The sequence below is a fragment of the Lissotriton helveticus genome, chromosome 2_2 (assembly GCF_964261635.1).
Source record: "Lissotriton helveticus chromosome 2_2, aLisHel1.1, whole genome shotgun sequence".
Taxonomy (NCBI): domain Eukaryota; kingdom Metazoa; phylum Chordata; class Amphibia; order Caudata; family Salamandridae; genus Lissotriton; species Lissotriton helveticus.
The window spans coordinates 346,168,233-346,456,590 of record NC_136060.1 but is presented as its reverse complement, the minus strand read 5'-3'; the positions used below and the strand labels follow the sequence as shown (position 1 = coordinate 346,456,590).

The window sequence follows — 288,358 nt, the reverse complement described above, 5'->3', positions numbered from 1 at the left end:
ATGTGACATTTTATTCAAGTTTGATGCATGTTTTATGATGAGAAATGCATTGAATTTTGAAAACGTTATGTTTACTCATAGAGGGCTGTAAATAATCTGCCTTAAACAGAAATGTGGTCTGAATAATACGTTACAATAATATGAAGCCTCAGACATCATAAAAAGATTGAGGCACTTCAATTACTTGATGTTATGAAAAAAGTGTTGACTGAATAATTCCAGTCAGTGTAAGATTTAAAAGTTTTACAAGGTTGGCATTAACTTGTCCTAACCATTTGGTGCCTGCTGCCTGTGTCCTGGGTCACATGACCGTGAATAGAGTGGCTAATAACAAGTACCAACGGCACACAACAAAAAATCGTGTCACAAGTGAATGGTGCCAGGTAGACACAAATTGATTCCAAGTACAGATGTCAGAGAAACTACTCCGTTGTTTAGGACAGGTATCCTTGTTTATTTCTTTAGGATGGCCAGCCGACAAGTGTTTCGTCGCAATGATGAGCGACTCATCAGGGCTGGGAAAGATACAAACAATTGACTGTGGACAGTGTACTACAATACAATCGTTCATGTAAGAATCAGACATTGTTTGTATGTGATGGCTTAGTGAGGGTAATACCTAACACCAACCCCAGGCCAGGTGAAAATACATTATCCATCTAATGTGGAAACCAAATGGTATGCATTGGTGCTACTAAAATAAAAAACAAAAATTGGTGCAAACATCTCGTGGTCTGAGAGCATGATAGAAGAAAGGGAAAAGATGAAAGAAAACACAACGAAGAAGTGTGAGATTACGTGAGTGAGAAAAGGGGAAGAAATGAAGAGCATAATACTGCTGCAAGTGTTATAGGTCTTGATGCATGCGTTCTAGACGTATTGTCCAGTCATACCTGTACTTCCACAACAAGATACAAAAAGGTCTATAGCCGAAAGGACAGATCAAAAGGAAAATTATGGGTCCGAGTTTAAGAGAACCATTCTCCTAAAGGAACCTTTTAATACAAGCAATAAAATATCGAGAAAAGATCAAAAATGGAACGCTCACCGCTTAGCCGGTGATACTTCCGACCAGGCCGGGCTCGGGACCAGGCAGGGTATTGAAGTCCTGGGTAGGGACTAGTAGTTCTAATGAAGTAGCAAAAAAGGTAGAGAGATAAGAAGAGGGAGAGGGTAAAAAACGGGGTAAACTATGCACCTCTTGAAAGTAGAAGACAATGTGTTGCGTGAAAAATGGAATAGGGTAATAATTCTCACCAGGTTACAGGAACTCGGTATTGAATCCTGTAGATTCTATTTGGTGAGTGAGAAGTACGCGTGGGTTAATTATCAAAATTTTCGGCGAAGGAGATGTACCGTGGTAGCTGTGGGAATACAAAGAATACAATCCCACCACATCATTAGTGAAGTGGCAGTGAGGTGTCCCCACATTAAGAGGCTCTTATTTTATACGTGCAGGAAGAAATAAAGGGAAAACAAAGTCTTGTACCTATGAAAAGGTGTCTTCAAATAAAAGGTTCCGCTGTGTCTAAAGCAGGTGCTTGAAACGAGTAGAATCTCGTAAGATAGGTATCCTGTGATAAAAGACGAGTGGAGACAAAGCGTTATTTGCATTTGTCAAACTCAAATACTTGTTCGATAAAGGCATAGAAATTAAAATTATGGGAATCGCACTTGGGTCATAAAGTGACTTACCCAGTAGGAGATATATGGTTTTCACGCGACTAGCTCAAGTGAGGCAGTCTGCATTGTTCCGGGTCAGGACGAGGGACCTGTAACCCGGAAGTGAAGAAATACTGCTCTGCGTCAGGACCCGGATGCGGGCCACTAGAACGCTAATCTCAAACTAAAAATAGAATGCTGCACGGCTATTGACCTCCCTGTTTCCTTGTAGTTAGTAAAAATATAAAATGAAAGAAAAATGAGGAATAAACATAAACGAAAATGTGGCTCGGCAGTTAAAATTATGAATCATTAGTCAAAGAACTCTAAAGCGTTGAGCTCGATGAAGTGATCTTTCCACGGTGAGGATGAACAATCATTGTGCTTGTGACATGCAAGTATTTATACATTCGTGTCAGATATGATAAAATACCATAGCTAGTGGATATCATCAGAGTAACACAGTAGAATATGGTTAATCAATGCTATGAGTACATTGAGAACATAATTTGAGGTTGGATAACATGGTTACAAAGTTCAAACAATTACATATGCATATGGTCAGATTCAACAACCTAATAGTACAGTGTGTTACATAGGTTCTAAAAGGCAACACTGAATACAAGGTACTTTTCAAGGTAGAAACGTTCATTCAAGATTTCCATTAGTTCAAAATGCCATGTATGTTCTCGGGAAAATCTAGACACAAACTTAGATGAACAAGTGTCAATTTAAATTGAAATTTTAAATTTTTGAAATTTATAAATTTTTATATTTTTATAAATTTAATCTCCCAAGAAATATTGCATCTCGTGATCAAAATTGAGACCATGCTCCACCGTACGCAATCGTAGAATCCATGTAGCTTCTAGGCGTCTAAGCCTGAGTTCTCTATTGCCCCCTCTTGGGCTAGATGGAACATGCTCAATTCCAAAAAAAGTGACTCTTTTGTCAATATCCTCTGCATGGCACGCAGCCGCATGCAATGCCACGGGATATTTAGGATCTTGCTTGAGTATGCCTCTTATGTGTTCGGATAGGCGAATTGTACTGCCCACATAGTATTTGCCACAATTACATTCGATAATATATACTACAAAACGTGTGGTACAGTTAATATTGGTCATGATAGTGTATGAATCTTTATTGGGGCCTAAGAACCGTTTTGTGCCATGTTTCGCCCACCGACACATGGAACAAAAGCCACATTTGAAGAACCCCTGGTTTCTGGATGTAAGCCATGTAGTTGTCATAATGTTTCTTGGGATAGTGGGGCTCAGTCTGTTCTTCAGAGTCCTACCCCTCCTGAACGTAATCTGGGGATAGTCCGAAATAAGTCCAGTTAGACTTGTATCGGCTTTCAAAATAGCCCAGTGTTTGGTGAAACTTCTGCGGATGGAATGATGTAGACTGGTGAAGTCCAAAATCATCCTGACTTTGCCAGCCTCTGTTTGTGTCTTGTTTTGTGTTGTGAGTGTCTCAGACCTCTTAATCTTTCTGATTCTCTTTGTAGCTTTATGTAAAGTACACTCAGTATAGCCCCTCCTCAAAAATCTACTCTCCATTTCTCGTATATTGTGGAGAAACACTGCATCCTCACTGCAATTCCTACGGGCTCTTAAGAATTCACCGTAGGGAATGGCCTGTATCTGATGTGGTGGGTGCGAGCTGGTGGCGTGTAGAATTGAATTGCACGAAGTGCTTTTCCTAAAAAGTTTGCTATGTAAAGTATCATTTTGAACATAAATTTCCAAGTCAAGAAATTCCACCCTGGATATACTGGAATACATAGTAAAACTCATTCCCCATGTATTGTTATTCAGATGCATGTGGAAATCATGTAGTTGTTCCTGGGAGCCAGACCAGAGGAGGATGCAATCGTCAATATACCTGCCCCAAAATATTACAGAATCCACAAAAGGGGCACCTTTTAATCCCCAAATAAGGCCTCTCTCCAGTGCGCCCATAAACAGATTAGCGAAAGAAGGGGAGCATTTCGAACCCATTGCGACGCCCTTTATCTGTCTATACCATATGTTGTCAAAAATAAAATAGTTATTGTCAAGGATGAGCTTCATCATGGCTATGAGCATATTCGTGTGTTGCCACATGGTGGCAGGTCTGTTGTGTAGCATTTTGGTAATCACTTCCATGCCTAAATCAGGAGAAAGCTGGTGTAAAGAGCTACAACATCAAATGTTGCTAATATGGTTCCTGTCTGCCATTGTAAATCTGAGAAAGTGTTAAGAATATGTTTGGTATCCTGGATATAGGAGGGGAGATTGCGTAACAATGGTCCCAGGAACAGGTCCACATATTCTGCGAGTTTCTCAGTTGGGCCACCCATACCCGATATAATTGGTCTCCCTGGTGGAAAGGGCATGTGTTTGTGTACCTTGGGTAGTGTGTACATTCAAGGATATGCAGGTCTAAATACCTTGAGATAGAGAAATTCTTCATCGTTAAGCAATCCTGCTTCTTTCCAAGTGCCTAATTTCTTGTTAATCTCGATGGTTAGTGGGCCCATCGGATTATAGTCTAGTCGCTCATAGCAAGTGGTGTCTTGAAGCTGACCAAGGATCTCATTGTGGCAGTCATCTTTATTCATCACCACCACGTTGCCGCCTTTGTCTGCTTCTCGTATAATAATGTTAGGGTCCTTGACTAAAAGATTAAGTGCCGCCCGTTCCCCTGGGGTGAGATTGTCCTTGTATTTGAAACTATTGAGATCTTTGCTGTTGTCAAGTCTCTCAATATCTTCCAAAATTCTTTTATGAAAGTTGTCAATGGCATTCCCTCCTGGTAGGGTAGGAATCCATTTGGATTTAGATCTGAGGCCACTGACTATACTAAAGTCAGATTCAATGTTCAGTTCTTCTAACAACCTTTCCATATGATATGGTGTGTGCTCTTGATCAGTTAGAGAAAGCAATAAATGGGTTGCCTCAATGTCACTAATTGAAAGTGTGTCACAATCAAACTCAGTAGGGATGTTTTTTAATGCTTTATTCTGATTTGTACGGTCTGCAAAATGTTTGTTCAATTTTAACATTCGAATAAATTTGAACAAATCTATTTTCAATTTACAGAAATCCGTATGTGCATAGGGGTTGAAATGTAAACCTTTACTTAGAAGTTTAGTCATGTTAGGTGTCAGGTGCTTTGAGGAGAGGTTAATAACCTGTACATCATCCTCTTGTGCTACTAGGGGTTCTTGGTGGTCCCGGACCGGAGTTTCCTCCTGTATTCCTCTGCGCTGCCCCCTCCTACCCCTGTGGGTTTTGGATCTGGAATACCGTTGCCTTTTCTGATGTGTTGAATTTGGCATAAAAAAGAGGATTTGCCCTGTCCAGTGCTATCCAAGATCTCCAACTCATTCTCACTCATGCTGGTTGTGCTGAGTGATGTGTTACTAGATGAGACAGAGCTAGGACCTGCTGAAGTCATGCCCCTTTTATCAGATGTCGGTGGTCTATGTACCATGGACTCGTATTTTTTGGCATAAGTAAAAACTCTCCCTTCTGTATAGTCTGTCTCATCCCGCTTAAGTTGTCTAGCCTTGCGGTTTTTGTTCTCATTTTGGTGTCTGAGTAAAATTTAATCGACGATAGTATAGTTTTTAACAGTAGCCTCAGGAAGGTTAAGGTCTTTAATTTCTTGTTCAAGGGTTATAATGTCTGACTGTAACTTTTTAACTTTGCGATCCGCGCTTTCGATGAGAATATCCATCAAGGTGACAGAGTTGTTAGTAAGTGCCTCCTCCCATTTATTTAGGAGATCCGTATCCAGGTCGTCATAAGTGGGAAAGATTTGGGCTCTCAGCCCTCTGGGAATGAGTTTAAGATGCATATATTGTTTAAGAGTGGTGCCGTCCCACCACTTGGAGTTTTCCTGCTTCTTTAGTTTCTCAAGTTTGATACATTTCTCTCTCAGACCTTCCTTAATAGGTAGGTTTCCACTAGTAGTGGCTTTCTGTGTGGACATGCCTTTAGCAAGATTCTCGAAAAGTTCCTCTGCAGCTTTTTCCCTATTCATGTTGGGATGAGGTTAGGGTTGTTAACCTCCAAAGGATCACTTGCGTTGCGGCTGCCTTCCCTAATCACAAAACAGTCATTCAAGAAACGGGGTTTTTTGAAATCTAGGGAAAAGAATAGGCGCTCAGCTAATATAACGCATGAGTTATAAGAAAGAGCCAAATGAGTAGTGGTGTTAGTTGGAGAGAGGATAAGCCCTATAACCTCTCGAAAACGTACTGTGGCAAGACAGTACGTTATACAAAGCAAATAACAAGTACCAACTGCACACAACAAAAAATCGTGTCACAAGTGAATGGTGCCAGGTAGACACAAATTGATTCCAAGTACAGATGTCAGAGAAACCACTCCGTGTTTAGGACAGGTATCCTTGTTTATTTCTTTAGGATGGCCAGCCGACACGTGTTTCGTCGCAATGATGAGCGACTCATCAGGGCTGGGAAAGATACAAACAAATGACTGTAGACAGTGTACTACAATACAATCGTTCATGTAAGAATCAGACATTGTTTGTATGTGATGGCTTAGTGAGGGTAATACCTAACACCAACCCCAGGCCAGGTGAAAATACATTATCCATCTAATGTGGAAACCAAATGGTATGCATTGGTGCTACTAAAATAAAAAACAAAAATTGGTGCAAACATCTCGTGGTCTGAGAGCATGATAGAAGAAAGGGAAAAGATGCAAGAAAACACAACGAAGAAGTGTGACATTACGTGAGTGAGAAAAGGGGAAGAAAGGAAGAGCATAATACTGCTGCAAGTGTTATAGGTCTTGATGCATGCGTTCTAGACGTATTGTCCAGTCATACCTGTACTTCCAGAACAAGATACAAAAAGGTGTATAGTCGAAAGGACAGATCAAAAGGAAAATTATGGGTCCGAGTTTAAGCGAACCATTCTCCAAAAGTAACCTTTTAATACAAGCAATAAAATATCGAGAAAAGATCAAAAATGGAACGCTCACCGCTTAGCCGGTGATACTTCCGACCCAGCCGGGCTTGGGACCAGGCGGGGTATTGAAGTCCTGGGTAGGGACTAGTAGTTCTAATGAAGTAGCAAAAAAGGTAGAGAGATAAGAAGAGGGAGAGGGTAAAAAACGGGGTAAACTATGCACCTCTTGAAAGTAGAAGACAATTCGTTGTGTGAAAAATGGAATAGGGTAATAATTCTCACCAGGTTACAGTAACTCGGTATTGAATCCTGTAGATTCTATTTGGTGAGTAAGAAGTACGCGTGGGTTAATTATCAAAATTTTCGGCGAAGGATGTACCGTGGTAGCTGTGGGAATACAAAGAATACAATCCCACCACATCATTAGTGAAGTGGCGGTGAGGTGTCCCCACATTAAGAGGCTCTTATTTTATACGTGAAGGAAGAAATAAAGGGAAAACAAAGTCTTGTACCTCTGAAAAGGTGTCTTCAAATAAAAGGTTCCACTGTGTCTAAAGCAGGTGCTTGAAACGAGTAGAATCTCGTAAGATAGGTATCCTGTGATAAAAGACGAGTGGAGACAAAGCGTTATTTGCATTTGTCAAACTCGAATACTTGTTCGATAAAGGCATAGAAATTAAAATTATGGGAATCGCACTTGGGTCATAAAGTGACTTACCCAGTAGGAGATATATGGTTTTCACGCGACTAGCTCGAGTGCGGCCGTCTGCATTGTTCCCGATCAGGACGAGGGACCTGTAACCCGGAAGTGAAGAAATACTGCTCTGCGTCAGGACCCGGATGCGGGCCACTAGAACGCTAATCTCAAACTAAAAATAGAACGCTGCACGGTTATTGACCTCCCTGTTTCCATGTAGTTAGTAAAAATAAAAAATGAAAGAAAAACGAGGAATAAACATAAACGAAAATGTGGATCGCCAGTTAAAATTATGAATCATTAGTCAAAGAACTCTAAAGCGTTGAGCTCGATGTAGTGATCTTTCCACGGTGAGTATGAACAATCATTGTGCTCGTGACATGCAAGTATTTATGCATTCGTGTCAGATATGATAAAATACCATAGCTAGTGGATATCATCAGAGTAACACAGTAGAATATGGTTAATCAATGCTATGAGTACATTGAGAACATAATTTGAGGTTGGATAACATGGTTACAAAGTTCAATCAATTACATATGCATTTGGCAGACTCAACAACCTAATAGTACAGTGTGTTACATAGGTTCTAAAAGGCAACACTGAATACAAGGTACTGTTCAAGGTAGAAACATTCATTCAAGATTTCCATTAGTTCAAAATGCCATGTATGTTCTCGGGAAAATCTAGACACAAACCTAGAAGAACAAGTGTCAATTTAAATTTAAATTTTAAATTTGTGAAATTTATAAATTTTTATATTTTTATAAATTTAATCTCCCAAGAAATATTGCATCTCGTGATCAAAATTGAGACCATGCTCCACCGTACCCAATCGTAGAATCCATGTAGCTTCTAGGCGTCTAAGCCTGAGTTCTCTATTGCCCCCTCTTGGGCTAGATGGAACATGCTCAATTCCAAAAAAAGTGACTCTTTTGTCATTATCCTGTGCATGGCACGCAGCCGCATGCAATGCCACGGGATATTTAGGATCTTGCTTGAGTATGCCTCTTATGTGTTCGGATATGCGATCTTTGAGTGGGCGAATTGTACTGCCCACATAGTATTTGCCACAATTACATTCGATAATATATACTACAAAACGTGTGGTACAGTTAATATTGGTCATGATAGTGTATGAATCTTTATTGGGGCCTAAGAACCGTTTTGTGCCATGTTTCGCCCACCGACACATGGAACAAAAGCCACATTTGAAGAACCCCTGGTTTCTGGATGTAAGCCATGTAGTTGTCATAATGTTTCTTGGGATAGTGGGGCTCAGTCTGTTCTTCCCGTCCTGAACGTAATCTGGGGATAGTCTGAAATAAGTCCAGTTAGACTTGTATCGGCTTTCAAAATAGCCCAGTGTTTGGTGAAACTTCTGTGGATGGAATAATGTAGACTGGTGAAGTCCATAATCATCCTGACTTTGCCAGCCTCTGTTTGTGTCTTGTTTCGTGTTGTGAGTGTCTCAGACCTCTTAATCTTTCTGATTCTCTTTGTAGCTTTATGTAAAGTACTCTCAGTATAGCCCCTCCTCAAAAATCTACTCTCCATTTCTCGTATATTGTGGAGAAACACTGCATCCTCACTGCAATTCCTACGGGCTCTTAAGAATTCACCGTAGGGAATGGCCTGTATCTGATGTGGTGGGTGCGAGCTGGTGGCGTGTAGAATTGAATTGCACGAAGTGCTTTTCCTAAAAAGTTTGCTATGTAAAGTATCATTTTGAACATAAATTTCCAAGTCAAGAAATTCTACCCTGGATATACTGGAATACATAGTAAAACTCATTCCCCATGTATTGTTATTCAGATGCATGTGGAAATCATGTAGTTGTTCCTGGGAGCCAGACCAGAGGAGGATGCAATCGTCAATATACCTGCCCCAAAATATTATAGAATCCACAAAAGGGGCACCTTTTAATCCCCAAATAAGGTCTCTCTCCAGTGCGCCCATAAACAGATTAGCGAAAGAAGGGGAAAATTTCGAACCCATTGCGACGCCCTTTATCTGTCTAAAACCATATGTTGTCGAAAATAAAATAGTTATTGTCAAGGATGAGCTTCATCATGGCTATGAGCATATTCATGTGTTGCCACATAGTGGCAGGTCTGTTGTGTAGCATTTTGGTAATCACTTCCATGCCTAAATCAGGAGAAATGCTGGTGTAAAGAGCTACAACATCAAATGTTGCTAATATGGTTCCTGTCTGCCATTGTAAATCTGAGAAAGTGTTAAGAATATGTTTGGTATCTTGGATATAGGAGGGGAGATTGCGTACCAATGGTCCCAGGAAAAGGTCCACATATTCTGAGAGTTTCTCAGTTGGGCCACCCATACCCGATATAATTGGTCTCCCTGGTGGAAAGGGCATGTGTTTGTGTACCTTGGGTAGTGTGTACATCCAAGGATATGCAGGTCTAAATACCTTGAGATAGAGAAATTCTTCATCGTTAAGCAATCCTGCTTCTTTCCAAGTGCCTAATTTCCTGTTAATCTCGATGGTTAGTGGGCCCATCGGATTATAGTCTAGTCGCTAATAGCAAGTGGTGTCTTGAAGCTGACCAAGGATCTCATTGTGGCAGTCATCTTTATTCATCACCACCACGTTGCCGCCTTTGTCTGCTTCTCGTATAATAATGTTAGGGTCCTTGACTAAAAGATTAAGTGCCGCCCGTTCCCCTGGGGTGAGATTGTCCTTGTATTTGAAAGTTTCGAGATCTTTGCTGTTGTCAAGTCTCTCAATATCTTCCAAAATTCTTTTATGAAAGTTGTCAATGGCATTCCCTCCTGGTAGGGTAGGAATCCATTTGGATTTGGATCTGAGGCCACTGACTATACTAAAGTCAGATTCAATGTTCAGTTCTTCTAACAACCTTTCCATATCATATGGTGTGTGCTCTTGATCAGTTAGAGAAAGCAATAAATGGGTTGCCTCAATGTCACTAATTGAAAGTGTGTCACAATCAAACTCAGTAGGGATGTTTTTTAATGCTTTATTCTGATTTGTACGGTCTGCAAAATGTTTCTTCAATTTTAACATTCGAATAAATTTGAACAAATCTATTTTCAATTTACAGAAATCCGTATGTGCATAGGGGTTGAAATTTAAACCTTTACTTAGAAGTTTAGTCATGTTAGGTGTCAGGTGCTTTGAGGAGAGATTAATAACCTGTACGTCATCCTCTTGTGCTACTAGGGGTTCTTGGTGGTCCCGGACCGGAGTTTCCTCCTGTATTCCTCTGCGCTGCCCCCTCCTGCCCCTGTGGGTTTTGGATCTGGAATACGGTTGCCTTTTCTGATGCGTTGAATTTCGCATAAAAAAGAGGATTTGCCCTGTCCAGTGCTATCCAAGATCTCCGACTCATTCTCACTCATGCTGGTTGTGCTGAGTGATGTGTTACTAGATGAGACAGTGCTAGGACCTGCTGAAGTCATGCCCCTTTTATCAGATGTCGGTGGTCTATGTACCATGGAGTCATATTTTTTGGCATAAGTAAAAACTCTCCCTTCTGTATAGTCTGTCTCATCCCGCTTAAGTTGTCTAGCCTTGCGGTTTTTGATCTCATTTTGGTGTCTGAGTAAAATTTCATCGAGAATAGTATAGTTTTTAACAGTAGCCTCAGGAAGGTTAAGGTCTTTAATTTCTTGTTCAAGGGTTGTAATGTCTGACTGTAACTTTTTAACTTTACGAATGTATAAATACTTGCATGTCACGAGCACAATGATTGTTCATCCTCACTGTGGAAAGATCACTTCATCGAGCTAAACGCTTTAGAGTTCTTTGACTAATGATTCATAATTTTAACTGGCGATCCACATTTTCGTTTATGTTTATTCCTCGTTTTTCTTTCATTTTTTATTTTTACTAACTACATGGAAACAGGGAGGTCAATAGCCGTGCAGCGTTCTATTTTTAGTTTGAGATTAGCGTTCTAGTGGCCCGCATCCGGGTCCTGACGCAGAGCAGTATTTCTTCACTTCTGGGTTACAGGTCCCTCGTCCTGACCCCGAACAATGCAGACGGCCGCACTCGAGCTAGTCGCGTGAAAACCATATATCTCCTACTGGATAAGTCACTTTATGACCCAAGTGCGATTCCTATAATTTTAATTTCTATGCCTTTATCGAACAAGTATTCTAGTTTGACAAATGCAAATAACGCTTTGTCTCCACTCGTCTTTTATCACAGGATACCTATCTTACAAGATTCTACTTGTTTCAAGCACCTGCTTTAGACACAGCGGAACCTTTTATTTGAAGACACCTTTTCAGAGGTACAAGACTTTGTTTTCCCTTTATTTCTTCCTGCACGTATGAAATAAGAGCCTCTTAATGTGGTTACACCTCACCGCCACTTCACTAATGATGTGGTGGGAGTGTATTCTTTGTATTCCCACAGCTACCACGGTACATCTCCTTCGGCGAAAATTTTGATAATTAACCCACGCGTACTTCTTACTCACCAAATAGAATCTACAGGATTCAATACCGAGTTCCTGTAACCTGGTGAGAATTATTACCCTATTCCAACACATTGTCTTCTACTTTTAAGAGGTGCATAGTTTACCCCGTTTGTTACCCTCTCTCTCTTCTTATCTCTCTACCTTTTTTGCTACTTCATCAGAACTACTAGTCCCGCATATATAAATAAGTTAGGCTTACCCTTTTTGTGCGAAAATTATTATTATTATTCTTTTCCCTACTCCTTTTTTTTTTTTCCTACTCCTAATGTATGTGAGGTTTTAAGTATATGTGAGATTTTTTTTTTTTTCCTCACAGGGGAAACTTAAACTATTCCAGAAAGGATGATAGAGGCAAAGCCATAATTATAAGAGCTATAAGGGCCTTATAACATTTGATCCTCACCCTCTGTTTCCTTGTGCTTATGTTTTATGCGTACTTCTAATATTGTGATAGCGCATTACATTTTTGCCAGCTTTAGACAGCCCTTGGATAACCTTTGTATGCTTAGTGAGAACTATCTCGCATTAAAGTTAGAAAGGTGTCGACTTCTTGGGGTGAAGTGAAGTTGTGCGTTTTATTTCTCCATACCACCCTCAGGAAGGCCGGAAATTTCATTTGCACCTGCGTGCCCATACTTCTTAAGTCTGGCATCCGATTACCCAGTTCCCATTGTCGTTGGGCCGTAACCCTCCCAACATCAGAGCGGATAAGGTAGTGGGCTGAGCCTATTTGGAGGGTTTTGTCTGACAATGCCTTGCTCAGGATCAGCTCTTTTACAGTAAATGTGTGGAAGTTGACCAGAATTTTCCTCGGGGCGGCCCTGTCAGCGTGGCGCCTAAAGGGATCTCTATGCGCCCTCTGTATTTCTGACTCTAGGTCTATCTCAGGGCCATCTTTGAGAACTCCCTCCCTGAGAAGCTTACACACTAAGCCCTTTACGTCCCCATTTTCCACGCCTTCCGGAATCTTTAAAAACTTCAAGTTGTTCCTCCTGGAATGGATTTCTAGCCTTTAAACGTCCATCTGGAGTGCCCTATTCTGAGTTCTAAGAGTCTCGATGTCCCTTTCGTGCCTTTTGGAGGCCCCTGTGAGCAGAGTGACTTCCTCCTCCAGGACATCGGTCCGTTTACAGACGTCGTCTAGCTTGGTCTCCAGGTTAGAACACTGATCTTGTATGCTCTTTTGATTTGCTTCTGAAGTGTCAAACTTGGACAGTAGGTCGCCTCTAAGGTTGAAAAGGAGTGCCTCAAGCTGTGAGAGGCCACCATCTGAGATCTTAACCCCAGTTGTCTCTTCTACTGAACCCTGGGCTTTCACCACTTCCACCACTTCCACTACAGGCGCCCCTCCCTGGATGGTGGCTGAGACTGGCACCGTTGTAGTTGTTTGAGTTACTTGTGCGTTTTGCGGAGCAATTGGGTCCCGAGAGACTTCTTCGGTTTCCGTCTGATCCGCTATATCCACTATGTCCTCTATGTCCGCTAGTACGGTGTACCTATTACCTGACTGGGACCCATTAGACTGAGTAGTGGGTTTGATGTTTGAGGTACTGACCATGTTGTCAGGTATGGAGGCGGAAGATGAAAGAGGAGATTTTTTCCCCTTAAGGTCTACAACTTGCTCCATAATTTTGAAGTAGGACTTGAGAGAGGGTGCGGGTTTTGACAGGGACGTACCAGGCAATTTTGTTTTCTTGGGCTCGCCTGCTCTCCCAGGTCGGTCTCTTTTCTCTTTCTTCCCTTTTTTTTATTAGGGGTGAGTGGTGTTACCACTGCTTTAGACGTACTCTGGTACCCACCCTCGGATTTTTGTTGCTCTAGATAGGACCTAAGCTGGTATCTATTCCTAACAGGTACCACCTGGGCTGCCGATGCAGGGGATGTATATGATCGAGTGTTACACTTTTCTCCCACTATATTGCCTGCTGTTTCTACTTGTGGGCGAGGGCAAGGGGGGTATGGTTGTGTTGAAAAAGAAATTGCACCCGGGTCCATCCCCTCGTACTGCACCGAGTACCAAGTAGCAATGGCAGTGTCTGCACTATCCGCGCGTTCAACACCCCCAGGTACCCCAGGTACCACCCAAGGGGAATTAACCTTTACTAGGTTAGCACCACCTCCTTGAGCTAAGGGTTCAGACCCCAACTTATACCCCCATGTCCCCTTCACCAACCGTTTGCAGTTGTTGGGGTCCCAACAGAGGGGAGCACTAAGGCAGACTCGAGCTAAGAACCGCCTCGACCTTTGCCAAATACAGGTCCGGACTCCTCGGTCTCTTCGGGTTCCAGGCAGTCGCGCTCGGTCACCACCGGCTCTGTAAGTCTCTCCCCGCTCGACCTCCGGCCCATCCACAGCGATGATCTGCGTCGGGAAAACGAAAACAGCGTCTCCAAATGAGCAAGCGGGTCTTGCTTGCTCGCGATTCCCGACCATTGCCGGCGATGTCCGCGGGGTCCTAGTGCAGGTTGGATGCGAGAACAGGCTCACCCGCCTCGGCATACGTGACACCTCTCCTCCGAAAGAAAAACAAGGAAGGGGGAAAGAAAATGTGCGTTAGCGCTACGCCGCTAGAGAAAGCACAATCTCATATTCCTCCTCACCGTCTTGGCACCGTCATTTCAGCCTGAAAACGGGAGAAACCTTCCTGGACTCGGAGCTCTCGCAACAGGCGTCAGCCTGCCGCCATGTTCCTCCGTCGGTAAAAACAACTGCAATGTTTTTTCGCCTGATATTTTATTGCTTGTATTAAAAGGTTCCTTTTGGAGAATGGTTCCCTTAAACTCGGACCCATAATTTTCCTTTTGATCTGTCCTTTCGACTATAGACCTTTTTGTATCTTGTTCTGGAAGTACAGGTATGACTGGACAATACGTCTAGAACGCATGCATCAAGACCTATAACACTTGCAACAGTATTATGCTCTTCCTTTTTTCCCCTTTTCTCACTCACGTAATGTCACACTTCTTCGTTGTGTTTTCTTTCATCTTTTCCCTTTCTTCTATCATGCTCTCAGACCACGAGATGTTTGCACCAATTTTTGTTTTTTATTTTAGTAGCACCAATGCATACCATTTGGTTTCCACATTAGATGGATAATGTATTTTCACCTGGCCTGGGGTTGGTGTTAGGTATTACCCTCACTAAGCCATCACATACAAACAATGTCTGATTCTTACATGAACGATTGTATTGTAGTACACTGTCCACAGTCATTTGTTTGTATCTTTCCCAGCCCTGATGAGTCGCTCATCATTGCGACATGTGTCGGCTGGCCATCCTAAAGAAATAAACAAGGATACCTGTCCTAAACAACGGAGTGGTTTCTCTGACATCTGTACTTGGAATCAATTTGTGTCTACCTGGCACCATTCACTTGTGACACGATTTTTTGTTGTGTGCAGTTGGTACTTGTTATTTGCTTTGTATAACGTACTGTCTTGCCACAGTACGTTTTCGAGAGGTTATAGGGCTTATCCTCTCTCCAACTAGCACCACTACTCATTTGGCTCTTTCTTACAACTCATGCGTTATATTAGCTGAGCGCCTATTCTTTTCCCTAGATTTCAAAAAAACCTGTTCCTTGAATGAGTGAATAGAGTGGCTGTTGTCCTCTGTATATTTCTCCCAAACAGAGAGACAAAGGGGGATTAGTTTGGGAGGGTTGAAGGGGCAGCCTCAGCACACTCACAAATAACTTGGCACCAGTCTATTGTAAGCTTAGACCTCTTGGAGCCAGGGTAATGGAAGAAGGAAAATTCCAGAACCAGATGTGAGGGTGGGGGGGTCTAGCAGTCTCGCCCACTTCAAAGGGTGGTATGAGGTAAAAATATTGGACCTTAAGACCAACTCTTCAGTTCACTCATGAACCACTGGAGGACCGCCCCCACCCACCCACCCTCCCCCCCCAAGGTCTACCTTGTATGTCAGAGAACTTCCCTGGGGCTTGTGCCCTGATTTGTACCTAGAGAACTGACCTGCTGCTACCAGAAGACCGGCATGCTGCTTGAAGCCTGCTTTGTACCCTCAGAGGGATGGCTGCCTTGCTGCTTGATCCCAGGTTTACCAGAGTGACTCTAGGGGCTAGCTGGCTGGCCTCCTGTTCAGAGATAAAGGGACACCAAAGGCTCCAACAAATGGAACCCTGCTTGAAGTGTGTTCTACCCTCCAAGTGGTGCCCACCCAGTGCCCAAACTGCCAAAAGCCAAAACTTGTGACTTAAAAAATTGCCAACATAAATTTGGCCTGAGAACCAACAGAAGATACCTGCTCGCCGATCCACCCAAGATGCATCACCGATCTGTCTGCCTTTGCAGTAGTTCTGGCTATAGCCTGCAGCTTTGTCCTGCTAGAGATTTTTGACTACCAAAACAGTGACAAAGTCTGAATATAGAAAATCTCACCCCTTCTTCCTTCAGCAGCTCGCCGATGATGATGTCTCCTCCTCAGATACAGTAGGCTGCCTTGGCCCTCTGAATTTACCTTCTCAGACATTTCTTCTAAGTCCAAAGAAACGCCAAGACCAAGCTCATGTATTCGAACCACGCTACATCGTGGTTAGGCATAACTTTTTACTTTGCCCTGATCTCGTGCGACCAGATGTTCAAGGTTGGTGCTTTGATCTTTTAGGTGCTAGTTTTCAGTGCAAATTTTAAAAAATCATCATAACTGTTTTTTTCTAAATTGGTGTGGAATTTTCTTGTGTTGTGTTTTCACTTTGTTACTGTGTGAGTCTTGCAAAAATACTTGACACATTGCCTTGAAGTTAAGCCTGACTGTTTTTGTGCCAAGCTACCAGATGGTTAAGCACAGGTTAATCTAGTGACTTTTTGTGGTTCACCCTGCCAGGGATTGTGGTTGGTGCTTGAGAAGGGTCTTCACCCTCCTCATTCAAAACGCCAATTTCCAACAAAGTACTTTGGTTTCAGAGAGGTAGTTGGATAAACATGTGAAACTAAAGATTTGGACTTGACATTCACTCAATACTGGAGTCACCTTGCCAGGGATTATGAAGTATATACCAGGAGTCATCTTTCTAAGATTACAAACTCTTTTGCACCTATTCATAAGAGAATCCTCTATTTGAACAGACTTTCTTTATGTCTTGAATAACGTATGGTATTAAGGTATTGGCAGCAGTGGGAAAGTGAATGCATAAATTTAGGATTGAAAGCCTAATAATAAGAATTCTGTATGTTACGGGTGATGAATTCAATGTATTAAGAAGCATCCAAATCACAGATTTATATCTTGCTGAAGGAAGTAGTAGATATATGAATGTACATCATAATTCAGGGTAAGATATGCATGTATTACAAAGGATTATTATCTCTTTCAGCTCTAGGAAATTACAGTGTTCTCAGCCACCGTAGAGAGTGAGTTATGCAGAGATTGTTACACGGTGTAGCCAATGACATAGTAGAAATAGTGAACTGTAATATCACTGACCCAAAACTAAATGACTGATTTTGTATTGTAGATATCCATGCCTCGGCAGCGCTGAGTCAGGAATTAAGGGTTGCCAAGGCCAAGCGAAGTAGTGTTTCCAGTGTCTCAGTTTCTCACTCTCTTTTGTCCCTGTGCCTTTTCCCCTCAATCTACTGCTGACCAGCATAGATATACTTTGCACGGTCGCAAATGGGTGCAGGGAAATGTGGACACTATCATCGCTCTGTTAGATTCGGATTTTCAGGTTAGTGCAGACTTGACATGCGAACTGCACATACCTTCAGATGCTATTGGATGAAGATGTGTCTCTTGTTCCCTGAAGGCCAAGGATCATTGCTGAATTACCAATTAACAACTTTCTGTCAAGTCCCACCTTTTACCACTAAAGCCTCACTTTTCATCACATTTATAGCACATACGCGAAATGGGCTTGGTGCATGAGCTGCAGACAGCACAGCTCAGAAACACAGAATGGAAACTGCTACACGAAGATGGCAATAATCAAGAGTAATGCGAATGTTACAATTTCCTTGGAGTTCCTGAGCATTCAGAAACGCTTGCTGCATTCTGCAGAAGTGATTGAAACACTCAGGTTCTCTCATGCAGGGGCCAGATGTATGATAAGACTGGTCACAACAAGTAGGCACAAATTGCTCACAATGTTTAGCGACCAGTCTTTAATTTTGCAATGTGGCCTTTGTACTAACTGATTGCATCACAAAATTGCCAGTCACAGGGAGACAGACAATGACCTGCCCAATGAATATTAATTAAGCAGGTTGCTATTTGGGCCCTCACTGATTGGCTACAAAAAGAGTGATGGTGGCCTTCGAGGAACTGCAGACCACCAAACCTGCATTTGCTTTCCACAGAGGGCCCTTTTGTGTTTTTTAAAGCAGCACATGTTCCTTACAGGAGAGCAAGCTGCGGCCCCATGAACATCTAACCACTCACCCCAAGGCTACTGACAGTACTCCCTAAGGGTAAAGAGTTCCATAGAGGTTTTGGTAACTGATCAATGGTTTGTAATTGTAATTGCAGGCACTGATCAATAATATACCGAAATCACAATTAGGAAGGAACGCCCTTTCACACCCCTTTCTATATGCAATTCAGAATGGGTCAATAAAAACACATTTTGTGGATTGCAAAAGCTAATTGGGTTTAGTGCATTGTAAAAAATCAAATCTTACATTCGCAGATCTTGTGATTTGGGAATGGAAAATGGCCTCTTACATCTGGAAATTTTGTGTTTTAATCAATGGCTTGAGCTACTGTGTCGCAGGCCATTATGAGGCAATAGCAAACAGTGCTGCGTATTTGGATTCATCCATGACAGTGAAGGGGTCTGCCCTAATTTTTGCAACAGTGGTTTACGTTCCATTCATTGGTCTAAACCTGAATGTCAGATTTGTAGCAGCTCCACGAGGAAGCAAAGGTGAGCTCTGCATCCGTCAGAGGAACACTTTTACCTAAGCGGCTTGGCTTGGCTTGGCTTAAAGAAAGCCCCCCTTATGTTCCAAAGATTGGTTAACCCGATGCTGTATGTGATTGAGGAATATTGTGTAGCATATCTTAATGATATAGCCAGATCCAGTGCCAGCAGGGAAAACACTCAAGAAAAGACTTCAGGTACGTCTGCACCCGGCTGTATCATTAACAATGCAATCATAAAATACCAAGGGAAATTATATCCCTTTAAAAACGAACTGTTCCAGACAAAGGAAATTATGAAGAGACGACACTGCTCAGACATAAAAGCAGTATATCCAATGAAACAAGGACAGAAGCTATTTTGTTGGACTAATGTTCTGCTTTTTGACTATGTGCACTGATCCTCTGCTAACCAGGCTCCAGTGTATGTGCTTTGACCCTTAAAACATGTTGAATTTGGGTATACTCCTAACCTGCATAGGTAACTTCTTTACAAGTGCCTAGTATATGGTACCAAGTGTACCCAGGGCTGTAATTTAAATATCACTAGTGGCCCGGCCCCAGCACCTTTTGTGCCACCACTGAAGTGACAATGCAAAATATGACTGTTGTAGACTTAAATTAAAAATTCAACCTCCCAAAATAACATCTTTTGACAGGCTTACACCCTCCTTTAAAACATATATGTAGCTCACCCCTTATTTAGACTTATTTTTACATTTTTTTGTAAACTTGTTTTTATTGGCATTTCGTTATGTCAACATTACAAATCATGTATCCAGACATATAGGCAATGAAAGATACTGCATTTATATAAGTCCATTATGACATCAGTGACATGTGGAACGGATCTGTAGGCTGTATGCAACTGTAGTACGTGAAACTGGGGCGTAAACTGGGGAGAGGAGCATGTAAGTACAGAGTGCGGGAATAGGAGATATGACACGGGTCTGGGTGGTGTACGTCTCGCCGGGTTGTGCAGCAGCACACTAGTGCCGCGTGGGGAGGGGCTACATTGGACTATTGGCGGGGTTCAATCGTCTAGTATGACAGGATGTGGGGTGCATCTGTCAGCAACACGAGTGTGCCATCAGGGGGGGCTCAAGGTCTGTAGTTGTGTCTGCGTCGGTGGGTGTGGGGTAGTGGGGTTGGACGGGACGGCATCCGGCTCCTCACCGCGTGTTGATTGTTTAAAGAGGTGTAACAGTATGGCCCACTCCATGGAAATGTGGTGTTTAAGGATTCCCTTGACCTCTTCTTCGCGCAGTGCGTCCTCCTCCGCAGCCGCCCACTTACATACCGCTCCTACCCATGCCACTAAAGAGGTGCCTGTGGGGGATCACCAGTGCATGGCTATACTCCTTTTGGCTAGTAATAGTGCTAGTGAGATGAAATGCTTGTGTGCTTTAAGGTGTTTCTGTATCCTGAATATGCCCAGCGCGCTAGCTTCCCAAGTGCCCAGGGTTGTGAGTCCTGTGAGGTCTCTTAGAGTGTCATGGACAGTTTGCCACAAGGACCGAAGAGTGGGACAGCCCCAGAACATGTGGTGAAAGTCAGCCTCTGGGGAATGGCAACTGGGACAGAGGAACTGAGTGTCGGGGTAGAAATTTACAAGCGCGTCGGTGTCAGATACGCCCTGTGGAGTATATAACATTGTATATTTTTAAATCGGGCATTCCTGCACACCTTTTTTGGAAATTCAAGGACACTGGCCCATTCCGTCTCATGTAGTGGACGTCCGATTTCATCCTCCCAGGTGGTACGCAAGGTCGTTAGGGGTGTGTTTGCAAGTTCACGAAGCGCCCTGTATAGCCAGGTGATTATATGTCGCTCAACCCCCATGTGTAAGATTGTATGTATGACTGGGCGTGTGTTTGGTTCCCCAGCCTGCAGGTTGTGATGGGGGCGAAAGCATTAGAGAAGTTGGCGATACTGTAGGAACTGACCCGGTGGGAGACCATACTTGTCCACAATGCGTTGGAATGGTTTTTTTTTCAGTTTAGTAAAGTTTTATTGAGCTTAAAAGAAATGATACATCATAATATAACAACAAGAGATAGAGCAAAATCAATAGGAGATATTCATGAGAGATAATTGGAAATCGAAGAGAAAAAGAAAGAAGATAAAAGAGAAGGGAAAAAGAGGAAAATAGAAAGAGAAAGGAAAGAAGGGGGGTTAAGGAGGGGGAGAAGAAGATAAGAAGTTAGAGAAAGGTAGCCAGGTAAGATCAGACTTAATTTTTAAGGTGACAGATGAAGAGGAAGCAATTGCAATTCTATGCTCATCACAAACAAAATTCCACCATGTCTGCACAGACAATTTAGAGTTATCCTTTCAGCAAGACAAGATTACTTTGAATGCAGTTGCAATAAATAGGTCAAACAATTTAGCATTATATGAATGTAAATCCAAAACATCAGATAGAGAACCTAAAAAAATATGCAACGGTGAAAATGGTTCAGAAAAGTGAAAAATACGCATGCAATATTTCCAAACTGAGGACCAAAAAGTAAGAACTGGTGGGCAATCAAATAGGAGATGTATGAGTGTGCCTGGATTAGAGGAACATGACCAACAAAGGGGTGAGGAGGAAGGGGAGAATTTTGTAATGCTTACAGGGGTAAAAAGAGCTCTATGGTATAGAAAAAAAAGTGACTGAGTAATACGGGCCGAAACTGAAGTCTTAAACAGTTTGGACCATAATCGGTCCCAAATATCAACAGATAACGAGAAAGATAAATCAGTTTCCCAAGCAACTTCAGTAACAGTTTTAGGTCTAAGACCAACATTCTCTAATAACATTTTATAAATCAGAGCAGCTTTGGGTATTTGTTGAGTAAACATAGGGTATAGAGGGGTGGAAGGAGTAAGGGAAGGAAGGATATCAAACGTAGGGAAGGTAGATAGGTGAGACACAATGGCAGCGGTAATAATGTCAAATTCTTTGCGAGACTGTAAAGGTAAATCAAACTTAGTTTGCATTTCATCAAATGAAATAATGGTTGAATCAGAAAAAAATTGATAGACAAACAAAATATCCTTTTCTTTCCAATACTTGAAGTAGAAAGATTTACCCTTGTACTTAAGATATTTGTTATACCATATACTGGAGGAAAGAAATGTTTGTAGGGGAGATGAGTCTTTTGAGAAGATATAATGTAGCAGTGTATGAGAGTATTTCAAAACAGGGTGATTTGTCAAGAATGAACAGTTTGACATAAAAAGAGATTGTTGAAAAGTAAAATCCTTTAACAAAGATCGTTCAACTGCGATCCATCTGGGTAAGGGGATATCAGTAAAATCGAACGCTAATGAAAAAGCTTGTTTTATTAAGAAGGCAGAATGGTACGATCGGAAATCAGGGAAGCGAACTCCCCCTTCAGATTTAGGGCGTATAAGTTTTTGTAGGGAAATGCGGGGTCGCTTATTGTTCCACAAGAATTTAGAGCAGATAGAGTTTAGCCTATTAAAATACAATTTAGGGATTTTCACAGGAAGCATGGAAACAGTATATAAAATATGTGGGGAAATCATCATTTTGATGGTGTCTAAGCGACCCCACCATGAAAGGAAAAGAGGAGACCATGTCTGAAGGAGTGATTGAATTTTTTGAGTAAGGGAGGTAAAGGTCAGTTTGAGTGTGTCACGCAGAGTAGAGGAAAACCAAATACCCAGGTATTTGATCTTGGAGGGACACCAAGCAAAGTCGGTTGAAGCAAACATATACTGGTAACAGGATGAGTTAAGGGGTAGGACCTCTGTCTTGGAGAGATTAAGTTTATAACCAGAAACAGAGGAATATAAGTGGACTTCTTCTAAAAATGGGGGAAGGGAGGAGACAGGGTTAGCCATGTAGACCAGAACATCATCAGCATAAGCTGATATTTTTGTCTCAATCGATGATTGTTTGAATCCCTGAATTAGGGGGTTAGAGCGAATTTTAATAAGGAAGGGTTCAAGGCAAAGAATAAAGAGTAAGGGGGACAGAGGACAACCTTGTCTTGTTCCTCTGGATAAGGGGAAAAAGTTGGAGAATTGATTATTAACAAAAACACTGGCACGGGGAGCAGAGTAAAGGAGACTAATCAGGGAAATGAAGTGGGGACCAAACCCAAACCAATGCAATGCCTTAAACATGAATTTCCAATTAATGCGATCAAACGCTTTCTCAGCGTCCAGTGAAAGGGCAGCTAGAGGGGCCTTGAATCGATTACTGTGGGAAATAATATTGGCAAAAACACGGGCATTGTCTGCTGCAAGTCTACCTTTCACAAAGCCAACTTGATCGGTTGTGATTAACAGAGGAATAAGGGAATCTAAGCGAGCTGCTAAAATTTTGGCAAAAATTTTACAGTCGTAATTAATAAGGGATATGGGACGATAATTTTTGCACAAGGAGTGGTCCTTGTCAGGTTTGGGGATTATGATTATGAGGGCGTCCAAAAATGAGCCAGATGCTTTAGCATTTGCAATAAAGGAATTAAAAAGTTGTAAAAGGTGAGGAACAAAAATGGAGTGCATGTTGGCGTAAAATTAAATTGGGAGACCATCTGGACCAGGGGCTTTCGCTTTCTTAAGGGAGGTAATAGCCTTGAGGATTTCCTGAGGGGTAATGTCAGATTCTAATTGATGGAATTCTGTAGGAAGAGAAGGGGGAGGAGGAAGGTCTTCGAAGAAACGGGAAAGATCATCCTCACCAGGATGTGTATCATCTGTATACAGGAGTTTATAATAATTATGGAAGACCTGTGCAATATCCTCATCAGAGGAAACCTTTGAATTAGTTTCTTCATTGAGAATAGAGCCAATTGATTTTCGCTCAGCTTTAATTTTAAGATAATTTGCTAGCATTTTCCCCGCTTTATTTTGACCTCCATGAAATTTAGATTTCACCTTCAGAAGGGTGTTGCAAGCTTCAACTGTGGCAATTTGATTAAGTTCAGATTTGGCTTTAATAAGGTGGAGGAGAGCATCCGGATTCTTGGAAGAAAAGTAAGAGTGTTCTAGGGTCTTAATGTTGGAGAGTTGAGCGGTGTATTTGTCCCTGTTAAGTTTCTTTTTCCTAGATACATAAGAGATTGTGAAACCTCGCAATGCAGCTTTAAAAGCATCCCAATTGTTTGAAACTGATGTGTCTTGGGGTAAATTGAGGGAGAAGTATTCAGAGATGAAACTTTTAACTTTAGACATAAAAACAGAATCAGAGAGAAGGAAAGTATTGAATTTCCAACGATTGAAAGAGGTGGCGGTGTGGGTCGGGTCAAAAGTGGCATATACAGGTGCATGGTCCGAAAGGAAAATGGAGCCAATTTCAGAATGCTGAATCGCAGGGAGAAGGGATTTGCTGACAAGAATATAATCAATTCTGGACCTGGTGTGGTGAACATTAGAGTAGAATGTGTATTCGAGTGAATCCGGATTACAAGTTTTCCACACGTCAAAAAGGGGACGGGAGGCAATTGCTGATTGGAATGATTTATGTGTCTTATCCGGCTGGAATTTGGAGGAGGATAATCTATCCGAAAATGGGTCTAACCATTGGTTAAGGTCGCCAGCAAGGACCACGTTAGGGCAGTCAATAGATGAAATGAGGATTTTAATATCATTCCAAAATTTAGGATCAGGACGGACAGGACCGTAGATATTTAGGAGCACCATAGTTTTGTTTTGTATAGACACTTTTGACATAACCCATCGACCCTCAGCATCCGATTGAGAAGATAAAATTTGAACATCCAAACCTTTACGAAATAAAATAGCAACACCACCTTTTTTATCAATCGCAGGAGAAAATACCACTTGACCCACCCATGCCCTCTTAAGCTTCAGCGATTCGACATCTGTACAATGCGTTTCTTGGAGAAAAGCAATCTGAGCATTTAACTTGGATAAATGGGACAATACCTTTTGACGTTTAACTGGGTTGCCGAGACCACGAACATTCCACGTTACAAAGTTACACATGATGGGAGGTAAGGGAGGAGGGTAACAACTGGGTCCAATACACTGCAGGTAGGAAGCTAAGGGGAGAAACAAGGAAGACAAACATGTTAACAATACAAATCGGGTAAATATAGGAAAACAATATAAGGAGGAGCATCACAATCAATAAAAAGAATAAATAGTAACAATGAGGAGCACTAGAGACCACAAGAAGAAAGACAAAACGGGATAGAAGGAAGATAACGGAACATGAATGAGCAAGGAATATGCAACAATGGCCTGTGAAAAAGAGGAGAAAGAAAAAGGAGAGAAAAAGAAGGAAATAGATAAGAAACAGGTCAAGGCAAAGATGCCAGACTTGAGAAAAAAGAGAAGAGCTAAGTAAAAGAAGCATGGAGACGCCAACGCGGGCGCCTAACCAACAGAGCGAGGAAAACGCGGGAATATAGGTAGGATATAATCAATAAGAAGTAAAGTTATAGCAAGACATGACAAGAAGAAAACCGGGACAAGGCCACAACAGTCGTCAAGACAATAGAAAAATGATTGCAAAAAATAGAAGAAAGTTAGTTTCAGTCATTGGTGTCCATCGTGGGTGAAGAGACGGTGAGAAGATACTCTCGAAGCTTCTGCGGATCATCAAAGGTACGAGAACGGCCATCGTGGGTTATTTTGCAGAGACAAGGATGAAGGATTCCATATTGGATGTTTAGTTCCCTCATGCGTGGACGCAGATTGAGGAATTCCTTGCGACGAGCATTCGTAGCATTCGACAAGTCCTGGGCTATGAAGATGGTGTGGCCTGACCAAATGAGGCGACGTTTTGCTCTGGCAGCTTTAAGAACAGTCATCAATTCGGTGAATTCCAGAAAGAGCAGGATGATACCTCTGGGTTTGGCCGGGTTGGACGTTGGTCGACCCAGACGGTGTGCACGCTGTATGTTTAGTGGGATAGAGTCTGGTTGGAGACCCAAAAGCTCGTAGAGGAGTTTGCGGACGAAGGTCACCATGTCACCCTCCCCAAGGGACTCCGGAACACCATAAATACGGAGGTTATTCCGCCTGTTACGGTTTTCAAGGTCCTCAGTGTGAAGTTTCAACTGCTGTATCTCCTTTTCAAGAGTAGGAATTTTTGTAGAAATATCCTGGACGTCACTAATGCGTTGTTCTAGTTCCAGGACTTTGTTTTCCATGACTACCCATCTGTCTTCAATCTGCTTGAGCTTCTCATTAGTTGCCACCATGAAAGGTTGTAGGCCACGAACCTCTTCTAAAATGGAGTCCAGCACCGGGTTTTGAGAGGTGCGAATTGGGGACGGAGGGTCATTCTTGAGGCGTTTTGGGTTTGTTCCTGTGACAGACGCTCTCGTATGTCCTACGGTCTGAGACATGATGCCACCAGAGGGGCAGACTAGGAGGACCACAAGAATAGAAGCCAAACCAAATAGTAAAAGTTGTGAGACCCTGAAAGTAAATGTGTAGATAGAACTTGATGGAAGAGGTCATGGACAAGATGACAGGCAGCACTGGAGAAGCACTAATTCCAATCTACAAGACAGGTGTCGAGAGACAGCAAAAATCAGGAATTCACATCCATAGAACCATCCAGGAATAAAGTGAGGAAGAAAACAGCATAGCGTCCATGGGTAATGTGAACCATGAGATAAGTTCGATGAGCCACGGAGGGTTAGTGGTGACAGAAAGGTAGGAATATAACAATTGCGCAGATATCACCTCAAAATGGCCGCCGATAGGAAGTACTAGTAGCAATAGGTAAGCTGAGGAGAACTCTGGCGCCAATAGTCACAAAGATGCAGAGGAAGCATGATGCGCAGAATTTATGTCATACCTTGTCTGAATGTGACCTGAGAATGCAGCATACGAGTAGATACAGCGTTGGAAACGTCAGGAAAATGGGACGCGAGCGCGGCGACACAAAATGGCGGCCGCCCGCGTCCCGGTATTCGGAACAGAAGCTGCGGTGAAAAAATATGTTAAAGCGGCAATTTCAGACGCCGCTGCCGGTCGCAAAGCACGGGGACCATGTTCCGCCGAGCAAAAACAACTTTTCCTGGCGTCCGTAAGATGAAAGGACAGCAATATATAGGAAGAACTCCCGCGTCGTCACGGAGCTCAGCCGGGCAGCGCCATCACACGCCGGCGCGTAAGCCACGCCCCCCGCGTTGGAATGGTTTAATCTGCCCGTCTTCAAGGAGGGACTCCATGTCTGTGATCCCACATGCTGTCCACGCCGTTAGCACGTTGGCCGAATCGTGCGTTTCGTGCCTAGGCCAGCCCACCAGTGGGAACAGTGGGGAGTATGGGGGCGTCACGGACGACATGCGGTGAACTCGCATCATGCATTGGCGCGCCACCGTTACCTGTAGGGGCTAAGTACGCCGCGGCTTGGTGCCGGGGAGGAGGAGACGGGTGAGTTCCAGAGTGGGAACCCTGCCTGTCAGGGTGTGTGTCTCATTCGTGTGTCGGCCCGCCGTCCAGTAAGATAGCCATTGAAGTTGTGCGGCTAAAAAGTAAGACTCAAAGGATGGGGCTCCTAGGCCTCCTTGAGTGGTAGACAATTGTAGTGTCTTCAGTGCTATTCTGTGTTTGCCCGACCCCCAAATGAGCGTGCCAAGAAGGGAGTTAAGGTCACGAAAGAAGGTTTTGGGTGGGTTCACCGGTAGGTTCGTGAAGTGATATAATAGCCGGGGGAGCATTATCATTTTAGCCAGAGCCAGTCGGGGCCAGCGGGTGTCTGTTCCAAAATCCGACCACTGACCTAATGCTAGCAAGAGCTCTGCAATTGTTGCCCTCAAAAATATCGGCAGGTGAATGGTAAAGACGGATCCCAAGGTACCGGGGAGCCTCCGTACTCCAGGACACCCTCTGGGTCCCCACCCATATGTCGCGAGGGGGTACATTCGGATGGAATGTGTACACCGTGGATTTGTCCCAGTTTACTTTGAGTCCGGAGGCGTCCGCAAATTCAGTGAGCGTCGTCCATATAGGTGTCAGGTCATCTGTGATGTCCCGTATATATATTAAGAGGTCATCAGCGTACATGGAGACGCTATGAGTGACGTCCGTGATTGGGATGCCCCATTGTATGCCCTCCTGTCATAACCTTATAGCCAGTGGTTCGACTGCGAGGGGAAAAGGAGGGGTGAGAGGGAACAACCTTGCCTCGTGCCCTTTCGGGCCTCGAAGGCTGTGGAAATGTGTCTCCCTAATCGGACCCGCGTAGTAAGTCCTGTGTATAGTAGTCGTGTGTACGCCAGAAGAACGGGGCCGATGTTAATGCGGTGTAAGACAGAAAATAGATACTGCCAGGTGAGGGTGTCGAAAGCCTTCTAAAGGTCTAGGATGAGGCAGGCTGAACGGGGGTGTGTGTCATTCACCTGATCCTGCACGTGAAAGATGCAACGAATGTTCTGGGATGTGTTTCTGCCAGGGACAAACCCGCATTGGTCCGGGTGAACCAAGGGGCGTATTATTTGTATATATCTATCGGCTAATATTTTCCAGAGAATTTTACAGTCGGTGGAGAGAAGTGTAATGGGACGATATGATGCCATGAGTTGTGGGTCTTGATGCGGCTTCAGAAAGGTTACAATTACAGATTCCCTAAGGGATTTGGGCAAAATCCCTTGTTCGAGGGCCGTCGCAAACATTAGTATTAGCTGTGGGACTAGTAGGGAAGAAAAGGCTGTGTAATACTCCAGCGGGAGTCCGTCCAGACCTGGTGTCTTGTTACGGGATAGGACATGTAGCGCTTGGGTGATATCGCTGGACACTATCGCTGTGTCTAGTGCTAGCTTATCTGATTTCATGATTGTAGGCAGCGTTAGAGGATCGAGGAAATGGTCTATTAACCGCTACCGCGCTAGCGGGTTTTCCCGCTGTGCGCTGAAAATTCGAAAATCCCGCGTTACGTGACAAAGCCAGCTCGTCATGCGCGTAGCGCAGGTAACGCCCATGACGAGCTGGCTTTGTCATCCGCATCGAAGGTTTTAAGGACTGTGAGGGTGAGGTCGGAGTGCTGTATCCCGTCTCATAATAGTGTTGGAACGCTAAAAGGATCTCGTCCTGGGAGCGTACCAGGGTGCTTCCTGGGTTGATAATTTCAGTAATTGGTTTAACGTCGGTGTCCTGCCGTGCTAGCCAGGCGAGCATCGTGCCTGTTTTATCTCTTTCTTTATGCAACCGGATGGCATAAGTCCTGAAATTATATTTATGAAAGTCAACACAGGCCGCTTGGTAGGCTGTTTTGGCCTCGGCCGTGAGTGTCGCCTGTTTCTCGGAAAGGTCGTCTTGTTTAGTGGTTGTGGCGAGGTGCTGTTCCGCTTTAGTGAGTGCCTGCTCTAGTGTCCGCCGAACCCCTGTTATTTGCTTAATACACTCTTCGCGGGCCACTACTTTGAACGCGTCCCATTCTACTAACACCGATGAAGCCGTGCCTGCATTGTGGGTGAAGAAGTCTTGTATGCTCTGCGCTTGGTCATGCTTAAAGACCTGGTCAGTTAGGCAATCTCGGGGAGTTGCCAGGTGGGGACCAGGGGGTGTGGGGGTCGCCAGCTTAGTCGTAGTATATGAGCATCATGGTCCGAGACGATCCTGCCCATATAATCCATGGATAAAATCTTGGGGAGGATCGGCGCGGAGCAGAGGAATCTGTCCAGACGTACCCGTAAGTTATGTGGGATGGAGTGAAATGAATATATTCGAGTGTGTGGGTGATGGAGTCGCCATACATCTGTGAGAGCCCAGTGTGAGGTCCAGGCCCGAAACTTCTCAGTTTGTTTGGGAGCAGGGGAGCGCAAGGGTGGGGGGTGTGAGCGGTCCAGGGCAATGTCAAGTGTACAATTATAATCCCCTCCTAAGATCCAGGGGACAGCGGTGAATTGAGCTAGGATCCCCATAAGATGGTCCCAAAATTTGTCCTGTTCCAGGTTGGGGGCGTAAATGCTACCTAAGAGGACTGCTTGGCCATCTAGGAGCCCCTCTAGTAAAGCGTATCTGCCTTCTTTGTCCACTACCCGCCTGAGTTCAAGGAAGGGAGTTCCTGGCCTAACCCAGATCAGGGCGCCGTGTGCATATGCTGAATAAGTCATTACGCAGACTGTGCCGCACTATTTAGCCTGTAGTTTGCCTACTTCAGTGCCAGTGAGGTGGGATTCCTGGAGAAATGCGATCCTGGCGTTTTGGTGTTTTATGAATGAGTATACGGAGTAGCGCTTTCTCGGTGTATGTAGACCCCTGACATTGAGTGCAATGATATTAATGTCCGACTGTTGTGTAGCCATCATCCTGTGTCATCGTTACGGCCCTCAGGGGGGGCATGTAGCTGTCGAGTCCCAGACCCAGTAGCCCTCCTGTTGGGGGAAACACCCGTATGACCTACCATAGTGCTGTCTGATGCGTTGCATGTGCCCTGACTCGTACCATGCTATGAGGGGGGTGGGACAAAACCGAACCAGGGTCAGAACTGACGGAACAAGGGCTGGGAAACAGTCCCAATACATAGGACACGTCGCTGGTGGCGATATGTCCAAACTAATTCCCTACAAGGGGAGAGGTGTGACAAGAATCTGCGGAGGTGGCATTGTGTGTGCGCGCGAGACTACGCGCGGATCGGGCCTTTGGAGGATCAGTGAATGGCGCACTAGAGCCAGCACATTGTAATGGTAGCGCACGCGCGATGCAAAGGGAGTCCAGTGTGAACCGAGCGCCCATGATAATGTCCGTGGGGCTGCTCACATCAAAGAGGCACCCGGTTGTCCATCTAGAATAGCATTGGCTGTCTGTGGGGTGACCGGGGGGGTGTGATGGAGCCCCCGCCAGACAATGTGCCGTCGCTGTCGTTTTCCCCTTCCGATGTGAATATGTATGGGGGTCGATCAATGTCCTGTGTGAGGGGTGACGTTTGCAGATCAATCACTGCATGTAGCGCCTCCCGGCGTTCCCGCACTATTTGTGTCAAATCTGGAGATTCTTGGGGAGAGGACCCGGACCTTCTGGTGGTGCCATTATGGGGTAGCTTCGGACCACGTCTTCTGGATCGTGGTGGCTTGGTGCTTGTGTTGCGCTGGGTCTCTGCTCTGGACTGTAATGGGCAGTTCTGGTCTGCCCAGTCCTGTGCCTCCTCGGCGGTGGCGAAGAAGATGGCGGAACCCTTGTGTAGGACCTTGAGGCGAGCTGGATTCAGCAAGGAGTATTGAACATTGTTCGTGGGAAGCCGCCTCTTTACATTGAGGAAGGAGGACCTCTGTTGTTGAATTGCGCGTGCATAGTCTGGGAAAATCATTATTTGCTTGTTCTCCACCTGTAGGGGACCTGCCACTCGGGCTGCTCGGAGCACTGCGTCCCGGTCGCGGAAGTGTAGGAACTTTGCAAGCATTGGTCTCAGGGGAAATCCTGGCGGCGGTCTCCGGGCCGGAACCCTGTGGGCGCGTTCGATGGAGAAGAATGTAGTTCAGTCTGTAGCTGGGGTAAAAGATTTTATCCATGTCTCCATGTAGTCCAGGGGGTTCGAACCTTCAATTCCCTCCGGCAGACCCAGCACGCGCATGTTACAGCGTATCGACCGTCCTTCCAAGTCGTCTGCGCGCTCTTCTATGACAGCCATGTGGTGAAGGACCTCTTGTAGCGTGGTTTGATGCGTTTTAACCATGGGTTGTAGGTCGGCTAGTGTCTTCTCTCCGTCTTTTACTTTATCCGCGAGTTTCCGGTGGTCGTCGCGAATTAGGCTGATGTCGGTCGCCAGGGTGCTTAGTCGCTCCTCCATGGACAACCGGGATAATTCGATGGCCGCTAGCACTTGGTCCAGTTTGGCCGATACAGTTGGGTTGGCCTGCGACGCATTAGTTTGCGACCATGCCCGCGTGTGGGGCATATTTTCTGGAGCAGTTTCCGGCACAGTGGGTGTCTGCGGCACCTTCGGTTTCCCCATGGTGATAATCATGGGGGATATTGCGCGGCGTCAGATGCAGTGAGGAATGTGCCACCCAGCGGGTTTCCTTTTCAGGTAAATGAAGGGAGGAGCTGAACGGTGCACACCAGTCTATCTTGTGGCTCTGGTTGTCAGTGTGCTGCTCAGGGTAAGTTCGCCGCAGCACCCAGGTCCTCCGGAGTAGCGTGCCCTGGATGGGGGGGGGGAACCAGGGCTCCCAAGTAATGTGTGGCTTGTAGGCAGTGCAGGGGCCCGGCTCTGTGGCCCAGAGGTGAAGGTGGTCCGATATATGAAACAGGGAGAGCTGTCACCCCTCCATGTTAAGGTCAGGCAATTCCTGTTGCATTCAGAGGAGGGGGTATGCAGTTCAATAGTGAGGTCTCGCCAGGGACGCCCAAGCAAGGAAGCGCTACAGAGGGGATATTGAGGGGCCCGGCTCACCTTCAGACAGCTGTTTCGTAAGCGCTCCCTGGGGGCTGCAGCGTCCGCTTCTTCACTCGCGGCGCTCCACGGGCGCCATCTTGGGGTCAGGAGGGCCGATTTTGCAGAGTCCCCCGGAAGGATGTTGGTGGCACAATGAGCGCTGGCGGCCTCCCAGGTCTTGGCGTCTGTGAGCAGGCGCTCCCTTATGTTGTGGTGTCGCTGTGTTGTTCGCCTGGACCTAGACTCTGCTCGGGAAGGCGGCAGTTCGTCTCGGACAAAATGGCGGGTTCGCGCCTAACCGGGACCCTGTATCACCGACGTAGGTGGGTCCATCGCAGAAGGGCCTCCTGGTAGCGGGCCCCCATCGGTCTCGCGGTCTTCACAGAGATGGCAGCTGGTAGGTTTGGAACCCCGATGTCCGAGTGAGGCTGCAGGCGCGGAGTCAAGGGATCGCCGGTGCCATCTTGAGACTCGGTGCGCGTCTCCGGTGGAGTTAATGGCTTTTCAGTGGCTAAATTGCAGATTGCAGGGGGTTGCAGGATCGCTCCGGGTGCCGGGTAAGTTCCGATCACAGATTCTGGTGCGTGTGGCTCTAGGCGACCACGGGAACCGGGAAGGATGGCGGCCCGATCGCGGAGCCTCAGCGGGACACAACCGCCATCGTGGCTTGCTTAGCCACGCCACGCCCCCAACCCTTATTTAGACTTAAGGGCCTATTGGGCTGGGTGCATGGTATTTAAGAATAGAACATGTAAATCATGTCTTTAAGGTGAAAAGGTCTAAATAGCTATTTTCACTGAGTATGGGTTAGCTGTTCATTAGGAAAGCATTGGAAGTTAATATTAAAACTGAATAATTTTATCTCGGAGTAGGAACCAGATAAAAAGTTACTTCTTGGACTTTATGGTTTAAATCTTTTTATTAAGCAATGCAATATGCCAATGTGCATCAGAACGGGCCACGCAGAGCCCGCTAGCGATACTAATAAATGCAGTGATATTACAAGATACAACAAATAAGAACAAATATTATGCCACCCACCACCCAAAGAGAAGGAAGAGGAAAGGAAGAAGAAACCGTAGAGAGAACCACCCCCATCCCCCCACCCCCCCCCCCCGGTCCATTGCCGTCTATGTGGCGCTTTGGAGAGCTGGGTGTCATTCGTGGAACCAAGACAACCTATAGAGAAGGGTCCGATACTTCTTGGACTTTAAAAAATATTTATTACAAATTCAATTCATTGGTAAAGTCGGATCTGCAACATATATTTTACAAAATGTACTTTTAAAAAGTTACCTTTAACTTCCCTGAAACCTCCAAAAGCTCATTTGCCTGAGCTTTCAACTGTCAACATAGGAGCTGAATAGGCCTTTGCTAGCTGTGAATTGGCTCCCAGAGCTGAGACAAAAGCCTGGGGTGTGAGGAGAAGTTGGCTTTCCCTGACAGGATGGCCTTGGATCTATGCCCAGCTCCTTGCATGTATTCAAAGATGACTACTCTGTCACTGCATTTGACCCTGCCTCCCTTTTTCTAATCAGCCAGCCATGCACCAACAACACTTGAAGAGGAGCTGCTCCAGAACTGGATTTGACTGACCAAAGGGGAGGGATTAAGCTACAGGGTCACAAAAGCTGCAAGAAGCCCACTTTCCTGGAAAGCCAAGCTAACCAGTTTCAACTGGACCTGCCCTGGATCCTGCTAGTAGCTTCTGCTGGAGTGAGTCCTGACCTCCTAGTGCAGTTCCTGTGATCCTAAAACCGGTAGCTGGTTTTGAAGTGTACTCCTCCTGCTCAAACCTAAAACCTAGGACTTGCAAAAAAAGAGGATTTTTGGCCTGGAGAACAGACAGAAGACAGGGGCCAACCTGCCAAGCCCTCTACCAAGAGTGCATCGCTAGTGCGCTGTTAGATTTGGGGGTCTCTAGTTGGCATAGGTAGGTACCTGTGACAAATAGGGACCCTTGCGTCTAGTCAGGGTAAGGGAGTACACTCCTAAAATGACCCCTGCTCACCCACTTGGTAGCTTGGCACAAGCAGACAGGCTTATCTCAGAGGCAGTGTGTAAAGCATTTGTAAACACATACAGTAACTCAGTGACAACTCAACAGATTGATGAAAGTACACACAAAGCTCCTCTATCCTTTCTTTAGCCACCAGGCAACCACTACAGGCCAATCCCCCAAGCAGCACTTCAGCTTAGGGATAGTCTCTCCTCAGTCTCTCTGGTTCCACTCCTCAGCAAAGGTTTCTTCTTGTTGTCCAAAAGTGATCTAAATTTCTGGTGTCTTGGTTCCCCTTTTTAAACACAGTTTCTGTTTGTTCTCTGAAGGTAGAGAGGTATTTGCCTAGTCCAAACCGGTTCTGGTCAGTCCTGGAGCACTTTTTTGACAAGACTCCTTCTTTCCTTTCACAGTGCAGGGCAGGGACATCAGACGCACCACAGGAGGTGGAGCCATCATTGTGGAGGGAAGGCACAGCCCTACTCATGTCCCAGGTGCAACTCCTCCCACCCATCTGCATGCAGATCTCTCTATTCAGCTTTGTGCTGACTCACCCTGTCTCCTGGAATCCCCCAGCCGCCCCTGTCACTCAAACTCCAAACAAGGAATACACAACCTAGCAGAGGCAGGCTTGGATGGTTAGACAAGAAAATACCTACTTTCTAAAAGTGGTACTTTCAAACACAGAATTTTAAAACCAACTTCACTAAAATATGCATTTTATCATTCCGAGTTCAGGCATACTAAACTACAATTTCCACCTAGTATCCTGAGTCAGTTAGGATTATAAGATGTAATAATCAAACTGCCCACTCTGGCCTATGGGGAACAGGTAGCCTTGCAATAGTGAAAAACGAAAATGGCTGTAATTCACTATCGGGACATGCCACACACACCAGGGCATGTCCTACCTTTTACCTACAATGTACTCTGCCCTTGGGCCTACCATAGGAGTGACTAATATGCAGAAAAGGGAAGGTTTAGGGACTGGCAAGTGGGTGCACTTGCCCAGTCAACATAGCAGTACTAGACCGCACACAGGCTCTACAATGGCAGACCTGAGACACACTTTGCAAGGCTGCTTCTGTGGGTGGCACAACCAGTGCTGCAAGCTCACCAGCAGCATTTAGTGTACAAGCCCTGGGCACACTCAGTGCACTGTACTAGGGTCTGACAAGTAAACCAAATCAGCTAACCTTGGTGTCACTAATCCGTACATCAATTTACAATAGGGAGAGCATATGCACTTTAGCACTGATCAGCAGTGGTAAAGTGCCCGGAGTCATAAAACCAACAAAAACAGGTCAGACAAAATACAGGAGGAAGGCAAAAAGTTCAGGGATTATCCTTCAAAAAGGGCCAAGTCCAACATATCTGTTTCAGTGGGCCCTAAAATGACCAGCACCTGACAGCATAAAACCTCTCCGGTTACAGCCTGCAGTATTGCACCGCAGTAGCATTCCTACTGCCAAAAATGAGTCTGAGTCTGAACATAGAAATCATCACCGGACCAAATGCCGAGCAGCATATGATCAACATCGACAGCTTTCTGGGGGTGAACTCTAAATTTTTCTGCCCTCAGATTTTCCACCTTTGTTGACAGCTTTACCAAGACCTTATCACAAGGCACCTCGTCATTGGTGAACCCACCCCAGACCCAACTTGTTGCCTTGTCCCTTAGCATAACCTGTTGACTGTGGTTAGTGTATAGCACTTTTTGGTGCTATTTTTGCTTAAAACGTTAACATTTTGCTTAAAACTTTAGAAATCATATATCTAGTTCCACTCATTGGATTTTTCATGTTCTTCATTAAAATATTGCCCTATTTTAAAAAATTTGATTTCTATTTTTTTACTTTGACCTGTTTTGGTTTTTCTAACTGCTTTGAACACTTGCTTAAGCTAACCTGTCTGCTCCGAGCTCTAGCTACCAGGGGTTCAGCTCAGATTTAAATTACTGAAACCTTTACTGGACCTAACACAAATAGTGACATTATTACTTGTGGTAGACTTCCATCCACCTCTACTAATAATCCACTGTCTCACAACATCTTTTACATTTTTTTTACTGCAAGTGAGAAATTGTATATGTTTTTTATTATGCACTGTGATTATAGATCAATTACTGAAATGAATTAATTAATGAAATTAGCTTTCTTCTTTTTTTTTCTTCCCAAATCTTTATTAAGAAAAAATGCATGTTACCAAAACAACACATTTGCAGTCAGGGAATTTCAGACAAAGAACAGACTCTACCCTCTTCTAGAGCTCCTAGTACAATAACTAGATAGTGACCATGTCATACAACATCTAGACCCTTGGTGACGTCTTCTCTGGTCCGTGGTGGTGCACAAATCTCCCCTCTGTAAGTATTCCATTGAACCCAGACTTGTGTCCATTTGTTCGGGCATCACCTGGACTCGTAGATGGATTTCTCGGTCACCATGCACCAATCTATATCGTTAGACCAGTCCACTAGTTCTGGCGGGTTTGGAGCCCTCCAAAGCCATGCAATATTTAGTTTAGCGAGCATGAACCCATGCGTCACCCACAGTTCTTCTTTAGAGTTCAAGTCAGAAGGGTCCCAAATATTTAACAGTGCTAACTTTATGTAAAATGAATCTGTTGCCCCAGTGCCTCCTCCATCCGGCCCGCCACCCATTCCCAATACCCCTGGATTACCGCACACTCCCAAATAATATGAATAAACGTGCCTTCCTGCCCACACAGCCTCGCACAGATGCCCTCTGGGACGTAACCCATGAAAACGAGCAAAGATCCCGACAGGTAGGATCGCTGAAGCAGTTTAAGTTGGACCAGTCTGAGCCAGGAGGAAAGGGCCACCTCGCGAGCGGAAGCCACCGCTGCCCATAATTCCTTGTCATCCAGACCTGCGACATCGTGATCCCACATAGCCCGCAAGCTGGTCAGAGGGTCCGCTATATCGTAAATTAATTTTTTATAAAGAAGGGAGATGGCCTTCTCCGGTAGATCACCATCAAGTATCCTATCCTCAAGCGGGGAGAAGTCGGGAAGATCGCTACCTCTAGGGAGAACCGCAAGCAGGGCATGCCTAATCTGAAGATATCAAAACTAATAAGATTTAGCTAGATCTTATTCCTGTTGCAGTCGGGAAAAGGGCACCACATCTCCAGAAGTTAGCTTTCTGTATCAAAGGAATTGTTCGTCATGTGATGCTGGTGTAATGTTCAGGATGCAAGGCCATGCTGGACAATTTCATACAAAAGAAAATGTGCTACTTACTAGTCTGTGGTTTTGTTGCCATGGTGACTCGCCATCTACTCTTACACATCTAGAGAAGGTTTACTCAGCCATGTTCAGCTCTCTGGAGATCTTAATGTGTTTTAAATGTAGTTGTTTTGAGGGGCTGGTTTGATATTGTATTCCAGGGTTTAGGAATTTAGAACATCCATTAATGTTGACTGTTTCATTATGCTGCAGTATTCTGTCACATAATTAAGTCAGTCCTAGCCCCTGCCCCTATATCACTCATGGGGTTAGGTACATTTCTTAAAACCTCTTCACTTACAACCACATACTTTTTATGTCCGTGCAGGGGTCTGGCTGGCCTGGTTCTACATCTCATGACAGACACATCTCAACGCACAGTCTTTTGTGATACATCAAACACTATCTTCACTTTACCTTTGCTGCTCTTTAACACAATCAGCAACTCCTGCCTTTATCAGTAGCATGGGAGTACACAAATTTGTGATCACTAAGGATGCATAAAGTTCCATCTTTTTAAACATTTTTATACATGCACTCTCTGGATTGGTTTCTTGATTGTTTAAGTGACTGAGGTTCCTTATTATCTACCAAACAAAGTCAAATGTATATATGTTTATATGTTGCCTAACTTGTTTTACTCATTTGTAGGTGTTAGAAATGGGGGTCTCTAGTTGACAGAGGAAGGTGCCTTTGCCAAATAGGCACCCTTGCTTCTTGTCAGGCTGAGGGGGATACACACTTTAAATAACCCCTGCTCACCCCCTTTGTAGCTTGGCACGAGCAGTCAGGTTTATCAAAGGCAATGTGTAAAGTATTTGTACCAACACTCACAGTAACACAGTGAAAACACCACAAATGGACTCCACAACAGTTTAGAAAAATAAAAGTATTTAATCTAAACTACACAAGACCAAAACGACAAAAATCCAGCACACACAGTTCAAGAATATGATTTTCAAAGAGTTCTAGGGCTTGCGTTAAAATCCACAGTTGCATCACGTTTAGCCCAAAGTACCTGTAGATGCGACAAAATTCCAAAATGAAGCTGCAGAGTTGAAAAACAAGCGATGTGTCACTCCTGAGACCCTGAGGAGACAATGCGACAGCCCCGCTGGATGCAGTGGACGTTTTGCGACGAATCCAGTCTGTATGGGGAAGGAGGCGATACCTTGTACGGGTTCCAGTGCGCAGGTTCCGTAGGAAGCGTCTCGCACAGGCACAATGTGACGATCTCCGGGGCGGTGACGATCTTCGGTGCGGCGACGATACGCTGCTCAGTGTCGATCTTCTCCTCTCTTGGCCGCATGATGCGTTGGCTCTGAGGCAATTTTCGCAGCGACGTGATGCGGCCCGCAAGCAAGCGGTGCGCTGATATTCGTAGCAACAGGAAACTTCCCGTACCGGGGCGAAGCATTCCACAAGCGAACAATGCATCCGTTCTTGCAGCAGCAACAGGCCCTGCAACAATCTTCACGGCGGCGGGAATTCCCTCGTACTGTCGGGGATGCGCTACACAAGCGAATGATGCGTAAAAATTGCAGATTGTCTTTGTTTCTCCTTGTCCAGCTTCCCAAACAGCAGGCACAACTTCCAGAGGCCCCTCAGTCGGACTCAGCACTCTAGGAGGGGCAGAACTCTCTCAGCAGAGTTTAGGGGGAAGCTGGGGCTGAAGTCATTTTGTTCCTGGGACTTCTTAACAGGAGGCCAGCTCTCTTCAGGCCCTTGGAGATCTCTTCAAGCAAGGGGACAAAACAACAACAAAGTCCTTCCCCTCTCCTTCGCAGCAAAGCAACTGCAGGTCAGCCCACAAACACACAGCAGGACAGTCCTTCCTCTTTAGTCTTCCAGCTTTCTCCTTGGCAGAGGTTCCTTCTTGATTCCAGGATGATCTCATTTTCTTTAGTCTGGGTAGCCCTTTTTATACCAGTCTTTCCTTTGTTCTCTAGAGGCAGAGAGGCCTTGGCTTGGTCAGAACCAGTTCAGGTCAGTTCCTGAGCACTTTGTTTTTCTGTGTTCTCTTCTCCTTTCAGAGAGAGGGGCAGGGTCGTCAGCCACCCAGCAGGAGGTGGAGGCAACATTGTGGAAGGAAGGCACAGCCCTATTCAGGCCCAGGTGCTATCCCCTCCCACCACTCAAGATGTAGATGCAGTCATTCAGCCTAGGGCTGACTCATTCAGCCTCCTGGGGGCTCCCCAGCCCCTGTCACTCACAAACCAGACAGTCAATTCACAAACAGGTCAAGGCACACAGAAAGGGCAGACAAGAGAACAGCCACTTTCTAAAAGTGCTGTTCTCAAACGCAGGATTTAAAAACCATCTTTCCTAAAAGATGTGTTATTAAATTCTGAGTTCAGAGGTACCAGACGTGTATGTCCTATCTTGCTCTTATGGGAAGATATGCAGGTAAACATTATACTCAACATTCCCCATTATAGCCTATGGGCAAGATAGCCCGCTCAATAGTGAAAAACGAAAATGGCTGTAATTCACTACCAGAGCATGTCACACACACTAGTACATGCTCTACCTTTCACATACATTGCACCCTGCCCAGGGGGGTACCTTGGGCCTTCCATAGGGGTGTCCAATGTGTACAGAAAGGGAAGGGTTAGACCCGGTCAGTGGGGACACTGACCAGGTTGACATGGCAGTTAGCAACTACCCACAGGCACTGCGGTGGTAGGCCTGAGACACCATTTTAGGGCTACTCATGTGGGTGGCACAATCAGTGCTGCAGGCCCACTAGTTGCTTTTGAATCACCAGTCCTGGCACACTCAGTGCACTTTACTAGGGACTTCCTGGTAAAACAAATATGCCAATCAGGTATATCCAATCACAATAACAATTTACACAGAGAGCATATGCACTTTAGCACTGATCAGCAGTGGTAAAGTGCCCATGGTCCTATTGCCAACAACCATAAAGGAGGAAGAAGCAAAAAGTTTGGGGATAACCCTGCAAAAAGGGCCACTTCCAACAGGGATGTAGCACTGGAATGGCTGGGAGATTCGCAAAGAGAATTCTTATATGCCCCTTTTGAACTAGACAAAGTGTGGGAGGCCATAATGCATATACAATCTGGCAAGGCCACCGGTATGGGTGGTATACCCATAGAATTCTATAAAACGTATATAGATCCTATTCTCAGAGAGGTATACAAGAACTCCCTGGAATCTGCTGACTCCCCCTTGCATGAGGGAAGCGCTTATCACTTCAATTCTCAAACCGGATAAGTCGCCCATTCACTGCGACTCCTATAGGCTGCTGTCCCTCATCAACTGCAACATAAAAATCCTAGCTAAGCTCCGAGCTAACCAACTTAGCCTACTAATGGAAAAACTGGTCCTCCCCAATCAATCCAGCTTTGTGCCGGGGAGGGCTACTTCACATAACTTACAAACTCTCTTTACAATACTGAATACTGTCGCACCTGAGTTGCCACTGGCGGCGGTCTTTTTAGATGCCACCAAGGCATTTGATTCAGCTGAATGGGATTACATTTTTGGGGTAATGCAACCAATGGGTTTTCCTCCATTATTTCTCTTCTGGATAAAGCTTTTATTCCAACTCCCTACAGCCAAAGTCCTCATAAATGGTCGCCTATCACCTGCTTTCCAAACCACCAGAGGCACCAGGCAGGGGTGGCCCCTGTCCCCCCTGCTTTTCGCCCTGGCGATCGAACCACTAGCGGCTAAATTGAAGCAACGCCATAATGATAAGCCACTCCGCTGTCACCTACGTCAGATCCTTGTATCCCTTTATGCGGATGACATTGTATTATATATCAGAGACCCGCTACAAAACTTAAATCCGATTCTGAGGGAATTCATATCAACTGGGGGAAATCCCACATCTTTCCCCTTACTACGGCGACAGTTCGTTTCCCCCTAGACTTTCCACTCAACTGGTGGGAATCTGATCTGCGCTATTTGGGATTCCGCATCTCCAGGGACAGGGAGGAGCTGCTTCGCCTCAATTACGGCACTGCTATAGACCCCATCGTGGGCTGTGTCACCCGATGGATCTCACTGCCACTCTCATTGGCAGGACGGGCATCTCTGATCAAGATGGTAATCCTTCCATAGCTACTATATCTTTTTTTAAATATCCCATTTCATCCAGGTCAGTATTTTTTTAAAACACTCCGATCAGAGATGATCCGCTTAGTATGGGGGCAAGCAGCCGAGGCTACAATGGGATATACTCACTAGGCCGTACTCACAAGGGGGATTTGACATTCCAAATTTCGAGCTATACTACACGAGTGCACAGGCACATTACGCCTATTACGTGGTACACCCCCACTACATGCCACAAGTTGCAGCAGAACATTGGCTGGCCGACCCTATCCCCATCGACGGCATGCTGTGTGCCACTCCCAGCCCAATAGAAAAGGCTCAACTACAATCACATGCATGATTAATGCCTGGAATCATATTTGAATCCTGCTGCAAAGCCCCATACTATACTCACAGTTACTCCTGCTCTCATATCCTCCAGACATACAGCTCCTTCAGGAGACGGTGTTCCGGAAACTTAAGGAACGGACCAAAATTACCACGTGGGGTGATCTTTATCACAATGGAATGTTTCGAACATCCGAGCAGATGTTTCACAGGCTCATGCCTTCTCCCTTGGAAATTTTCTTATACGTACGACTCCATCAGGGCATTTGCTCCGTCACCTCAGAGTTCCCCCAAGAACCCTCTGTCCTCCATCCACTACAGTTGATGTTATGTGCTACCTCCCCAGGGCATCTGGTCTCTACGCTATATCACACAATACATACACAAAGACAAGAACTTCCAAGCCGGTCACGCATGCACTGGGACTCAGACCTTGGCTATGAGCTGTCGGATGACCACTGGGAATATTGTTGCTCACAAAGTTCACAAATTTCCGCCAGTAGCAGACTCGGGATCACGCATTTTAAATTCCTCCACCGCCGGTATTATACACCTGTTAAAAAGCACAAATACAAGCTCAAAGGCTAGGATCGATGCAATAGATGTGGATCTCCTGGGGCTGACTTTCTCCACTTGGCCTGGGATTGCCCCGAAGTACACGAATATTGGGGACAAGTCTTCGATGCCATAGCACTGATGACGATCCCCACTGTGGAGCACTCTCCACTGTTAGCTTTGTTGGGTTATACCAAACTAATCCCTAAACCATACTGTAGATATATTCAGGCACATGTATCAAGCAGAATTGCATTCGCAAACGGTGCGAATCGCAGAAATCTGCCATTTGCGAATGCAATTTCTGTTTCTGAGATGCATCATGAAAACATGTATTTTTTGCAATTTTAGAAATCGCAATTGGAATTGCGATTCTTTAAAAATTCGCTAAATCAAGGAATCGCAAAATATTGTGAAAAAAGTGTATGCATCAAATTCGCAAATAGCGATTTCTTAAGGAATCGCATTTAAGAATTCCTAATTTTACAAGTAGTGAGATCAGGTGGTATTTTTTTTTTTCAGGGAAAACATGTGAAACCAATTTGTAGGGTACTTAAGGGGTTCCACAGTTGAGCCAGACCTCTTTGAGGATGGCAGCAGTCATTGTCCTTGCACGTCGCTGGAGGTTGAGAGCAGCAGGAAGGAGAAGGAGGATGCTCAGAGAAAGGATATTTAGATTGTGCATTACTTTGTTTGGCCAGACACAGGCTGAAATATATGACAAGTATAGGCTTAATGCTGACTCCATAATAGATCTCATTGCTGAATTAGACCCTATATGCGTAGAGAAACACGTAGGACCCTAGCCATACCCACCCATGTGCAGGTGTTATGTTCTCTACACCTTCTAGCCTCTGGGTCCTTCCAGGGAGTCATAGCTGTTGCTGGGGGTGTTTCACAGAGTGCACTTTCTAGATTTTTCAATGACTTCCTAAATGCAATGCTGCAAAGGATACGTCATCACATTTATTTTCCTAAAACTCTGCAAGAGTTGATGGAAAAAAAGTTGGACTTCTACAACATGGCTAATTTTCCTCATGTCATAGGCTGCATAGATGGGACACATGTTCCCATTTGTCCCCCATCTGTGAATGAGTATATTTTTCGCAACAGAAAGAATTATCACTCTTTAAACATCCAAGTTATTTGTAATTCCAAAACAATCATCACAGACTTAGTATCAAGGTACCCTGGGAGTGCCCATGACTCCTACATTTTCAAACATAGTGCCATCCATGTGCGACTGTTGTCAGGTGAATTTGGAGATGGATATTTGCTTGGTAAATACTGTTCTCTTTGCAAAACATCATTTTTCTCAAATTGAGTTGCATCATATGTTAACTGCAATTGTACCATTTTACAACACCATAGGTGACAGTGCATATGCTGTGAGATCATATATACTAACACCATACCTCAATCCAGCAACCCGTAAAGAACAGCACTACAACCATGCCCATATATCCACCCGAAATGTTGTAGAGAGGACCTTTGGGGTCATGAAGTCTAGGTTTTGGATACTGCACAAAACTGGTGGAGCACTGCAATATCGCCCTGAGGTGTGCTGCTAAATAGTTGCAGTATGTGCCATGCTGCACAACATTGCCACAAGGAGAGGCTTGGAACTGAATTTAGATGACATGCTACCAAACAATGACAACCAGCCACATCAACCACATGCAAGACTTCATGGAGCATTATTTTTAAAAGAGGTAAGGAGCCTGTTAATATTCAGTAAATCTGAGTGAAATGTATTTTAAATCATAAAGGAAGTAATTAACAAAGGTCACATTACTGCATGAAAAGTGTAAATGATATCAACATCTAGCTTTTGACTTTCAGCAGTCTCTGGCCAGTATTTTTATGATGTCAGTCATTTAGAAGGCAGTCCATTCATGACTTTATTTTCGCCTTCTCACTCCTAAAGCTTTGCTTTTTCCTTTGTTCTGAGCTGAAGATGTGTGACTTTTTGGTTCAACAAGTCTTGAGCTGCGTCGTCCTACAACTGTATCTGATTTTGATTCACAACTGGGTTTAGCACTTTCTTCTTTACTGCCACCATGTACTGATGAAAGCAAACTCATGTCTTCCTGCATGACATCCATGTTAGTTTTGTTGGACATCATTCCTTCTGAAAGTTTATTGCAACATTTAAATAGTTTCTTTTGCATGCACAGTGTATTTGTTATCATTTTAGCATTGCTATTGCACAAGCGATGTATTGCTCTAGTATAAGTGTGCATGCTAGACATCAATCTCAAGTGCCTATTGCAATTGGCAATGTTCTGTGCTTGTATTGCTTCACACATGGTTTCCATGGCTGTTGCCATGCGGTCCTGTTTATTACTTGATGCCATATGTGCACTTTCAATCACATTTGTCAATTTTATAAGACTGTTACTAATGGTACTGATGTCTTCACTAATATGATTGAGTTTGCCCTTCATTTGCCTTATATCTTTGCCTTGCAGCCTTTGGACTTTCAGGAGTTTTTTTTCAACTACACTGGCCTGGCACTCATCATGTGAGGACGACCTGTGGTTTGCTGGACGTGCCCTTCTTCTGTAAAATTGTTGCAGTCTACTACGTCGATTTATCTTTGTCTTTTGAATTGCATTCATTTGAACTGCTTGCTGCGTATGTGCTTGTGGATTGGGCTCTTCATCAGTGTCTGAGTCTTGCAGTTGCTGTACTCTTTTCCTTGTTTTTTTCTTTGCAACTGTGGGTGAGGATGTAATTTCATTTTGTACCTGTGTGTTCTCAAAATCAGTATTCATAGTGTTGGCCAAATCAATTCCTTCACCCTCTTTTTCAATATCTATAAAAGACAAATGTATGCAATGTTTACTTCTAAAATGTTAGTTTTTTTGAATTACTTGTGAAAGCATGCATTTTGAATTCTAAATAAAAAACTACTTTGCTTCAAAAAGTTTAGACACAGATGGGATAACTGACTTTGCAATTGAAAATCATATTAATCTGAAAGTATTTTTTTTTAATTTTGAGAAAACTACATCTCCCATAATGCATTGCTTCAATGCTAAATTATGACTATTGCTTCAACCTCTTTGTATGCGCTTAAGGTGAAATGCTGGGAATTACTTTAAACACCTAAAGAGGAATTGAAAGGGTACTACTCTCTGAAACATATTTACAAAACAAAAAATGACAATTACACACTTACCTTGCGAAGTGCCAGCATGCTCAGAGGTGTCTATGTCAATCACTCCAATCACTGCTTCAGTGACCAGGGTATCCTCAACCATGTCCTCCAGTGGGGTATTTGGTTTGTCCTTTGGGGCACCTCCACCAGTTTTGTTTGCACTTTTAATCCTGCAAGCAATTTTCTCCTTGGCACGGCTGCGTAAATCATACCAGCGTTTTTGGAGATTTGTAATGTCTCTGTGGGCAACCCCCACACCATTCACTTTTGATTGTATAGCCAGCCATAGTCTTCTCTTCACTCCTTCAGGGACCTTAAGGGAATCTTTGCCAAAAAGCTGATCATGCCTCAAAGTGACCTCTTCTATTAAAATTTCAAGCTCCTGGTCACTAAACTTAATTTTCCTTTTTCTGGCATGCAGGTCCTCAACAACACTTTCAGTAGCCATTACTCCTTCAAGAGCACACCAAAAACACTCCTCCTGTTGCTGCAAGCAGAGCTCCAACTGCCAAAAGCCACTCCTGCAGTTTGAACTAGGCTTCAGGTGTCTGTAATCAGTGTACTGGCTTCCTGGGTGTGTCCTCATTGATATGCATCAAAATTGCGAAATCGTAATTTGCGAAATTGCAAAATGCAAATTCGCAATTCAGAAATCGCATTTTTCCTGCAATTCGGTATAAATTGCGATTTTTACCGAATCGCAAAAAAATAGCGAAAAAATTGATGCATAGCATTTTGCGATTCTTTATTTGCGATTCGGTAATTTTCGCAAAAGAAGAATCGCAGAAACTATGAATGATGCATGTGGGTGATTGACACTGCACTCTGCTGCAAGGATTCTGCTCCTACACAGACCTGTGCACAGAGACCCAGAAAATCTGTGAATTGTGGTATACCAAAAAACTCACCTTAGTGCCTAGAAACCCTAACCAGCTAGCATCAGTGTCACATTAGCTCTTCGTCCTGTAGCGAAGCAACCAATGATTAGACAACCCAGACCATGCGACTTAGGTTATAATCAGGAATGGTGGGAAATAAGAGCACTCTTTTATTATACTCTCATACCAATCCACAACAGGAGTAAATAGAGACACGGGCAAAGTTAAAATATTTATTTTAACGATGTGATCTAAGATGCAGTATCTTTGCTAACATAAGCAGACATATAATTAGAAATTATATGATCAGCATTGTTATAATTCCATAAAACATAAAAGGAGAAATCATGTTACAATGATGGTGAAAATAGGTCCTATAGAGCATAGTAAATTACCCTCCCTAGCTAGGGACTATGTGTTTTATAAAATATAGAAGGTCTCTTAGGCTTGTTTGGGGGACCGCATACCTCTAAGATCAGCAGCAGTAATGTATCACATCAGGATCTCCAAAAGCTCTCTGCCTGTCTGTAAAAACGGGCTTCTTCCAAGTGTCTGAAATCATGCTTACAGTGTGATATTAAAGGTGCCAGAACTACGTTGGCTGCAGCTGCATTGGTGTTATGTCTAAAAACGTGACCCGATCAGCTTCGAACAACAGCTACATTGTTATGATAACCTTGGAGCTTTAGAACTCAGTGTGCAGACTAGAGTGACGATGCAAGACTAGGGATGCTGAAAACAAGCCAGTCTCATGTGAAGCATTTCACGCAGCCTAACTTACAACAACAGTTATATGCAGTGTTGTGGGCAAAAAGCGGCAATTTTTAGAACGCAGAGTTCAAGTTCGAATGAGACAGAACAAAGTTCAAAATTTCGCCAAAGTGGATAATTGGTAGTACAATCCGAATTAGTAACCAAAAAAATTTAAAACCCAACAGGAATGAATAGTGTCAAAACATTGTAAACTGAAAAGTGATAGAGGAGAAAACCAAATGAAGGGAGAAAAATTTCATCAGTCCATTACTTGTCTATGAAGTAGAAAAATCATAACTTCAATCCAACAGCGTATAGGCACAGTACGTTGCGACGGCCTCCACCAGGAAGTCGTTGTTATCATCAGTGAACATTTCAGCCATCCAATTCAGTAAAGGAAAAGAACACACATGTTCCGCAACAGCCGGAGCCTCTGGCACCATCAGAGGACAACTTGGGTGTTCTTCGAGATAACTGCGTGCCAGGAAGTCATTGACTGCAGTCCAAATGTTCCAATTGCCTAGGACCCCAAGAGCCGCTGCGCAGGCCATAATCCTGACTACAGAGCAGTCTAGTTCATGAGCAGCTAAGGGACTCATTAGTATATCAAATTACGAGATAGGAGACACCGTGTTGCAGAGACACAAATCCAGGGCCCATTCAAATCTGCAATCCAGGCAGATGAAAACTGTCTGCACGCATGTAAAATATGAAAACCGGAAAGATAAACCATATGCCACACTCAGAGTCGCCAGAGGTATCGATCCATAGTATTCAAACATCCGCTTACGAAGTTGGAGCAGCCGGGGCAGACCGTCGTGGGGCACAGATCGTGCAACCATTTTGGAGTAAGCAAATTAACAACAGTACACCGTCACCCAAAGCGAGAATTAATGGGAAACCAAAGATGCGGGAAAAATAAAATTAAAAAATGCAGGTAGCACACCAAATATAGCTTGGAATGAAGTCACAAGGCAGAACTTACTACTTTAAAAAAGTGCGCCAAGCCCGTGGTCGAGGAAGCATTAAAGATAGTGTGAATCAACGTCCCAAAATGCAGGGGGAGATCCGTGTTTAATAAGGCATGTACTTCAGTACGAGTATTAGTCACATGAAGGTCGAATGTTTCACGCGCAGATGTAAGGGAGACTTCTTTTTGAGACAAAAGGGCCCTTATTCGACTCATCTTGTTGAACTCTGCTTTCAAGGTCGGAATGGAAGGCCAGATGGATACATCAAGCTTCCCATGTGGAGGCAAAAACAGTACATTTTTACAACAGACCACACGTTGGGAAACAGTCACTATGTACGGAATTCCCGCCAGCATACCACAGCAATCTTCATTATTCAATAATAAATAACTACAGTTTGTTAACAACGTAAAAGTTGGTGTATTAGCCTGAGCTGGTGTACCTTTTAAAATGCACGCGCAATTCGGTGCTTCCTGATTGCAAGAGCCATGCATTTGTATATGCCTACAGACCAATGAGTGATCGGGTGTGGATGTGCAATCTTCACCTTTTAAATAAACTTCTTTACCATCCCTCAAACCCCTATAGGTGAACGTAAGAGACCAAACTTTATGGAGATATGCGGTACCTAATGGTTCATATCTGCCTATTGCATAGTGTTTCATGCATGCTTCAAATTTAAACAGCGGGAAAGGGAGCGTTATTAACCCATGAATAAGCCAAACTGCAGAATTGGTTTCGGTCACAGAAAATGGTAAGGCTTCCAACTTTACAATATGTAAAAGAGAAAATGTGGCATCTTTCATTGACATAAATTGTTGTTTAACAGTCCGATTAAAAGGGCAAAAACAATGAAGAGGTGTTCATGTAGTCCCAAGGCACTTTCCCAGCCTTTAACATTTGTAAAGTCAATGCAAACTGCATAACGAAACGCAATTGATTTTGACCATGGTACAAAATGGAGAAGTCATCTTGCACAATATCAACAACAGAAGAAACAATATTATCTAATATGTAAATTCGGGAAGAAAGTGTGTTAATGCTATTATCTACAACTGTAAGCACTTTTTCTAAGAGAATGTGAATTTCTAGACATCCTGATTAAAAACGTGGAAGGGACTCTAAAAGTGGAGCTCTTCACAAAAAGTTCTGATAGAAACACAATGCTCCATTACAGAAGTAATCATCCAGCAAGCCAAAGGGATAATATTCCCTATGGTCAGTTCCCCAGACTTAAGCGTAACTGTTCCGAAATCAGTAACTATAATAAACATGCGGATGGTTTGACCCAAAAATGTATTGACCGCGGATACCCCAAGCGATTAATAAAACGAGCATACAAAAGAGCCAAATATTTTAATAGAGACAGTTTTTTTGAAGAGAAAATAACGATAACAGAAGAAAAAAAAACATTGTATTTGTCACAAACTTTACCGGTGTTAGCAATAAAATTAAGAACATCATAATCAGAAATTGGCATTTGGTAACAAATAAAGAAAGAAGAGCACTTCCTAAACCAATTTTTGCGTTTAGAAGAAATCGTACGATTAGAAACTGTCTTGTCAACACCTATAGAGAAACAAAAATGAACAAACAGGCCGTGATACCAAATACCGATTTGCCTACTGGCACCTTTGCATGTTGCAATTGTAAAAACTGTTCTAGCATACTGAATGGACCCATAATAGAAATTAATGGTGTAAGACACAATGTGAAGAATTTCATCAATTGCCATACCAAAAATATAGTTTACCTAATTTTGTGCCCATGTCGACTAGCTTACATAGGGGAAACGGCTAGAGAAATCAAAATCAGAATTACAGAACATAAATCAGCCATAAGAACGCAAAAGAAAAATGCCCCTCTGGTTGAACATTGGACACTATTCAAACACACTGTAGAGGAATTAAAGTGGTGTGGCATTGAAGTGATTACAACTAGCTTTAGAGGAGGCAATGCATCCATGAAAAGAAAAATACGCGAACAGTACTATATGTGTCTGTTCAACACTGTAAACAGTGGGTTAAACAGTAGAGAAGATTGGGAAAAAGTTATACAATGAGACCAGCACTGTGTAAATAGGTAATGAATAAAGAGATTTACTGACAGTAGATTCTGTATACTTTGTCCTATGGAAGTTTGCAACAGTGATTGTTCTAATGTAAACATTCATAGACCTCCCCTTGACCCATTTCCATACTGAATCATCACAAAAGAATAAGGACAGGAGATTATTTGCCCAAACTAAGGGTTCAAGTAAATCAACACATTTTAATATTGATTTAAACATGTAGACCACATTTTACAACATGGCCATCGGTAAAAACCGCAACGGCTTAAAGATGCTCTGGTAACCTTGATCTACATTAGAATGATCAAAAATTGTGTGATAAATAACATTCGACAGGTTTGTAACATAGCAACTATACGCATAGCAGAACATGCGAGTAAACTCTCCTGTTTTTTTCAAATATAGTTTCAAATACATTTTCAAATATATTTCCATTGACACCGGCGGTTAATAATAATTAAATTGATGGATCGTGTTCTTAGGCGCAGAATAACAAAATGATTTAGCAATAATTACATGGTAAAACATACAAAAAAGAGCTTTAAGATTGGAAAAACAATACTATGCATTGAGTATTGACTAACTTAAGATGGCCGCCACGCATATAGTACTGTTGTCGGTTCTTAAGATAAGTGTCCCCGTTTTAAAAAAATAAGGGATAATAGACTAAATTATGTAGTTCTCGTTCCTAGGACACAGAAATCTCTAATAATTAAATCTAGATCTAGACAATCGTAGTAATAATAATAATATATGAAAACGCATAAAAATAACACTAGAGGCAGGAAACGCCTTCCCGTAATTGACCCGATATAAATAACCGAGGTTCCGGAAGCTGCACTAAACAGAGGAAAATCGGGACTTTGGATGGATGCAGGGAGGCCGGAATTCATGGTAAAGGTGAGCAGAAGATACGGTAACGCTTAGAATAATAGGTATGGGACTTTTGAGTGTTACTGTAAGATAGTTTCCAACAGTATGCTATGTTTAAACAGGTGTTAAGACTAAGGCATATTCTAATTTAGATTTCCTATCTAGCACGCTAAAATATTAGAGAGACAATGTGAGCACAAACTAATAACCCTGGTGCTTCACTTTGCAAAATCACAATGCAGAATTGGCATTGGACATTACAAGCCCTTATGTTTAGTTTAAATGAAGTACGAACATCGCCGAATTGCGTCACATACTGCAGTACAGAGTTTATAAGAATTTGGCAGTATGACGTAAGATATCAAGAATATTAATAATAACCGGGCTCCAAATACAGGCAACCAGTTTAGGATGCATAATACATAAGCGATGTTACTCGATATATGAGCAATAACGCACTTCATCCTGCTTATATATCGACAGGCCGACTCAAGAGGAACGTATAAAGAGTCATAAAGAAGATACATAAGACATATCGATTGGGGGTGACGATAGAAAGAAAACACTCAGGTATTTTAACACATCTACAGAAAGGCAATGAAGTATGACGAATATCGCGCAAAAAAAAGAAAAACTTATTGTTGCTTTATAATAAAACTCCCTAATCCTTACAGACAATTAGGCTGACACTCATCAAACTCTTGAGGTGTACCGAGGATTGGGGGTATCCAATGGCGACTGTCAAGTAGACCCCATCAGGCTCCTTGAAATTACAGCGTTATTTAGGCAAGTTTAATGCTTCTGTTAATATATAAAGTATAGGCACAAACAATTCAGTACCCTGAGATAAAATGTGTAACTAAACAAACACTCCTTTTCTTGTTTCTGGTTGATGTTTGTAGTATACATCCAGAGTAATTTTTTTATAAAGATTCAAGTCACGGTAGCTACATCCAAAGTCCCCACAAAGCGAAAAGATTAATACTGGTATGTATAAAGGCATTACCCGAATGGGCTTAAAACTAAGGAGAGCCATTTAAGAAATAAAATCTCTAAGTACATTCTCTATTATCTATAGATATCACAAACGAGGTATTCCGCCATCAGAAAGGAGTTCCCCATAGAAACACTGTAAAATCTTCACAAATACAGTGAGGTACGATATAATTCAATTATCGCTTGAATAGTATCAACTGAACTCATATCCCCTAAATGAGATTAAACCATTAGATATCACTTTTTTTAAAAAAGGTCCTCAATTGCTATTGGGTTGCTCATAAAGAGGAATTGTGTTTAGACCTGTAAGCTAATAATGTTAGAAGTAAATGGAGATATTGCAATGTTTTTTTCTGGATAAAGCTAAGAAAAAGAGACGAGATGCATAAGATGTTGAAAGCAAAACACAAGAATATACCAGAATAGATTTCATGTTAGATAAGCGATAGGAAATAGGTGTCAGCAACACGTGTACTGAATAATAACACATGTATTCTTTACTGTCTAGAAAACTGTCCTGAAGAAGGTGAACTATCGATCAAATATCACCGAAACGCTGCGTCGACTACTGTTTTCTGTAATGAAATGTATTTTAAATGTATGATTGATTACTGTTTTCTGTAATGAAATGTATTTTAATTGTTCATGATTTTTACGTTTTTTAATCAGTAAATTGTTTTTTGTATGTTCAAATAAATAATCTGTAATCTTTGACACACCAAACTTTTGGATACTCGTGTATTATTCAAGTGTTGGCTGACACAATGAATGTTTAGTTTTTTCTCATGGTTAGACTGTGGTTATATATACATGTCTTTTGCTAAAATTGCACTTACATATCTGTACGTGAAACCTAGGGACATTCTTTTTGTTTTCTATCTTTCATTGACATAAATTGTTGTTTAACAGTCAGATTAAAAGGGTAAAAACAATGAAGAGGTGTTCATGTAGTCCCAAGGCACTTTCCCAGCCTTTAACATTTGTAAAGTCAATGCAAACTGCATAACAAAACGCAATTGATTTTGACCATGGTACAAAATGGAGAAGTCATCTTGCACAATATCAACAACAGAAGAAACAATATTATCTAATATGTAAATTCGGGAAGAAAGTGTGTTAATGCTATTATCTACAACTGCAAGCACTTTTTCTAAATTAGCTTGATCAATAGCTCTCAACCTAGAAGCAGATTCAATTTGGGACAGCTTCCAAACCTCGTTGTAAACTGCATAGATCCATCTTTTGGTCCTGCCTTTTGCAGGACCTTTGACAAAGTCATTCAAGTCAACGGCGTCAGTCAATTTAGACAAATGGAGTTTAACTGACGCTAAGGTCAAGTGTCTGAGCCAAGACTGACAACGTTTGCCAACAGAATAGGTAGTGACAGAATGGTCAGTCTCAAAACGGGGGTCTACCCTAACTTGCGTATAGCCAGGGGCTAAACCCAGAAAATGATGCTGACATGAGTCTGCACTTTTTTGCCATAGTAGCCAGCCTTTGGGATCCAAACTGGATATTTTAAAGCATGAATTTAGCAACAGGGTCTGTAAATCAGTAAGGGACCTATTGGTGTAATTATTCCAAATGGAGTATTCTCCCAAATCAGGAACAGAGGGAGCATTTAATTTTTTTGACGTAGCCAATCCAAAGCAGGTGGTTTGTGAAATAGTCGAATTCAGAAACAACATATGGTTCAGGATGAGACATGCACGATGCAAAGCCTCAGTGCCTTGCACTTGCCAATGCTTTGAACCCCAAACACATTTAAGATCAATGGTATCTTTCCACAGATTGTAGCCTCCTATTGCCAATTGGTCTATAAAAGACTGTGAATATAATAATTTTGTGTGGGTAAGGCTAACCTTGGAAGAGGACTTCTCAGTCATCTTAAAATAAAATGCATCAGGGTTGGATTGATTAAAATCAGTAAAATATGAAAAACAATTCAAAAGAGTTCTGGAGCTGCCTTCAACAGGAGCGGGGCAATGTTCCCAATGTGTGTAATTAACCACATTCCTAAAGGTGTTCGCTTTGTGCAGGAAGTGATTTCCATAGTGTTGATCACAAAATAAATCACCGTAATTAGCAGAATCTAAATACAAATCTTCAGCATCAAAGGCAGCATAATATTTCAAATCAGAAAACAAAGCCTCTACGGCTTGGATGTCCCAATAATCAGAGTGTTTATTTTGTTTAACCACATCCCCCATTGAAACACGCAATACATTAGGGACATTGATAACCTCGGTGGGTCCATGTATCTGGAATTTGACAGCATCCCATACAATCCCGTCCAAGTCAGGCCAAGCAGTGATATTCACGAATGTCAGGTCCCTCTTCATTCTGTGTGATGAGGAGTGGGGAGCCAACGTTCCAACAATTAGTATAATTGTAGTTCTTTCTTTAACATAGTCACCATTCACAAGACAGAAAAAATACATCACAGATCCAATGGACATGAACAAAAAATTGAAAAAAGCACCAGCCAAATGTAAGTCCAAGGAGGAATCAAAAAATGTCTTTCAAACCAAACCACAAGAATATATACTTTTGAAGGAGACTTTGAGGTGGTAGAGTCAGTGTCAAATGAAAAACGTGATTGATTAGCCATACAGGAATATAAATCAGGCATGAATAAATCTGTGCGATATGTGTACTCCGTATCATCAAGAGGATCAGCAGCTGGAGGATTCAATAAATGATTTGTAACTGTAGGCATCTCAATGGCAACATCAGGTCCGGCAGCAGGTGTCAGAACCAAAACACAGTTCCGCATCATAGCTGGACAAGAGACCGCAGGGTTCATACTAAGAGGAATCGGCCACTCTGTGTAGTTTGACATTGACAATGGAGATGTACCTGTTTTCCTTTCGGCCAGGAAGTGGAGGTAAAATGACTGTTCTTGTACCCTGCACGCCAAGCACAGGAACTAGAGCACGATATGAGGGACCAAACTTCTTCTTGTTTGCGACCTTTTCTCGGACCAATTCACCAACTTGGGGTAGCCAGCCAACTACCGGAATCTGTAACACAGCATCAGTTGTGGGTGGTAAATGTTCCTTTGCAAGACTGTCTCAGGTCTTTTGTAGGTTCTGTAAAATATTAGAATGTTCATCTACGTCAAAGGATGCGGCAGATGCCGCCATGTCTAAACCCTCAAGGTCCGGAACAAACATTTTGATACCATAGAGCATTTCGTATGGGGTCCGCCCTCCCAGAGACCTTCTAGAGAGATTATTAAGTGCACGCTGAATGCTATTGAGGTGGGCTTGCCAGTTCCGGCCTGTACCTAATACTCTAGCTGTCAAGGATTGCTTTAAGTCATGGTTCATCCACTCCACAACGCTATTGCCCTCAGGCCGATATGGAGACGAAAATTTGAATTGGTCCCCCAATGAACACACGGCATCCTTGTATGCCTTAGAGGCAAACGCTGGATCCTGGTCCGAAAGGAAGGTACCACATGCAAAAATCCCCACAAAGACACGCACATCCCTTATGACCGGTCGAGAATCAGTACTCCTTTCTGGCCACAACCACACAAAGCGTGTGCACAAATCAACTGCAACTAAAATTTACTTATACGCAGTATCAAAGGAAAAAGGACAGCAGTGATCCAACACACGCAAGTGGTTTATTAGATACTAGCAGCCCACCCCGACGTTGTCCGGGGCAGAAATAGAATGTGTGCAAAGGGTTGTAAGGGGGCAGCACCGCTGCAGGAGACGCACAGCAGAGCGGCCAGCACTGGGAGCAGCGGAGCGGACTGTAATCCGGAAGAGCCGTGAGAGGCGGAGGAGGGATCGCGGCTGAGAGCCTGGGGGAGCGAGCGGGCCGAGGACAGGCAGCGGACGATGCGGCTGAAGGTGGGCTTCGTCCTGCGCAGTGTGCTGGTGATCGGCACGTTCCTGGGGCTGGTGCTGCTCTGGGCTTCCATGTCCCCCAAGGTGACGTACGAGTCCGGGGCCCCTGTGGCCGGAGAGCGGGTGAGTGCAGCATGGCGACGCAGCGAAGGGGACTCTGGGAAACTGGATCTTGGACCGCTGGGCGCGCTGATGCCGGGCCCCCATCGTTTGCACACGATATGATGGCATGAAGGGCGGAACGTACCACACGCCCACAGCGTTTGTCACACCCCCCAGCACACACGCCCACAGCACAACGCATATACGCCCACATGGGACTACTTTGCTGGCACGGGTCTTTTACCTTTTAAATGTATATGAATGAATGAATGAAATGTATCTTGTATCGCGCTAACTTAGCCCAATGGGCGTATATGGTGGCCGTCTGCATAGCCTATGTCCTTCTGCTGCAACTGCCCTTTCCAACTCTGTATTGGGTGTTGTGATTGGTGCTGTGGTTACTTAGATTACCCGCCTCAAAGGTTTGGGCGCTCTCTCTTTATAATAGTAGTATAGATATAGATGTACAACTGCGTCTGGGGCAGGCGTGCAGCAGTAGAAGGATTAATCTGCTGGCAAATGTCACAATGAAGGACATAATCACACGTCTGTTTGTACAATCCCCGCCATCAGTACCGCTGCTGTAGGAGTGATACAGTAGCTGACACGTCGGCATGCGCTGAGGCCAGCCCCTTGTGAGCCGCTGAAATCAAAGTCTGCCTGCGGTCCGCGTTGGGAATCAACCTGTCACCAACGTCGTTAATTTTCACATAAGGAACTTTCAGCCAGATTCATGAAACAAGAATTGGCTCGCAAAGGGCCAGATTCTGCGAATCTGGCCCTTTGCGAGCGCTTTTTTTGCATTTGGGATTCATCATCCCAAATGCAAAAATCGCTAATTTTAAAATCGCTAAATTGCGAGGAATTGCATTTAAGGAATCTCTATTTGAGATTCGTTAAATGCAATTCATGAACCAATTTTGATTTGCGAATTCGCAATTTTTGGCCGCTATTTACCGCAAAGTCTGACTTCGTGGTAAATAGCGAAAACTTAGTTGTATGTTACACACACACATGTCCTTTGGACATGTGTGTGCGCAACATCAGTCTACATTTACATTTCAGGGGTGCTACAGGGTGTCCTTTGGAAACCCCTGGCACCCTTGAAATCGCATCCTTATTTGCGATTAGTTGCTAATCGCAAATAAGGAAGCTGTAGAAATCGCAATTTTATTTGCGATTTCTACATGAATCCCGTTTTGCGAGTCTTTAATAGCGATTCCTTAATAATCGCTATTAAGGACTCGCAAAACGGGACATTGATGAATCTGGCTGTAAATCAGGATTTAAATGATAAGAGTATTTAGAAGGGAACCCCCTTCGGGTAATTACCTCTCTTCTCTGTTGCGGCAATAGCTGCCAAGATGTCATCATCAACCTTAGTTTTGGAATGTGTAACTGCTGCTACTGAATATGCTGCAACTGCTGTCTTGGCCGCTTCATCGGCAAGACTATTGCCAACAGCGTGAACTTCGGCACGCTGGTGACCAAGAGTATGAATTACAAACACGAGTGGGAGACGTTCTTGAGTTCAGCTACTTGAACTCAGATCATTTTATGTTTTATTGTGCAACCTTTGGAGTCACGAAAATCATTTTGAGTCCAAAAGAATAAATTGTCATTATATGACTGAACACAGTAGTAAGAGTCACTAACGACCACAGTATTCACACTAGGATCTGTGTACTCCAATGCAAGCATCAGGGCACGAAGCTCTGCCAACTGGGTGGTACAGTCCCCTAATGTTTGTATGTGCACGACTTGAATTCACCATCCACCATTGTACCAACCACTATTGCGCAGGCCGAAGAATATGCATGCTTTGAACCCGTAGCCCCTTGCGCAGAACCGTCAGTGTAAATGATACAATGGAAATCCTCTAAAGGCTGCATGGTCAGAGGAGCAGGGTGAACAAATTCATACAGCAAAAACTCCTGAGTGCAGAGAGGAATCAAAAATGAACGTGACATCCAGAGATGTCAAGGATGTTGCCCATTGTATCCACTGTGGGTGAAAAGCCTTTGAATTTGGTACACTGGCTTTCGTCACTGCCTCCAAGGCAGAATACGGAGTAACAACCAAAATGTGTTTTCCCTGCGACAGTGCACGTTCTTAAGAATCACCATTTGCACTGCTGTCAAAACTTTTTCCACAGTGGAAAATCGCAACTCAGCCGAAAGTGTGCAAATGTGACTTGTAAGCGATAGGGACTGTGTCACTCTCTTTAAAAGTCAGATACGTGAAACCCACCGCCCCAGGCACGATTCTTATTACCAGGTTGGTGTGGTTATGACGAGTCAGCAAGAATCTAGATTCTTAAAAGATCAGCCTGCAAAGATTGCAAGATGGCTGAATGTGTTGGCAGCCAGCTAGATTTGGAGAAAGTATGTTGTACCAAGGCGTAAAGAGGCTTGATTCGCTGGGCATAATCGGAAATGTAAGTATGCCCGAAATGTAAAAAGCCCAGTAAAGATTGTAGTTTTTTCAGTGTTGTAGGAGCACGCAGCTGTGCGCATTTCTCCAGGAAGTGAGGGGCCAAAGCTCGACCTTCATTGTTGAGGTCGTAGCCCAGGAACAACACTGTGTACTCTGCAATGTGTGACTTTGCAAAGTTGAATATATCACCAAAATCTGCAAAATTGCAAATGATGCGGTCAACGTGACACAGATAATTCATCGTCTGTGAGATAAATGTCATCCACATACGAACATGCATCTGCGTCGAGCCCCTCCAGAAGAGAGACGATGCGGGCGGCAAAGACATCTGGACTGTTTTTATAGCCCATAGCCAAATGTCTAAATTGGTCCTGTTTGCCACCGCTGGTAAAAGCTGTCCATTGACTACTAATAGAGGACAGATTGTGGGCAAAGAAGCCATTGGATATGTCACGTGTGGTCTTAAACCTTTTGCGCAAAAGACTATCCTCTAGAGCAGAACTGTGAGTATTCGGCACCACGCACGTAAGATAATGGGAGTTTAAGTGGCGGTAATCCAATACCAAACGGTACGAGCCATCCGGCTTGGTCACAGTAAAAAGAGGGTTATTCATCGGAGCCACACATGTTTCAATTACACCTTGATATTCCAATTGCTCAAGGATTTCTGCCACAGGAGCTTTCGCTTCGCGTCGCATGGGGTATTGGGGTTGAGGCTGTGGCATAGACTGTAAAGGTATCTCATGTCTGGAGGAAATTTTGTCCCACCCACAGTGTGCGGGAAACTAGGAAGGTTCACCTCCTCCCCTTGCAGAGCCGCAATTACAAACGGTGGGGGCAGTCGACCTCCGCCAACTAAATGTCATAGGTAGTAGTTAGCTTTTCCCAAAATACCCCTTTTATGGTACGTTGTATGTCACCTTCAATTAAAAGGAAAATTTCGAAAAGTCTTTCAGGGGATGCCACTCTAGTGTCAGCCATCTCAACTACAACAAACATATCAGTCGCTGTCACCTTCAGTAGTAGACGCAGCGCCTCTCGAACAATGGCAATCTCCGCCACACTGTCCAACAGCGTCAGCGCCCATGTCAGATTCCGAAGCTGCGTTCTCACTATCTGTGGCATATCTCGCTGTTAAAGCAGCAACTTTCTTCTTCTGAAACTGGGGTCTCTGATGTGGAGAGTCGTCCTGCTTGCCTTTACCCTCCGTCTTGCGGGGTTGCTCTTGCTTTGCACCCCTTCCTCTACCGCCTTCTTGTCCACTGGTAGATGAGACCGATGAATCCTGCAAAGAGCGAGAAGAACATTGATCAGGAACCTGAAAACGATCAGGTGACTTAATCGTAGTGCGGTCGCGCAATTCATAAGTGCGCTCAGTAGATACAGGTATAGGGGCAGCGGGACGGGACCCCTGATTCTGTTGCTTTTTCCCCTGCATTTTTATTTTTAGTCCAATTTTGTTTTGGACCTGGGGGGCGATCATATTTGTCAGACTTCGCCGCCTGGGTTTGCTTTTGCGCTATCTTGGCAAAAGGCTTAACACCTAAACCTTTACGGCCAACGGTCTTATAAGCCGCCATGATAATTCTCGGTAACTGACGGGATCTCTCTGCATCAGGAACATCGCGCAAAGCATTCGATACCTGGAAGCTTACTGCATTTCCCTTAACGTTAGCAAGGACAAGATCGGAAACTATGTCAAACACGCCAAAGAGTCTCATTCCTAATTCAACAGCCGCCTCCGGTCGATGTTCATCCTGAACACGCTTAATGACGGACGGTAGGACAGACATTGATGGGGTGCCGAAGCATCTCGTACAGACTGCCGCAAAAATCATACCCCATGTGGTACAGTCAGTCACTTCAGGTACTAAGTCTTTCTGCAAACTAATCGTAAGAATCCTGTGTTTCTCCACAAGAGTTGTATTAGGGAATACTGCCTCCAGTTGGTCAAATTTCTCGGCAAGCCAAAAAGGCATCTCATCCTTATCTTGGGGACGCTTGCCCATATCCGCATTAACCATAAAGGGACTAAGCTTTAACCCGTTTGGCCAAACTGGATGCGCCGCAACACCAGGGCCCCCACCCGGCATGTTGCAGGAAATAGAATGAACCAAAGCCCTAATAACCGCCACAGCAGAGGCATATAGGGGCCTTAATTCAAGTAAGGGGCATTCCCCCACACGTGGGCGTGGGGTAAATCCAGCTAAAACAGGCCAAGAAGCGCCTGGAATGGACAAAGGACCTAATCTAACTGCTGTTAGAGTGTGGAGAAGGGCGCCATCAAACCAAACGCGGTGCTGCCAAGCAGAAATTGGAATCTCCTGTGTCCTACAAGGAGTGTACTCTGCAGGCACGGCAGTGCGAGTATATGTATGAAACACATTAGTATCTGCATTAACTGCCGAAAACGTAACCCATGAGTAGGAAGCTCAAACGGGTAAGCTGCGTCCGCACTCACAACAAAAACGACTGCCATGCCTTCTAAGGTGACGTTGAAAGCCTGCAAATGATTGCCAACAGCCAATCGACTGTGCTGCGGAATATCAACGGCAGCCATAACGACACAGTAAGAATACAGACAATACAAAGTAATGTAGCACAACTGGGTAGTAATTCAAAAGAAACCGTTTTAAAATATTAAGCTTGAAAAGACCTATGTAACTATAGTTAGGTTTATCCGTCACAACTGTCAACCGGAAACAATAGTGAGGGAGTCGTGGACTGATATAAGCACTACTCAAGAGTCTCAAATTAAGACCACAACGTTAGGTGCGCCATGTCGCAGGTATTCTGCTCCTGCACAGAACTGTGCACAGAGACCTAGGACCTCAGTGAATTGTGGTGTACCAAAAAACTCACCTTAGTGCCTAGAAACCCTAACCAGCTAGCATCAGTGTCACATTAGCTCTTCGTCCTATAGCAAAGCAACCAATGATTAGACAACCCAGAACATGCGACTTAGGTTATACTCAGGAATGGTGGGAAATAAGAACACTCTTTCGTAATACTCTCATACCAGTCCATAACAGGAGTAAATAGAGACACGGGCAAAGTTAAGATATTTATTTTAACGACGTGCTCTAAGATGCAGTATCTTTGCTAACATAAGCAGACATATGATTAGAAATAATATGATCAGCATTGTTACAATTCCATAAAACATAAAAGAAGAAATCATATTACAATGATGGTGAAAATAGGTCCTATAGCGCCTAGTAAATCACCCTCCTTAGCTAGGGACTATGTTTTATAAAATATAGACGGTCTCTTAGGTTTGTTTGGGGGACCCCAAAAAAAACGGGTTCTTCCAAGTGTCTGAAATTATGCTTACAGTGTGATATTAAAGGCGCCAGAACTACATTGGCTGCAGCTGCATTTGTGTTATGTCTAAAAACGTGAGCCGATCAGCTTTGAACAACAGCTACCTTGTTATGATAACCTTGGAGCTTTAGAACTCAGTGTGCAGACTAGAGTCACCATGCAAGTCTAGGGATGCTGAAAACAAGCCATTCTCATGTGAAGCATTTCACGTAGCCTAACCTACAACAACAGTTATATGCAGTGTCGTGTGCAAAAAGCGGCAAAAAGTAACATGGTGTTTAAACTTCTAATAAGTCTATGCACACTTAACAATGTTCGCAACAAGGCCCAGCCCACACTACAACTCTTGATGGCTAAACGCTGCGTTGCCTGCCGATGGGGTCTGAGTAGGGGTAGGGACTGGCTCAACGATTTGATTTACTGCAAAGAACAATTATCTAACTACTCAGAGCTACTCCCACGCACCTCACGGCCCAAAGACATATGGGAACCCCTCACACAATATCTTCCCACATACCCGCAGGATGATCCTACCAACACCTCAGCGATAAGCACAACATAAAGGCCACCCCTTTACAGGGACACAAGGTGCTCATATGGTAGAAGCCACGTGCCTCCCCATACCACCTCACTTAAACGCTGTACCTCTGACCTGTCTGCGCCTCACTACAGCCCTCTATCTGGGGACTTAACTACTCCACAGTGATATATTGTATGTCTTGAAGGCCACGCACATAGAGTGTTAAGTACTAAGCTGAGACTGGTATATGGAATGCCATATTGCGATATTGCTGTTAAATCAGATACCAGGAACATGTTAGAATGTGGACCCAACTTTTCCATAGTGTATCGAACTGAAGAAAGACTAGAAATGTGAATCTTCTCTGTACATGCTGTGTCCATTATTACATGTTTATCTTTGTATTGTAGTATCATCAGGAAAAACTAATAAAAACAAGTTTAAAAAAAAGACAAAAGATCAGCAAATGGTTGCGCAGTAACGCCTCAGTTTGAAAAGGTAAAGCGCACCCGAGGCTAGAAAACCTGCTGTAAGATTTTTTGTGCATTTTAAAACTTTGTCAAGACTGTTAAACGGTGTTCACGAATCAGAAGCACTTTGAGACACCTCATTTGGTTATTTGGAACGTTTGAATTGACGAAGCAATGCAAAAGGAACTTTGTCAAAAAATAAAACAAAAGAAAGACATTGCAAGGCATTGCAATATATATTTGGTTAATTAAGGACTCGTATTATTTCATTTGCAACTGTTACAAATCAGCTCAATCTTTTGAACTTTAGTCAACACTGAAATAAGTGTTTTGAATATTACAGGTCGCAATTGTGCTCTGTGTTTTCTTTCTTTCGTTCTTATATTTTAGTTTACGGATCGTTTTGGGCTAAACACAAGAAAAGAACAGGTATGTGGATAAAACATACCTCTATAAGTATTATGAGACTACTTTTAAAGAGATAATGACCTTTGACATGTTGTATTATGTTTAGATACTCTATGAAGGTATACATAGTAAGAAGCACTATCGCAGATGCTTCTAGTTGAAGTAACTAATTCAAAGCATACTGATAGATCGGGTAGGTTGTTCAGACAATATATAGTTTCATGCAAACTCCAATTGTATTATTGCACATGAATATTAAAGTTCATTGTTTTCTTTAGGTTGGTGTAACTTAACACTCACAAGCAAGAAGCCTGACGCTTAGTCATTTCCCATGTTCCCTGAGAGATGTTCTTAAAGAGACACCTGCAGCAAGTTTGGCTGCAAGAATTCAGTCTCTTGTTTTTTCTTGTCTCTTACTCCCATCCCCCTCCCCCCAGGGAGCTATTGGGTGGCAGGTTTATAACTACCTTGCCTTTCTGGTAACGTCCGGAGGTATCTGGGATTATCAAGGAAGGAACAAACTGGAGTGCAGGTGAATGACTACCGTGACACTGACTCATCCAGACTCCTGGAGCCATTGGAACTCCCCAGCCCCTGTCACTCCAAAGCCAGACAATCAAACCACAATCAGGCAGAGGCACACAGGAAGGTTGAACAAGAAAATAACCACTTTCTAAAAGTGGTATTTTCAAACACACAATTTAAAAACCATCTTTACTAAAAGATGTGTTATCAAAGTTTGAGCTCAGGGGTACTAAACTCAATTTTTCCATCTTATCCCTATGGGAAGATATGCTTGTAAAATGTTACTAAGCATTCCCCATTCTGTCCTATGGGGAAGAAAGCCTTTCAATAATGAAAAACAAAATTGGCAGTATTTCACTATCCAGTACATGTTCTACCTTTCACATACACTGCACCCTGCCCAGGGGGGTACCTAGGGGTGTCCTATGTGTAAGAAAAGGGAAGGGTAAGGCCTGGCAAGTGGGTGCACTGACCATGTCGACATGGCAGTTAACAATCTGCGCGCAGGCCCTGTGGTGGCAGGCCTGAGACATCTTTTCAGGGCTACTCATGTGGGTGGCACAATCAGTGCTTCGAACCCACTAGTAGCATTTGATTTACCAGCCCTGGCACACTTAGTGCACTTTACTAGGGGCCTACTGGTAAAACAAATATACCAATCAGGGAGAACCAATCACAATATCAATGTACACAGGGAGCACTTGCAATTTGACACTGATCAGCAGTGGCAAAATTCCCAAAGCATCTAAGCCAGTAAAACAAAATCCAGCACTGCATCAAAAACACAGGAGGTAGAGGCAAAAAGTCAGGGAAAACCACGCCAAGTCTAGAAGTAGGTAGGACAACAAATATTTATTGTTCATATTTTACTTTCAGGAGTGTTTAATTACAAATTTATGCTCATTGTCTTACTAGGCTGAATGGTCGTAAGCATTAAAGCCAGGTAATGCTTTCTTTCTCTAGCAATTTCCAAACATGCTATCTCCTTTCTCTCAAGGTTACCTGTAGCTACCAGGTGAGGGATTCCTGTAATAACATAAAGGGAGCCCATATTTCCAATACTCAACTGGCAACTTGTTTATTATGTGCAACAGTTCCCAATTCCCCAAACTCTGAATACCCAGACCTCTCTCTAAGTCTATCATTTACAAAAGGAATATCTCAAACAGAGGACTCCACCTGTTATGCCACATAGAGGTGCCACCCACCGTCTACAGTATCAGGGCAGCCAGTTCTCAGCATCACCCGTGAAGTGGCATCTTACAGCTCAGAAGTGGTAGAATAAACAGCAACTATCTACAAGAAGCAGAACCAGGGAAGGCCACCAACCAAACAATTTCCAGCAATGACCATGATTTGAAAAGAACAAAAGTTCAACCTCTCTGAAGTTCATAATGGGGGTTGGAGGCACACTGCCGCACATCCCAGCACAGTTTCCACCTTTTCATCATGGTAAATGCAGTACACAGGTCATGCTTACTTCAAAATTAGCAGGAGTTTTTCACCAAAGTTGGTGTAGACACCGAGCTGACGAGCTTACCTGGGATGCACCTGTGTGCCTGTGAAGTAGTACTGTGACCTGTGAAGACTTGGGCAGTATTTCAGCAACCCCTGATGACTTTTCTCTGCTCTCAACTACTTTTTGCTCACTACTGATGAAGGGCTAAACCCAGAAACACATGTCTAGAGATAACAGCACTACCTGCACCAACTTTGGTGAAAAACGACAGCAACTTTGAAGTAAGTGTACTGCATACAGCAGAATGCAATGGGGAGAACTGTGCTTGGGTGAGAGGCAGTGCCCCACCTCCCACCTTGTCTCTGAAGTTCATTTTCAAGAATAACATTGTAAAAATATGAAGTGAAGAACATGCGACGCATCGGTTGCTTCCCACTCACTGATGTGCTGAAGCAAAGCATCTTGATTCTAAAAAGACATTATAAGTGAGGGAGAGAATCCTTGACCAAATCGCAGCCACGGGTAAAACCCGGAGCAAACTGCTGAGCCACAACCCTCTGAATGGGAACATTACCAAAGCCAGAGTAGATTTGGCCTTGTACGATCTCATCAGTGAAGTTCTACGATACTCTTATAGCTCAGTGAACCAAGGGAGTGTTCGACCTAAATTTTGACTCAAAAGTATTGTGTGACCATAGTATCATATTACATTTTTAAAATAATATTGAAGTTCAATTATTCTTTACTATAAATAAATAGCCGCAACTTCACTGGTGGATTTGGGATGTGGAGAAGAGGTGAAAACGGGCAGAAAACACCAGCGCACTCCAGGAGGAGGAGACTACAGCTCCCAGCACTCCTTGCGTACAGGTCACGCATTAAGCAGCACTGTCGACCCTCTGCATCTGTAGCCGCAACGTCACTGGTGGATTTGGGACATGGAGGAGAGGTGAAAACGGGCAGAAAACAGCGGCAAAGGGGGGCCTCCTGACTTTAATTCCAAATAATTTACCAGTAAAAGTAACAAAGTTTGAATCTTCAAACTTAAATATCCATATGCTCAGACTTGAGGTACATCAGGAAGGCACGTGGCTAATTTTAATAACAATGAGTTTGGCCGAAATATGCACTCTATTGTTGGAAAGGTTGATAAGGCATTAGACAACTCCTTATGCAATATCAAGAAAGAGGTAGTTAACATCATCTGGCTGGGTGATTTCAATATACATCCCTGCAAACACAACGCAGTCCCTGTATGTGGTATGGAGGATAGGGCGGGAAATCCCATCTATTATTTTACCCACAATGATTATGGTAACTGTTTAAACAGGATATTATTTTCCTTAAATATGTTAGTAATCAGCGATTCAGACCCCCTAACAGGTAACTCAGCGGGAACTTTCCAGCAACTTGCCATCAGAAAGTTGGAACACCAATTGTGGCAAAAGAGAAAGGGAGACCAACTAAAGTGGGCCCACATTGATAAAATAAAGATGATCCCATAAATCATATCAAACATACGGGGTCACATATCAATATGTCTAGAATCAGACGTTGACTTAGGGGAAATGGTGTCCGCCTTTTGTGGCCTCTTAGAGAAGGTAAAACTGGCCCGTACACGCCCAAAACCATCAAATACCGTGACTGGTAGGGTCTGGTTTGACTTTCCTTGTTCAAAAGCAAGGAAGGCTTTGAGGTATACCCTGAAAACTAGACTCAGAATTCCAGACCAAATTAATGTATTGCGGGCCGCCTATAAATCAGCACGAAGAATCAGAGAAAGAGCCATTAAGGAGGAGACTTGGGCAGACGTCGAAGAAGGAGCCAGAACGGGAAATAGCCATGATTTCTGGAAGTTAGTAAATGCACCACATTTTAAAAATTCCAGAGATCCCACAATACATATTAATGTAGATGAGGAGGCATGGGTTGCCCACTTTGAAAATATTTTCACCCCAAGTGCTTACTCCCCAACACCACTGTTCACCACGGAATTAAACCCTCATGCTCCTCTCGTCTTCTCTCTCACCTAAGTGAAAAAAGGTCTGATGTCATGTAGTACAGGAAAGGCCCCAGGACCGGATGGTGTCCCAGTTGATTTTTTTCAGGAAACACCAGACCTATGAGCACCCCTATTATTGAATGCCCTGAACAGTATAGCTCTTGTAGGTCCCCCCACCATCATGGTCAGCGGGTGTAATTGTTCCCATCTATAAAAAAGGAGACAGGGCCAACCCAAAGAATTACAGACTAATTTCCCTGCTGGATACCACATCGAAGATCGTGGGCCGGCTCCTCCTCTCTAAATTAGAGGTGTGGGCCTCGGAGAATAACATCTTAATCCAGGCCCAGTGTGGGTTCCAGCAGGGAAGGGGTACCATGGAACAGTGCTTGAATTTAGCGCTGATAATTGAAAAGTATACCAGTGTGAAGAAAGAGAAGATCTACATGGTTGTCATGGACCTGTCGGCAGAGTTCGACTGTGTTTTCCCTGCTAAGTTATGGAATATAATGGAGGAGATTGAGGTTGACCCAGCTATAATAAATTTTATCAGACAGCTGTTTTCAAACGCCACAGCATCAGTCCGTTATGCCGAAAACGGGGACTGCACACACCCATTTAAAATCGCCTGGGGAGTAAGGCTGGGCTGCGTCCTCGCCCCATTCCTCTTCTCCATTTATACAAATGGAGTCAAGGACGCACTCAAGGTGACAACACAGGGTGTTCCCGTGTTTGATTCACAACTGCTACCCATATTGGCTTATCAGGACGACGCAGTGTTGATCACTAGAACAGGGCTTGGATTACAACATTTGATAACCGCGTATGTATTCTTTATGGATTCAATAGATCTGAGGGAAAACCAAACTAAGTCCTTTGCAATTATGGGCCGGGGCACGAAAAAGAGATAAAACCCCGTACCTACACACAGACTCTGGAAGAATAGAGGTGGTCGATACCTTTCCCTATCTGGAGGTCCTCTTTGATAAAGATCTATTGTGGTCAAAGTTGGTGGAAGGAAGGAAGTCTCTCGTTTGTAAACTCCTTCACCCAACAATTGGGCGCAAGACCATTACTACCAATAAAAACATCTATCAGGCCAAAGTAAAGGCCGCACTAACGTACGGGGCTGGAGTCTGTGTTATGGCAGCAACAAATGCACTTCAAACTATTGAAAATAACTTTTTAAAATCCAGAGTGGGTCTTCCTCTCTCTTCCTCCAATTACATCTTACACTTGGAACTGGGCTTGCCCTACATTGCCGACCCAATACACTTAGCCCCAAATCTCCTGTGGCACTCAATTTGGTGGAGGGACACAGTGACATTGACACAAACTATAATAAGGAATTGCTTAAGTATGGACATACACAGAAGGTCTAGGTGGCTCGGTTATCTAGTCAGTCCTGAAGGATATTGGCCTCCCTGAGTTATTTAAGGACCTACTGGCATGTAGAAAGGTTTCAAAACAAAAGTCACCAACAAATTTTTATTGATGGCAGATTATAACCTATCGCCAGAACCCACCATTGATAAAGGGAGGGTACTTCTATTTAGTAAATGTTACTAGTCCACAACACAAATTCATACTATTGAGGTTTCGTATGAATGTGATACCATTGATGTTAGGTTATCCAGAAAAAAACTTATAACCACTCAGATTTAAGTATGTGATAACCTCTGAACACAAACTGAACTGTACCTAGTACTATCCTGCAGTCTCTATGAGATAGAAAGGAACGCCTACCTCAAGCCAATTTTAAAGTGAGGGAATTTTAATCAATGTTGGGTCGCATTATATTTTTTTAATTCATTATCTGATCCCCTGGTATGCTTTTCGGTAGCTACGTTCTTATGGGCCTGCATGAGAAAGAGGAAGTGGGGCTGCCAAAAGTATTGGGCTTGGTATGCGGTAATCTTTGCACAATATTATGGAGCTGCTCATGAAACTAGAGTTTTTTAGTACGTGAAAAGATTTTGTTGTGGTAGATTTTTTATCTAAGATGAATTACGAATCATTTACTGTTTCTATTATGTATTTATTTGTGCTTTTATGGTTACTTTTAACTGGATCGAATAAAGAATTGACTTGACTTGACTTACTTTAAAATCCGTTTTATTTAGAATCTTGTTTTATTGTATTGTATTATATTATACTATAATCCATTATTTATGCTATTTTGAAAGTTATTTGTAATTATTTGCAAATACTATTATAGTAATGTATATGTTTGTTTTGGTTGTTGGGTTTGCTAGGGTAGCTGTTGGACCAGGCTCTCTCTGCAGGGTCTCTCCCTTTTCCTTTTACCGTTCACTTTTTACTGAATTCGTGTTTGTAGGCCTTAGGACTCTGTGCACTCTAACACTGCTAACCAGTGCTAATGTGCTTGTGCTCTCTCCCTTAAACATGGTAGAATTGGTTCATACCCAAATGGCATATTTAATTTACTTGTAAGTCCGATGTAGAGTGGTATACCATATACCCAAGGCCTGAAAATTAAATACTACTAGTGGGCTTGCAGAACTTATTGTGCCACCCACTTAAATAGCATCTTAAAACATGGCGGGAATAGTCTAAAAAAGTGCTACAAACCCAAAACAGTGACGCATATTGTTGGTGAGCCCAACTGATTTGATGTTGAGGTTATTATGCAATTTGCAAGTGATGTTTAATTGATAAGGCGATATGGTGAATACCGGTCTTTTATGGATGGATGGAATATAGGGGTTTTTGGTATAAATGGAAGTATGAATTATTATTATTATTATAACATTTGTTGAGTGCTACTGTTACCCATAGGTGTCCTGGTGAAACTTGCCTGAGGGTCGAATCAATGTTGTGCTAATCAGTAAAGCCAGGTTTATAAAGCTTTTTGAAAGGCCATAAGGCTTGACATACCTCTAAGATATAGGGGAAGCTTATTCCAAGCTTTGGCTGCATTAGCTACAAAGCTTTTTCCACCCCAGGTGGCCTTTTTTGAAAGGTAATACTAATTGACATGACTAGTGACCCCTATTTTTAATTTGTGGTGCCATTTTCTTTAATGGGAAAGGAGGCTATTTATTAATGTATATACAGCATAACTCTTATTTTCTTGTGGTAATTTTAAGTCTATTCTCCATACAGGTGAAACGCGTTTTATGTCACGTGTGGGAGATATCAATGTGTCCTGAAGAAGGTGGTCTAATTATTTGTCAATCGCCGAAATGCATTGACGTATAAAAGTGTACTAAATCTGATCAGTTGAAAAATGATGCATCGTGAACAATGATCGGAACAGATTAGTATTGTAGAAGACTCATGTGATTGTCTTTTGTGTTCTCCCTCTTCTTGATTTATTTATTTTTAATTATTGTTTTTAAATTGTGATTGTTCTGAAATGCACTGTGTACTGTGTTTTTAAAACTGATGTTACATTAAAAATAAATTGGTTGATTAGGTAATAACATGATGAAGTTGTTACAAGAATTTTACACTGTGATGTGATTCGGTAGATGCAATATTAACGATCTTACCAATTCTATATCATTGTGGCACTGAACTTGGCTGAATTTGGGGTGTTATTGAGTGTGATACGGAGACGAGAGGCGAGAATGATTGAATGATCCTATGTACTTTTGACTGAGTTCCCAAAGGGAAATTTCATTACTATATAAGTATGATGCCCTGTCCCTTTTGGTGTGGAATCCCTCTTTACTTCTGCACCTTAAAATATGACCCAGGTCTGCCATTGGAGCCAAAATGCAGTTTTAAACAACCACGTGGACTTGGCATTTAAGCCTTAAACTCCCCTTTTATGATAAATACGTCACCTCTAAGGTAGACTCTAAGCATCCCATAGGGCAGGGTGCTGTGTAATTAAAAGGCTGGACCTGTGCAATTGAGTTACTGTAGTTCCTAATTGAGAGTTGGAATCTATGGAATTGCAATGATAAACCCTCTTTAATTGCAAGGCCAGATTTTTCATAAACATTTTGTAAATGCCATTTTTAGAAAGATATAACGTGTAGTGCAGGCAGAAGAAACATTACTGGTAAATATTTCCAACACTAGACTAACTAAAACACAAACAGCAGTCCTTAATAAAGGCAGATCATTTGTGCCTACTTTTCAAACGATGGATTTAGGCCCAGATCTCTGTACTGGGTTGAATGTATGACATTGTTCTGCATTCTGTCCATCAACTGTTGTTTTTGCATTTGTCACCCCGAGTGAGACGGGTATGCTCAGACGTGAGTTGTGTGCTCTCCACACCACTGGAGTCAAGCTATCCTGGCTGAGGACGGCTGATAGCCAGAAACCGGTCCTAGGATGCTTGATTCTGGGCCAGGGAAGACATGGCTTGGCAGTTCGGGCTGGACTGTTCCCATGAGGCACAGGATCAAGGCTGATTTGTATATGGCCATGTCTGAACTGGGGTGGTGTGGAGTGCAGAAAAACGATGGATTTAGGCCCAGATCTCTGTACTGGGTTGAATGTATGACATTGTTCTGCATTCTGTCCCATCAACTGTGTGGAGAAGTGTGGCTCAATGATTAGAGCGGCAGACCCTTATGCAGAGGTCTAGCCCAGGACCAGGGTTCAATTCCCGCCTTGGCGGGTCTCGGGCTCAATTTCCTTGGACCTGATAATTCTCGCCTCGGTGCCTATTCTAATCATGGGTCCCACTCTGCAACTCTGGGCAATAGCTTGCTTAATCTCCACAACATCCCCAACAACGCTAGCATGCTTGGCTTCACCTTGGGGGTGCCCAGGAGTGGGCACTTCACAGGGAAAAGCCAGGAAGGGTTCCACAGCGGTATGCGTACAAGCGCCGAGATGCCTCATGGTGATTCATGCGCTATACAAGTACTACACATTTACATTTATATAACTGTTGTTTTTGCATTTGTCACCCCGAGTGGGACGGGTATGCTCAGACGTGAGTCCTGTGGTCTCCACACCACTGGAGTCAAGCTATCCTGGCTGAGGACGGCTGATAGCCAGAAACCGGTCCTAGGATGCTTGATTCCGGTCCAGGGAAGACATGGCTTGGCAGTTCGGGCTGGAATGTTCCCATGAGGCACAGGATCAAGGCTGATTTGCATATGGCCATGTCTGAACTGGGGTGGTGTGGAGTGTAGAAAAACGATGGATTTAGGCCCAGATCTCTGTACTGGGTTGAATGTATGTCATTGTTCTGCATTCTGTCCCATCAACTGTTGTTTTTGCATTTGTCACCCCGAGTGGGAGGGGTATGCTCAGACGTGAGTCCTGTGGTCTCCACACCACTGGAGTCAAGATATCCTGGGTGAGGATGGCTGATAGCCAGAAACCGGTCCTAGGATGCTTGATTGCGGTCCAGGGAAGACATGGCTTGGCAGTTCGGGCTGGACTGTTCCCATGAGGCACAGGGTCAAGGCTGATTTGCATATGGCCGTGTCTGAACTGGGGTGGTGTGGAGTGCAGAAAAACGATGGATTTAGACCCAGATCTCTGTACTGGGTTGAATGTATGACATTGTTCTGCATTCTGTCCATCAACTGTTGTTTTTGCATTTGTCACCCCGAGTGGGACAGATATACTCAGACGTGAGTCCTGTGCTCTCCACACCACTGGAGTCAAGCTATCCTGGCTGAGGACGGCTGATAGCCAGAAACCAGTCCTAGGATGCTTGATTCCGGTCCAGGGAAGACATGGCTTGGCAGTTCGGGCTGGACTGTTCCCATGAGGCACAGGGTCAAGGCTGATTTGCATATGGCCATGACTGAACTGGGGTGGTTTGGAGTGCAGAAAAACGATGGATTTAGGCCCAGATCTCTGTACTGGGTTGAATGTATGACATTGTTCTGCATTCTGTCCATCAACTGTTGTTTTTGTACTTTTCAAGCTAGGGCTCTAGACACAGAGATAGAACTGTACAAATTTGTGAGAAAACTGCGACTAAGATATTTTTTCTATTACATTGAATCGACTTTGTTTCAACATCATGAATATAAGGAATTCCGACCTAAAAGCACTTTTGTAGCTCCCACCTCACATAAAGTGATAGACTCTTTTGAAACTCTTGTAAAAAGAGATCTGGCGCTTTTGCCTAAGACACACACCAAATGCCAGAACTTAACACCTATAGACAGAAAAGCGTTAAAATCCTTGAGGACGAACAAGTCCATAGTGTTTTTACCAGCGGATAAGGGCGGAGCCCTTGTGGTAATGGACCGTAGTTACTATGAACTTACGGTTGATGCTATTCTGTCTGATGAAACCACATATCTTCCACTTAATCAGGATCCCACAAGGGAGTTCCAAGAGTCTTTATGGAAATTGTTGACACATGCACTAGACATGAAATGGATTACGGAGAAGACCCAAGATTATTTGTACCCTAAGCATCCCCCCAGACCTTCAATTTACATGCTACCTAAGATACATAAGAACCTGAAGGACTCTCCTTTTGCTCCCATAGTATAAGGGTGCAGTTCGATCCATGAACCATTAGGGCACTATCTATACACATTCCTGCAACCATTTGTCCAGTCAGGTTCCACCTATGTGCAAGACACCACACATTTTTTACAGCTAACCAGGGAACTCACGAGGGCGCTAGAGGGCGTACTGCGGGATGGCTGGCTCCTGAGTCAGCTCCGCCGGACGGGAGACTGCTGAACCTACTAGCGCACTGTCAATGGCCTGAAAACGGATGAAAATCGCTGCATCTGCCATCGGAAAACATGGGGAGTCCCTAGCGAGTAGCTTGCATGCTCCAACACCCCTAACAGTTGTGTAATCGAAGGTATTTGGTACAAGTGTCAGATGCTTTGCCAAAATGGTGGCGACCCTGACCAGCGGAAGGCGACAGGGAGGACGGCATCCAATTGATTTGTGTGCCCTCTGGACATCGGCGGAGCTGCATAACACGACCGGCGACAACGCAGAGCAGTAGCGCCGGTGCAGACCTAACGCACGACGACCTGTAAGTACTTTACAGTATGCGTTCCACCACACGCAAAATGGCGGCCAGCGTGACACGCACAGGACTACGGAGGTTCAGTGCCCGGCACCGATGCTAAATTTACACGGACACTGCCAAAAGTTTTAATACACGGTCCGCTACCCTCCCTGAGACGTCTGTGGCTCGCAGGGATGTGCTGGTGCCGGCTGCTTTGCGGAGCATAACGGAAACTCGGACGCATGATATCGTGCTGCTGTAGTGCCAGGAGCGCGGATTAACGGCCATAGAGAGGGTGCTAATCCAAACACACATTGCGGAGCGTAAGGAATGCTTGGGACAGTCTGGAAGTGGAGAGATAGGCCACGTCCCACTGTGTGAGATGATAACACCAGTACAAACAGCATAAGTGGAAAACTATGCAACTTGCAATGAAAATGACGCACTACTAACTTGCTGCCCCCGCCGCTCAAGGAGATCCTATATACACAGCTAGGGAAGTGCCCCTGGATTATGATCTGCCGGTGCGAGCCAACTGTGAGAGGAGACGCATCTCATTGAAGCCGTAAAGGTGGAAATCGCCGCGGAGACGTTACGAACAGACTGCCTGTTATTCTGGGAAGCAAACTACACAGGGAACTTCTAACGGAGTCGAATACTAGAGTGGACACGGCTGCTTCTTAAGTGACCGCAGGTCTCACTGTTGACAAATGTCAACGGTGACCAGGAAGACTCACGCCGCCCAAACGCTGCAGTGTATCAACCGCGGATCACCAGGGACGACCGGCGGTATGGGCAAACCCGAAAAACCCGAAAAACAGCAAACGAAGCTACAATTCGAAGCCAAGAAACAGACCAGAGGCGCGACTGGAGGATCCGAAACGGACGCTGACCCTGAGACTGCTGAGAGCACTGGAATGGAGGGAATTCTGGGGGCAATACAGTGCAGCCTGCAGGAAATGAACGGCAAACTAGATACTCTCACGCAGAGGGTCGACCACATGGCCGCAAAAATGGACAAGCATGGGGAGAGGCTGGTGGAGGCCGAAACAAGGATCTCGGCTGTAGAAGACGTCTCTAACACAACAGCAAAAACCTGCACCGCCATGGAGAAAGCGTTGGTCACCCTGCGCAATAAGACTGAGGATTTAGAAGCGCAGTCCCGCCGCAACAATATTCGCATAGCGGGACTGCCGGAGACGACCAACACCGGAAAAATGGAACTATATGTGGAGAAACTACTTAAAGAACTCTTCGTGGAGGATGCCTTTTCTGCGGTGTTCCTGGTGGAGCGAGCCCACCGTTCACTGGCACCCTCCCCGAAGCCGGGAGCGGCCCCACGCATCATAATAGCGCGTCTCCTAAACTACAGGGATAGAGACATGGTACTGCGAAGGGCGTGGGAAAAAGGAAACATCACCCACCAAGGAAACAAACTTGACTTTTACCCAGACCACACCATGGCCGTGCAGCTGGCACGCAAAGAGTTCCAAATGGCAAAAAAGAAGCTAAGAGACCTGGGTGTGGAATATTCTATGCTGTATCCAGCGAAGCTCAAAATCAATCACGAGGGCAGATCCACGATTTTGGTAACACCACAAGCGGCTAATGAATTTATAAAAAAGCTGATAAAGAGGAGGAAAACGCCGGAGCGAGGAGAGCGACAGGAAGACGAGAGCTGAGAGACACTGTATTTGCGGAGGACTCTATGGAACAAGGGGTACTGTGTGAATGACATGCTTGAACTGTGATGGGCAACTAGGATCTATCGACACAAGCGGAACTTTACTGTCCTCAGATATACCTGATACCTATATATAGTAGTTCAAGCATGAATGCTCTGGCAAGTATTGAGTGATCAATGAGACTGGTCGCGAACATTAGCGAACTACTTGGCAGAGTTGGCTCCATTCTGCATGGAACACGAAAGGGTAAGGGACATGAGCCTAATCTAGACTAGAGCAGTATAATCTGAGTACAACAAGATGACTGAGAGAAAATATCATGCTGTATACGAGCTGCGCTGCAACGAACTGTATGAGTGCGCCCTGAGCGTGGTAGAATGGGAAACGGGGTATGGCAATAACATGTGACATACCATGATGAAAAAAGGTGGAACGGTTGATGGGCATATTGATAGAAAAATTTTTGCTTAAAGTAATGCGGTAGTCTACCCGTCCACATCCACATATGTGGATGCAGACGTGTGAACCTGGCGGACCCCCAACTTGGGTGTCCCCCGATAAATGTTGGTTTCAAAAGTTATCCGAGTTGGGGTATTGGCTTTGGCAGAATTGGGTTGCTGAAGTGGGTGGGGGGAAATCGAAAACAGTTGGGGAAGTTGTATACAATTCACTGTATCTGAGAAACATTGCGAACTCCGAACTGGGTTATATGACAAAGATGGTAGCTACACATGCCACCGGCATACGGCCGAACTACACAACGCGCAAGAAACAAGGCACAGAGAAATTGAGAGGTGGTAGAGGCACACATTGATGTTAGGAAAGACGCTAACCTGAATCTTCTCACCTGGAATGTAAGGGGAATGAATCACCCCAAGAAAATACGATTAATTTTTGCATACCTCACCAGACATAAAATAGATATTGCTTTTCTCCAGGAAACGCACATTGCGGCACACGCCGCAACAAACATAGGGAGTAGATGGGCGGAATCCATACATAGCGCTAATTATTCATCCTATGCCAGGGGAGTTAGCATATTCGTCCGAAAGGGGCTTAACTTCCAAATATCGAAAGTGATCAAAGATCCAGAAGGCAGATATGTAGTAGCGATTGGATTACTGAGACATCAATCTATTGCACTCATCAACATTTATGGGCCAAACACAGATGACCCCGCTTTCTACACTAAGCTGTGGCACATTCTCTCCGACCTACAGATCCCACACATAATATGGGGTGGTGATTTCAACATAGCCTTACAAGATGGGGTGGACAGATCGCCGAACACTGCGGAAACGCACAAACAGGCGCGTGCTGAATTGCTAGACGCTATAGAAGAGCTTCACCTAAGGGATATTTGGTGAACTCGTCATCCAGGGGACACAATAGCTTCCCACGTGTCGGCGGTACATAATAGCTGGTCTAGAATTGACTACTGGTTGGGATCATGGGACGTGTCGCTGTGGGCGACAGACATCAAGCACTTACCACGCACACTCTCAGACCATAATCCTGTATTACTATCGCTACAGCTACCGCACTATACGCCACCGCCCTTCGCCTGGCGATTTAACGCGACAGCATTACACGACACTGTATACACTGAGACACTCCGCAATGCCATAGAAGAGTATTTTCTCCTCAATTCTCCCACGATGGATGACAAAGGAATTTTGTGGGAAGCATTTAAAGCTACGATACGAGGGAAGTGTATTAGTACTACAGCGGGAATACTGAAGGACATCAGGCAACAAATAAAAATGAGGGAATCCAAATTAAAAGATCTGGAGTTACAATATGAACGTACACAAGATGCCACTATACTAGGCGATATCAAACAGACCTTAATGGAACATCAGGAATACGCCACCGCGGAACTAAAATACATATCCAGACGTGGTATTGCCAGAGCATATGGCGAAGGAGGGAGGCCTGGGAGGGCATTGGCTCAAAAAATATGTACAGGTCGCGCTCCACAACACATTCACACGGTCCGAGATGAAGCGGGGACAAATAGGTATGACATGCGAGGGATATTGGAAGAATTTCGAAAAACATATGGACGACTATATGAGGCGCAACCCTCTGTATTACCTGATGCCATCCTGGACTATATGACAGATGTCGAGATGGCATGGCTGTCTGATGGACATAGAGCATACTTATCCAGTCCAATCACAGTGGAAGATGTGACCGAGGTCATAAAAGCACTCCCAAATGGAAAAGCGCCGGGGCCAGATGGCTTCACTGGGGAATTTTACAAAGCCTTTGCGGATCAGTTAGCCCCACATCTAGTAGAAATGTATGGAGATGCACATGAGAAACAACTCCTCCCAGAGTCTTTACGTGAGGCGATGCTTATAACATTACTTAAGCCAGGGAAGGACTCTGACCTCTGTGATTCATACAGGCCTCTATCACTTATCAATGTAGACGTTAAAATTCTTGCCAGCCTGCTGGCTACGAGGCTTAAACCTCTGATGCCTGCACTGATAAGGCCCGACCAATCAGGGTTCATACCTGAAAGGTCAACAACGCATAATACAAGAACACTATTTGCACTCTTGCATTACTTAACGCCTGAAAGCAAGGCGGCGGCAATCCTACTGGACGCCGCGAAAGCTTTCGACACAATTGGGTGGGAATATTTACAAGCAGTTTTGAGATGCATGGGGTTTCCTATAATGTTTACACAATGGATATCACTACTTTACACAGGTCTATCGGCTAGAATAAGGGTAAACGGATTTTTATCGGACCCCATCGAAATAGGAAGAGGGACAAGGCAGGGATGCCCCCTGTCCCCTCTGCTATTTGCGCTGGTGCTGGAGCCACTGGCTTGCAAAATCAGGCAGCATCATCACTACTCAGCACTACAGTTTCCGACAAGGCCCTTACACATATCGCTTTACGCGGATGATATGGTACTTTACGTAAGAGACCCCGCCCAAAACCTTAACCCCCTATTGAGAGAGTACATTAAGTTCGGTCAGCAGTCTGGCCTACAAATTAATTGGGCCAAATCTCAGGTGCTAGCATTGACTGATAGTACTATCCCCTTTCAGTTAGAATACCCATTAGAGTGGCAGGATGAATCCACAAGATATCTGGGAATATGGTATCATCGTGACCCTGAACTGGTCATTCGCACAAATTATGGTAGGGTGATTTCGGACTTGGAGGAGAAGATAAAAAGATGGAACAAACTGCCACTCTCGCTAGCGGATAGGACTGCGATAGTAAAAATGGTAATACTACCCAAATTCCTTTACTTGTTTAACAACATCCCGATGTAAATGTAAATGTAGTATACTTGTAAAGCGCACAGCTGCCCCAGCAACGGGGCGTCCCGGCGCTGTATAACTCTGGGGAACCCGTCCTGGCTTTCCCTGTGGGATGGTCCCTTGCTGGGAGTCCCCAAGGTGGAGCCAGGCATCCCCGGAATTGGTGGGGCCGTTGTGGAGATTAGGCAAGCTAATGCCCAGAGTTGCCGAGTGGAACCCCTGATTATAGTAAGCACCGAAGCGAGAATTATCGAGTCCGCTGACCAAGGTCCACGACCCTGCCGCGTCTACCGTTCAAGCCGCCAACTGCAGTTTTCCGCAATATAAATAAATTGGTACTGAATCTTATCTGGGCAGGGAAACAGGCTAGGATACGGCTTCGAACACTTACATTACCATATGCGCAGGGCGGGTTCAAGGTCCCTGACCTCTATTTGTATTATCTATGTGCACAAGCACAGTTCGCGTTCTTCTGGTACCACGAAATACCGTTTATGTCACACGTAGCGATAGAAGCAGGTGACGCACACCCCATCCCGTTACCCTCCATACTACTACACAAACGCCCTCCTCTACACGCAAATGATATCAATACAATTGACACTACTAACGCGGCATGGCACTTAATGGGTAAAAAAGCGGGTAAACTCCCACTGTATGCGCCTGAATTACCCCTGGCACACCACCCTGAACTCTCAGTTACGCAAGAAACAGTGGGCATGACACTCTTGCAACAAGCTGGAATAGACAAACTGGGAGATCTTTATGAAGATGGGCACTTCAAAACACTAGACTCTCTGACCTACATTAGCAATCAGACAGCACTCTTCACATTCACTTATTATAGATTACAGAGAGCGATGAAGGGACTGTACACGGGGTATCCTGACAAACCTAGTCCTCTGAGCACACTACAGTATCTACTGACGACACCCACAGCGGCCCATATAGTCTCTCGACTGTACGCCAGACTGCAGGATGACATAGCCTGCGACACTGACCACGTTAGGATTAAATGGAATAAGATACTGAATGACCCAATCTCCACGGAAGACTGGGCTAGGACGTGCATACTTACTGACATGTTAACCCCAAATGGGAACCTAAGGATAATCCATTATAAATACCTACACCAAACCTACCACACACCGCGCAGATTACATAAATGTGGGCTGAGGGAAGATTCAAGATGTAAGAGATGTAGAATGGAGGAAGCGGATTTTTTGCATCTAGCATGGGACTGCCCCAAGGTAGCTGACTATTGGATGGAGGTGACGGGGGTGCTGGGAGTCATGTTGGGCGTGCCCATAGAATGTTCAGCGAGGGTATGTTTGCTGGGCCTAGTTCCAACTGTGCGCGCGACAAAGCGTAAATACTGTGTGATAGCATTATTGATGGCAAAGCGCAGAGTATCGCTGCATTGGGACAGCAGAAGATGTCCCAGGCTGCAAGACTGGTTAACGGATTTAACGTATTGCAAGGATACACTGAATACTTATGAGGAGGAACTACCTACCGGCTCAAGGCCTCGGGACTATTGGATGTACCTGGTTGAGTACTTAAAGGGGAGAGAGCAACCAGCAGCAGGGGCAGAGTTGGAGTGATAGTTAGGCTGGCAGATGCGTAGAGAAGCCGAGTTATGAGCTACACACCACAAAACAAATTACACCGGAGGAGTAAGAATGTTGTGATGCAGTGATAGTTTTTCTATAGTTGTAGGTCACCCTACATACGTTTTGTATGAAATGTTGGAAAATGTTCTACTGTACTATAAAGTCAGATTTATCATATCTACGGTGTATGGCCTATCGAACTGTCATATACTAAACGCCACCGAACCTCCGGGTTGTCGGTTTCAAGGCTGTATTATACTGTCGACTAACACGTTTTGAATCTGGTTGATTTGCTGCCGGCCTCAGGGTTGTAGGCGAAATAGCGGTGTACTGTATATCACTTGCAATAAAACAGTTTTGAACTTTAATAAAAAAAACAAAAAAACAGGGAACTCATACTACCGACCGAACAAGAGGTTGGGTTAGGAACAGTTGACGTGGTGTCGTTATACACCTCGATACCACATTCAGAGGGTATAGAGGCCATAGAGTGGGCATTATTGCAGCAAGAGGACATAGCAGCCAGCAAGGTTTTTCTCTTGGAAGTCCTTCAGTACAGTTTATTCAACAGTTATTTCACTTGGAAAGACTGTTTCTTTTTACAAACTAATGGAACCTCCATGGGTTTTTTCTGGGGCTCCCAGCTATGCTAACATCTTCATGATGAAATTTGAACAGGAACACATTCTTAACGAACCATCTTGGACAGATCAGTTACTGATTGTATCGTCGATACATCGACGATATATTTATTATTTGGCAGAGATCCAGACGTGACTTAGAAAAGAAACTGATGGAACTCAATGACTTAAACTCTAGAATACAGTTTACCTAAACATTGGACACGAATAAGATCTCATACTTGGATGTTGCTCTAGAAATTAATGGCACATAAATATCAACCAAGTTTTATCAAAAGTCTACTGACTGCAATCACACACTCTTGTACAGTAGTTTTCATCCAGAACCTCTTAAAAAACATCTTCCTTTCTCGCAGTTCCTGAGAATGAAACGCATTTCATCTTATGAAACTGCATTTAGAGAAGCACTGGCTGAATCCAAGAATAATTTCTTGGATCAGGATACCTGATTGAAGTAATAGAGGCATCAGTGAGATGGACAGAGGACTTCTCGAGAGAACAGTTATTACAGAAAAAAGAAAAACCATAGCTGAAACGACAAGTTTATGTGTCCACATTTTCCACCAGGTCACCTGCGATTAAGAAAAAAATCTTAAGACGGTGGGACATTTTGCAAACAGAACCAGATTTCAAAGATCTTTTTCGGGATCTCCCCATTTTCGCTTACAAGAGATCCAACAATCTGCGTGAGATATTGAATAAAAATCCTTGAGATCAATTGACTTACACAAAGGGATGCAAAAATGTTATAATTATTCTAATTGTAACAATGTCATCATTGGATCGCAGATCTCACATCTTTGGTCTGGTAAATCGATATCTTTGAAATTCACAGCCAACTGCAGCACACAGAATGTAATCTATATGATTTGTTGTCCCTGTTCGCTCCACTATGTGGGGAAGACGGAAAGAGCATTGAGGACCAGGATAACTGAACATCAGAGTAGGATAAGAACACGCACACTGAGTTCCCCTCTAGCCACTCATTGGGTGGAAGCAAATCACACAGTAGCTCAAAAACGATTCACCATCCTTGAGGAAGTGTCACAGAGAAGTGATAGAGATATGTCAATATTCATAACGCAGAGGGAGACATTCTGGATTAAATATTTTAACACATTAACCCTGAACGGGCTCAATGACAAATTGGAACTATCTTGTTTTCTGTGACTGGCTAGACAGCACTGCACCTACATGTGACAGGCTGACAACGTTTCAGCCACGTTATTTTTTGACAGAAGTCCATTTTACAACTTGCTTCTTGCAATTTTGTTTTCAGTGAAAACTCGATGCATTATACCTGCGCTAGCAGGCTTTTCGGCTTACTAAGGCTTCAACAGTAGATTCATTTCATTAGAGGGGAGAGAAGCACTGATTGTTACACTGGTTTTTCACTAGCTCGCAGGACTTACATAAGGTCCTTATAGTTTTCTGTTCTTGTGTTACAGAGGGGGTCATTAGGATGGCGGGCGGACTTAGACCGCCCGCCATCCTATCGGTTATTGGAACCGCCCGCCATGAGGGCAGGGGTCCCGTGGGGGGTATTAGGATGCGCCCGCCACTGTGCATTTTTAGCATTGCCCCCAAAGTGAAGACCACACCAGGGACTTTTTTTGCACCTTACATTGAGACCGTTTAACGTCTTTATTGATTCAGAAAAGGGGGTGGTGATGAACAGAGTGTTTGAATTAAGCAGACCACTCTTACCCAGTCCAAAGATCTGGGCTTGATCCATCACCGTTATTTAGCTCACTGCCCCATCCCAGCTCAGAACCTGGCTATATGCAAATGAGTCTGTCCCTGGCCCAGTGCATCATGGGAACAGGGCAGACCAAACTACCAAGCCAATTCTTCACCAGAAAGGAGACAAGCTACCGGGGACCGGTTTCTGGCATTTCAGCCTCGTCGGCCCGGCTTGCTTGAATCCTGATGGAGCAGTGAGCAAGGGACTCATGTCTGAGTATACCCTGCCACACCTATAGTGGCCAAAAACGATTCAGAAAAGGGGGTGGTGATGAACAGAGTGTCTGAATTAAGCAGACCACTCTTACCCAGTCCAAAGATCAGGGCTTGATCCATCACCGTTATTTAGCTCACTGCCCCATCCCAGCTCAGAACCTGGCTATATGCAAATTAGTCTGTCCCTGGCCCAGTGCATCATGGGAACAGGGCAGACCAAACTACCAAGCCAATTCTTCACCAGAAAGGAGACAAGCTACCCGGGACCGGTTTCTGGCATTTCAGCCTCGTCGGCTTTGTCCACCATAAGCGTGGAAGGGTATACTCAGATGTGAGTCCCTTGCTCATTGCACCATCAGGATTCAAGCAAGCCGGGCCGACGACGCCTGAAATGGCAGAAACCAGTCCCCGGAAGCTTGTTTCCTTCCCAGTAAAGGAATTGGCTTGGTAGTTTGGTTTGCCCTGTTCCCATCATGCACTGGGACAGGAACAGACTAATTTGCATATAGCCAAGTTCTGAGCTGGGATGGTGCAGTGAGCTAAAAAACGGTGATGGATCAAGCCCTGATCTTTGGACTGGGTAAGAGTGGTCTGCTTAATTCAGGCACTCTGTTCATCACCACCCCCTTTTCTGAATCATTTTTGTCCACCATAAGCGTGGAAGGGTATACTCAGATGTGAGTCCCTTGCTCATTGCACCATCAGGATTCAAGCAAGCCGGGCCGACGACGCCTGAAATGGCAGAAACCGGTCCCCGGAAGCTTGTTTCCTTCCCAGTATAAGAATTGGCTTGGTAGTTTGGTTTGCCCTGTTCCCATCATGCACTGGGACAGGAACAGACTAATTTGCATATAGCCAAGTTCTGAGCTGGGATGGTGCAGTGAGCTAAAAAATGGTGATGGATCAAGCCCTGATCTTTGGACTGGGTAAGAGTGGTCTGCTTAATTCAGGCACTCTGTTCATCACCACCCCCTTTTCTGAATCATTTTTTTCCACCATAAGCGTGGAAGGGTATACTCAGATGTGAGTCCCTTGCTCATTGCACCATCAGGATTCAAGCAAGCTGGGCCGACGACGCCTGAAATGGCAGAAACCGGTCCCCGGAAGCTTGTTTCCCTCCCAGTATAAGAATTGGCTTGGTAGTTTGGTTTGCCTCTTCCCATCATGCACTGGGACAGGAACAGACTAATTTGCATATAGCCAAGTTCTGAGCTGGGATGGCGCAGTGAGCTAAAAAAACGGTGATGGATCAAGCCCTGATCTTTGGACTGGGTAAGAGTGGTCTGCTTAATTCAGGCACTCTGTTCATCACCACCCCCTTTTCTGAATCATTTTTGTCCACCATAGGCGTGGAAGGGTATACTCAGATGTGAGTCCCTTGCTCATTGCACCATCAGGATTCAAGCAAGCCGGGCCGACGACGCCTGAAATGGCAGAAACCGGTCCCCGGAAGCTTGTTTCCTTCCCAGTATAAGAATTGGCTTGGTAGTTTGGTTTGCCCTGTTCCCATCATGCACTGGGACAGGAACAGACTAATTTGCATATAGCCAAGTTCTGAGCTGGGATGGTGCAGTGAGCTAAAAAACGGTGATGGATCAAGCCCTGATCTTTGGACTGGGTAAGAGTGGTCTGCTTAATTCAGGCACTCTGTTCATCACCACCCCCTTTTCTGAATCATTTTTGTCCACCATAAGCGTGGAAGGGTATACTCAGATGTGAGTCCCTTGCTCATTGCACCATCAGGATTCAAGCAAGCCGGGCCGACGACGCCTGAAATGGCAGAAACCGGTCCCCGGAAGCTTGTTTGCTTCCCACTATAAGAATTGGCTTGGTAGTTTGGTTTGCCCTGTTCCCATCATGCACTGGGACAGGAACAGACTAATTTGCATATAGCCAAGTTCTGAGCTGGGATGGTGCAGTGAGCTAAAAAACGGTGATGGATCAAGCCCTGATCTTTGGACTGGGTAAGAGTGGTCTGCTTAATTCAGGCACTCTGTTCATCACCACCCCCTTTTCTGAATCATTTTTGTCCACCATAAGCGTGGAAGGGTATACTCAGATGTGAGTCCCTTGCTCATTGCACCATCAGGATTCAAGCAAGCCGGGCCGACGACGCCTGAAATGGCAGAAACCGGTCCCCGGAAGCTTGTTTCCTTCCCAGTATAAGAATTGGCTTGGTAGTTTGGTTTGCCCTGTTCCCATCATGCACTGGGACAGGAACAGACTAATTTGCATATAGCCAAGTTCTGAGCTGGGATGGTGCAGTGAGCTAAAAAACGGTGATGGATCAAGCCCTGATCTTTGGACTGGGTAAGAGTGGTCTGCTTAATTCAGGCACTCTGTTCATCACCACCCCCTTTTCTGAATCATTTTTGTCCACCATAAGCGTGGAAGGGTATACTCAGATGTGAGTCCCTTGCTCATTGCACCATCAGGATTCAAGCAAGCTGGGCCGACGACGCCTGAAATGGCAGAAACCGGTCCCCGGAAGCTTGTTTCCCTCCCAGTATAAGAATTGGCTTGGTAGTTTGGTTTGCCTCTTCCCATCATGCACTGGGACAGGAACAGACTAATTTGCATATAGCCAAGTTCTGAGCTGGGATGGCGCAGTCAGCTAAAAAACGGTGATGGATCAAGCCCTGATCTTTGGACTGGGTAAGAGTGGTCTGCTTAATTCAGGCACTCTGTTCATCACCACCCCCTTTTCTGAATCATTTTTGTCCACCATAGGCGTGGAAGGGTATACTCAGATGTGAGTCCCTTGCTCATTGCACCATCAGGATTCAAGCAAGCCGGGCCGACGACGCCTGAAATGGCAGAAACCGGTCCCCGGAAGCTTGTTTCCTTCCCAGTATAAGAATTGGCTTGGTAGTTTGGTTTGCCCTGTTCCCATCATGCACTGGGACAGGAACAGACTAATTTGCATATAGCCAAGTTCTGAGCTGGGATGGTGCAGTGAGCTAAAAAACGGTGATGGATCAAGCCCTGATCTTTGGACTGGGTAAGAGTGGTCTGCTTAATTCAGGCACTCTGTTCATCACCACCCCCTTTTCTGAATCATTTTTGTCCACCATAAGCGTGGAAGGGTATACTCAGATGTGAGTCCCTTGCTCATTGCACCATCAGGATTCAAGCAAGCCGGGCCGACGACGCCTGAAATAGCAGAAACCGGTCCCCGGAAGCTTGTTTCCTTCCCAGTATAAGGATTGCCTTGGTAGTTTGGTTTGCCCTGTTCCCATCATGCACTGGGACAGGAACAGACTAATTTGCATATAGCCAAGTTCTGAGCTGGGATGGTGCAGTGAGCTAAAAAACGGTGATGGATCAAGCCCTGATCTTTGGACTGGGTAAGAGTGGTCTGCTTAATTCAGGCACTCTGTTCATCACCACCCCCTTTTCTGAATCATTTTTGTCCACCATAAGCGTGGAAGGGTATACTCAGATGTGAGTCCCTTGCTCATTGTACCATCAGGATTCAAGCAAGCCGGGCCGACGACGCCTGAAATGGCAGAAACCGGTCCCCGGAAGCTTGTTTCCTTCCCAGTATAAGAATTGGCTTGGAAGTTTGGTTTGCCCTGTTCCCATCATGCACTGGGACAGGAACAGACTAATTTGCATATAGCCAAGTTCTGAGCTGGGATGGTGCAGTGAGCTAAAAAACGGTGATGGATCAAGCCCTGATCTTTGGACTGGGTAAGAGTGATCTGCTTAATTCAGGCACTGTGTTCATCACCACCCCCTTTTCTGAATCATTTTTGTCCACCATAAGCGTGGAAGGGTATACTCAGATGTGAGTCCCTTGCTCATTGCACCATCAGGATTCAAGCAAGCCGTGCCGACGACGCCTGAAATGGCAGAAACCGGTCCCCGGAAGCTTGTTTCCTTCCCAGTATAAGAATTGGCTTGGTAGTTTGGTTTGCCCTGTTCCCATCATGCACTGGGACAGGAACAGACTAATTTGCATATAGCCAAGTTCTGAGCTGGGATGGTGCAGTGAGCTAAAAAACGGTGATGGATCAAGCCCTGATCTTTGGACTGGGTAAGAGTGGTCTGCTTAATTCAGGCACTCTGTTCATCACCACCCCCTTTTCTGAATCATTTTGTCCACCATAAGCGTGGAAGGGTATACTCAGATGTGAGTCCCTTGCTCATTGCGCCATCAGGATTCAAGCAAGCCAGGCCGACGACGCCTGAAATGGCAGAAACCGGTCCCCGAAGCTTGTTTCCTTCCCAGTATAGGAATTGGCTCGGTAGTTTGGTTTGCCCTGTTCCCATCATGCACTGGGACAGGAACAGACTAATTTGCATATAGCCAAGTTCTGAGCTGGGATGGTGCAGTGAGCTAAAAAACGGTGATGGATCAAGCCCTGATCTTTGGACTGGGTAAGAGTGGTCTGCTTAATTCAGGCACTCTGTTCATCACCACCCCCTTTTCTGAATATTTTTTGTCCACCATAAGCGTGGAAGGGTATACTCAGATGTGAGTCCCTTGCTCATTGCACCATCAGGATTCAAGCAAGCCGGGCCGACGACGCCTGAAATGGCAGAAACCGGTCCCCGGAAGCTTGTTTCCTTCCCAGTATAAGAATTGGCTTGGTAGTTTGGTTTGCCCTGTTCCCATCATGCACTGGGACAGGAACAGACTAATTTGCATATAGCCAAGTTCTGAGCTGGGATGGTGCAGTGAGCTAAAAAACGGTGATGGATCATGCCCTGATCTTTGGACTGGGTAAGAGTGGTCTGCTTAATTCAGGCACTCTGTTCATCACCACCCCCTTTTCTGAATCATTTTTGTCCACCATAAGCATGGAAGGGTATACTCAGATGTGAGTCCCTTGCTCATTGCACCATCAGGATTCAAGCAAGCCGGGCCGACGACGCCTGAAATGGCAGAAACCGGTCCCCGGAAGCTTGTTTCCTTCCCAGTATAAGAATTGGCTTGGTAGTTTGGTTTGCCCTGTTCCCATCATGCACTGGGACAGGAACAGACTAATTTGCATATAGCCAAGTTCTGAGCTGGGATGGTGCAGTGAGCTAAAACACGGTGATGGATCAAGCCCTGATCTTTGGACTGGGTAAGAGTGGCCTGCTTAATTCAGGCACTCTGTTCATCACCACCCCCTTTTCTGAATCATTTTTGTCCACCATAAGCGTGGAAGGGTATACTCAGATGTGAGTCCCTTGCTCATTGCACCATCAGGATTCAAGCAAGCCGGGCCGACGACGCCTGAAATGGCAAAAACCGGTCCCCGGAAGCTTGTTTCCTTCCCAGTATTAGAATTGGCTTGGTAGTTTGGTTTGCCCTGTTCCCATCATGCACTGGGACAGGAACAGACTCATTTGCATATAGCCAAGTTCTGAGCTGGGATGGTGCAGTGAGCTAAAAAACGGTGATGGATCAAGCCCTGATCTTTGGACTGGGTAAGAGTGGTCTGCTTAATTCAGGCACTCTGTTCATCACCACCCCCTTTTCTGAAACATTTTTGTCCACCATAAGCGTGGACGGTATACTCAGATGTGAGTCCCTTGCTCATTGCACCATCAGGATTCAAGCAAGCCGGGACGACGACGCCTGAAATGGCGAAACCGGTCCCCGGAAGCTTGTTTCCTTCCCAGTATAAGAATTGGCTTGGTAGTTTGGTTTGCCCTGTTCCCATCATGCACTGGGACAGGAACAGACTAATTTGCATATAGCCAAGTTCTGAGCTGGGATGGTGCAGTGAGCTAAAACATGGTGATGGATCAAGCCCTGATCTTTGGACTGGGTAAGAGTGGTCTGCTTAATTCAGGCACTCTGTTCATCACCACCCCCTTTTCTGAATCTTTTTTGTCCACCATAAGCGTGGAAGGGTATACTCAAATGTGAGTCCCTTGCTCATTGCACCATCAGGATTCAAGCAAGCCGGGCCGACGACGCCTGAAATGGCAGGAACCGGTCCCCGGAAGCTTGTTTCCTTCCCAGTATAAGAATTGGCTTGGTAGTTTGGTTTGCCTTGTTCCCATCATGCACTGGGACAGGAACAGACTAATTTGCATATAGCCAAGTTCTGAGCTGGGATGGTGCAGTGAGCTAAAAAACAGTGATGGATCAAGCCCTGATCTTTGGACTGGGTAAGAGTGGTCTGCTTAATTCAGGCACTCTGTTCATCACGACCCCCTTTTCTGAATCATTTTTGTCCACCATAAGCGTGGAAGGGTATACTCAGATGTGAGTCCCTTGCTCATTGCACCATCAGGATTCAAGTAAGCCGGGCCGACGACGCCTGAAATGGCAGAAACCGGTCCCCGGAAGCTTGTTTCCTTCCCAGTATAAGAATTGGCTTGGTAGTTTGGTTTGCCCTGTTCCCATCATGCACTGGGACAGGAACAGACTAATTTGCATATAGCCAAGTTCTGAGCTGGGATGGTGCAGTGAGCTAAAAAACGGTGATAGATCAAGCCCTGATCTTTGGACTGGGTAAGAGTGGTCTGCTTAAATCAGGCACTCTGTTCATCACCACCCCCTTTTCTGAATCATTTTTGTCCACCATAAGCGTGGAAGGGTATACTCAGATGTGAGTCCCTTGCTCATTGCACCATCAGGATTCAAGCAAGCCAGGCCGACGACGCCTGAAATGGCAGAAACCGGTCCCCGGAAGCTTGTTTCCTTCCCAGTATAAGAATTGGCTTGGTAGTTTGGTTTGCCCTGTTCCCATCATGCACTGGGACAGGAACAGACTAATTTGCATATAGCCAAGTTCTGAGCTGGGATGGTGCAGTGAGCTAAAAAACGGTGATGGATCAAGCCCTGATCTTTGGACTGGGTAAGAGTGGTCTGCTTAATTCAGGCACTCTGTTCATCACCACCCCCTTTTCTGAATCATTTTTGTCCACCATAAGCGTGGAAGGGTATACTCAGATGTGAGTCCCTTGCTCATTGCACCATCAGGATTCAAGCAAGCTGGGCCGACGACGCCTGAAATGGCAGAAACCGGTCCCCGGAAGCTTGTTTCCCTCCCAGTATAAGAATTGGCTTGGTAGTTTGGTTTGCCTCTTCCCATCATGCACTGGGACAGGAACAGACTAATTTGCATATAGCCAAGTTCTGAGCTGGGATGGCGCAGTCAGCTAAAAAACGGTGATGGATCAAGCCCTGATCTTTGGACTGGGTAAGAGTGGTCTGCTTAATTCAGGCACTCTGTTCATCACCACCCCCTTTTCTGAATCATTTTTGTCCACCATAGGCGTGGAAGGGTATACTCAGATGTGAGTCCCTTGCTCATTGCACCATCAGGATTCAAGCAAGCCGGGCCGACGACGCCTGAAATGGCAGAAACCGGTCCCCGGAAGCTTGTTTCCTTCCCAGTATAAGAATTGGCTTGGTAGTTTGGTTTGCCCTGTTCCCATCATGCACTGGGACAGGAACAGACTAATTTGCATATAGCCAAGTTCTGAGCTGGGATGGTGCAGTGAGCTAAAAAACGGTGATGGATCAAGCCCTGATCTTTGGACTGGGTAAGAGTGGTCTGCTTAATTCAGGCACTCTGTTCATCACCACCCCCTTTTCTGAATCATTTTTGTCCACCATAAGCGTGGAAGGGTATACTCAGATGTGAGTCCCTTGCTCATTGCACCATCAGGATTCAAGCAAGCCGGGCCGACGACGCCTGAAATAGCAGAAACCGGTCCCCGGAAGCTTGTTTCCTTCCCAGTATAAGGATTGCCTTGGTAGTTTGGTTTGCCCTGTTCCCATCATGCACTGGGACAGGAACAGACTAATTTGCATATAGCCAAGTTCTGAGCTGGGATGGTGCAGTGAGCTAAAAAACGGTGATGGATCAAGCCCTGATCTTTGGACTGGGTAAGAGTGGTCTGCTTAATTCAGGCACTCTGTTCATCACCACCCCCTTTTCTGAATCATTTTTGTCCACCATAAGCGTGGAAGGGTATACTCAGATGTGAGTCCCTTGCTCATTGTACCATCAGGATTCAAGCAAGCCGGGCCGACGACGCCTGAAATGGCAGAAACCGGTCCCCGGAAGCTTGTTTCCTTCCCAGTATAAGAATTGGCTTGGAAGTTTGGTTTGCCCTGTTCCCATCATGCACTGGGACAGGAACAGACTAATTTGCATATAGCCAAGTTCTGAGCTGGGATGGTGCAGTGAGCTAAAAAACGGTGATGGATCAAGCCCTGATCTTTGGACTGGGTAAGAGTGATCTGCTTAATTCAGGCACTGTGTTCATCACCACCCCCTTTTCTGAATCATTTTTGTCCACCATAAGCGTGGAAGGGTATACTCAGATGTGAGTCCCTTGCTCATTGCACCATCAGGATTCAAGCAAGCCGTGCCGACGACGCCTGAAATGGCAGAAACCGGTCCCCGGAAGCTTGTTTCCTTCCCAGTATAAGAATTGGCTTGGTAGTTTGGTTTGCCCTGTTCCCATCATGCACTGGGACAGGAACAGACTAATTTGCATATAGCCAAGTTCTGAGCTGGGATGGTGCAGTGAGCTAAAAAACGGTGATGGATCAAGCCCTGATCTTTGGACTGGGTAAGAGTGGTCTGCTTAATTCAGGCACTCTGTTCATCACCACCCCCTTTTCTGAATCATTTTGTCCACCATAAGCGTGGAAGGGTATACTCAGATGTGAGTCCCTTGCTCATTGCGCCATCAGGATTCAAGCAAGCCAGGCCGACGACGCCTGAAATGGCAGAAACCGGTCCCCGAAGCTTGTTTCCTTCCCAGTATAGGAATTGGCTCGGTAGTTTGGTTTGCCCTGTTCCCATCATGCACTGGGACAGGAACAGACTAATTTGCATATAGCCAAGTTCTGAGCTGGGATGGTGCAGTGAGCTAAAAAACGGTGATGGATCAAGCCCTGATCTTTGGACTGGGTAAGAGTGGTCTGCTTAATTCAGGCACTCTGTTCATCACCACCCCCTTTTCTGAATATTTTTTGTCCACCATAAGCGTGGAAGGGTATACTCAGATGTGAGTCCCTTGCTCATTGCACCATCAGGATTCAAGCAAGCCGGGCCGACGACGCCTGAAATGGCAGAAACCGGTCCCCGGAAGCTTGTTTCCTTCCCAGTATAAGAATTGGCTTGGTAGTTTGGTTTGCCCTGTTCCCATCATGCACTGGGACAGGAACAGACTAATTTGCATATAGCCAAGTTCTGAGCTGGGATGGTGCAGTGAGCTAAAAAACGGTGATGGATCATGCCCTGATCTTTGGACTGGGTAAGAGTGGTCTGCTTAATTCAGGCACTCTGTTCATCACCACCCCCTTTTCTGAATCATTTTTGTCCACCATAAGCATGGAAGGGTATACTCAGATGTGAGTCCCTTGCTCATTGCACCATCAGGATTCAAGCAAGCCGGGCCGACGACGCCTGAAATGGCAGAAACCGGTCCCCGGAAGCTTGTTTCCTTCCCAGTATAAGAATTGGCTTGGTAGTTTGGTTTGCCCTGTTCCCATCATGCACTGGGACAGGAACAGACTAATTTGCATATAGCCAAGTTCTGAGCTGGGATGGTGCAGTGAGCTAAAAAACGGTGATGGATCAAGCCCTGATCTTTGGACTGGGTAAGAGTGGCCTGCTTAATTCAGGCACTCTGTTCATCACCACCCCCTTTTCTGAATCATTTTTGTCCACCATAAGCGTGGAAGGGTATACTCAGATGTGAGTCCCTTGCTCATTGCACCATCAGGATTCAAGCAAGCCGGGCCGACGACGCCTGAAATGGCAAAAACCGGTCCCCGGAAGCTTGTTTCCTTCCCAGTATTAGAATTGGCTTGGTAGTTTGGTTTGCCCTGTTCCCATCATGCACTGGGACAGGAACAGACTCATTTGCATATAGCCAAGTTCTGAGCTGGGATGGTGCAGTGAGCTAAAAAACGGTGATGGATCAAGCCCTGATCTTTGGACTGGGTAAGAGTGGTCTGCTTAATTCAGGCACTCTGTTCATCACCACCCCCTTTTCTGAAACATTTTTGTCCACCATAAGCGTGGACGGTATACTCAGATGTGAGTCCCTTGCTCATTGCACCATCAGGATTCAAGCAAGCCGGGACGACGACGCCTGAAATGGCGAAACCGGTCCCCGGAAGCTTGTTTCCTTCCCAGTATAAGAATTGGCTTGGTAGTTTGGTTTGCCCTGTTCCCATCATGCACTGGGACAGGAACAGACTAATTTGCATATAGCCAAGTTCTGAGCTGGGATGGTGCAGTGAGCTAAAACATGGTGATGGATCAAGCCCTGATCTTTGGACTGGGTAAGAGTGGTCTGCTTAATTCAGGCACTCTGTTCATCACCACCCCCTTTTCTGAATCTTTTTTGTCCACCATAAGCGTGGAAGGGTATACTCAAATGTGAGTCCCTTGCTCATTGCACCATCAGGATTCAAGCAAGCCGGGCCGACGACGCCTGAAATGGCAGAAACCGGTCCCCGGAAGCTTGTTTCCTTCCCAGTATAAGAATTGGCTTGGTAGTTTGGTTTGCCTTGTTCCCATCATGCACTGGGACAGGAACAGACTAATTTGCATATAGCCAAGTTCTGAGCTGGGATGGTGCAGTGAGCTAAAAAACAGTGATGGATCAAGCCCTGATCTTTGGACTGGGTAAGAGTGGTCTGCTTAATTCAGGCACTCTGTTCATCACTACCCCCTTTTCTGAATCATTTTTGTCCACCATAAGCGTGGAAGGGTATACTCAGATGTGAGTCCCTTGCTCATTGCACCATCAGGATTCAAGTAAGCCGGGCCGACGACGCCTGAAATGGCAGAAACCGGTCCCCGGAAGCTTGTTTCCTTCCCAGTATAAGAATTGGCTTGGTAGTTTGGTTTGCCCTGTTCCCATCATGCACTGGGACAGGAACAGACTAATTTGCATATAGCCAAGTTCTGAGCTGGGATGGTGCAGTGAGCTAAAAAACGGTGATAGATCAAGCCCTGATCTTTGGACTGGGTAAGAGTGGTCTGCTTAAATCAGGCACTCTGTTCATCACCACCCCCTTTTCTGAATCATTTTTGTCCACCATAAGCGTGGAAGGGTATACTCAGATGTGAGTCCCTTGCTCATTGCACCATCAGGATTCAAGCAAGCCAGGCCGACGACGCCTGAAATGGCAGAAACCGGTCCCCGGAAGCTTGTTTCCTTCCCAGTATAAGAATTGGCTTGGTAGTTTGGTTTGCCCTGTTCCCATCATGCACTGGGACAGGAACAGACTAATTTGCATATAGCCAAGTTCTGAGCTGGGATGGTGCAGTGAGCTAAAAAACGGTGATGGATCAAGCCCTGATCTTTGGACTGGGTAAGAGTGGTCTGCTTAATTCAGGCACTCTGTTCATCACCACCCCCTTTTCTGAATCATTTTTGTCCACCATAAGCGTGGAAGGGTATACTCAGATGTGAGTCCCTTGCTCATTGCACCATCAGGATTCAAGCAAGCCGGGCCGACGACGCCTGAAATGGCAGAAACCGGTCCCCGGAAGCTTGTTTCCTTCCCAGTATAAGAATTGGCTTGGAAGTTTGGTTTGCCCTGTTCCCGTCATGCACTGGGACAGGAACAGACTAATTTGCATATAGCCAAGTTCTGAGCTGGGATGGTGCAGTGAGCTAAAAAACGGTGATGGATCAAGCCCTGATCTTTGGACTGGGTAAGAGTGGTCTGCTTAATTCAGGCACTCTGTTCATCACCACCCCCTTTTCTGAATCATTTTTGTCCACCATAAGCGTGGAAGGGTATACTCAGATGTGAGTCCCTTGCTCATTGCACCATCAGGATTCAAGCAAGCCGGGCCGACGACGCCTGAAATGGCAGAAACCGGTCCCCGAAAGCTTGTTTCCTTCCCAGTATAAGAATTGGCTTGGTAGTTTGGTTTGCCCTGTTCCCATCATGCACTGGGACATGAACAGACTAATTTGCATATAGCCAAGTTCTGAGCTGGGATGGTGCAGTGAGCTAAAAAACGGTGATGGATCAAGCCCTGATCTTTGGACTGGGTAAGAGTGGTCTGCTTAATTCAGGCACTCTGTTCATCACCACCCCCTTTTCTGAATCATTTTTGTCCACCATAAGCGTGGAAGGGTATACTCAGATGTGAGTCCCTTGCTCATTGCACCATCAGGATTCAAGCAAGCCGGGCCGACGACGCCTGAAATGGCAGAAACCGGTCCCCGGAAGCTTGTTTCCTTCCCAGTATAAGAATTGGCTTCGTAGTTTGGTTTGCCCTGTTCCCATCATGCACTGGGACAGGAACAGACTAATTTGCATATAGCCAAGTTCTGAGCTGGGATGGTGCAGTGAGCTAAAAAACGGTGATGGATCAAGCCCTGATCTTTGGACTGGGTAAGAGTGGTCTGCTGAATTCAGGCACTCTGTTCATCACCACCCCCTTTTCTGAATCATTTTTGTCCACCATAAGCGTGGAAGGGTATACTCAGATGTGAGTCCCTTGCTCATTGCACCATCAGGATTCAAGCAAGCCGGGCCGACGACACCTGAAATGGCAGAAACCGGTCCCCGGAAGCTTGTTTCCTTCCCAGTATAAGAATTGGCTTGGTAGTTTGGTTTGCCCTGTTCCCATCATGCACTGGGACAGGAACAGACTAATTTGCATATAGCCAAGTTCTGAGCTGGGATGGTGCAGTGAGCTAAAAAACGGTGATAGATCAAGCCCTGATCTTTGGACTGGGTAAGAGTGGTCTGCTTAATTCAGGCACTCTGTTCATCACCACCCCCTTTTCTGAATCATTTTTGTCCACCATAAGCGTGGAAGGGTATACTCAGATGTGAGTCCCTTGCTCATTGCACCATCAGGATTCAAGCAAGCCAGGCCGACGACGCCTGAAATGGCAGAAACCGGTCCTCGGAAGCTTGTTTCCTTCCCAGTATAAGAATTGGCTTGGTAGTTTGGTTTGCCCTGTTCCCATCATGCACTGGGACAGGAACAGACTAATTTGCATATAGCCAAGTTCTGAGCTGGGATGGTGCAGTGAGCTAAAAAACGGTGATGGATCAAGCCCTGATCCTTGGACTGGGTAAGAGTGGTCTGCTTAATTCAGGCACTCTGTTCATCACCACCCCCTTTTCTGAATCATTTTTGTCCACCATAAGCGTGGAAGGGTATACTCAGATGTGAGTCCCTTGCTCATTGCACCATCAGGATTCAAGCAAGCCGGGCCGACGACGCCTGAAATGGCAGAAACCGGTCCCTGGAAGCTTGTTGGCTTGGAAGTTTGGTTTGCCCTGTTCCCATCATCCACTGGGACAGGAACAGACTAATTTGCATATAGCCAAGTTCTGAGCTGGGATGGTGCAGTGAGCTAAAAAACGGTGATGGATCAAGCCCTGATCTTTGGACTGGGTAAGAGTGGTCTGCTTAATTCAGGCACTCTGTTCATCACCACCCCCTTTTCTGAATCATTTTTGTCCACCATAAGCGTGGAAGGGTATACTCAGATGTGAGTCCCTTGCTCATTGCACCATCAGGATTCAAGCAAGCCGGGCCGACGACGCCTGAAATGGCAGAAACCGGTCCCCGGAAGCTTGTTTCCTTCCCAGTATAAGAATTGGCTTGGTAGTTTGGTTTGCCCTGTTCCCATCATGCACTGGGACAGGAACAGACTAATTTGCATATAGCCAAGTTCTGAGCTGGGATGGTGCAGTGAGCTAAAACATGGTGATGGATCAAGCCCTGATCTTTGGACTGGGTAAGAGTGGTCTGCTTAATTCAGGCACTCTGTTCATCACCACCCCCTTTTCTGAATCTTTTTTGTCCACCATAAGCGTGGAAGGGTATACTCAAATGTGAGTCCCTTGCTCATTGCACCATCAGGATTCAAGCAAGCCGGGCCGACGACGCCTGAAATGGCAGGAACCGGTCCCCGGAAGCTTGTTTCCTTCCCAGTATAAGAATTGGCTTGGTAGTTTGGTTTGCCTTGTTCCCATCATGCATTGGGACAGGAACAGACTAATTTGCATATAGCCAAGTTCTGAGCTGGGATGGTGCAGTGAGCTAAAAAACAGTGATGGATCAAGCCCTGATCTTTGGACTGGGTAAGAGTGGTCTGCTTAATTCAGGCACTCTGTTCATCACTACCCCCTTTTCTGAATCATTTTTGTCCACCATAAGCGTGGAAGGGTATACTCAGATGTGAGTCCCTTGCTCATTGCACCATCAGGATTCAAGTAAGCCGGGCCGACGACGCCTGAAATGGCAGAAACCGGTCCCCGGAAGCTTGTTTCCTTCCCAGTATAAGAATTGGCTTGGTAGTTTGGTTTGCCCTGTTCCCATCATGCACTGGGACAGGAACAGACTAATTTGCATATAGCCAAGTTCTGAGCTGGGATGGTGCAGTGAGCTAAAAAACGGTGATAGATCAAGCCCTGATCTTTGGACTGGGTAAGAGTGGTCTGCTTAAATCAGGCACTCTGTTCATCACCACCCCCTTTTCTGAATCATTTTTGTCCACCATAAGCGTGGAAGGGTATACTCAGATGTGAGTCCCTTGCTCATTGCACCATCAGGATTCAAGCAAGCCAGGCCGACGACGCCTGAAATGGCAGAAACCGGTCCCCGGAAGCTTGTTTCCTTCCCAGTATAAGAATTGGCTTGGTAGTTTGGTTTGCCCTGTTCCCATCATGCACTGGGACAGGAACAGACTAATTTGCATATAGCCAAGTTCTGAGCTGGGATGGTGCAGTGAGCTAAAAAACGGTGATGGATCAAGCCCTGATCTTTGGACTGGGTAAGAGTGGTCTGCTTAATTCAGGCACTCTGTTCATCACCACCCCCTTTTCTGAATCATTTTTGTCCACCATAAGCGTGGAAGGGTATACTCAGATGTGAGTCCCTTGCTCATTGCACCATCAGGATTCAAGCAAGCTGGGCCGACGACGCCTGAAATGGCAGAAACCGGTCCCCGGAAGCTTGTTTCCCTCCCAGTATAAGAATTGGCTTGGTAGTTTGGTTTGCCTCTTCCCATCATGCACTGGGACAGGAACAGACTAATTTGCATATAGCCAAGTTCTGAGCTGGGATGGCGCAGTCAGCTAAAAAACGGTGATGGATCAAGCCCTGATCTTTGGACTGGGTAAGAGTGGTCTGCTTAATTCAGGCACTCTGTTCATCACCACCCCCTTTTCTGAATCATTTTTGTCCACCATAAGCGTGGAAGGGTATACTCAGATGTGAGTCCCTTGCTCATTGTACCATCAGGATTCAAGCAAGCCGGGCCGACGACGCCTGAAATTGCAGAAACCGGTCCCCGGAAGCTTGTTTCCTTCCCAGTATAAGAATTGGCTTGGAAGTTTGGTTTGCCCTGTTCCCATCATGCACTGGGACAGGAACAGACTAATTTGCATATAGCCAAGTTCTGAGCTGGGATGGTGCAGTGAGCTAAAAAACGGTGATGGATCAAGCCCTGATCTTTGGACTGGGTAAGAGTGATCTGCTTAATTCAGGCACTGTGTTCATCACCACCCCCTTTTCTGAATCATTTTTGTCCACCATAAGCGTGGAAGGGTATACTCAGATGTGAGTCCCTTGCTCATTGCACCATCAGGATTCAAGCAAGCCGTGCCGACGACGCCTGAAATGGCAGAAACCGGTCCCCGGAAGCTTGTTTCCTTCCCAGTATAAGAATTGGCTTGGTAGTTTGGTTTGCCCTGTTCCCATCATGCACTGGGACAGGAACAGACTAATTTGCATATAGCCAAGTTCTGAGCTGGGATGGTGCAGTGAGCTAAAAAACGGTGATGGATCAAGCCCTGATCTTTGGACTGGGTAAGAGTGGTCTGCTTAATTCAGGCACTCTGTTCATCACCACCCCCTTTTCTGAATCATTTTGTCCACCATAAGCGTGGAAGGGTATACTCAGATGTGAGTCCCTTGCTCATTGCGCCATCAGGATTCAAGCAAGCCAGGCCGACGACGCCTGAAATGGCAGAAACCGGTCCCCGAAGCTTGTTTCCTTCCCAGTATAGGAATTGGCTCGGTAGTTTGGTTTGCCCTGTTCCCATCATGCACTGGGACAGGAACAGACTAATTTGCATATAGCCAAGTTCTGAGCTGGGATGGTGCAGTGAGCTAAAAAACGGTGATGGATCAAGCCCTGATCTTTGGACTGGGTAAGAGTGGTCTGCTTAATTCAGGCACTCTGTTCATCACCACCCCCTTTTCTGAATATTTTTTGTCCACCATAAGCGTGGAAGGGTATACTCAGATGTGAGTCCCTTGCTCATTGCACCATCAGGATTCAAGCAAGCCGGGCCGACGACGCCTGAAATGGCAGAAACCGGTCCCCGGAAGCTTGTTTCCTTCCCAGTATAAGAATTGGCTTGGTAGTTTGGTTTGCCCTGTTCCCATCATGCACTGGGACAGGAACAGACTAATTTGCATATAGCCAAGTTCTGAGCTGGGATGGTGCAGTGAGCTAAAAAACGGTGATGGATCATGCCCTGATCTTTGGACTGGGTAAGAGTGGTCTGCTTAATTCAGGCACTCTGTTCATCACCACCCCCTTTTCTGAATCATTTTTGTCCACCATAAGCATGGAAGGGTATACTCAGATGTGAGTCCCTTGCTCATTGCACCATCAGGATTCAAGCAAGCCGGGCCGACGACGCCTGAAATGGCAGAAACCGGTCCCCGGAAGCTTGTTTCCTTCCCAGTATAAGAATTGGCTTGGTAGTTTGGTTTGCCCTGTTCCCATCATGCACTGGGACAGGAACAGACTAATTTGCATATAGCCAAGTTCTGAGCTGGGATGGTGCAGTGAGCTAAAAAACGGTGATGGATCAAGCCCTGATCTTTGGACTGGGTAAGAGTGGCCTGCTTAATTCAGGCACTCTGTTCATCACCACCCCCTTTTCTGAATCATTTTTGTCCACCATAAGCGTGGAAGGGTATACTCAGATGTGAGTCCCTTGCTCATTGCACCATCAGGATTCAAGCAAGCCGGGCCGACGACGCCTGAAATGGCAAAAACCGGTCCCCGGAAGCTTGTTTCCTTCCCAGTATTAGAATTGGCTTGGTAGTTTGGTTTGCCCTGTTCCCATCATGCACTGGGACAGGAACAGACTCATTTGCATATAGCCAAGTTCTGAGCTGGGATGGTGCAGTGAGCTAAAAAACGGTGATGGATCAAGCCCTGATCTTTGGACTGGGTAAGAGTGGTCTGCTTAATTCAGGCACTCTGTTCATCACCACCCCCTTTTCTGAAACATTTTTGTCCACCATAAGCGTGGACGGTATACTCAGATGTGAGTCCCTTGCTCATTGCACCATCAGGATTCAAGCAAGCCGGGACGACGACGCCTGAAATGGCGAAACCGGTCCCCGGAAGCTTGTTTCCTCCCCAGTATAAGAATTGGCTTGGTAGTTTGGTTTGCCCTGTTCCCATCATGCACTGGGACAGGAACAGACTAATTTGCATATAGCCAAGTTCTGAGCTGGGATGGTGCAGTGAGCTAAAACATGGTGATGGATCAAGCCCTGATCTTTGGACTGGGTAAGAGTGGTCTGCTTAATTCAGGCACTCTGTTCATCACCACCCCCTTTTTTGTCCACCATAAGCGTGGAAGGGTATACTCAAATGTGAGTCCCTTGCTCATTGCACCATCAGGATTCAAGCAAGCCGGGCCGACGACGCCTGAAATGGCAGAAACCGGTCCCCGGAAGCTTGTTTCCTTCCCAGTATAAGAATTGGCTTGGTAGTTTGGTTTGCCTTGTTCCCATCATGCACTGGGACAGGAACAGACTAATTTGCATATAGCCAAGTTCTGAGCTGGGATGGTGCAGTGAGCTAAAAAACAGTGATGGATCAAGCCCTGATCTTTGGACTGGGTAAGAGTGGTCTGCTTAATTCAGGCACTCTGTTCATCACTACCCCCTTTTCTGAATCATTTTTGTCCACCATAAGCGTGGAAGGGTATACTCAGATGTGAGTCCCTTGCTCATTGCACCATCAGGATTCAAGTAAGCCGGGCCGACGACGCCTGAAATGGCAGAAACCGGTCCCCGGAAGCTTGTTTCCTTCCCAGTATAAGAATTGGCTTGGTAGTTTGGTTTGCCCTGTTCCCATCATGCACTGGGACAGGAACAGACTAATTTGCATATAGCCAAGTTCTGAGCTGGGATGGTGCAGTGAGCTAAAAAACGGTGATAGATCAAGCCCTGATCTTTGGACTGGGTAAGAGTGGTCTGCTTAAATCAGGCACTCTGTTCATCACCACCCCCTTTTCTGAATCATTTTTGTCCACCATAAGCGTGGAAGGGTATACTCAGATGTGAGTCCCTTGCTCATTGCACCATCAGGATTCAAGCAAGCCAGGCCGACGACGCCTGAAATGGCAGAAACCGGTCCCCGGAAGCTTGTTTCCTTCCCAGTATAAGAATTGGCTTGGTAGTTTGGTTTGCCCTGTTCCCATCATGCACTGGGACAGGAACAGACTAATTTGCATATAGCCAAGTTCTGAGCTGGGATGGTGCAGTGAGCTAAAAAACGGTGATGGATCAAGCCCTGATCTTTGGACTGGGTAAGAGTGGTCTGCTTAATTCAGGCACTCTGTTCATCACCACCCCCTTTTCTGAATCATTTTTGTCCACCATAAGCGTGGAAGGGTATACTCAGATGTGAGTCCCTTGCTCATTGCACCATCAGGATTCAAGCAAGCCGGGCCGACGACGCCTGAAATGGCAGAAACCGGTCCCCGGAAGCTTGTTTCCTTCCCAGTATAAGAATTGGCTTGGAAGTTTGGTTTGCCCTGTTCCCGTCATGCACTGGGACAGGAACAGACTAATTTGCATATAGCCAAGTTCTGAGCTGGGATGGTGCAGTGAGCTAAAAAACGGTGATGGATCAAGCCCTGATCTTTGGACTGGGTAAGAGTGGTCTGCTTAATTCAGGCACTCTGTTCATCACCACCCCCTTTTCTGAATCATTTTTGTCCACCATAAGCGTGGAAGGGTATACTCAGATGTGAGTCCCTTGCTCATTGCACCATCAGGATTCAAGCAAGCCGGGCCGACGACGCCTGAAATGGCAGAAACCGGTCCCCGAAAGCTTGTTTCCTTCCCAGTATAAGAATTGGCTTGGTAGTTTGGTTTGCCCTGTTCCCATCATGCACTGGGACATGAACAGACTAATTTGCATATAGCCAAGTTCTGAGCTGGGATGGTGCAGTGAGCTAAAAAACGGTGATGGATCAAGCCCTGATCTTTGGACTGGGTAAGAGTGGTCTGCTTAATTCAGGCACTCTGTTCATCACCACCCCCTTTTCTGAATCATTTTTGTCCACCATAAGCGTGGAAGGGTATACTCAGATGTGAGTCCCTTGCTCATTGCACCATCAGGATTCAAGCAAGCCGGGCCGACGACGCCTGAAATGGCAGAAACCGGTCCCCGGAAGCTTGTTTCCTTCCCAGTATAAGAATTGGCTTCGTAGTTTGGTTTGCCCTGTTCCCATCATGCACTGGGACAGGAACAGACTAATTTGCATATAGCCAAGTTCTGAGCTGGGATGGTGCAGTGAGCTAAAAAACGGTGATGGATCAAGCCCTGATCTTTGGACTGGGTAAGAGTGGTCTGCTGAATTCAGGCACTCTGTTCATCACCACCCCCTTTTCTGAATCATTTTTGTCCACCATAAGCGTGGAAGGGTATACTCAGATGTGAGTCCCTTGCTCATTGCACCATCAGGATTCAAGCAAGCCGGGCCGACGACACCTGAAATGGCAGAAACCGGTCCCCGGAAGCTTGTTTCCTTCCCAGTATAAGAATTGGCTTGGTAGTTTGGTTTGCCCTGTTCCCATCATGCACTGGGACAGGAACAGACTAATTTGCATATAGCCAAGTTCTGAGCTGGGATGGTGCAGTGAGCTAAAAAACGGTGATAGATCAAGCCCTGATCTTTGGACTGGGTAAGAGTGGTCTGCTTAATTCAGGCACTCTGTTCATCACCACCCCCTTTTCTGAATCATTTTTGTCCACCATAAGCGTGGAAGGGTATACTCAGATGTGAGTCCCTTGCTCATTGCACCATCAGGATTCAAGCAAGCCAGGCCGACGACGCCTGAAATGGCAGAAACCGGTCCTCGGAAGCTTGTTTCCTTCCCAGTATAAGAATTGGCTTGGTAGTTTGGTTTGCCCTGTTCCCATCATGCACTGGGACAGGAACAGACTAATTTGCATATAGCCAAGTTCTGAGCTGGGATGGTGCAGTGAGCTAAAAAACGGTGATGGATCAAGCCCTGATCCTTGGACTGGGTAAGAGTGGTCTGCTTAATTCAGGCACTCTGTTCATCACCACCCCCTTTTCTGAATCATTTTTGTCCACCATAAGCGTGGAAGGGTATACTCAGATGTGAGTCCCTTGCTCATTGCACCATCAGGATTCAAGCAAGCCGGGCCGACGACGCCTGAAATGGCAGAAACCGGTCCCTGGAAGCTTGTTGGCTTGGAAGTTTGGTTTGCCCTGTTCCCATCATCCACTGGGACAGGAACAGACTAATTTGCATATAGCCAAGTTCTGAGCTGGGATGGTGCAGTGAGCTAAAAAACGGTGATGGATCAAGCCCTGATCTTTGGACTGGGTAAGAGTGGTCTGCCTAATTCAGGCACTCTGTTCATCACCACCCCCTTTTCTGAATCATTTTTGTCCACCATAAGCGTGGAAGGGTATACTCAGATGTGAGTCCCTTGCTCATTGCACCATCAGGATTCAAGCAAGCCGGGCCGACGACGCCTGAAATGGCAGAAACCGGTCCCCGGAAGCTTGTTTCCTTCCCAGTATAAGAATTGGCTTGGTAGTTTGGTTTGCCCTGTTCCCATCATGCACTGGGACATGAACAGACTAATTTGCATATAGCCAAGTTCTGAGCTGGGATGGTGCAGTGAGCTAAAAAACTGTGATGGATCAAGCCCTGATCTTTGGACTGGGTAAGAGTGGTCTGCTTAATTCAGGCACTCTGTTCATCACCACCCCCTTTTCTGAATCATTTTTGTCCACCATAAGCGTGGAAGGGTATACTCAGATGTGAGTCCCTTGCTCATTGCACCATCAGGATTCAAGCAAGCCGGGCCGACGACGCCTGAAATGGCAGAAACCGGTCCCCGGAAGCTTGTTTCCTTCCCAGTATAAGAATTGGCTTGGTAGTTTGGTTTGCCCTGTTCCCATCATGCACTGGGACAGGAACAGACTAATTTGCATATAGCCAAGTTCTGAGCTGGGATGGTGCAGTGAGCTAAAAAACGGTGATGGATCAAGCCCTGGTCTTTGGACTGGGTAAGAGTGGTCTGCTTAATTCAGGCACTCTGTTCATCACCACCCCCTTTTCTGTAACGTCTTTATTGGACACACTTTCTGCCACATGAGTTTTTAAAGAGCAGTCTTTTGCATGGCCTAATCATGTAAATTCCCCCGGATAATTCAGAGGCCCTTGACTGATATGTAAGATAAGAGTTAATTTTTGTTATATGTTCTTGTAGATTTCCCTTGAAGAAGGGTGCAAGAAGCACCCGAAAGGCATTGGGAATTGTCACTTGCAAGCTTGTAATCTATGCTATTTGAAATCAATGAAGTTCAAGGAACTGTGCTTTTGAATAAAAGAAGCATCGTACTACGCTGGATGAATTGACATAATTTTTTTGTTCTTACAGGGATGTTATAGTTAGAAATTAGCATTTAAAAAACCTTCGAAAGTTGCTAAAAAAAACACAGGTTTCAGGGACGTTATAGTTAGTTGGACATTTCACTCGTACAAAACCAGAGAAATTCGGCCGTTATAGTTAGTAGAGCTAACTATAACTCGCGCCCCACAATGCACTGCTGAAGACGTCACATATTACATCACTCATGACATGGTCAGTGACATCACTGATGACATCCCAAACTCGGAGGATAAAGTCCACTTGTGTCCTGAGGTCTTCAGGACACAAGAGGACCTCATCCCCCACCAGCAGTGCACCAGAAGCTGCGTTTGCAGAGTGGTGCAAAAAGGGACTTGGCCTCGGACCACCTCTCTGCAATGTAGCTCTGTGGCACTTACTGGAGGTACCTAGTGGGCTAGTTGGCCCCCAGGGACCCTCAGGATTGAAGGGGACTTAATCCCCCAATTTACAACACGCCACAGGGCATGTTTGCAGAGTGGTGCAGGGAGGGGGCGAAGCCTCCGGCGAGATGCTGGCTTTTTATTTTTATTTTATTTAAATAGTAAAAGAAGGAGGCTATGTTGCCCCCCTTCTTTTACTATTTACTGGGCCCTGGGGACCCCATCCCCCAGGGCCTGACCCTATTTATAAAAATAAACAAAATCTAAGTGGAAGGGTGCTGTGTGCCCACCCTCCTGAGGCCAATTATGAGCCCCACTCTCAGCATTTTCAAAGCCCCAGGGAGCATGTTTGCACACTTGTTATATCAGGCCATGCCTCCTCCTTGTACCACTGTACAAACGCGCCCCCTGGAGGGTTGTAAGTTGGGGGATTAAGTCCCCTTGAATCCTGAGAGTCCCTGGGGGCCAACTAGCCCACCAGGTAACTTCATTAAGTGCAACAGAGCTGTGTTGCAGAGTGGTGTAAAAAGGGGCATGACCTCGGACCACCTCTCTGCCACACAGCTCTGTGGTGCATACTGGAGGTACCTGGTTGGCTAGTTGGCCCCCAGGGACCCCCAGTATTCCAGGGGAATTAATTCCCCAACTTACAACACGCCACAGGGCATGTTTGCAGAGTGGTGCAGGGAGGGTGCGAAGCCTCCGGCGAGATGCTGGCTTTTTATTTTTATTTTATTTAAATAGTAAAAAAAGGGGGCTATGTTGCCCTCCTTCTTTTACTATTTACTGGGCCCTGGGGACCCCATCCCCCAGGGCCTGACACTATTTATAGAAATAAACAAAATTTAACTGGACGGGCGCTGTATGGCCACCCTCCTGGGGCCAATTATGGGCCCCACTCTCAGCATTTTCAAAGCCCCCGGGAAGTGGTGGTCCCCAGGGCCTGGGGTCTGTAACAGACACCTGAATTTAAATATAGAGTGCCCTGGCGAGGTGATGTTAAAAAACAGGGCCCCCAGGGAGGTGGCGGTCCCTGGGGCAGCGGGGGGGGCTCATGCCCCCGTATTTAATTCACAAAGCCCGGGGGAGGTGGTGGTCCCCGGGGCACATTTTAATATTCAAAAATATGAGAGCCCCGGGGAGGTGGTGTGCCTGGGGCTGCGGGGGCCGGCTGCGTGCCTCCCGCAAATCATCAATCAAGCCCCAGGGAGGTGGCGGTCCCCGGGGCTGCAGGGACCCGCTATATAATGTGGGATTCCCCCTGGGTCCTGGCCCACCCAGGGGCTTTACAATAATGAAGTGTGGGAGCCCACGCTTTATTTTTGGGGGGGGGTTTCTCAGCAGGATTCGCACACCCAGCGCAAATTCTGAATTAAAAATAAAACATGTTTTTTAGGGCCCTGGAGGTCTCTGTGGGACCCCCTCAGCAGGCCTAGGGGGTCTGGGTGTTTCTACCCCGCCCCCTTTTCTTGTTGTTAATGTTTTTTTCACTGTTTTCTTGTGACTCGGTTACCGAGTCACAAGATGGCTGCCAACACTTCCTGGTTTCGAGTGTTGGCAACCAATAAGAAGTCAGCTCGTGCTCAGGAGAAGTTACAACTCCTCCTCAGTGCTCAGACATCAATATTTGCATTTTTTAAATGTCACAGGAACTACTGAACGGATTTACACCATTCAAAATAAAGGTCGCTTTCTGAACCAAGACCTACCTTTTTGCCATATTTGATGTAATTCCGTTCAGCAGCTGGGTTGGAGAAAAGCTGCAGCCTCCCAGGCAATGTCTGAACGACAGACCAGGTCAATCAGACCAATCTTGGTGCTGCTCTCATAGCATGAGAGCAGCGTGTGGATTGGCTGGGGGATCTTTGCCTTCCCAGAGACTGCTAGGATTGAAGTCTCGAGGCGGCCTTTGGCTTCGGAGGCAGCGGTAGTTCAAGGTTCGATTTTTAAATCATTATTTTCCCCTAAATTCCTTGTCCATCTCCCACCCTTGCCATTCCCTGCCCATCCCCTGGGTTAGCTTTACATATGGTAATAAAATATTACTTTACATTAAAAAATAAACTAGAAATTCACTGAAAAAAAGCCATGGTTAAATTGACGTAGTTACGAAGTGATTATATCTTACTTTACATAACAAAATCCTTAGAAATTCACTGAAAAAAACAAAGGTTGTGGTAATGTTATAGTTATCTCATGTAACCATAACTCACGACAGTCCCCCGCCTGTCCCCAGCTCCCCCACTTTCGTTTTGTGGCAGCCACCACTGCCTATAATTCCAAATCCATTTTGCATCCCCTTCTCCATTCCTTCCTCAGAGCATATTGCCACAGGGTGCAATAACAATTCTTATCCCATCAACTTTCACAACCACACAAGTTGAGTAACCAGCATGTAAACACCTGCATTGACATACCTGAATCTCTGGTGATAAATTAACGGGTTGCTGCCTATACAGTTGGTCAGGCTTAGGAGGAACAAGACTAACAAGAGCAGGAGACAGGCATGGAAGGGAGAGAATAGAGAAAAGGGAGATTAGAGGATTTGGAGAGCTGGTCATTGGCGGCTGTGACACAAAGGTATCAGGTGAGCGTTCCTGGTAAAGGACACCAAGAGATCAATCACAGAGAAGCCTCAAGGGAAGAAAGGATTTTCCAGGGAAATTTTTGAACTATCAAAAGCAGTGGTCACTTGCCTCAGTATTTCTTTCCAACTCATGGTTATGCCAGACTGTATGATCCTAGATTGCACCTTTGTTATTTCCTCCTTTCCCTTCCTTGTTTCCTTCCCTGTAGTGCTTAGCGTGCTCGGTGTGTTAAGTTTTTCATCAGCTTCTGACCATACCAGTTATGTTCGAACCTACCTGGCTGGTGTTTTCCACTGGTGCCTCCTCCCTTAATATTCTTCCAGCTTCATTACTATGGAGCAGAGACACCCCCAAGCATTTTATTATGTTGTGGGGAGTTGCAAGGAGCACAGCGGTGCCCTAGCAACATAACAAAACAGTAAGTCTCCTGGGTCAATAATTCCATGACCTGAAGAGAACTTTACATATTTTTTTTGAAGCACTACTACCTGGAGCTCTATGCTCTACAGCTTAAGTACAGAGCCTACTAGTGATTGTTTTTATGATTGCATTTTGTGGGATGAAAAATGTTAAAAGAAAGACTCAGAGACATGTTGGTTTTATTTTAAAACAAAAATATGTCTCTGAATCTTTCCGTTTGTATTTTTTTAGTATTTTTTCTTTTTTTTATTAAACCTTTATTAGCATTTTTACAATAATCATTATTATTCAACATTGCAATTTGTGAATTATTGAAATGCATATTAGATTACAAAATATTGGTCATTTTTGGAGAAAGATGCTAGATCTGCTTGACACATATTGAGATTCTTACTCCTTAAGAAAGCCAAAAGGCTCACTCAATATACTTTGGTGTTGTGACTCTTTGACAAAGTAACTCTGCCTAAGTGCGGCCAGGACCTGCAAGACCAACCGCACGCTGTGCATACCAGAAGGTCATGAGTGTCGTGGTGTTGCATGCATTTGAGGGATTGCATGAGGTGCCAGGGTTGGTTTTACGTACAGTAATAAAATATTACTTTACGTTAAAAAAACTAGAAATTAAAATGACGTACTTACACAGTGTAATTATATCTCACTTCACATTTAAAAAAATCCTTAGAAATTCACTGAAAAAAACAAAGGTTGTAGTAATGTTATAGTTATCTCATGTAACTATAACTCAAGCCCTCACCATGTACTGCTTATGACTTGATATATTACAACACTCATGATGTTTTCTGTGACATCATTGATAATATTACTGATGACAACTAAAGTGACATCATTGATTACAACACTGTGCATGACAGTGCTTCCCCCACTCAACCCCCAATGACTGACATGTTGTAGGTGCCCTGGGTGGAGACTGGGGCACTCACTTGAGCAAAACCTGCAGGCTCCCGCAGGCACCACTGCGGATGGTGGCTGGAAGCCAGCAGGAGCAAAGGGCCTCAGGGCTCTCCATGCAACCCCCAATGGATATCATTGGGGGGCACCCACTGCTAAAAAAAAAAAAGCCATCACCCACAATGTGGCCTGAAAAATGTTATAAGAAAGTCTCAAATACATATTGATGTTTTGTAAAAAACATCTTTATTAAAATAAATTATGACAATCACTTTTGTTAAACATTGTTTATATTTATAAAATATACATATGATTCATTATTAGTGACTTTCTGACAAAAACAATAGGTCTGCTTTATATATGTAGATGTGCTGACCCCTTAATACAGTCATTATGCCCACTTTTTAGATTTTGGTATACTGAACCTTTGACAAACCAGTAGGTCTACCTTACTTAAAATGACACCCTTTTTATTGATACATCACATAGTCAGCCATGCATGCTCGTGGGAAAATCGGGTGCCCGCAGGGGGCGGGGGTTGGGCGCAGGGCCTGATCTGACATCTATAATGCACTGGTATTTAGGTGATAACACCTTTACAAAGCTCTTCGGCCTCAACTGCTGTCTGCATTGATATCCCTGCACAAAGACATTCACAGAGCAACATGTACCAAGTATAGCTACTAATCTACTGAGATACCCACAGAGCTTTCGCAATGCACCTCAGCCGTGGTCATCATTATCGCTAACTGCACCAGCTTCAAAGAGCCCTCCACCTAAGAACTGCAGCTTTTCCTAATTGGAATCGAGCTGGACAGCCTTAGGGAGCAGGCAGTTGTCCACTAGATGTTTTCTACTGTGTTGTGCTCCTCCCGATGTCTTCCAAAATAGGAACCATTTTCTTTTTAAAGCCCCCCTTTATTGTACACGGCTGTTTTATAATAACAAAATGTTGCCCATTTGAAAATGTAAGTGACGGACAGGGGTCTGCTCGCTCTTACAGGCTACCATCCATATATTCACAGCCAATGGCAGAGATTGCAAATAACAACCTGACTAATTAATATTTATTAGGCAAGTCATTTTACAACCCGTTGGGAATGGACAATTTCCAATGTGATTTGTTAGTAGATAGTTTGCATCACAAAATGAATTCTTCTTCAATGTGCAGCTTGCACACCATGGTTTGCAAACATGGTCATTGAAACCGCCCTGGAGGGCTGAATATAATCTAATTTGTTAGATTATAGCGAATAATCTGTCAGAATCCGAATTTCTGTACATAATCCTGCATGTTTTAACTACAATTTCACTCAGAGATTTCAGTCACTTTCATTTGACAGTTACCGTTACTACTCCTAAATTAACGCAGTGTTTGTAATACTGATGGGTCCAGTAACTCTCAATACTTTTCAAATTTATATACTGGGTGTTCCAGTATAGTACTGGACGCATTTGTTATGCCTAACTGTTGCATTTTGCAACAGTACACTTTCAGGTTGCTTTGAGCATCAAGTCCCCTTTGCTGCACACTATATTCTTTTTAAACCTCTCATAGGGCTAATTCTAATGCACATTTTGAATTTGCAATTTTCTGTGAATAAAGCTCTTTTATACTTTACATGGACACGGCCGCGCTTTTTCACTCGAATCCCATTTTGAAACACGTATTTCGCTCCAGTCCAGTGTGAGTTCAATTGACTCTCTTTTGCTATTAAAAACATGTTATCCCTACTCCTTTGGTGATAAAAAAAAATAAGGATTTTAAAAAAAGCCTTAAACCCAAATGACGCTGTAACAGTCAGTCTAGCAACTTCACTATGGTAATAACACTATCTAAAATACATTTACATTAAAATCCGAAAATTTCGAACATTTTAAATACATTTTGTTAAAGAATAACATAACAAAGTGAAAGTCGCCATCTTGTGGCCAATTTTCAGCATCGCTTTGCATTGGACATTTATTAAAATTAGAGGGTAAACGCTTTTTCTTAGGTAATAAACACTTAGGATTCGCCTACTGTGTTTAGAAAAGGATAATGAATAGGCATTTGGAAGGGACGTGTTTTGGGTGACCCTTTCCAATACTGATTCAGTAATTTATGTATTTTCAATGTGTTGCAACTAAAATCCGGCATCGGACTTCTGTGTTGGTCTTTAGTAAGGAGATCCTAGGGCCCCTTTCCTTATGTGAATTTTTTTTTAATTCGGAGAAACGACAGTGGTCCAGGGGGATTACAGGCAATTCTCAAATACATTTAAGAAAAAGAAAAGTTGTTTTTTATTTGCACACTGTTTCCTTTAAGGACATTTTTTTTCTTTATTTAAAGGAAATTACAGACATGGTGGTCTGCTGACCCTAGAAGTTACCCTTCCTTGTGATGGCTGTCAATCTAAGTGAATAGCAATTTGTGACACACCTCATTATTATTCATGAGTTAGTTCTGATTGCAATCCACTTAGAATCAGAATGTTTTCAAACTGACCTATTACATACATATGTAGTAAATAGGAGGGGTCATATTATTCTTTACTAGTCGCAAAAACACTGGTCACAAATAGCAACCAGTTCTTAGCACATCTAGCCAACTGTTACTTTACATGCACATCTACAGTGCATCTGAGATACCTAGATAAAGGGTAAAACCATTTACAGAATAAAGTTGATAAACTTTCTGTGAGGGCAGTGCATAGTGTACCAATTATTTACCCAGGATATTAATTTTTCCAAGTATTTTTCATTGTCCTAATACTTACTATTGGAGGTGGTGACACCTACACTCCAGGCAGTACATAATTAAACACAAACAAAACTTTCCATGTCCGCTCACAAGCCCTGCTTTCCATAGACTGTGGCGCCGCGGCCAGGGCGACTGACTCCGGAATCTGGGGATCAGGGTTCGATCCCCGCCACCGGTGGCAGGTTAGCCCAGCACCATGTGACTCTGGGCAATAGCTCGCTTAATCTTCCCGACGGCCCCCATTGCCTAGAGACCCTTACGGGTGATTGTGCGCTTTACAAATGTGGATTATTATTATTATTATAGACTCCATCTTCCTAACTGGAGTCAAAAGAGGAAGAGGGCCATGTCCCTTCTTGTCATCCTAAAGCAACAGGAATTAAGGTTAAATAAGGCACTGGAAGGGTAAAGATTATATGTAGGTAATCAGTACATTATCACCTCCCACCTACCTACCCACAGTTCTTACTATTTGAGGATGTACTCAAAGCAAAAAATGACTACTGATGTTTGACAATAACATACACCTCTTAATCAAATATTATAGCATTACATGAGATTTGTTGGAAACAACAGCTTTCAGAAGATTAGATCCAAAGTCCAGGGAGTTCTGATCCTTTAAATCTAAACATTAGTGTCAGACAAATTTTGAAGGTACTGCTCAGGCTGTTACTTGTCAAATATCTTGTATTATGGCTCCTCCTACTCCTACCCAGAGGCCACCATTCTAAGAGTAGAGTGTCCCTGAACAAATTCCAGGAAGCAGCAATCCAATTGCTCAAAAAGAAGAAAGTTTTAATCCTTGTTTGAAATGAGTAATATTAATGTACAATAAGTGCAAAAAAACGTGGAATCCCCCCCCCCCATTTCATTTTAACATTAACTATAACAATATATCAATTGTTCATATATAAAGAACCTTTTAATTTATAGATCCTTGATGAAAGAGGAAAATTAATTCAATTATTTAAAACTCATTATATGCTGCTACTCATACATCATTCACACATGCATCCTACAAACATTCATCATACAATTTAATGATCATTCTCAAAAGCTAAAACATTTTCAATTATTTCTTTCAACAACAATTCTGGCTGTGGAAGTGAGTGCAAATTCACCTGCTTACAAACTTTTTATTATATTAAATATCTTCAACTGTATCTTCAACAATACTATCACAAAAGCCCTTTTACTGTTTATATAATTTCATATATTCTTTCTATTATGGCTTCCATTCAACCATTTTCTTCAACAAAGTGGCTTGTATCTATATCAAATTTTGTAAGTGTGTGAATTTGCACACACCTTCACATCTAGGTTATATGATGAATGTATGTAGGATGTATGTGTGAGTTATGTATGAGGAGCAGCATATGAGTTTTAAACAATTGAATGAATTCTCATTTTTCACCAAGAAACAGGAATTGATATGGTTCTCCTCCCCTTCTGACTTCAGGTAAGAAGGTGGAGTTTAGGGAAAGGGGAGGAGGACATGGTATTGGAAAGTTTTGTTTATGTTTAATTACGTGGTGCCTGGTACTGAGGTACTGAGTTGAAGGAATGAGAAAGTAATGCCCTCTCTCAGTGCTTATTCTGATAAAAGGATAGCACCAGGGGGCCCTACGTTTTTCTTAAAGGCCCACCACCAGTATTCTATCTGTTTATGCTCTCTGTCATGCCAGTTAGTGCACATGCCTTCTCATATGTGCCGGCCATGCATTGTTCATCTTTCTGTCGTCTCAAAGTAAAGAGATTCTCACAAACAGAGGAGGATTGGAGTTAGAATAACTCTTGCTGACTACAGTATGGTTTTTTCAAGTTTCAAAGAAAGCATAGAAATACAGGCATTCCATGGGGGCATGGATAGATGAGGGAGCTTGAAGGTTAGACCACCATTCATGCTGAAAGCCAAGGTATACATTGGATGCATAGTCGAGTCCCCCAAGCTACGCTTCTCTCTCTCACTTTCTTTTTCAATCCTTGCTTTATCCTATTATGATCGTTTCCTAATCTTTCTCTTCTTTCTTTTTCCATTTCTGACTTTATCTCTCTTGCTCTGGGTCAAAGTCTGGTATCCTAAAATGAGGGCAAGTTCGCATCACCGGCAACTACATTCTCTGATGAAGCATTGTCCTCTCTTCTGCCAGAGTAGCTGCTGTTCTTTCTCCTGATGCCGACTGAGGAGGGGCCTTTGTATGCATGTTGAAACGCCTCGAAGTTCCAGTCTTGGTTCTCTTCATTTGAAAGTTTTGCCGTTTTGTTATATCATTTTGTGAAAAGATGTATTTTATTAAAATAAACCAAATGGCTTTTTAAAAAAAAAAAAAAAAGAAACTATTACAATTATTTTCAACTGAGGTATTGGCAAGGCCCAGGGCAGTAACATAGTATCCCCGGTGACATGGAGATATCTTGTTACCCTTAACAGATGATAAGTCCTGGATTTCCCCAAAAGCACCAGTTTCCAGTGGGATTTAGACAGAGAGCTTCTCAACTAGATTACCAAGGCAGCCTATGGCTACAGCTTTGGAACAATACATTGGGGCAGATCCACAGCACTTAAATTAATCTGAGTGAAAGACAGGCTAGTGACCTCTCAACTTAAACCTTCACCTCATTGTATTATTCAATTGGCCTTATATCCTCAGCAAGGGCACATAAAGCAGCCTGTGTTTCACAAACTGTTAGAAATGGGATTTCTGGTTGGCTGGGGCATGCGCCTAAGCCATGCAGAAACCACCACTCTAGTCAGGGCAAGGGAGATACACGCTGAAGATAACCCCTGCTCACCACCTTGGTAGCTTGGCACGAGCAGTCAGGCGTATCCCAGAGGCAAATTGAAAAGTGTTTGCGCAACACACACGCACACCAGTGACACACTTGGCACACCACAAAAGAGACTGCACACAAGTTATGTAAAAAAATATCCTTTGTATTCATACATAAACACATTAGATCATAAATCACTTCGTAGCATGTAAAGCACACTAGATCACATAACATAAATCACTGCGCCACTAGGCGCTTGTAATAAAGAAGGCGTGTAAACACACATCAGACAACAACTACATGAATAACTGTGCCACTAGGCACTTGTCCTAAAAATGCGTATAAACCCCATGTCACCTTCCCAACTAGGCAATTGTCAGAATCATAACACTTTCAAATGTCACAGTAAAACACTCTGGTGCTACACAGGTCATGAAAACCTTATGGAAAAATCACTTTCCACCATCACTGCTTTGCGTATACACCACTTTTTCATGAGTAGTGTACAGATCACCAAAACAACATTGAGCGTGATATCAGTCCCTTCTAGATATCACCATTACACCAGGAGCAGCCTCTGCAGTCCTAATAACTGTAATACTGTGGTGAACACAATAGCGTGGCTCTGGATGCATCTGAGCCCATATCAGGGGCTATCTGGCAATTGTGGAGGGAACAGCAACCGGAGCAGGACCGAGACCTCCGTTGAGAGGTTTCCCTCCCCATCCTGCAATCTGGTATCATTTCTTCTGGCACCCCCTAATCTATCTCAGGCTCACCCCCTTCCCTGAGGTAGGGCAAATCCCGTGGAGTAAGCACACAGTGGTAAAATTGGAAGGGAGGCCTTACTGAGTCCTCCCCGCAAAGGAAATCACTTAAGGCAGCTGCCCGCAAACTTGCAGTGCAGCTGCTGGAACACTACGGCTCCTCTGTGACTCCGCCCCAGCCTCCTTTGGCCTGGGCAGCAAAGGGAGCACCTAGCAGATAGCCCACCTCGAGCTGTGCTGGCCCCCTTAGGGCTGCCGTGCTGGTGCGGGGCTCCTGCTCAATCCTTGCAGAGGACGCCCTTCTCTGTCTTCCTCCAGGCAGCAGGTTCCCCATTTAGGGGCAAGGCCAGATGCTGATGACATTTATTTATTTGAAAGTTTTATAGAGCGCGAACAAGACCCAAGGGGGTATCAGAGCGCTGTACAGCGTTGTCATCAGTAATTATAGAGAATATAAATATGGTAATACATTAGTATCATTGGTGCAATCTAGCACTCAAAGAAAAAATCTTACAATCAACAGATGATGCAGTTAAAGGGGCTATCTAGGACTAGAACAAAAAGAATGCAAAAGTATGTCATAGAACATCAGCGAGAAATATTTCAAGATTTTGGTTATTAACAGAACACACTAACATGATCAGCGCGCTTAACGTTCGTTCATTAGTAGTCTTTTGACCAATTTTTTGAAGAAAGTAGTGGAAGGATTTGATCTGATCTCTGATGGCAAGGAGTTCCAAATTCTTGGAGCAAAACCGGAGAACGCACGGTTGTACCATATTTTCTTTCTGAATCTTGGAAGTTTCAGGAGAAGGGTGAATGTACTTCTGAGGTTCCTGTTGGAGCCCGATAGTCCAAGTTTATTAAGTAGATAGTATGGGGTATTGTAGTGTATGGCTTTCTGAGTCAAACAGGCTATCTTGAGTCGGATTCTTACTTCAATAGGTAGCCAGTTTAGCTGCAGAAAGTCGGGTGAAATGTGATCAAATTTCCTAGAACCCGTTAAAAGCCTGGCAGATGCATTCAATGTAGCTCTGAGAGGGGCCAGGCTCGCTTTGGGAAGTTCTGCGAGGGTCACCAGCCCTTATTCCAATCTAGGGATAATCAACGATTGAACCGCCGATTTGAGATCTTTGGGGGGAGGAATGGTTTGATTTTTTTCAGTGTGTTGATTTGGAGATTGGCTCCCCTAGTAGTAGCACTGATGTGTGCCTGCATGTTTAGGTGTTTATCCAAGGTGATGCCTAAAGATTTGGCAGAGTCTACAACGTGAGGAGTGTAGTTCAGAGCAGTTAGGTGTTTAATCCAGTCTAGGGTAGGAGCGGAGTGATTAGGTGGGGTGATCAACATAAATTCTGTTTTGAGAGTATTTAGTAGGAGATGGTTCTGAGCTACCCATTGTTGAGTTTTGGCAAGTGCAGTACTTAACCTTTTTATGTCCTCTTGCGAGGAGATCTTCAGGTACAATTGTGTGTCATCCGCATACATGTGGTATTGAATGTTGGCTCTGTTCAAAATGACCGCAAGAGGTACCATAAATAGGTTGAAGAGAGTGGGCGAGAGTGTAGAACCTTGTGGGACTCCAATCAGGACAGGGGTACTGGCAGCCAGGGCATGGTTAACTTTGATCCTTTGCGTGCGGTTGTGAAGGAAGGAGGCAACCCTGTTTAGGACCGGGCCGGACAATCGCTTCCTATGTTGTAGGAGATTAATCACGTTTTTGTGTTTGATGGTATTGAAGGCTGAGCATAGGTCAAGAAGGATCAGGAGACAAGGGACATTTTGGTCGAGGGCTCTCACTGCATTATCAACAATGTGAGTTAGTGCCATTTTGGTGCTGTGCCCTGCTCTGAATCCTGACTGATAGGAATCCAGGAGTTGATATTTCTTAATATGTTTTCAGAGCTGCGAGTGAACGCATTTTCAAGCAATTTTGTTAGAGTCATGATGCTGGTGATAGGTCGGAAGTTGTTTGAATCTAATAGGTCCGCATTGGGCTTCTTGGGAATGGGGGCAACTTGCCCAACTTTTAGGCAGTCTGGACTCTTTCCCTGAATGATCCTGGACCAGAGTGGGAGAACAGCTGAGATTATATAGAGCTTGGCGGGGAGAGGATCACCAAAATGGTTTGAGGGTTTGATGGATGCCATATTGCGAAGTAACTCAGTGCCGCCTGGTAGGCGAAAACTACTCCAAGAGGCGTTGTTTTTGAGGTCCAAAGGCAAGTTTATTGTTGTGGATTCTGCCACCTCTCCTAATCCTGCTGGCAGTATCTTGGATAGCAAAGTTGGGGTAGTGTGTAACAGCTCCAGTTCTATTTTCATTGTTTTTTCAGCAAAGTGAGCTGTAAAATCATCACCACTAGGGAGCAGGGATAACGGAGTCAAGCTCTGGTTAGAGGATTGGTTAGATTGCTCCTTAATGATTTCGAAGAGATTTTTTAGTCTGTTTTTGGCTTCATCCAGTTGAAGTCTGAAATGATCGATTTTCGCCAAGTCTATGTGTTTGTTGTAAACGCTTCTCATTTTCCTCAGTTGAGAGCGATTTGTGGTGGAAGGCGAGTTTCTCCAGAGTCTCTCCGAGAGTCTTAGATTGCGCCGTTCATCATTTAGGGCACCATTAAACCAAGGTTTAGAGAGTTTGACTGGGATCCTTTTGAGCTGTTTCGGAGCAACTGAGTCAAGAATATTAAAAAAAAGTGTTAATGTGATGCTCCGAAAGATCATCAAGACAGCACTCTGGGGATTCAAGATCGACGATGGCGCTGCTCCCAGGAGCCTGGCAGTACTGTGGGACGACCCCTGTCTCTCTGCTAAGGTAGGTCAGGGCCCCCTTCACCAAGGCAGAGGGGCAAAAGGAGGAAGTCCACCCACAATCTGCTGATTCACGGGGCGTCCGCGATGTGCTCTCATCCTTCGAGCATGGCACTCCTCTCAGCACAGTTCTCAGCGCCTGTGGACACAAAGAGCAGTCAACTTCCTAGGGCTTGCCGGTCACAGTTGGGAGAGCTCCCCACTCCTGGGCTCCAGTGAAAGCACTACATGCTTGCGTACTTCTTTGTGAAGGAAGACAGCTGCCACGCGCTGGGAAGACAACCATAAAGTGCTATTTCAAGCTTTCCTCCTAGTAATGAAGGAGGGTGAAAAACACAGTGCTCCATTCAGTCAAGCGCACAGCGGCTTTTCCAGTAAAGGAAGCCCGCAGGTCAGTCTCAGTAAAGTACAAGCACCATGGAACTTCCAGCAAGCACAGGATGCTCCAGTAAAGTAAAAGCACAAGGAAGAAGGCTTTGATGTCCCTGAGTCTTCCACAACATAGGGCCAGCACACACCGGCCCTTGGAGACCCCTCTGAAGTAGGGGGGAACACAGCATACAGCAAAGTCTGCTTCCTTCCCATGGCGGACTCAGCTACTGCAGGCGAACCCCAGACAGCACACAGCAAAGAGGCAGTACTCCTCCTCCAGTTTCTCTAGCTATTTTCCTTGGCAAAGGTTCCTCTTGATTCACAAAGTAGTGTAATTTACTGGAGGTTTAGGTCACTAACTTATACCCCAAAATGTCTTCATTCTCTTTGTGCAAGGGGCTCTGAGCCCAGTTCAAACCAGTTCTGCCTTCACTGGTGCAGCATGACCACAGGAGGTGGAGACAGCATTGTGCAAGGGAGACAGGCTCCATTCAGGTGCAAGGTAAATCTCCTTCCACCACTCTATATGCAGCCTGGGTCAATTCAGCTAAGGACTGGGTCATCCAGGAAGGGTCAGGCACACCTTAACCCCCCAGCGGCTGTCTACAGGGAATGCACATCCTCTGTCTCTGTCACACTGAAACCAGACAGTCAATCCACAAACAGGCAGAGGCACACTGGATGGTTGAACAAGAAAATAGCCACTTTCTAAAAGTGGTATTTTCAAACACACAATTTAAAAACCATCTTTACTAAAAGATGCATTATTAAAAACTGAGTACAGAGATACCAAACTCAATTTCTCTATCTTATCTCTATGGGAAGATATGCTTGTAAAATGTTACAAAGCATTCCCCATTCTATCCTATGGGGCAAGATAGCCTTTCAATAGTGAAAAACGAAATTGGCAGTATTTCACTATCAGGACATGTTACACACACCAGTACATGCCCTATCTTCCACATACACTGCACCCTGCACAGGGGGGTGCATTGGACCTACCATAGGGGTATCCTATATGAAAGTAAAGGGAAGGTTTGGGCCTTGTAAGTGGGTGCACTTTGCCAGGACAACATGGCAGTACGCAACAAGGCATGAGGACAATATTGTGGTAGGTCTGAGATACATTTACAGGGCTACTCCTGTGGGTGGCACAACCAGTGCTGCAAGCCCACTAGTAGCATTTGATTTAAAGGCCCTGGCATACACAGTGCACTTTACTAGGAGCTTACCAGTAAATCAAATATGCTAATCATGGATAGCCAATCACATCATAATTTACACAGACAGCATATGAACTTTAGCACTGATCAGCAGTGATTAAGTGCCAAGAATTCTATAGACAAGAAAAATAGGAGACAAAAAGCAAAAGGTTTGGGGATAAACCTGTCAAAAGGGCCAGGTCTAACACAAACATATTCACTCCAAGTCAAGATTATGAAGAGTAGCCTCGCAAGATGTAGTAGAACATATCTTTGAGCAGCGAGATGTCAGCTATGATCAGTCGAGAAGTCTGTTCTCATAACCTGTCCTAGAAAGCCATACACTGGAACTGGGATACAAAATTTTTCTACATTTACCAAAGGCAATTTCTATGCACTGCATAATTATAGGATCTACATCAACAACTATATCTTCCTGTGAAACTATACTTTGTAATCACTCCTGGTGAGACGAGGCAGTATTGTATACACAGTGACACATCATATTAGCTTGTGTCTCCATCCACACAGGGAGCACGTATTTTAGCCAGAGTAGTAGGATGGTCTACTAGCCCTTGCTACTTCATGTGATGTTGCCTTATAACCTGCTTTAAAGCATTTCAAGCTTAAAACGGGGCTTCAAATGGTTTTAGTTAAATTCCTGCTTCAAGGATTTGTTGATGCTATCTTTGGTAATCTGGTTGATTTAGATTCTTTGCAGGATCAGAGAGGTGTTGACCTCAAGAATAAATGAGGCAACATGCCCTAAACAGAATCTAAATCACCAATAAAATAAAGAGCATAAATAAATAAGCCTTCTAGAAATGAAGCTTAAATTAGAAATCATCAAGATTTATTAAAGAATCAAAAATCATTGCAGAAGGCAAACATATTGTTAATCATTCATTATACAGCATTTAGCATAAGGCTCAGTCAAATACAGCAGTAAATCTACTAAAAACATTCTATGTCTTAAGCATGGAACAGACTGACGTGGGTCTAATTTCACAAAATCTCGAAAATAACTGTCAGGTCGAGCCATTTAAAAAAAATATAGAGTGACAGTTGCAATGCCAGCATAAGTCAATCAAATTGTTACACAGGTTTAACAAATCAGAATACAGAATGCAATGCAGCTTCCCCTAACACCAACCCCTAAAGTATTATTAATATAAATCCTTTTGACCTAATGTCATTAAACGTGACAGTGCACATTTACATATGCTCAAAACAATGACAAACTCCCATTATGAAAATGCCCTCTGAAACACAGGCAGGAAGGGCCCTGGACAGTTGCATTTTATAACATTGTTTCCCCTGAGGCTCACCGAGAACATTATGTCAACAAATCATTTAATTTCTGCACATTCTGCTTCTTGCAGAGACAGAGTGAGACAAAAGCAAGCCCACCAACCCACGTAAGTGAGTCTTCAGTTGATTGCTCACAAGCATTTGGGGGGCAGGTTGACACATTTCATGCATATTTGGAGGACGCATACTACAGATGTTTGGGTTCTGCAAACACTGCAAGACTTCCACATAGCTTCTACGGACACCCTCTTCCAGCCTTTCCCCCCCTTGACCTATCACCATCTCAGAAAGGGAGGCGGCCCTTATACAGGTGGAGATTTAGGAACTTCTGTTCAAAGGGGCTATATCTTTGACCACCCCTCACCTTTCCAGCTTCCTCAGCAACATTTTCCTCAGGGATAAGCAGGATGGTGGTCAACGCCAGGTCATAAATCTTCAGAAATTCAACAAATGGCTAGTTTATTGTCATTTCAAGATGAAGGGCATCCATCGCCTCCAAGACCTTCTCTAACCAAACGACTGGCTAGGGCGTCTGGATCTGAAGGATGCATACCTGACAATGCCGGTTTTATTGCCACATTGTCGGTTTCTACAGTTTTAGTGGGGGTCCAAGACAGCTCTGTGTTGCTTCACCAAGGTGCTGAAGCCAGTGGTCGAATATCTAAGGGCATCCAGGATCCACATGATAGTATTCTTGGATGATATACTAATAATGGGCCAATGCCCTCAAGCTCTAAATTTGTACCTACAGAGCGCAGTCGATCCTCTTAAGTCCCTTGGATTTATCATCAATTGCGTGAAGTCGGCCCTAGTCCCATCCCAATCTCTGATCTTCCATGGGTTCGTAATCAACTCTATGACTTCAACCTTGAGTCTCCCTTCCAGGAAAATGGCCACAATACAACACAAAGTGCGCAGGACTGTGGCAAAACCCTCTACTTCTCTACGACTGATCGCCAGCGTAGTCAGCCTTCTGTCCTTTTGCATCCAGGACATTTTTCGGGGTCCCCTTCACTTCTGGGTCCTGCAACGCTTTAAGCCTACTCACATGTTCCTCTCTCAGATAAGCCCAAAGACAAGCTACAGTGGTGGCTAACACACATGGAGGTTTGGAATGGGCATGCCATTTTCGGTTCACAGCCGGACATGGTGAAAGATTACAACGCCAGTGTCACGGGCTGGAGGTCACAATGTGGGGAGTTGAGCAATAAAGGCCGATGGTGCTCCTCATAGCAGGCCCTACACATCAATTGCCTGGAGATGAAGGGGGTCTCTTTCGCAGTGAATTGTAGGATGACAGAATACGCCCAATGCTGCGTGCTTCTGAAAATAGACAATTTGGCAGCAGTCCACTATATCAATCATCTAGGGGCATACGCTCCAGAACTCTGTCTGATCTTGCAAAGAGTTTCTGGGAGCACTGCCTTGATCGTCATGTGTCGGTGGTGGGGAATATCTCCTGGGCTCTGCCAACCGAGTGCTGGATTAGGCAATCTCCTCATCTCAACGATACGAGCCTGGGGAAACTGATTCTGTAATTCTTTTAGGTTTTATCAGGCCAATGGGGTATTTTAACTATCCATCTATATGCATTACGGCTGGACCATTAACTTCCACGATACTTCAGCTGGAGACCCGATACTGATGCAACAGCGACCGATGCCTTTCTCCAAGACTGTCCAAGGAGACAGGCTATGCCTTCCTCCCATTTGTGATGATAATTAGACTCACGGTGCAGACACGCCGGCAGCAGGTGGACCTAGTGATAGTAACCCCGATTTGGAAGTTGCAAGTCTGGTTTCCGGTTCTTCTGGAACTTTCTTGCGATTTTCCAATCTGTCTAACCCAAGAGCTATTTCTCCTCAAGAATCCCTCCGGGAATCTCACCTCCTGGTGGTCAATGGGTCCTTATGGCGTGGAGGATTATAGGTCATGCTAGCAATTTTTTGGGTTTTCACACAATGCTGCTGACCTCCTATCCGGAGGCTGGGCGGAGGATACGGTTAAACGATACTGTTCGCAATGGTCTCAGTGGTTAGGTTGGTGTCAGCAGTGGAGTTTGGATTCTGTGGAGACAGATGTTGTCCACATCTTGAACTTATTAGCCTCATTGGCAATGGAAGTGTTAGCCTACAGGTCGGTCAACACTTTTCATTCTGTGATTTCCGTGGGGCATCACAGAATGGGCTGTCCGGTTGGTGAATATCCATTGGTAAGGAAGCTTCTCAGGGGCATCAGGTGGTCTCTTCCTCCAGAGCCCAGATAAGCGGTTCTTTGGGATGTCAACAAAGTGTTGAATCTCTTCCTCTCCTGGCCTCAGAACAGGTACCTTTCTTAGGAAACAAGTGTCTATGAAATTGTTGAGTTTGCTATATTTAGTCTCTTGTCGCAGGGTCTAGACATTACCGGCCGCACATTTACTCCTGAGTGGGTTTCCTTTCATGTGTCCAGCAGGACAAAGTCTAATTCCAGACTCATGTCATACCCGGCCTTCCCAGGTCCTCAAAAACTGTGTGTCATTAGCTGTGACAAACAATACGAGTCAATGACTGAAGAGCTTCAGCCCAGGGAGAACGGCAGATGCTCATTGCTTTTTGTAAACCACATAGGGCTATTTCCTCTCCCACCATTGCACAGTGGGTTCGCGGGGCAATGGAAGAAGCAGGTATTGACATAAATGTGTTTAGTGCTCATTTCACCAGGGGGCTATGGCGTTTAAGGCGTTCACCCTTGAGGTTCGCTTGTAGGATATTATGTTGCTGCAGAATGGTCTTTGGATTCGACCTTTAAGAGGTTTTATTTCAAACTACTTCCCTCCATTGAGACCCTGGTGGTAGGCAAGCTTAAAACCAGCATAATCCTTGCCTCCAGGTCCTGAAATAGAATGAAGAATTTCCATTTCCTAGCAATCATAAAGGAACGTTTCAGATCTATTGAGGACACAGAGGTGAGAATTAGCCCACCCTTTTGCTCTGTAATCTTCTCCCACCGAGCCATACTGGAGGTTTCCGTTAATGACGTAAGTAATATGTTTCACAATAGATTACACGATTGTATATAAACCAAGTTCCATTGGGAATGATAGTTCCTTCAAAGGTTCTGTGCTAAGGTACGCTGAAATACTTATTGGTTCGCCAGAGGTCCTGGTTTGAATTTTGTTTTATGGATTCTTGCAGGACGGAGTCTTCCAAACGGGAGTGAGGTGTTCCATCGTCAACTTTGGTCGCAGGAAGAAAGAAGAAGAGCATAGGCGGACGGAGGATCTAAAGGGTCATGCTGAGCCCTGAATGGAAATGTTTTGCTGATTTTCTTATTCCCCATGGATGATGGGAAATTAAGTTTATTATGTTGGTGAATATGGCTGCTATGGAAATAAACAAGAAGGTGTGGCATAATTCTCGCCTCTGTGTCCTTAATAGAAATAAAACTACTTTACGATTGCTAGGACATTTTTCAATATAATTAAGATACTATGGTGTTTAGCTCAGAGCTTAGAAGATCAATAAACTGAATTGTGCTAACATCATATACTAGAAGATAATAATGAGCTTCTTTGTTATGCAATACAAAAACATTATTTTATCATGAAATGTCTCATACGCGAGAAACAATGGGGGAATTGAAAAATTATTTACAGTCAAAGATAAGTTTACATGGTATAGAATGGTGTAGGAAAGGGGGTTGTCCAAATTAGTCAGAAGATGGTGCAGACGTTTATGTGCATTTATAAGATTTTGCATTATTAATAACATGCAGAATAATAATCTACACTTAAATTCACATGTATACACTTATATGATGGTATTGCCTGTGAAAATTTTTTGATATAACCTGTTAATGTGCCTTTTCTTGGCCAATGCAAACTAGGCCTTAGATAGGCCTCTATGACATTTTGCTCAAAATGGATGTCTCACCCTATCAAATTCACTGTTTATTATTTCTGCTGCATATATTCAAGCAAATAATGATTGTTTATTTCTGAATTAAATTGTTCTCAAAGAAGACTCTCTACCATGAGCTCAATAATGTAACTTTTCTCAAGGTTTTTTCCGCCTGCTCGCAGTATTGCATTCGTTCACAATGGTATAGTGTTGTTTTGTAACTCATTTGTGTTGAGACCTCTAGATGGCATTAGCATAAAGGGGCCTGAACCAACATTCATGTAGTTGGATAGTGCTTAGATGGTAAGGCTGTATGACGTTCTTCATTTTATTCTGCCCATGCTACTGTGATGTATTCCTATAGGTTCTGTATCGATCCCCCTATTCCTGACCCTATTCTGGTTAACAAGTTAACTAGCAGCCATCCCATGATGCAGAAACCGTTATCTGATTACGCCAGACCACGGCACAGGAGCGCGTTATCTGATTAGGTCATAACGCTTGCCATCTAATTAGGCAAAGCAATATTCCTCCAGCCCCTGATAAGGCATACGGAGTTCTCAAAACAAATCAAACCTATGACAACCTGGGAAAACCCTGCGGCCATTGTTTTGATTTCACCGAGAACTTCAGTAAAAGAATGTGCTAACGACCAGCTCGTATGACATCCTTAATGACGTATCTATGTCCATCCTTACGTCAATCTCGGCACCTTACAGGTATAAATATTACCGATATTGCCTTAAGCAAACACACGCGGCGGTGACGAGACCGGAGCAGCGAGACTTGCCGTAGCCCAGCAGAGAGCGAAGCCCACTGGCGCTGCCCCGCCTTCCTGACGCGCTGAGAACGAGACGCTGCCTTTCTCCTGCCGAGAAATCCAGCTCCGGCGCTTCCGAGCAGCCCTTGCAGGCAGCCTGGAATATCGAGACCAAAGATGAGAGATACCATCCCTCAATCATCCTAGATTCAAGGTACGGAACTGAATAACCCCTTGCAGAGAATTCTTGAGTCAGTCACTTGGCAAAACAAACTTAACTTCAACTGCTACTTTCTATCCCCGCCCACGTATTAGGCTTAGGTCAGGTACACTGGGGTAGGCGTAGTTAGAAGCACCAGTTGAGTACTATTAGTCAAATGTATATGTGTATGTATACATTCTGTCAATTTTAAATAACGTATGGCTTAGAAACCATATCAATGTTTTTACAGTATTATTTTATAATTCTGCTTTTATTGTATGCACTTTACTTAACCATAAGTATTGCAATAATATCGATTCATTTCTCTTGTACGAGAAAAGAGACTGATCAATAAATAACATCTTTTATTGAACACGCCCGTCTCTTCCTTTTCTCTACAATCTGGTGAAACTAAGAATGCACGTACTGACTGAGTAAAATAAGTTGTCTTTTGTTTTCACACGACTCTAGAGATACACTCTTGATTAGGGGAGAGCAAAGTTGTCATGTTCTATGGTTGTCAGAAACTAAATCCCTTCTTGTCTATCCAGGGAGGTTCAACTCCTCCTTGCCTATTCGAGAAAGTTTCTAGTGAACTCTGAGCTAGCTGGCAAACCCAAAACTTTAAGTCTAATATCGACAGTAGAAGACCTAGTTAACGTCTGGTCTAGGTCTATACTATTGGAGGTATTATTCCAATGCGCAGAGCCTATTGGGATAATAGGAACTACACTACATGGCGCCCAACGTGTTTGGATAGGCGTTAAAACTAACGCAAGACTTTAGAGTAACTCAGTTGTGCTCTTTCACTCAGACCCCTTTTCCCCATTATACTCCAAAGACGTCTGGAGTGGGTGAGAGGTAAAATCCGCCAAACCTCGCAGGAGGGAACTCCTATGTATGGTTCTTGGTTTAATCAACGTTGAAGGATACACTGTTCCAAAATATTGTGCATCTAATCTTTGTTTCCATAAGAAACCTGATCTGCAAACAAACAGAATAACCTTCCTGACAGTAAAATGCCAGAAAGTGATGATGAAAGAGAGAGAGCTAGATTAGCAGCTGAACTAATAGAAGCTGATAATACTATGCAAGAAGCGGACCCAGATATAAAACTCATCCCGGTCAACATAAGAAGATCTATAACGTTAAAACTTATAGACAATGGACTGACACCAAGAGGTGGTACAGTCATATTCGTAATTGAGGCACACGAATATCGGCAGACAGAGGTATTCTATTCATGGATAAACTTTCCAGCAGCAAATGCTGTAACAAAGGAGTTCCACTATTATAAAATAGAGGAACCACCGGATACCTACACTCCTTTCGAGGAAGTGGAAGTACCACTCAAATTCCAAGAGCACCTGCTCTTGTTTAATGGCGCCCTAAAACATAAAAATCACATCACCAGGCTCGGTCCACTAGGTAGACCAGGAGCAACATGGCCGGTCCTAGCCGGATACACACCACATCCAGGCATCGAAAGAATGTCTGCAGCAGATGTTTTAGTTCAACTAAAACAACTAATTAAAATATATAGACAACTAGTCCAATATGTAATGCGGACTTCAACCATCCAACCTGTAGTTAAAATTCCACAGCTGACCCCACATCAGGGGAACACAAATAAAATTACACCACAGAGCATACAGTCCTGCCTAGGTAAAGTACCAGCTAAACGGGAACAAATACCATTCTGGTTAGCACAAAAAATCACCAAATAGAGGCGGTGTTTCCAGACACCACCCCTGTGGATAAACACATGATTCTGACTATCTGTCTTCCAATGGGAATCGCACCACACGTGGAGGACTGTGACACTTGGGGTACAGTCTTTGCTTCCATTTACACAAAAACACATGGAGTTCCATCCATGTCAGTAATACCAGATGTTCTAAAACAAATTCAAGACGAATACGGTCCAGAACCCGCTTTAACTCTCGGTATGAAATTACTAAAAGACTTCAAGCAGGTCTCGGCAATATTACTAGCCAACATAAAAGGAGAAGCAGCGAATGTGGCGATCCGCCAGAGGTTAAAAGAGACAGATATAGCAGACCAACCAGCTGAAATTGCCAGAATTATAGAAAAATCCTATGAAGAACTAGGTAGAGATAGTTTGGGTGGAATACCAGTAAAGCCCCAACTAATTGAAAGTCCTGAAAAAAGATTTATTAAAAATAATCTAAACAGTCAAAAGAAGAACTGGGATGGAAACAAACAATCCAATCCAAAAGAAAAAAGATTCCAGTCCAGAGGAAGGTCTCCTCGGCGGAGAGAAAGATCTCCGGACCAAGGACCCAAGTCTCCCCAAAGGGAGCCCTCTGTAAAAAAATACAACCTTAGAAATAGGGATAACATAAAGAAACCGGATAGATATCAAGATTTTGATACACGTCCCTCTCAATCTTTTCAGACTTCCTCGCAGAAATCGGAAAGAAGAGGACGATCGGAACCCAGGGAAGGGCACGTCAAGTCCAATGACAAGGAACCTGCTCATCCAAATAAAAAATTACAGTTTCCAAAGAAGAAGATAGCCAGTATTAAAGTATTCAACAATGCCGAGAATACTAAGGACACAGCTGAAAAACGGAGAGTGGGCTCAGACAATGCTAGACAGCGCAGCAGAAGTGAGCATAGCACGCAAAGTCCTTATGAATCATCTGGAGACAGTGGACACGAATGAATACATTCAAGTGGAAACTGCAGACACCAGAGTTAGCAAACCTCACAAAATATATGAAATAACTTTACGTATAGAAGGGGATAAGACTAGAAAAATAAGGGTCCTTTTTTGGGATAATCTCTCCAAGGGCTATGACATCCTTCTAGCTGAAAAAGATTGGCCACCAGAATTTGTCAGGGAGTGCCCACATGGCGAAGAAATAATTATGCCTGCCTTCTCAAATCATATTCCAATTCATAAAAAATATACACTTGCAAGAAAGTGGGCAGTAGCTCAAGCGCCTGCTTTATATAAAAATCATGTAGGATGGGATGAGGACTCTCCTCCTCACAAAATCCAGTTAAAATCACAACCTACTGCACAAAGGCAGTATCCAATCAAGCAAGAAGCTAAAAAACAGGTAAAAGAAATTCTAGATCAACTAGAATGCCAGGGGGTGATTAAAACTTGCACCTCACAAATGAACAACCCTTTGTTTCCTGTCTCCAAACCAGACAATTCATATCGTCTAGTTTTGGATTACAGACACCTTAACTCATGTTGCAAAACTTTTGCAGTACAAAACTCGCATAGTGCTGCACTAATGAATAACATAGTGCGCAAAAAATATAAAACAATATTAGACATCTCTAATGGATTCTTTTGTCAAAATATAGCACCAGAGAGCAGATACTTATCAGCGTTCTCAATAAATGGCGCTCAAAAAGAATTCTGTCGGTTACCCCAGGGGTACAAGAACAGCCCAGGATTATTCTCAGCGAGAGTAATAGAGTTACTACAAACATATGATGACGAAGCAGTATCGTATGTCGACGACATATACCTAACAGACGATGACTTGGATACTCACTTGAAGAGAGTGAACACCATAATACTTGGGTTCGCGGCAGAGGGTTACAAATTCAACTTTAAAAAATCTAGAATTGCCCATCTAACAGTCCTGTTCTTAGGATATGAATTATCAAGTGAAGGCAAAAGCCTGGCTGACAATTTCCTAGAGAAATGTGCCGTACTCCAAGCACCTAGAACACTAAAAAACCTACAGTCAATTCTAGGCTTCCTAAATTTCGGAAGAACATACATTGCAAATTACGCAGAAAGGGTCAAACCCCTTTATGAACTAATAAAACCAGATTTAAAAAAAATAAATTGGACTCAAAAACACACAGAAATTCTGAGATCCTTACAAACAGATATGTTAATTAAAACAAAATTAGAAACACGTGATAACACACGCAACCTTGTGATTCGAGTCATCCCAGGAAGATGCGGATTCACATACCTGACCTCTAATGAGGGAGAAAAGGTACCAATTGCATTCAAATCACACTTATACACTAAAGCTGAAATGAAATTTAGCCCAACGGAAAAAATTCTTACTGCAACACAGACAGCTATAGCAAAAGAACGAGCCCTTTCACAAGGTAAACGAATAATCATCGTGACACCAATACCAGCCCTGGAGGCGGTAACAAAGGCAAGCATTCCGAATGCTAAAGCACTCCATCCGAGATGGATACAATGGGCTAATTCTCTTGCTGCAACAGACGTGGCATACAAATTTGATCCTAACTTAAAAACACAAGAGTTTCTCCAATACGAATTCGAATGTCCACTGCCGACCGAAATTCTGCCTCTAGAACATTACGGCTGTATAATATATACAGACGGATCAGCACAACCCGCAGTAGGAGGTAAACAAGCTTACAGTGCTGCGTGTGCGATTGTAAAAGGTCGCTGGCACGATGGGAAATTCAAACCAGCGGTCACTAAAACACAATCTCTAGGAGATTGTACAGCTCAGCGAGCAGAACTACTAGCATTCAAGATGGCGCTTGAAAATACCGATCGGGAATTCCCGACACTCATAGTGTCCGATTCGTATTACTGCGTCAAATCATATAACAGCGATTTACAGAAATGGATTCAAAATGGTTACAAAGATGACACAGGTGCAACAATCAAGCATAAAATGCATTGGGAACAAGTAGTTCTTTTACAAAAGGAACTACCAAAGACTCACGTGATACATACACTGAGTCATCAACGGGATGGCGTTCACGTTGCAGGGAATTCATTGGCTGAGAAAGCCACAGCGGTAGCAACTAAATCGGCTTCCGTATCTAGAAAAAAGCGTGCAGTAAAATACATTGACGGTGAAACAATGCTGGCGGTGAAAACGTCATCAAAAGGCGACTGCTCAGCGTTACCGATCAGTTACCCACTCAAATATACATACATAATCGATGCGAACTCCGTTCCTTTTGCTCGAATCCCTGGAGTGGGGGATAGAGTAATTCCAAACAAGGACAGGAGAACTTTGTTAATAGCAGACGCACATATGGGCGAGGGTCTCCGACACCTCAAACTAAAAGATTCTCTGGAAGAACTACAATCAGTGTACTGGTGGCCAGGCATGAGCCTGCATCATCACATCTTTGTAAAAAAATGCCCGGGCTGCAACAGAGATCGCAGCGGCGAGAGGAACGGGGTAATTCCATGGCGTTTCACTCAATAAGGGCTAAACAATAATCAGTGAAACAAGTGTAAATAATGCGTCCCATTAACAAATAAAGACTAGTTTCCACTTATAAATGTAGACCCCAGCACTCGGCTGATGTCGGGACTGTTATCCAAAGATTTGCGAGTCTTTATCGGCACATACGCAATTGGCGTGCTACATTCTGACCAGGGTCCTGCTTTTAGCTCTAGAGCTTATAAGGAGGCCATGGCCAGCATGGGCATTGCGTTGCGGTATTCTTGTCCATTTCATCCCGAGGGAAACGGAATTGTTGAAAGAAAAAACCGTGACATAAAGCAATCTATAACAGCAAAGGTATTAGGTTCGGGAGCTGGGTGGGTCAAACATCTAATAAGTGTCCAACGTAGTCTAAATAACTTGCCAAGAAATTCTCTGAGGGGATTCAGTCCGTACGAATTACTGTTTGGGACTAGGATGCTAGTCTTAGATCTTGACAGTCAGACTTCAGTGGTGAAAGAAAAAAGCTTTGATATCAAAGATCGTTTGGCTATTTTACAGGACTTAAACGAAACAAGAAAAGACCTGAGCAACATAAAGTTGAAACAGCAGCCAACAACCACTGAAGAACCACCACCTGTCCCAGCAAGACCTGTCTGGATTCCAAAAATCGGGGATCTAGTCAAAGAAAAGATCGCGGTAAAGAAGGAATTTGGGCCTTCTTACAGAAAAGCAGTTCTTGTCTTGTCCATCAACGGGACGAGATCAGTTGTACTACCGCCACTTGCTGGTAAAAAGGAGAACCGAGTTGTATCCATCGACCTGGTAAAACCACAATCATGTGGCCGATAACAAACAGTAGGCCAAGTGGACTCCCGATAAGTAGTAGAACACCGAGGTTTGCTACAAGTACAGAGGTGCTAACTAAAAGGCTAATCACATTCGAAACGCCTACAGAACAACAACAAGGACTATGCAACAATGCAATGGAACTCACACCTCTGAAAACCCAAATAAAAACATTTAGTAGAGACACACCAACCTACAATGAAGTAACAAATGAATATGCTGAAGCTGCAAGAAACAGTAATCCTGAAGCAATTGGAACAATAGACAGAACGGCATCCGGCTACTTCATCAACTTTGATGATTCTTCTGAAGATCTAAGTGAATCAAAGACACAGCCATCAACAAAAACTTTTAAAGATAAAGCTAAGGAACATTTGAAACAACTGAAAGAAACCTATCTGATTTCTCCATGGATTGAATTTTGGGTGTCCTTTGGTGTATTTATCCTCATACTTTGGCTCATCATGGTACTATGCTTGGGACGCTTCATTGAGGGAAAATATGCTAAAATGGACACAGCAAGCCAGAAAATCAACTTGATCCTCAAGCCACACACGTCTTCACACGTCAAGAAAAGAGAACTTTCTTCAGTCAACTTCACAGCCAATCCTATACCGGGTGGGGTAGCATGGGACAATACTGACTATGAAATTTATGGTCCGGTTGAAATCCTCAAATATCCACACCAAATCAAGATCTCGTTGAGTGACTTTGTAAAACCAAACTCATTTGCTGATGATTGGGACTTTGAAAGTATTAATGACATGATGTCTGACCTAGTGATGTCTGCTAAATTCACCAAACATGATTATTTGCAGGGTTCATCTAATTATGATAGTATGTACTGCTACAACCACTATGGTAACCATTTTTTACATAAATCAGCACAACCTAGAAATGTTTTAAATTATAATCAATGGGAGCTTTGTGCAACCCCTCCAAAAGGAAGCTCAAGAACCTTTTATGACAAATATTCATACTTTTCAGGGTTCAACACAAGTAATGCTGAAACATTTTATTTCAAATTGTCAAATAAGACAGGAACAAAAACCATGCTTACAAACACAAAATTGATATATTCGGACTCATTTTTTGAACAAATGAATACATTTGGTTTTGATTATTGGGACAAAAATGTTGAAGTAAAAAGTGTTTGGGGTACAAAAGAATGGCAAGTACAAGGTATAGAATCATTGTTTAGAGCCTGCATGATCCCAGAACAAATTATATTCTTGAATGAAACTATTCAACAAACTACCTGTCTTGGATTAGCCAAAATCAAAGACTTAAATAAACCGTCTATTCCAAAACCAACAATGAACAGCAATAACTCTGCGGAGGAAGAGATAGACGTAAACTATGTATTAAACCAAAACAGAACAAATCCTGATTGGAAACAATGGTTAATCTGGCCCACAGATACTAATAACTGTCAAGACAGATTCCTGAACAAAACACAGGGGTTCAAATTGACCAGGCCAGACCCTAGATATTCCCAAAGACAACACCCAGGGATAATCACCACCTACAGTGTGGGCAAACTCTGCCTTCAATGGCTAAAAACTTCCACACTGACAGAAATTAAGCAACACCTAACTTTACTTACTGATGGTGCTGACTTGCGTGATTCCATTATGGGACCACGCAAACAGCGTCAAAAACGCTTCATAGCAGCCTCTATATATGCAGCTTACAACGAGGCCTGGAAGATAACTCAAATTGAGACAGCAGAAAGTATACGGGAAATTGACCGTATTCATTTGGAAAAATCGCTTTCTGTAGTGGACAATGGGTTAATGACTCTGTCCTCCAGAATCTTTTCATTGGACAGCATTGTGTCATCAGCAATCGACATAATATCGCAAGACTTACTGTTGTTACAACACGGTCAGTCTCAATTGCGTTCTATTGTACAGCTTGGCTGGACGTTACAAAACCTGCGTTCAGGCTATGTGCCTTGGCGTTTAATCAACACAACGTCACTATTCAATATCTTTAACCTTACTGATAAACAAATCAGTATGGCACAGAAGGGTGCTGATTATACAATCCTGAGCATTGAGAAACTCGAGAGATTACCATTGACAATGTCAGAACGACCTGTCATTGAATGGATAATACATGGGATAATTAATATTCCGATATCTACTTTCAGGTTTCAATACTGCCAAAAATATATACAGGCTGGCATGTACGAAAAATTGGGAAAAGGGTACATTAAGACAACATGGAACTTGCCCCATTCACATGCATGTGTCAGTAATAAAGGACAGAAAGTGTTTCTTAGTGGCAATAATTGTGCGATGTCACTAAGCGGTACACTTCTGTGTAATGGAATTAGTTTGCATGGAGCCTGTGAAGGGAACTCAAATAACCTTTCATGTCACCAGCTAGGCACACCTGCAACAGAGATAGAACCATTCTTTACAAGACTCTATAACGGGAGTTACATTCTAATTGTGGATCGCAGATGTTGTAGTCTACTGCCCGGGGTTCCTTATCTCATAAGTACGACTGCGAAGGTCATGTGCTGTGGACGCTTATTGTTCCCCAGCTCCTTTCCAGACAGGGAGGCAAGGGCATGGCCTAACTTGAAAATTACTTCTATTCGAGTTGATACTTTAAGCAGAATGAAAACAGTGCTTCTTCAGACGCCGACCAGGCTCACGTCATCAAAAGAAACGTATGATCTCCTAGTCGCAAGGACGACTGCAGAGATTCACTCATTGTTATCAACTAATTCCCCCATACATTTCGCAGAAATCCTGAATGAAATCTTAAATATTTCTGATACCAGTGGAGTCTCAAATGTATTTAAGACAGTATTTTCGATGGCATTAACACCATTCAAAGCCATACTGGGTATTTTGCCAGACTTCGTCCATTCGATTTTTGGAGGAGTTCCCCTCATTTTGGGACTAATTGCAGGAATACTATTCTTAGTCCTTATATTTCGTTATGGCAAACCATGTCACAGACAAAACACCCGCGACAAGGGAAGAAACAATCCGAGCCATTGGATACCGGGACCGGATATCAAAAATCCTGGGACTAACCCGGCTTAGAGACCTGAACATGACTTGGTTTCTTTCATTTCGGCCGATATGGCAAAGATGTGTTTTACCTGTATTAAGGTGCATGCTGTGCGGAGAAGAATGCGTGTTGGACACCTGTCTGACGCTACAATCGGATGCGCCAATGGATGCAGAAACATTGTTGGGTCCGGTAAAGGCTCATGCATTGTGCTGCCCTCAACGGCTGCCAATCCTGATGACGGCATTCGTGAAAACTTCACCACTACGATTAAGGGGTAGTGAAGATCAAGATGAAAGCAGCATCGATCAGGTACAACCTTCTGTCAGCAATACTAATCAAAACGTCAATGGAGACAATCATGCACATGAATGCATGGTTACATCTTTTTCCGAGTTAGTGGAACTCTCACAGGAAGCTGTTGACAGCTTTTTCAGCAGTCTCAATGATATGATGTTCTCACCAGAGCAGAAATAATGACTCTTGAACAAGCTAGCACACGGCGTTCCCGACACCTTGAATTTGGCCTTCAACTTTAATTATAGAGTAGCAAGATCAACTTTTCCTCCAGTCCACGGACAGCAATTTTTTTAGCAGCCCCAAAATATTTTTTTAAATTTTACGGGACACTTTTCTTCTGCTTAAAGTAGGAACTATTCTTAGAGAACTAATTTCTGTTTTTAGCAACTTCATAGACATTAACTGCCCGCTGGTATGCTCATAAATATTTTTGAACTGTGATGAAGTGGTCTCGACCTTTTCTTCTGTATTAAGAGCCATTTCATGTGTAATTCTCATATTTGATTACTAATAATGTATACATTCTTGATTAATCTAGCATTAGTCTACTGCTTAAGTGCATATAGTACATATGGCTATTTTATTTTCCCGTACATTACATAATTTCGAAATGCATTATATGTATTTTGGGGTGGTAAGGTATACACGATACTCTACAGTATGTTTTACTATGCCTAGATTCGTAAATATGGCCATAGTTAGCGTGGAGTGGGTGTGATGTATTCCTATAGGTTCTGTATCGATCCCCCTATTCCTGACCCTATTCTGGTTAACAAGTTAACTAGCAGCCATCCCATGATGCAGAAACCGTTATCTGATTACGCCAGACCACGGCACAGGAGCGCGTTATCTGATTAGGTCATAACGCTTGCCATCTAATTAGGCAAAGCAATATTCCTCCAGCCCCTGATAAGGCATACGGAGTTCTCAAAACAAATCAAACCTATGACAACCTGGGAAAAACCCTGCGGCCATTGTTTTGATTTCACCGAGAACTTCAGTAAAAGAATGTGCTAACGACCAGCTCGTATGACATCCTTAATGACGTATCTATGTCCATCCTTACGTCAATCTCGGCACCTTACAGGTATAAATATTACCAATATTGCTTTAAGCAAACACACGCGGTGGTGACGAGATCGGAGCAGCGAGACTTGCCGTAGCCCAGCAGAGAGCGAAGCCCACTGGCGCTGCCCCGCCTTCCTGACGCGCTGAGAACGAGACGCTGCCTTTCTCCTGCCGAGAAATCCAGCTCCGGCGCTTCCGAGCAGCCCTTGCAGGCAGCCTGGAATATCGAGACCAAAGTTGAGAGATACCATCCCTCAATCATCCTAGATTCAAGGTACGGAACTGAATAACCCCTTGCAGAGAATTCTTGAGTCAGTCACTTGGCAAAACAAACTTAACTTCAACTGCTACTTTCTATCCCCGCCCACGTATTAGGCTTAGGTCAGGTACACTGGGGTAGGCGTAGTTAGAAGCACCAGTTGAGTACTATTAGTCAAATGTATATGTGTATATATACATTCTGTCCATTTTAAATAACGTATGGCTTAGAAACCATATCAATGTTTTTACAGTATTATTTTATAATTCTGCTTTTATTGTATGCACTTTACTTAACCATAAGTATTGCAATAATATCGATTCATTTCTCTTGTACGAGAAAAGAGACTGATCAATAAATAACATCTTTTATTGAACACGCCCGTCTCTTCCTTTTCTCTACAATCTGGTGAAACTAAGAATGCACGTACTGACTGAGTAAAATAAGTTGTCTTTTGTTTTCACACGACTCTAGAGATACACTCTTGATTAGGGGAGAGCAAAGTTGTCATGTTCTATGGTTGTCAGAAACTAAATCCCTTCTTGTCTATCCAGGGAGGTTCAACTCCTCCTTGCCTATTCGAGAAAGTTTCTAGTGAACTCTGAGCTAGCTGGCAAACCCAAAACTTTAAGTCTAATATCGACAGTAGAAGACCTAGTTAACGTCTGGTCTAGGTCTATACTATTGGAGGTATTATTCCAATGCGCAGAGCCTATTGGGATAATAGGAACTACACTACACTACTGGGGATGCTGTCTTATTTCTTATTATTTTTGCTGCTCATTTGGGACTTAAAATATTTTTAATTTACCCTATTATTATTATGAATTGTCTCATTACTGAGAGACTTCATGGCAATGATTTTATACATCTGCTTTTTACAATTTCTGTATTGTACCTTATACATTTTAGTAATAAACCTTTCTAAATTTTCTAAAGCCGCACTAGAATTTACTTATTATGTGTGTCCTTCCTTATTTGACTGTATTTTTGGTGTGCTGTTTTGCTCCTTATCTTGGGACACATTTCCTCATGAAATTAAGGTTTAACACCGTCCTGATCAACCCACCCATGCGTGTGGTACTGAAATATCTTTTGAGGTTAAGCTTTTAGGGGTTCCCTGCAGCCCACAAAATGTTGGTTGCAGAGCATGTTTAAGAGATAAGAGGAGCTTTTGAAGACTCATTTTCACCCAGTCCCTAGTCTGCCTTCTGCCTGTGTTCCGGAGTCCAAAGTGAATTTCCTGTTGAATTATTTGCTGAGTTCCTGACTTTGCAGCTGTATTCTTCCCAAGCAAAGGAATGTGAGTAACAGTAGGGTGAAATGATTTTTTACACTGAGTTTGTATGCTAGTGTCTTCATGTGGGTTATGTAGCTGAGAGTACGGGTTATGTTGAATGATGGATTGTTATGCTTCATATGAGGTTTTGGGTTATGCAATGTTGATTCTTGGTTCAATTGGTGGTTTGATTACTGTGATTATGATGTACTTGTCATATTTGTGATTTGTGTCAAAGAAGTTTTTTAGTTTATTATTTGTTGATTAGGTAATCAGATTTGTCATAATCCAAGAACTCGAGATATTGTGGATATTGTTGTTGAACCTGTCTGCAGGTAGTGTGATTTACAAGGCAAATTGTTCACATGGATATGGATTGTTTCTAATACCTAGTTTGCTTTCGTGGTGGCTTTGTTTGCCTAATTTGGGATGGTGTTCTTTGCTCCTCATCACACGGGAGTAAATACAATAATCAGAGGTGGACGGCTGATAGGCGGGGTATACTTTAATGTGAAATGTGTTTCACAAAGTGCTGCTAAGGTATTGGACTTGTTTCTATTGACTGAGATTCCTTTTGTTTGATCTGCTCATTTTATTGTATTTATGCTAGATTATATTTTGTTTATTTGTAGTGGTTTAGTGGCTAAAGGGACTCTTTCCTGTCTTTCCATTCACAGGAAAAAGTCGCACTGCAATTGGCTGGCTGACATGAGGAGTCGTGCTGGGATTGTAAGACTTCACCACAAAGTTGCGCTGTCATCGGTTCATTGCTGTTTAAGTCATGGTTTTATTGGTTGACCTTTGGCAGGCCGCACTGGAATTGGTGGGTCGTCGTTTACTTGTTTCGTGCAGTTTTTCTTAAGAATATTTTGAGTAAGAATAATGGATGATGTGTTAAAAAAGGATAAAGCTCCTACATGCTTCAGAGGGCTACAATATTCCTCTGAAGGGCTCGCCTACATACGAAATGTTGATAGATGCTGATCTTTATGCCTGTACATGAATTTGAGATTTGTGTGAGTATACTTTTGGTGACAAGCACTTGCAATTTCCTTTAGAGGGTACCTTTAACATTAGAAAGCTAGATTTCCTGAGAAAGACAATGAATGAGAGGAAGCCACTACCTAGAATTAGTGGATTTAAAAAACTGAATAAATGGAATCAAATGGCCACAGAGAAAGAAAATAAAGAAAACAGTTTAAGGTTGCACTGAAGCAGTGGCTAGTAAGCAAGTAGGATAATTAAGAGAGATTTTGAGAGAGGATATGGTAGAAGGAGGAAGAGTCTTTCCTGCACTAATTATTGAAACAACAGACAAATAAAGCTGATGAGGGTGACAGAGAGAAAGAAAACAAAGGACAAGATTCAGATGAGGAGATCTTTTGAATGTTTTTTTGAATTCTAGACATCATCATAAACACAAGCACAACTGGTCTCTAACTTTGTACCTTACATGGTTGCATTCAGTGGACCGAGTACAAGCACACAGGGGTGGCTGATGGCACCGGCAGTGCAAGTGTGACTGGGAGTGCAAGTGCTTCACCTGCCAGTACATTGAAAACTAGATAAAGCTATCCTAGTCTAGTGGAGATACTACTGCTTTTTCTACTATTGTGCCTACTCCTGTTTCCAATGCTCTTCTACTACTGTGCCTATTGCTGAACCTGTCTATTATGTATCTCTTGCACTTCCTAAAGAGAAGGGGATTAATATTAGACTTTAAAATGTTTATTTGGATCCATTTTACAGGGAAATGCTTGACTTAGACAGAGTAATGTCATATAATCTAAATGACATGAGATACCATTTGGAGAAACAGCAACATGTGCGAATGAAACACATAATAAACTTCAGGAAATAGCTGATGAATATAAGGTCAATACAAAGCAGTTATAGAGCATTTGGAGAAGAAAGTACCAGAGAAAGAAGGGAACTTGGCAAAGATAATGGGAGTTGAACGAGTCAGTGCATGCTTATTATGGGAGGCTTATGCAGATTTATAGAAAGCACAGTGGAGTTAAAGAGCCAGAGAAAGAAAATGTCTGTGGATTTGTATTAGCTTTCATTTTGTGATTGCTTACGGAGCTTAGCTTTCATATTCAACAGAGTGCAGTGGGCTGGTGAACCAAGACTACTTACGAGATTTTGAAGCACGTTAAATATTGCAGTGACTGTTTTGACACAACACAGAAAAGTTTCAACAGAAGTTTACGATTGCACAGATGAAACAGATTCAGAGAAACAACAGAAATCAAATGATGTGTTCTGATTCAGATTTTGTGCAGCCCTACAATTCTGGAATGAATGAGGCGCAGAGCAGGTGGATTTAGGAACTAGAGGATACAGATATAGTATGGTATGGCAAATGTGAATTATTCTAGAGTAAATGCAAATATTAATTTGCTGAGGAGAAGCACTGTGTCACTGCAGTAAAATTGGTCACTGGAAGCAGGAGTGTAAATAGAATCCAGATTCAATCCAGAATCATTTTGTTCCCCACATGTAGTGAAACACAAATAAATTGCAAGCAGCAAACGATGCCACAGCCCAACACACACTTATGCACAATTTTCAAAATCAATGGCAGTTTCACACGAATATGCCCTTAGCTCCAGTGATGCAGGAAAGCCTGAGAAACAAGTTGCCATATAACCAAAATGAAATGTATATTTATAAAGCGCACAATTGCCCAAGGGTGTATTGGCGCTGCTACTTTATGAAGGTATGACAAAGAATCAGGGTACGAACACAATCCATTGATGGTGAGCATTGATTTTCCTACGTTTTCAACAGGCTAACGCACAATGATAGTGCTTGATGGTGGGGAATTGCATGCTTGATGCTGTCCTCAAGGGAGACCAGAGTTGCTCAAATGCAGATGGTGAGGTGAATGGCCACCTCGTATAACTCTTGATCGATACTGGTGCTACCCGCTCTCCAGTTCGTTCTGGGGAGGTCCAAAACCTGCCCCTCTTGGGAAGAGAAGTCAAGTCTGTAGGCATGAGCAATAAACCGATAATTAATCCAGTTACAGCAGAGGTCCCAGTTAAAATTAGACAAATGGAGAACAATCGTTATTTATATTATGAGATTAGAGTCCTGTTAATTTGCTTGGCTTGGACTTGCTTTGCAAGATGAACTATGCGATTTACTGCACACCGAATGGTGTTGCAATTGAAACACAAAAGGAAGATTCCGTTTCTAAACAAGAGTTTAGCTGTCCCCAGTTCTCACAAAAGATGACCTGTCTCTGTATTTCAGACATACTGTCAAAGAACACGTATAGGATTTCACAGGCAACGAGACAGACTTGATAAAAAATGCAAAGCCAGTCAAAATTCAGGTCAAACCTAATGCTGTTTATCCTATAATTAAGCAATACAAACTTTCAAAAGAAGCATAAGAGGGAATGAAGCCCGTCATAGAAAAAATGGAGGAGGTGCTTGATAGTTTTTGCAACTCTCATGTGATGGACATTAAAAAACCTCAGTGGAATAGTCCAAGATCTTATGAAAGTCAATCAAATGCTCATTCCATGTTGCCTAGTGGTACCACATCCTGCTGTAATAGTGTTTCCGTTTCCTGTGGATGCAGAATGTTATACGGTCAATGACTTATGCCAAGAGTTCTTCTCCATTCAGACAATCTTTTCACTTTTTTTTCTCCAAAATAAAGTCATCAATTGGTGTCAAATTCCATAAGGGTATACTGAAAGTCCTTAAATTTTTAGTCAGATCCCAAAGAAAGATTTGGAAAATGTGCAGCAATCCTTGTAACTCACCTTGATGACCTACTGTAGCAACAAGAACACAAGAAAAATGCAAACTAGATACAATCTCACTCTTGAATCATTTTGCTGACAGTGGTCACCAGGTCTCACCTACAAAGATGCAACACTGTAAATAAGACGATTTATCTTGGTGGTCACATTTAAAAGCAAGGAAAGTGTCAAAACAACTGTTTTCTGCAATCCTGAAGATGAATTTTCCAACCACCCAGAGAAAAGTGGATATCTTCCTGGAAATAGTTGGCTATTGTAATCAGTAGATTCTAAACTTTTCCCTGACTGCAAAGCATTTAATAAGGCTTCCAGTGATACCAAGTATCTGTTATCATTCGAGGACAAATGCATGAAAGCCTTCAGAGAATTACAAGAAAATGAAATTAGTGCACCTGCCATCGGAATGCCTGATTATGATAAATATTTTTTCCTTTATGGTAATGAGAAGAGTGGGTGCCCACTTTCAGTTCTTACCCAAAAACAGGGAGTAGTAATGAAGCGTGTTACTTACTTTTCTGCTACATTAAATCCTGTAGCTGTAGCTCTCATGAATTGCAGCTGTTTGTATTGTAAATGAACAAAGTGAAGAGCTTGTAATGGGACATAAACTCATTGGGTTTGCTCCTCATTCTGCTGAAACTTTGCTGACCCAAGCACGAGCTCAGCACCGGATAAATAGCCCTCTCATGAGTTCATACTGACAGCTAAATCATGTCAATTACTTGAAGTGACTGATCTCATGTTGTTTGTAAATGGTTCTGGTCTACAAGACCTTCTGGCAACACTAATAGCCTTAATGTAGTCTGTTGAATTTCTGAAATCAATGAAGCATCATACCAGCCTAACGTAACTTCAGCACAAGTGGCAGAGCTGATTGCTCTAACAAGGGCTTGCTGCCTTGCAGAGGAATTGAGTGTGACAATTAACAGGGACAGCTGGCATGGATTTGTAGTGTTACATGATTTTGGGTACCTGTGGTCACAAGGTAGTTTTCTGACATCCTCTGGTACTATCATCGGGAATATTCTTGATTTGTTGATGCAATACAACAACCAAGAGAAATTGTAGCTTATAAGGCTGTTGATGACATAGTTATGATGCAAACAAATATGGTGATCAAGTGGCAAAGTATTGTACCCTAGAAAATGCAATTGAAATTAAGTGTGCAAATCCCAGTGCAACAATAAGTGTTGAACATGAAATACCTTGAAAAAACAAGAGACAAGAGGTGTTTGCCAAAACAGGAACCGTTTGTTTAATTAAACAGTGATTCCGGGAGCACAATCACAGGTATAGGGTCTGAGGACTATCTCAGTTTACAATCGGTCTAACATAGACTTTTATACAATTCATTTGATGCTTCAAGTAGGGATCCCCAGACATCAGTCAGCCAAAGAGGCACTTGTCTCACTACACTGGCTCTCTATAAAGGAGTGGACTGATTTGAAAGCTCTGTTCATTGCATTTAGGGCCTTGCACAACTCTGGACCTGAGTATCTTAAACACAGGTTCTGCTGGTATTCCCCCACCAGATCTATTTGCTCTTTCACCTCAACCTTGTTGAGTTCCCTAGTTTTGGCTCGCCAATCGAGGAGACAAAAGCTTTGCTATCACAACAGCCAAACTATGGAACACCCTCCCTCCTCATTAAAAATTCCCCTGAAATGCTCCCTTTTAGGAAGTCCTTAAAACCTATTTGTTTTATCCAAAGGCACTTATCTATTTCTTAGAGGTCTAGCTTCATTTCTTCTCTCTGCCAAATTCTCCTCCTATTATGGTACCAGCGATTAGACACTTTGGGCAGTAGTTCACACTTTACAAATATAAAAAATCAAAATCAATAAAATGGTTCCCTCAATCCTTTTTTGGAAAGGAATGCAAACGCTGTCTTTGGAGCCATAAATTAATGTTTAGTATGAGGAATCCAGGTGGGCCTCGACCTTGTCTGGACACAATGCGACCAGTAGCTAACGTGTCCACATGTTGGGCATGGTAAGCGCGTGATCACTGCGTGTACTGTGTACCGATTGGCTAAGTGTTCATAACTTTATGTCACATCTTTATGATGTTTTGAGTACGTGCACACCCCTACGGCTAAGGAGAGATACAGAATAACATGTAGTACTGTATGAGTTTTTAGCAGATTGCAACTGTACGGAGTAATAAGAATAGGAATAGGTTTTACTAGACAAGTTAAGTTTTAAGATAACTGGAAATTTTACTGATTCTTTGTATTTTTGATAATGATGTGTACGAACCTTGCATATGGACAAAGTTTTAAAAATAATAAGTCATACTCCATTCTGTGCTATTCTAATTGCATTGTTTAAAGACTACGGTCATAATAAACATATATTTTGACTTGACTTGACTACGGCTATGTGTGCTTTATTGGCGCCAATCTCCCGGGACCATTGTGGGATTGATCTGGTATTTACTGTTCGCGCGTTTGTCTGCTGGCTACATGCTACCCCACCTGTGATCTGTCAATCAGTGACCTCAGGCCTGGGTCTCAGGGCCTGACTAACTACGTATTTCTAACAACAAATTGGAATTAGCACCCATTCAAAATTATAAAATTTCAGAATTTCTTCATATATCGGATAAAATGTCCAGACATAAATGTAAGAGAGCAGGTCTCAAATCCACTTGTAATAGCAAAATTGTTCTTTAACCGGTTTGGATAGGAACTTAGCAGTTTTGGTTAGTTCTGAGAGATATACATGTAACTCACCTCCTAGTGCTTGGGAGCTTAGTTTGGACCATGTTTTTGGGATGGGCGTCCCCATCAATCTACCAGTCATGATCTGGTGTGGTGTGAGATGGTGGTCGCTGCTCTGTGTGTTTCAGAGTGCGAATAGGGCTAGGGACAGACAGTGGAGCCACTTTTTATTAAGGCTGGCACAAACCTAGCTCATTTTGTTTTTTAATAGGCTCTTGAGTTTCCTAATGATGCAGTTGCTTTGGGGGTGGTATGTTGAGGCTAACTGATGTGCTATTCCTATCAGGGTGCAGATGTGGTCGAACATGGTGTTGACAAAATGCTTTCCTTTGTCTGACTAAATCAAATCTGGTATCCCCCACTGGTGCATTACTTCCCTGACAAAGAAAGTTACCTCTACCTTAGCATAACAGGGCACACACGGACCGACTTTGATACGCCTAGAGTATGGGCAAACTACTACAATCAGGTATTAGGTAGTTAGCACATCGATCAATCATGTCAATGAAATCCATGTGTAACGCCCTAAAAGGCCCAGTTGGACTTTGGCTTGCTGACGATAAGACCTTGAGTGTAGGTTTGGGTGAGTATAACTGGCAAATGGTGCATTCGTTTAAATACATTGTCATGGTTTCTGTAAGATTAGGAATGAACCAGTCGTTCTGGAGTTCTGCTATCATGTTTTCTCTTGCTGTTTGTGCTGGTAGGTGTATTTGGGGCAATGCTATGTTAACCAGGCATTGAGGCATGACTGGCTTCCCCATGGGTGTATGTCGGTATATGAGGTCATGTGTGGTTTGTGTGCAGACCCTGGCTTCCCAACACTCTTTATGATCAGGTAGCACTGTTTCCTGCAACTCCCTCTGCTACAACCCTGCTGTTTTGTTTAAGGCTTGTCCTGTGGGAGTTTTGTCTCTGATGCCTATTGTAAGTAGAGTATGTGTGTCTTACCAACCACTCCATAAGCTGCACTCTTTGCATACTGGTCAGCTAAGGCATTCCCCCAAGATAAAAAGTCCTTGCCCCTAGTATGAGAGCACACTTCACCACAACCACGCGTTTATGTAGGATCAATGTGTTGATTAATAACTCCAGGAGGTCCCTGTGTACGACAGTTCAATTTCAGGAACCCTCACCTTTTCCACCTCCCTATGCTAGAATGCACTATGGTGGTGACATAGGCTGAATCTGAGTAAATCGTTACCATTTTCCCAGCTCTTTGGGTGATCGCTGTGCTGAGATGTGGGGAAGGAGAGTTAACTGTAGGGTGACTTGCAGCGTTTCCGAGAGCACGCAGTTACAAACCATAACTACTGCAGCCCCTGTGTGTCTCACCCCTGTCTCCTGGGGTAGCCCGGAGGATCCATTGATGAGCAGTGCCTCACTATCTGGGATGAGATCTACTTCTGCCTGGCTGATCCCATCGGGGTGTATGTTGCACAGACATGGCTCTCCTCCCCCTCCTTCGTGGGCTAGGAAGGTGGCCGGGTTCACTCGGTGACACTGCATTATTTTTAATGATGATCAGAAGAGCATCAGCTCATAGCCGGAGACTCGTTGCATAGTTAGCGTGCTCTTGCTCTTTTTTATGACCACAAACACTGACTATTCGGCATACAGCGTCAACTGCCACCCCATTAAAATGAGGGTGTTTTTGTGGATGGCGAAAGCTGCCACTGCCAGGGCCTGTCAACATTGATTTAATCGCAAGAAGCGCGGCTGCATGACTAAGTCCAAAAGCCAGCTGTAGTACGCAAGAGATTTGTGCCCCAAGGGATACTTATGCAAAAAGAAAAACTGATGGACAGAATGCAGAACAATGTCATACATTCACCCAAGTACATAGATATGGGCCTAAATCCATCCTTTCTTTGCTCACCATGCCATTCCAGTTTGGACTCAGCCATATGCAAATCAGTCTCGACCCTGAGCCCAATTGGAACAGTCCAGCCTGAACTGCCAGGCCAGGTCCTCCCTGGACTGGAAACAAGCATCCTTGGACCAGTTTCGGGCTTTCAGCCGCCCTCATCAGCCAGGATAGCTTGACTCCAGTGGCATGGAGAGCACGGGACCCACGTCGGGGCATACCCGTCCCACTCGGGGTCACAAATGCATAAAGAACAATTGGTGGACAGAATGCAGAACAATGTCATACCTTCACCCCAGTACAGAGATCTGGGCCTAAATCCATCATTTTTTTGCTCACCATGCCATTACAGTTTGAACCCAGCCATATGCAAATCAGTCTTGACCCTGCGCCCAATGGGAACAGTCCAGCCTGAACTGCCAGGCCAGGTCCTCCCTGGACTGGAAACAAGCATCTTAGGACCTGTTTCGGGCTTTCAGCCCTCTTCAGCCAGGATAGCTAAACTCCAGTGGCATGGTGAGCAAAATAATGATGGATTTAACCCAGATCTCTTGACTGGGGGTGAATGTTTTGATTTGTTCTGCATTCCGTCCATCAATTGTGTGTCTTTTGCTTTCTCGCCCTAAGTGCGCCGGGTTTGCCCAGACGTGGGTTCCGGGCTCACTGTGCCACTGGAATCAAGCTATCCTGCCTGAAGAGAGGTGAAACTGTTATGTACACCATCATAAGGTCCTGATTTATAGTTCAGTGAGACCTTTAACGATAGCTGAACACACTCCTAGTTAACCTGTTAGGTTCAAATTCTGAGCACAACACACCCTGGGAATCGAGACATAGTCTTAAGAGAGACCAGGGTTGATACGAATATGCTTCTTAAGTGTGCAAAAGCATCATCAGGGCTGTTGATGCATAATTGAATCTGTATATCTTCTGCATAAGAATGGCACTGAAGACTCCTGACCCTGATGATGGAGAACGCCAGCTTGATAAAGACAAGGGAATGGACAGAATACTAAGACCTAAAGTTCCCAAGACTGAATTCTTACTTCTGATGATAGAAAGGTATCAAGTTTTATCCTATTTTTAAATTTAAAGAGAAAGGACTTACTCTGCCTGTAGGAACTGGGTTCACCAGATCCCCGAGGGGTAGCTTGGCTCGAGCAGGTAGGCACCCGAAAGCTTAGGTGTTAAGCAACTGTACCACACACACATCCACTGAGACACCAAATGCACGCAAAGACTGAGACCACACCAGAATGCTTGATTCAAATAAATAAGTTTTATCTAAGAGCAAGATCGGGGCAATCAAAAACCACAGAAGTGATAACTCATTACCTTTTCTTAAGAGCACATATGCTGCATTGCTCAGCCATAAATACATAAATAGATAAATATTAAATAGTAAAAAACTGTAGACCTAGCATCAGACTTGCTCCCAGTCAGCACCTGCAAGGAATTCCTTATAGAGACATTCGAATAACATTTCTTGACTGAGCAATAAACATTTCATCACAGGAGCAACTTAGGAGATAACTGTGGGCATTCATAAAACATTGTAGTAGGCCAGAATAACCATTTCATTAGGTGAGCAGACCGTGCATTAGGCAGGAATAACCATCACATCAGGCATGAGTAAACCACCTATCCGGCCTAAAAGAAGCAGGTCAGATCTCCAGAATGGACCACTCATAAAGCCACAGGGTCCGGTGTTCAACTTTACCCCAGACAGGGGTTACCTTAACTAGCCCCAAATCCAGGGGTCTACCAAAGTCTTGGCCCAGTTCAGGGGGATCTCTTGGGGCTAACAAGGGTCAACGGGGCCCATCAACAAAGTGCCCCAGGGGAGGGGCGAACTCTGGGCCTCCTTTGGCCTTACGCCCGCCTCCCCAGGGGTTACCTGGTCTCTTCGGCTCCCAACGGAGCCCTTGCGTTGGTTCTGGCAGGAAGGGAGGGATTCCCTACCCTCCGGTGGGCCTTCCGGTGGTTTCCAGGCCCTACGGGGGCCTGAGCTGGCAGGTGGGGGCTCCCCACCTCCGGAGCGTTCGTGCCGACTCCTCTCCCGGTCTCGGGCCTACAGAGGCTTCCTCGGGCCCAGGACCAATCAGGCGGCGGCAGGGAGGAGGTGCGCCCGCAGTCGCCAATAGCAGTGCGGCCTGCGGGGGCGCGTCGTCAGCGGCCAATAGGAGCGTGGCGGGGGCGGAGTCTCTTCCGACGCCCACGTCACGTGAGGCAGGTCAGAAGAAGCTTCAGGCCTAGCGAGGCCAGACTGAAATACGCGGCGGCCTTCCTTCAAAATCGGGCCGGGCCGCGGTGATCGGCAGCAAGCGCTCCAGCCACAGCGCTCGGGGGGAAGAGGCGGCTCTGGAAAGGACCCTCAGGAGAGCCCGGGCTGCGGCGGCCAGTCCGGGGGTACCGCGCGACAGAGTCACAGCGCTGAGGAGGCACAGCACCGGGGCACAGAGCAGCACAGCGCTTGAGGGACAGCAGCGCCTCAGGAATCACAGCGCTCGAGGGACAGTAGCGCCTCGGGGATCACAGCGCTCGGGGGACAGCAGCGCCTCAGGGATCACAGCGCTCGGGGGGAAGCAGGCAAGTCCCACGCAGCTCAGCGCTTTTCCGGCACAGCCATTCTTGAACAGTCTAGCGCTTGGAGGCAGATCACAGCGCTTTCACAGGGGCACAGTAGAGGGGCGCTGGGTAGGCAGGGTAAGCAGCACCACATGAGGGGCGCAGAAGGGACACAGTCCGGTACCTGTTTGATCCCCAGTAGTCCTGGCAGTTGGATTTTTTCCTGCGACCTTGATAGGTTACAGTCTCTTGGTTTCTTGAGGGGGGGGGGTTAAATTGAAGGCTTTCCTCAGCAGGTCACTTCAGGTGGTCCCTGGGTTCCCCTCCCGCCAGGCCAGATCAGTGGGCTAGTTCAGTGTGCCTTACTCAGATTGGTGGGCAGCGCCTCAACCCTGTCACCCCCAGTGGTATAGGTTTCTGACTAGGCCATACCACCTAAGTCTCCTGCGTAGGGTCCCCCAGGTCATCGATGCCCCAACTGACTAGAAAGTTTCCCTCCCTTTTCTTTTATAGTGGCAGTTGGCAGTTGGTGACCACTCCCCCATTCCGGAAGGTTCCAGGAGCTTCCCTAGTCTAGCTATGAGCAGGCAAGGCAGGCTGGCATTGCTACAATGTTTAGGGGTTCCAGCCAGCTCCTGGTAACTAGAGTGCGCCTGAAAAGACCACGCCGCAGTAGCAGGGGTCAGTGGCAGCCATGTTGGGGGAAGAGAGCACCTGCACCTTAGCATTGATTAGCAATGGGAAGGTGCCCAGAGACCTACCGCCAACAAAAAGAAGGTGGGAAAAAATGAGGCGATAAAAATAGGGAAAGACCACCCTAGGGCTGACAGGTCTCACACTGCCTAATTACTGCATTCGACACAGCGGGATTTGATACAAGACTTTGTCAGAATAGGTCAAAAACAGCCACAATGAACGCCTCCGAAAGACATACATGGATAAGTAAACATTTATGCCCCCTCATTGTCAGTACCAACTGCATCCTCTAGCTGTGATACCAAAACTGTCTTGGTGCCATCATCTGGCCTAAATCCCTACTGGTAAGAGTCTACTTGTTGAATGCTCTGGAAGTTCTGGAGCTAATATGCAACTATCCTCTATTATTTTTAACAGCCATGGCAACACTGGTATTGGTTTTGCAACTTGACTAGGTCCAGAGATGCTTTTGTGATCAGTGGGGTCACTAATGACTTTGTGAGGCTGTCAGACATTTCTCCAGTGTGTACAGAGTGATTTGTGATCTTCAACATGCACGTTGCTAAAGTAGATGGCACTGTATTAGCTACCAGACCAGGTAAAACATTGTAATCATGGGAGTTGGTTATAACTTGCTTTAGCCGTCTTGTAATAGTTGTAGTTCCTATTTCCTCAAAAAGAACTGATGCTGCATGAGCCACTTTTAGGTGTCTGATCAAATGTAATAGAGGAGTATCTCCATCTAATTGCTTCCTAATAGAATGTTGGTTGTCTGCAATGTTTTGGATAAAACAATAATAAGGAGATATTTAAGATTGATAAAGGTCAGGTCATAGAAAAAACATGTTTGTTTATTAACTGCTTCCTCAACTTTATTGCTGAGATAGTGTTTCCCTTCTAATATAACTTTCTTGTAAATCAGCAACTGATTTTTAAGCTTTTTATGATCTTCGACGATTTTGCTTTCCCACCACAGCGTCTATAACTGCCTATGGCAACCTCTGCTGCAAGTTGAGAGCTAAACCAATCTGAGGAGCATTTTTTTGCTCATTTGTTTTCTGGGGAGCACTATGAGACATCCTTACTAGAAAAAAGCTGTAAATAGCACACATTTCTTTCAGGGTTTTAGCTTGGGAACTTCATGGAGAATGTATTTATATTGTTATGTTATGTTAAATTGTTTTATTGAGCGCTCGAATACCCATACCCTTGGCGATAGCAGCCTTGTGGCAGGTAGACCTGGAATAGAACCGAGACCCATTAAGAAGAATTAAAGAGCCATGTCTTGAGGGTCTTTATGAGGCTCAAGTTTTGATATGCAAAGGAACCTATTCCATGCTTGAGAGGCTCCCTGTACAAAGCTGCGGCCGCCCCAGATTGCACGTTTGAATATGAGTAGAATCACAGTTTTGGTGAAAGAGGATCTTAAAGGCTTGTTGGAAAGATACCAGTTGAAGCTATTTTAGAGGAACAAGGGCCCTTGGTCGTGTAGAGCTTTGTAAACAATAAGTAAATCTTTTAAGGTAATTCTCTGCATGACGGGCAGGCAGTGCAGCTTCCGCATAGGTTTAGACACTGATTGATCGTTGGGAATTTTAAGAAGGAGCAAAACGACTGTATTCTGAAAAGTCTGTAGCCTGTTTAAAACATGTTGACGTGCAGTTAGAAACCGCCTGTTGCAATAATCAAGTCTGGACAGAACAAGGGAAGTAACTATCGTCTTCTGGCGCTGAGGAGGAATAAAAGGGAGTATCCTCCAGCCTAAGAGATTGAAAGACCTTAGAAGTGACCGCATTGACTTGGTCAGTAAGAAACAGTTTGCTCTTGATCATGACACCCAGGTTGCAGGTTTTATTTACAGGAGAAGGATGGGCATCCATGTCTTGGGGCCACCAAGGGGGAGTCCACAACGAGGGCTGCGCTCTGAAGAGCAGGGCCTCTGTCTTTCCCGAAATAAACTGAAGGCAATTCTCTGCCATCCTTTGGATGATGGCCTGCATACAATTACAGCAATTGGTTCCTGTGCCAGTTATGTCATTGGCAAGGGAGACAACAATTTGAGCATCGTCAGTGTAGGATGTGTAAAGCTGAATGAGTTAATAAGCTCAGCCAGAGGGGTAACGTAAATATTAAACAACGTCAGGCTTAGTGAGGACCCCACCCCACATGGGAGGAAAAAAGAGTGAGAAACAATTTTTTTCTAAACGGAGTGCTTGTTCACGACCGTGAAGGAATGAGCTGAGAAGATTCCAGGCAGTGCCAATGATACAGATATTTGCTAAACGAACAGTCTGCCGTGATTAACGGTACTAAATGTCGCTGACACATCCAATAGGATCAGGGCACCTTTGCCACCCAGGTCGAGGGATTCCCTAATTTCCTATGTTGCCTTGATTAGTGCCGTTTCCTTGCTGTGGCCAGAGCGGAACCCAAATTGTTTGGCATCCAGCAAATAATCCTGAAATGAACTTAAAGAGTTTAGTATTCATTTCCTTCTCAATTAGCTTGGCAGGCAACAGGAGATATGGTACGGGAAGATACCTATTTGGATCTGAAGTATCTAACGAAAGTTTCTTTAGAAGAGGGCGCACTGATGTTTTTTCCAGCTAACTGGGAAAAAGCCAGATTGAAACATCTGCTGAAAAATATTGGTCAGTGTTGGAGCGATTGTTTCAGAAATGGCAGAGGGTACCCTAGGTAGACATGCATTGCCTGGGGAGCCGGATCTGGCAGCTTTGATCAGTTTTGTGATTGTCTCGGTGGAGGGAGAAGTGAAAGACTTAAAAGTGGGCTCAACCAAGGTACGACTGAGAGAGATGCAACTGTGATGAGAAGAAGTACTTGGATTAGGAAAAGTATTATAGATATTAGCAACTTTCTGAAGAAAGAAACTAGCCAAGGAGACGCAAAAACTTTGACTAGCCAGTTAGTAGTAGATTACCTGGTCGAATTTGTTGTAAGCCTAATGACTGTTTGAAAAGGTCCTAGAAGAGTTATTTGCTGCATTGATTTTATTGGTAAAGTAAGCAGCCTTTATTACAAGGATCTTAGCTTAGTTGGTACTCAGACATTTCTTAAATGTAATCCTTTCTGTATTATTGCTTTCATGTCGGCACTTTTCGCTTACCTCCGCAGCTCTGTTTAAGAGCTCCAAGTCTTCTAAGCACCAAGGGGCAAAGGCCTTGTTTCTCCTAAGCTTAACCGACTTGAGGGGGGCACCGTACAGGCGGCGGAGTCAATCCAAGGAGTGAACTGGGTAATGGCTGTAATCAGGCTTTCAGAGAAGGTAGGTTGGGAGTTCAGTAGTAGTTTGGCAACATTTTCTGAATCAACGTATGCCAGGTCCGGGTGGATTCAGAATGGTAAGTAGATCAAGCATGGAGAAGAGGCACCTTGGCAGGAATATGAACAAGATGGCAGTATGATCTGTCCAAGTTAAAGGAAGAATATCACTGATGGACAAGGAGGATTTGTAAGAGAAAATACCATCTAAGGTATGACCTGCCGAGTGAGCGTGGGTTCAACAATCAGCTGTGAGAGACCTAGGGAGGACATAGTCTGAAGAAAATCTGAGGTAGCAGTATCTGACTGGGCTTCCAAGTGAAAGTTGAAATCCGCCAGCACCGTATGTTCGCTTAGGAAAATGTCGCCTCTAGTAGGCTGCTAAATTCTTGAGTGAAGACTGAGCAAGGACCCTCGGGGCAGTAAACCAAAGTCCCCTTGAAAGATTGGGTATTAGATAGCAAGATGCTGAAAAAAAAGTGCATCACTGTAGGAAGCTGGCAAGTGGTTGCAAGAAACTGACAGATTAGATCAAATAATCAGTGCTTATGACACCACACCTATTGTCAAGTCTATCCTGGCGGTGGATGGCATAACCTGCAGGAATAGCTCACAGAATATCCTGGGCGGATGTGGAGTTCGCCCACGTTTCAGTGATAAAGGAGTGAAAGGGTTTATAAGTTTCCATGAAAAGGAGGAATTCTGTGTTATGCTTCGCTAATGATCTTGCATTGATGAGCACACAAGATAGGTGTGGTATTTGTTAGATTTGGATGCAGGACTAATTAAGGTGGCAGGAATAATGGCAAGAGGGCCAAGAGCAGGAGCAAAAGGGGCCCAGAGCTAGGTTACAAGAACAGCAAGTATAATGACCAGTTAAAGAAACATCAGCCATGACTGGTAGACATGGAACTGAGCACCTACTTGTGGAGATGAGTGCTAAAAGCGCATCGCGAGTGTACCTGTATTCAGGCTGTGAAGCTGGCTTGGGAGATCCAGGGGGACTGGCGCTCAGTGCAGACTGGTTTGCTTTGGCGTGCCTTTGGTGCGTCAACAGTGCTTCTGCTGCGCTAATGCATTTTCCCAGTGTAGAAGTAACAGAAGTAACCCGCCATGGGCGGGAGGCAAATTCAGGGGCGTGTCCACTTGCAAAAAGCTGTTGAGAAAGAACTAGGAACTCTGTTGAAGCAAGACATCATTGAGCGCTCCAATGGTCCTTCGCCATGGGTCTCACCCATAATGGTGGTGCCAAAAAAGGACAGTGAGGGTGCAGTGTGCATCTGGGTTAATATGCTCCAGGCCAACAAAGCAATCGAGAGAGAAAGACATTCTGGTCCAAACATAGAAGACATGATCATGCAACTGAACGGTGTCAACGTTTTCAACGTGTTCTCCCATCTTGATAAGAACAAGGGGTATCATCAACTCGAGTTGGAAGAGAATTGCAGGTACATCACTACTTTTCCAACTCATGTTGGTTTGCTCAGATTCAAAAGGTTGAGTTTTGGTGTGTTGCCAGCTACAGAACTATTTCAGGATGTTATACGTCTAATAATCCAACCAGTCACAAATACTTTTAATTACAGTGATGACATATTGGTATTTTGAGCAACATGAAAAAAGCAGGACAAGGCTCTTACACAAGTGTGCAAATTACTGTCTGATGCAGACCTTACTATAAACGCAGCAAAGTGTTAGTTTCACAAGACCAAACTCAAATTCCTCGAAGGCCGCCAGCAGTAAGTGTGGTCACCCCCCTTCTCTGCCCCTATCGCCCCGTTAAAAGTTGGAGTCCCACAGGGCTCTATTTTGAGCCCTACTCTGTTCAACATATATATGGCTGCTCTGGCTATCCTGGCTGAGGAATACGGGGCTCAAACAATATCCTACACTGATGATACGCTGTTACTTTTTACCTGCGAGAAGGGTCACACAATGAGAGGTAGCGAAATTAACACTTGCCTGTCAAAGGTGTTTGTCTGGTTTCAGCAAAATCATTTGCTTTGTAACACAGACAAATCTGAAATCATCTTTTTTGGCCATAACCCGGGAGAGGAATGGTGCAAATGGTGGCCCAAAACTTGGGGTTAAACTGGACGCTGACATGTCCATAATGTCCCAAGTGCAAACAGTGGCCGGCACCTGTTTTGGCCTTCTAAAAATGATGAAGAACTTCCTCCCCTACTCTCGATTGAGCACAGAAAAACAGTGGTTCAAGCCCTGGTCACGTCAAGGTTGGACCATGCTAACGTTTTGTATCTCGGCCTCCCTGAGTATTTATTAGGACGCCTGCAAGTGGTACAAAACGCGGCAGCCAGGGCCATCCTTATGGTTCGTCCCAGGACACATATGACTCCTCACTTAAAGTCCTTGCACTGGCTTCCGGTGTGAAAGAGGGTTGACTTTAAAGCCCTGCTGCTGACCTTCAAGGCTTTCCACAACATAGGAGCTCCTTATGTTAGCAACATAAATCAGCACTATGCCCCATCCAGAACCTTAAGGTCTTCAACCCTCCAACTGTCGATCGTGCCGAAGTTCAATCGTTCTCGTATGGGGGGCCGCTCTTTTCAAGTAGTGGCCACCAAACTATGGAACTGACACAGGATCTCCTCCGCTTCAGGTGAAGTCTTAAAACTTGGCTCTTTCAACACTACCGAAGTCGTAAAGGCAGGTGCAGTCAGTGCTGTGTTAAAAGGGTCTTTAGCGCCGGGACACTCTTTAGAGTAGCCGTGCGCTTTACAAATACCCAGTAACATAACATAACATTCTTTGGATGCATATTTTCTGATTGGGAAATGACTCCTGACCCTGACAGAGTGAAAGCATTGTCAGCTACTTGCCCCCCACAAGATATCACTATGGTACAATACTTTTTAGGTATGGCCAGCTATTGCTCAAGGTACATTTGTGATTTTACTACTGTAAGTGCTCTATTAAGAGCATTGACAAAACAAAATGCCCAATTCCAATAGGCTGCTGAATGTGATCACAGTTTCAAAGGAATAAAACATGCAATTGAGAATGCAACAGAGATGGCCTACTTTGACACAAAACTACACACTGAGATTACAGAGAATGCGAGCCGGGTGGGGTTGAGGGCCATCCTTGCTCAACTTAATGTTATCTTTGCACCTACCTTTCCCCAAAGTGAATCAACATCCACTGATCCACTGAAGGCTTGGAAAAGGATGTAAAAAAACAATGAGGTTACCCTGTGTCCCTCATAACCTGGATATATAGATAACAAGCTACAAATGGTTCTGTCAGGTAAGATAATTTCTTTTAGGGTCATGAAGTCTTAATCATATGAAAACAATTTAAATGAATGTCATAAATTTCTTTACAAATTGAATTGGAACACAAAAGACAAACATTTATGGCAGAGAAGTCAGTGTTTTACTTATTCTCTATAGATCATATATTCTTATATGGCCGTCAGAGTTCAGAAAAAACATCAAATTACATAGGTGACATAAAATAGGTAAGAATCATGACGGGTCTTCTTCAGGACAATGAGACAAGAGTGGAGACAACATAAAGGGAAAGAAATTCACGTCAGAGTCAAGCATGTTCAAATTGGGAAAGTGTTTAAAAAGAGGTTAAAAAAAGTGGTTGAAATTTCTCACCACTTTCAAACGAAACACCCAATTCGGGAAGTGGTTTGATTCCAGCTGTGGAAATTAAGGGCAATAACTAATATGTCTGACAAGACCTGTTAATGTACTAACATTACCTAGTGTAGTGAAGGCATTTTACGTACCATGCAGTAAAATAAAGTTGATTTCTTTGGGCCCCTAGGGAACAGGCATCATCTCACGGTAACCACTGCGGAACATTCACGTTTCCCTTTGGGAAAGGATATGTCATCAACAACCCATTACTAGATCATTGAGAGGCTGGACAACATCTTTACAGCATGGGTTATCACCGCCAATCTCAAATCTAACAACAGTCCGCCGTTCAACAGCAAAGTGTTTCGAGAATTCTTAATCAGAATGAACGTCAAGCATCAAAAGAGTACACTTCTGTGGAAGTAAACAAATGGTGCTGTGGAACGGTTTATGAGTACCCTCAAAAGGGTTATTCAGCAAGTATCCTTTGATGGGACTGAACCAGTGCTTAATTTGTGCCGGTGCTTTCCGGTTCTTAGCACCGGCACTTATTTATCAGGGCCGGGTCTAGACCTGCGTGTGACTGCATAACATGTGTCACACGATAAACTAATGTGTTCACATTCTCACTCTGTCTCCGAGGCTCCATGAAGAGCTGTGCCAGTTATAAATCCATGCCTTCAGTAAGTGTTGCCGGTAGGCAGGCCACTAATTGGGCTGGATTTAGTCATGTGGGGCTGCGTGAGGCAGCGTGGGTAGCCTTTTTAAAATTGCACGCCGCCGCCCGCCTTATTATCATGACACACGCATGATGCACAGACAGTTCAGCACTAATATTTGAAGCTGCGTGTCGTGCAGGAGCTGTTAACCAGTAAGTAACCAACAGTTGATTTTCTTGAGCTTGGTGGTTTGCATGAACGTTACCGTTACAGGATGCGAGATTAGGGCTGAGACAGTTACGGCCACATGCATCATTGTAGGATTTTGCACTTCCTAAATTGCGAAAATTAAGGAATCGCAATTTAGGAATTGCAAAATCCTATGCATCAAGAAATCCTAAAAGTTTTTAGGATTTCTTAATTTTCGGAAATTGCGATTCCTTAATTGCGAATCGCAATTAAGGAATGGCATTACATTGATTCCTATGGGCCTAGAGGCCCATAGGAATCAATGCCGTTTTGCATTTTTTTTTTTTAACTCGCAATTTGTTGATGCATTGCAAGGGTGCAGAGGGGGGTCCAAAGGACCCCCCCCCCTGCACCCCTGAAATGTATTTTAAAGTGCATGTTTCACACACACATGTCCTAAGGACATGTGTGTCTGTAACATGAAAGTTTAAAAAATGCATTTTTTTGCATTTTTAAAGATTTTCGCAAATTAACACGAGGGTCAACCTCGTGTTAATTTGCACTTCCTATTTCAAAATTCGCAGTTTTTTAAAAATTGATGCATTGCATTTAAGGAATCGCACAAATGCGATTCCTTAAATGCATTCGCATTTTTAGGAAATGCAAAAAATAGCGAATTTTGAAACTCTGTTTCATGCATCCCAAAAACGTATTTAGGAAGCGCAAACGGCCGAATTTACCGATTCGCACCGTTTGCACTTCCTAAATAGGTTGATGCATGTGCCCGTTAGTCACGTGCACGTTAGACTCCTCTTCGTATCTCGGAAGCAGTGACCTGTTCAGAAATAGAAAGGTGTTTGGAGAGCCAACGTTGTCCCACGGCAGGAAAAAAAAGCACCCCACTGAAATATGTTTTTGTTTATTTGCTCTCTGATTAAAGCCTTGTGCGCTGAAGGATCACTTACTACCCTCACTCCCATCCTCGGTTTTGGCCCTACTGTGCATTGGCACTGGAGTTTAAAGCACGGCAGGCACGTGCCCCTTCAGGGAAAGTAGCTGGACTTAGGAGTGCTGCGGAATTTTAACACACATTAATACGAAACAGTCCCCGGTGCTATAAAAAAAGAGACAAGCTTTGTCAGAAACAAAACTGCATACGTTTTACAGATATATTAAAAATATGAACCCATGAGCAATAATTAAACTTTTCTTTTGAAGCACGGACATGCTGTTTTGTTAACACTGTGCTTTTGAGTAAACACTGTGCTTCTGAGCAAAAGGCCGGCAGGCTGAAACTTTCCCGATGCAGAAATATTTCAGGCCTCCTGGCCTCGCTCAGGGTCAATGTCAAACTGTGGTTAGTTTCAGCTATTGGCTGTTGAATAATAGCAGTAGTTCGCAGTCAGACCAGTGTCTCGGCGCAGTGATGGGTGTCATGCCTGGCACAGTCCAGAAGGATGTCAGCCTTTGTTCTGGGCACATAGATGCTGCAGTGCAGCAACATTTCTGGCCTTGTAATTCACCTAAAATGGGCTGAGTTGGAGAGAGGAAACCGAAAGCATCCAGGTCCGCATTCCCAGGTGATAGCCAGTGCAGCCAGCTCTTAAGTGCAAACTCCACGGGAAAGTCACTGTCACAGTGAGGCCACGGTTTAACTACTGGCCTGACGCAAAGTAAATGGGTCCCTATGCAGAATGTGGTGAAAGACCACCGAGACTCCAGTCTCTCAGTAAGATGGGTCGGATTCCAACACAATTAGGCCCGAGCACTCCACCCAAAAATTGGCCCATATTCCTGAATCGTCCGTTTCATTAATCACACCATCTAGTTAGTTTCATTTGAATCTGGCAGGCTATTTTTTGTTATTCTTTATGTAGTTTTATATAACGTGAACTCAGCCCATTGGAACTGGGGCAATGTACATAGGTACCAACATTACACAGGATTCAATTTATTTTTCTTTTAGGTGAGACAATCTTATTTTAAAGGAGATTATAGGTGAGACAATCTTATTTTAAAGGAGATTACACTATTTGCCCAGAATCACAGGAAGTTGAGCTGACGCCGGGAATTGCACCTCGTTCTGTCAGCAGCTCTGACTAAGAGCGACATCCAATTTGTTTTTTCCCCTGGGAAAGGTGGTCTCACAGCGAGGCTTCTGCAAGAGCTCCCTATTCACCCATCCCTCCCAAACAAGGACCAAAAGATGTGACAACACCTGGGTTAAAACAGGAGCCTCATGACGAAGGTGTTCACTGATGGAGAACTCAGCTGCGCTGCAAGAATGTGCACCATGCAGATCACATCATTGTATTTTATGTGCATAGCTATGTGGGTTACTACTTTTGTCACAAAAGATCCTTTTGTTTCTGTACAGTCCATATGTTACAATGATAATCTAGAGCAATGAGCTATGAACTACCATCAAAGAGCTAGATGCAAACTACCTTGTACAGGTTACAAAGTTATGTATGTTTTTTTCAGTCTTTCATTATCCCAATGTTGCTAAAAAGGGCTTGTTTGGGTAGAAGTAAATGTAACCCTAACCACTGTGTTACGTTTTGAATCCCAAGTTTGTGCTTCTCCAGCCCAAGCACTCTTAAAAAATGATAATACCTGGTAGTGCCCTTGGTCTTATGTAACATTTTCTATACACTTATTTACACATATATTATTCATTGTCTTTATTAGTCTTTGATGTAAAGTGCTATGACACCATAATCTGGTATGAGAAGCGCTATTAAACCAATGAAATACTTGAGAAAGGGGCTATGGAGAGATGACGTGCGAGGGACTTCCTATCAAAACTTTACTTGAGGAGGGCTCCGAGTCCTATGCTGAATTTCAGATAGCGTATTACATCTGGCTTTCAGCAGGGCCAGTTGAGGATGTGTGTGGAGCCAATAGAGTGAGTGGGTGGAGTCGTGGAAAGTGGGTGTTGGCCTCCGACAAACATTTGAGCACCTGGACTTCATATTTTACAAATTAAGCGCTGGACTGAACTGAAGCACGCCCTGTGTCAAGCCCCCCACGCTTATCATTCAACTCCTAACTTCACAATGTGTGAAAGCCCCGCCAAATTGTTGTTTGGGGGAGCCATCATAACCAAACTGCTACAATGAACAGCAGAGCTATCCTTGAGTGCTGACAAGGTTCGTGTCACCAACACTTCTCAAAAGTGCAAAAGGAAGACATGCGCCAATTGGCGTCAAAGAGCCCAAGAGACAGCCTTCAATGAAGGTGACTTAGTCCTGGCTAGGCAGAAGCTAAAGCGGAAAACAAACACTCCATTTCATGTCGATCCTCTGAGGGTTGTGATGTGCAAATAAGACACATTGTGACTGAACATTGTCCCCGACAGTCCATCACACGGGACTCATCACATTTCAAACACCTAACCCAGACATCATCAGCTCGGACCTCCTACACCTACCGATAAAGATGTCCCACCAGTCAGTGCAGATCAAGCATCAGAACCTCAACCATCAGTGCCTGAACAGAGTGCATCTCAAATACTCCGTCACTAAACTGATCGACTAATGCGAACACTTTAACGGCTCATCCAAGAAATACAACTGATGATTGTACTTTTTATTTAACATAGAGGGAGATGTAGTGTTGTGTGACTACGTGTGGTAGGGCCCTCGCAGTTCTGGGCAGACTCAGTAGAGGAAGTACGTAACTGGTTGGGAGGTGTTAAGGTGGGGTTATTGACGGTTATGGCATAATCACAGCACAGAGTGAGACTGTATGGCGAGGAATAAAGAAGCACAATCCAGAGTTCCATGTGTGGTGTATTCACTTGCATGCTCCCGGGCTGAGGAGGACGCTACAATTTTGAGAGATTCAACATCATTTACTTCTTCCATCCATTTAGTATGTTAGCACTCTAGCTTTGTAATTTCTGTGGCACTGTGCATATCCAGGGATCTCTTTCACTAAAAAAATTATAATAATTATAATAATTATGCCTATGTAAATGCCTCGGAAACCAATATTTCTATAAAAAATATATATATAACGAGGTTACACTAGAGATCATCTCTGACGTATATAGATATATTTTAAGCTATACAAGTATGCTTTCTATTGAATAAAGCGTTGTAAAACATTACAAAATTGCAGTTTAAAGGTTAGCCTGATGAGAAAAAAAATACCGTTATTGCAAGGTAATGACTATGCCCGAGTTAGCCGCACTGTTACAAACACCTTTCTGCGATGGCCGTTAACTCTAAAATGACGTTTTCCCTACTTCGTATTGGCAAAAACTGTCGGTAGCCGACACATCTGAAATTATTCAGTCGTAATATCAACTTTAATCACGAAGTGTAAAGTTACACTTAAGAAATGTTATATTCTTATGAATAACTAAGGGAGACTGTAACAGTTTGGGATTCATTCAAGCTTTAAAAGTGTGGCCACATTCACGCAATTTGTTAAGATATGCGGTATATATATGTAACTGCGGATAAGAGTTGCAAGTAGCCTTATATCTTTACTGTTTGTCGAAAGCAGCAGCTCGCCTAGGTTTTTGCTCAGCAGAGTGGCGGCTTTAGCAATGGCCGCTTTATTATTTGTTTCGAGAGAGTGAACGGCTTCGGCGTTGCTTTATGTCGTAGCAGTTGTAAGTGTAGTGATTGGCTGATTTCGGGAGTGCGTCATTGCTTTGCGTCGGAGGAGGTGCTGCTTGACCGGTGTGTGTGCGCTGTGTGACAGGTCAGACATGGCGGCTCAGTGTATGCGGACGGTGTTGCGGCAGGCTTTGATTTTGAGGAACACATCATTGCGGTAAGAGTGCGGGTGTGAACGCTGTCGGAGGTCACTTCAGTGTCTCTAACAGGGGTCACTCCTGTGGGAGAGGCGGGGGAATTAGAGGAATCGATTCCTTTTTCACTCTGCGGAGTCAATACGAAAGGTCTTTTGGGAAGGTGATCTGGAGCCTGTAATGACCTGCTTCTGTTAATTTATGGAAAGTTTTTTCTTTCAGAGAAGAAAAGGCACGGTGATCATTTTGAAACTTGAGGGAAACACCTGTCTTGGCAGTGTATACATTCCTGCTGATGAAACTCCCTGGTAATCGCCAAGATTGGCTGCCGCATTATTCACACAGTGCCCTATCTTGCACCTAGGCAGAGTTATTACCTTAGTTCAGTTCTTACCAGCTTTATTGTATGTTAGATAAAAACCTACTCGCAAATATAACATTGATTTTCACACAAAAATAAGCATATACAATATTAGCATTAAATCACAAATCTTAACGGGCCTGAGCACCTAATTTAATACCACATACATACCATTAGACACTGTATGGGATAACCCCTACTAACAACAGATTTAACAAGCAGAGCATGTATATTTTTTTTCTAGGTAGAAATTCACGTTGCTGGTTGCTGTTAGTCGAGTTGTAAAACCTCACAACTGGGTTAATTTTGTTTTTCTCGAGATGATTCCCAAGTCACTCCCAAACTATTAACGTGGTCATCTGCACACTTCCCCAGCCTGAATACTCTGACCTCCTGAGGCGGAAGCCGGGAGAGTCGTTCCTCGATTTTTAAAAACTGTTATACTGTGATTTTAAGACTGCTTTTATTATATTGTTGAGTGTGATTTGTGATTTTAAAACAAACTACCTCTCTTCTGGGCACTCCCGCGCAGCTGCTGGAACGCTGCCGCGGGCTATTTCCTGGTGTTGCCGCCACGCCCACCACCAGCTAGGCCACGCCCCTTTTCGAGTGAATAAAAGCGCGACACAGCTCAACGCGAGGCTGAATACTCTGACCTCCTGAGGCGGAAGCCGGGAGAGTCGTTCCTCGATTTTTAAAAACTGTTATACTGTGATTTTAAGACTGCTTTTATTATATTGTTGAGTGTGATTTGTGATTTTAAAACAAACTACCTCTCTCTTCTGGGCACTCCCGCGCAGCTGCTGGAACACTGCCGCGGGCTATTTCCTGGTGTTGCCGCCACCCCCGTGGGACACTCAGGCCACGCCCACCACCAGCTAGGCCACGCCCCTACCTCTACCTCCTACCTAATATGTGCCTACATCGGAAGCGCAGCGGACGAGCGCAGCGGGCGCGCCTAAGGCAAGCCCGTCTGCGCCCGTCCGCGACCTGTCCACGACCAGGGCCGGTTATGCTGCAGGTAAGGGGGTGTGTGGTGGAAGGATTGTGTGGTCTAGAGAGGCCCTATGGGCTTTTAATAATACCTCCGAGTGTAGCACTCATGATCTAAATCCTCAGACCGTCACCCCCCCCTCAGATCTGTGGGACTTGTGGGGTATCCCTCGGTCTTAGTGACTTGATGAGGCCATCCATACCCAGGCCACTAATTATTAAAGAACTCAGAGCAGCCCTACTGAACTGCAGATCCCTAGTCAAACATACAGACGATATCTGGCTACTTTTGGAAGAGCAGGAGTGGGATATTCTGTTTCTTACAGAAACTTGGATCAAGGAGGACAACATGACCGCCATTGCACTAGCAGTCCCTCCTGGATTTAAAATTAGTCTCTCTAATCGCTTAGGAGACAAGAGAGGTGGCGGAGTGGCTGTTATCTTTAAGGAACAGCTAGTACTAACCTCCTCGAGCCCCACCATAATTCAGGGTATTGAGGGTCTTCACTTCTGTTTTCAGGTGAGCCCCCAGTTATCCCTAGCAGGTTTAGTGATCTACCGCCCCCCTGGCGGTGAGGATCCTAATTTATTCACTCTGCTGGATACGATTGTTCAGAGTTCCCTCCTCCATCCTCAATTTATCGTGGTTGGTGATTTTAACATTCATATGGACAAAGTGGACTGCGCTATTGCAGAACTGCTCAGATCCACACTTAGTACGGCCAAGCTGAGGCTGATTAATGACGGCCCTACCCATAGGGCGAGTCACATGCTCGATCTTATCTTTTCCAATATTGAGGAGGTGATATCAGAGGTACCACTACCTCCGTGGACAGACCACTCACTGATCCCATTTACATTGAAAATTGTACTTGCTAGTTCTTCTAGCAAACGCTTTTTTGTGAAGAGACAGTGGAAAAAACTAGTCCCCGATACAATGGGCCCTGCCTTGGCACAGACTATCCCTACTCTCACTTTCAACGCCAACAGTGACGCTCAGCTACTCCATGACTGGGTCGGGAATATGGTCTCTTCCATTGCACCAGCCTCACGAGCCCTATCTAAACGTGACTCCCCCTCCGCCCCCTGGTTCTCTCAGGAACTTAGAACGGAGAAAGCAGCATGCAAGAAGCTGGAGAGACTGGAGAGCGAAATACGGGCTCATAGAAAAGACCAAGTATAAGGAAGCATTAAAAAAACTTCAGAAAGCTATTAGAAAAACGAAAAAACAGTTCTATGCGGACTCGATCCTGCAGGCAGAGCAGTCGAGCAAGCAGATCTTTAAAGTGGTCCAGTCCTTTTTTAACCCCAAATGTATCGAGAGGGAGATCCCCCCCCCCCCCCCCCGTCCACCACCTTATGCGAAAACATCTCGGAGTTCTTTGACCAAAAAATCAAATTAGTTTACGAATCCTTTAAACCAGAGACTCCTTTGTTGAAAACGGACCTGGCCATGAATAATGTAGGGGGTGAAACCCTAACTCAATTTCAGATGATACCACTGAGTGTGGTGAGACAGGAACTCATTCGTTTAAATCCGGCGCACCGGACGACCCATGTCCACCCAGGCTGTGGGGTACCATAGCTGATTTTGTGGCCCCCACAGTACAACAAATCTGGAACTCGTCCACCGCCTCCGGGGTTTTTCCGGACATCTGGAAACATGCAACCCTTCTCCCACTGAAAAAAAAACCTAACGGGAACCCAGAAGACCTCAGTAACCTTCGGCCAATCTCCTTGTTAGCCGCTCCAGGGAAAATGCTCGAGAAAATACTACAGCGTCAGCTGAGCGAATTCATCGAAGTAAATAAAATACTTCATGAGACGCAATCGGGCTTCCGGCCCGGCTTCAGCACGGAGACAGCACTTATTGAGGTGGCAGAGTCAGTAAGGTGGTCGATGGATGCAGGAGACTCAGCGATGCTGGTGCTCCTGGATCTGTCGGCCGCCTTCGACACGGTCGATCATGCCAGGCTCTTGATGCGACTAGCTGACATAGGTATTTGTGACAAAGCACTGGGATGGATACACTCTTATCTAACTCAGAGAACACAGAAGGTGGCTCTAGGGACTGTCTCCTCAACACCCAAAGTCCTTAGCTGCGGAGTCCCACAGGAGTCAGCTCTCAGCCCCCTCCTGTTCAATATCTATCTTGCCCCTCTCTTTACATTGATTGCCAACTGGGGTGTCAAGGCAATTTCCTATGCCGATGACACCCAGTTGGTATTTCCGTATTCAGAGGCATCACAGGAGTCCTTCTCGAATTTTAGGGGCTGTCTCCAGGATGTGGCATGTTGGATGAACACGAACAAATTAAAATTAAATGCCAACAAAACTGAAGTAATCTTTTTTTGGAAAAGGGCCCCCCTCCCCCCCCTCCCTCAGAGCTATGGTGGCCGGCGGAGATGGGCTCAGCCCCCTCACCTAGCCTCTCGGCGTAAAATCTTGGAGTGCGGTGGGATGACAGTTTGTCTTTTTCCTCGCATATTCAACAAGTAGTCGGTTGCTGTTTGGGTAAGCTGAGGAATCTCCGTAAGATCCTCAGACTTCTCCCGGAGAGCTGTCGGAAAACTGTAATCCATGCCACAGTAACATCTCGGCTGGATTACGCCAACGGACTGTATATGGGCTTACCTAAATATCTGATCCATAGGCTTCAGCTGGTCCAGAATGCGGCTGCAAGACTGCTACTACGAATCCCTTTTAAGCATTCAGTCTCTCCGCATCTGCGATCACTGCACTGGCTGCCAGTCGCCAGCAGAATCAAATTTAAGGCTCTCACGTTGGCCTTTAGATCTCTGTTTGGCACCTGCCCGAAATATCTTAAAACACGTCTCCCGAGATATTCCCAGGCCCGTGCCCTCCGTTCCAATAGCCGCGTTCAACTTGTTGTGCCACGAGCAAAAAAGGCTCGACTGGGAGGTCGTACTTTTTCGGCAAACGTTGCTACGTTATGGAACTCCCTGCCCCCAGCAATCCAGCAAGCACCCTCTGAACCTTGCTTCAGGAGGCTGTTAAAGACCTTGCTCTTCACCCAACCACGATAATTTCCCCCACTCCTACCCTCTGGGTCAGCTGTGTTCGCACTAGCGCCGGGACACCTCCATCGCGAGGTAGCTGTCGCGCTTTATAAAATGCTGTATTATTATTATGGGCCTGCTTTCCCATGGCTCCATCAAGAATGTTAGTCTAGTAGTCACTCTGCTTACTTGCCTCATGTTTACCTTTTAAGATGATGCGCAGTACACCTCCTGCAGTGACCAGCTAACACGAGCACCGTGCTTGCCAAACCACGACAACCTTTCTGTCTTCCGATTATCAAGTTACCAAATAATTCCATGTTAACAAGAGTGAACTGATCCAATCCTAGGTTATGAATCTACAGCCTAGTATAGTTGTAGTCCAGATTTAGTTGCTTCGGTTGAACTAACATACCTGAAATTAATGTTTTGAAGAAGAAAAAAATAAGCCCAGGACTTGAGCATCGGGCCCTTAGTGACATGAAGCAGTTCGATAAACTTACCAAATCACCCTACATCTCATTTTGTACCCTGTTACTGCCACCGGTACCATCAAACTAACAGCAGAATGTTGCTTTATGTAGTTAACCCTAATTAGTTAATTTCATACTATTTTCGATTATGTTTCAAACTGTGCTTTTTCAATGCAATATGTGTATACAATTTGTAACTTATATTTTGGGGCCTTATGCAGAGAGGTCCATATATAAACTATGGTTCGATTCACTAGACTTCTGTCAATATGATTACTATTTGGGTTATGTTGTATACTCCTTTGTTATGTTATAAAGAACTTATCAAGCGCTTGTTCACCAATGGCTTCTTGGCGCTGAGGGAGACGTGAAGCAGCAATACAGGGAGGAGACCTAGTTATCATATGCCTGATGGAACAGCCATGTCTTCAGCTGTTTTCTGAACGGTGCATAGGAGGTGACCGTCCTTAGCTCCATCGGGAGCGAGTTCCAGAACTGAGGGGCTTGAACTGCAAATCGAGAGCCTCCATGTTTCTTTTGTTTAAAGATGGGGGTAACTAGCAGATTCAAGTGGGAAGAACGTAAATTATGAGTGGGAACATAGCGTAAGATCTTGGACGAAATAAAAGTTGGACACGTACCATAGAGAGCTTTAAAAATCGTGCATCCCATCTTGAAAAAGGCCACGCATGGCCACCGGCAGCCAGTGAAGGCTTTTTCACCAGTGGCCGGATACGGTGCCATTTAGGTTGATGAAAGATCAATCTGGCAGCCTGATTCTGGACTAGCTGAAGGCGTCTAAGTTGTAAGCCGGGATGCCCACATAGAGAGAGTTAGAATAGTCCAGTCGGGAGATGACCAAGGCCAGGATCACTAAGGTCAGAGCTTCCTGGCACAGAAATCTGCTAATCTTCTTAATTCTGCGCAGTTGGAAAAACCCGGCAGAAACCACCAAGCTGATCTGATCTTTCATTGCTTACCACTATACCCAAACTATTGCTGAGCTAGCCGGAAGTGGAGGGTTGCCTAAGGTAGATGACCAAAAGCTGGAGTTCCATGGATTAGCAAGTCCACCAGTGAGGATCACCTCAGTTTTATCAGGGTTGAGCTTCACTTGATTTTCATTCATCCACTTGTTTATAAAAATTATGCTGTCTTGAAAATGAGACACAGAAGAAGGATGGGGATTAATGTCAAAGACTAATTGGAGGTCATCCGCATAATTATGTCACAACTTTCCTTTCCCGAAGAGAGGAAATTAGAGGAAGGAGATACAAATTAAAAAGAAGCAGGGAAAGGGAGGAGCCCTGAGGTACTCCACAAGATAGTTCCATCTTCTTCTCCTTCTCCTTCTTCTTTGGTGAAGGAAGAGCAGAGTTCCTGTAAGGAGCTGACTGGATGAAAGCTTTATTCAGGTTATGTTGGTGGTCCATAAGTAGAGGTTACAAACCTCAAGTCTCTGTATAGTGATGAATGTTGGTACATGGGTGTAAAGCACTGTTTAATTTGAGATGGTGCTTTCAGGTTGGGCCCTCCTGCACTTATTAATGGGGGGAGGAGGGGATTTGGGAGGAGACGGAAAACGAGTAACAAAGGGCGAAAACAGAGATGAAAAAGAATAAACACAAGTGACTTTGAGGTGTAGGAAGTATTTAATCATGGTTTAAAGATTATTCAGAGGAAATCAAAACTAAAGCATCCATGATATTCGGCACTACAAACTTCTGCACTGCTGGCAGCAGCTTATGAGCAAAATGTTTGGGCACCAGAACCAATTATTTTACAAATTAAACAGTGTTGTAAGGTTGGTCAGAATAGTGACGGGAAGCCCCTCTTTAGAGACTGGGTGGTGTCCTTTAGGTTGAAACTGAATGGGTATGGTGGAGATCTGTTAAAAGGATTCAACACTATGGCAGTTTGGCCTTTCCTGGCCATTACTGGATGCACTGGTCAGTGTTTGTCACTGGGTAGTCCTAGACAAAGGTTAGTTTGACTAATCTTTAGATGCTCTCCTGATGAGACATCATAGTAATCTTTGCAAACTCTTTTTTTTGGGGGGGGAAGGGGGCGGGGGAGAAGGGGCACTTTCGAGGGTCCAAAAAATTAGTATTCAAGATGTAGTTGCCCACATCCATGAGCTAGCTGTCCTCAGCCCATATATCAAAAAATTAGTCAAGAGCGTAAAGGCAACATTAGTTGAATCGTAGTAGAATAGACCAGATCATCTATAGTGTAAGGAACAAAAGAGTCCGTATCTCAATAAAGGTTGAGAATGTTGTGTCCGTGTCAAAGTTCTTTATTGTTCAGTCATAATAATCCCTTATTTTACAATGCAGAGAAAATAGTTAAGCATTTAATTCCCAAAACGTGAAACTTCCACAAGGCAAAAGGTGCTTCTTTTAATGGATCCAGTCAAAACTAATATATAGTGTCCAGATAACCACCAAATGTAACTATAGAAACAAAGTATTGAGGAAGAGTACGCAGTCTTAAGAGTCCCAAACATCATGTTGGATAAACATTCTAGATTGCCTTGTGATCACAAGTAACCTTAACATGAGAGCAGATGCCGTGTTGTTCATATTCAATGGAGTTGCCCAAATGAGAGAACCTAGTGATCTTCCAACTCAAAGATAATTGTTGTTTTGCAAATTGTGAATTGTCATAGTTTTTTGTAGGAGGAAGAAAACAAATGTTATTCGTAGGTTTGTATATTTTTATGTATAGCAAAGTTGGACAAGGCCTGTGGTCTTCACAGTACTGCATAGAGAAGCCTAACAAAAGAGACCAAGTGATCCTTACGAAAAATACATTAATCGTAGGAGAATCATTAACAACTATAGCGTTGCAGAAATGCACCACTAAGGAGAGGGGCTGAAGCAGGCCAAGGAAGAGATGGAGTAGGTTGTCCTATTCAAGTGCAGAGGGTCCAGAACAGGTTTTATGTACTTTCTGATGTCATCTACGTTTGGAAGCAAATAGTTGTAGCTGCTTCCTAAAACAACTGGGGAAGCCCTTGCCTATATATATTAAAGTTTCCAGTTTTATACTAGCTTATTACATTTTTATTCTGCTCCGGAGATTTTTTGTTATTTTGCTATTTTGAGGTCTGCTATGTATGGTTTTGAATGCTTTTGGGTGACTGAATTAAAATACCTGAATCCTTTTTGCCGCTGGACAGGCGCTGCCTGTAATCTGCCCTGGGACATCGCTTGGGATACTCTCCGGGACCCTGCCAGCCCGCCCGCCTCCTGTCTCTCGCCGTGGGACCCCTTCTGCCATCTCGGGAGTCCGGCTGACGAGTGGAGTGTGGGCGTGGTGCAGGCACAGGACCACAACACCCAGCAGACCTAGCGGGACATACCGCGAGATTTCGGCGCCAGGAGGCGCATAAATTAACCATCATCCCGGTCGAGGGGGTGACTGAATTAAAATACCTGAATCCTTTTTGCCGCTGGACAGGCGCTGCCTGTAATCTGCCCTGGGACATCGCTTGGGATACTCTCCGGGACCCTGCCAGCCCGCCCGCCTCCTGTCTCTCGCCGTGGGACCCCTTCTGCCATCTCGGGAGTCCGGCTGACGAGTGGAGTGTGGGCGTGGTGCAGGCACAGGACCACAACACCCAGCAGACCTAGCGGGACATACCGCGAGATTTCGGCGCCAGGAGGCGCATAAATTAACCATCATCCCCGTCTCGCGGGACGCGAGCGGGACGCCGGGCGAAGCCCGGGCAAAGGGCGGGCCCTCTGAGGCCCGAGGAGGCTGGGTTGGGTACACCCCTCTATTATCCCTGCTCCACGTCATTCCAGGTACTATTCTGTTTATTATCTACACGTGTTTAAAACCCTCCCTCGCTCTTTATTACATGAAACCAGAACTGCCTCCATGACATTGACCTCCCCTGCATTAGATTGACTGAGAAATCCCTGGTTCTATCTACCACTGCCTGCCATCACATCCGGCCCATAATTACATCATAATGACTACCAGGGGAAGTAGGAGCAAAACTGCTGCTGCTGCAAACAGCTCATCTATCATTGGCCCCCTTGACAATTTTATCACGAGAACTCATGACGCGATTGATTTAAGCATTTCTCTCCTTGAAAGAAGAGTCTCACAAGACTTAGAAGCTGCCAAGCGTAGGGCCTCATATGAACTACTAACAACTAAACGTTCCTCCCTTGGCGACATTTTGTTGGCAAAAACTCCTGTCAAACATCATGACCAACAACTAGGCTGCCTGCTAGAAACACGGCCTGATATTCATACCATTCCTAATGAAATTAATTTATCGGCCACAGACCCACTGATAGAGTGCGACTCTGACATGAGCAATGATCTTGAAAAAACACCAGATCTAAACATAAACCTTACTCCGGATAACACAGAACCGAACAGTCCCATACTAGTAAGATCTACCGAAGAGGGTGCCATTCGTAAACAGACTCAACAACCAACAATAAGTATCCCTCCTGTGGGTAAATTACGCGAAAACTCCAAAGTTCAATCTAGAAAAACTACAACCAAGTACCCCATAGCCAATGGAACATCTAAACAACCGGGCCCTTCAACTGAAGTCGCGCAGGAAAAGGTCCAGGAGTACATAAATAACCTTGACGCATCAGTAAAGTTAATAAAAGATGAGCAACTGATAGAAAGTGTCGGCAATCTCCTGGCAATTTATTTCTCACCAATCGAATCTAGATTGACCAGAATTGAAAAGAAACTTGAGGAACTTGTCGCTGTTAACAAAAAGACTCTCGCGAGAGATATTGTACCTACTAATGTAGCAGGGAAACCAAACACCGGGATAACTATTACTACAAAACAGACAGAAAAAAGTACATCAACTGTAACTAGTGCAACAAAACCGCAACCAAACTCATCTATTCTAGTGAACAAAAATAAGCCCACAAACAACTCTACCGCAGGAAGTGGCCCAACTTCAAGCACAGCCACTAGTATTCAGGCGGTAAACACTACTTCAGGAAAGACGACTACATCATCCATAGAACAAAAAAAGAGACGAAATAATTCAACATCCACTACCATAAACTCTCAAAAACCCCGGTTAACACACGATCCACCATATAACTCAAGGCAGATCCCGTCAAGAATCAATCTTCCTCCTGAATGTGGTGCTTATGTATTGATCTTAGTGAATGTCCCTAGGCTTAGGAACGATCAAGAGGAAACTCATTCATCTTTGAAAAATAAGATTCTGCACTGGTTGATAGCAAACTGTAACTATCCGATAGAATGTACAGGAGAAATAAACAATGTACAGAGAGTAGGATGGATAGGTCCTCTAAAAAAGAAATTTGAAGGTGATTGTGTATCTATCAGTTTTAAGAATCCACAGTGGGCCGAGAAAACTCTGGCCAGAGCCCCCTCACCATCCATATGGGAATTTAATACTACTTTACTCCCACTGGGGTACTTCTATAGGCATCTGATCACTGATGTACCAACAACAGAATCTAACCTAGCCACTCCTTTCTTCGATCAACATTCAATATTTGCAAACAACTCCCCCTTTTTACAACAGTATCCCAAATTTACATACCCAAACGTCCACATGCAAAGGTATCATCCACAGGTCCATCCTCATTTTACCTCTCACCCTTATCTATCTACAATGCCAACCAAAGAATACAGGGACCCTCGTTGGCAACATGTTGCCGCAGCTCCTGGTAATCTTTATAGTATTCCAACTCAAAATAGGTTTGCTGCACTTTCTACTCTTGATTTTAATGACTGACAAGAAAATTTCAATTCTGCAGACTCAGTGAACCTTACATTATATCCAGTAGGCCAGATGTCAGATAGCCCCTCTAGTACATATGGTTTAGACACGCAGAACATAACACCAGAGAATACTGTAAATACTCAAAAACATATAGGACCTAATGACGAAATCAACCCAGCTCAATTAAAAATTAGCCACCAACACCATGGAAACTCATTAATTAAGACAATTTCAAACAACAATAATAAAAGCACTTCCTTAATACATTTAACTTTCTGGAATATAGCAGGTTTGCTGGCTAAAGTAACAAATCCTAACTTTTTAAACCAAGTAACTGTAAGCAGTATTATCTGTCTTCAGGAAACTTGGGCTATCGACCCGCTACACATAATGGGATATAAGACTTTCCTTTCTTCAGCAAAAAAATCTTCATCTGGAAGAAACAGTGGCGGTCTAATTATCTATATAGCCAACACCCTACAATATGAAGAGATTGTTCCAGTAAAATTACAGGAGAATTACCAAATAGTTATCATCAAGACAACTAAACAGATAGTATACATCATTGTAAACTTTTACAATAACAAAAAACTAGATGATCTAACTAATCTTCTTCAAGAAATCTCTGGTACTTTACAAAACCTAAAAGAGAAATTTATTAATAAAACATGCACCATATTATGGGGCGGAGACTTTAACATCCACCTATGCGATAATAATAATACAGATAAATGTGGGATAGTAGATGATGATGGAAATATGATCACTCACTTTACCCATTCACATGAAGGTGAAGAAATGAATGAGGCTGTAACCGAATTAGAACTGGGTTTTGCAAACGAACAAAAAACCTCTCAAGTACCTTTCACCCCAACCTTTAATGGCAGGGGACTGACGAGTCTGATAGACTACGTTATGATCTCAGCACATAAAGGTCCAAATATAGAATTATTCGAAGTACCCAAAAATCCTTTAAGTGACCACTTTCCGATAGTAATCAGTCTAAGAGAACAAAGAAAACAAAAAGATTTTGATACTTTTTCCTTATTGCATCAACAAAACTTAGAGATGGGGTCTCTTAATGGCTACACCCTAAAATGGGGAAACGTTGATAAAAAAGCGACCACTTCAACAATTGTTACAGCTTGTAAAAATGAGATTTCACTTTGTTTAGACCGTGAGGCAGAAAGCTCTAAGACAATAGCTAGCTTTAATATTATCACAGAAAAAATAAAAAAGGCTTTAACTAGATCTTGCAAACAGATTATCCGTGATAAAAAAGGCTGGTTCAACTCAGCTTGTACGAAAGCACATGTAAAACTAAAAAAAGCATTGGCCAGTAAGGATAGAGACAGGGTGGAAATTACCGCTCTAAGGAGAGAATATGCCCTAGCAATTAAAAACAGAAAACACGAGATAAAAACTGACCTCTGGGAGTGTCTAAAAAAAAGCACAGAACTCAAAGACAGTGTTGAGTTCTGGAAAATAGTAAGGTCACCATACCTCACAGGGAAGGAGGATATACCCTCTATTGATGTCGCGATTACCAACACTGAATGGGTAAAACACTACTCAAATGTCTTTTGTTTAAGTCCACCAGATAATATGGAAACAACGGACTTGCTGAAGCAAGTTATCTATCCACTAAACCTGCAGTTTACGCACGACGAGGTACAGAAAGCCTTAAAATCCACTAAATTAGGCAAAGCCCCGGGGCCCGACGGGGTTCCCGTTGACATTTATAAATACGAGGAAGAACTCTGGTCCCCGCTCCTGACAAATGTTTTAAACGCATCCCTAGAAGAAGGGCTGATAAAATCATGGAAGACCTCTATATTAGTCCCAATCTTCAAAAAGGGAGACCGAAACTCGCCAACTTGTTATAGGCCTATCTCCCTCCTGGACTCTCTCGGGAAGGTCGCTGGTCGGATAGTTCTCGAGAGACTCCAGGAGTGGGCAGTCACAAACAATGTCATATCGGACATACAATATGGCTTCCGCGAAGGTCTAGGCACTGTGGACCAAGCACTAAACCTGACCCTATTGGCAGGAAAATACTTAGAGGCCAAGGGGAGTGCCTTTCACATGGTGTATGTGGACTTATCCGCAGCCTTCGACTGTGTCATACATTCAAGGCTGTGGACGATCCTGTTGAATATGGGAGTAGATCCCCCTATTGTAGATTTCCTACGAGAACTCTATACTGGAACAACAGGCAGAGTGCGATTTGGGACAAAGGGTCAATTGTCAGATAGCTTCCGGGTAGAAAAGGGGGTCAGACAAGGATGCGTACTGGCCCCCTTTCTATTCACCCTCTATACAAATGGCCTTGAGACAGCACTGCTTGAGGGAAGTAGAGACCTCCCCTCTGTCGGTCGTCGGCATATACCCGCGCTGCTATATGCCGACGACGCAGTCATTCTAGCGAGAACATCTGTGGAACTGCAGCGAGAATTGGATAGATACTGTGAATTTATGTTGAGCTTGAATTTGTTTTTAAATGTTAAAAAAACTTTTACTATGCATGCGGGGAGGAAAAACATGAAACCTAAAACATTATTTGTGAAAGGGGAAGCTCTGGAAAGAACACCCACTTACCAATACCTGGGAATTGTCATTGACGACAAATTTAAGTGGAAAGCGGCAATCTCGGCGAGAAAACTATCATTTCTAAAAACAACAGCGGCCTTGAGAACATTTGTCCAAAAACTGGGTCACAAGCCACCTCTAGAAACCTTAAAAATTTATAAGGCAAAATGTGTTAGTACTGCTATCTATGGGGCAGGGATATGGGGACACGCAAACGTGACTGACTTACAAAAAATAGAAAATGCCTTCTTAAGATACCTATTGGGGCTGCCGAAAAATTCTTCTACATACGCCTGTCATGAAGAGCTGGGCATAGACCATCTAGAGGACATTATAAGAATACAACCTATAATGCTCTGGAGAAGAATTTGGGTCACTGAACAATGCAATTTAACTAGACTGATTATTCAAGATATTCAAACGCTGGAGCATTATGGGCGGATGAAATGGACAGCCTACGTTAATGCCTTTCTTACAGATATGGGACACAGACATTATTTTACAGATCCATTATCTTTATACAGCATTTCCAAAAAAGATCTGAGGAAAGCATGCTTATCACATTTGCACCAAACACGTCTGCTAAAAGAAATCCATAAATCCTCTGTACAACAAAGTTTACTAGTTCAAACAGTATCATCTATTGAACCTTATTTGCTGTATAACATGACCCCATTTGAAAAACTACTTCTGACACGCTTTAGGTTCAACATGTTCCACTTAATGGTCTGCTTTCCCATACAAAATGATTGGACATCAAAAATGTCATTGTGCCCTTGTGACTCCCAATCAAAGCAGTCGACAATACATACAGTCTTATTTTGTAAATTCTTTGAGGCACCCCGCAGACAATGGCTATTGCCCATATTTATATATTGGGGCCTACGCCAATGTCGCCCAGCCTATCTGGCGTTACAATACCTAGAAAATGAATTGATAGCAAAAGCAACTGTACGTTTTTTGAAATTTTGCATACGTCATAGGTCTAACCTCTGAAAAATCAAATGTATGAAGAGACTATAAGGGTTGGTACTAAGAGTCTATCCCCTTCTTTTAACGATTTTACAAAATGCATTTTAAACTCATGACTTTTTAATAGTCTTTTTAAACTGAATTAATGTATGAAATGTATTTTTATGAACTTTTATGGTCTTCTCTGCAAAACCGAATAAAGTGATTTTTTGATTTGATTTGATTTGAATGCTTTTCCGACCATTGTGTGTATCATTAATTCTTGCATTGAGTTACCAGTGAGGGCTAATGAGAATATTAGTGATGGAATTGTAATTCTTTGTTTACGCCACGGACTGCACGCTCACAATCTATTTTCGCTGAAGCAAAAGTATAGGTATGAAGGCCCGTAAAGACAGTATTCTCTAGGTCAATTCAGGATACAATCAGGATGCGGATTCACATATTAAGTAATGGCGTTTATTTCCATTCTGCTTCAAACTGTTACTTTTTCTTTATGTATTTAGCAAATCAAGATCTAAGCTAAAAGGAAAATATTTATGCATCTCTGCAAAGAGGGTAGACCAGAATGATTAGCAATTCTCGTTAGGTCAGGTTTCTCTCTACTACTGTACAGCACATTCAGTACTCCCTAGGATTTTCAGTCAATTACAGCGCATCTGAAATGAGTGCTCTACAGAGGTTTAATCCAATGGCACTACTAAACTTAATACAATACAAAACAAAGGATTATTCATGATATACTGAGCAGGAGATGTTTAACTTGGAGAGTAGTGAAAATTGAAAGACTGTGTTCAGGGGATTGTTCGATGGATATTGCGTACAGTGGTTTTTGGTCTCAGATTTTGCAGATGTTGGGTGTCAGGAGGTAGGTAGAATTAAATCTAGTGGGCGGCTAATATGCTATGTGCAAAACATTGCTATATTGGGTTTGGCATGTAGGAAGCAGCCAGCAGTATAGATGGAAACCACTGCAAGATGGAGGATGGGGAAATCGAGTGTAGACATTTCGATGCTAGAATCAGGGTATTGAATGGGGTCACTTTCTGCAATGTGAGAAGGCCAACTTTGTTTATGATTTATGTATTTTTTTTTTTTTTTTTAAAGTGAGGGTTTGGTTGGTTTCAGTAGGGAGCATGTGACTCAAATAAGGGTGTGGAAGAATCTATGGGGAAGGCCTATGAGGAAGTGGTTGTAATAATCCTGCTTGCAGAGGACTAAGGCATTGCTTACAGTTTTGGCAAAATATAATATTGGGCTATCTTTTACAGATGTTGAGCATGTAGTGCCAAAGTTGTAGTACATGATGATCTCCGTTTTGACCCGTTTAAGCACTGTGCAATACGTTACCTTTCAGGGTTGCGTTGTATAGTCGCTACCTACTAGTACATCTTTGTGGAAGGATGGGAACATTTAGTAGGCTTGTGGTTTGAAAGAAAATGGTTGTGACTGAGCCATAAGGGGCTTCCTTTATGATTTAGTAGGCAAGGAGCTGCAGAACTACTAAGACACTCGGTAAAGCTTGTCCACATGACAGTAAAAGTGGTAATCAGTTCGAGGAGCTCTGCTGTACTCGCCAAGCCTGACTGTTGCCAAGTGCCGCAGATGATCAAGGAGGGTACTGGTGTTGAAAATCTGGTTGTGTTTCGCATATGAAGTTGGAGGCATGGTTGACCAGTGTCACAGTGAAGAACATAATTGGGATGCACAATTACAGCGGTATGTTGAGATTCCTGATGGTCAGTGGTTTTAGAAATATTGGACGTTGCAGGGATCATTGAGAGAAGTTTATATTAAATAAAAAACGAAGTAGCATAACGTGTTTGGAAATTAGTTTGGTAGTGTTTGCTTTTAGCCTCTTTAAAATGTCCTTTCATTTAAAAGCATACTGCACAGAGGCCACTGATTGTTTAATTATCTTTGGACTCCGCAAAACCATGGCCATTTACAACCAACAGCCTGGAGGTGAATAGGGCTGCCCTGCTTTTGTATGAGATTTAAGCAGTGGCATAAACTATAAACATTAAAATCAAATATTTCTCTCTGTTTGACTACTGCTTGTAATAAGTATCAATTTTAAGAATAATTCTTTCTCACCCTCACACACACTCTTACAGATGCAGTCTCACCACTGCATATCTCATTTCACTCCACCTACTTGTGTCCTTGTACTTTTGAGAAATAAGCAATTATTCACTTTAAGCCCTCTCGATAAACATTAGCAAATTGTTGATAACCTCTAGCAAATTGTTGATAACCTCTCTCTGAGCTAAATTTTAAGGTCTAAATCTAGCTTGCCAGTTCTGTTTTTCAGAGAATATTTGTTGGAACTCTATTATGCCTCAAAACATTACCTCATGAAAAATCAGATACTTTAAGCATTTTAATTCAGAACATGTAAAACATTCCCCCTAATAAAGGATATATTTTAGATGCTGGGGTATCTTCTCACCTCCTGACATGTTTCAGAGACAGAAAATCTTGGGCACAAGGCTGGAGTGACTGTTTCTTTATAAAGCTGTTTTAAGATTTATTATCATCCCAAAATGTTGTTATAACTCGTACACGCAGCACTGTTGACATCACTTACCGCCCTTGTGTGTAGATACCTACCTCCAAAATGTTAGTAATATCACAGCCCAAGCCACGGGAAACCTAAGATTGCATCTTTCATTGTAAGTTGGTGGTTTGTGAGGTCTGCTTTGAAAAACCTCCTTCCCCTTATGGATTACCAATCCAGAATCTCCTATAGGTTGAGGTTGTACGTTCCATTGCAGTTTAAAGACAGCCTGTCATTTCTAAGGTCGGGATTAGCAGGATTCTAGAATTTCCCTCAAAGTAGATTGTGTCATCAAAATCTAAAGAAAGGTCAATAAGCCACAACACTATTTTGTTTAGCTGGAGCTTTACACTCCCCAAACCTATAATTGATGCCTTCAAGCCTCATTTGTGTAAGAAGAAGATGGGTAAGTGGGATTTCCCATGGAAATTTGCCAAAGTAGAAAAGTCTGCAGTTATTCAGGATCCAGATGCAGCAGTATAAGCAGTCGTGCCCAGAAATCTAACACACGTTAAAATAAGTTTGCCACATAAGGACTCTTGATCCCAGTCCAGCAGAGATACGAGCAAGACCTCTGACCTCCTGGTCAGAGACTTGCTCTCTCCCCCCAGCTGCTCCGCTGTTGTGCCGCTGACCCCGTTCACCTCTGTACTGGTAGGTGTTCAAGGCCCTCATCCACCCGCAGGGCCTGCGCCTCATCCTTGGTGGTCAAGTGGGAGAGCCTTGCTCTTCTGCTGGTCCGCTGCTCTCTGTCTCTGTTTGTGCCCGTTTTTCTGTCTTTGTTAGTGTTTTGTTATTGTGCCTGTGGTGTATTGTTATTATGCCTTTTTTTTTCCTGTTTTTCTTTTGTTCTTGTTCGTTTCCTCCAAGCCCATTTCTTTCCCGCTGCTGCTGCCGCCCCCGTGGCCCCTCACTCCTACCTGTTCCCGCTCCCACCTCCCAGCTGCGCTTCCCTCCCCCTTCCCTATTTAATGGCGGCTCCTGCTCGGGTTTCCGAGCAAGACCTCTGACCTCCTGGTCAGAGATATTCTCTCTCTCCCAGCAGCTGTGCTGCTGCCGCTGACCCCGTTAACCTCTGTACTGGTAGGTGTTCAAGGCCCTCCTCACCCGCAGGCTCCTGCCTGCTTCTCATCACTGGTGGTCCAGTGGGAAGCTCCAGAGGGAGGACCTCCCCAACCGCCTAGGAGGAGAACTCGTCATCGCACACGAGCTCCCTCGGACTCTCCAGCACGAGCGACTCCCCTTCCACCACGAACACCTTCATTTCCAGATCCAGACCAACACTTCAAGGCACCCTTTCCTACAGAGCCCCACCCCCCCCCCAGGCCTTGTGCTTCGCTCACCACTACCATCACCGACCTTATCGCCCCCCCATGCCATTTCTCCATGAACTACATACTCATCGGAGACCTGAACTTCTCCCTCGACATCCTCAGCCATCCCCGACTCCACCGTCCTCCTGGACAACCTCGCCAACATCGGACTGAAACAGCTCGTCACCACTCCTACCCACAAGGCAGGACACACCCTCGACCTCCTCTTCGCAGGAGGGAATAACATCCACTTCAGCCTCACTACGCAGCCCCTCCGGACGAACCACCACTACGTACACTTCTCCTTCAACACTGCTACTGCTCACAAACCTACTCCACACCCTCCGCGAAAGAACTGGAACAAGGTCACAAAGGAGTACCTCAACTCCACCCTCATCCAAGAACCCCCCCCTGCCTCGACCAACGCCAACTCTGCAGCCAAGGAACTACACCGATGGATCACGTTGTGCAAACAACCTAACACCCCTCCGCTACCCCGACAGACCACGCCCCTTGAAGGCCACCTGGTTCACCACCGACCTCCAAGAATCCAGACACACCTGCAGACATGTCAAAAAACAATGTAAGAACAGCAAAACCACTGAAGACCAGACCACCTACAAGAACACCATGACCGAATACCACCAACTCATAAGATCCACCGAAGGACCTTCATCCAGGACAAAATCCTCACCAACTTCAGCAACTTGAAGGAACTCTTCAGCATCATGCAGCAATTCACCAAAACCCCCCCAGCGAATCCATAGTTGTCACACCCTCCCAGGACCTGTGCAACAAGCTCGGCTCCTACTTCCACCTGAAAATCAAGGCCCTCTACGACAACTTCAGCGAACAGACTCCAGAAACCACCCATTCCTCCAGCAACGACAGCCAGCCCACCATCACCGCCTGGACCCTGGTCACCACCGAAGATACTACCACGACCATGAAGAGCACTCACTCAGGAGCCCCCACAGACCCCTGCCTGCCGCACATCTTCCACAGAGCTGCCGCCACTATAGCGCCCGAACTACGATGCACCATCAACACCACCTCTGAATCCAGCACTTTCCCCGTTGACTGGAAACGCGCAGAAGTCATGCCCCTCCTCAAGAAACCCTCTGCAGACCTGAAAAACTACTGACCCATCTCTCTCCTTCCCTTTGCAGCCAGAGTCTCCAAGAAGATCATCCACGCCCAGCTGCCAAAATTAATTGAAGAGATCGCCATCCTTGACTCTTCCCAATCTGGATTCCGCAGTACTGTAACCACAGACCACCGAGACCACCCTCCTCGCCACTACAGATGACATCCGCGCACTCCTCAACCAAGGCCACACCGTGGCCCTCATCCTACTAGACCTCTCCGCAGCCTTCGGCACGTCTCCCATTGCACTCTCGCAGCCAGACTCCACGACGCCGCCGTACAGGGAACTGCCCTCGACTGGTTCCGCTCCTTTCTTGCCGGCAGAACACAAAGGATCAGACTCCCGCCTTTTCTCTCCGAACCCCCAGAGATCAACTGCGAAGTACCCCAAGGATCATCGCCCAGTCCCACGCTCTTCAACATCTACATGGCCCCCCTCGCCGTTATCGTAAGACAGCATGGACTCAACATAGTATCCTAAGCCAACAACACCCAGCTCATCCTGTCCCTCACGAAGGACCCCAAAGCCACTAGACTCTGCTTCCTGGAAGGAATGAAAGACGTTGCAGCTTGGATGAGCAGCAGCTGTCTGAAGCTCAACTCAGAGAAGACAGAAATCCTTGTACTTGGACCCACCCCCTCAGCTTGGGGCAACACCTGGTGGCCCACCGCCCTCGGCAATCCCCCCCACTCCTCAAGACCTGGCTTTTCATCTGACTCAGCGCTGCTTTCCCCAAACCCCCTCTCAGTGCCTTGAGACCCTCACGTGTGAGTGGCACCCTTCACAATTCCCTGATTGACGAGGCTTGCGATTACTCTGTTCGCAGATAAACAAGTGTTATAACTAGGAATACCCTGAACAAAAGAATAGTCACTCCCTCCCCACTTAATACACAAGACCTATACAGAGCTATCTGCAATGCCCAGAAATGTGTACATGACCTCTGAGTTTTGGAAACGATTAGGCCATAAGACATTGGGCCTCTTTCGATTGATCTCCGATTTTGGAGCAGACATCCACCACCAGCCCCGATATTTAAGCCTTGCTGATTCCATGGGTGCTTGATGTCTTGTTAAGTTATAAGTGCGGTGTTGGATCTGGGGTCTCCAGACCACATAGGGTAGCCTGGCACAGAGTGCAAGGGTCTTACCTAAAGGTCAAAGTGTTAAGCTTGCATCGCACCCTAAAAGTAACTCAGCGTCCATCCACCTCAAAAGAAAGACACTACACCAATTTAGAAAAATACGATTCGTTTTATAAAAGTTCTTTAAGTTTTCTTGCTTTGTAAATTAACACATGAGGTTGTACATCAAGCATTTCCCCCATCCATTTTTCTGCAGCAAGGAAGTCTCAGTAATAAAACTCATCCTTCAGCAAATGTAATAAACACTTACACTTAATACTTGAATTTACAAGCAGATTTTTGGTTACTTAAGTAGTTATTCACATAAAAAAAAGAACACATGTCACATTTCATTCAGTTAGCAAAAACTTGTAATAATGCAGTCTAATTATCCCATTCAATAAAGTTAAGTGCTTCCACAGCACTGCCTGTTTTATTCCTCTCTGATCAGATAAAGCAGTTAAATGTTTCAATTAGGTTCATATAATGTATTTGGGATTTCATTAAACACTGACCCCTGTTTCTCCTCTCTGTCAAACCAGCGTTAGTTTTAAATGTAGATTCCTCTTCTGATGATGATGTTACTGTCTTTGTTAAGTCGGGCTCCCTTAGCCAGTACAAAAGTTCCTCTGGGGCTTTTAAAGGAAGACCAGCCACCAGTACCCGTGGCGTCAACTCCCAATCCCAAGCACCCCCACCAGTTACCAGAGCCCGGCTTACTTATAGGAATTCCGATGTTTATTCAGCCCCGCCCGACACAAGCACCCGCCACTGCACCTCCAGCCACTCCTCTACCGCTGTTCGCTTCCTCCTCTGGCCGGGCCGACTCACCCCCAGGACCTGCGCGGGAGCCAGACGCTGCCACACCACTATCAGGTGATTCCTCACAGGCCGCTCGCTCCCCGCTCGCTGCCTTCAATTACACGCTCAGCAGCAGCTCCGACGGCGTCACCACGCCAGGACTTCCCTCCCGTCCCCGATCTGGAGAAGGGATGTGGACGTGTCTCCCACCCGAGCACCTCGAACCCCGACACCACAGATTAGGGGGAGGTCCTCACTGCTCACCAGGTCCCAGGAAACTACGTCCCTGGATGGAGGGCAAAGCAGCTGCTGGACAATGTTCTGCAGCGCAGGTGAGGAGACAGTCTTTAGCAGATGTAGTTCTTGTGGCGGCGACGGGGGGGGGGAGAAGAGAGGGGGACAGTGGCTCGCCGTTCCTTCCTTTACTGGGGTCTCACAGAGATGTTAAACTGCACTTCCTACTGGGGGATGGAAAAGGGCAGTGCTATTGGCTCAACACCGGCCCCGGCAGTCACCAGTTATGGGTCAGTGGAAGGGTCAGTTCCCCTACTCTGGAGATAATTGGGCAGTATTCAGATATAGAGTATCTAAGCAGGGTCAGATCTAAGGCCAGGGGCGATAACCGAAGAGAGAGAGCGCATCCCCTAGAGTGAAGTCAATCCTCTGTGTTCCACCTCCCTGATGTCCTAGTCTGCACTCCAGCTAGCCCTCCAAGATCACTCTAAAATGGCCGCCCTCACCTGGCCTTTTTATAGGCTGGCCTCAGTCTACCAGAACCAGCTAGAAGGTTCTAGAGTGTCCCTATGTTATCCTATGGGTCCATTTTCTGAGGTGACCATTTGTGGCAGTTACAAGCCACCATTTTGCGTGACTGTGTTTCCACCATTTCAGGAGTCATCTAGGCCTAATAAAAACTATAGGGTCAAGGAGTACCTAACCCCCAGGGCAACACTTAAAAATTCCCGTGAACATAAAAATAAAAAGAATTGAGGGGCAGAAAGGGGACAAAAATAAATAAATAGGAGGGACCACCCAAAGGGCTGACAGGTCTAACATGCGGTCACTCGGTTCAGTGGCTATTGGAAAGCAAGATAGTGAAACGGATGTAGAGATGAAGGAGAGTGTTTCAGAACTAACTAGGAGCATGCATAAGAGTATAGCCATGTTAAGGTGCTTCAGCACCATTAGTTTTACATAGACTTAGTTATTCATCACACGTCAGGCATAGAACGTTCTAAATGCCAAGAAACACTATTCCTAACTTAAAACATACCATGTTTTCATTGTTGAGAACACCGGCCTAATATTTGTATAATATTCCATCTGCATGTTATGTCCATTCTATCTAGCCCTTGCTTCCTGGCTCTGTGAAGTGCAACCGAAGTTAGACACTGATGTTGTGCTGTCCTTCGTAAGGAAATGCATGCATGTGCCTCTGTTTTTGTCTCGCAAGCGCTAACGTCACCTTAGTTTACGCTTATTAAATGGTCACACTTACTAACAAAAAGTGACATGACCAATAGGTCTGAAATTGGCTGCGAGTCTTTGTCAGTGTTTTTATCATGGCTTTTGCAAAACTCGGGCTGTCAGACTCTCGTCAATGTAAATAAAAAAAAAAAGGCTGAAGGCAAATATAATTTTTGGGTCTAAAATCATACATTGCCAGCCAAAGTAGTCCTGGCACAAAATGCAACTACTTTATGCATGGGTGTGCTCCTTGTCAAAAGGCAGAATGTGGTCATTCACACTGGAATTAGCCAATGGCAGAAGTGGGCTAACCATTTGCCCCACTGTGTATGGTGTAGTGGGCAGAAGAAGAATGTAAGAAGAATGTAAATGGCACACTAACAGACCAGTGGATGACAGAAATCCCCTCGAAGTAATGACATTAAAAATATAATTTTAGTAAAACCAGATCTCATCTAACACTAGACCTAATCTGCTGGGTTTTCAGTTTCTGTACACATGTTTATCTACATGTTTGAGTATTGGTAGAAAACTGATAAAAAAAGGCAGGGGAGTAGGAAGAGGGCAGAGGCGCAGTACATCATAGTCCTGACCTGCTGCACCTAATGCTATTTAAGTCCCTAAAGCACACAGCTCTGCCAGCGCACCTCACTCCTTACTTTGTGCTATCATTTATAATGTACATGTTATTTCCTGGAGGTATCGTGTTGCTAAGAGCAATTAATTGCCGTCTTGCAATTCAAGTGAAGATCGATGCTGTAAGCGGCTTATTTGCAAAGGATGGTCTTAAGGGCCTCCCTAAAAGAGACATGGTTTTGGTGAAGGAGGAATTGTTAAAAGTGATCATTCTAAAATGTTTGGACTAAATATTTTAAAGACCTTTTAGAGCACGAGACATCAAGCAGGAGAAGAGAGCTGGAGCATAGAAATGTAATCGTGATGATTTTGGGGGTTGCCAGCTCAGAGGCAGAAGTGATCCAGTCAGTAGTCCACCCTGTGTTTAGGGCCTTCAAAGAGACTCCCTGCAGTTGTTCTTCTTTCCTCCGAGGTTCTAGTAGTGTTCTGAAAGGGTGCCCCATTTATGCCTGGCACTCGCCCGTGCGTTAGAGGGACTCCTGGTCCCTCCCTAACCAATAGGGAAAAAGTCCCCACGGGTAACCCTATCAACCTTTGCAGCAGTTCTTGTGTGTCTCTCTGCAAATAATCCCACAGTGCCCCCCTCAAACTAAACGGCAGCACCTTTCTTCCACAGTGCAGAGCCCATCCTAGAGGCATGGCTAGGGAAATGAGCAACCCTTCCTCTGTGGTTACTCAACCGGTTTTGGAGGCAGCACACACAGCTCCTCTCCCAATGCCTTGCTGACTAGAGGGACCAGCAAAGGGGCAGTCCTGTATTAGCTACATCCCTATGACATTGTAGGCATCATTGAAGTTAGTTACGTCCCAGTCCAGATTGTCGTTCTGTTAAAGAAACTGAGTACCTGCTTGAAAGGATAAAGCCACTTGAGAGTATAGAAAATCCAAGGTTTATTTGAGAAGTTGAGCTACAAAGACCCCATCCATTAGGAGTGCACAGTTCAGCAACAGTCTCTTCACCTACCAATCTCCAATTCAATCTAAAATATTCCAAACACCCTGGAAACACATCACTGTACTATAGTACATAACAAACCAAGAATATAAGAATACCACACTAATCACCCTTAAAACACCAAAATATACACAGATGCATTATCCTAAATAAACGAAACACTGTCATGTGTTTCATACATGGCTTATTGTAGTTTTCCCTATGTTAGCCTCACTGTGCACGACAGAGGCTGCATTAGCTTTGCACACGTTACTACATAATCATGTTTGCTTCTGTGCCACGTTATATTTTCACACAGAACCTGCAGTTGTTTTCTCGTTCTGTTCTTTCCTGGGATTTAGTCTGAACAGTAGACCATGTCAAACAACAATGTCCCTTGTTATTTTGTCCTGGTCAGCCATTCGCACCTAGAAATGCGGCGCTTGCATTCACTGCCAGACCAAGAAAGGGTTACTTTCAGCTAATTCATTGAGCCGGACCCTTCCTTCTCAGATAAAATCCACAATATGGTTCACCTTCACCTTCAGGCTAACTAACTGAGCACAGATCACTTGTTTGTCGTCCTTGCCTGATTAAATCTACTACATGGAGTTGTACACAGAGGATATTTAATAATGTATGACCCTCCGAACCTGACTAAGGACCTAACTGAGTAAGTGTGTGTGTGCTCCATCCAGACCAGGAGGAGTATTTTTCCGCTTTGGCTGCCTACATGGTTTTACACCAGTCCTGAGGAAGATCCTCTGTGATGTTCCCATAATAACACCTACATCCTGGGTCGAAACGTCAACTCATAGTTATTTCACGCCTCGAGTTGCTTCAGCTGCTAGGCCAGTGCTAATGAAAATAGGGTGGAAGTTGAACTACATTTATTTGGAATAGGACGGAATTCCATAATTTTTGTCTTTATGTTTTTGTAATTCTATTGATCTGTAAATATGTGCTGACTATTTTTACATTTCATGTTGTTAGTCCTTTAATGGGGTTTGTCCTTTAATTTAATTGTGTAGCAGCCATATATAATATGATACATTCAAGTGTTATATAAATGTGATATATATTAAGTATCCTGTGTGTGTGGTGTGCCTTTGACTTATCCTTTGATTTTTTAAATCATTACTGTGATAGACTTTTAATTATTATCGTTTAAACTAAGCAATTGAATTACCCAACAGAACACACTGTAGCACCTATCATCAAGTAGGCTATTCAGCTTCTGTTTGATGGTTGGAAGCTCATGAACATGGGCTTCTAGAGGCTTTAGGTAGGGAACAGGTAACTTTCTAAATGTCCTGTTCCCAAGATATTTATTTCAAACCCAACTTTACCAGTGAATTGGGCTTGTAATAAATATTTTTAAAAATCTTAGCTGTTTCCTGGGTGGAGAAAACATTCTTACATTTATTTTTGAATCCCATTGTTTCCTACAAACCGCTCACCCTGCTACAGTGAACATGGCCTTTGAGGTCTTTTCACTGTAAGGACATGTTCAACATTAAACTTTCACATGTCCTATTTTAATTACTATGCACCTGCTTTATCCATGTTAAGGCATGCTCATGGGTGACCTATTAATATTTAAAAGGAAGGTTTAAGACTGTCAAAAGGTATTGTTTTGACATGTTGAATTTGCGGTTTCAAAACTGCACTGCCAGGCCTGCAGTCATGCTTGCACTGTCACTGTTGTCGGTGGCACAATGGGTGCTACAGTTCACTGGTTACATTTAATTTACAGGGCCTAGGTACCCTTTGGGCGATATTTGATGGTACTTATAGCTAAGTTAAATATGAGGAGTTAGCCATTTTTTACCTGTATTTGGGGGCAGAGCACAGGACTTGGTCAGCAGAGTCTCAGTGCCCAGAGTAAAAAAAAACAATAACACCAGTTAAGAAAATCTTGGTGAACATGCAAAAAGAGGTGTTTTCCGACAGAACCCACAAGCAGTTTGTGGTGGAAACCGACATGAACCCGGAAAGCTGTACAATTCTGAAATCAAAACTAATAAAAAAATAAAAATGGTGTTGATGTTTTCATCTGCAAATCAGCCATCACAGCAGTAAATTACCAAAGTAATATTTCACAGCATCTCTGGTCGCAGGAATATATATTGGTTGTTGGTTGGCCAAAACCTGCAATAGCATTCAATTGAACTGCACCTTATAAAGATTTTTCATTGTGTAACGACCGTGCATGAATTCAAATGGTCTAAAAAACTGCTTGCGCACAACCTAGTTTGTTTTGTTCTAAGTAGTTGTTAGGTTTGTTTAGTTTTCGGGGTGCTCCTGGGGTAACATGTCCACCCTATTACGTCCTGTATTACATACAAATTGTGCTTCCAATATGTTTGGTTGCATCCTCCTGTTTGCACACTCCTTTCTGTTTCCCTTTGGGGAAACTAAATAATATCCACGTGTTCAGTATTCAAAGTTCATTTATTTTTTATCTGCTTTCATTTTGGTGTTCTCAATTGATATATCAAAAAACATCCTTGTATTAGATCAGCATTTCACACATTATTGTATTTCATAATGCTCCAATGCATTTCGAGCAATTAAGCTCTTCTTCAGGGAGCCACTCTGTTGAACAGAATAAATACACGCATATAAACACTTCTATTTTGACGTATGTGTTGACATAAACTCATATAAGCTAAATAACGATTAAATAATGATTAAAACATCAAAAACATCTTTGAACGTGTATTGTATGCTTAATCCCATCATACACACGTGATATAATTGTTTTACATTGTTCAAGGAAGTGATATGAATACGCTATGGTGTGTATCCAGAGTTAAGTGACCAGATTATAAACGACCGAACATGCCGCCGAAGTGACTGTTTTGCGTTATTCAAAAAGGTAGTGTGAATACACTATGGTGTATATCGCGAACTAAGTGACCGACCAAACATGCCGACAAGTTACTCACGGGGTTTGTTGATGTTGTTGAAGTTCGTGAATGGTATTAAAGAACACTATAAAAGAACTGTATAAGTTATCGTTACCGTTCACGTTAATGACTAGATGCGCATCATGACTTAGTCAATATCACCCTCCTGTAATTACTAGAACTTACTAGTTTCATACGTCTATAAATGTCTCCGCTTGGCTAGAAATCCCGGTAAAGTTTTCCAGAATATCCTGGTTCCGCGTTTTGTATGATTTCAAACGTGAATGTGAAAATAGAAACAGGACTAAATGTCAGCGGCAATCTTAGAGTGGTAAATCAACTCGCGAGGTATTAAGCGATGTAAATAAGGTGTGTGGTGATGTGTCAGTATTTTTGTGTGTAGTCTATAACTTCAGTGAAACAATATCACATGATGTATGATTCAACTAATATTAAAACAAACCACTGGACAAAACGGTAAATATCAATGGCCATCTTAGAATAGCAAGTCACCTCGCATGGTATTAAGCGGTGTGAATGGGGTGCGGGCTTGTGCTCTAGTGTGCAGTCTATGACCACCGGTCAAATCTAGTGATGAAAAATGGGTATGAAGGAAACTTTTTCCATTTTTAAAATCTTCCCAAGATAATGACTTTTTAAGAATAGTGGTTATTTGTGCTACTGTGAATTTGAGGTTCCTAATAATTTCATATGATTAAGAGGGCATTTGGCAAAATGTGTTCTCTCTTGCACACTGACTTAACTTTAAAAGGTGCAGCATATCTGCCTTTCCTGAGTGGTCACCTTCGATTTTTAGTTTACGCCTGCACAGTGCTTTTGCTGTGCTTGTGAAAACTCTTGTATTTAATAGATCTTAAAAGGGGGCTCTTAGTTCCCATTGCCGAATTACTGTGTTCATTTGCTTAGAACCTTTTTAGGTCTCGCGACCTATCGATGCGCGCATGCGCATCGATCGGAGCGAGAATTCATGTCGGCAAAATCCTGTTCAAACCAAGGGCTTTCAGCCCCGCGGTTTTCTTGCAGTTCACGTGAATCACGTGAGCAAACATGCACGAGCATTCACGCCCAGGGCTTCTCCTCCCCTAGCAGCACTCCTCCCACACCAGCAACTCCCCCCTCCCACACCAGCACCTCCCCTCTCTCCCCGCAAACACAGCCTTGCCGTAGCATCACTCCTCCCACACCAGCACCTCCCCTCTCTCCCCGCAAACACAGCCTTGCCCTAGCAGCACTCCTCCTCCTACACCAGCACCTCCCCCCTCCCACACCAGCACCTCCCCTCTCTCTCCCCGCAAACACAGCCTTTCTACGTACATGTATTCCACGTCCCAGCGCTCGTTTTCTCCCCCTTCCTTGACCCAGCTTGCTTTCTTAGCCTTCCCTTCCTCCTGTTCGGTGTACCCTCTCCCCCAGCTCCTCTCGCTTCCTCCCCCCACCTCTCCCTCGAGCACGTTTTCAGCTCCTGTCGCTTCCTCCCCCCACCTCAAAGGCAGCGGCGGATTTTGGACAGTGCACGTAAATCCCAATCACGTGTCTGTCTCTCATGCACGAGCCTTCCCATCTGATCCTCACACAGCTCTGCTCCCCGCCCCCCACCCCCCTTCGTCACCTATTCACGGCCACAGGCCGTGACTCGTTTGGCAGTGGCTGCGCTAGCCTCCCATCTCCTCCCCTCTAATTGCTTTTTTTTTCACCCTTCCTTTGATCTCCGGCCGCTCTTTCACTAATTTAAATGCCTGGCGGGCTTCGGGCGGTTGGATCCGTGTAATCTTGTTTCACTGGCAGGTGAAGTCTTTCTCCTCGGCCAGAGAGGTGCACGCTCATTGTAACTTGTTTTATTTGATTTTGTGATGGGTTATTTTTTACTTTTTTTTAACAAATGAACACAACCTTCAGACTTACAGGACATTAACTTATTTTTTTAGCAAGGCTGTTCTGTGTGACCGTTTTAAACATTTTTATTTGTGACTGGCACGTTTGTGCATGTTTTATCTCCTGATGATTGGATCTTTTGTTCGCGCCGTTTAATTAGTTGTGAAGAAACATTCCTAACACATCCTAACTTCTCCCTGCCCCCTGCAGTGTTTTTTCGAGTGGTTCCAAAAAGCTCGACACTAGTAGTTGGGGGTAATTTTGTCCGCGAAACATTAGTCCCTATTTGCTCTTCATATCGTTGAACCTGGTGACTTCGGCACACCTCTAGGAGTTGTGAGCAAGGTCTCGCGGACTTCACGATGAGGGAATGAAATCCGTTGTTCCTTTTTATCGGGTAATATGATGTATTTGGGAAGGGAAGTCAGAGAGCGGCTGCCATGCTGCAGAATCGTCTTTGGTGTTTGCAGCGTGCCCAGCTGTATTGATTCTCATCTCTCGCTGACCCCACGCTCAGCAGACCCACTATTAAATTTTAAATGACACTCGAGACTTTTACTGCGCAGTGTAGCTGCTGGGTGTGAGGCGCCAGCTTCTTTTCCACCGATGTCTTTAGCTGGTCGTAGAGCCATGACCGTATTAAATAAACAATTTGTCATATCCGGCCAATGATGCTCTAGCTCTGTCTTGGAATTTTATATTCTTCATTTTTACTGAGGTTTGTAGTAAAAAGAAATTTTCACGCAAACCTAGGTTTAAAATTACCATTTTGGCCCGCTTCATTTCATTGTGATTTATTTTTCTTTGATAGGACAAAAGTTATTTACAAAAATGTAAGCTATTGACATTACAAATTAAATAAATTATTTAAGTATTAATTATTTAAAAAAAAATAAAAGCATTGTTATTTGTAATATCAATAGATCTAAGTCACGTAAATACAAAACATGTTCCACTCACTCATGCAAAGCCACTCACAACCACGCAGTGCCACTTTCACCCACACAGCACCACTTTCAGACACACAACGCCACTCACACCCACGCAAGCCCACTCTCACACACGCAACGCCACACTCACCCACGCAATGCCACTCACCCACGCAATGCCACTCACCCACGCAATGCCACTCACCCACGCAATGCCACTCACCCACGCAATGCCACTCACCCACGCAATGCCACTCACCCACGCAATGCCACTCACCCACGCAGCACCTCTTGCAGACACGCAAGGCCAGTCACACACGCAACGCCACTTTCACCCACGCAGCACCTCTTGCAGACACGCAAGGCCAGTCACCCACGCAAGGCCAGTCACCCACGCAAGGCCAGTCACCCACGCAAGGCCAGTCACCCACGCAAGGCCAGTCACCCACGCAAGGCCAGTCACCCAAAACAAAATAACTTTGACATTTTACATATCCAAAACTCAAACTTATCTATTGCGAGACCTATTGCATTTCCAATGCAATAGGTCTCGTTTTAACGCAAATTTAAGCTATAGGCCTTGTAAATGACAAAGCCTTTTATTTATGTTCTAAAAACCAGAACGCAAAAATAAAGGGCATTATCATTTACAATGCTAATAGTTCAGACTCTCGTAATTGCGAGACCTATTGCATTTCCAATGCTTGTTTTTGTTAACTTTCCCTGGCTGCACGCATCCACTAACACTGTTCACACTGTTTTCAACCCCATTCACTGTTAGGATAAGATTTCTTCCCACCGAAAAACAGCTTCTAACCGCATGCTTGAATGTTTGTTTTTTAATTAGTTGTGAAAAGCAGATACTTTAGCCTTAGTACGTTTGTGGTATTTCCTATTAATGTCTCAGTATCGTTCTTTGCACTTTGTAGGCATTATCAGATTGATTTTCTTTCAACTTAATCTATTTGGTCATTATGATCAAATTCTGAATGTTGTAATAAACATTGCACTTTAAAAATAAAGCTAATATACTGGAGCTATGCTATATTTGACTACTAAACGGGCAGCCTCAATTTCAGTTACCTTTCAGTTAAAATGGACTTGATTTGAATGGTGCAGTAGAACCAAAAGCTCTAGGGATCCCACAAAACCCAGATTATTGCTAAAATTTAGAATTAAACGGGCAGTCACTATTGAAGTTGCCTTGCACACAACAGGGTCATGATTTCAATAGTACAACAGATGCAGTAGCACCGGGACCAAAAGCTCCAGGCACCCCACTAAACCCCTAACGCTATATTTTATTCCTAAATAGGCAACCACAAGTGCAGTTAACTTGTAAACAACAGGGTTATGATTTGAATGGTGCAGCGGTTGCAGTAGCACTGGTCCCCAAAGTGTTAGAACTCCTCTAAACACATAATATTGCTATATTTGACTACTAAACAGCATGTGCAGTGGCACTGGGGCCAAAAGCTCCAGGGACCCCACTAAACCCAGATTATTGCTAAATTTGAATACTAAACAAGACCATGTGCATTTATCTAGCAGGCAATAGGGTCATGATTTGAATGGTTTACCAGGTGCAGTGGCACCAGGCCTACAATTTGTCATGACCTCCTCGAAAAACCTAATATTGCTAAATGTTATTACTATACAGGCAGACACAATTGCAGTTATCTGGCAATTAAATGGGGGTTGATTTGAATGGTTCAGTAGGTGCAGTGACACCAGGACCAAAAGCCCTAGGGACCCCACTAAATGCAGAATATTGCTAAACTCTACTACTAAACAGGCAGTCACAAGTGTAGTTACCTTGCAAGCACTTGAGGGCATGATTCATATCAGTGGTGCATTGACACCGGGGCTCCAGCTCTAGGAACCCCTTTAAACATCACATATTGCTATATTTTACTACTAAACAAGCAGTCACAAGTGCAGGTATCTTACAAGCAATAGGTGTATGATTTGAATGGTACAGTGGCACAAGGCCCACAAGTTGTCATAACTTCTCTAAATACATAATATTGGAATTACATCAATTAATTGATTTCCCTCTTTAATTTCATTTTTCTAAAATTACTTATCCACAATATACCACTAGGAACTGCACAGTATATTGCATTTTTGTACATAAATAATTCATAACACTTAAACATACTTTTTGTAACTTGTATTGCACAACTACTCGGCAATCTACAACAAAAAGCACCTTATTATTAATCATATAGGCGAAACCTATGCATTTACCAATGCTTGTTTATATAGCCTATTGCTGTACTCTAGCTTTGCTGGATTTAGAACTCTGTGTAAGAACTAGTGGAAAGATTTTCCAATTTAGAACAGTTTGAAAGGTCGGGCTGCTTAAGCAAGTCAGAAAATGGGTCTTAAAAGGTATGTACTCATGCACAGCCATTTAAAGTCAACATACTAGCTCTTAAAACTGACCCCTCCACTTAATCTGTTTCCCCATACTTCACTTTTGTAGTGTAAATTGAAGCAAGCTTGAAGGCTCAGACCTGGCTTAGATTGGCACTGGGCACAGTATCAAGAACAAAAAAAGTGGGTTGAGGGTCCAAGGGAATATTTAACGACCTCTGCACAGTTACATCCCCCTTATCTAGAATTACATTACAAAACAAATAACTGAACCTGGGCACAGTAGTCATGTCTTTCCTGCCTCTTTACTTGTCAGTACAAATTCGACATCATTGGTGTGGCACACTCTTCTCTGCTGCTGTAATGCTGTCTGCAAAGTGTAGTTCCTGCAGCCTTGCAACGTCATCTGCAACATATGAAGATATTGCTTCTACAGCAGTGCAATTAAATATAATGGCCAACTCCAAGTCAAGAAACCCCCTCCGTTCTTCCCCTGGTGTTCTGGGTTGCGGCCGCTATGTCATTTGTCTTCCTATTGAAGTCTCCTATAGGAACTACAAATTGTTAGGATAATATAGGCAGTAATAAGTGTGCAAAGACCAAACTACATAAGCAGTTATCAGAGGGCCAAATAAATCACTTTGCTATTTTGTTCATAACTGTTCGATGATGTACCATACGTGTTGATTGTCTGATGGACGAAAGAATCTACCAATAGTCCATGACCTTGAATGCAGCTGAATATTCTGAGACTATGAGCAGCTCCGATTAACTGTAGTCACTGGTATAAGCGGTTCAGAGGTATTCATGTGGATGATTTCGTGCTACACATGAGGCAAAACATTGATTGGTAGTTTCTGAGGAGGTTGTTTTGCTTCAGGCTACCACATCAGGTTTAACCACATCGATGCTATGCATTTTCCCCTCCTGTGCTGAGATTTACTCATTCCCATGTTTCATGACGAGCTGGGCTCGTCATGAGCGTGCGAGGAGGCTACCTCATGACGAGCCCAGCTCGTCATGAGCGTGGAAGGGGTTAAGCAGGGCTTTAAGTAGGCAGTTTTAAAAGGTCTCAGCACCTATCGGGCTTTTCATTTTTACCCTCCCCTCCACCTTGAAAAGTCTTACCTCCGCGGCAGTAGCACTCATCACTGGCCTTGGATGTAACTGTGAAGAGACTCCTTTCTTAAGCACGCTGCCACAATCCAGAGCTATTCGGAAGGTATGATCACATGATGGCGATCTGAAAACGCACTCCGTGGAATACATCGTGGGGCAGGAGGGTTGAAGGGCAGAGCTCGGGCTCTAAATGTAAGCACTGTTAAAGCCGTTGCATTGGCTCCTGCTGCCCAGTATTAGCAGCTTCTAGACCTTTTCAAGCCCACAATACATAAGTCAATATTTTACAGTTTGATCTAACCTTCTTAATTTAGCGTTAGTTATTTCACAATCTCATTTCAGTATTGAAGGATTTTCAATATTATTAAGAAAAAAGTTGTTTTTACTCATTTAGCTTATGTGGCTGACAACCATTGACCAAGCCAATACTCCTAGTTTGTTTCAAGGGTAAAGTCGGTTGTTGTATTGTATCTGGATGCAGGAATGGAAAGAGGCAGCAATATAGCAGTCAGGCAGCACACTATGGTAAGCACAGATGTTTAGGTTGTGTTTAAGCCGCACCCTTGATTACATAGGCCACGCCCCTCTGAGACAACACCCTCGCCATTTTTTCATCCCACCTAAAGCCCTGGGTTCAAGTATCTTTGCTATATGGATACATGTCTGAAACTTTTTGTAGTGTTGCACTATTTCTGGCTCGTCTGATGGGGTTTCAATGGATTGGTAGTGCAGTGCTTTAGCGCCTGAAAGACCTCACCCTTATGGAAGGAGGGTTCCATCTGTAAACGTCACTAAAAACATAAGCTGCAAAAAAAGTGTGTCAGTTCAATCCGTGTGGGCTCAATCCATAGGGAGTTAGTAAAGTTCCTGTGTCGAAATCGGCCTATGAATACTTTTCCAAACAAAAGCAGAATTTCAAAAGGCCTGACCAACAAAGGATATTAAATGTTTGGAAAAGTCGGAGACTAAGGCCCCCATTTCAAGTGGTCTATAATAACCAATTTGCCTGATAACAGTAGTAATCCTCAGAATCCGGAATTACAAAGAAATGCCAAAATTCTACAGTTCCTCTGTTTCCCACTCAGACATTTCAATTCTATAGAGCTGTTATGGTCTTGGTTGAATAGCTGTTACATTATCACTGCATCCCGAAAGCTTCTATTACTCTATTTATTGATTGAGGCTAGGGCTTTGTTAGTGCAGCATCATGTTACTAGAAGAATAACAAGCTGTGGAAGATGCTAATTTTGAAAAACAGTTGTGAATTCACAATTGCTTCTCTTGCTGCTGAATTGATAAAAATCACTTTAAAATGGTCAGGCGATTCAGTTGATGTTTCTTAAGTTACATTTGCCCGGCGTAAAACGCCTCTAATACCATACGAAGTTATCCAATAAAGAGGCAGGCGCTGGAGACAGGAAGACAGGAAACAAGTTTTATTCCGACGGATCAGAACACGTCAGATCGGACAACAAGGTATTGTCTCGAGGTGCTCTCCCAGCCTCTCTGGGGCCTGGTCTTTTATACACTGGTTTAAGACATGTGAACGTTCTTTATTACAACAAAGACATTGTGAAGTATGAGGATGACATCCCCGGCACCCCCCCAGTTCCGGCCCATTCCAACACATGACAACAGTAGAGGCCCTTACCCCTCATACAATGGGAGGGGGCTATCACGCAGCTGAGTGTTCTGCCGATTACTTTGGAATGTATGCGCCTGATCGAATCTCAGGGGGTGGGGAGGTCATGATCAATAGTGGCTCCTTTCAAGAGAGGCGAGTGCATACAGTAGTGGGCAATAAACTGTATCCTCAGGCTAAGGGATGACCAGCGGTTCGTACAGGCAATCGGGCTCAGAGGAAGGGGTCATCAAAGGAGAGATATTCATGAAAGGAAGGATCGGTGTGGACAATCGAGCGTGGAGGAAGGGTTTATCCACAGAGGGGTATTCATGGAAGGAGAGGAGGTGCTGGTCAGGCGCGGGGTGTGATTCATTCATGAAAGCGTCATGCAGAAGGAGAAGGGTTCATGACTTGTGCATGTGAGAGCAGGGGCGGTCAGGGTGCATGGGGAATGCTTGCAGGGTCAGGGAAGTGTGCTGACGGGTGATCGTGAACAGGGAGACCATGGTACCTAAAATGGCTGTCGTGTATGTTCATACGTGAGTCTGCAAGATGGCGTAGATGATGTTCAATACACGAACTAAAATTCCACAGTCCTCCCTTTTAACATGTCTCGCCAGCTTGTCAGTTCGGATCGATCCCCATGAGACCTCGCACCTCTATCTCGTATAGGGGGCTCATGTGTTCAGTTTTAAAGTCCACAGTCTTAGGGCACATACAGTTGGAAACGAGTGAACACAGAGGTGGCAAACATTGAATACCCAAGCAACACCCACATAGCATCATGATTGGTATCAATATAAACGTAAACAATCTCCATCCCCAGTCCTTTAAAGTGTCCCAGAACCAGCCTCCAAGCGACCATCCTTCCTGCTCCTGGTGAACCTCCGAGGACAGTCTGTGGAGGTGTTCGATTGCTTTGTAGACTGAAGGTGAGTTATCTGGCACGTAGGTGCAACAGCTGGAGCCGATGATGCGGCATGCTCCTCCACGGTCGGCAAGAATCACATCTAGAACAAGGCGGTTTTGGAGAGCCACCAGGCGGACTGCCTGAAGCTCAGCCGTGTTGTTAGCGAGGATGCCAGCCGTGATGTTAATGGTTGTTTCTATTGCCTGAGTTAGGTGTCGGATAGCGCGGCTGTTTGCCATTGGTCCTCACAGAGGAACAAGTCCCTTTGCTGCATCTAGGAACTGTGCTCCGGTGGAGTCGGCTTGTTCAACATCTCCGGCGCGCTTTTGCCGGTGGTGGTAGGCTGAGGCTACATACGTGGGAGGAAGAATGAAGGCGATGTAGCACGTACCCCTCCAACCTTTCGGGAGCCAGGTGTAAGCTTTGGTGCCACAAACAAAGTACATATTCGGAGAAGCAACAAAGGAAGGAGGATCAACTGAGACCAATGTTCTGGTGATGCGGCAGGAACTGTGACCCACCAGCTGCGTTCCCTGGCCTTCGAGGCATACGAGTCCTGTGACATTGATGACAGACAGGGCCACGGTCAGGGTGGCAGCTGTTTGCTTCCGCAGGTGGGAGAAGGTGGGTCTGGCAGGATTGTGGAGCACTTGCATTTCGACTCTTTCTTTGGCCGGGATGTTCGCAAGGAAGGCTGAACCTGAAAGCACAGGACAAAGGGGGCAGACGTCTTTCCTGTTTTGTTCAGCCAGAACCCATAGTAGAAGTGTGATACTGTTTGACCAGAAGCGGCGTTGTCCTTGTGGCTTTCCTGCAAGAGGATCAACCAGGCGAGGTAGGAGCTGTGAACTGAGAAAGGAGAAGGGATGAAAGGTATAGAGTGTTCAGTGGCATGCGGGAGCAACCCGCAGATCCAGCAGTTCGTGGCATTTGTAGCAAGGTTGTGCTGGTGCAGCAGTTGCACGAAGGAATTGTTCCAGAACTCCCTACGCCTCTCTCGGAGCTGAGGCGAAAGGGGAATCAAATGATGCTCTTTCACGGTGTTTGGCTGTACAATGGCCAGCAACATCTGGTGAGCGGGTGTGCTTTCCTCCAAGATCCAGAAGGAAATCATGAGGAGGAGACAAAAGAGGAAGACAATGAAGAAGCGATTGTCTTTGATTTGTGCAAATTATCAGTCTTTGGGTTCCTGTAGTGGGTATTTCCTGTTGCTTCCGACGTCTTCTTATCTGGCGCTTCCATCATCTTCTTATCTGGCGCTTCCATCATCTTCATCTTCAAGGTGCTCGGTAGTGGGCAGAACCACAGACTTTGTTTAGTTTCTCTCCGGGTAACCCTTGGTTGCTTTGGGTCACCAGAGCCGTCCGAGTGGTGATCAGTACTTGCCAGGGGCCCTTCCACCGGGGTTCCAGACTCTTTGCCCGTTGAAAATTCCGGACTAGGACATACTCTCCCGGTTGGATATCGTGACCGGGACCCCTGCAAGCATCGGGGATGGCCTGCTGCACCTGTTGATGAATGACAGACAATGTTTTAGTCAACTTGTATAAATAATCTGACAGCAGGACGTCGGGGACGTCGTGAATGGAGGTCGGCTTGGGGGCAGTCCAGAGGTTCATTGGTCGCCCAAACACAACCTCGTAGGGGGTCAGGTGGTGCTTAGTGGGAGTGGAGCGCATCGATAGTAATGCCAGTGGGAGGGCATCTGGCCACTTAAGTCCTGTGGTGGCCACTATCTTTGACAGTTTCAGTTTCAGTGTAGCGTTGTGTCGCTCAACCAGGCCAGCGGATTGGGGGTGGAAGACTGCATGGAATCTCTGTTTTACCCCCAACCCCTTCAGGATCAGTTGGATAACTTCAGCTATGAAGTGGGGGCCATTGTCGCTCCATAAAATTCGACAAAGGCCGTAGCGAGGGAAAAACTCTTTCAGTAGTACTTTGGCAGTAGTCATGGCAGTGTTATCTCGGGTCGGATAGGCTTCCACCCATTTGCTGAAGGCACATACAATGACTAATACGTACTTCAAGCCTTGGCACCTCTCTAGCTGGATGTAATCCATCTGGAGGACCTCAAAGGGGTGGTCGGGGATCTCAAACCCTCCCCGGGGTACCACAGTTCCTTTCCCGGGGTTGTGTTGTAAGCAGATAAGGCACTGCTGGACTAGGCGTTTGGCCGAGTCGGGGATCTTGTTGTTGTGCCCGACTTTGGAAATGAGTTCAATCATGGGGGCAGAGCCTATGTGTGCAGGGGAGTGTGCCATTGTTAGTATGGGGATCAAGTATGCATCAGGCAGCAACCATTTGTTTGTATCTTTTGTCCGCCAGCAGCCTTCATCGTCCCTTAGACCCACCCGTTGCCACTCAGTCAGTTCGTGAGGTGTGCTGGCCGACTGGATGTCCTTAATCGTTTCCCTAGCGTCAGTCCATTTTTCTGCTTGTGACCTAGTCACATACATGCGTGTCGTTGCCCTATTCTCAGCTGTGGTTCGGGCAGTGATGTCGGCCAGTGCGTTTCCCTGTCCAACTAAGTCCGTCACCTTCTTGTGTGCCTGGCATTTGATTACTGCTAATCGTTTGGGGAGGAGAACTGCTTCAATTAGGGCGGAGACTAGATCTCCATGAAGGATGGGCGTGCCGTGGGACGTCAGGAATCCCCTTTCCCTCCACAAGAGCCCAAAATGATGAACCACCCAGAAGGCATACTGGCTGTCTGTGTAAATGTTCGCCGCGGTTCCTGCTGCTATGATACATGCTCGTGTGAGGGCAATTAGCTCTGCTGCCTGTGCGGATCGTTGTGTGATGCGAGCTGTTTCAACTACTGTTCGAGCTGTCGTCACCGCATAGGCATCAGAAGTGGTGCCGTTTGGGAGTTTGATACAAGAGCCATCTACCCATAGTTCTCCATCAGGGTCTGTAAAAGCAACGTCTCGGAGGTCAATTCTACTCCTGGTCTGTTTGTCCGTGAGGGTCACACAGTCGTGTATAGGGGGCACATCGGGGTCATTTTCGGGCAAGGGCAACAGTGTAGCAGGATTCAATGTCGTGCATCTCTTCAGGGTGATGTGGGGTGCAAGTAGAGTCAATTCGTACCCTGTCAGTCGTGCACTAGTCAGGTGTTGAGTCTTGGTCTGGTTCAAAAGGGAGTCAACTGCATGGGGTACTAATACCGAGAGAGTGTTCGAAAGTACAATTCCCTCACTCTGGCGGATAGAGACAGCAGCAGCGGCTACTGCTCGAAGGCAGGCAGGTAGAGCTCTGGCGACTGGATCAAGAGTGGCAGAAAAATAGGCACAAGGGCGTTGTTTGGTGCCGATGGGCTGAGTTAGAACAGACAATGCGCATCCCTCCCTTTCGTGAGTGAAGAGGGAGAAGGGCTTGGAGGAATCTGGTGTTCCTAGAACGGGTGCCGAGCAAAGGGCATCCCGCAGCTCCTTAAAGGACGCTTGGCATTCGGGGGTCCAAGGGAGTGGGAAAGGGACATCTTTGGCCAACAGGGAAAGTAGGGGTTTTATGATGAGACTGAAATTCGGTAACCATTGTCGACAGAAAGAGGTAAGACCCACTAATGAACGGACTTGCTTCTGTGTTTTTGGAATGGGGGTGTCTAGGATGGTCTGGATTCGGTCGGGCGTAAGTTTCCTCCCTTCTTTGGACAGGAGATGGCCTAGGTATGTTACTTGGGGCTGGCAGAACTGCAGTTTCTTTTTGGAGACTTTGTGGCCATTCTCTGCAAGAAAGTGCAAGAGTTGGATAGTGGCTGTGATTGCAAGTGGAGTGGTGTCGGCCGCCAAAAGGATATCATCGACATATTGGATCAACACCACTCCATCTGGTAGATGGACGGCGTCCAGCTGTCTTTTGAGGGCCTGGCTGTAAATGCTGGGACTTTCAGTGTAGCCCTGGGGAGCTCTACAAAATCGGTATGAACGGTTTTTTAAAGTGAAGCCGAAGAGATAGCGGCTGTCTGGATGGATGGGGATAGAGAAAAATGCATTTTTAAGATCAATAACGGTGAAGGTGGTGGCGGTGGACGGGATGAGAGTCAGAATGGTGGCGATGTCTGAGACTACGGGGTACTGTGGTACCACCACTTTGTTGACTTCTCGCAGGTCGATGATGAAGCGGTACGCTTTCTCATCTCCCTCACCTTGCTTCTTAACAATGGGTAGGATAGGGCTATTGCAGACATTACTAACTACTTCCTCTACCACTCCTGCATCTACCAAGGACTGAATAATCGCTACCAATGCCTTCTCGCCTTCGGGCGATATTCGGTACTGTGGGAGTTTCGGGAGTATTGCATCTGGTCGAACAGTTATGTGTACGGGATCGATCATCATTCGTCCTACATCCGAGTCGTTTCTGGCCCATAGGTACAGGGGTAGGGTATCGAGCGAGGATAGGTCAGCATCTGTTATGGTGTACATATGTCTTGCAGGGTAGGATCTGGGCATGCTCGGGTTGTCGTACAGGATGACTCGGATTCCATCCGGGGAACACCTAATAGTAGCTCGGAAATGTTTCAGTAAATCAATACCCATAATGGCGGCAGGGGAGTTGGAGGAGAGCAGAAATGCTGTGTCAGTGGGGTTGTCTCCTAGGTCAAAGGAGATAGGTACAGACAGGGGGTTGGTGGAGGGCGTTCCATCGAAACCTATCGATGTAATGTGTGAGCCAGACAAGGGTGCCCTTGGAATCAGTCGCTTTGATAATACACTACGTGTCGCTCCAGTGTCTACCAAGAATGGAGACTTTGTACCCAGGACCTTAGCAGTGATGTAAGGACCTTGCTGGTCAACACAGAGCTCGACTGGATCCCTCCCTTGCCCCTGGCAGTCCTATGCAGAGTCGTGAGCATTGTTGTAGTCGGACTGTTGGCACTGATTCTGTCGGGGGCGGTCAAATGTGTTTGGTCTGCCAGGTCGATCATTGATGGGGTCGTGGGCCTGCCCTCGCCCCTGCCCTCCAGTTTTGGGGCCATTTGTCATGTCCCTTGTCTCTTTATTTTTAATCATTTCCCGAAGGGCCGGGCATTGGGACTTCCAATGTCCAAATTCTTTGCAAAATGCACACTGGTTCTCATCGAGGTCAGTTCGTGGAGCACCGGGTGTGGGGTTGCGGTCTCTAGTGGGCGGATTCCTAGGGGCATTCGACTGGTAGTTCCCCCTATACCGTTCCCTTCCTGTAGTCACTCCCTGCAATTGAGCAATCATTACTCGTTCCTTTAAGTCCTTTTTCTTTCTCTCAATCGCCCTCTCGTTCTCGTTCTTTTGGTGTTCGTAATACTGAGCCATCTGAAGGATAGCTGCAGGTTTGGAGGCTCCCCAACTACTCTCACTCGTCTGTAACTTTTGGGAGACCTCTTGCGATAGCCCTTTTACGTAGTTTTGCACGAATAGGTGTTGTCCGGTTGCGGTGGCCACTGTAGTCGGAGAACACCGTTTCAAATCGGGAGAAATATTCTGATACGTCTTCCTGGGGTTTCTGACGGCAAGCCGTGACTACCGACCAGTCTACCTTCTTCTCTGGGATCAATGTCTTTAGTTTCTGCACTATTTTGTCCGGGAGTTCTAGTATGTCTTTTACAGGTTTCTTTCCGGGCTCTCGCTGCCCATCTAGTTCATTGAGTTGTTTCCAGGTGTGTCCGAACAGATCTGTGTGGTCGGCTTTCCGGATTTGCTTCCACACATCGGCCGGCAGACACAACCCGAAAAACAAATCAATGTCCGATAGAGTCATTATAGTTGAGCCCAAGGCTGTGCCTAGTTCGGTATAAAATGCTGTAGGGTTCTTCCTTAAATCGGGCAGGGTTTGCCTAAAAGTTAAAAGGTCTTGCCGATCCCATGGTTGGTAAACCCAATTATACACAACCCTCCCCTTTGCATCTGCGTGGTTGATATCATCGTTTGTTCCCTGACCTCTTGGGGGAACCCAGTAGGGGGCAGCTTCTCTGATAGGCATCATAGTGTTGGCTGCTTCTAATGAAGGCTCAATCGTCTCAGGGACTGTGATCTTGACCTCTGGTTTCTGTTCCGCGAGGTGGCGGAAGACCTCAAGCGTTTGCATGAAGAGGTCCGTCACATCGCTCTCAGTCCCATCTCCAACATCGACCCTTCTATATAGAGTCGTTAGTTTTGCAGGACCCTTATTCTGGTACCTATCCTCATATGCGTTCAGGGTGTGGTAGCTGAACCGCAGAATGAAATGCCGTCTGTGACTACCGGCATGTGAGTTGTGCATATTCATCGTATATTCTTCGCTCTCCTTCCGTTCTACCAATGTTTTTGCTATCTTGTCGATTCCATCCCGCTCATCTTTGCTCAACCTATTTGGTCTGGCTGTTAGCTGTTTGCCAGTCTCGAGTTCATCTGGTGTTGTTACCCATGCGGCCGGTGTGAAGGCCTTAAGAGTCGGGGCACTAGCGCTAGGGTTACCCTCGACTGCACTTTGAACTGGTGAGTGTTGTGCTAGAGGCTGGCAGGGAGCATAAGGAGGGGGCATGTAGATAATTGGAGGACCGAGCAGTAACTCGTCATTTGCCCGCTGTTTGGAGGGCATCTCCGGGTAGAGCGTAGGGGTGGTCCTGACAGGGCATTGGCCTGCCAGTCCTGATTCTTGTGTTTGTTTAACTTCCTCTCTTCTTCTTATTTCTTCATCTAGTTCTTTTGCGGCTAGATGGGCTGCTTTTCGTAACTCTTTCACTATTTTTGCTTCTTCTCTTTTCCTTCGCTGTTCTGCTTCTTTGCGCCACATGCCAATACTATCGAGCATAGTGGGCGTTGCCTTATTTATTTTTACAGCTGCTTCTAATGTTTTTATTTTATTTTCATCAAAAGAACCTATCAGTGGCCACTGACTTTCGGGATTCTTTTTTGTATATTTATGCCATAACTTACTATAAGCTATAGCGACTAGTCCTTGCTTAGTAAACATGTCCTTATTAGGGGTGCCTTCCAATGGAGCTGGATGGTTCATCTCTAATAAGCGGTCCGGGTTGACCCAACTACTAACCAATGGGGAGAAGATAGGCATGACGGATTACAATGGGGGCAAAAGCCTGCACTACCTATCTTTTCACTACTTGCAAAAACTGGACAGAATATTCTATTCTACGCTGTTTGCAAACAGAGAATACCTCCAGAAGGAACCAATTCCAAACAGTCAATGTTTGGATAAACAATCAATCAATGAGGAATGAAGTAGGCACGACGGGTTACAATGGAGGCAAAAGCCTGCGTTACCTACCCTTCACTTTCTACAAAGGGAGAGAGAATATTCCTATTCTTCCCCGTTTGTAAGCAGAGAAGATCCTTAAGAGAACCAACTTCGAACAACTCAATGCTCGATTCAAAGAATCAATCAATGGGGAGAAAAATAGGCACGGCAGATTACAATGGGGGACAAAAGTCCGCGTTACCTACCCTTCACTATCTGCAAAGACTAAACAGAGTATGGCGATTCTGTGCTTGTTTGCAAATAGAGAATCTCTCAGAGACAATAAAATAAGTAATACTAGTATTTTCAAACAATCAAACAATCAATTTCGTAATTTGTCGTGTGTCACGACCTTACCCGGACCGCATGGACAGTTTCTCGTCTTCCGCTTCCAGCGCCCGATCGTCCTCTACTCTCTGTTGCTATCGCGGCACTCCTGGTGGTTCCCAGTCAGGACCGTAGATCACTCGGGAGAGGTCTGCTCGGAATCAGTGAAGTTCAGATGATCGGCTGTCAGACGAGGGTCTATCGGACAGGAGCTCTCCCGATCGTTGCAGTCGTTCACTCTGTCGTTGGGACCTCTCCCACTGGATCCACGTGTCGCTGATGGGCCCCGCGTTTGGGACGCCAATTGATAAAGATCACTTTAAAATGGTCAGGCGATTCAGTTGATGTTTCTTAAGTTACATTTGCCCGGCGTAAAACGCCTCTAATACCATATGAAGTTATCCAATAAAGAGGCAGGCGCTGGAGACAGGAAGACAGGAAACAAGTTTTATTCCGACGGATCAGAACACGTCAGATCGGACAACAAGGTATCGTCTCGAGGTGCTCTCCCAGCCTCTCTGGGGCCTGGTCTTTTATACACTGGTTTAAGACATGTGAACGTTCTTTATTACAACAAAGACATTGTGAAGTATGAGGATGACATCCCCGGCACCCCCCCAGTTCCGGCCCATTCCAACACATGACAACAGTAGAGGCCCTTACCCCTCATACAATGGGAGGGGGCTATCACGCAGCTGAGTGTTCTGCCGATTCCTTTGGAATGTGTGCGCCTGATCGAATCTCAGGGGGTGGGGAGGTCATGATCAATAGTGGCTCCTTTCAAGAGAGGCGAGTGCATACAGTAGTGGGCAATAAACTGTATCCTCAGGCTAAGGGATGACCAGCGGTTCGTACAGGCATTCGGGCTCAGAGGAAGGGGTCATCAAAGGAGAGATATTCATGAAAGGAAGGATCGGTGTGGACAATCGAGCGTGGAGGAAGGGTTTATCCACAGAGGGGTATTCATGGAAGGAGAGGAGGTGCTGGTCAGGCGCGGGGTGTGATTCATTCATGAAAGCGTCATGCAGAAGGAGAAGGGTTCATGACTTGTGCATGTGAGAGCAGGGGCGGTCAGGGTGCATGGGGAATGCTTGCAGGGTCAGGGAAGTGTGCTGACGGGTGATCGTGAACAGGGAGACCATGGTACCTAAAATGGCTGTCGTGTATGTTCATACGTGAGTCTGCAAGATGGCGTAGATGATGTTCAATACACAAACTAAAATTCCACAGAATACTTTTGACCCTAACTTGGAAAATTTGGAAGACGATACATTGCCTTGTAAGTTACACACAAAAAAAAAATAGTCTGTATAACAAATTTGATATGTGTAAGCAAGGTGGGTGGATAATTTATGACGAATGTAATGTTTCCTGTATACACATTGTGCTTTTGTTCCTGGGGCTGTGACTACTTGTGTACAAAAGCTGCCTAATGTAGGGGCTATATTGAGTTTGGCTACCAACTATGTGCTTGTTGATAATTTGCCTTGTAACGGGGCATGTATTAATATCCACTCCCCACTTCTTATTCAACCAATCAATCAATCACAGCACTTGTATAGCGTGCTACTCACCCGGGAGGGTCTCAAGGCGCTTGGGGGAAGGGGTTCGCTACTGCTCGAACAGCCAGGTCTTGAGTTGCCTCCTGAAGGCGAGGTGGTCCTGGGTCAGCCGAAGGTGGATGGGGAAGGGAGTTCCATGTCTTGGCCGCCAGGTAGGAGAAGGATCTGCCTCCGGCGGTGGCTCTTCGGATGCGTGGTACGGCGGCGAGGGAGAGGCCGTAGCTGGCGGGTGGGCGTGTGGAAGGTCAGGCGGTCGTTGAGGTACTTAGGGCCCAGGTTGTGGAGAGACTTGTGTGCGTGGGTGAGGAGCCTGAACGTGATCCTCTTGTTGACGGGGACCCTGTGTAGGTCCCTCAGGTGGCCGGAGATGTGGCTGCGTCGGGGGATGTCCAGGATGAGTCGGGCGGAGGCGTTCTGGATGCGTTGGAGTCTTTTCTGTAGCTTGGCTGTGGTTCCGGCGTAGAGGGTGTTTCCGTAGTCCAGTCGGCTGGTGACGAGGGCCTGGGTGACCGTCTTCCTGGTTTCGGTCGGGATCCAACGGAAGATCTTGCGAAGCATGCGGAGGGTGTGAAAGCATGAAGAGGAGACGGCGTTGACTTGTCTGGTCATCGAGAGGGAGGAGTCCGGGATGAAGCCCAGGTTGCGTGCGTGGTCTGTAGGTTTGGGGCGGTGCCCAGGGCTGGGGGCCACCAGGAGTCGTCCCAGGCGGAGGGTGATGGTCCCAGGATGAGGACTTCCGTCTTGTCTGAGTTCAGTTTCAGGCGGCTGTTCTTCATCCACTCGGCGACGTCTTTCATCCCTTCGTGGAGGCTGGTTCTGGCGGTGTCGGGGTCTCTGGTGAGGGAGAGGATCAGCTGGGTGTCGTCGGCGTAGGAGATGATGTTGAGGTTGTGTTGGCGTGCGATGGCAGCAAGAGGTCTCATGTAGACGTTGAAGAGGGTGGGGCTGAGTGATGATCCTTGCGGGACGCCGCAGATGACTTCGGTGGCCTCGGATCGAAACGGGGGGAGGCGGACTCTGTGTTCTTCCGGCGAGGAATGAGATGATCCACTCCAGTGCCTTCTCCTGGATGCCGGTGTTGCTGAGGCGTTGGACTAGGGTGCGGTGGCAGACCGTGTCGAACGCTGCTGAGAGGTCCAGGAGGATGAGTGCCGCTGTTTCCCCGTTGTCGAGAGGGCTCGGATGTCGTCGGTGGCTGCAATGAGGGGGGTCTCGGTGCTGTGGTTGGCTCTGAAACCGGACTGCGAGGGGTCGAGGCATCCATTCGTCTCGAGGAAGGCGGCAAGTTGTCTGTTGGCGATCTTCTCGATGACTTTGGCAGGAAAAGGGAGGAGCGAGATGGGGCGGAAGTTCTTGAGGTCGGTGGGGTCCGCTGTTGGTTTCTTCAGTAGGGCGCTGAGCTCAGTGTGCTTCCAGCTCTCCGGGAAGGTGGCGGTGTCGAAGGAGGTGTTGATGACGTCTCGGAGTTGTGGTGCGATGGTGGAGTCGGCCTTGTTGAAGACGTGGTGGGGGCAGGGGGCAGTCGGAGATCCGGAGTGGATGGTGTTCATCGTGCGGGCTGTGTCTTCGGTGGTCACCGTGGTCCAGGTGCGGAGGGTGGCGGTGGGGTGCGTTGGTTCTGCGGTTGGGTGCGTGGATGGTGCGCCGAAGCTGTTGTGGATGTCGGCAATCTTGTGGTGGAAGAGCGAGGCGAGGGAGTTGCAGAGATCTTGTGAGGGGGTGATGTCGTTGTTGCCGGTGCTGGGGTTGGAGAACTCCTTGACGATGCTGAAGAGTTACTTGCTGTCGTGTGCGTTGTCTTCCAGTCGATCCTTCAGTGATTTCTTCTTGGTGGTGCGGATGAGCTGGTGGTGCTTGCGGGTGGCGTGTTTGAGGGCGTTCATGTTGTCAGTGGTCCGGTCGAGGAGCCAGGCTTTCTCGAGGGTGCGGCAGGTCTTCTTTATTAAGCATAAAGAGTTACACTAGCTTGTGTTGTGCACTAAACAATTGTGCAAAAATATATAATGTATGCATGCTCAACCCCATAAAATTGAGTACTAAAACAGAAGCAATATACATATACTGCTTTCTCTTATGAGTAATGAAAGATGCTGCATTGTCTATGTTGGATCCTGTGATCCAGTGAGCTTATCTGCTTCAGCTTTATGAAGGTGAAAGAACTGTAAAGTGAATCCAAGTGGCATTGAGACAACTTCTGGATCATCGTAACTTGTTTCTATGTTCTGTTTCATTTGGTTTTAGATCGTGTCCACGGTTACTTTGTACAGCAACTAAACAAAAAAGCAATGGACCAAGCTCTGAAGACCAAAGTCGGAGTCCAAATGAACAAAAAGCTGACATTCCTCCTGCAGCAGACAAGGAGCTTGTTGAGGAAAAGTCCAAGTTGGAAGATAAACTGAACGAGCTTACTGTAAGATGCTGGTACTTTGGTCTCCTGTATATGCTTTTGTGAATATTGAAAGTTTGAATTTGATCATATGACTGACAAACTGAATTCCTTGGGTGTATAGCGTGACTGACAGATATGCCAACGTATCGTTAGGTCTGTCCTAACAGCATACATGCGCTGTTGCTGCAAAGGGTATTGTATACAGTAAAGGGCTTGGAGTCCGCCCATTACTTATGATTGGTTCACCTAATCTTCACTCTTCTTTGCTGCACCACATGCCATGCATCAGGTCCTTTCCTTCAAGTGAAGCATGGACGAAGCAAGGATTAGTTCAACTTAATTCGAGGTTGTCTACTGCTCGTGTTATTAAGGTACTATTTTTTTTTCCTCCCCCCCCCACTCCCCCTTGTGCCTGGTATTTCTTTCCCCTGCATCGCAAACTCGACCCAAAGGTATCGGAGCGCTTAATATGAGCTCTAGGTATATTAGTTTCATGTGAAAGCATTTGGCTTCACGGCCGTGGACATAAAGGTTGTTACTGCTCACTATTCATAGATGATGGGGTGTCTTTGGGCGGCATGGCGCTTACTGCTTCACAAGCAGACCGTCTTCTACACTTACTCTTTCGGGGAACTCCTTCGTCACGCAGTCTGTTCACATTGCACCTGGTCCTCACTTTGAAGATCCTGCTCTAAATAATACTGTTATTTTATTTGGGGCCGGTTAGCAGAAATGTAAGCGACCAGAACGAGCACCTATTTCAATGATTATGTATTAGTCACAAATAAGGGTTCTGCCTTGCAACATGCACAGCAGGCGCCATCTTTGAATGGTTAGCAACCAGCACCACAGGGCAAAGCAGGCAGAACCAAACCTCAAAACACACTTGAGTTTTTCATAAACTAATCAATTAGGAATTCAACATATTTTAAACTGTAGCTTGTTAAATATTTATGTGACTGGCTCTTGTATTCTTTATTTTAAAGGGCATATGAGTCAACATATATTTCTTGCTTTATTTCAGCATTTGTATTTTGCACATTCAAGATAGTTTTTAAAATCTTACTTCGGAAGCTCAGTATCCGGTGTGGTCTGTGTTTACTACATATAAAGAAATACACTCTATAACAAAACTTAGAATTGTGTGTAAAGATATTAGGTTCTGAAAAGGAGCATACAATTGAACGTAATGCCTTCATTAAATATGCACAAGCATGTCATTTATGAAACATCTTTTTTTCCCAAATTATTCAAAAGTTTATGTCTGGGCTGATACTTTTGACTACAATTAAAGAATAATTGAAGATAAGAAATCTCAAGACTCCTTGCAATCTATATTTGCATGTATTTTGTGGATCCCATAACCTTTTTTATAATTTGGGGGGGAACATTTTTTAATTACTTGTTTGTGCATAATGAAGGTATTGCGTTCAATTGTATGCTCCTTTTCAGAACCTAATTACTTTGAGAGAAAGTTTTTTCTGTTATATTTGTGACTTCTTAGCGGTGGGGTCATGGGAAGTTGAGCATCTCTACTATACATATATGAGAATTAAATACACTGGTGCAGCCCCTATTGCCTACACTGCTGTTTGCATAACTTCAAGTAATTGTGTATAAAGATACTGAAATCAATTTGTGCAAATATTTTATTTCATAATGAAACTTATCTAGTAGAAATCATTATAATGGTTTATACAATAGGGCTTGCTGCTCAATTTATAGTCATGATTATACCTGTGTTTTCATGCAGTAGTAGGTTTTTTGCAACCATTAATCATGCCACCTCACACAACTGCTTATCGCCCTTAATCATTTAGTAGTTATACCAGTCAAATTTTAATTTTGAGTGCTCTTATCTGCCTGGCACTGAGTTTGCTGAACCGTGCAGCTTCATCGGGAAACAAACTGTAACTGATTGAGTTTCATTGACTCGTAGGTGGTAATGTCATTTAATTAGTTCACATCAACATCATTTAACTTAGCAAAGGCAGCTAACACCAATTACAATAACAAGTGATTTTGTTGATCTTAGAAAAGTAAATTCATTGGACTCCTACATTACAGTTTTTCCAAAACTCCTTTTTTTTTCTTTTTTAGATAAACATCGTCAAACACAATTGGCAAAGCCAACAGTTCTGCATTGGCAGCCAAAAGGTGAGACCTGTTGGCTTTGCCGATGCTTGTTTGTGGATTGTATTTCCTGGCAACTTACCTTTCTGAAACAAAACGGCACAGATCTGTTACTTCAAAATTCACATACTCTGTATTCTTCTGCCATCTTGCACTCCAATATAGTTACGTTTAAAAGTGTGGACATTGTATATAAACATATTTGGATGGTGTTTATTGCAACTCTAGCATTCTAGTTAATACAACTCCTTGTTTTCCAATTTTTATCTACCATCTTTTTCATTTCAAAACTTGTTGCTACTTCATTCTTTACATAATACACATTGAACCTGAGCGCAGTTGAAACAAAAAGTAGTATATGGTGGGAGCATTTTAAACAGTGAGGAAGTTGGGTCATATTTTATTTTTTATTTAAATCTTTGTTATTCAGATACCTGATGATCAAGAACATGAAATCTGTGTATTTTAAGATTTACAGCCTATGGACTTTGCTAATAGCAACTCCTAGAACCTGTTGCCCCTGTGGAGCATGAAAATGAAGGCTAAAAAGTGCATAATCAGTTTTCGAAGTTCAGTAGTGGTTTGCACAAAATCTACATTTTCACGGATAGACCCATGTGCATGCAAATAAAAAAACCTGCTTAGAGTAGGATACAAACATCAAAGATCTTAACTTTCATGGATCTGCATGTAGCTTTATTCTTCTATATGACAATTATAATATGTGAATTTGAGAGGTCACATGAAATGTGCCTCTGAAGAGGAAACAATAGTACCATCTGTTAACGTCACCATCCACTTTAGAGGTAATTGGCCAAACCTTGTCCCAAGTCCTTGGACACCAACCATTATTTGTTGAAAGTCAGCCAACCTTGAAATCTACTTATATCCGTTTAGCTTTAGTGCCTTGGGCCAAGGATGAGGCATCCCATTGATGTCAATATAGTTTGTTGATCCTTCTGAAGATAAACTGGTTAAACTAACACACAAAAATGGTGGTAATGAAGTTAGTGACTTGTGCAAGCAATGACAAAGGAGGCCTCGAAGAATATTTGGACAAGCTACTTGGGTCTAGAGAATATTAGTCATTCTGTTCTTTGTGCTTATTTAGAGTTTGGCAGACAGGGCACACCCCTAAAACGTGGGGAATGTCCCAGGAGTCATATTTAGAGTGTTCTTGACTATAATTGTACTACGGCAGACAGGACATCTGCCACTTTTAGTGGTGTCTGAAATGGTACGTGATAGCACGATCACGACCCTACCTGGCGCACAGCTTTAATTTGGTAATATTTCCTCCTTTTCTATAGTTATCCGATTGTTCCAATTATTCCAACATTCCACAGTTTAGTTTTAAATTGTTGAATTTATTTTCAAAAAGCCAACTTTCAAGAAAAACGATCTTTTGCATTCAGATTCATTTCATTTTACTTTATAGCTTTTTTTATAGTTCATATTTTGTATTTAACTTCATACAAGTATATATCTGTAAGGATGATCGTTATGTCCTTCAAATACATCCTTCACTTAATTCATTGGCCCGATGCATTTCGGGACCCTTGTCCCTTCCTCAGGGGCCTCTGTAAACAAAAATTTTTTATAAACATTAGTTGTTTCTCACAATTTTCTAGCTACTTAGTTTTTAACCTCTAAACATCAGCCACTATTACTTGAGCTCACCTGGCTCATGCGTGTACATTATGTTACTAGATAATGGTATATCCAGTTTATATTTCCAAATAAACAACAATATCTGTATACTCTTAATGACATTTTCAATGATCTATACAGATCCAATCATCAATATCTGGGTGTTGGTAGCGTCATTAAATAATCACCAGTTCTGTAGCTTTCTCAACCAGCTAGTATTGACATTTTCAATAGTCTATACAGATCCAATCATCAATATCTGGGTATTGGTAACATCATTAAATAATTGCCAATTCTATAACATTCTCATCCTCATGTAAGTGCTTCAATCTGCATAATGCCTGCGGAACATTCTGGTTGAACATAGAGAGTAGTAATGTGTTTTCAATGACTCACCGGTTTGGTGAAACTTGAGCATGTAGACACTATGTTTTGTGCTTTAAACAAACTTCATGTGGATTAAAAATCTGCGTGAAACATGGAAAGGGTTTGTATCAAAAACCTGTAACAATGATAGAACTTGTGCAAAAACTGGCGCAGCTTCGCTATGAAGTTACCTGCTCTTCGTGAGTGGGGCTTCACCGTTTCTGAAAGGAAACGTGATATTCATGTAAGTATACGGAAAACGGGCGAGTGATAGAGTTCACTCTAAATTTAACCTATGGGAGCGTGCAGTTCGAATTGAGCTTACCGGGAACAATGCTTTGGCCTTCTTATATCTTCCAGCGCAGTCTGTAGATCTGTGCTCAATGTCGGCGATCGAGTGATTGTACCGGGTTCACGCTGTTATTTGACTCAGCTGAGTTGTTACTAAGACTGAAAGACGGACTGGAGACTCTGAGTGAGAGTGTCCGCCATCTTGTAGTGTCAAAATTCGTGTCTAAATACACAGGATGTTGCCTTTGTGAGTCGAGCTTCACCGTTTCTAAAGGGAAACGTGGTATTACTGTAAATGTGCGGAAAACGTGCGAGTGAAAGAGTTCACTCTAAATTAAACTGTGGAATCGTATGGGATTACCAAAACTATGCTTTGAATTTTTATATATATCTTCCATCGCTATCTATTAATCTGTGCTGAATGCCGACGATCAAGTTATTGTACCGTGTTCACGCTGATATTTACCTCAGCTGTGTTGTTGCTCAAACTAAAAGACGGACTGGAGACTCTAAAAAAGAGTGTCCGCCATCTTGTAGTGTCGAAATTCAAGTCTAGATGCACAGGGTGTTGCCTTATACATGGAAACGGGCATATGAGCGGTGGCTTCAATGACCTAAATTGCTGAACATGAAACCTTGATCTGGAAAAGAAAAAGGAGCTCGGAAGAAATATATATATGTAGTTTAAAGGATTTTACCCAATGATGTGGTGTATTAGTATAAATGTTAGAGTTCATTGCCACTTGTTATCACGTTACAAAACACACAGTTTATCAACAAATATTTTCACATTGAAATGTTCACAGAAAACATGCAAGGTCTAATTTATCATTTAACCCTAACGGTTCCATCGTTTGAAATTTCTTAATTAACATTACTTCTCTTTGAGATAGCAGTTTCCTACTGTCCATTCCTTCTCGTATTTCAATTTTTTCCACAGCCATGAATCTTACTTGAGAAATGTTATGGTTATGGCTTATCCAGTGAGCTGCCAGGTTTGATTTGGTGTTCTTATTCCGGATCATACTTTTGTGCTCGCCAATTCTGATTTTCAGTTTTCTTTCGGTTTTCCCGATGTACATGAGTCCACATGGACATTTGATACAATACAGTACAAAACTTGAGTTACAATCCGCTGTGAATTTTAAACTTATTTTCTCCCCTGTTCTTGGATGGGTCACAAAATTTTGTTGTATCACATTGTTGCAGTGTACACAATTATTGCATTTACGCATTCCTTTATGGTTGGTGTCACTTGGTTTCGTCCTTACTTTCAGAAATTCCTGCAGATTGCGACTTCTTGTGTACGCAAAGATTGGTTTAGATTGAAATAAATTTTTAAGATCCTCGTCATTTTGTAGTAGTTCCCACCTTTTTGTGATTATTTTTCTGATGTTAATTGCTCGGGTGGAGAATTTAGACACAAATACATTGCGATTGGTGCTGTTTGTTTTGCTTTTACTGATCAGTAAACTTTCTCGCTTTATTGAATTTATTCGAGTTGCAGCTTGTTCTATACAGGAGTTTGGATAACCCCGTTCCATGAATTTTTTCCTCAATCTTTGTAGATCCTCTTCATGGGCCGTTGGGGTTGAACAGATTCTTTTGCTTCTCAGCATTTGTGAAAAAGGAAGGTTGTCAATTAATCTGGGAGAATGGAAACTTTGGTACAATAAAGTGTTATTTCTGTCTGTTGGTTTTATATACGTTTGGGTTGCTAGTTCCATGCTTTTTTTCGTTATTTTGACGTCCAAGAATGTAATTTCTGTGGAGCTGATGGAGTGTGTAAATTTGATCCTTGGGTTTCTTTCGTTAAGTTCTGCTATGTTTTGTTCTAAGGCTGTTTGAGAGTTATTCCAAATCAGAAATATATCGTCAATGAATCTCTTGTAGAGAATGAGATGTTTTGACCATTGAACTTGAGATAAAATGTATGATTCCTCGAACTGTGCCATGAAGATGTTAGCAAACGTTGGTGCTCCCCCAAATCCCATACTTGTTCCGCTTATTTGTAGGAAGAAATCATCCTGAAATCGGAAGTAGCTATGTTGCAGGCAAAAGGTTAAAAGTTCTAATATGAAAACCTTATTAGCTCCCAGCTCATCCATTTGTAGCAATGCCCATTCGGTGGCTTCAATTCCTTCTTTGAGGGGGATTGACGTGTACAAAGCGGTCACGTCTATTGTACACATTAACCATTGTTGACTGTCTGTTAGATCCAGTTGATTTAATTGGTTCAAAAAGTCAGTGGTGTCTTTGACATTCGTTTGCCAGTTTAGAACAAATTTTTGAAGAAAGAAATCTATGTAGGTTCCAAGTGGTTCAAAGAGAGACTCTATTCCTGACACGATTGGTCTGAAGGGGGGATTATACAAGTTCTTGTGCACTTTTGGGAGCATGTACATGTGGGGTCTTTTTGGGTTTTGCTTGGTTAAGAATTGTACTGTTTTCCCCGATATCCAATCCATCTCTTTAGCATGTTGCAAAAATTTTTCTAAAGTTGCACTGACTTCTGTGGTTGGGTCTTTATCCAAAAGCAAATATGTGGTTTCATCGGCTAGATGTTCTTTGACCTTTTTGTTGTAGTGTTCAGTATCCATTACTATAAGTGCTCCACCTTTGTCAGCTCTTTGAAATGTAAGTTCTCCCATTTTAGACAAATTTTGTAGTATACTTTTTTCTTTCTTAGAGAAATTGGAACTTTTGGTGGTCTGAAAATTAAGTTTATGGATATCTAAAAGAACCAGTTTTTCAAACAGATCTATGGTTTTGTGAGATACCGGTGCTACATATGTGCTTTTTGATTTGAATTCCACATATTCTTTAACTTCTGGTTGTTCTTTCTCTGTGATCACATTGGTGAAGAAGTGCCTTAATCGGATGTTTCTCATAAATTTGTATAATGAAATTTCTGTTTCCGCTAGATTAGTGTGGTATGTGGGGACGAATGACGTTCCTTTATTTAAAACTTGCATCTGTTCTTTTGTCAGTTGAGTCGATGAGATGTTAATAACTATGTTTTCCCGCTCCGGAGATTTGGTTTGGTGATTTCTTTTGTTTTGGCTTCTCCTGGTTTTGGTTGGCTATGGGTTCGGGTGGTTTCGCTGGTTGTTGACCTTGTTCTAAAAAAGTTTTAGAACAAGGTCAACAACCAGCGAAACCACCCGAACCCATAGCCAAACCAAGTGGAAACCAACCAAAACCAGGAGAAGCCAAAACAAAAGAAATCACCAAACCAAATCTCCGGAGCGGGAAAACATAGTTATTAACATCTCATCGACTCAACTGACAAAAGAACAGATGCAAGTTTTAAATAAAGGAACGTCATTCGTCCCCACATACCACACTAATCTAGCGGAAACAGAAATTTCATTATACAAATTTATGAGAAACATCCGATTAAGGCACTTCTTCACCAATGTGATCACAGAGAAAGAACAACCCGAAGTTAAAGAATATGTGGAATTCAAATCAAAAAGCACATATATAGCACCGGTATCTCACAAAACCATAGATCTGTTTGAAAAACTGGTTCTTTTAGATATCCATAAACTTAATTTTCAGACCACCAAAAGTTCCAATTTCTCTAAGAAAGAAAAAAGTATACTACAAAATTTGTCTAAAATGGGAGAACTTACATTTCAAAGAGCTGACAAAGGTGGAGCACTTATAGTAATGGATACTGAACACTACAACAAAAAGGTCAAAGAACATCTAGCCGATGAAACCACATATTTGCTTTTGGATAAAGACCCAACCACAGAAGTCAGTGCAACTTTAGAAAAATTTTTGCAACATGCTAAAGAGATGGATTGGATATCGGGGAAAACAGCACAATTCTTAACCAAGCAAAACCCAAAAAGACCCCACATGTACATGCTCCCAAAAGTGCACAAGAACTTGTATAATCCCCCCTTCAGACCAATCGTGTCAGGAATAGAGTCTCTCTTTGAACCACTTGGAACCTACATAGATTTCTTTCTTCAAAAATTTGTTCTAAACTGGCAAACGAATGTCAAAGACACCACTGACTTTTTGAACCAATTAAATCAACTGGATCTAACAGACAGTCAACAATGGTTAATGTGTACAATAGACGTGACCGCTTTGTACACGTCAATCCCCCTCAAAGAAGGAATTGAAGCCACCGAATGGGCATTGCTACAAATGGATGAGCTGGGAGCTAATAAGGTTTTCATATTAGAACTTTTAACCTTTTGCCTGCAACATAGCTACTTCCGATTTCAGGATGATTTCTTCCTACAAATAAGCAGAACAAGTATGGGATTTGGGGGAGCACCAACGTTTGCTAACATCTTCATGGCACAGTTCGAGGAATCATACATTTTATCTCAAGTTCAATGGTCAAAACATCTCATTCTCTACAAGAGATTCATTGACGATATATTTCTGATTTGGAATAACTCTCAAACAGCCTTAGAACAAAACATAGCAGAACTTAACGAAAGAAACCCAAGGATCAAATTTACACACTCCATCAGCTCCACAGAAATTACATTCTTGGACGTCAAAATAACGAAAAAAAGCATGGAACTAGCAACCCAAACGTATATAAAACCAACAGACAGAAATAACACTTTATTGTACCAAAGTTTCCATTCTCCCAGATTAATTGACAACCTTCCTTTTTCACAAATGCTGAGAAGCAAAAGAATCTGTTCAACCCCAACGGCCCATGAAGAGGATCTACAAAGATTGAGGAAAAAATTCATGGAACGGGGTTATCCAAACTCCTGTATAGAACAAGCTGCAACTCGAATAAATTCAATAAAGCGAGAAAGTTTACTGATCAGTAAAAGCAAAACAAACAGCACCAATCGCAATGTATTTGTGTCTAAATTCTCCACCCGAGCAATTAACATCAGAAAAATAATCACAAAAAGGTGGGAACTACTACAAAATGACGAGGATCTTAAAAATTTATTTCAATCTAAACCAATCTTTGCGTACACAAGAAGTCGCAATCTGCAGGAATTTCTGAAAGTAAGGACGAAACCAAGTGACACCAACCATAAAGGAATGCGTAAATGCAATAATTGTGTACACTGCAACAATGTGATACAACAAAATTTTGTGACCCATCCAAGAACAGGGGAGAAAATAAGTTTAAAATTCACAGCGGATTGTAACTCAAGTTTTGTACTGTATTGTATCAAATGTCCATGTGGACTCATGTACATCGGGAAAACCGAAAGAAAACTGAAAATCAGAATTGGCGAGCACAAAAGTATGATCCGGAATAAGAACACCAAATCAAACCTGGCAGCTCACTGGATAAGCCATAACCATAACATTTCTCAAGTAAGATTCATGGCTGTGGAAAAAATTGAAATACGAGAAGGAATGGACAGTAGGAAACTGCTATCTCAAAGAGAAGTAATGTTAATTAAGAAATTTCAAACGATGGAACCGTTAGGGTTAAATGATAAATTAGACCTTGCATGTTTTCTGTGAACATTTCAATGTGAAAATATTTGTTGATAAACTGTGTGTTTTGTAACGTGATAACAAGTGGCAATGAACTCTAACATTTATACTAATACACCACATCATTGGGTAAAATCCTTTAAACTACATATATATATTTCTTCCGAGCTCCTTTTTCTTTTCCAGATCAAGGTTTCATGTTCAGCAATTTAGGTCATTGAAGCCACCGCTCATATGCCCGTTTCCATGTATAAGGCAACACCCTGTGCATCTAGACTTGAATTTCGACACTACAAGATGGCGGACACTCTTTTTTAGAGTCTCCAGTCCGTCTTTTAGTTTGAGCAACATCACAGCTGAGGTAAATATCAGCGTGAACACGGTACAATAACTTGATCGTCGGCATTCAGCACAGATTAATAGATAGCGATGGAAGATATATATAAAAATTCAAAGCATAGTTTTGGTAATCCCATACGATTCCACAGTTTAATTTAGAGTGAACTCTTTCACTCGCACGTTTTCCGCACATTTACAGTAATACCACGTTTCCCTTTAGAAACGGTGAAGCTCGACTCACAAAGGCAACATCCTGTGTATTTAGACACGAATTTTGACACTACAAGATGGCGGACACTCTCACTCAGAGTCTCCAGTCCGTCTTTCAGTCTTAGTAACAACTCAGCTGAGTCAAATAACAGCGTGAACCCGGTACAATCACTCGATCGCCGACATTGAGCACAGATCTACAGACTGCGCTGGAAGATATAAGAAGGCCAAAGCATTGTTCCCGGTAAGCTCAATTCGAACTGCACGCTCCCATAGGTTAAATTTAGAGTGAACTCTATCACTCGCCCGTTTTCCGTATACTTACATGAATATCACGTTTCCTTTCAGAAACGGTGAAGCCCCACTCACGAAGAGCAGGTAACTTCATAGCGAAGCTGCGCCAGTTTTTGCACAAGTTCTATCATTGTTACAGGTTTTTGATACAAACCCTTTCCATGTTTCACGCAGATTTTTTATCCACATGAAGTTTGTTTAAAGCACAAAACATAGTGTCTACATGCTCAAGTTTCACCAAACCGGTGAGTCATTGAAAACACATTACTACTCTCTATGTTCAACCAGAATGTTCCGCAGGCATTATGCAGATTGAAGCACTTACATGAGGATGAGAATGTTATAGAATTGGCAATTATTTAATGATGTTACCAATACCCAGATATTGATGATTGGATCTGTATAGACTATTGAAAATGTCAATACTAGCTGGTTGAGAAAGCTACAGAACTGGTGATTATTTAATGACGCTACCAACACCCAGATATTGATGATTGGATCTGTATAGATCATTGAAAATGTCATTAAGAGTATACAGATATTGTTGTTTATTTGGAAATATAAACTGGATATACCATTATCTAGTAACATAATGTACACGCATGAGCCAGGTGAGCTCAAGTAATAGTGGCTGATGTTTAGAGGTTAAAAACTAAGTAGCTAGAAAATTGTGAGAAACAACTAATGTTTATAAAAATTTTTTGTTTACAGAGGCCCCTGAGGAAGTGACAAGGGTCCCGAAATGCATCGGGCCAATGAATTAAGTGAAGGATGTATTTGAAGGACATAACGATCATCCTTACAGATATATACTTGTATGAAGTTAAATACAAAATATGAACTATAAAAAAAGCTATAAAGTAAAATGAAATGAATCTGAATGCAAAAGATCGTTTTTCTTGAAAGTTGGCTTTTTGAAAATAAATTCAACAATTTAAAACAAACTGTGGAATGTTGGAATAATTGGAACAATCGGATAACTATAGAAAAGGAGGAAATATTACCAAATTAAAGCTGTGCGCCAGGTAGGGTCGTGATCGTGCTATCACGTACCATTTCAGAAATAATTGTTCAACTAAGGGAATGGCAGCCCTTAATTACCGAGCAGCACGCTAAAGAAGGAATCATAAACTACAAAACTACACAGAGAAGGTTTCTGGCAAACTTGAATAAAAGGAGTGCCTACGCCCTATCCCAAATCTAACTTTTAGTGGTGTACCATGTCTACTAAACTCTCAATAAGTCCCTTTTTATTTTTTGGAAACTGTTGCCTATGAAAGGGTAACTCATTGGTACTGGTGTGTTTTTTTTGTGTAAGCAGTATTTATTTAATTTTTAAGAAACCGTACCCAGCAGAGGACATGGTTTACACAATATTAGTCCATGGGACCTGCAGCCGCGTATGGAAATTGAACCTTTTGTGAAGAGCTATCAAATTGAAATACTAACACCTGTTAGATCAGCTTTCTAATTCATCTGCTGTGTTAATTCAGATCCTGCAAAGGATGGTTTCCTGACAGTCATGGGTGTAAGTCTGTAGCTCTCAAAATGTCTTATCACAAGTCATCAACAAATTGTCATTGTTAGCATATGGCTATTGGAAGGGAAGAGTGAAGGAATCAAGCCCTGAATAGATTAGTTGTTCCATTACTACACACATTCTTAAAGGCTATGACTCATCAGTTGACTGTCAGAGTGCTGCCATTAGAGCAGCACGTAGATGTGTTGGAGGATCAAAACGTTGAGTAAGCAAAGAGTGGGAGAATCTGGGAAAGCCAATTGTTATTGATAGCTAAGATGGATGACCTAGCATTTTTTCAAGATGTTCGGACTTTTTGGCACTCTACAGGACAGGAAAAATATATTTATAGGGATTTCTCCCACATCAGGACCTATTGGTTCTTTAAAGAGGCTATCCACTGAACGATGTCACAGTATGCTTCAAAACCCAAGCAGACCTCATCAAACAAAGGATCATTGTGGAATGCTTATTGTTGGTGATCGTCGGAGAGGTCAGACTTTGTAAATAAAAGAAATAATAATTTTTCGCTTTATGCTGGATGGTTCCTTACTGACACGGTGTTGGGTGGATACAATTCTTATAATTCTGAGGCTAATGTATAATCCAGCAAAACTGAATAGAAAAACAGAAGGTAGCAGTGCAAAGAGAACGAGAGTTCAGAAGCTTGGGTATAAAAGGAGCAAGTGGAAACAAAACCCACAAATAGAGGGCAGAAATAAACCAATGAACTGCTGAATTAACTTTCAGAGTTGGGAGGTGAATATTAAGACTAGAGAGATAAAGACATCAAGCCAAGGATAGATTTATAGGGAACCCATGATATGAGCAGCAGTAGGAGAAAATTTGAAAAGAACTTTGATGCCAGAGCTCTTGATTATATTAAGAGAATTGAAAGGAAATGTAGGGAAATTGCAAAGGGCAAAGCGCAATAATTTAGACTGGCCAGAACAGGGGATAATTACATGTTAGTGTGAGCAGAAACTAGAGGGAATATATTTTAACTGAAGTGGATGCTGGAAAAAGCGGTGATACAGGTTAAAAAAAAAAAAATAAGACCGAAGAGTCAAAAATAATGTGCAAGGTTACATTAAGACCAGAGTGCAACAGCAACGGGGAAGCCAAGAAGATGATGGTTGAGCATGAGTCTGAGGAACGGAAGCAGGAATGGAAAGAATCTGAATTGTAGTCCGACTCATGAGAAGTTTGAAGGTTCATGCTTTTTTAAAGCATTTTAAAGAAGCCTGGCGCTGACCCATCCATCTCAGCCAACTACCGCCCCATTTCCCTGCTGCCCTTTCTGGGCAAGGTGCTGGAGCGCCATGTCACCGCAACTCTCAGCACCCATGTTGAGGCAAATGGGGGGCTGGCTTCCCGCCAGGCAGGCTTTCGACCGAGGCACTCGACAGAATCAGTCGTGGTATCAGTCCTGGACAACCTCAGGAAGGGTATGGATGATAACAAACACCAGGCGCTGGTTCTCCTCGACCTTTCCGCCGCTTTTGACACGGTTGACCATACCATCCTACTGTCCCGTGTCAAGGCGGCTGGAATCGAGGGATCCGCCCTGGTATGGCTTTCCTCCTTCCTGAGGGACCGCACCCAGGCGGTCCGGCTAGGAGATTTCACAACCACTCCACTCCCCGTCACGTGTGGTGTCCCCCAGGGTTCCTCCTTGTCTCCCCTACTTTTCAATCTTTACATCTCTCCCCTCATCTTCGCTCTTCAGCAGCTGGAGGTCACCGTGTATAACTACGCGGATGACCTCCAGCTCATCTTTGACCTATCTTCTTCCCCCCACTCTGTTTCCAGCTTTCAGCACACTATGATATTCATCAGGGACTGGATGAACCACAACCACCTCAAGCTGAACCCGGACAAGACCGAGCTGGTTCTTACTGGTGGTTCTTCCAGTCCCTGGAACCCCCTCTTCTGGCCCCAAAACCTTGGTCCTGCTCCCACTCCTTCAACCACGGTGAAAACACTGGGGGTTAAAATGAATAATCAGCTCACCCTTCACTCTCAAATCAGTTCTGTAGTTTCTTCTTGCTTCCTTACCCTCCGCACTATTCGCACTGTCTCCCGTTTCTTCACTCCCCAGGCACTCAAAATGATCATGGCCGCGCTTGTGATATCACGGCTGGACTATGCCAACGCCGTCTATAATGGCATACCAGCATATAGCCTAAGGAGGCTACAGCTGGTTCAAAACCAAGCTGCCCGGCTGGTTTTTGGTCTTCCACGCTTCCATCACTCCACACCCCTCCTCAGGGAGCTTCATTGGCTACCTGTTAAGGAACGTTCCCTGTTCAAGACCGCATGTATGGTTTTCCAGGCCCGTCAAGGCACCGCCCCTGTCTTCATTTCTTCACTCATAAAAGATTACGCTCCCCCTAGAGATCTTCGATCCTCCACCAAGTCCCTTCTTCAAATTCCACGCTTCAGGCGTAAAAAGTGGGGTGGGTCCAATTTTTCCACCTTGGCCCCCACTTTTTGGAACTCCCTCCCCGACCACCTTCGTGCTTCTACCGATTATGTATCCTTTCGCAAGGAACTTAAAACGTTTCTTTTTAAACAGGCCTTCCCTGCGTAACCCTTTCTACTTCCCGGCTCTACCACCGGTTCCCACTTTGTCTCAGTAGTTAATACCCTCCCTCAGCGCCAAGAAACCGACAGGTGTACGCCGCGCTTTACAAATGTTTTAAATTAGAAATTAAATTAGAAATTAGATGCTTGATTAGATTACCAAGAGATAAGACCATAGTGTTTCAATTTTAATGCTTGTTTTTCAGACCAATTTAGACCTCAAAGAATGACCTGAGTAGCTAGACTGACCTAAGAAAATCTGACCTTCAAGGACCTATCAACATCCTCTGTAACTGATGGTACATCAACTTTGCATTCTTGCAGGATCTTACTGAACAGTCACTAGAAAGAACTTGCTGTGTTGCCTGTGCTCCAACTTCAAGATTACTCTTCCCTCGATTTTCTTTTGGGGAACCAGTCCATTCAGCTAGACCACATGCCTTGCTACAGTGACTAACAAACAAAGTTGCCATCCTCTATTTCGCCTGCAATCTTATTGTATCCCTGTCTCAAATTAAATGTACTGGTGGCTGTAGGAAGGACACATTATAATTAGCATTCCCTTTTCGCCCGATCCAAAGATAATTACTTGTGATTCTTAATAATATAGGTACTCCCTGTAAAGGAGAGAAAGAAAGATTGCTTAATACATTACTTGCAGTATGGTCTGCAAAAGATGTTTTCAATATGAATACTTTTCACCTAGAGATGATTACTCTTTTCACGAAAGCCTTAATGGCAGAAGGTAGTCTTCATTATTTTCAAATGTGCCTGATGATTACAGAATTTTTAAGAGAATTTGTGCAACAAGGAGCAAAGGAGATGGCTTAGGTACTTTTATTCTTGTGCACCTCAGCCAATTCTTAACTAACTGACCAGAATACCACTATCCTCAAAACTCCCGTGCTGGAATTGAATCCCAGGATTAAGTGTTCAGAAATACCCCACTTCTTTCTCTTTTAACAACCAACAAGAGAAAGGTAGTCCCATACAGGAAAATGAACTACATGCAAAACAAAAAGAGGCCTGGACCACATGAACGCAGTCAAAGTTATCAGAAATTGTCTTTGAGGTATCCAGGTTTTTTTTTTGGGCGGGGTTTTGGGAGCAAACTGGTGGAACTACTAACACTTTTGATATCCCCACCGCCATCCGTTGAAGATCTTCAATCCACCCCTTCCTTGCTATCACTGTTTCTTTATCCTGTTCACCCCTTCAGTTCACCACAGTAGTTGCGTTCTAAATTCTTCCATACAATTACTGCATAGCAACAACCCATCTCTAACTAAAAGTTCATTCCCCCCCAACCATTTGGCCTAAATTTGGCTTAAAAATCTTGTTTTAAGAACTACTCAATTTTAAGATCACTTGAGAGAACAGTCATTTTGTAGATGAGACTTCGATTCCTCTTTCTGAATGACCTCCTTTGTACTCACTCGCACCCAGGCATTGTCCTCTTCTTGAGCTTGATCGTCACCCGGGCTCAGTGTCCAACCTAGTCAAACAGTCCACTACAAATACTCTATATCGAAAGAATATTCATGCAAGCCAATTACCTGTTTCTTCTAGATGAAATACTGTCAAGACTCGTGATTGTAAATCTCTCCCACAAGGGTCTATAGTCTGTCTTGACTTTAAACTGTGCACCCAATCACAAAAGTCTACATTTCTCTATGACCCAAAATTACTACCAGTGCACCCTGCTTAATGACATAGTAATTTACATTTGCCCCCCTTAAAGTATGTGATAAATGCAATTGCCTTCTCTTTACCTGCCATAATCTGAAACTACATAGTGCCCAGACCCTTGCAGCTTGCATCGGTAACCACAGCACACTTTTTTTCCCCCTTGTAAGAAAGCTTTTAGACATGGGGCCTATTCCCAATAGACTTGTTAAATTTGAACTCCTCAGTTCATTAATTATTCCCACAATACTTAGCATTTTTCTTCAATGAACCCTCATGGGTCCAAGCTTAAGGGACAAATCCTTCCTCCTCTACTGTCCCTAGGAAGGAGAACTCTTCTCCTTATTTTATGGCTGTTCTAACAGCTTGATCGAATCAATAAATTCCTTCTTTGGGCCTCTACACATACTAATATGTAACTCCTCACCACTAAAACATTTGTCTGCCGCAGAGTCAGGCCATGCCGCCTGAAAATCTCCAATACTACTTTGACTCTTTCATTGTGTTCCTCCTATGTTGCACTTTATATTAGTACATCCTTCTGATGGGAACACTACTTCTGGGAGCTTCCCAATACAAGCAGATCACCCCCTGAAATACAGAGGCTGCTGTGGCAACGCCAAACAGTATGTGCCTTTCTATATACGGCACTATTGGTGTGAAAAGAAGTGAGATCCTGAATTCTAGTGCAGCCTCATTTGATGATGAGCAGAGGCTAGATCAGGTGTGGAAAAGATATTGGCCCCTACCAACACCATGAGCATCTCAGTGATATAGGACCGGGCGAGTAACTACCTCCTTGTTGAGAGCCCCCAGATCTATGCATAAACGCAAAGGTACAAGCCACTCAGTTGGCTTGACTGACGTAATGACCCGAACTCTCACAACGTATCCAATTCTTTGACAGCATCCTATGCCCGGCACAGGCAACCTCTTCCCTCCTCCCTTTTCCTGAAACAGGTTTTGGCACTCTAACACAGCTTATCATGATGCATATACGCCTTGAGACATCCAAACGTGTTGCTAAACATGGACTCGAAGCTACACTCAAACTTGGCACAACAATCTCCCATTTGCTTAATCGGACCCTGTAGGTCTGCATTGGGGTCCAGCCATGTCTCTAAATCGTTCTGATGTGGCCACCGCCAAGTCTCATCACCCTTTTCGACACGTAGACCTTGCCCACTATGATCCTACTCTCTGACTCGGTTGTGTCAAAATAGGCTGCCCTCCATACCCACCTGGTTTAACATCCATGGACTTCAGTCAGTCAGTCACTCTTAAAGCAAACAGTTTGTTGTTCACACTTTCAGAAATTGTTATTAACTTGGAACAATTTTGTTTTGTCTTTTTGCTGCCTAACAACCACTCTCACAGATTCCTCTTCGATGGCTTTTTAATTTCTTGAGTCTTCTTCTCTGATGCCGACCCACTCTCCAACATATAGCATAATCACATTTCCTTGAACATTTATTGCATGGTACTTAGATAGCTGGGCACTGCTTGATGTAGATTGTGTCCTACCATGCCGTACCGGAAACATGTCCCTTCTCCTTTGTTTTCCCACACTCCAGTGATGCTAAGTTTACCTGTTTTGCAGCACATAGCTATAGAATAACCTCCAAAATGATTTGATTTGGAATCATCTATTTAAATGTTTCTTTCGGGGAGTTTGGCTGTTCTAGGAATTTGACCACACAATTGCAGAGTGATGCCCAAGATCACATTGTTATTGCATTACAGTTATTCCGCTGTGAGTTTGTCAGTTGACCGGTTTGACCTACACTTTTACCTCTGCCCTTAGAATTTGAACAATTGGGTGACCTCATCTTGAATTAGAAAATGCTTTTCACAGTTTGCAGAGAAGAGGCACTTAATTAATGTAGAATGGGGCATTGTGAAAAATAGATTTCCAAAGGTCAACCTTCTCTACCCGCACTATCCCAGTCTTCTTATTTCTATTTTAAAATCACAGTATTGGGGACTAAAATGGTTTGTTTTTCATAGAACATCTTACTAAACCTGGGAAGAGGAACAGTCTTTCAGGGGATTCTTTCTTGTAATCCAAGGTTGAAGAAGTGGCAGAGAATTGTGTACTACTAGCAGAATACACAGAAAAGAGGGAGGTCCCCTGACTAATCCAATGTGGGATGAGGGGCAGAATACACAGAAAGTTAAGGACTCCCAGTCAAAAAAGGCTAATGTCCTCAAGCTCAACATAAACATATGAATTACAGTAGATTAGAATAATCATATAGATGCCCAAAAGATTAAAATAAATGCTCCACTGTGAAAGACATCAAAAATGGAAACTTTAAAAACAAAGAGAATATAACTAACGAAATTAAAATATCTTCATTTTATTCAGGTACAGTTTACACAGAATACGACATGAGACGGCAGTTTACGGATAGAGCAGGGAGACCGGATTCTTTTAAAATGATTATCTAAAGCCTTTTGGAAACTGTATAAGAGGATATCCCTTGTACCCTATATGCCGTTCATATAAGCCGAATTGAAAGTGTGCCGGCGGCTACCGAGCTTTGTTGCCTTATTTTAATTGTGCCAACGCTGAACCTTTTAGTAAATACCGGTGGCTCCAACGTACCACGTGGGACCCCCATTGTCACGATCTCAGGTCAAGGAACCGGTCGTGAGAAGTAATAGCCATGTTATTACAGTTGTTTCCCGATTAATGTAACGGTTGAAACTTTAAATCAAGATTCCTATTCTGATATCTTGTGAATGAATTTCAGTTTGAGAATTTGTCCTGAGGAAGGTGTCTTATTCCAAAAAACCGAAACGCTGCATCGACTTCTACTTCTCAATTTGATTATAATGTGATTTTATTTATTGTCTTTGGATATATGAGATTCTGTGTATACTGTACCTGAATAAAATGAAGAAGATATTTTAATTTTGTTAGTTATATTTTCTTTGTTTTTAAAGTTTCCATTTTTTATGTCATTCACAGTGGAGCATTTATTTGAATCTTTTGGGCATCTATATGATTATTCTAATCTACTGTAATTCATATGTTTATGTTGAGCTTGAGGACATTAGCCTTTTTTGACTGGGAGTCCTTAACTTTCTGTCTACTAGCAGAATAGCCATATTATCAGGGAAAATTATTTGTTTAGAGTTTGGGAGTAGGGAAGCACTGCGGTAGAGGTCAGAAGAAAATGGTTTATTTGCACAGGAGGGGAGATAGCATTCAGCTAGATTTAACAGTTTACTTTTCCTCAATGCCTAGAGATTGATCACCAAATGCACATTGTAATTTGTTGATGGGTTAACAAGGGTCCAGGATTGTTTTCCACCCATGAGGCCCACCATTTGGTGGGAGTGGAATAGATTCACTGTGGTACTAATAATTGAATAATGGTGCTGCTTTGGTGGGATATGTACCTCGTTGCCCCATGCTGCAGAATGGGACTATAACGATCTGCCCTCCATGGCAGAGTGTGAGAGACGAGGCCTGTTGGGTTTCGGGTGAAACATTGGGACAGTGAGAGACATGAGGCACCTTCTCACCAGTCTACCAGAAAGAGTCAACCATGTTCCTAAGCTGTGATTTTCTGCTCAGTAAAACATTTTGCAGAGGGGCCTAGTGGGGATGAGGGGTACTGGAGACAAGAGGGTAGAGGAAGTTCCTCTCTAACCACTTCCTGCCCCCCCCAGCCTGGGGACCGCAGGGCCCTGTGTTACACCACTGCAACAGTGCTCTCTCTTTAGAGCCTAGGAATGCATTTGGGGGTGCTGCCTGCTGTAGGAAGTTGGCTCTGTATATACTATACCAACATGAGGTATAGTGTGCACAGAATCCAGTGGAACCCCAAAGGTAGGCAGAGGTAAAAGAAGATAGTACCTTACTCTCCATTTGTGGTAGTGTGGGCGAGCAGTAAGGCTTTATCAGAGGGCAATGTTAAGCATTAGTTGTACACACTCAATTAGCAAATGATGTTACACACTCAGACTGAACTCAGACCAATTAATGATTTCTAGAGCCAAGCCTGGTGCTGGTAAGTGAAATCAATGCTTTGCAAAAATTCTTTTGCATTGTTTTACAATTGAATAAAGGTTCAAATGCAGTTAAATGAATTACAGGTAAGTTACTGTTTCGAGATTACTTTTCAATTACTTGGTAAATTACTTTACACGTTGCTTATTGGATTACTTTTTCTTTTCATATTAATTTTGATAATCAGTGTGATATGACTAGATATCACACCGAGACATATCTTAGACGAAAGGTAAGTAAATTACTTTTAGTACATTTGCAGGTTTGTTATTGTTCCTTACAAACCAACTCCACACTTAGAACAATGTTTAGGAAAAAGCAGTCAATGCAATCCTATGCAGGAAAATAGAGGTTCGAGGCATATGAGCTGCAGATTGCACACTGTGCATTGATCGCCACCTAGTGTTGGGCCCGGATGTTTGCAGTTGGTTTTTGTCCTGAAAGTTCTTTGGAAGTCACAAGATGGGTGACTCCTCCTCTGGACCATACTGCGCATGGACATCGGCTCCATCCTAAGATTTTTTTTTTTCTGCCATCGGGCTCGAATGTGTTTCCTGCGCTCCGGTTAGGAACCGAATTTCCTTCGGCGCGCAATCCTCACCCAGTTCGACAGTATTGTTTTGATCGCGATCCACATCTACTCGATTCTTCACCTTCGAAGTTTTCGATTCCGGTCATCAACGAAGGCCTTCGGGCCTACCTAGGCCTTACTTCTGGCTCATGGAAAGGACACAATTCAAGAAGTGTCCTCGATGTGGGTCGAAGTTCCCCCACACCGACCTACATGAGGTGGCAACCCTTTGCTTCTCACCGGAGCACAAGGCTAAAGACTGTTCCGCTTGTGCCTTCTTCCGCTCCAAGAAGACGATCCGGAACCGACCTAGCTCAAAGAACGATGGCTCGCTCGTCCGCTTCGATCCCAGACGACCTCTTCGAAGAGGGCGTCGACGTGCCAGAACACCAGCACGCCTAAGACAGTAACAGCTCCTCAGACGCCGAAGACTCCGACGTCAAGGAAGTCACTCCAGCTCAATGGGTTGTAAGTAAGATCGTCGACCCCCCCAACTCTTCCTCGACACCCTCTAAAAAGACTTCGGGCACACCCTCACCTACGGGCCCAGGTGCACACCGAGAGACTGCTTCCAACGCCCCGCCATAGGGCCTGGCAAAGAAGCCCATTAAGCCTTCAGGCAGCTCGGGCTCGAGCCAGCATATCCACTGTGCCGATCCTACACCGACACCGAAGAAAAAGCCATCTTCGTCAACCACACCGACCGTTGCTCCGACACCAAAGGACACGGCACCGAAGACTGGCAGCGGCTCATCGATGCCGAAACCGCATTCGGAGCCAACTCAAAAAACGCCTAAAGCTCCAGATTCGCACGCTTCGGAACCGAAAAAACACCGCAACCGAAGAAACAGCTTCTGGTAAAGGACACTTCAAAAGGGCACACTTTTAAACTGAAGTCATCTACCGAATCGGTGCCGAAAAAACCTACCGAGCCAAACACCTCGACACCGAAGGATTTTCCCTGTTCAGAGGAACTTTTCACACCTGATCCTAACCAAAAAACCCTTGTTAAGGATCCTAAGACTGGTCAATTGACTCTCAGTTCCAAAAAGAGACCACTTGATGCGCCAGCACCTCCTCCTCCTCCAAAGAAGAGAGACACTGCCACTGTAACTTCTCCATTAAGGGTGCCTTCTCTTCCACCTCCCCATACTGTTCCCCCTCCTACACCTACTCCACCTCACCATTCCCCTACACCATCCCCTAATCCACAAGATGATGTAGACACAGACTCTGACACAGATGGAGGTGCACATGACCCAGCAGGGACCAATAGTCCCCCCTCAGTCACCTAATCCATGGGATGATTACAACACCCCTGATGTGCCTTATGTCCCACAAGATGACATATACCCTACTAGGCCATCCCCACCAGAGGACACTATAGGTTTTAACCTACTACTCCAAAGAGCTGCCCAATATCATGGGGTGGACTTACACACAGATGCGGTGGATGACGATTTCTTACTAGACACTTTTGATAACACACAAAGGTCTACTGTCATTTTACCAATGCTTAAGGGTGTAATCAAACATGCAACAGAGGTTTTTAAAGACCCCGTCAGGGCGAGGGTCCTCAATCCTCGATTTGAGAAAAATATAAAGCTGCCCCTACAGATCCAGTCTATATTAAAGGTCCAGCACCATTAGACTCTTTAGTAGTGTCTAATGCACAAAAGCGTGCTAATTCTCAGACATCAGGTGAGGCCTCCCCACCAGACCAGGAATACAAGCTACTCGACGCCTCAGGCAAAAGAACAGCATCTCAAGCAGCTAATATCTGGCGCAGCGCCAACACCCAAGCGTTGCTGGCCAGATATGTCAGAGCTCATTATGATGAACTAGAGTCCAAAATGCAGCATCTACCTGACAAATACAAAAATAGGACCAATGAACTTATACAGGAAGGTAAAAATATTACCAACACTTCCATTCGCTGTGCCCTAGATGCGGCAGATACCGCCGCAAGAGCAATTAATACCAGCACCCTCCTACGTAGACAGGCTTGGCTAGGTATCTCAGGTTTTAAACCTGAGGTACAAAACTCCATCTTTAATCAGCCATTTGATGAGACACATTTATTTGGCCCAAATGTTGACGTGTCTTTAGAAAAAATGAAAAAAGACACCGATACAGCAAAATCTATGGGAGCCTTGCAACAGCAAGCTCCCAGACGTTCTTTTCGTCGCTCATCATACAGAGGCAACACTAGAGGCTACTCCTCCGAAAGTCCCGCCACCTCTTACAAAACCCCTAGCCAATCCATATTCACTAAGGGCTACCATAGAGGGGATTACAGGGTTAACAACAACAAAGGCAGAGGCAAAACCAACAACTCCCGCTCTGCCTCTAACCCTACCCAATGACTTTCCTTCCCTTCCCCCCCCCTCCCCCGCCCCCCCCCAACATTCCACTCCTGGGGGGGGCGGGGGGGGGAAGAAAGACTGCAACAATTCCTTCCTGCCTGGACCAACATCACATCTGATAGGTGGGTGCGACAAATTATTCAATCAGGTGACTGTCTAGAACTAACATCTACCCCCCCAAACATACCACCCAAACAGCGTTCAATGTCACAAGAACATCTAGCCCTGTTAAAGCAAGAAGTAGAATCCCTGCTACAAAAAAGTGCAATAGAACCAGTTCCTCTGCACCAACAAAACAAAGGGGTTTACTCTCTACTTTTTGATTCCAAAAAAGGACAGCTCTCTAAGGCCTATTCTAGACCTCAGACCGCTAAACATATACATACAGTCAGACCATTTTCACATGGTCACACTACAACAAGTCCTTCCGCTTCTGTCGCAAAACGACTTCCTTGCTACTTTATATCAAAAGGACGCATACTTCCACATTCCTATTCACAAGGCTCACAGGAAGTATCTCAGATTTGTAATAGACGGACAGCACTATCAATTCAAAGTACTCCCATTCGGAGTCACAACAGCACCAAGAGTATTCACCAAGTGCTTAGCAGTAGTGGCAGCGCATTTACAAAGCCAACACATCCATGTCTTCCCGTACCTAGACGACTGGCTCATAAAATCCAGCTCATACAACCAATGCGTGGAACACATTCATGCCACAATACAACTGCTTCACGACTTGGGGTTCATAATAAACCACGGCAAGTCCCATCTACAACCATCCAAAGTACAACAGTACCTCGGTGCCACAATAAACACCTCAAATGCGCTTGCCTATCCCACTCCAGCAAGAATAGCCAGCACACAAACTCTTCTAACAAGGTTTCAGCTACAACACTCCCTTCCAGCAAGAGTGTTCATGCAACTCGTAGGGATGATGGCCTCTTGCATTTTCATAGTGCCCCATGCAAGACTTCAAATGCATCCGCTACAAGAATGCTTATCACGTCAGTGGAACGAGGCTCAAGGTCAATTGACAGACCTAGTGTTGGTAGACGGTCGGACTCCTCGTTCTCTGCAGCGGTGGAACACCAAAAACCTTTCCAAGGGACGACCGTTCCGGATCTTAACTGCGGACGCATCGCTCTCCGGCTGGGGAACTCATCGTCTGCAACATACCATGCAAGGCAGGTGGACACCACAACAAAAGTTACTCCACATCAATCATCCGGAGTTACTAGCAATATTCCTAGCACTAAAAGCTTTCCAAAAGCAAGTATCAAACAACGCTGTTAGTCCGCTCAGACTGCATGACAGCCATGTATTACATACAGTAGCAGGGAGACACACACTCCCTGCAGCTATCTCAACTAGCACAGGACATATGGTGGTGGGCTATACCTCAAAACATATTCCTTCTAGCCCAGCATGTTCCAGGAGTACAAAATACCATAGCGGATCTGTTAAGTCGTCAAACACAACAGACCCACGAGTGGGAACTTCATATGCAAGTTCTTCAGCCATTCTTTCAGATGTGGGGACAACCTCAGATGGACCTATTTGCCACCCACGAAAATGCCAAATGCCCAAGCTTCGCCGTCAGATATCCACACCCACTGTCCAAAGGCAATGCAATATGGATGAACTGGTCAAACAGATTTGCGTACGCTTTTCCACCTATACCACTCATGCCACTAGTAGTATGCAAACTACAGCAGCATTCTCTGACCTTCATCCTAGTTGCTCCAACGTGGGCCAGACAGCCGTGGTACACCACACTGCTACAACTGTCTGTAGTACCGAACCAAAAACGATACCTGTCTCCACGCCTTTTAACACAGAACCGTGGAGAGATCAGGCACCCGGACCCAGCTCAGCTCAACCTTGCGATCTGGCTCCTGAAATGCTAGAATTTGCACATTTTAACCTCCCTCCAGACTGCATGAATGTTATAAAAGAAGCTAGAGCATGGTATGCAGCTAAGTGGAAACGTTTTGTAATATATTGTCACAACAACAATATTAATCCTTTAGCCGTGCCTGTTCAACACATCATAGGATACTTACTGCACCTCCAAAGATGTAACTTAGCCTACACATCTATTAGGCTACATTTGCAGGTACAGCAGCATATCATCAAAACAGACAGCATCTATCTCCCTTCAGAGTGCCTGCTATTAAAGCCTTTATGGAAGGCCTTAAGAGAATAATTCCTCCCAGAGTACCACCTTCACCAGTGTGGAATTTAAACATTGTTCTCACACGGCTAATGGGACCTCCCTTCGAACCTTTACATAAATGTGAACTACAATTTTTAACATGGACAGTTGCGTTCCTAGAAGCTTTTACTTCTCTACGGAGAGTTAGTGAACTACAAGCACTAACCATTCAAAAACCTTTCTTGCAAATGCATCAGAATAAGGTAGTTCTCCGTACTAAGCCAAAATTCCTATCCAAGGTCATTTCTCCCTTCCACCTCAATCAATCTGTGGAACTGCCAGTTTTCTTCTCGCAACCACAAACAGTAGCAGAAAGAGCTCTTCATACCCTAGATGTCGAAAGAGCACTGCTATACTACATTGAGAGAACACAACCTTTTCGTAAAACCAAACAACTTTTTGTGTCTTTCTCACCACCACACAAGGGTAATCCCATATCAAAATCTGGGATAGCTAGATGGATTGTCAAATGCATACAAATTTGCTACCACAAAGCTAAACAAACGTTATCTGTTCCTCCTAAAGCCCATTCCACAGGGAAAATAGGGGCTATATTGGCATTTTTACTGAACATTCCCCTAGATGACCTCTGCAGAGCAGATACATGGTCTACACCGCACACATCCACAAAACACTATAAATGTGCAAACCAAGCAACAAGCTAATGTGGGCCAGTCTGTACTCAAACCATTATTTCAAACTACTGCAACAGATAGGGGTGGTCGCCGCTAATGGTGGGTTCTGCTATACAATCTATGCACAGTGTGCAATCTGCAGCTCATATGCCTCGAACGGAAAATGCTACTTACCAGTATGCATCTGTTCTTGGCATGTAGAGCTGCAGAGTTGCACACGCCCACCCGCCTCCCCAGCTACCCATTTCTGTTCCAGTATTATCTTAATTAGATACAGTTTACATGGACATCCTTCCTTTTCTTGCAAAGCTCCATCATTTCCCTAATGACGAAAAACAATCTGAGGATGGAGCCGATGTCCATGCGCAGTATGGTCCAGAGGAGGAGTCACCCATCTCGTGACTTCCAAAGAACTTTCAGGACAAAAACAAACTGCAAACATCCCAGCCCAACACTAGGTGGCGATCTATGCACAGTGTGCAACTCTACATGCCAAGAAAAGATGCATACTTGTAAGTAGCATTTTCCTTATCGGTTAACACCATGATAGTCTTCGGGAGATAAAAACAGTTGAATCTTACTAATGGTTCTGAGCGTGAACACACATTTAGAGACAACCTTAATAGTTTATGGCTTAAGGGAAAGGGATTGATCAATGATAACACAAGTATCCACACTAGATCACTTTAGGAGCACAATATGTCTCATCAACGGTTGGATGAGACCAGCTCAATGCTGAAAAGGCTGGAATTGTGGTATTGGGTTATACACCCTCCTCGTGGACTAGATCCTTTTGGCCGCCTGCAATGGGTGTGCTGCTCTCCCCAATACCAATGGCTGGGAGTTATCATTGATCAATCCCTTTCCCTTAAGCCATAAACTATTAAGGTTGTCTCTAAATGTGTGTTCACGCTCAGAACCATTAGTAAGGTTCAACCGTTTTTATCTTTTGAAGACTATCATGGTGTCAGCCAGGATTATGCTAACTTGGTCTTCACGAGTCTGAATGAAAAAATTCCTACCTTACTTTGCAAAAAGTTTGAATTCTATTAGGGACCTTCATTTATTCAAATAGCTGCCATATTAAACACAAAACTGAATTTCCCATAAACCGAGGAACTATGAAGATCAAAGAAGGTAAGCCTAATATCCAATCATTAATAGGGAGTGCCATCATCTGCTCTTGTTCCTCTTCTCTTGCCCTCTTTCTTCCTTTGACAGATTTTGACCGTAGGAGATTCTACTCCTGTTTAGAAGACTCAGTTCCTGCAATAAGTCAGAGAGCAATTGGACATTTCTAGCAAAAATCAAACTGCACAATCAATAAAATGTGGGCAATTGATTGTTACTGATGTAAGTTCAAAAGAACTTAACTTACATCCATAACCAGATCCACTGGGTCGGCCACGATTTACCATCAGGCGTGCTAATCCTTGCCTCTGTGTCCTTTATAGAATTTAAACTTTCCGTTAGCTACGAAATTTTTCATTCTATGTCTGGACCCAGAGGCGAGGATTATGCTAGTCGAAGCTTATCCACTACTAAAACCGCAATGGAGGAGAGCGGTTTGAAATAAAACCTCTTAAAGGTTGAATGAGACTACCAGTCTGCTGCATTCAAAATATCCCCCCAGCGGGCTCCTAGAACAAATTCTTTGAAAGCCAGATCTCTCTGGGTAGAATGCGCCCCAAATACCTTGGTATCAATGCCGGCTTCCTGCATGATCCAGCGAACCCATCTTGCTATGGTCCGGTACAAAACCACCTTAAATGGCTTCCGCGGAGCAACCAGCAACTGCCGCTCCCCTTGGGGGCAAAGCTCCTAAGTCACAGCTTCGTAGGCCTTGATACATTGGTCAACACAACTTTTGGGAATCTGGAAATGCTGGATACAAAATCAAGCGGGAATTGCACTTGGTCGTCTTGCGACATGCTAAGTGACCCCGTCCAGGGTTAGGTCCTATCTGTGATGTTTAAGGCCCTAACATCTGATACTCTACTGCACGAGATGAGACACAAAAGGGTAGCCTACTTGGTTGATGGGAGAGGTACTTCTTACCAGGCTACTAGATGAACAGGTTCAAGACCTTATTGACATCCCAGAGGACCGAATACTGTGGTTCTTTAGTGAAGAGACAATTGAATGCCCTTGAGCAATTTCTTAACCAGGGGATATTCCCTGAGAGGCAGGTCTCCACCCATAGTGTGTCCAGCAGAAATCGCCGACTTAAAGTTATTGAACGATCTATAGGCCAGTCTATCCGAAGCCAAAGAAGCCATGAAATTCAAGATATCCCCACGGGATCCAGGCTCCGCTGCAGAAACCAACCAAAACATTTGATACCAAGCCGATGAGTAATGTTTTACCGTACAATCCGCCCATGCCCAAGAAAGGAAGTCTGCTACGCTTCTCAAAAGTCCCAGGGCTTGCCATCAAGACCTGTAATCCTCCACACAGTAAGTTGTAGTGTGCCATTCGTCTCCAGGTGATGGGGATTCCCTGAGTGATCGCTGAGAAGCGGATTTAAGAGTAGACTGATTGGAAAATCTCAAGAAAGTTTCATCAGAATTGGAAACCATACTTGCGACTTCCACATTGGGTTCATGACCACCAGATCCGTCTCGTGCCTGCAGACTTGAGTTTTCACTTTCATGATCATGGTGAAGGGGAAAGGCCTAGCCCAGCTCCCCTCAACCATATTCGAAGGAAAGCGCCGGTCACCACTGCTCCGGTCTGGCATTCAACTGAAGTACCGGGGAAGTTAGTGGTCGATTCTGGCTGCAAAGAGATCCACCGTGAAGGAGCCCCATTGGGTGGAGAGAGCTTTAAACAAGGCCGGATGTAGCCTCCACAGTCTCATGTCTCTGAGGTGTTGCGATTTCCAATACGTGACTTGGTTGCCCGTCCCTGGGAGGTATTCCGCCATCACTGACACCTGATTCTCCAAATCTCTTGGCCCAGTCTGAGAGGGCCCGAGACCGGGTACCTCTTTGGTGGTTTATATAGCGGACCACTGACACATTGTTCATTTTCAGAAGAACCGCATTGCTCCCGATCTCTAGTCCAGCATTTCACTGCAAACTAACGCGCCATCAGTTCCAAGCAGTTAATATGTAAGGACTGTACTGCAGTGGCTCATCTGCTGCGGGTGGTGAACTCCCTACACCGTGCACCCCAACCGATGACCCTGGCATCAGACTGGATCACCAGGTCCTGTTGTGAGCCAAAAATGGCGGGCTCGTTCCAAGCCTCCATGTGGGTGAGACACAAATCCCTGGCTTCCCATGAAAGAGGGATGTATTTGAGGTACATAAGACACCTTCAGCCTCTGGAGTGCCCGAAAGGGAAGTGGGCATGAGAAAATGGCCTGAATGGTGGACAACAAGAGACCTACCACTCCAGTGATCTGACGGAAGGCAGTCTGTAGCTTGGACAGTTTCCTTTGCACCTCATGCCTTATTTTGGCCATCTTCCAAGAGGGAAGACTCTGAATCATATCTGCTGAGTTGATCACAAACCCTAAGAAAGTAAGTGTGCAGGAGGGGGTGAGGACTGACTTGTCCTTGCCCCCCTGATGGAGATCAAGGTGTAGGGTTTATAAGAGTACGTGGTGCTCCTGCTTCCTTAACCTCTGCCCCTCTCACATAATGGCAGTATGGAGGAAATGTCTGCTAACTGAACTTAAGAGATGTTAGTTTACCCCTACTACCTTCTTTAAATCACTTACCTTTAACATATTTGAACTTCTTACAACTGGTGATGGCACTCCCCTTCAGTGTATGTCTGTCAACCTGGAATTGTGTTTTTGGGACAGACATATGTTTAAAATGGGTCCTAGCTACGATGGTCGGGACTCTCCACTCCCACTCATGGTTTAGATTTCAGAGGCGTGTTCCTCACTGCCCTGGATTTTTGATGTTTCCTATGCTTAACTCTTGATGGGTGAAGCTTAACTTTATGTACCACTGGAACTAGGGCCCCCAATACTATTTGATTTGTCTCCTAGTAACCTCTACCAGTGGCTGTTGGGAGAAACCTTTGGATCAGTAGTAGTAAAAGTGAATGCTGGTCAGAGATAATAATGAAATTGAATATTTGATACTGCAGTGAGTGCTGTAGTGACTGTGCTTATTAAAGAAATAGTATTGTCAACGAAAGGCAGGTCCGTTTAATATGAACACTCAACTGCTAGAGGTGATAACACTCTCCTAAACCCTTTCTTACTCATTCGGGGGCAAAGAAGGATAGTATTCTATACTGTCAAACCCACAACTTTAATGCCTTATTTATTAAAGAACTCTTTTTCTTGCTCATATATTTTTATTATGGCAGCAAGCATAACAGCATACTGTCTGGCCAAAACGTTGTAAGACAAGTTTTCACTAAATATGGCATCCCCATATGAGTGTCTGTTCACCAGCCTACGTTTGAACTTTAAGTCCAATAACATTTGTCTTTAATTTTCTCTGATATTCTATTTTAAGTTGCTTCGTTGACTTGTTTATGTATTGCAAGACTTATCTTTGACCAAGACAGTGACTAGATGCTGGTGCTGTAAGATTGTATGAACTGTAGACCACTAAGACTTTCCAAAGTGAAGTTTTTCTTAACTTTGTAAAATATTGGGAGGTTTATGGGATATCTGTACGTACTATATTAGATGTTAGTCTACGTAAGTGTGAAAAATTGAACTTTTAGCTGCCTCATACATTATTATTAATAAAAAGTACATTTATACTGTTTGGACAGAATGCTGGAATGGCAAATTGCTGATGTATGTTTCTGACTGAGGACTCTAGTCTTGTTACTGAAAGATTATACTTCATTTAGGATGGTGCATTAACCTGTTTGATATTTGTCTGACATTTTTAGCATTTGTTTACGATCCAGGTTTATACCAGTATTCGTGTTTCATTGCCATAATTGTGTTTCTGATTTGTATTGTTTTGGCCTGAAAGATGCTTGTTGGGAGTGGTATATTGATCTTCTGTTAAACGTCAAATGCTAAGGGAGTGTGCAAACTACGCCCCTACAATATACCAGTAGGAATGTACCTGCTGGTATTGGATAATGGGAGTACAGCATATTCCCTTCTTCCACACAACTAGATACAGGCAAGAGTAGACCGCTAAAGAAACTGATCAGGTTAATTTATGCTCCTTCTGACGGGAATGATTGTGACATAATTGGTTAATTTGCCATGTTTGGTTACTAGTTCTTTTGAAGACGGAGTTGAAAACAAATCTGCTTGTTTGCATCTTAAATCTAGTCCCCGTTTAAAAGGTGTGGTTTTTATCAACCAGGTGTGAAGTTGGAACGGACATCTCACTCCCCTGAAACCTATAATGTCCACTTTGCTCCAAATTCTATAGATGCAAGGAAAGGAAGGCATGTCCTACTTTTGTATAGTCCACCGTAGCTCAACAGATTCTGGTCGTCAGACATTCTGGAGAACTTAAGTCATCACTTTGTTGTCAACTGTAAAATCGATCTATGTCGGCAGTGGGTGATGGCCTGTGGGTGGGCAAGCTTTTTCTGCAACCACCTATCAATCTTTGAATCCTGCCGCATAGGTCCTGGCTTCTAACCCTATGGTAAATCAGGAAATTAATGTATGTAGCGTCATTATAGAAGGAAATAATTCTTATTTTATTTTTCTGTTGTCCTTTAAGGATGAAAACTAACTATGTCGGCTCCCTCTGTCCTGGAAAAGGGCGATGGTGATCCCCCTCCTCAAAAAGCCAGGATTGGATCCCGGGGTTCTGGCCAATTACCGGCCTATCTCTCTTCTGCCGGCCCTTGCGAAGCTTACGGAGAAGCACGTTCATGGCGTTCTCTCGGGTTTCCTCGAGTCTAATGACCTGCTGCATCCTTCACAATCCGGCTTTCGGCCCAACCTGAGTACAGAGACGGCACTTCTTGAGGTGTCAGAGATCATCCGCGAGACCCTGGATGCAGGGGGGAAGGCTGTGTTGGTCATGTTGAACTTGTCGGCGGCCTTCGACCTTGTCGGCGGCCTTCGACACCGTTCCCCACGAGGCTTTACTCACCAGACTTTACGACATCGGTCTGAGGGGGACGGTGCTCAAATGGTTTACATCATTTTTGGAGGGCCGTCGACAAACGGTCTGGGCCTCCTCGAGCTCCGCTGAGATGCCGCCACTGGGAGTCGGGGTCCCACAGGGCTCGGTGTTGAGCCCGACCCTTTTTAACATCTTTATGACCCATCTGGCGGCACTCGTGGAGACTTCGGGGGCCCGGATCGTGTCCTATGCGGACGACACGCAGCTTCTCTTCACCTGTGGGAAAGATCACCCATTTGACGGGGAGAGCATCCGGGGATGTTTGAGGAAGGTCTTTGACTGGTTTCAACAGAATGGTCTAAAGGCCAATTCTAGTAAATCGGAGGTCCTGTTATTTGGGTGTGCTTCGGAACCGGATTGGCGTGACTGGTGGCCGGCCGATATGCGCCCCCCTGCCCAGCCATCTGTGGTTGCCAAAAATCTGGGTGTAAAGGTCGACACTGACCTCTCGTTCAGACCGCACATTCTTGGTCTGACGGGCACCTGTTTTGGAATCCTCAAGATGCTCCGGAAGTTCATACCCCTGCTTACAGAGGAGCATAGGAAGATCATTGTCCAAGCTCCTATAGGATCTAGACTGGACTATGCGAATGCTCTGTACTTAGGACTTCCGGAGTATTTGATCCAAAGGCTGCAAGTGGCGCAGAACTCTGCGGCTAGCGCCATATACGGCCTTCATAGGCGGGCTAGAACATCTGGGGTGCTTCAGTCTCTTCACTGGCTCCCTATCCGAAAGCGGATAATGTTTAAAACGCTCACGCTGGTGCATAAGGCACTTTCTGGCTCCGGAGCTAAATATCTGCAGCGCAGACTGGCCTTTTACCGTCCGGCCCGCTCTTTGCGGTCGGAATCTGTGTATGGCCGTGGTGCCTCGTGTGAGGAAGGCGCGTATCGGGGGTCGTTCTTTCAGCTTTAAGGCCCCCCAGCTGTGGAACTCCCTGCCCTTTGCTTTACGCAGCATTCCTAGCTTGCTCCTGTTCAGGAAAAGCCTGAAAACTTGGCTTTTTAATTTGTAGGCTTTCTTTTCTGCTTTACTTTTTCTTTTTCTGTTGTTGACTGTTATGTTTTTTATCTGCTGAGTTGTTATTTAAAGCGCCCGGACACTCTTGCTGAGTAGCCGTGCGCTATATAAATAAAATTTTAACATAACATAACATAACTATGTAATGGAATTGATTTATCATCAACTTAATCGGAGCACTGTACATAATTGATGCCCACAGCTGGACATGGTTGATGCCAGTTGCCACAAATTTCTAACTGGATTACATGTTTTTAGATGTTCTTTTTTCGAATTTTACATATTTGCAGAAATTTGATTTTGGTGCAAAAAAAAAATTCTGAAGAATGCAGGTATTAAAACTTTACTTTTAAAAACCAAAACATTTTTGTATAATGATTTTAGTTTGGTGGAAATATAATAAAACAAGGCTGGATTTTCTGTGTACCAGGCTATCATCTGTAGAATTGCCTTCATAGTTAAGCCCAGTTTATTAAGCATAGGCTAAGATTGCATGGAAGGCTGCATGTTTCCTGCAAATACTTCTCCCAGCATACATACTAACTAACCTCTCTGATCACTCACGAATGACACCAATACAATTCCTGCATAGGTTCACGGAAAACAAATAAAACAGCCATCCAACCATTCACACCTATCCCCCTGATAATGCACTTTGGTGCCTCACTGTGGAGTATGACGCTCTATTGAAACGCCATAATACAGTAGAGTACAATGCTTATTGTTGGTACTTTTAGTGATTCAGACTAGGTAACTGTTTTGCCTTACTGGATGGCTCCTTTAACAGCTTTCGGGCCCTTAGTTTTCCAGATCTCGCTAGGCAACAAATAGTGCTTTTTTTTTAACTTGGATTGTTGTACATTGTCAATGTGTTGCTTGAGCTGTTGCTATAGAGCTCTCCTATGTATTTGGTGCCAGTTCCGTGCCCTAAATAAAATATGAATAAAGTGAATAATGCATGCATCTTTCTGGCTAGATTACAGCTCTACTGATCAAAGTGTAACATAAATGGCCATGGACAGCTTTTCTGTGACCCCTTCGAAAGTGTATGCAATTACCAGGCTGCATTAAAACCTCAACGTTACCTTGTAGTAACAAAAACAGTTCTGACCCAGATTCGTTGTTCTTCCATGTGTTCACTTTGAAATGTTGGTATCTTGTTTGGCTATCAAAATACTGAATATTTGGCTTATCTTCTAATCCCTGCAGGACAAATATAAACGAGCCCTTGCAGATACAGAAAACCTAAGACAGAGGAGTCAAAAGTTAATAGATGAGGCCAAGATATACGGTGAGTGATGTGTCTGCTTGTACTTGAACAAGTCTTACCTGCGAGAGACTTGTTTTTACGAAACTGCATTTGTGCACAGGTATTGCAAATTTTTTATGTTCGTGATGTGCATCAAGGCTTATGTGCTGAAAACGCAGTACAACAATTAAAACATTAAACATTAACACTGTTACGGTGTATGCATCGCTGGGTCCAGTCTCCTTCCTCTATAAACCGAGGATCTAGTGCCTAGGAAGAGACACCAGTGCATATTTTTTTTTAATCCACATAAAAGGAGTAATGTCAGGTGCATGGTCGCATACATCCTTCCAGTGCAAAGTACTTGTCCCCACATGATGCGTGCCAGCTTCCATATCTCTGTCTCTTCCTTTCGCTTAAGAAAATAGAAGGTGTTAGAAATGGGGGTCTCTAGTTGGCAGTGGCTGGCCACAGTCCAAGTAGGGACCTTTCTTCCTAAGTCAGAGTAAGGGGGCTACACCCTTTGATAACCCCTGCTCAACCCTGTGGTAACGTAGCACGAGAAGCTAGGCTTATCTCCGAGGCAGTGTGTAAATCATTTATGATCATACACAGTAACACAGTGAAGGACACTACAAAGGGACACCACACAAGTAGTTATAAAAAATAAGTATCTTTATATATAGACTTAACACAAGACCAATAACTGTAAAAAGCCACAATACTGAAAGGGGGGGGGGGGGGGGTACTCTTGAAAAGCTGGAAAAGGTTCAAAGTGTTCAAATAGGGGTACAGTTCAAAGCAGGGGTCACTGCGACCCTTTTACTTACAAAGTGCCTGGATTTCGTAGCAAAACAAGCAAAATGTCGCCAACGAGCTGTAGCGATGATTTTCCCCACGCTAGGCCGGCGATGCGTTGAATCCTTGCCGCAAGGGAGGATGATGCGCCGGTCTGCGGGTGTATGCGGGACAAAGCGATAGACTTCTTCACGCTAGGCCAGCGATGCGTTGAATCCTTGCCGCAAGGGAGGATGAAGAGCTGATCCTGTTGCGTGTGCGATCTTATTGCGACGAAAGAAAATGGCGCCCCGCGAAGGAGTGACGATCCGGGTGCGATGCGAGGAAAATGGCAGACGCACGGCACCCGTTCTGCAATAATCTCGATGCGATGATCCGGGGTAAGCGAGCCTTCGACTAGCCCGCAAACGTGCGATGATCTCTGGGGTTAGCGAGCACTTTGTGGCCCGCAAGCGTGCAATGCGATTATCTTCGGGTTGCGAGCGCTCGGCGGGAGCAGCGAAATGATTTTTCTTACGCTCTTCAGCTGCGGCGGCTCGCAAACAGTGTTGGCGACGATTTTTCAGCGCTCTCTTCTCTGTAGTAGAACTAGAGGCCCTGGAACTCACAGGAGCCTCACCTGCAGATAGAAATCCACGCTGGGAGGAATCAGGAGGCTGGTGGGGGAGTCAGATGTACCTGTGACTCCAGCAGGAGGCTAGCTCTCTTCTAGCCCTTGGGTGATTGCTTAGCAAAATAAAAGTCTATCAAAAGTCCTTTCCCCTCTTCTTCCAAGTCCAAGGAGAATTACTGCAGGCCAATCCAAGAAACAGCACACAAGCACAAGGACAGTCCTCTCCTGCAGATTCCTTTAGTAACACGGACAGAGGTTCTTCTTGACATCCAGGAGCAATAAAAAAATCTGGGGTTTGGGCACAGATATTTATACCCCAAAAGTATTTGTTCTCAACAGTCTCTAGTCGCTGATCCCAGCCAGAACCAGTTGTGCTCAGGCCTCGAGCACTTGTTTACCAGGCTGCATCCTTCCTTTCAGAAAGAGGGGCTCTGCCATCAGACGCACAGTAGGAGGTGGAGCCAGCATTCACCTTGCCAGGCACAGCCCTAATCAGGTCAAGGAGCTACCCCTCCCCAGTACTCAATGCAGATCTCTCTATTCAACCCAGGTCTGACTCAGCCTGCCATGCCACTCTAACCCCAGACAGCCAATACACATAACAGCAGAGCACACTGGAGGCTTAGGCAAGAAAATACCTACTTTCTAAAAGTGGTATTTTCAAACACAGAATGTTCAATCAATCAATCATGCCATTTGTATAGCGCACTACTCACCCGGGAGGGTCTCAAGGCGCTTGGGGGGAGGGGTATGCTACTGCTCGAACAGCCAGGTCTTGAGTTGTTTCCTGAAGGCGAGATGGTCCTGGGTCAGCCGAAGGTGGATGGGGAGGGAGTTCCAAGTCTTGGCAGCCAGGTAAGAGAAGGATCTTCCTCCGGCGGTGGCTCTTCGGATGCGTGGTATGGCTGCGAGGGCGAGGCTGGTGGACCGTAGCTGGCGGGTGGGCGTGTAGAACGTCAGGCGGTCGTTGAGGTACTTGGGGCCCAGGTCGTGGAGAGACTTCACTAAAAGATGTATTTTATCATTCTGAGTTTAGGCATACTAAACTCGAATTTCTACCATGTTCCCTGAGTCAGATAGGACTATAAGATGTAATAGCCAGTCTGCCCATTCTAGCCTATGGAGAACAGGTAGCCTTGCAGCAGTGAAAACAAAATGGAGGGTGATTCACTACCAGGACATGCTACACATATTAAGCCATGTCCTACCTTACACACACAATGCACCTACCATTGGGGTGGCTGACATGATGCTAAGGGAATGTTCAGGGGCTGGGAAGTGTGGGCACTTCACATTCAAGATGGCAGTTCTGGACTGCACGCAGACACTGCGGTGGCAGGTCTGAAGAACACTTTACAGGCTGCTTCTGTGGGTGGCGCAAACCAGCGCTGCAGGCCCACCAGCAGCATTTGGGTTACCAGCCCTGGGCACACTCAGGCCGCACTACTAGGGACTAACAGGTAAACCAAATAAGCCAATCAGGGATATACCAATTCACAGTCCTATTTACACAGGGAGCATTTGCGCTGTGGCACTGAATGGCAGTGGCACAGCGCCCAGAACATCTAATACCAGCAAAAACAGAGGAGACCACACCGAAAAATGAAAGGGAGACCCAGGCCAATGGTGCCGGGTCTAACACTTGCCCCCCCCCCCGCTGAAATGTGGGGGAGAACTACCCATCTCTTTGGGGGTTCTCTTCACTAAGGTGGAAAAATCTGGACAGACCATCAGCATTGGGATGTTCTGTACCAGAGCAGTGTTCCACCGTGAAATCCATACCCTGTAGGGAAATGGACCACCTCAACAACTTGGGATTCTCTCCCCTCATCTGCATCAGCCATCTGAGGGGCCTGTGGCCTGTCTGAACCCGGAAGTGAGTCCCAAACAGGTATGGTCTCAGCTTCTTCAGTGCCCAGACCACAGCAAATGCCTCACGCTCAATTCCACTCCACCTCTGTTCCCGGGGAAGTAACCCCCTACTGATGAAGGCTACAGGTTGGTCTAGTCCGTCCTCGTTGATTTGTGACAGAACAGCCCCCACCCTATGCTCTGAAGCGTCTGTCTGGACAAGAAATTGCTTAGCAAAATTGGGCGCCAGGAGGACGGGTGCTGTACACATGGCAGTCTTGAGGGCATCAAAAGCTTTCTGACAGGTGTAAGTCCAATTCACAATCTTTGGCTGCTTCTTGCAAGTCAGCTCAGTCAAGGGGGCAACAATTTTGCCCTACCCCTTGACAAACCTCCTGTAATAACCCGTGAGACCTAGGAAGGCTCACGCCTGGGTCCTGGGGGCTCCCATGCCAGGATGGTTTCAATCTTAGGTTGCAGGGGTGCCACCTGGCCACTCCCAACCTGGTGTCCCAGATACACCACGGAACCCTGCCTAATCTGGCACTTACTGGCCTTGATTGAGAGGCCTGCTCAGCGCAGCGCCATCAACACTTCCCAGAGGTGGCGCAAGTGGTCCTCCCAAGAGCAACTAAACACTGCAATGTCATCCAGGTAGGCGGCGCTGAAATCCTCCAGCCCAGCCAACACCTGGTTGACCAACCTCTGAAAGGTGGCAGGGGTATTCTTCATTCCAAAGGGCATCACACGGAACTGGTAGTGCCCATCTGCTGTGGAGAATGTTGACCTCTCCTTGGCCCCATCAGTTAAGGCGATCTGCTAATATCCAGACGGTAGATCAAACGTGCTGAGGTACCGGGCAGCCCACAACCGATCTATGACCTCATCAGCTCTGGGGATGGGGTGCGCGTCGGTCTTCGTGACCGAATTGACACCTTGGTAGTCCACACAGAATCTGAATTCATGGGTAGCACCAGGCACGGCAACTTTTGCTACCAAGACCACGGGGCTGGATCATGGGCTGCTAGAGGACTCAATACCCCTAGGGCAAACATTTTGGAGACCTCCTCCTTAATGTAGGCCCTGACCCGGTCAGTCACTCTGTAAGCCTTGTGCTGGACAGGAGGACTGCCTCCGCTGTCCACATCATGGACGCAACACTCGGGCACCAGGGAAAACAAATCAGAAAATTGCCCCAACAGCTGGTGACAATCGCTCTGCTGCTCAGGGGTCAGCGTGGTGGAGAGGACCACACCCTCCACTGACCCATCCTTCTCTCCTGCACACAGGAGGTCAGGAAGAGGCTCACTCTCCTCCTCCATCCCAGCATCTGTGGTAAGAAGCATGCCCACTTCAGCCCTCGCAAAGGGGTTCCTGGGAGACTGAAAGTCCACCAAGTAGGTAACTGGACTTTTGCACTCCACCACCTCAAAGGGACCGGTCCACTTATCTTGGGGCGCACCAGGCTCCACTGGGGCCAGTACCCAAACCTTCTGACCAGGTTGAAACTCGACCAGAGTGGTCTTTTGGTCGTGCCAGTGTTTCATTTCCTCCTGGCTGGCTGTCAGATTTGCCTCAGCAATTTTTCTGAAACGCAGAGTCTGATTCCTGAAGGCCAAGATGTAGTTGAATAAATCTTGCGGAGGTTTCCTGGGAAATTGCTCCCAGCCTTCCTTGACCAGACTCAGAGGGCCTCTTACCGGATGGCCATAGAGCAGTTCAAAGGGACTGAACCCTAAGGACTTCTGTGGCACCTCACGGTAGGCAAACAACAAGCATGGCAAGAGGACGTCCCACTTACGCCTCAGGGGCTCCTCTAGGCCCCCTGAGGCGCCCCGGACCTTCAAGGTCCGGTTGAACCTTTCAACCAGACCATTTCCTTGGGGGTGGTAAGGAGTGGTGAACTTATGTTACCCCTCTCTCCTTCCACAGAGACTTCATGTACTGGGAAATGAAATTGGTCCCCCTGTCAGACACCACCTCTCTGGGGAACCCCACGCGGGAGAAAATCCCCATCAGTGCACATCCCTCCAGGGGGGATGTCACCGTCCTGAGTGGGATGCCTTCAGTATACCGGCCGACATGGTCCACCAGAATAAACCTGTTGCCCATTGCTGTCCTGGGATCCAGAGGCCCCACAATGTCAATGCCCACTTGCTCGAATGGGGTACTAACAACTGGAGTGGGGCCTTGATCTTCCCCCCACTCTTCCCACTTGTCTGGCAAGTCTCACATGTCCTGCAATGAGTGTCTGAACTCTTGCGCATCTGGGGCCAATAAAAGTGGGTGACCAGCCATTCAAAGGTCTTTGTCTGCCCCAGATGTCCTGCCAATGGAATATCATGAGCCAACCCCAGTAGGAAGGCTCTGAAGCATGCGGGCACCACCAGCACACGGGCTGACCCCAGCTCAGCAGCCTTAGGCTCGCTATACAGGAGACCGTTCTCCCAATAAATCAGATGTGAACCAGACTGGTCACCTGCTGCCTGGGCTGCAGCCTGTTGCCGCATACCTTCAAGAGAAGGGCAAACTCTTTGCTGCTCACAAAACTCCTCCCTGTTGGGTCCTCCTTCCTGCTCCCAATGGGTCAGCTCATGCAGGTCCCCCAGGTTGGCACTCTGCTCCCCAGTAGGCTCCAGGGCATCCCCCTCGGGGTCTGCTCCTTCCTGGGCTGTGGGAACCAAGGGGGCCGCCTTCCAGTGTCCCCTGCCCCTTCTCTCTAAGGCAGGGATCTGGGCCATACTCTCAGGTCCCAGATCCTTCTCCAAAACACCCTCCTTGGCTACCATGGACCTAGTGGTAGCACACACCCACGCAGGCAAACTCAACATTTGCAAGTGAGCACTCCTCTCCACCGCAGCCCATGGGGAGTTCTCTAAATTATTGCCTAACAGTCTACATGCATGGCGGGCCTCAAAGCTACCTGAAGAGTTCCTGAGACCCACTCAAAGGGAACCTGAGCCAACTCACATTGGCTCTCTGAGTTGTCTGCTGACACTACAGGGTAGAATGCATGAGGGACAACCTGCTATTTGGACACCAACCGGGAGCTGACAGCAGTTACACTGGCTCCTGTGTCCCTCAGAGCCTCCACTCTATGGCCATTGATGGTCACCCAACGCCTGTCCTTCTTAGTGTTTTCAGGCAGTGCAGGTTTAGGGACCATCTCAAAGTCTCCTAATGAAACCAGGGTCAATTCTACGGGGTCCCACCCCTCTGGGGGACCCATCTCTTCCTCCCCCAGTGCTACACTAGCAAGCTGGCAGGGTGGTGCACGGGTTGGTGCAGGGTGATTCCTCAGGGGACACTGGGGATCAAAATACTGGTGGCCCGCTTGGCCACACTTTTAGCAAGTAATGGGCCCCCTCTGAACAGGCCTACCTGTCGGGGGCATTGACCTCTGTTCTTGGGGAGGCTGGGACACCACTGCTTGGTTCCCTTGGGAATTACTTTGGGACCCTCTTGGAAACTCCCTTGGTTTACCCCTGCCCCCCCCACCACTTCTCTGCTGGTGACCCTGCCCACCCTTGGCAAAGTCTCCCATCGGACCCTTGCAAACCCGGGTGCTCACCCAGCAGTCCGCCTCCTCAGCAAGCTTCCTAGGGTTAGTTAGCTTGCAATCAATCAGGTGCTGGCGTAGCTCAGGAAAACAGTAACTAGATAAATGCTCCCATGCAATCAAATCATACAGTTGCTCAAAAGTTTCTACTTTGCTGCCATTTACCCAGCGCTCCATTGCTCTGCAAAAAAAAAGACACATATTCAACCCACGTGGTACCCTCTAACTTCTTGCAGGTCCTAAACCTCTGCCTATACATCTCGGGGGTTAAAACCATAGCGGGTCATCAAAGCTTCCTTCATGTGGGCATAAACCATTCTACTTTCCTGGGGCAGGTCCAACAAGGTATCCCTCCCTTCACTAACAAAACACCCCCACAAAACAGCTCCCCAATCCTTCTAAGGGACTCGGTGGGATACCATGGCTAATTCATATGCTGCAAACCATTGTCCAATATCTTTACTCTTGAGGAAATCATTAATAACTTCTTGAGGTATATACACTCTACTCTCAGTATGCACTACAGGTATGCTGCCACCAGAGGGGGAGAATTCTACACTCTTTGCCTTAATCTCCAACCCCTCAATACTCTCATGTTCAAACTTCATCTTAATTATCTCAACCTCTAACTTCTTGTTATGTAGGTCCTTCTGACTCTCCATCTTGAGCTTAGCCATCTCCATGTTATGCCGCCTATCTCCCTCCCTGTCCTCCATCTCTTCTGGAGACAGGCCCTTTGAGGACACACTAGTGCCTGGGCTGGAAAGCGCTTTACTACCTATCAAATGTACTACTTCCACCTGCTGCTCTCCTGTATTCTCTCCCTCCTCCCCAGGCTCACCCACATTCTTAAGGGCATCCCTGGCTTCTAGCCAGGCCTTCAGGGCTTTTCAAAACTCCTCCCTCTTAGTGAGGCCTGTGATCGGGTCTGAATCTTTTGCAAAAATACTTGAGATGCTTAGCATTGTAAGTATCTATTCTCTCTTCTTCCCAGGAGAGATCCTCCGAGGCATTGGATCTGGGCTTGCCCGTTGTAGAAATAACTAGCGATATAAATCAAAAATAGAATCAAAAAATCTCAAATATCTGTGGTTGCGTTTTGGTCTGCACTCACTAGTAGTGTACACTATAATTACTGTATGCGATCACAAATGCAAGTCCAGATCCTCACCGCTGACCACCAATGATGGGGACCTCTACTTGGCAGTGGCTGGGCACAGTCCAAGTAAGAACCGTTCTTCCCAAGTCAGAGTAAGGGGACTACACCCTTTGATAACCCATGCTCAACCCTGTGGTAGCTTAGCACGAGCAGCTAGGCTTATCTCAGAGGCAATGTGTAACACATTTATGATCATATACAGTAACACAGGGAAGGACACTACAAAGGGACACCACACAAGTAGTTAAGAAATAAGTATCTTTATATATAGACTTAACACAAGACCAATAACGGTAAAAAGCCACAATACTGAAGAAGAGGGTACTCTTAAAAAGCTGGAAAAAGAGTTCAGAGTGTTCAAATAGGGGTCCAGTTCAAAGCAGGGGTCTGCGACCCTTTTACTTACAAAGTACCTTGATTTCGTAGCTAAACCAGCAAAATGTCGCAAACGAGCTGTAGCGATGATTTTCCCCACGCTAGGCCGGCGATGCGTTGAATCCTTGCCGCAAGGGAGGATGGTGCGCCGGTCTGAGGTTGCGTGCGGGACAAAGCGACAGACTTCTTCACGCTAGGCCAGCGATGCGTTGAATCCTTGCCGCGAGGGAGGATGAGGCGCTGATCCTCTTGCGTGGGTGATCTTGTTGCGACAAAAGAAAATGGCGCCCTGGGAGGGAGCGGCGATCCGGGTGCGATGCGAGGAAAATGGCGGACGCACGGTGCCCGCTCTGCGATCTCGATGCGATGATCCAGGGTTAGCGAGCCTTCAACAAGCCCGCAAACTTGCAATGTGATGATCTCTGGGGTTTCGAGCACTTTGTGGCCCGCAAGCGTGCAATGCGATGATCTTCGGGTTGCGAGTGCTCGTCGGCAGCAGCACGATTATTTTTCTTACACTCTTCAGCTGCGGCAGCTCGCAAACGGTGTTAGTGATGATTTTTCAGCGGTCTCTTCTCAGTAGTAGAACTAGAGGCCCTAGAACTCACAGGAGCCTCACCTGAAGATAGAAATCCCCGCTGGGAGGAATTAGGAGGCTGGTGGGGGAGTCAGATGTGCCTGTGACTGCAGCAGGAGACTAGTTCTCTTCTAGCCTTTGGGTGATTGCTTAGCATAATAAAAGTCTCTCAAAAGTCCTTTTCCCTCTTCTTTCAAGTCCAAGGAGAATTACTGCAGGCCAATCCAAGAAACAGCCCACAAGCACAGTCCTCTCCTGCATATTCCTTTAGTAACACGGACAGAGGTTCCTCTTGACATCCAGGAGCAATACAAAAATCGGGGGTTTGGGCACAGATATTTATACCCCAAAAGTCTTTGTTCTCAACAGTCTCTAGTCACTGAACCCAGCCAGAACCAGTTCTGCTCCGTCCTGGAGCACTTTGTTTACCAGGCTGCATCCTTCCTTTCAGAAAGAGGGGGTCTGCCATCAGACGCACAGTAGGAGGTGGAGCCAGCATTCACCTTGCCAGGCACAGCCCTGTTCAGGTCAAGGAGCTACCCCTCCCCAGTACTCAATGCAGATCTCTTTAGTCAACCCAGGTCTGACTCAGCCTGCCTTGCCCATCTAAATCCAGACAGCCAATACACAACAGCAGAGCACACTGGAGGCTTAGGCAAGAAAATACCTACTTTCTAAAAGTGGTATTTTCATTCTTGGACGGAGGTGGTGGGACGGATTGCCGCAGCTACCGGCCTTAGCATAACCTGGACACCGCTCCACTGTTTGGTAGCTCTGCTTCCCCGGCCTAGGAAGAGGAAAGTCCCCTATAAACTATTAAAGCTTGTGTTGGTTCTGGCGCGGCGTAGGGTAGCCATTACCTGGATGGGGCGGAGGGCCCCTGAGATTTCTGCATGGCTGAGGGATGTCCGGGAGTGGTCATTGGCGGAAGAGACTCATATGCAATGTACGCGTAGAGACGAGAGATTGCAGGAAGACCTGTTGGCATGGAGAGTGATGTGTACTGCTGGTTTGACCTTGAGTGACTCTGAGGGGAATAGCGCAGAACTGATCACCTCTGAGGGATCGGGAACTGACGGGGAGCGGGAGGGTATTGGGGATGGTTAGATCCGGATTGTCTTTGTGCGCTCGGCCGCTGCCTCAACTCACGGTTGCTGCCTCAACTCACGGTTGCCATGTACTGATTGTACTGTAAGGTTGCTTTTACAAGCCCAAGGCCTGACTTATGATTAGCAATGTTTTTGTCCCTAATAAGCCTTAATGAGGTTGTCGTCCTGTATGCAACGGTTCTGTACGATGCCACAATTGGGGGGGAATGTTTGTTTTTTTGCATAACCAAAAATAAAGTTTAAAAAAAAAGTGGTATTTTCAAACACAATGTTAAAACCAACTTCACTAAAAGATATATTTTATCATTCTGAGTTGAGGCATTCTAAACTCGAATTTCTACCATGTTCCCTGAGTCAGATAGGACTATAAGATGTAATAGCCAGTCTGCCCATTCTAGCCTATGGAGAACAGGTAGCCTTGCAGCAGTGAAAACAAAATGGAGGGTGATTCACTACCAGGACATGCTACACATATCAAGCCATGTTCTACCTTACACAATCAATCATGGACATTTGTATAGCGCGCTACTCACCCAGAAGGGTCTCAAGGCGCTTGGGGGGGGGGGGGGGGTCCGCTACTGCTCGAAGAGCCAGGTTTTGAGGAGCTTCCTGAAGGAGAGATGATCCTGGGTCAGCCGGAGGTGGATCGGGAAGGAGTTCCATGTCTTGGCTGCCAGGTAGGAGAAGGATCTTCCTCCGGCGGTGGCTCTGTGGATGCGTGGTGCGGCGGCGAGGGCGAGGCAGGTTGATCGTAGCAGGCGGGTGGGCGTGTAGAAGGTCAGGCGGTTGTTGAGGTACTTGGGGCCCCGGTCGTGGAGGGCCTTGTGTGCGTGGGTGAGGAGCCTGAACGTGAACCTCTTGTTGACGGGGAGCCAGTGCAGGTCTCTCAGGTGGCCGGAGATGTGGCTGTGTCGGGGGATGTCCAGGATGAGTCGTGCAGAGGCATTCTGGATGCGCTGGAGTCTTTTTTGAAGTTTGGCTGTGGTTCCGGCGTAGAGGGTGTTTCCGTAGTCCAGTCGGCTGGTGACGAGTGCCTGGGTGATCGTCTTCCTGGTTTCGGTGGGGATCCATCTGAAAATCTTACAGAGCATGTGCAGGGTGTTTAAGCAGGATGACGAGACGGCGTTGACTTGTCTGGTCATCGAGAGGGAGGAGTCCAAGATGAAACCCAGGTTGCGTGCGTGGTCCGTTGGTTTGGGAGTGGTGCCCAGGGCAGGGGGCCACCAGGAGTCGTCCCAGGCGGAGGGAGATGATCCCAGGATGAGGATTTCCGTTTTGTCTGAGTTTAGTTTCAGGCGGCTGTTCTTCATCCATTCGGCGACGTCTTTCATCCCTTCGTGTAGGCTGGTTCTGGCGGTGGCGGGGTCGTTGGTGAGGGAGAGGATTAGCTGGGTGTCGTTGGCGTAGGAGATGATGTCGAGGTTGTGTTTGCGTGCGATGGCTGCGAGAGGGCTCATGTAGACGTGGAAAAGGGTTGGGCTGAGTGATGATCCTTGTGGTACGCCGCAGATGACTTCGGTGGCCTCTGATCTGAACGGGGGGGAGGCGGACTCTCTGGATTCTTCCGGCGAGAAATGAGATGATCCACTCCAGTGCCTTCTCTTGGATTCCGATGTTGCTGAGGCGCTGTACTAGGGTGCGGTGGTAGACAGTGTCGAATGCTGCAGAGAGGTCCAGGAGGATGAGGGCCGCTGTTTCCCCGTTGTCGAGCAGGGATCTGATGTCAGTGGCAGCGATTAGGGTGGTCTCGGTGCTGTGGTTGGCTCGGAAACCGGACTGCGAGGGATCCGTTCGTCTCGAGGAAGGCGGCGAGCTGTCTGTTGACGGTCTTCTCGATGACTGACTTTGGCAGGAAAAGGGAGGAGCGGCATGGGGCGATACTTCTTGAGGTCGGTGGGGTCCGCTGTTGGTTTCTTAAGGAGGGCGCTGAGTTTGGCGTGCTTCCAGCTCTCCGGGAAGGTGGCGGTGTTGAAGGAGGTGTTGATGATGTCCCGGAGATGGGGTGCGATGATAAAGTCGGCCTTGTTGAAGACGTGGTGGGGGCAGGGGTCGGTTAGCGATCCGGGTCGTGCGGGTGGTGTCTTCGGTGCTGACCGGGGTCCAGGCGCAGAGGGTGGTGGTGGGGGGCGTTGGTTCGGTGGTTGGTGCGCCGAAGCTGTTGTGTATATCGGCGATCTTGCGGTGGAAGAACGAGGCGAGTGAGTCGCAGAGGTCTTGCGAGGGAGTTATGTCGTTGGTTCCGGCGCTGGGGTTGGAGAACTCTTTGACGATGCTGAAGAGTTCCTTGCTGTTGTGGGCGTTGTTGTCCAGTTGTTCTTTGAATGCTGTCTTCTTGGTGGTGCGGATCAGCTGGTGGTGTTTGCGAGTGGCGTGCTTGAGGGCCGACATGTTGTCCGTGGTCTGGTCGTGGCGCCAGGCTTTCTCGAGGGTGCGGCAGTTCTTCTTGGAGATCTTGAGTTCGTTGGTGAACCAGGGGGCTTTCTTGCTGCCGGGTCTGCTGGGAGGGTTCTTCAGTGGTGTGAGGTCATCTGCGCAGTTGGTGAGCCACTGTGTGAGGTTGCTGGCTGCTTCGTTGGGGTCCGTTGTGCTGGCGGGAGGGTTCTGGCGGAGGGAGGTGGTGAGCTGCTCGGTGGTGATCTTGCTCCAGCTCCTGCGAGGAATCTGTTGCGGGTGGTGGTGGGTCGTGGTTCTTCTGAAGCTGAAGTGGATGCAGCTGTGGTCAGTCCAATGGAGTCCGGTGGAGTGGCTGAAGGAGATGTGCTTGCTGGAGGAGAAGACTGGGTCAAGCGTGTGGCCGGCGTAGTGGGTGGGGGTGTTCACCAGTTGCTTGAGTCGAGGTTGTCCAGCAGGGTGGTGGTGTGACTGTCCTTGTTTTTCTCCAGGTTGAAGTTGAGGTCCCCTAGGAGGATGTAGTCGGCGGAGGGGAGGGCGTGCGGGCTGATGAAGTCGGCTATGTCTTCGCTAAATTGGGTGCGTAGTCCCGGGGGTCTGTAGATGAGGGTGCCTCGGAGGGTGGTCTTTGGGTCGGTGTGTATCTGGAAGTGGAGGTGTTCGGTGGCGGTGAGGGTGTCGTCGGAGTTGGTCGTGATGCGGATGGTGTTCCTGTGTACGATGGCGATGCCTCCTCCAGTCTGGTTGACGCGGTCCTTCTGGGTGATCTTCTATCTGTCCGGGATGGCTATGGCGATGTCAGGCGCTGAGGAGGCGTTCATCCAGGTTTCTGTGAGGAAGGCGACGTCTGGAGATGTGTCGAGCAGGTTCCATAGTTCGACGGCGTGTCTGTGGACTGAGCGGGTGTTGAGCAGGATGCACTTGAGGTGGTTGCTGCTGGTGCTCGGCTTGTTGGGTGCGGCGCAGGTCCGGAGGCAGGTGTATTTGCAGGCTTGGCAGGCAAAGAGTCCATGGGTGCGTCTCGGGGTGGCTCGGTAGCAGGCAGGGGATCGACCGACGTTGAGTGCGTAGAGGGTGGCGGCGTCGTAGGTCCGTCGTGTGGTGTGGCCTCGTCAGGGGCCAGGGGTCCCTGCCCTGGGCGCGGTCCAGGCGAGGATGGGCGTCGACGGCTTGCCTTTGGCGCGCCCGCTGCGTGTGCTCGCTGCGCGTACGCGTGTACTCCGCCATAAATGGCAAAATGGGAGGGAGGAGCAGCTGGGAGGCGGGAGAAGGGCGGCGAATGGGAAGGGAAACAGAAGAAAAAGGGGCGGGGCCGCAGGGGAGAAGGGCGGGAAACGCGGCAAGGGCAGGACACAGTAACGGCGCAGGAGAAAAAACAAGCACAGAAAAAAAATACAGAGGCAGGAAACAAATTACAGAGGCAGAGACCAAAATACAGAGGCAGAATAAAAAAATACAGAGGCCCAGGAGCCCAGCTGCAGGGCAGCGGAGAAACTCTGCAGAAGCGGGGGAAGCCTGGGCTCACTCACGGGGAGTGTGCGCGGTGCGTGGAGCGACTGGCCCAGAACAGGGTCAAGGGTCACTCACACTATGCATCTACCATAGGGGTGACTGACATGATGCTAAGGGAAGGTTCTGGGGCTGGGAAGTGTGGGCACTTCACATCCAAGATGGCAGTTCTGGACTGCACGCAGTCACTGCGGTGGCAGGTCTGAAGAACACTTTACAGGCTGCTTCTGTGGGTGGCGCAAACGAGCGCTGCAGACCCACCAGCAGCATTTGGTGCTGGACACACACAGGCCACACTACTAGGGACTAACAGGTAAACCAAAATAAGCCAATCAGGGATATACCAATTCAAAGGCATATTAACACAGGGAGCATTTGCGCTGTGGCACTGTGAGTAAGTAAGTAAGTAATTTTATTTCGCATAGAAACTTAAAACCATTGCAATACAAAAAAAAAAAAAGGTTAAGAACAAGAATAATAAAAGTACAGTTCTAATAAAAAAGAATAAAACATTCACATTTCCTTGGTTCGGATGTGCACGCAGCAACTTTGTAAGCAGTGAAGTTTTTTTTTTTGTTTTTTTTTTTTAAAGTTCAACTTTGTAATTCTAAAATATTTCCACTTTCTCGATGTCATCATAGGCTCTTCCAGTCGGTAATGTCATTCGACAAAGCGATATTAGATCAATAGTACAGGGACCGTTATAGATTAATTTCAGGCATCTTTTTTTCCACCGCCATCATAAATTTTACGACGCTACAGCTCAGGCGAGAGTCATGGGAAGAAAAGCAAGCCAGAACTGCCTTTCTTCGTGTACGGATTCCTTGCCGATTGAAGTGGTGTTTCAACAAGTATTTCCGTTCATCGTGTAATTTCTCGCAAGAGCATATCAAATGCAGCATGTCCTCTTGCCCCAAGCCACATAGCCGACAAAGGAGATCAGCTTTTATTTTAATCCAGCGTGGTAGATTTTGAGTGCAAGGTAGCAGGCCAGCCTGTGCTTTAAGAAGCGCATTTTGACAGATTTGGAGTATCCCTCGCCCAAATAGCTCTGTGGTGCCTTAGTAGTATACGAGTTTAGGGTCATCCAGCCATGCGTTCTTTTGGAGAGGGCTGCCTTATCTTGGACCCATGATAGCTGCTTGATCGATTTCTTGACCAATTTTTAAAAAGTTATGATTTACTGGGGTATCCCAGAGCTTCTCTATTCCCGTGTTCGTCCGGCTGACCAGTAGGAACTTGGCTGCTACAGAGGACGGATGTTGTACTAACTCACTCCACAAATGTTCATTTAATGTTCCCTGTTTTGATTTCCTCACTTTGTCCCAGGCTATCATGTAGGCTCCCTGCCTTGCTAGGAGCTGTTGCCCGATGCCAAATTCTAGCCTGATTTGAGCTGGTGAGGTTTGTTTGGGCAGGCTGAAGATGATTCTGTAAGCAGCTGTTATTGTATTATCAAGGATCTTGGCATCCCTTCCTCTAAGTGCCTCACTCCCATAGGTAATTGTTGGGAGAAGTTTAGCGCGAATTACTTGTGTCAAGGGCAGAAGAGGGGCCAGAAAGTTTGCGGTTTAGAGACCAGCGAAATTGCCAAAGATAACCCTTTCCCTCGTATACTCGTTCTCTGGGCAGAGAACTGCCCACCGTTGTCGATCTTCACTCCTAAGTACTTATATATTGGGGTATCTCCAATTCTTGTCTTATTCCAGTACCATGATGTTGGTTTCCTTTTTTTCCTGCTGATGGTCATTGTCTGTGTTTTCTCAAGGTTTATTGTAAGCTCATTTTTGTCTGAGTAGCATTGTGTTGCAGTCAGGAGGTGTTGAAGTCCTACCTTGGTATAACTTATAAGGACGATATCATCAGCATATAGTAGACAAGATAGATGCAGTCCTCCTAGCTTCGGAGCGTGAGAGTTACAACCGTTTAAAATGGGGACCAGGCCGCTTAGGAACAAGTTAAATAGGGTGGGGGCCAGGACGCAGCCTTGTTTCAGGCCCTTGTTGGTCTGTATGCGCCTGGACAAAACGGATCCATCCCCCACCTTTATCTGTACCCAGGTCTCTGTGTGGAGGTTAATTAGCAGGTCCAAAAGGGGTCTCTGTATCCCCCAGTTGTTCAGTTTAGACCATAAGAGATTCCGGTTTATGTGGTCGAAAGCGGCCTTATAGTCAATGAAGCAGAAATGAATGGGCATTTCGTTAAATTCTGCCTTGTCTATGAGCATGCCCATGCTCAAAATATTAGTCATTGTGCCTACAGATTTGGCGAAGCCGGTATGGTTGGCCGGGATTAAGGATCTCTCTGTTGCCCAGGCCATCAGCTCTTCTAGAAGAATGCCTGCAAAATATTTTGCCTCGTTGTCGATTAAAGCCACCAATCAATAGTTTTGCGGGGAAGCCTTATCTCCTGCCTTGTAAATTGGGGAGATAATTGAGCCCTTCCAAGAGCTTCGCATGATGTTGAAATGTCTTATCTCTAAAAAAGGGGTTCCAGGGCTGCTGCCCAGCCTGCCACATCTTGTTTGTAAAGAATTGGCGGGATTCCATTCGGCCCCGGTGCTCACTCTCTTCTTCCCTTCTTGATTTGGCGCTGAATGATGTTTTTTAAGTTCTGCAAATTCCCTATTTCGCTCGGAGAGTGCCATTCTGTGGGGCTTATGTCATTGCTCGCTGGAAGTTTTTTGTAAGTAGCAAGCTCCTGGTCCTGGTTATTTCCCTTAGCCTGGTTAAAATGGGTGCCAAGATAGTTCGCCCATGTGTCCTCTGAGATGTTAGATGAGATCCCATGGTGCGTTGGTCTTATAAATGAGTTTATTGATTTCCAGAACCTTGGCCCGTCGTTCCGTTTAATGTCAGCATGAAGTCTCGCCCAGCGGATTTGTTTGCTTCCCATTTTGATTTTTTCAGTGTTGATTTTAATTTCCGTAATTGGTCGTGCTTTGCTGTGTCCTTGGGTTTCTGTTGAAGCTCTCTCATTGTGCGATAGATTCTGGTTTTTATACCTCTAAGTTTACCTTTATGTGGCACTGAATGTCAGTGGCACAGCGCCCAGAGCATCTAATACCAGCAAAAAAAGGAGACAACAGCGAAAAATGGAAGAGAGACCCACACCAATGGTGCCAGGTCTAACAGAAGGTATTTGCTACGCACACAAAGAGGGCAAGATTATTGTACAAGGATCTTCAGGTTCGAGGCATGTGGGCTGCTAAATTCATATCTATTGCATAGATCGCCGCCTAGTGTTGGGTCCGGATGATTGCACATTGTTGTCCTGGAAGAGTCTTCGAAGTATCACGAGATAGGTGGCTCCTCCCCTGGACTACAGTGCGCATGGGCATCGACTCCATCCCCAGATTGTTTTTTTCCGCCATTGGGTTCGGATGTGATTTCGACGTCTCCTAGTCGGAATCCAATACAACTACTTCTAAGGCCAAAAGGCCTTTGTTACCTCGTCGGTATTGTTCACGTTCGGTCTCGTGCTTCATCCGACTCTAGGAGTCTGTCTTCTGCGGAGTCGAGTAACTCTTCGGACATCGAGGCCATGTCGTCGCAGCAAGACCCCGACGAAACTGCGATGGAACGGAGTCCGTTCAAGTTCTGCCCCGTGTGTGGTTCAAAGTACCCACACATCGACGTGCATCCAGTCTGTAACAAATGCCTCTCGCCGGAACACGACGAGGCCAGCTGTATGGCCTGTTCGAAGTTCAGGTCGAAGACGACGCTCAAGCTTCGGCGCCCGGCGAGCGGCTCCGGCACCCGACGACATCTTCGACGACCCCGAGGCAGAAGGCCCAAGCCATCGTCTGCAGATTTCACCACCATCGACGGAGGTCGAGGCCGATTCCAGAGAACCCGTTGAGGGCCAGGACCTGGAATACGTCGAGGAGGTAGGGGACGACGAAGAGGTTTATGGGGCCGCGGAAGATAGCTCGGAAGAAGAGCTATGCCCCGAAGGTTACATGACTCAGGCTCAGGTCACGGGATCGCCACTCTGCCTTACCCACGACCCTGCACCGCAATCCCCGGCCCCGCCTTCTGGCCCGGCCACGGACACATCAGCGGAGCCGCCATTGCGCATATCGAAACCGAAACCTTCGGATTCGACCACAACAAAGATGGCCGACGTACCATCGAAACAGAAGAAGCCTGCTACGTCATCGGCTCCGTCGCCTTCAGTGGCTCCGAAACCGAAGAAGGCTGTCGAGCCGGCACCGCTACATACGGTGGCCAAGGAGCCGACCTCGAAGAAGGTCGTCGAACACGTGTCGAGCACAGTTGCTCCACCAAAGTCCACAAAGACTGTCGAACGACCATCGGACGCGACTGCGCCGCCGACAGGCAAACTACCAGTCGAAGCGCAGTCGACGAAGGGCCCCGAGCCGAAGTCCGTAGGCCCTACGCAACGGCACGAAGAAGCCGGTCCAAAACCAACGGCATCGGCGCATAAGCCTAGGAAGGAGGCCCGAACCATTGGGGTCGAAGATGCGTCGGAGGCTCCAGTACGCACGGACACCTCGTCGACGCTGGGGTCCTCCGATGGTGACGGGCATGGGTCATCGGTAACTACACCCTCTGCTTCCTTCACAAAGCAAGTCACCGACTCCCTCAAACGGATTCGGGAGAAGGCTTTGCCGTCGACGACTCACACGCCGTCAGCCAAAAAATTGGTGGACGCACAGAAGACTCCCACGCAGATCCTCTACACTCTGCCGCCGAGGGTGGCACCGAAGGCCTTTGCACCCCGGTCGGTGTCAAAGGACACAGAGGCCTCACAACACTCGATGCTAAGTGGCCATTTGAGTCGACATCAAACTTCAGAAGAACAATCTGAACATTATATCGACGCCGATACGGGAAAATTGACACTATATAAGCGAAAGATAACTTCCCAACCATTGGAATCATATGTCATACCTCTAAAGAAGAAAAGGCCAGCACAGGACCTTCCTGCCCTTGTTGAACCTATTCATCCTCAAACAAGGAGGAGCCCATCACCCTCTCCCAATGCTTCAGGGGGAGATGACAATGACCAGGATGACCAGTACAATTTCCCAGATAACAATGACCCTGATGAGCAACAGGACTCATGGGTGGACACTGGTGACCAGGGAGGCCAACAAGTGGTACAGGACCCCCAGGTTTATGGTGTACGGACATCCCCAACTGAGGATTCAGCGGCATTCAATGCCTTGAATGAACGGGCGGCTGCAAATCATAATGTGGACATGCATGCCGACCCGGTGGAAGAAGATTTTTTGTTTAACACTTTCTCTGCCGCAGAAAAAACTGTTAAAATGCTTCCAATGCTAAAAGGTGTCCTCAAACATGCACCGGAAATCTTTAAGGAACCAACCAGGGCAAGAGTGGTGAACCCACGTATTGAAAAGAAATAAAGACCGGCACCTGGAGACCCAGCATATATTCGGGGACAGTTGCCTCTAGACTCTTTGGTGGTCGCCAATGCCCGCAAACGGGCGAACTCCCAGACGACGGGCGACGCTCCTCCCCCAGACAAAGAGTCGAAAGTGCTAGAGGCGTCTGGTAAAAGGGTGGCTGCACAGGCAGCCAATATCTGGCGCATATCGAACACACAAGCACTGTTGGCACGATATGATAGGGCGCATTACGACACCCTAGAACAGCTCCTTCAACACCTTCCAGATGAGTTTAAAGATGCAGCTGAGATGCTAATACAGGAGGGCAAGCTCATTTCAAACGCTGCAATTAAGTGTGCGCTTGATGTTGCAGATACAGCGGCTAGAGCAATTAACACTAGCGTGCTGTTGAGGCGTCAAGCATGGCTTCGCATATCAGGGTTTAAACCTGACATTCAAACAACAATACTCAACCAATCCGTTAATCCCGACAGACTGTTTGGCCCGGACGTTGACACCACCCTCGAGGATTAAAAAAGACAATGAGACCGCTAAATCCATGGGGGCGCTTCAGTCTCAGCAATTCAGGGGGAGCACTTTTCGTCGCTCAAGTACCCGTGGTGTTACCAGAGGACACTTGGCACAGCAGACGCATTTCACCAAAGGTGGCGCGCAGTCCTCGTACCCCAAGCAGGGTAGAGGGGGTTACAGAGGAAACCGTGCCAAGGGCAGGGGCAGAGGCAACAACAACTCCCGTTCCTCTGCCGCCAACAAACAGTGACTCTCTGTCACTGCCCCCCGACCATCCAACACCTGTCGGGGGAGACTCCAGCAGTTCCTGCCAGTCTGGACGTCCATCACCACAGACAGGTGGGTGAGAAAACTTATCCAATACGGTTACTGTTTGGAGTTGACATCCACTCCACCCGACATTCCCCCAAGACAACGTCCTATGTCGGAAGAGCACTTGCACTTATTGCAGCAGGAAGTTCTTGTGATGCTACAAAAAGGCGCATTAGAGCTCGTACCAGTGGAGGAGGAAGGAACAGGGGTCTATTCCCTGTACTTCCTCATCCCGAAAAAGGACGGATCCCTCAGACCCATTCTGGATCTACGCCCCCTCAACCTGTATATCCTATCAGAACATTTTCATATGCTAACACTGCAGCAAATTCTTCCCCTGCTAAACCAAGGGGACTTCCTAGCAACCTTGGACCTCAAGGATGCTTATTTCCACATACCACTCCACCCCTCCCACAGAAAATACCTCAGGTTCACCATCAAAAACAGGCATTATCAGTTCAAAGTCCTTCCCTTCGGAGTGACCACTGCCCCCAGAGTGTTCACCAAGTGTCTGGCGACAGTAGCGGCGCACCTCAGGAGACAAAATATACATGTCTACCCTTACCTAGACGACTGGCTGGTTCAAGCAAAGTCGGAACAACAGTGCGCCGCACACATGTCCCACACTATTCACCTCCTTCACAGTCTGGGGTTCTCACTGAACTACCCAAAGTCGCACCTTCAGCCTTCTCACGTGCGGCAGTATCTGGGTGCGACAATAAATACTCTGACTGCTACAGCTCAGCCAAACCAAGCGAGGATCGACAGCATTCAGTCGCTCATCCAAAGGTTCAGACCGCAACACTCCCTACCAGCGAGAGTCTTCATGCAGTTGATAGGCATGATGGCCTCCTGCATCTTCATAGTCCCGCACGCACGGCTGCATATGCGTCCGCTCCAAGAATGCTTGGCACATCAGTGGACTCAGGCTCAAGGACAGTTGAAAGACCTAGTGTTGGTGACCGGTCGGGCATACAACTCTCTGCATTGGTGGACTGCACACAACCTTTGCAAGGGCCGACCGTTCCAAGAGCCTGTGCCACAGATTATCCTAACGACGGACGCATCTCTCCAGGGGTGGGGAAGCTCATGTGCTCCACTACACGGTGCAGGGACTGTGGTCAACGCAGCAACAAAAGATGCACATCAGCTACCTGGAGTTGATGGCGATCTTCATGGCGCTCAAGTCCTTCAAAGTACATCTGTGCAACAAGGTCGTGTTGATCCGGACGGACAACATGACAGCCATGTACTATATCCAGAAGCAGGGAGGGACACACTCTCCACAGCTGTCTCATCTGGCTCAGAGCATGTGGAAGTGGGCCATTCAAAGGAACATCTTCCTCATGGCGGAACACCTCCCAGGCAAGGACAATCAGATGGCGGATCTGCTCAGCAGGTACAGCCATCAAATGCACGAGTGGGAGATACATCCATCAGTACTCCACCCGTACTTCCAGCAGTGGCGTCATCCGGAGATAGACCTGTTTGCCACAAGGGAAAACGCAAAATGCCAAAGCTTTGCCGCCAGGTTCCCTCACCCACAATCACAGGGCAATGCGATATGGATGAACTGGTCAGGCATATTTGCGTACGCTTTTCCCCCAGCGCCTCTCATTCCGCTGGTGGCAAGAAAGCTAAAGCAACACTCGATGACGCTCATCCTGGTTGCTCCAACGTGGGCACGCCAACCATGGTACACCACGTTTCTGGACCTTTCCGTGGTACCGCATCAAAGACTGCATCTCACTCCCAGGCTATTGACGCAGAACCATGGCGACATTCAGCATCCAGATCCGCAACAGCTCAATCTGGCGATCTGGCTCCTGAGGTCTTAGAATTTGGCTATCTCAACCTGCCTCCTGAATGCATGGACATCTTCAAAGAGGCAAGGAAGCCCACTACCCGAGCTTGCTATGCCGCAAAGTGGAAGCGGTTTGTCATTTACTGTACAGAACATCACATTGACCCGCTTGATGCATCCATTCCTAACATCATCTGCTATTTGTTACATCTTTACAAATGCAATCTAGCTTACGCTTCCATTCGGATACACTTATCCGCCATACCGGCTTATCTCCAGAACAGGCAGCATCTCTCCGTTTTCAGGGTGCCTGCCATTAAAGCCTTCCTGGAGGGACTGAAAAGAGTCATTCCTCCCAGAACACCACCAGCTCCTGTGTGGAACCTCAATGTGGTCCTCACTAGACTGATGGGCCCACCTTTTGAGCCGCTACATTCATGCGAGATTCAGTTCCTGACATGGAAAGTGGCCTTTCTCATTGCTATTACATCTCTCAGGCGTGTTAGTGAGCTGCAAGCGCTAACTATACAAGAGCCATTCATACAAATTCATTCAAACAGGGTAGTGCTTCGCACTAACCCCAAGTTCCTTCCGAAGGTGGTGTCAGTTTCATGTCAACCAAACTATTGAACTGCCCGCATTCTTTCAGAACCCACAAACAGTAGCGGAAAGAATGCTCCATATGTTGGACGTAAAAAGGGCACTCATGTACTACATTGACAGAACACAATTTAGAAAGACACAGCAACTTTTTGTTGCCTTCTCAGCCCAGCACAAAGGCAACCCTATTTCCAAGGCAGGAATAGCCAGATGGATCGTTAAGTGCATTCAGATTTGTTATCAAAAAGCTAAACGTACTTTAACGGTCCCCCCAAGAGCGCACTCCACACGCAAGTTGGGGGCCTCCATGGCTTTCCTGGGGAACATTCCTTTGGAAGACATTTGTAGAGCAGCCACGTGGTCTACACCACACACGTTTACAAAACATTACTGTGTTGATGTGCATTCCAAGCAGCAGGCAGCTGTAGGTCAGGCTGTTCTCAAAACACTTTTTCAGACTTCTGCAGCTGGCACGGGCAGCCGCCGTTGATGGAGGGACTGCTATGTATTCTATGCAATAGATATGAATTTAGCAGCCCACATGCCTCGAACTGAATATGCTACTTACCAGTATGCATCTGTTCTTGGCATGTAGGGCTGCTAACATTCATATCGCCCACCCTCCTCCCCGGTGCCCGTAGCGGCTGCAGATCCTTCTTGCATTCACTCATTAGCATGGACATCATTTACACTATTTCACTCCATCTCTGCCACAATGGCTAAAAACAATCTGGGGATGGAGTCGATGCCCATGCGCACTGTAGTCCAGGGGAGGAGCCACCTATCTCGTGATACTTCGAAGACTCTTCCAGGACAACAATGTGCAATCATCCGGACCCAACACTAGGCGGCGATCTATGCAATAGATATGAATGTTAGCAGCCCTACATGCCAAGAACAGATGCATACTGGTAAGTAGCATATTCATTCCCTCTTTGATGTCATGACTACCCAAATACTGCTCGGACAGTTCACCCAGGTTCTGCATATGCCAAAAGCCTTATCCTTTTAAGAATGCCAGTGCCTGCATTTCCACTTCTTTTTGGTATAGCCACATACATTGGACTTGGTGCCTAATCACCCAATTTGCCGTTCCTACTTCTGATTCTCTTTTAGTGCACGCTGCCAAGTACAAGTTCTACCCTGTTTTGCTTCTTCCCACTGTCAGACCTTCCGAACTCTTAGAAAACTGGCTAAGCAGAGCTCTATATTTTTCAGGCTCCCTTTCCAGTCACCTTGTTTCTTCCATTCATCTCTTGCTTTAGAGAAGACTAACAAATACCCTTCAGCTGCTTATCTCCTTGCGATTTCCCCCAAAGGAGCACAGATGGATGAACACTGGGTCTTACTTTTGTTGTGCCACAGCCTAACATTAAGGAATGACCTACGGAGACCATGTAGCTTAATACAGGATCCACCTGCAAGGTGCAGAAGAAACCTAATTCCTGGGTTCGCCCTTAGTGTCCCCTACAGCCCAGCACCAGAAATGGTCCTAAACTATTATCCTTTTCCAGGTCATCTCTCATCTCATCATGACACTGCCACGGTTCCAGTAGTAAATCAGGGCTGCATGGTCAAAAGTGGCTGCATAAGAACAGAAATATTAAGATGCACACTGAAAACAAAGATGTGTCCCCAAATGTAATTGTAACTTGTCGGCACCAGGCTTTTTCTCACATTAGTCCTATAGCTAAAGTTTTACTATGGTGTTGCTTTTGAGTCATCTCCCTTTTTACAAAAGTCTTTCTCCTGCTTTGAAATTTAGTTTATGCAGAGCTAGGCACAAGCCTACAGGCTCCTACCAAATTTCTGCTAGCCAGTGTTGTTGCTGTCATTGAAGCTACCAGCGGGTTTAAGGAGTTCAGCGATGCGGTCTGTACACCTTGAAGCCCTCTATATTTTTTTTTACCAGAGAAGTGAAGAAGGGCAGTCCATGAAATCTACTGGTACAAGTAAGCTGAATTATGAGACTACATGGCAAACACAGTCCAGACAGCATTTTTTTCTATTCCTCCTCTACCTTGCTATTTCTGTGGTGGCTAAGGACAGAGTTAGCTTGCCATCTGTCCAGATCAAGAGGGCCCTGCAGCTTGAGAAAAGCCCTTTTAGCATTCCTGGGTATGAGCCTGTTTTTCTGTGGATCTGAGAAGTCTGCCCCCGTCATCACCCAGGTTGTTAAGTCTGGTATACCCTATGCTTTAAATGTTGCTGCTTTATACAATCATGTTCAAAATTCTTTATGCTTATGATGTCTGTTGTAACAGTACCAGGATTCCGTTCCTGTGTAATTCAATTTAGTTAAAATTCTGCTGCTGGAAATCCTGACTGTGGCCTTTGTGACTTGCAACAAGCAGCAGGGGCACAGATCTTTTTCTGAGAGCAAAGACTGGATCATATTTCTCAATTTCCAATCCTACAGTCCTGCAAGAAGTATCTGAGATTCATGGCGTGCTCCACTCACTATCAGTTTGTTCTTCCATTTGTCCTCGCATTGGCTCCAAAAGTCTTGACCAAGGTGATGTCTATGGTAGCAGCTCGTCTCCGGAGGTCGTAAGTTGTTTCCGGATTTCGACGACTGGCTGTGAAAGCTGATTTGCAGCACATGGTGTTGCACTACTTGCAAAGAACAACATTTGTGTTGTTCAGCTTGGAGTTTTAATGTGCACCAGTCTTATCTGAAGCCTTCCTAGCACCTCTCGTTCATAGGGGCGGTATAGGCTACTTTGAGCATTTCCTCCTCCACAGAGATTCAAGACCTTCAGAACAGGATTCCAATATTTGAACTGGGTGCTTGTATTCCAGTCCTGATGGTTCTGTGCCTGCTTGGTCTCCTGCGTTCTCTTGGTCAATCCTGCAATTCTGCTGCATGAGAACTCGAGGGAGGTCTAACAAACTTCCATCCTCATCATATCCAAGGACTGTGCAGCAAATTTAGCCTGTAGGGAGCCACCTTTTCAAGGATCTCCTTTTTCCCCTGCCAGCAGAGGCCACGGTTGTGGAGGACATCTTCGCCTTTGGGGAATGTGCAACGGGGTGTTCTGGAGTTTAGAGACAGCTGGTCTTCAGAGGAATAAAATGTACATATGATAATGCGAGAAAAATTATGGGTAATTGGCCTTTCTCATGCTCATTCGCCATCATTTGGTCCACATCTAAACTGACAACACTACCGCAATGTAAAATATCAACGAACCAGGAGCTGCGGGAAGCTCATCTGCTATCTCAGGAACTGCTGAGAGTATGGTCATGGGTGCCAGAAAAGAGATGTGCATGGTTGGCAACCACCATGCTGGGTCACTCATTCTGAGAGCTGACGGCCTCAGCCGACTGCGTCTTGTGAATCATGAGTGGCATCTCCACCTGGAGGTGTTTCAGGGACTCTTCGCCAGGTGAGGCGTGCTTAAGGTGGATTTTATTGCCGCTTGTAAGAATTCCCACTGACCGATGTTCTCTGCCCTGCAGCATCCGTCACAGGGTCCTGGGAGATGCATTTGAGTTATAGTGGAAGTTTCCGCTACATTATGCATTTTCTCCCGTACCATTGATACATGGGGTTCTGAGGAAGATTTGCCAAGACTGAGCCCCAGCCATCTTAATGCCTTAGATTGGCCGAGACGGATGTGGTACACAGACCTTCTACACCTCTCCCTATGAGCTCCTTTTCGATTTCCACTCAGAGTGGATCTCCCCACCCAATCGGTAGGGCAAAATTCTACACCCCAATCTCCATACTCTCCACCTTCATGCCTGGATGTTTAGTAGAGCCATCTGAGTGTGTTTTGTCTTACACCGGAAGTGGTTGATGTTATTTTATCAGCTCATCGACTAAATTTGTTTATTCCGGACATTATCACAAATTTGTTTACTGGTGTTTCCAATAACAATACTGACACTGAAGGTCTCACAAATATAGTTTCCACCATCACCTTTTATTGTTCTTCAGTGGAATTAGAACTTGGTTCTGACTTTTTTGATGGGGGCTTCAATCTACTAGTGTGACTAGTTAAACAGGGTTCCAGGCCTACCAATGTAGCCAGACTGCTGCAGTTAAAACCTGCAGCCTGGCCTGACAATACCACCTTTGGACAAGGGAAAAAGATCCTTTTAAATATGAATGTCACTACTATGTTTGTCTTGTAGCCCCAAGGTAGAGTGGGTGAATAGTATTTGAAAGGGGGACGTGAAAACATTTACTTGCAATGACAGCTATTTTCACTGTGGATGGTTCTGCCTTCCCCGTGAGGAAAACTGGAGAGCAGAATTAATATTTTAATCTGTAATCTCTGGTTTTGAACAAGCTGGGGAAATAGTTCAACCAGTAGTTTGGATGATACCCTAAAGGCCATAGACCGATTAAAAACAGCTAAAGCCCCAGGGCCTGATCGGATACCTGGCGACCTGTACAGGTCTGAGCCCCTTGTATGGGCCCCTTACATAAATATTTTGTCCAATGCCATAGCAGATGGTAGAGAAATACGGGAACCCGGAGAGGGGCGGAGCTAATTACTATACACAAGAAAGGAGATGCTTCGGTTCCATTACACTACAGACTGATTAGCCTAATAGACAACTTATAAGCATTTTTTGATTGGCATGTTTTGAATAAACTGTTAACTTAGATGGAAGACGATGAGATTCTGTCACCCTACCAAGCTGGTTTTTGTACTAAAACCAGCACATGCGGCCAGGTGCTTAGGTTTATCTTACTCACTTGGAAATATGTACTGTTAAAAAAACATAACTTATATGTCACTTTTGTAAATCTCCAAGCTGAATTTGATCTTGTGCCTCGGGAACTGCTCTGGAAAGTTTTATTAGAGACGAGAGCCCCTGCAAATCTGGTAAAACTGCTCGTAGGCTTGCATAAGGGAAACTACGTGTAGATCAGGTGGGGGGAAACTGGGTGAACTAACTGATTCCCATTCGGCCTGGGGTGCGCCAAGTTTGCAAACTTGCACCCACATTATTCTTCCTGTATTTAAATGAAGTAGTTTATGACCTGAGGGGCTGTGCAAATGATTTCCCAGTGCTGAATGGCAAGAAAATACCAATCTTGCTGTTCGCAGATGATTGTCTACTTATTTCTAGACTCCTATGGGCCTCTAGAACTTACTAGATACATTTCTGGCCTCCTGTGTAGCTAGAGGCCTGGAACTAAACGTGGAGAAAACCAAGTTTCTGGTCTTTGGCAAGGGCAGAACAAAAATAGTGAGAATAGCTGAGAAACCATTAGAGCGGGTGAACACTTTCGACTATCTCGGGGTTAGGCTGACCGACACGCTAAGCTGGAATCCACAACTTGATAAAAGCGATTTGACCTTATGCCAAAAATCGAAACCTATAATTTTATTCCATAAACAGACTCTGACTCGGTCAATAACCCCAGCCTTGGAGGTCTATCAGGTGAAAACCCAAAATTTAGCACTATATGGGACCACTCTGACACGCATAAGTTGGCAAAGTGCGACAACATATTTGTTAGATCCCTTGTCTCTGTTCCAGTTAGTACCCCGCTGACCCCATTGTATCTTGATCTTGGGATGAGCAGAATTTGGGACATGGCCCCATTAAAACAACTGGGGTATTGACTGCATTTGTTGACCACTCCGGAGTTAACTGAATATTGTGAATTACTGAGAGAAGTCCTAAATATGAGTGGCGCCAAACAGATTTTATGGCTAGTCCATGTTGCAACTTGGTGTAGATCCCTGGGATTATTTAATCTATGGGACTGTCTGGAGTGGATTAGTAAAAAAAAGACAGTTACTGTAAAAGCCAAGTACTGGGCTTATGTGCCTGAGCTGTATGTTACAAGCATGACTTCAGGCGCATAACCACCGAGTATTTTAGTCTCGTCTCAAGTTTGAGCCAGTTCTCAATTTGATTACACCACCATTTGGTGAAAAGCCTCTATGTGAGATTTCGCTTGGATTGTTTACCCTTGGGGTCTTTTAGCCACATCGATGCTCATGACGAGCTGAGCTCGTTATGAGGCACGGTGCTCGGGTGCTCATGGCGAGCTGAGCTCGTCCTGAGCACTAGAACGCTCGCATGCGGGGAGAATTCCCCTGCTGCGCTGAGCGTTTCACAGGAACGGGTCTGCTCATGACGAGCTGAGCTCGTCATGAGCATGGGGGCGCTGCGCCCGCCTCCCAGCACAGCGGGGGAATTGCCCCTGCACGGAAGGGCTTAACACCTGGGCCTCCGAATCCAACACAATTTCCTGCCCAGCCTGCGCCCTTGCCCCAGAGTCTGAACATATCTTGTACTTTTGCACTGAATACTGCTTTCTTCGAAGAAAGTGGATTCAACCCATTTGCTGTAACCTGGAAACTTGACATTATTGGGTTTCTCTGAGGATTTTACAGACTGATGCATCAATTACTATTGTATTTGCTGTAAGCAGGTTTTTATTCAAAGTGTGGTTTAGGCGACAGTTGTTTGTGACCTAGACTGTTCAAGAGGCGTCTTGTACTATTAGAGATGTAATTATGCCTAGTGCAGCTCGGATACTGTTATTAGAGATATCTTATGTTTATTTGATCACACCAGGCACAAAGCACTTTAATTATACAAGAGGATGTTATTGACTGCAGGCTTTAACTGTCTCATGGAAGTTTTTATTATGTTACTAGCATACCCGTCGTGCGTTGCTGCGATTTCCGAAGAAAGGAAATTCAAGGAAACTCGTTATGATAACATTCAATTTGCATTGTGTCATTTTTATTGAAACTTATTCATTTAATTATGGAACACATTTCAAAGTGTCGTTTTAATTCTATTTATTTATTAGAGTGCTTGTGGATACAGGATTTTTTGTTTTTCCGTCTGGTGCGTACATCAGTATTCGAAAGATTATAAGGGCCCTGGGGGGCCGATATTTAAAAAAAATTGTATGCCAGAAACCTTCGCGGTAGTGTACTCAACAACTTCCCAAAGTTTCCTGGCGATCGGATGAATGCTGTTTTAATTCTAATTATTTATTCGAGTGCTTGTGGATACACGATTTTTTGTTTTTCCGTCTGGTGTGTACATCAGTATTCGAAAGATTAGGAGGGCCCTGGGGGGGGGGGGGGAATATTTAAAAAACAATTATGCCAGAAACCTTTGCTGGAGTGTAATCAACAACTTCTTTAGGTTTCATGGCGATCGGATGAATTCTGTTTTAATTCTATTTATTTATTCGAGTGCTTGTGGATACACGATTTTTTGTTTTTCCGTCTGGTGCGTACATCAGTATTCGAAAGATTATGAGGGCCCTGTGGGGGGGCCATATTAAAAAAAAATGTATGCCAGAAACCTTCGCGGGAGTGTACTCAACTTCCCAAAGTTTCATGGTGTTCGGATGAATGGTGTAGTAATGCATAAAGGACAGACAGACATACATTCATTTTTATATATAGAGATTTTTATATCTGGAAATTGGGCAAGAATATTTTAGCCATTGATTGTTATTCATTGATTGTGTATACTTTGATGGTTTGGATTAAACCGAATAAAGATTTATGGAAGAAAGTTCAACCACTATTTTAATAGTTGCTGAAATTCCAATTCACCTAGTAAGCATTTTAATATAAATTTAGGAAAATTAACTTCTAGAAAGTTGCATTTTCCCAGCCTGAAACTCCTAGGGGCTAATTTGCATTAGCTTGCCAGCAGCTGCCCTGTCAGTGCCTGACCTTAATGAGGCATGAAAACTGCTCCCAGAGCATAGACGATGCTTTAGGCTTTAGGACACGATGGGCTGGGTGTGGAGAGTGTGATCCTTATCCGTTGAGGAGATGCAGCTGTGGAGGTTCCAGGAGCTCCATTAACTTGAAAGTGACAGAGGTGAATCCTATCCATTTATGAACCTCGAAACTGTGTTTAGTGTAAGGGATAAACCAACGAAAAGGGGGAGGCCTTTGTTCTTTAGGTCCAGAGTGGCCAGCAGGTCTCATGGAATGGGGTCCCAGAAGGATTCTGACATCAATCAGGAGGAGAGAACTGCTAATTTCTCTAAACACACTCCTGACTGGCACACAAACTTTACAGCAAGGCAAACAGGATGTGTTGTAAAAGTGGGTACGTTTTCCCCCTGCAACCTTTTCTCCATTTGTTAGTGAGTGTCCAGGAGTCACCCCTACACACTGGCTACTAAACTGTAGAGAAGTGGACCTCCCCACCAGCTGCTTAGAATTCTTTCTTGACCTTTGAAAGAACAGATGGACTGCATCTGATGTTTGCAACCTGTGAGGAGACCTGAAGGGCTGTACCTGCTGCTCCCACTTTTACCTACCACAAAAAAGTAGACTCCAAGGGGCCAGTTGATTGACCTCCTATTTGGCTTCAGGGACACAAGCTGAAAGAGGGCTTTCTCTTGAAATGACCAGTGACCATTTATAACCGACAGAGGCATGGATCGTGCTGGTGGACGCTGCTGGAGTGAACTTGGCCCCAAGTGCTGTCTCAGATTTCCAGGGTGCATTCGCGGGGAAGGACTTATTCTGAAATAGCTAGGAAAATGTGGACTTAGAAAAGGTTTGGGCTTACAGAGTACTGGGACCAACCACCCAAGTCCATCCACCCAAGGCTTGGCCACGCTGAGCAAGAAAATCAGATTCGTCTCACTGAGCTTTTAGGCGGTGAAAATCCAGTTTAGGGAACCCACGCAGAAAGTCTATCTGACTTTGGTATAACCTTCTCTGTTGCCACCTGCTGCCTTGCACTACTAGAGTAATCTAAGCTCTAAAAAATAGACTAAGTCCAAAAGTAAAGATCTTAGACCAGTCGATGGCGCCTATCAATATCTGACCCATGAGAGGACCTCTCTGGGCACGAAATGTGAACTTTTTTCCTTCCGAAACCTTCCTTCCGAAACCAGTGGCTTCATCAGGTTGTCATCGAATGGCTATCCAGCTGGGAGAAGACAGTCTAAAAAAATACTCAACAAAGCGAAGGGGAACTGTTCCTCTGGAAAGGGGACCAACCATCAATCAGATTTGAGGATGGTGGTACGGGGTAGGCAAGGAAGTGGAAGTGGGATGGGGGATCCCGCTTTGGCGAAACTAGGGTCCTCACACACCCAGCAAGCTAGGTGTCATGCTCCATTATTTCTTCACTTACGTAGGGCACCTACTATTGAGGCGCCTACATTACCTGTCCACCCCTGTTGAAGTCCCTCTCACCAAGAAGAGAGGCGAGTCCTGAAGTGCTATGAACCACCTGGGCAGATTTGCTTTTAATTCCCTCACTTTGAATGGGACGTAAACAGCATGAGTGAGAACAGTGATTTGGGAGTTTGGCTAAGAGAGTTTTACATTTTTTTTTATTGTTATAGACTACAAATTGTCTCACATTGATTGTGTCACTTTGAGGAGGTGTGGACCACTTGGGAGACTAATGTATTGAACGTTGAGCCACTTTTAAGACAGCGCTCTAATAGTTAACTATTCGTTTTTTCTCAACGTTCCTTGTCTCCACTGGTACTTTTTAAACAACTACATGACTTCCTTGACCTGTAGTAATTACTGATTGGTAACATATCATTATAAGCACCATTCAGTGTAGATATTACACAACACCTTCACTGTTTTTACACTTTTTCGGTCCTGAAGAATTGCCACGGTATTTTTTAACCATAAGGGCAAGAAACATGGTGACCCGGAGAGTAGAGCAGTATAACCACTGACCACCCTCGAAACAGGGAACTGCCACTCTACAAATTTAGCGAGGTGGATTACCAGCCAGAATAAATAAATGTACTTGGAATATCCAACCTTTTTTAACCATTCACGCACCCACTGTACCGCTTAATATCTACACACACACGGGCCACACACCCCCACTTCATCATACGGCAAAGGAACAAAAGATCTCCGATAAAGAGCCCTTTCGCGGGTGCCCGTTGGACATTGCAGCGCCGGTCCAACGAGGAGCAGGTCCAGATTATGAAGCATGACACACCTAGCTTGCTGGGTGTGTGAGGACCCTAGTTCCGCCAAAGCGGGATCCCCCCATCCCACTTCCACGCCTACCCCGTACCACCATCCTCAACTCTGATTGATGGTTGGTCCCCTTTCCAGAGGAACAGTTCCCCTTCGCTTTGTTGAGCTTTTTTTCAGGTGGGCACGGACCTTGGACCTCTTTAAACCCCCTCACCCCCTCTTTCCCTCTTTTTTGTTGAGGAGTCTAAAAAAATAGCCTGCCAACTTGCCCCACTGGAGGATTTTAAAGACAGTCAAAAGGTACATTATTTTACTGAAATGAATCTGCATGGTGCATCTGACCTGCACTCCATCTCGGCCAACCTAAATCACGCTTGGGGTCTCAGTCACATACAAACAAAACTTTCTATTGGTGCTTTACTTTTTCTTTGTGTTTTTTCTCCTGACTCTTTGAAAAATTCATATCTCTGGTTACCCTTATTGGATAATTGGCATTTCGGTGGCCATTTGTTTACTAAATTCTTCTCCATTTTTATACATTGGAGTAGGATTTTTGTGTTGTGGTTTTGACTCTTTAACTGTTTTAGTACTTCTAAATGCTTTACACATTTTCACTGAAAATCCCATCTGCTATGTGCTGTAGCGATACTTGGCCTACCTGCAGATTCCTCACTGTCTAAAGAAAGGCTGTTTCTACATTTATAGATATTTTTGTCTATTTAGATTTATATATAAAAAAAAGTTGATTTGCATAACTGTAAACGGTTTCCAAGTTAGTCTTGTACTGCACCTGGAAAACACTGATGGTATTCTTGTCCTGGTAATACAAATACGATCTGGCAAACACTGATAAACTGCTGCAGATGTGGCTGCTTTATGGCTATAGTGAGGTGATCATGACTCCACTGCGGGCGCCGCAACAAAGTCAGCACCACCTACCGGTGACAAAAAGCTGTGGCAAAAGTTACTGGCTTCAGTCTGCGTTTAGGACTTTCCACAGTAAGATCGTTGCCAGAGGTAAGTAACTTTTCCCTCCGGGATTTCAGAAAGTAATAACAAAACTACAACACCATCAAAAGAGAGAAGCACTTGCATGTTTGTGGGTTGCAAGCACATTTTCAGACTTGTGTTTGGGGGGGGGGGGGGGAGAGGCAAAAGTTCTCTTCGATGCACCTTTGTGACCTGCGTGTCACAATTTCACAGTTCTCGGGCAACAGCAAGATCCTCCACTGCATTCTTGATACCAGCAGATGTTCCTCTCCTACACGATTGCCGCAAAACTACCAACCAAGGTGCCTGCCCTCACTGCATGGTAGTCCGTACCATGGAGGTCCTACCTGGCATGTAGGGTTGCCGCTTGGGTTCCACACAGGCTTTGGCCCTCATTATCCAGCAGTATCCCTCCTGGCATATGGGGTCTGCCATCAGCTATCTATGCAGTGGCCCTCTTCTGGCATAAGGGATGGGGGAATATTAGAATTTAATTTGCACGAATGCAACAAGCGTTTCTGTGCAGCAGCCAGCACCTCACACCAGGAGTCCACTTGACCGGGCTTCCCATTGGACCTTGCTCCCTCCAATGCTCTCCTCTTCCTCACAGAGCAACACTGGTCTTGGAAAGCTGGCAGGTGCTGGTGCTTCAGGTTCCAGATCAGGTGGTCTTGGGTCCCTGGGTGATGCCCCCTCATCCATCAGGGAGTCTACCAGGCCATGGCCCCCCAGTCCTGGTAACAGGCAGAAGTCTTGCAGAGCTTGTCCTCCTCACACCACCCGTTTGACTGCTTGGCAGACGACCGATTTATGGGTCTCAACCTCTCCTTTTAGCTCGTTTCCAGACACACCAAATGAGATTTAGGGTCTGGGTCTTGGCAGTTTTATGTTGGGGTTCTGCTTCTTTTAAAGTACATTGCCTCTCCCTCTAGACATTGCGCCTGTCAGAGCAGGAGATTATAATAGTCCCACAAAACAGGCCATGGGAGTGGCTAGGGTTCACACCTAGATGTTGGCCACAAGGATATGTGCATGAAAAGGTTAATTCCGGGCTCCCAGCTGTACTCTTTATGATTCCTTTCTCCTTCCTGATATGTTTCCAGGCCCTTTCCCTGTGATCTCTTACTGAATCAAAGAGCACCTTTTGTAGTGTCTTTGTCGCTGTATCTCTCTCTCTCTCGCACACTTTCTTTCTCTCTCTCTCTCTCTCTCTCTCTCCCCTCTCTTATCTATATATGTATATCAGTCTCTAGCTCTATCTCTCCCTCTCCCCCGCCTTCCTTGTCTGGTGTCTCCAACCCAGCTCCGAGGAATGCAGCGATGCACAAACCTGTCTGGGGTTATTCCTCTACTTCCTCATGTCTTAACCAGGAAGACCTATGCTTCTTGAAATGGAACCCAGGGCTCTCTCTGCACTGTAGCATTACTGGCACGCTTGCACTTGGTGCATGCACATTGTCAAGCACTGTTACCTTCATGTATTGTGCCACTCCAGGCTTACACACATTCAGCATTCACATGTTCAGCATTCACACGTTCAGGGCGCGCACGTTCAGCACACATTCACCGTGTGCACTGCTCTGTAGTGTTGCCTTTCTGTATTGTGCCAGGGTGAGTTAATTTCAAGCGCACACACTGCCAGGATACACAATGCTCATATGCGCAGTGCACAACACTACATCCCTCAATGTAATGTACTCCTCGCAGGTATACATACAGTACATGCACTCCTCATTGACCCACTGCAGTTCACTGCTGTATACATAAACCCACTACATGCACTCCTCATACACACCGTGCATAGCACTGCTCTCTTTCCCTGTACTATATTTACTAGTGTCTGATACATCTCTCAACTCCTTTATTAGGGATCGACCCAGCATCACATGTAGGAAAGGGAAGACATTGCTTAATCGTTTTCCCACTGTGCGCTGGAATTTCAAAAATGCGCTGTTTATGACAAAGCCAGCTCGTCATCCGCGTAGCGCAGGTAACGCCCATGACGAGCTGGCTTTGTCATTAGCGCGGAAGGGGTTAATATGATTAGCCCCAGTTACTCTACACAGCGCACACAGGAGACATGGTTACATAAGAGAGCTAAGGGGTCTTACAAATGTGGACACTGCAATATGTACAGACTGGTCAATGATGGTATCAAGGATTTCAGTTATAACTGCTCCCGTAAATATGAGATTCTGATACACATAGACTGCACCACTAAATATGTGGTCTACGTCCTTATTTGTAATATGGTTTAATATATGTTGGTAGCACCATCAGAACAATGAAATAACGTATATCCGAACATTAGCTAGCACTTAAGCAAAATCCCAGATATCCAATGGCAGTACATGCATGGGACTGTAATGCACAAGCCAGACACAAGAGCTTTATGTTTCATGGAAAATAAACTTTAGCACATGATGCTAGGGGAGGTAATCGTGAACTCTGATTTCGACAGTGTGAGTCACGCTGGGTAATGGTGCCACGTGCAGTTGATGAGGATCTACATGTGGATCATGAAATGCAATATTTTCTTGAAACATGACACATGGAGCAGACTTGTATATAATTCTATGTGTTGATCCACCTCTGTGGCTCATTTATGCTTCTGTTAACCTAGCAACTTATTTATTGTTCCCCAACTAATATGTACAAGCATGGAACTCATTGACCCCAAGTCTACATTAGAGATATTTCTCTTCCAGTGGTTTCCTCTTACAATACTTGAAATCTTTGCACGCTTGGGTTACTGTAATACCGATAGACTAAGACAGTTTGAGTCATGTTGGATAAGGGAGCTATGTGCAGGTAATAAGGGTCTATATGTGGATTATAAAATGCAATATTTTCTTAGACCTAATGGAACTATGTGCAGGTGAAAGTGGCTTAATGCGGCTCATGAAAGGCAATAATTTCTTGGAACATAATTCTATATGTTTTATGATTCTGTATACCGACCAACTGATGTACTGTTCCCCAACAAATATGTACAAGCATGGAACCCATTGATCTCATGTGCATATATTATGGTTGTTTCTCTTTTAGTGGCTTTCACCTATGATACTGAAATCTATGCACACATGGGTTACTGTACTATCGATAGTGAATCGCCGGATGTTTGAATGTTATAACACATCTGCTCACTTGGTTTCAAAATACAGAGAACCCATGATTCACCCTGTGAGCAAAATTTGGTTACTCCCTTACCGTGGGACATTAGGGATGTCCCCTTTTTACGTTGGTTTGGTATCCTAAACTCAAACTGTGAAGTGACCATTCAAAGATGGCCGCTGAGTTGATTCACCCACGTAGAACAGGAGTTCACAGACGCGCTTTTGATTGGCATGCTGGTTTAAGTGGCTTATGGATAAGAAAAAATAGGAAATTCTTTTTACATTAGGTTAAGAATCAAATATATCTCTTTATTCTAGAGCAAAGACGTAGACCCGCTAGTTGTTAGTACGTAAAGTTGGGGTGTAGTTACTTTTATTTCCGTATCTTGTGCTATAGTGAATGACGAGTGTGGACTTTTCACTGTATTTAAACCCAACACAATATGGTCCTGGTTCTACACACCAACATACATGTAACGTTGGAGTACTCTCCTTTCGGAAACAAGCGGGTTATACCGGTAAATACTTTTTATATTCCGACTTACTCTATGCTCCCCACTTTTGATATGGGTATATGAGATCAGGGCTTGTTTATAAAGGTGTGGTAAATGTTTGGAGTACGGCTAGAAGTATCTATTAATTGTTTGGCATGGGGGGACTATAAGATCCGATAATATTGTGAACAGTGAATTGAAGAATCAATTATAGTACAGTACTGTGTGTACGAATAGTTTGTTTTGGCTCTAATCATGTGTAACCGGTGTTTCATAACCGATTCCTAATTTACATAGGTTTGAGATGCTGATATTTTACTTGGCAGAACAGAACTGAACACGGGAGTGGAGGATTACACTTGGTTTAATACCGGTGAAATCCTTTTGTAGTATGTGCATACTGGGCACCTAGACATGTTTACAGTGAGTTTGTGGTACTGAATTCTATATAGTTTCTTTTATATTAGATTCATGGAGAGACATGAGCCATACTCTTTCTCTATGGTATTACTTTAGATAGAGCCATTTGGTTTCAAGTGAGCTTGTGTGATGACATCCAAACACAGCGATATAGTTATGGGATGTAAGGTAGCACAAAGAGGATGCATGAAGCAGACCTTGCTCACCTCTTGAGTTGCTAGTTTTTGCCCATTTTGCGGGTACATATATTTTTGGTTGTGATAAGGTCAAAGGATTGACCACCTTTACATTGTCAACCAGTTTATTATTTCGGTCTAAAGTTATATGCATGTTTGTATACCAGTTTATTGATTTGGTCTGATTATATTTATATTTTTTACAGTCCTTACACACCTACTACTTTTACTATCTCACTGGTGACCTCCGTTGCGATTATCTTGATATGTTAGAATCGTTCTCATGAATAACTGATGAATGAGCACCGGGTTATATTGGGGTTACACCTTTGATTAGAATTAACACTTATGGCGTTCATTTATTTTTCGTAGCCCTGATGAAGTCAAAGGTTGACACACCTAATGACAACACGTGTTGGCTTCTTTTGTTGTTGGAATCAATAAAGAGATTACTGGATGTTGCAGGACACCTAATGCATTGTGAAGATGAAAATAAAATTAAAAATACGAAGAACAAAGACATGCTAGTGTACTCATGGACTGTTTGGACATTGAGTTGCTCGGGGGTAACATTAATTCATTTGAGGGGGGTTTTTCCCTCATCTAAGTTGAGTGCTGCTGGCCACTCTTTTCCCTCTGGAGCACCATATATAGTTTTGGGAATACTTTGGAAATACTATAGGTTTGCGCGAACTACAACTTGCCATGGCAATTCTCTACATCAGTCTGGAGGTCAAAAGATCTATCATTTTATGGTGGAATTGCATTCTTCCTGCATGCACTGCACTCTCCTCTGCAAGTGACTGCACACCTCAAAGAGAGTGTGTTCCATATAAGGGGCACTATGCATAATTTACATATATGCCTACAGAAGTAAACAATTTTAGGCCTCTGTATGCCTTATACCAGCACAGCAGATGCTGTATTACCGCTCAAATGTATCATAATCACATTTATCCCTTTAAGGACCATTACTGTGGATTTTAATTGCTATGAAGTTTCAGGACATTTAGGGTTTATATTATGAATATATAGGATACCTCCATGATTGGCACGGCGCATCAGCTGTCTCAGAATCATTTACTCCTTACATTTCCACAGCATAAAGCTCTGCATTTCTATTTGCATAAACAACTGCAGCTCTGCTCTGAATGCCAGAGCCTTGAAGTGGCCATCGCCCCTGAGAACAAGAGCTTAATTGCATAATCGTGAATGAGGCGATTCATGGATTGCTCCTAGCCAGTTATTTCCGTAATGCTCCAGCGGCCATTTCCCCAAGTCTTTCAAGATGGCTTCTCCTGGAGACCGATGATTTGCTCCTCTGTGTTAATGTAAGTACAGGTGTATTCCTGATGCTGTCTGGCTCAGTAAAATGATGACAGATTATTACTCAGAAAGGATTCTCCGGCCTTTAAAACTGTTCTGAGCACCACTTGCAGTGTGGTTCGACGTGAGGCAGCTGGGAGTGCTGTAATATGTTAGGCCCTGCGAAAATGTAAACTGTAAGCTGTCCAGAGGGAGGCGCTCAGGACGTGGAAGTCATACGGCTCTCTGACCTGAGGCATCTGCCTTTCCGCTCCCTGGCTGCAGTCTGTCATCCTAAAGCGCGCTTTCCTGTCTATCCACGTGTGCTGAAACATTAACCTTTTCTCTCCATCATGTGTACACATAAAATGCACTAAAAGTGCTGGCCTCTCGAGCAGCCAGATTTCTTGAAACATGAACATAATGGAAGCTCTTGATGGGAGCTGCTTTGCTTTTGGCAAAGTCTGTTGCATTCCACCACTATAAGGGTAGCGCGTTGCCCCACCCCTTCACAAACATGTCGACAAAAAAAAATCCGTATTAGGCATCCAGACAGCAGTACAGTTGAGGACACGTCCATTACCATGCCGAAGACTTTTCCATTCCAACAGTTCTCTGATGAATACTGAGCGTGTTTTGTATGAAGTAGAAAGACTTCTTGTTGTTGGTTTGCCCAAGGTACGATGTCTTCGGGGCTAGGGAGGGATGGGATTAAAATGATGAGCCTGGGTACAGAATCAAAGGCGATTTCATTTTGAAGGTTGATTTTGGGGTACCTCCTGAGATGCTCCAGAATAGGATGATTAACCTTGCACCTGAAGGACACCAAAGGGGGACCGCCGCCACATAAAGGAAAAATTAAGGGAAAGTTATTAGTGGCCAGCGAAGGACTCTTCTATTGAGCAGTTTGTAGGGTCTTGTGTATCTTGTGCAAGTGCTGATAAAATATTTGCGGCCTGTTGAGTTCCATGTTAGAGCATAGAAAAAGATTGCTATAGATTTTGGGGGCCTTTTTGTTTGCTTATTGCCAAGTAACCCGTTTTTCATTGTCATTGTATATAATTGCGTCAAATGGCTGTTCCAAAAAATTATTAAAGATCCTTACACTGTTGGAGTTATCATAAAAAAAATCTTTACCATTGAAGGGTATCCTCAAGCTTTAGTCTCCGACAATGGGGTGCAATTTCTCAGGAGAAGAAATAACTGACTTGAACCATTGAAGTGTGGCTTTATACTGTCCACAGAGCATAGCCTTGGTTGAGAGAGTAAACTGAGTTCCTAGGCTGATCATTGATTTTGGGTTGTTTTCAAAATTGGGCGCTGAAAAGACTCTGAGGAAGTGACATTGTTAGTGGTACAATGTCAGCTAGACCGGCAAGTGTTGTTGTGACGCAGGCGTCCTCATCACTTCTTGCAGCACAAAAGAAACCCCATCCTTCTTTTGAGTAGTCGTTAACCCAAAGCCTCTACAATCCCAAGTTAGTAGTTTAGCTCCATTTTGAATGCCCATCATCACTAACATAGGAGGTAGCCTTATTTCAATAGATTCAGTAAACACATTTTTTGAACCCGGAGACATTATTCCTTTCCTTTACAAGTTACAGGGAACATTGTCATTTGCCATTGCTTGTATGTTATTTTACCAATCCAACGCTGTAATACTGTGCCTGAAGTGGTATAATGTTTTTGTCATTTTACAGCTCTGCATAGATGGCACTTGCTAATCCTATGCTTAAAGCCTTTGCTGTATAAATGGCAAAATACTGCCCCTTTCTAGCTGGCGTGGATGCTAATCCTATGCTTTAAAAAACTTTGGTAGAAGAACAGACATTTGAGGTGAGCATATTTTAAAGTGCTGCTGGTGTTGTAGGGTGCTCTGCACTGGAGCTGCTTTGCACATACCCAGAATTGTCGTCTTTGAGAGAGAGAGAGAGAGAGAGAGAGACTCTCTCCCCCTCTCTCCTTTTGCAACAGACCAATTAAGGACAGTGCACACACTATGCGTTTTGGCCAGTCAGCCGTGATCAAGGCATGCTGGCCGAAACACTTAGTGTTGTTCATTTTCCTTAATAAATTACACTTTTGCACCATAAACTACTGAATGTGCGTTAAATGACTCCTGTTGTAACTACAGAGCTTGTTGTGGATTTAAACAGGGCTGCTAGTTTCCTTGCACATGCACAGACTTCAATTCTCATTCTATATCCTTATATTTGAAATTATTTGTGGAAGTTCCTATTTTGGGTTCAGATGTGTTTGTGGTTTAGAGACGCAGCAGTGAACAGAGCAAGATTTCACACACGGGAGATATTTACTTGCCCGCCTCATGAAGTCAAAAGATACACAGGAACACCATGACTAATTAGTTTTTCAACCAGACCTTTCCCTGGTCAAAGCAGGTGAACTGTCTTCGTAATAAACTGCATATAAATATAGCTGATGGTGTGAAATATTGATTTCTGCATTTAGTTTTTATCCCTCATTGTCTCGTAATCTGGGTTAAAATCCACAACCCAGTATTATCGAACCTAGAGTACTTTCTTTTTAGGGTTGTGAACCGCAGCCTGATTACCAAGCCACTTGCACTTGTCCCCACGTGAGAATACATTATAGTGGTATAAGTGAATTTCTCATTAACTGATACATTTGGAATTGAATGATCATGTAAACTTGAATTGTGTCATTTTTGAAACGCTAGATTTGTAACTTGTTTATAAATATTCAGAGGCCAGCATATTGTCAATGATTAGTCATGTGCTAGTCTCCACTCTTGCATGCTTCACCGCCTTGACTTCATTATTTTCCCTTTTCTAAATGTTTAGGCATTCAGAGTTTCTGCAAAGACCTATTAGAAGTGGCTGACATCTTGGAAAAAGCAACAGAAAGTGTACCCAAAGAGGAGATTAAGGCCGACAACCCTCATCTGAAGAACCTGTACGAAGGGCTTGTGATGACCGAAGGACAGATGCAAAAAGTGTTCAAAAAACATGGCATTCGGAAGCTGAATCCTGTGGGTGCCAAGTTTGATCCCTACGAGCATGAAGCACTGTTTCATGCTCCCGTCGAAGGGAAGGAGCCAGGGACGGTGGCACTGGTGACCAAGGTCGGCTATAAGCTACGTGAGCGCACCTTGCGACCTGCCTTGGTAGGGGTGGTGAAAGAAGCATAGCTTTGTATTATTTTTTTTTAAATAAATGAAAAATCTGTACAATTCTAGTGACTTGTTGATTGGACTCATCCAGCAGGAAACAGCTCTTGTTCTGCAGCTGGTACGTGAACCGTGTGTACTGCCAAGGCCGAGTCGGACTGTCTCACCACTACTTTCTTTGGACTGTTAACTTTGTAGGCCCCTCAAAACCTGGTTTTTAATGCGCGTTTGCAGACTGTCTACAGTTTGGACTTCTAAAGGATAATTTTATATTGCTTCTGTGGGCTAAAAATATGACCTAGATTATCAAGCGTGTTGCTTATGAATTTGAGTGTATGTACAAAATGGCTGCCGCGATGCAACACGTTTGCTTTCTTTTCTGGGCTGTGTCTTTGGTGCGCTGACGAGTGGGCGAGATTCCTTTTTCGAATTATCCAACAACATAGCATTCAGCCCCAATTCTAGGCTATGCCACTGGATTCCGGTTGATTCCATGCTTGGTTTATTCGTAGTCATCAGCATGCGGTGTTGGATCTCAGTGTGTGCAGTGTGGCTGCTGTACCCCCTCTGCCCAGAACTCTGCTCGCTCTGGGCTCTGTGCTTTCCTTCTGGAAAATTGTGTAATGAGAATTCTTTCTATGAAATTACTTGCACACCCCTCCAGTACAAGGACACAAGTAGGGCTTCTGCGCCCCCCCAGTTTTATGGCCAAGAATTTCACAGAAAGGGCCCAGTGGAAGAGTAGCTGGTGTCATTTTCAAAATTCCAAATCTTACCAAGCAGTATCACTGCAAGAGGGTCCGCTTGCGGCATAGAGCTGCAACTGCGAACCTGAAAGCGTTGCAGCCTTGCACGACCGAATCCGTATCAAATTCACCCAAAGTCCTTGTATGATTATAATGAATTTATTGCTGAATCTTGCATACATACACCTGTAGTTATTAACACTTAAGATCTTCATGACTTTGATGCTGTCAAAGTAAACTAGATCAGTTTCACGTTTCAAAAATGATACAGGTCTGGCTGCCATCCCTATTTATGCCCCCATTTTTTGCTCGCGTCTTGGCAGTTCTAGGCACGCCATACGTAATTGTTGAGGGACAGCTGATATTAAAAACAGTCTGCCTAAGTTTGTGCCTTTCAAATTTCTTCGTAATGGTTTCACGGTGTCTTTATAACCAATGCGACCAGCAAAGGGGGATATATATATATATTTTTTTTTTTTTTTTAGAAATTTCATTACTCATTTGAGTTCCGATTTTGTGTCAACACAGAGGCTGCTGGATTGACATAGAAAGCGACATGCACGGCTGCCCTCTCGGTCCCACCTTCCAGTAAAGTGGCAGAATGTTTTGTGGGATTTTGAAGTTGAAAGAGAAACTGAAAGAAACGAAATGCACGGATCTGCGTTTTATTTACATTCCGAAGATGATTCAGTTTCTCGGGACCATTGATGTCTAAAGAAATTATACTAAACTAACTGTGTAGTTCAGTCAGAATTATATTGTGTTCTACAGACAGTGTGTTTTAATATATTTTGTAACGATTTGCTTTAAATAGATATATAATAATTTTCAAAAGTGTTCTACACTATAAAAGTGTTACATAAAACGAGAACGATTGTCTTTTGTGAATTTCTGAGGTTGCATTTATAGATTTTTGTTATTGTTTTTTACCCACTAACCTAAATTGGTTTCTTAACCACAGGGCTGTTATTTGCACGGGAAGAAAGGTTGTTTCCTTCCATTAAACAACTTTAAGTTCAGATCCAGTGAAGTAGAAGTGTTGATAAAGCATTTGCGTTAAGGTGCACAGTGTTGCTTGCCCACTATCGAGATGCAGCATCTACTTATCGGAAGTAACAAATGTGAAGACCAACTTTCCAGTGTAATGATCCAAGAGAAGTTCAATTTGTCCACCCTAAACAACTTGGCACGGGTACATTTGCTTTCAGATGGTTGGATTTTACCATTGCAAGGTGGATTTTCTGATGTGGAAATTGTCAGGACAGTGAAATTGCTGCAGAAGCTAATGTCGGTTTGAGGTAAGTTGTTGCATTCTAGGTGTTATTACAGGCAAAAGTAGGCGAGCATCACAAATTCTGCATTTCGCTTATTGGAAACGTTTACAAATTTACCTTGTCCTGGGAGAACAGGCAAGTGTGTTC

At 44.8% G+C, this 288,358-nt stretch overlaps 1 protein-coding gene across 1 annotated transcript; it reads left to right on the top strand.

Annotated features, from left to right (window-relative positions):
- The first annotated feature begins 161,835 nt into the window (after window positions 1-161,835).
- Window positions 161,836-287,808, top strand: GRPEL1 (GrpE like 1, mitochondrial). Its single transcript, XM_078678519.1, has 4 exons — window positions 161,836-161,991; window positions 209,218-209,386; window positions 244,012-244,093; window positions 285,866-287,808. Exons 1-4 carry the CDS (start codon window positions 161,927-161,929, stop codon window positions 286,210-286,212), a joined length of 663 nt encoding a protein of 220 aa, XP_078534645.1. The 5' UTR covers window positions 161,836-161,926; the 3' UTR covers window positions 286,213-287,808.
- Window positions 287,809-288,358: the final 550 nt, after the last annotated feature.

What these genes read in the sequence shown, in the direction of transcription:
- GRPEL1 (XM_078678519.1), top strand. Translation starts at nt 161,927, where the DNA reads ATGGCGGCTCAGTGTATGCGGACGGTGTTGCGGCAGGCTTTGATTTTG. An exon ending in ATAAACTGAACGAGCTTACT is followed by an intron (nt 209,387 to 244,011) that starts GTAAGATGCTGG and finishes TAATCCCTGCAG; the next exon opens with GACAAATATAAACGAGCCCT. An exon ending in AGATGAGGCCAAGATATACG is followed by an intron (nt 244,094 to 285,865) that starts GTGAGTGATGTG and finishes CTAAATGTTTAG; the next exon opens with GCATTCAGAGTTTCTGCAAA.